This window comes from Heloderma suspectum, chromosome 8 (assembly GCF_057233095.1).
Source record: "Heloderma suspectum isolate Gila_16-S chromosome 8, 16-S_ref, whole genome shotgun sequence".
In the NCBI taxonomy this organism is placed as follows: domain Eukaryota; kingdom Metazoa; phylum Chordata; class Lepidosauria; order Squamata; family Helodermatidae; genus Heloderma; species Heloderma suspectum.
In genome coordinates this window covers 25,494,620-25,739,747 of record NC_139465.1, presented here as the reverse complement: position 1 = coordinate 25,739,747, position 245,128 = coordinate 25,494,620, and the positions used below count along the sequence as shown (strand labels likewise).

The 245,128-nt window shown below is 46.7% G+C and overlaps 8 protein-coding genes across 17 annotated transcripts; 3 read left to right on the top strand and 5 right to left on the bottom strand.

Moving 5' to 3' along the window:
- Positions 1-2,399: 2,399 nt before the first annotated feature.
- Positions 2,400-18,757, bottom strand: TMEM208 (transmembrane protein 208). Of its 2 annotated transcripts, none has more exons than XM_084813242.1 (6): positions 18,618-18,715; positions 13,357-13,452; positions 10,854-10,913; positions 7,202-7,338; positions 5,625-5,709; positions 2,400-4,646 (listed from the first exon to the last, which is right to left on the bottom strand). In XM_084813242.1, exons 1-6 carry the CDS (start codon positions 18,621-18,623, stop codon positions 4,509-4,511), a joined length of 522 nt encoding a protein of 173 aa, XP_084669368.1. In that variant the 5' UTR covers positions 18,624-18,715; the 3' UTR covers positions 2,400-4,508. The 2 variants fall into 2 exon arrangements, with proteins under 2 accessions (XP_084669368.1, XP_084669367.1); XM_084813241.1 differs by having other exon boundaries at positions 2,651-4,646; positions 18,670-18,757.
- On the top strand, positions 18,737-44,856 carry LOC146338977 (uncharacterized). Of its 2 annotated transcripts, none has more exons than XM_084813234.1 (8): positions 18,737-18,795; positions 18,911-18,969; positions 30,108-30,209; positions 33,553-34,536; positions 35,857-36,072; positions 41,441-41,653; positions 43,618-43,835; positions 44,019-44,856. In XM_084813234.1, exons 2-8 carry the CDS (start codon positions 18,943-18,945, stop codon positions 44,191-44,193), a joined length of 1,935 nt encoding a protein of 644 aa, XP_084669360.1. In that variant the 5' UTR covers positions 18,737-18,795; positions 18,911-18,942; the 3' UTR covers positions 44,194-44,856. The 2 variants fall into 2 exon arrangements, with proteins under 2 accessions (XP_084669360.1, XP_084669361.1); XM_084813235.1 differs by lacking the exon at positions 18,737-18,795 and adding an exon at positions 30,639-30,706 and having other exon boundaries at positions 18,846-18,969.
- Positions 44,857-46,224: 1,368 nt separating this feature from the next.
- On the bottom strand, positions 46,225-89,954 carry ELMO3 (engulfment and cell motility 3). Of its 5 annotated transcripts, XM_084813231.1 has the most exons (22): positions 89,565-89,922; positions 88,046-88,159; positions 87,104-87,144; positions 86,114-86,186; positions 85,723-85,773; positions 82,093-82,262; positions 80,501-80,600; positions 77,931-78,082; positions 76,567-76,645; positions 72,950-73,000; positions 72,485-72,607; positions 66,318-66,449; positions 63,737-63,841; positions 61,791-61,899; positions 60,956-61,092; positions 59,350-59,513; positions 57,959-58,071; positions 56,404-56,508; positions 53,750-53,832; positions 52,146-52,223; positions 50,242-50,289; positions 46,225-49,551 (listed from the first exon to the last, which is right to left on the bottom strand). In XM_084813231.1, exons 2-22 carry the CDS (start codon positions 88,121-88,123, stop codon positions 49,477-49,479), a joined length of 2,067 nt encoding a protein of 688 aa, XP_084669357.1. In that variant the 5' UTR covers positions 88,124-88,159; positions 89,565-89,922; the 3' UTR covers positions 46,225-49,476. The 5 variants fall into 5 exon arrangements, with proteins under 5 accessions (XP_084669357.1, XP_084669359.1, XP_084669354.1 ...); XM_084813233.1 differs by lacking the exon at positions 46,225-49,551 and having other exon boundaries at positions 49,986-50,289; positions 89,635-89,954; XM_084813228.1 differs by lacking the exon at positions 46,225-49,551 and having other exon boundaries at positions 49,986-50,289.
- A 1,858-nt stretch (positions 89,955-91,812) lies between these two features.
- Positions 91,813-111,868, bottom strand: E2F4 (E2F transcription factor 4). Of its 2 annotated transcripts, none has more exons than XM_084813226.1 (10): positions 111,596-111,868; positions 107,494-107,603; positions 106,331-106,503; positions 105,210-105,248; positions 104,831-104,892; positions 103,845-104,136; positions 101,705-101,893; positions 98,716-98,763; positions 97,249-97,293; positions 91,813-94,976 (listed from the first exon to the last, which is right to left on the bottom strand). In XM_084813226.1, exons 1-10 carry the CDS (start codon positions 111,722-111,724, stop codon positions 94,861-94,863), a joined length of 1,203 nt encoding a protein of 400 aa, XP_084669352.1. In that variant the 5' UTR covers positions 111,725-111,868; the 3' UTR covers positions 91,813-94,860. The 2 variants fall into 2 exon arrangements, with proteins under 2 accessions (XP_084669352.1, XP_084669353.1); XM_084813227.1 differs by having other exon boundaries at positions 105,210-105,253; positions 106,342-106,503; positions 111,596-111,865.
- A 3,129-nt stretch (positions 111,869-114,997) lies between these two features.
- Positions 114,998-145,289, top strand: EXOC3L1 (exocyst complex component 3 like 1). Its single transcript, XM_084812434.1, has 13 exons — positions 114,998-115,172; positions 117,663-117,823; positions 122,065-122,284; positions 123,489-124,164; positions 125,258-125,375; positions 126,151-126,276; positions 126,408-126,508; positions 128,169-128,279; positions 128,408-128,549; positions 131,187-131,312; positions 135,354-135,509; positions 136,761-136,885; positions 142,273-145,289. Exons 1-13 carry the CDS (start codon positions 115,130-115,132, stop codon positions 142,457-142,459), a joined length of 2,292 nt encoding a protein of 763 aa, XP_084668560.1. The 5' UTR covers positions 114,998-115,129; the 3' UTR covers positions 142,460-145,289.
- A 9,460-nt stretch (positions 145,290-154,749) lies between these two features.
- LOC146338973 (leukotriene B4 receptor 1-like) lies at positions 154,750-156,412 on the bottom strand. Its single transcript, XM_084812886.1, has 2 exons — positions 155,954-156,412; positions 154,750-155,766 (listed from the first exon to the last, which is right to left on the bottom strand). The coding sequence occupies exons 1-2, from the start codon at positions 156,410-156,412 to the stop codon at positions 155,131-155,133; spliced, it is 1,095 nt and encodes a 364-aa protein (XP_084669012.1). The 3' UTR covers positions 154,750-155,130.
- Positions 156,413-159,529: 3,117 nt separating this feature from the next.
- CTRL (chymotrypsin like) lies at positions 159,530-170,985 on the top strand. Its single transcript, XM_084813225.1, has 7 exons — positions 159,530-159,610; positions 160,796-160,899; positions 164,155-164,234; positions 166,195-166,276; positions 168,117-168,297; positions 168,765-168,898; positions 170,688-170,985. The coding sequence occupies exons 1-7, from the start codon at positions 159,556-159,558 to the stop codon at positions 170,847-170,849; spliced, it is 798 nt and encodes a 265-aa protein (XP_084669351.1). The 5' UTR covers positions 159,530-159,555; the 3' UTR covers positions 170,850-170,985.
- Positions 170,986-177,000: 6,015 nt separating this feature from the next.
- PSKH1 (protein serine kinase H1) lies at positions 177,001-216,778 on the bottom strand. 3 transcript variants are annotated; one of them, XM_084813224.1, is made up of 4 exons: positions 216,678-216,764; positions 213,376-213,486; positions 210,358-211,376; positions 177,003-179,152 (listed from the first exon to the last, which is right to left on the bottom strand). In XM_084813224.1, the coding sequence occupies exons 3-4, from the start codon at positions 211,276-211,278 to the stop codon at positions 178,835-178,837; spliced, it is 1,239 nt and encodes a 412-aa protein (XP_084669350.1). In that variant the 5' UTR covers positions 211,279-211,376; positions 213,376-213,486; positions 216,678-216,764; the 3' UTR covers positions 177,003-178,834. The 3 variants fall into 3 exon arrangements, with proteins under 3 accessions (XP_084669348.1, XP_084669350.1, XP_084669349.1); XM_084813222.1 differs by lacking the exon at positions 213,376-213,486 and having other exon boundaries at positions 177,001-179,152; positions 216,678-216,778; XM_084813223.1 differs by lacking the exon at positions 213,376-213,486 and having other exon boundaries at positions 216,303-216,747.
- Between the last annotated feature and the right edge of the window lie 28,350 nt (positions 216,779-245,128).

Genomic DNA, 245,128 nt, shown 5'->3' with positions numbered 1-245,128 from the left:
CCGCATGCAAAGCAGGTGCGCTACCTCTGGGCCACGGCTCCTCCCTCACGGAGCTCAGGACCCCCAAAGCTTCCTCATCGCACCGCAGTCTCCGCACAGCCCCCCTCCAACCTTGCTTTAAATACAGAGGGCCACGTCTCCCAAGTTCCTACAAAACAAACACACACACACACACACACACACACACCCCGCCAGGGAAAACCAGCTCTCCCTCCCAATTCAAACTGATGCCTCTTTCATAGCGCTCTTCCTCTGTTGCACTTCGAGTTTCATTTGCCACTTTGGGCCGGTTTCAATTTGACCCTTGGGGAACCTGTGGTTGCTTCTTCTGTAGTGGCAAGAGAGTTGGACTGGGAGCCAGGAGATCCGGGTTCTAGTCCCCACTCGGCCATGGAAGCTCACTGGGTGACTTTGGGCCAGTCACAGGCTCTCAGCCCAACCTACCTCACAGGGTTCTTGTTGTGAGGCTAAAATGGAGAGTAGGAGGGTTATGTACGCCACCTTGGGTTCCTCAAAAGAGGAAAAAAAGTGGGATATAAATGTAATAAATAAATAACGCCCAAACTCATCAGTGACTGAGATATAAGGTACCTCTGAACATAGTCTTCTCTTCCCTAAGACCTGTACATCTGAAAATTAAAGGGTAGGACTTCCAACTGGGTTCAGACTTTAGTAACTCTGTTCTTACGAACAGATCACTATGTATTTGATAAAAGTAGAATTATGGATAATATCCACCCTTGCATAAACAGTAAATACTTCTATCAACATGGCCATTCCTTCTCAGATTCCTATTTTTGTCCTAGAAGGCAGATACAGAATGCTGGGCAAGTGAGTTCAGAAATAAAACATTGACAGGCATGTGGGATTTCAAACATTTTAGTAACTATAATCTGGAGCCATTTCCCTAGGCTTTTAAAGTTCTGTTTTCTATTATAAATGGCTTTTAAAGTTCTATTTTCTCTTGATGTTTTGTTCTGAAGATTGTACTTACATTAAATTACTCAAAAGCTTCCACTGCTGTTCCAGGAATGTTATGCACACAGACGCCTCCTTTCTGCTTGAAGACCAGAACACTGTGAAACTTTAAAACTTGCACACCTTCATCAGTGAATGCCCCAAAACGGAGAAAACCTTTCCCTCTTGACTTATTGCTGCATATTTATCTCTTGGTCAATACATTGCTCCCAATATCTGAGCAATACAGAGGCTCCCATTAAGTCCCACCCAGCACTACTGGCGGAAATGGCTGGTTGGCAAACATTAACAAATCTCAGAATAGAATTACTGGAGGCAATCCCTAATGTGAAAAATATTTAAAACCAAGTGAGTCGCCACTCCCTTTCTCTGGCCTACAACTTGGAAGCCGTGCAAAGCCACACCCTATCAAGCCATCACAATGAACCACATGTACTAGCTGAAATCCAGTGTGGCGTAGAGGCCAGAGTGTTCAACTGGGACACAGGAGATCCAAGTTCAAATCCCCACTTGGCCATAAAGCTCACCGGGTGACTTTGGGCCAGTCACAGACTCTCAGCCCAATCCACCTCAGAGGGTTGTTGTGAGGATAACATGGAGGAGGATTATGCACATCACCTTGGGTTTCTTAAGGAAAAAACACAGGATATAAATGTAATAAATAATGCACACACACATACACATATATTACAGAGTAGGGCTTTTACAGGAAAGGAGAGGGTACTGAAGGGAAGATAAGGTCAGGGTCAGATGACAGACTAGGCATTTCAAAGAACTGACCTCACGGTTCCTTTGTTCTCTTCTAGCCTTCAGTGTCCTTCATTCCCCTCTGGACTCAATGCTACTTCCCATAAGTGCTTGCATCTACTCAAGTTTCCCACTTCCCCTTCCTTCTGATCCTTTATGGGAAAGGAGAGGGGAGGCTGCACTGGGTAACGGAGCATCTACATGCTTCCTCTCCCTTCCCCACTGGCATTTGCTTCGAGAGGATTTGCCTTCAGATGCTTTTCTCATCAGGGGTTAGGAGACAGCCTTCCATTTCCTCCACTTCTCACTCACCAGCCATTTCCAGCGTGGCACTCAGCACACACATTGGTTCTCTCTGGCCTTGCTTCAAGTGGGCACGGCGAGAAGCCATTTCAAGAGAATGAAACCAAAGCTGCAGCAGTTTTTTGGCAGTCAGTAGGTAGGTTGGGAAATTTTGTGGAGTGTAATAACCTTTTCCTCACCTTGTTTCTCTGCCCATCCATATCATGTGCAGATTCACTTCAGCACCGAGCCAAGCCTGTCTGACTCCAGTACAGAGCTCTATAAAACAGGGATCCTCAGTGTGGCATCCACAGACACCTCCAATAGTATCCATGAAGGGGTCCCTAATGTGGTGCTCATGGGCTCCCAAAATGTTTTTTTTTCCATTTTTTACATATGCATACAAATTTCTAGCCATTACACATCATAGAAGTTTCAACAAAAGTAGACCAGTATCCAAATAAGTATCCATTTGAAGGTGGTGTCTATATGCCACCGGTTCAAATATTGGAAACGTTGTAAGGTCCTCAATCCATTGCATTATAGGTGACGAGTGTTTATCCTTCCAATGTTGTAATATCAGTCTTTTAGCTGTGAGAAGGGTGCAGAGAATCCATTTACCTAAGCATTTGTATATTTGCATTTTTATTTCCACGAAGCAGGTGAATAATTTAAAAATGTACACCATCAAATATTAAAGACTTTTCTAGTACAAAATTTATCTGTGTAATAATTCCTCCCCACCCAAGAAGCAACTATTGGACATCACCAAAACATATGTTTACCAGCAATTAGGTGAATTATGTGAGCAGGGGTCCAAAAAGGTTGCCCCTCCCACACTATAAAGGTTCGTGAAACATTAATTTGTTCCTTCAGCCATCTTCCCTGCCCCCACCTCTTTCCTTCCTCTCATTGCCCCTGAAAGAAGCACTAAGGGGCACATAAAAATTGCCTCTTGTAAACCTTTAGGCTGGGAGACCTAGCTGTAACAATGCTGTGGCATTCATTGCCTGGAGTGCTGTTGCATTCTCTCTTCTGCTCATAAAGAAATACATCTGAAACAATACTCATGGTTATTTTTTCCTGATATATTGCAACCATTAAAAGGCCACAAGGAAAAGGGCATGCCACTGTGATAGTGTCACATCAGTCTTTCCAACCCAGAGAAAGAGAACTGCAGCAGCCCAAAAGTTGCTGAGCTAGATACTAAAACAGGGTTGGAATACAGGCTGAAACATTCCTGTTGCTAATTTCCTCCACTTGAAGACGTTTTTCTAGCCTTTTCCACACTGTTCAACATTAATAATTTCTCCTCTAGTAAAAACAAGCAGAAGTCCTAAAGTTTTATTGATTAAAGCTGATGCAGCATAACAGTTGGGAACACACATTACATTATTAATACTTGCCCACTTACCCCCCAGTCAGCTGCCTGTCATCAGATTTCAGGTCGTGATGTGTAAACCGTCCCTTGAATCTAAAAACACGGACCAGCTTCAAGCCCTTCCCCATCTTCTTATCCGCAGCCAGGTGCAAAGTCATTATTGTAACAAGCAATATTAGATTTTGATCACAGTGTCCAAGTTGTGACACTTTCTACCCAGATTCCTGTTGGGAACTTAGGCTAAGAGGCCTAATGTTTTATCCTCCAAAACCCTATGCAGGCTGGTGCTAATACATGTCAGGGAGCGCCACTCTTACAGCATACAAATCCTTTAGCCCACTATGATTTGCAGATGGGACGCTTGAGCAATTTTGCCACAGGAAACCAGAGCGGGATCTTTTTGCTGGTAGTCCCAGCACTCTGCAATTCACTATTAAGAGAGAATAACCTAAGCTCATCTCTGCAATCTTTCTTTGGGGTAAGCGAGGAAATGTACAATTATGTACAAGGTATTTACACACCTCCATTCTGCCAAAGATTTCTGTTCCCCTCCTTTAAAAAAAAATACCCAGGCTTTAAATATGAGATTATTTTGAACATCCCTACAATCTTATCTCTTTCACCTAAATGGCTGTGTTCTTTAATGAACTCTAGCTTTAATTGTTTCTATTGTGTTGCCTTCTTACTTGTTTTGTATTTTGGTTTTATATACTGTGCCTGCCTAGAGTGATTTGGTAAATAGTCAGGGTCAAAAGTGTGATAATATAAAATCAATGTACTATAGGTTTGTTGTTGGGGTTTTTTGTTAATGTACCATTTCTTCAAACCCTGGAACACCTCCATCCTCAGATTCATATTACGGCATCACTTTATAAAGATATTTACACAACTTCAGTCCCACAGTGGTTCCCACCCCTTGCCACAAGGCAGGTGAAGGCCATGTTTCTGTCCAGTGACACTGCCCCTGAAGCAATTTAGCCTTACAGTGAACTGCTGGGGGGGGGGGGGATAAGCGAGGGAAGAAGCCCCTGATGTTTTCAGATTGGTTCAAAAATCACATCCCTGATACAGCCACATGGACACAAAACGGGTGGCATGACATTCATTCCCATGAGCACAGCTAGAAACGCTTCATCTGCCGGCGTTCTTGTCGGCGCTGTTTCTTCTCATTGGGCTCCTGGTTGGCAGCCGAAGAATCCGCAGTGAGCCAAGGGCCCAGGATGTTAACCCACAGGAGATAGAGTGCCCGCCCTGGAGCCTGCAAAAGACGAGCAAAAAATTTACAGACCCTCCAGGCATGCAGCAAGTTACTGAAAAGCATAGCTGAGCATTGGCAAAAACCTTGCCAGACTTTAGAGGACACTAAATTAAAACCCATTTATAAATATAATTATTTTAGAATACCTATAAATTTATACCAGTTAATTCCAATCTCAAAACATGAAGGTTTGATTGCACCTTTTATTTTTATTTTTGCTTTTTAGAACATGATCCTAGATGGGAGCTTTCTATTCAATGACCTATTGGAAAGAGCCAGGCGGGGTGGGAGGAGGGCAGAGGCTTTTTTTAAAAAAAAAAATCGGCTAGACAGGATTCTCAGCCCATCTAGCTTGCTTACCACAGAGTGGAGGGGGGTGGCTTCAGAGAACTTCTGAGATCGGGAAGGCCCAGACCTCCCCTCCTCCCTCCGCTCCGCTCCCACCAGAATGCCCACCTTTCTCCCTCAGTTGCAACCTCCTAAGACAAACTGCTGCAGAGGGAGGAAGATCACGATCAGATCTCCTCCTCTGTGGTCATAGCTCTGTCTACAGCCAGGAAGGAGGAGATCTGCATCATCCTATGTCACCCCAGACACTGCCTGGGAGCCACAAGATTGCTCTGCCTGTGAGGAATTTCTGACTCCTTCGTCAGAACCAGCATCAGAGGGTCCTCGAGTCATCATTTCTCCTTGCCTCTAGCAGTTGGAGAATAGTCTTGACCTTACGCAAATACTTTCACATTCCCTGCCAATTATTCACTTGCAAAAAAGAATGAATCGAATGCTGACTGAAGTTGTATGCAAACAGAGTTCTGGTTGTATGATTTCCCCACACACACACTCCCCCAAGGTGGCGCTGGCTGGCAAAGACTACAAGTGACACAGACTTGGGATCTGCAGACACACTTGGAAAGGAAAGGAAAGGTAAGTTCAGGGTTCTTTACATGCTGGGCAAATGAGCTAGAAAAAAAGACTTACCAAGAGCCAGAAGTACCACACATAGAGGGAAAAACAGCTGAGTACTTGGACTATGGCTGTAAGCAAGATCACATCCTTCAGATGCCTGAGGACAAAAAAAGTTTATTTTTATTGGTGCAGAACACGGCAAAAAGCCTTACCAATCCCTGTAGTTCCCAAACCTGCCACTCAAGAAAGATTAGCAGGAAGATCTAGCGAGGATGAGCCTGCCTATAGGAGTCTGACTGGGGGAGGGAGCCAGTATGTGGGGCTCTACTAGGAGGACAGGGGATGATCCCAATGCAGCCTGGTCAAGAGCCACAAGAAACATGACTGAAAGATGATGCTGAGAAGCTTGGAACTGTGGATAAAGTTCACTGAGCTACATTACTGTGTCCAGTTCTGGGCACAACATTTCAGAAGGACACTGACAAACTAGAGTACATCCTGAATGGGAAACAAGATGCTGAGAGGCCTGGAAACCAAGTTTCATGAGGAATAGTTTGAAGAGCTGGATACATTTAGCCTGGAGAAGAGAAGATTAAGAGGAGACAAGATAGCTGTCTTCAAATATCTGAAAGGTTGTCATCCAGAAGACAGAGCAGACTTATTCTCTGCTGCTCCAGCGGGTACAGCTAGAACTAATGAGTGGAGATTGGAGGGAAGCCGATTTTGGCTCAACATTAGGAGAAACTTCCTAGAGGTAAGAGCTGTTCAACAGTGGCACAGTCTGCCTTGGGAGGTGGTGGGTTCCCCTTGGCTGGAGGCATTTATGCAGAAGCTTCAGGCATCTTCCAGGCATGATGTAAGTTGCAAGATGCCTGCCTTGAGCAGAGAGTTGGACTAGATGACTTCCAAGGACACTTCCAAGTCTAAAATTCTATTAATAGTAGGAATAACAATTACAAAACCTCCTGCTTATTAGGGAGAAAAAAGCTACAACAGCTTTTCCTTACAGGTACCCACGCTCCTGCTCTAGCCAGCCTCTCCTCCCTAGAGCATTCCAAGAACAGCCTTTCTGTTTTGCTCTCTTTCCCAATCTCCTCCATCCAATCTAGTGATACCACTGATGCCGGATGCACCCAGGCAATGAAGACAACTAGAAAAATCTGTCTTGAGACCAGCCAAGGAGTGTGAGATGTTACAGCTCAAAGAGATCTAAACACCACATCACAGAAGCCCCATATCTAAACTCATGTACTGTCATATACCTTTTGATTATAGGTATTATATATTTACTGAGTACTGCTTATTCCACTGCCAAAGATTCAGATTTCTATGGGCAGAAAGGACAAAGAGAGTGGGGAACAGGAGAACAGCAAAGGCTATTAGGGCAGAGTGTGAAGACAACACCCCACTCATCCTAATCACTGGGAGCCCTATACATCCCTCTTATTGCTGAGAGAACACCAAGAAGAAAGGAAGGTACCCGCCCCACCCCTGCTCTTCAGTGAAGAAGCTGGGGAGAGAAGCTTTGGGAAGCAATGGGTAGCTCCCCAAAGACACTAGTACCTTCCTGCTCTGGGGTGAAGGAGATCTGTGTATGCGCTCAGGCAGCAGGTCCTGCTCACCTGGACTTGTGTGGTGTAGACACTCACTCTGCCATCCCCTGCTCCATATTCAGGTCAATTCCACCATCAGCAAGGCTGCCGTCATCCGCGAAAGAAGGTTTTGCCATGGAGCTCATCGAGCGGTAACTGGCCCCATAGATCATCAAGCTGAACACAAATACAATCTGCAATAAAAACACAAAGATCAGCCAGGAAAAGCAGCGGAGACTCCCACCCAATTCTCAGATGAAGCTTAAGGAAAGGGAAGACACATCAGAACACACAGAGGGTAGTAACAAATGTTCTACATAGAGCAGAGCCATTTCAATGGCAACCCACTCCAGTATTCTTGCCAAGAAAACCCCATGGAACGTATCACAAGGCTAAAAGATATGACGCCGGAAGATGAGCCCCTCAGGTCGGAAGGTGTCCAATATGCTACTGGGGAAGAGCAGAGGGTATTTCCAAGTAGCGCCAGAAAGAGTGAAGCGGCTGGGCCAAAGCTGAAAGGACACTCAGCTGTGGATGTGTCTGGTGGTGAAAAGAAAATCCGATGCTGTAAAGAACAATATTGTTTAGGAACCTGGAATGTCAGATCAATGAATCAAGGTAAGCTGGAGGTGGTCAAACATGAGATGGCAAGATTGAACATCGACATCTTGGGAATCAGCTAACTAAAATGGACAGGCATGGGCGAATTTAATTCAGGTGACCATCATATCTACTATTGTGGGCAAGAATCCCTTAGAAGAAATGGAGTAGCACTCATAGTCAACAAAAGGGTGGGAAAAGCAGTACTGGGGTGCAATCTTAAAAATGATAGAATGATCTCAGTACGAATCCAAGGCAAACCATTCAACATCACAGTAATTCAAGTCTATGCCCCAACCACTGAGGCCGAAGAAGCTGAGGTTGATCGGTTCTATGAAGACTTACAACACCTTCTAGAACTAACACCAAAAAAAGATGTCCTCTTCATCATAGGGGATTGGAATGCTAAAGTAGGAAGTCAAGAAATCACCGGGATAACAGGCAGGCATGGCCTTGGTGTACAAAATGAAGCAGGACAAAAGCTAATAGAGTTTTGCCAAGAGAACATGCTGATCATAGCAAACACTCTTTTCCAACAGCACAAGAGGCGACTCTACACATGGACGTCACCAGATGGTCAATATCGAAATCAGATTGATTATGTCCTTTGCAGCCAAAGATGGAGAAGCTCCATACAGTCAGTCAAAACAAGACCTGGAGCTGACTGTGGCTCAGATCATGAGCTGCTTCTTGCAAAATTTCGTCTTAAATTGAAGAACGTCGGGAAAACCACTAAACCGTTCAGGTATGACCTAAATCATATCCCTGATGAATATACAGTGGAGGTGAGGAATAGATTTCAGGGATTAGACCTGATAGACAGAGTGCCTGAGGAACTCTGGACGGAGGTCCGTAACATTGTTCAGGAGGCAGCAACGAAATCCATCCCAAAGAAAAAGAAATGCAAGAAAGCAAAGTGGCTGTCTGATGAGGCTTTACAAGTAGCTGAGGAAAGAAGGGAAGCGAAAAGCAAGGGAGAAAGGGGAAGATATACCCAACTGAATGCAGAGTTCCAGAGCAAAGCAAGGAGAGACAAGAAGGCCTTCTTAAATGAACAATGCAAAGAAATCGAGGAAAACAACAGAATGGGAAAGACTAGAGATCTCTTCAAGAAAAGTGGAGATCTCAAGGGAACGTTTTGTGCAAAGACGGGCATGATAAAGGACAAAGAAGGCAGGGACCTAACAGAAGCAGATGAGATTAAGAAGAGGTGGCAAGAATACACAGAAGAACTATACAGGAAAGATCTGAATGTCCCTGATAGCCATGATAGTGCGGTCACTGAACTTGAGCCGGACATCCTAGAGAGTGAAGTCAAGTGGGCCTTAGGAAGCATTAGTAACAACAAAGCTAGCGGAGATGACAGTATTCCAGCCGAACTATTTAAAATCCTAAAAGATGATGCTGTTAAAGTGCTGCATTCAATATGTCAACAAATCTGGAACACTCAACAGTGGCCACAAGACTGGAAAAGGTCAGTTTACATTCCAATTCCAAAGAAGGGCAATGCCAGAGAGTGTTCAAACTACCGTACCATTGCGCTCATTTCACATGCCAGCAAGGTGATGCTCAAAATCCTACAAGCTAGGCTTCAGCAGTATGCGAACCGAGAACTACCGGAAGTACAAGCTGGGTTTAGAAGAGGCAGAGGAACTAGAGATCAAATCGCCAACATTCGCTGCATCATGGAGAAAGCAAGAGAATTCCAGAAAAACGTCTATTTCTGCTTCATTGACTACGCTAAAGCCTTTGATTGTGTGGATCACAACAAACTGTGGCAAATTCTTAAAGTGATGGGAGTACCAGACCACCTTACCTGTCTCCTGAGAAACCTGTACGAGGGTCAAGAAGCAACAGTAAGAACCAGACATGGAACAACCGATTGGTTCAAAATTGGGAAAGGAGTACGACAAGGCTGCATATTGTCACCCTGCTTATTTAACTTATATGCAGAGTACATCATGAGAAATGCCGGGTTGGATGAATCAGAGGTCGGAATTAAGATAGCTGGGAGAATTATCAACAACCTCCGATATGCAGACGATACCACCCTAATGGCAGAAAGTGAAGAGGATCTCAAGAGCCTATTGTTGAGGGTGAAAGAGGAGAGTGCAAAAGCTGTTTTGAAACTCAACATTAAAAAAACTAAGATCATGGCATCTGGCCCCATTACTTCCTGGCATATAGAAGGGGAAGAAATGGAAGCAGTGACAGATTTTACTTTCTTGGGCTCCAAGATCACCGCAGACGGTGACTGTAGCCATGAAATTAAAAGACGCTTGCTCCTGGGGAGGAAAGCTATGGCCAACCTAGACAGCATAGTAAGAAGCAGAGACATCACCTTGCCGACAAAGGTCCGTATAATCAAAGCTATGGTTTTCCCAGTAGTAATGTATGGCTGTGAGAGCTGGACTATAAGGAAGGCTGAGCGCCGAAGAATTGATGCTTTCGAACTGTGGTGCTGGAGAAGACTCTTACGAGTCCCCTGGACTGCAAGGAGGTCAAATCAGTCCATCCTAAAGGAAATCAACCCTGAGTGCTCATTGGAAGGACAGATAATGAAGCTGAAGCTCCAATATTTTGGCCACCTAATGCGAAGAGAAAACTCCCTGGAAAAGACCCTGATGCTGGGAAAGACTGAAGGCAAAGGGAGAAGGGGACGGCAGAGGATGAGATGGCTAGATAGCATCACGGATGCAATGAATATGAACTTGAGCACGCTCCGGGAGAGAGCGCAGGACAGGAAGGCCTGGCGTGCTATGGTCCATGGGGTCACGAAGAGTCGGACACGACTGAACAACAACTCTACAAAGGGCTAACATTGGCTAATATACAACGAAGACAGATCTGAACTCTTTCCAGCACACAAAACATTTAGAAAGCTATACGTTGCGGAAATGGGTGATGTCAGGCTTCGACAAATTCACTCATCGCAGCACCACCCTCTGGCGAGCGTGACAAGCAGCAAGCCACGCGGGGCCAAACTGAGAAAGGCTGGACATTGCTGCTCAGAGGCACCTCCATGAAGCATCATCCAAATGATGATTTCACAGCATAAGCAACTTGATAGCCTTAAGGAGGTTACAATCCGGGGCTACGCAGGACTCACCCAAGTCCAGACAGTGGCTGTTACATAGAAGATCACAAGGTTTACAATTCCATAAATGGCCTGGAATCAAGAGAAACGAAAGTCAGAAACAAAAAAAAAAGGAAGAGATCAGACGCAAAATAGCTTGGAATCTTCTTGCATTAAAAAAAACCACACACCCAACTAACCAAGTCCCCACCCCTGAAAATCTGATTTAAATCCAAATGAAAACTACTCTTCAAAACCCAAATCCACTTTCCTATTTTCAGACACAGCACTTTACGAAGTGGCAACTTCATACTAAGTGTCTTCCCTCTCAGACAGATAAGGACATGGGCCTTCCACGTTGCTATTGATAGCTGGGGGGGGGGGGGGGGCTTAGCAAGGAAGACAGGCTAAGGCCTACTGAGTGACTGCTTCAGAACAACATAGCAGCTGAACAGGATCTGATTTTTTTCTCCTGTACTATCTCCAAGGAGCTGAATATTGATTGGGACAGCAATCTACAAGGAGGGTTTTTCGTTTTGTTTTTTAAAACCTCTACCCCCATGCCATAACCCAATCAAAGATCATCCTCCCAAAGTTGCTATTTGTCCTGGAAGGGAAGCTCCCACTAATACCAATGAGTGGCAAATAGCAGCTCTGGCAGGAAGGGGGATGTTTTCATTGGGATTACAGAACGGGATGAAAAGGCTAAACAGCCCCCATGGCTGCTGTTTACAGTAATAAAAAGAAACATGCTAAATGCAGAAAAGGTGCAGAAAAGGCCAACTAAAATGATCAAGGGGCTGGAGCATCTCCCCTATGAGGGAAGGTTACAACAGCTGGGATTGTTTAGCCAGGAAAAAAGGAGGGTGAGGGGAGACATGATAGAGGTCTACAGAATTATGCACGGTGTGGAGAATGTGGATAGGGAGACATTTTTCTCCCGCTCTCAAAATACTAGAACCCAGGGTCATCCTATGAAGCTGATTGGCAGGAGATTCAGGACAGATAAAAGGAAGTATTTCTTCACACAGCACATAGTTAAACTACTGAATTCGCTACCACAGGAAGCAGTGATGGCCACCAGTTTGGATGGCATTAAAAGGGGTTAGACAAATTCCTGGAGGAAAAGGCTATCAATGGCTACTAGTCTTGATGGTTATGTGCTACCTCCAGTACCAGAGGCAGTGAGCCTATGTACACCAGTTACTGGGGAACATGGGTGGGAGGGTGCTGTTGCGCTCATGCCCTGCTTCTGGTTTTCTGGTCGACAGCTGGTTGGCCATTGTGTGAAGAGAATGCTGGACTAGATGGACCCTTGGTCTGATCCAGCATGGCTCTTCTTATGTTCTTATGTGCAATTTGGCCCTCTGTGGGGATTTGAATTCTGAGTTTCCCACAGCCGACACTATCCAGTATGTCACATGGGGTCTGACCATCACCTAGTGTCTATGGAGCACCAAAGGAGACAAATTTAGGTTGCAAACAAGTTAAATTTAGCCCTTTGGGTGCTCCGTAGCCAGTATGAATGCCTTTTTTTCTTTTTTTGACCCAGCCTCATGCACTCTCGTAAGGTGGGATCCACCACATACAAGCTTTACTAATAAATCGCTTACACTCATAGCAGAAGTTTACACTCAAACCAGAAGCCCTGTCATCCTTTTCATAGCATACCAGAGAAACTGAGCTGTCAATCAAGAGGAAAAGGAGACTTCACATCAAGCCCTCACCCACACAATCTGTGTGTGTGCATCCTGTCTCCTCTATCCACCTCTCAGGCCCTGCCTCTTTGCGTGGAGTACCCAGAGAGGCAGAAGCAGTACCTCACTCACTCCTAACAGAATGTGAGGCACCAATCCCCACTCCCTTGGACTTTACACAAAGTAAAACAGATCACAGAATCATAGAACAGTAGGGTTGGAAGGGGCCTATAAGACCATCAAGTCCAACCCCCTGCTCAGTGCAGGAATCCAAGTCAGAGCATCCCTGACATGATCATCTCCTGATCACGCAAGTCAGTTCTTGGAAATCCCTAAAGAATTCATAGCACCTTCTGAAATCTGAAAACCCCAGTGTTCTTTAAAGGGAAACCATGCCAATTAAACGGCTTTAACATTAAATCAGATTTGTAATGCTATTGCAGCCATTGCAGTCCTTACAAGTTTCAGCAAATTAGTTAGCAAATGAAATGATACCCCAGAGGCCACCAGGGCATCCAATCACTTTGTGTGAAGCATACAACAAGCCAGAAGCTGCACCCTGCCTTCTGAAAGCATGACGTGAGGCACCATTTCCAAGCCAGCAGGCACTCCCCATTAAAAGCAGGATGCCCTAGAGGCCCCAGTGATAACACAGACATCTCAGGGGCGTTTCTTCTTGCATCAACACTGAGGCAAAGACCAAGTGTGCAGTGGTGCCTCACAGGCTGGAAGCAACAAACAAGGCATGCTTTCCAGCTGGGGTACATTTTCTGCTCAAAAATCCAGGCAGAGCATCATCATTGCACAGAATTCATACAGGCAGAGCATCACACACTCACGTTAGCTCCAAGGATGATCCGCAGGTAGAACTTGAGGGTATCCTTGTTTTCTTCAAATATCTGCTTTTTACCTTTGGTTCCCACCTTTCCCTTTGGCTGAAAAATTAGAAAAAGGAACAACTAAATCAAAGGATGAGCGTGTCACTTCCTTGTATGTCACTGGGCACCCCCAATCCTTGGCTATTAGACAAAACTTCTTTTTTTGTTTTAGACAGGCAGGGAGGAGGGCACAAAACCAGAACTAACACATTGCTAACAGCAGCAAATTAAATTCTACTAAGCCCATAGTGGGCAAGTTAAGGTTTAAAATAGTTAAGATTTCTTTTCCAGTCTCTCAGAGGGTTTGCATGGGTTATTTTCTCCCCTCATTACAAAACAATGGTTGAAGTTGAGACACACTAATGTCCAGTTCAGTCGGGATTTGAACCTGAGTCACAGACACTCAGACACAACACTCTGGGCCAGTTTGGATGATCACAACAAGCCGCCCTGGCTTGTGAGTCGCGGCTCATGCCAGGTGTAATTTGCACTGCCCAGGCATAGTTTATCGTGTTGTCCGAGCCCAGGTGGCATGGCTTCTTGGAGGCTTACACAATCCTCAAATGGCCCATGGGTTATTCAAGAGTTGTTTAACCCTCCAACAAGCCATTCTGTCCAGGTTTGGATGACATAAGATGCACCTGGGCAGTTATTATGTAAATCACACCTGTGTGCACCAAGGCTCACAACTGGCTATGGTGGCTTGTTTTGATCTGCAAACTAAGTCTCTATCTGCTACAGCACAGAGCAGAATCAGCACATAAGTTAAAACTGAAGTCATGATAGCCTACTATAAGACATTTGCAAGCCAACACAGCACCAGAAAGTGTGGGGTTTCTCAGTTGATTTAACCAATAACAGTGAAAACCAGCAGGACAACTGCATGTTTTTGAGCCAGTGTGGTGTAGTGGCAAGAGTGTTGGACTAGGAGCTGGGTGATCCGGGTTCTAGTCCCCACTCGGCCATGGAAGCTCACTGGGTGACTTTGGGCCAATCACAGACTCTCAGCCCAACCCACCTCACAGGGTTGTTGTTGTGAGGATAAAATGGAGAGGAGGAGGAGGATAATGTAAGCCGCCTTGGGTTCCTTGCAAGAGGAAAAAGGGCGGGGTATAAATGCAATCAATCAATCAATCAATCAATGTTTTTGCAATCTCATTATTGCCATGAACTCGCTAGGTGAGCTCCATAGGGAAATTAGAGTGCAATCCTATGCATATTTAGACAGAAAAAGTCCTATAACTCCCAGCATACCTGAACATACACAGGATTGCACTCTTATCCTCTCAACTTCAGCCTCCTCTCCATCTATAATATGGGCATAATAATGCTTACGAGGCTGTTGCAAGAACTACTAAAATCATGTCTGTGGACCACTTTGAACACCTTAAAGTGCCATTGGCACTAAGTATTATTTGTTGCTCAAAGGCTCTGCCAGTAGAATCCTCAGAGCATATGATACACTGACCTGGATCGCCTCTTGACCCAGGCAGGGCAGGTTGGGTGGAACCAAGTGTTGCCAAGCCTTCTTTCTTTACGTAAGTTAGGCCAACTATTCAGATGAGTGGCCTGCTATTAATTGTCAGCATTACATAGCACATTTATGTAAATCAGGGGTAGGCAACTTTGGGTGATCCAAGGACCAATTCCTTGCCTACACCACATTCTGGCTGCTGCCACTGCAGCAAAATAGGGAAAAAAACTGGTGGTTGGTGGCAAACCACTATGGAAGCTTACTAAGGACAAATATAACTTGAAAACAAGCTATATTTGTCGTTAGCAAGCCTCCATGGTGGTTTCCCACCAAATTTCAGCAGCAAACAATTTTTTTTGCCAATGGGGGGCAGGAGGGGCCACATGAGGCCTGCATGTTGCCCACCGCTGATGTACAAGGATGGAGGACAAGGCTACAGTGGCTACTAGTCATGATGACTATGTACAACCTCCAGAGTCAGGCACTATGCCTTTGCATACCATTTGCTGGGAAACTATAGGAGGAGAGGCCTATTGCTTTTATATCTGGTTGGGCTCTGTGGGGAACATGCTGTTGGATTAGACTGGTTTTTGCTTTCCCCCAGCAGGATTGTTCTTATGGCACTTTACAAAGAATGAGAAAACAGGGCCCTACCTCATGGGGCTTACAGTCTAAAGATAGACACAACAGATACTCGTAAAGGAAATGGAGAAAGGGTTAAACAGGGGAAGAATATACAATTATTTCAGTTACTCATATTTAGACTTAGTTACAGTAGAGTTGGGACTAGGAGATTGTTCCAACTTCATGGGAGGAGTGGGTTATTTGAGAATCACCTACTTTTAGAACTGCTACCTTCTTGGCCATGTTTCTGTGTCTTTAACAGCAAACTAATACATTAGTATTTATTTATTTATTTTATTAAATTTATTAATCGCCCATCTGGCTGGTCACCCAGCCACTCTGGGCGATGTACAGCATATAATAAAACAGTTTAAAACAATGAAATTCTACAATAAAAACATTTTCTAAAATACCCTAACCCACCCCAAATGCCTGCCTGAACAACAACATTTTTAATGCATGACTGAAGCTCATTAAAGAGGGGGCATGGCAGAGTTCCCTAGGGAGGGAGTTCCACAGAGTGGGAGCCACCACAGAAAAGGCCCTCTCCCTCATCCCCACCAGTCTAGCTGTCCTGGCTGATGGGACAGAGAGAAGGCCATCCGAGGCTGATCTTCTTAAGCGGCCTGTCTGGTGTTGCTGGAGGCACTCCTTAAGATAGGCTGGGCCAGAACCATATAGGGTTTTAAAGGTCAAAACCAACACCTTGAATTTGGCCCGGAAAACAACTGGTAACCAGTGCAACTCCTTCAGCACTGGAGTGATGTGATCTCGCCGGCGGCTGCCTTTAATCAGGCGAGCCGCCGCGTTCTGTACCAGCTGCAGCTTCCGAACCGTCTTCAAGGGTAACCCCATGTAGAGCGCATTACAGTAGTCTAAACGAGAGGAGACCAGGGCATGTACTACCGATGGGAGCAGATGGTCGGGAAGGAAGGGGCGCAGCCGCCATATCAGATGGAGTTGATACAGCGCTGTCTGGCTCACAGCTGACACCTGAACCTCCATGGACAGCTGGGAGTCCAAAATGACCCCCAGGCTGCGGACCTGGTCTTTCAAGGGTAGCCGTACCCCATTCAACACAAGGTCAACATCCCCCAGCCTCCTCTTGTCTCCCACCAAAAGTACCTCGGTCTTGTCAGGGTTCAGCTTCAGCTTATTCCTCCCCATCCAGCCACTCACCATCTCCAGACATTTGGACAGAGATTCTATGGCCAACCTTGGTGAAGATTTGAATGAGAGGTAGAGCTGCATGTCATCCGCATATTGATGACACCGCACCCCAAACCTCCTGATGATAGCCCCCAGCGGCTTCACATAGATGTTAAATAGCATCGGGGAGAGGATGGAACCCTGTGTCACCCCACAAGTGAGTGGCCACGGGTCCGAAACCTCCTCTCCCAGTGCTACCCTCTGGTACCTGCCAGAGAGGAATGACCAGAACCACCGCAATACGGTGTCTCCAATGCCCAACCCCTCCAGGCGGTCCAGGAGGATACCGTGGTCAACGGTATCAAAAGCCGCTGAGAGGTCGAGGAGAACAAGGAAGGAGCATTCACCCCTATCCAGAGCCCTTCTCATATCATCCACCAAGGTGACCAAGGCCGTTTCTGTCCCATGCCCAAGCCTGAAGCCCGACTGAAATGGGTCTAGATAATCAGTTTCTTCCAAGTGTGCCTTCAACTGCATCGCCAACACTCGCTCAATCACCTTGCCCAAAAATGGCAGATTTGAGACTGGGCGAAAGTTGTTCAGAACTTGGGGATCCAAGGAGGGCTTCTTTAAGAGCGGTCTTATCACTGCCTCCTTGAGGGCTGATGGCATCACTCTCTCCTCAAGGGAGGCGTTCACCACCACCCTGATCCCCTCACCCAGTCTCTCTCTGCAGCCCATAATGAGCCAAGATGGGCAAGGATCAAGTAAGCAGGTGGTCGGCCTTACAGGTGAAAGCACCTTGTCCACTTCATCAGGAGGAAGAAGCTGGAACCGATCCCACAAAACCGGTTCGCCACAGGCTGCCTCTTGCTCACTAACTGTATCCACAGGGTACGGAGTAACACTCCTAATCCGATCAATTTTATCTGCAAAGTGCCTTGCCAAGGCCTCATAGGAGGCCTTAAATAGCATCAGGGAGAGGATGGAACCCTGTGTCACCCCACAAGTGAGTGGCCACGGGTCCAAAACCTCCTCTCCCAGTGCTACCCTCTGGTACCTGCTGGAGAGGAACGACCAGAACCACCATATTGTTATATTGTATTGTTATATTGTATTGTTATATTGTATTGTTATATTGTGGTTTTAATGTTCTATATATTTTAAATTGTTTTATTGTGTGTTGTTTGGTTTTAATTTTTGTGAACCGCCCAGAGAGCTTCGGCTATGGGGCGGTATAGAAATGAAATAAATGAAATAAAATAAATAATAAATTAGAATGCCTCAGTGGTTCCGGAGCCAAAGGACTGACCAGGCTCCAGACCACTTGGAACAGCCTCCTGGGACAGCACTCTGCAGACGCGATACAGGCAGCATAATATTCCTTTTTTGCTGTTCTCACCGCCACGTGATAGGCTGAAGATACAGCTCTAGCCCGTGTCTGATCGTCTTTGGAGCGAGACTTCCGCCACCGGCGCTCTAGCCGTCTCACCTCCTGTTTGAGGAGTTCTCCCCTGCATCCCTCCCCACTTACCGCCAGAGCAGGAAAAGCTCCACTCTGCTAACCTTTTCCTTTGTGCCGGGCTGCGATTAGAGGCCCAGGAGCAGGTCCAGTTAAAGGGAGGAGGGGACAAGAGGGGAAGTATCAAGCTTTTCTAGCCTAGGTTAGAAAAATTCCAAGCTATTTCTACCGGAGCTAAAATGACGGATCATATCAGCCCTCCCCAACCGGGCGCCCGCCAGATGTGTGGCCCTCCAACTCCCATCATCCTCAGCCACCCTGGTCCAACATATCTGGAGGACACAGGTTAAGGCGCTTAATGGCACGGCGAGAGCCTACACAGCGCTGGAAAACTGATCCTGGGACACGGCCGAGGACAGACAGACACACACAAACTCCCGGCCAGGGACGTGCACCCACACACAGATCAACTCCAGCCTCAGAAACCGCGGCGAGGCCGATCACTTCACTCACCGCCATGGCGACTCCACAACGAGGCCCAACGCCAGGCAGGCAGAAAACTCACCAGCTCAGCACAGCACGACTTCCGGCGCAGCTGCATCTGCGTCATCACTCAGAACAGGCGCAGAGCTGCCTGTCCCTGGAAGACTGCCGCTCCCAGCAAGCATCGCGCCGTCGTCATGGAGATCAGGTCAAGCTGAGGACGGGGAGCTGGGGGGAGAGGAGGCGGAGGAGCTAACTGGGGGCGTGGCCGGGCCGTTGAGGTGAACAGGGGTGTTTTCATTTTTTAAAAACTTTTCTTCTAGTTCTCTGACATACAGTTGAGCTCCGGGCAGTGATGGAGGCGTGGAGGCTGCCTGTGGAGGTAAGGATGCCTGGTAGGGGAGAAGAGGGGCTCTTGCTGCTGCCGCCCCGCAGCTTTGCGAGGGGGGTTGAAAGGTTCCTCATCCGACACGCGTTGGTGCGCGCGGACGTGCCTGTAAACACGTGTCAGTATGCCCCCCCCCCCTACGCACCCCGCTACGTGGCTTCACACACCTCCTCGTATTCGTTCCTCAAATGATCTACATGCCAGCCTCCAGATTAATGGGTAAAATCCAACATAAATTCTACTTAGAGTAGACCCATTGAAATGAATGAGACAAGTTAGTCATGAATAACTGAAGTCCCATTCATTTCAGTGGGTCTCTTCTAAGTAGGGCATATGTTGGATTTTACCCAATATTTTATTTCCCTCTTTGCTGTTCCCATGCTTCAGCTGGGCTGCAGTATTATTATTTCTAGTGTTATTATTTTATTATTTCAAGTGGCTCGCAAGTGTATCTGATTTACACCTCCCCTCAGGGGCTTTTTAAAAGGATGCTTATTTAAAAAACAAACAAACAAAAACCTTGGGGAAACTGCTCTGGGGAAGTGGCTTCAGGACGGTCACAGCTTCTGGCCAGCCTCTCAGCGCAAAGTGGGGGGAAAAAACCACACGTATTTCCTCTGTTCTGAGTGCTCAAGTGTAGATTGTACATTTGACTGAAAAGGGCTGAATGCTGTCAGGCAGCCACATCGCTGTTCAGATTATTGGGTCTCCATATGCCAGAAGCAGCCTGAAGAAGGAACCAAAGTTTGAACTCTGGTGCTTCCACCCACCTCCCGATACACTTTGGGTCACCCCAGTTCCTACATGGCTACACCAAGAGACAGTCCCCTATGAGGTACTCTGATGTTGTGGCCAGTCTGAAAGTTCGTTTTCACGCAAGGTGCTTTCAAGAGTGATACCCAACATGGCAATTACAAAAGGAAATCACAGAGATTCAGGCTACGAGCACCTTGTGTAAAAATGAAACTTTGGACGGAACAAGGATATCTTGAAAAGGGCAGTCCTCCAGGCAGGCTAGTGGCTCCAATTTCAGTGGGGCTGTGAATCCATTCTGGGTTTCAGTCAGAACCAGCCAGAACTCTAGAGGAGCTATTCAAGGTGCTGAATCCTATCCAAAGCCCAATTCCTTTGTATTCAGAAGGAAAGAAAACAACTGGTGTGGCAGCATCATGCTTGAGAGTACTTTGTAAAGAAAGCTTTGGACTGGAGGTAGTGATGGGCTATCTCCTAGAGACAGTCTCTGGTGGATGAGGTATATGACTAGGATACAAAGCCTCCAGACCATAGTACACTATATGACAAACTGACAGCGTAACCACCTCCATCCTGATTAGGTGCATTTGGCTAGACTGGGTTGCCACTGACAGCAAGAAGCTGAAGCAGAAATAAATGAAGCATACTCCAACGACTGTTATGCACAATGAACTTATTAAATACCTATTAAATCAGTGTCGTTGGTGGGGACAGGTGGATGTCCACTAAGGCTGGTGTTGCAAGGAACCATGGTTTTCAGGAAATAAATTGAAGTGAATTTTGCTCAGATCAGAGAAAGGTTTGTGGGACTGGCTGGGGCTCTAAAATTAAGAGAACCCAGGACAGGTTAATGCATTTGGAAAGCCTTTTATTTCTTACGTGTGTATAATCCTTCCTGCAGATGGCTTATGCATTTGGAAAGCCCTTTTATTTCTTACATGTGTGTAATCCCTCCCACAGATGGGTTCATGTGGAGAAACTTAAGCATGGACCAGATTGCATACCTTTAGTGTCCAGTTGCAGTTATTCTTACAGTACCTTATAGGCTAATACGATGCTTATGAAAGAAGCTTTTGTAGACTAGAGCCCACTTCTGTCGTGTGTGTGTGTGTGTACCCTATCCTGTGTGTGTATGTGTGTGTGTATATATTATGTGTGAATGTTAGTCTTTCTATCTTTTTATATGTGCCAAATGGAGATAATACTTTATGCATCCAACGAGCTTGTGCCACAATAAATCTGAAAGTGTTTAACATGCCAGAAGATTCTTTTTCTGAATTTCTCTGATGATAGTGACAATCTTCCCAGCTGGTGTGACCGTGCACATATCATTGCTCAGTGCTGCCAGCCCAACTGACTTGGTTCACACGTAACAACCCAGAGTACCGGTTGAATATGGGTTGAGCATGACTTGTTGAATTATGGGTTGTCATTACATGTGAACCCTGCACTATAGTTTAACTCTGTGTTGTTAACCATGAACAACCCAGGGTTCACAAACCGTGAGTTCTTTTCCTGGGTTGTTTGTAGTTACAACCCATAGTTAAACCATAGTGCAGGGTTTGCACTTGACAACCCACGATTCAACAACATTCTGGGTTGGCGTTATATGCAAACCAGGGCATTTCTCCAAAGAAAAGAGGTGGCTCCCCCTTACCATGCACACAGATAAGGCATTCCCATGTCCAGCATTTGTTGTCCTACAACCGAGACTTCACAAGATGTTATCTGGGCAGTACAAACATTATCCTTGATGTTACAGTGATCAAGGATCTTTTGAGCTTCCCAAATGGGTAGTCACAAATGGGATTTTACAACCAGACAGTCCTCTGGTATACCTCACACTCCTTACAGCTAGAACTGGTAACCTATAACCGTTAGCCTCTACCAGTTTTATTGCCTTTTGTGGGACACAGGCATGCCCTGGATCTGTGTGGAAGGTAAGGGGGAGTGTACAGTTAAGGGTGCTATTCACAAAATTGGTGTTTGGAATCTTATTCCTTTTACATTGGTGAAACTGGAAGACTTCTCCTAAAAAAAATATAACTAGCACTTGGCTGATATTCAGCATAATGAAACATATGCTAGACTTTGATCCCTTCATAGGAGGGAAATACATGCTGGCAGAGCACCTTTAGTGAAGGTCTCTGTGCTAGCAATTGAATGGAGCCTCCAAAGGAGAAAAATTAAGGAGGCAATGTTTATTGATCAGCTGAAATCTTACATATCAGTGTAAAAAGTGAGATGAAACAAGCCATGATGTTTATTAATGCAGCTTGATTGGCTGTTAAATACAGGTGCTGATTGTTAATCTTTGTTTCCTGCACTGAGGTTTGGCCTGATCCTGGTTGGTTCTGGCTCAGTTTACAAGTAGTATTTGGTAATATATTCTTATTTGTGACTGAAGCTGGTGTTTTAGGCAGAAACGTTTCACATTTTAAAATCCGTTTATTAATAAACTGGATGCACTATTGTTTGTTTTGTTTTGGAGTGCTATGTCATGAGCATTGCATCGTCTACATATCGGTTTAAACCACTTAAGAGGTTTCAAGGTCAAGAAAGGAGTAGAAGACAGATAATTCAGAAAGCCTGTTTCCCGTAAAACAGTGCTACAAGGTTAGAACACACAGCCACATTCCAGAGATATGCACACACAGCAGTAAGCTCCTTCTGTGCTACAGCATGCACCTGTAGCTATCTGCCTATAAGTAGTGAGTGTTGCCAGCTTTAGCCTTTAATATCTGCTTTATTTGGTAGTGATCTTTTGTTTGGGGAGAGTGGAGGAAGGAGACTGGGTTCAGTCCTCCAATTCCCAAATAGCTGATTGATGTGGCTCTGGGAACTTGTTTGTAACCCTGTGGCAATTCAGCCCTAGGAGCTGGGTATTCAGCACCCAGTTTTGTGCAGAGTTTTTGATCCAGGACTCAGTCAGCATGTGGGACTCTTTTTGTGCACATTGCCCTCATGGATCAGAGTGGCAAAAATTAAAGAGATTAATCGCTCCTCTTGTGTTGTCTGAAATTTATTGATAAATTGAAAGCAAAGAAATCACCGGGCCCAGATATTATCCATTGTAGAGTTCTCAAAGAACTGAAATATGAAAATGCTGATCTTCTCACCAAAATATGCAACATGTCCCTAAGATCAGCCTTTGTACTTTTCAGCTTATTCATAAATGATCTGGAATGAGGGGTGAGCAGTGAAGTGGCCAAGTTTGCCGATGACACCAAATTATTTAGGGTGGTTTAAAAAAAAAAAAAGGGATTGTGAAGAGCTCCAAAAGGATCTGTCCAAACTGGGAGAATGGGCATCCCAAAGGCAAATGCAGTTCAATGTAAGCAAGTGTAAAGTGGTGCACATTGGGGCAAAAAGTCCCAACTTCAAGTATAACCTGATGGAATCTGAGCTAGCAGTGACCAACCAAGAATGAGATCTTCTGGTTGACAGCTCGATTAAAATGTCAACCCAGTGTGCGGCTACTGTAAAAAAAAAAAAAAAAAAAAGGCAAACTCCATGTTAGGCATAATTAGAAAAGGAATTGAGAATAAATCTGCCAATATCATACTGCCCCTATACAAATCTATTGTGTGACCACTCTTGGAATACTGTGTATAGTTCTGGTCACCACACCTAAAAAAGGATATTGTAGAGCTGGAAAAAGGGCAACTAAAATGATCAAGGAAGGGGCTGGAGCATCTCCCCTTTGAGGGAAAGTTACAACAGCTGGGATTGTTTAGCTTGGAAAAAAGGAGGGTAAGGGGAGACATGATAGAGGTGTTCAAAATTTTGTATGGTGTGGAGAATGTGGATAGGGAGACATTTTTCTCCCTCTCTCATAATACTAGGACCCAATGGGGTCATCCCATGAAGCTGATTGGTGGGAGATTCAGGACAGATCAAAGGAAGGACTTCTTCACACAGCACAGTTAAACTATGGAATTCGCTACCTCAGGATGTAGTGATGCCACCAACTTGGATGGCTTTAAAGGGGGGTTAGACAAATTCCTGGAGGATAAGGCTGTCAATGGCTACTAGTCCAGATGGCTGTATGCTACCTCCAGTACCATTCCAGAGACAGTATGACTATGTACAACAGTTGCTAGGGAACATGGGCAGGAGGGTGCTGTTGCACTCGTGTCCTGCTTGTGGTTTCCTAGTCGACAGCTGGTTGGCCACTGTGTGAACAGAATGCTGGACTAGATGGACCCTTGGTCTGATCCAGCATGGCTGTTCTTATGTTCTTATCCACCCTGTTATAAAACCAGTCTGATCATAATGCATTTATATTGATAGAATTCTATTCAATATTTGTCTTAGTATTGCAACTAGAATCTTATCATCTGAATTCAGGAGACATATCAGTTGGTATGATGCTGTTACAGGAGAGTCTATAAGCATGATCAAATTTATTCATGTATGTATTTATTTAAAAATGTTCAGTGCTGCCTTTTAATATAGATATTTTCAGGGTGGCTTACATAATAAAAAAAAACAAATATAACATGATAATAACATAGTTAAGAGAGCAATCTTGTGACCCGGCGATAGCGTCTGAGAGGCTATAAAATACTGCAGATTTCCTTCTTTGAGGCTGGAGACAGAGCTCCAACTTTGGAGCAGGAGATCTGATTGTGATCTCCCCACCCCAAACTTTTCTCAGTCCCTGAAACTGAACATAAAGAGTATAAGAAGAGCTGTGCTGGATCATACCAAGTGTCCATCTAGTCCAGCATTCTATTAACACATTGGCCAACCAGCTGCACTTGGGAAACCCACAAGCAGGACATGAGTGCAACAGCACCCTCCTGCCCATGTTCCCCAGCAACTGGTGTACATAGACATACTGCCTCCGATACTGGAGGTAGCACATAGCCATCAGGACTAGTAGCCATTGACAGCCTTCTCCTCCAGGAATTTGTCTAACCCCCTTTTAATGCCATCCAAATTGTTGGCCATCACTACATCTTCTGGAAGTCAATTCCATAGTTTAACTATGCGCTGTGTGAAGAAGTTCCTCCTAATATCTGTCCTGAATCTCCCACCAATCAGCTTCATCGGATGACCCCGGGTTCTAGTATTATGAGAAAGCGAGAAAAATGTCACCCTACCAACATTCCGACCGCTGGAGGGAAGTGTGTTGGGGAGGGACAATTGATTATATCTTTTTTGTCCAGGCTAATGCCCTACTTCTTGAATCAAGATTGGCTCTTTGATGTTTGAACACCTGTCTGAATGGAGTGGGAACTCGAAAATATCTGTGTTCATAAATATTTTAGAGTCTTTGCCATCTAGTATGAAATTGGATTAGGGCACTATCTTATGCATGCTTAGACAGAAAAAAGTTCTACAACTCCCAGCAGCCCCCTTATTCACTTTTATTGTGTGCTGAAATTTCTGAAGGGAGAACCATTGTCCCAGGCCTACCTGGGAAATCGCTTACTAACAAGCACATAAACACATGGGTATTTCAATTACACACCTCTCTGGGCTCTCACAGGGCTTCCCAATTAAGCATGATGTTTGTTGTTCTGTCGTTTGGACCTAGAAGGTTTTCTAGAGGACAATTACACAAAATAAAAAACATAAACTTTGTACACATCACTAGAAATGTCAGGATAGAACAGGCTTTTCAATACAAAGGTTATGTTTTCCATTTGGTGTAACCTCAGCCTAGAAATCCTTCTGGGTCCAAATGACTTTTGTGGAAGCAAACCTTGAAGGTGAAGGAGACAAGGAGTGTGAATGAGAGACAAAAGGCAGGGCCAGCCCAAAATATTTTGCTGCCTGAGGCAGAGCAGCAAATGGTACCTCTACCTCACCCAAGTCAAGGTGCTTAGTACCCGTGGCCAGTCAAGGTATTCTGGTACCTGAGGCAGAAAATTCTGTAAGTGCCTCTCTCATAACAACAACAACAACAATAATATTGTGACATCCAAAATCAGTTGCCAGAATCGGCTGCCTCACTCTATCTAACAATAGGTAGGGTGGCCTTCAGTGGAGGCTGGTGGTTCCAATGTCAGTGGGGCTATGAATCCACTCTGGGTTTCAGTCAGAACCAATCAGAACTCTAAAGGAGCTATCCAAGTGTCAGGAGCGCCCTAGCTGCCTCTTACAGTCCCCTCCAATAGCCAACTCAAGACACAGACAACGAGGATTCTTTCCATGGCTTTATTCCTTTATTCCATTATGACTCTTACAGATACTAATCACTAGCCACTAAGCAAGGAACTGCACTGGGGAAAGATAGCAAAGTAGCCTAAGCTCCAGGTAAGGCAGTTGGTCCCTGTTTGAAGGGGAACCACGGGAAGACTCTGAACTTACGGGCTATGGAGAGAGCCTCCCTCTTTCCCTTGGGTCCTCGGGACGCGACCGTTGTCTTAAGCGCCAAACGAGCGGTACGCCTCCTTTTGGCGCCCTCCATCTGTCGTCGCTCCCTGCATCTGCGCCGAGCGTCCAGCAAGCCCCCCTCCAGAGCTCTTTCACCGCCAGGGTCACTATCCCAGGAATGCTGGCAGGAGGAATCTCTGCCAGCTGCTGTGCTTGTGAGAGATGAGCGAGCTCCTCTCCCACAGATTGCTGTTCTTCCTCAGAATCAGAACTGCTCTGGGGCTCTTATCGGCTCAGTTTCCACCCTGACACCAAGATGCTGAACCCATTTTGGGGTAGGGTGTAGCACCTAGGATAGCTCTTTTACAAGTCTGACTGAAACCCAGAGCTGATTTGCAGCCACATTGACATTGTAGCCATCAGCCTCCACTGGTGGCCATGTCACCTACTTTACAGAGGACAGTCCTCTATTTGACAGGCTGTCATAAAGAACCATCAAAAGGAAGAGCTGGGCCTTGAAGTTGCTCATCAACAGTGCATGGACAACAGACTGAGCAGGCACACAGATTATCTGGTCATAGTCTTTTCCACAGTGGTGAGATGTATTGCATTTCTGTTTAAATTCTAATCATTACTTCTAAATGTGCATCTATACATATATATTAGCACATGCACATTTTCTGCAAATCTGTGTCCCCTCTTTTTTGCTGATGCTTTTTTGAGGGACAGGGAGCAGTAATGAGTTAGAGGTTACCCTAATAGTAGGGACGGCTGCAAGATTGTTAGGAGCACAGATATGAGAGGTTAGTTGCCTTAACATATCTCTTGCTGAAAGGAACCATTTTGTGTTTTAAAGACTGATATTTTTTCAAAATATATTTTTGCCTTCATAATGGGATTTTGCTCCCTGGATTGGGAATAGTTTCTTGTAAAAAAAGAAAAGAAAAGGAGGGCAGCACCAAAGATGACAAAGGAAAAACAGAGTTTAAAGATGACAAATCAAAAACAAAAGTGAGCTTCAAATGAGAAGCTGACTTTTCAAATTTATAAGCTCAAATAAAATGGCCGATGCAATTAGCCAAAATATCTTCAGCAGGGGTGACAGTTACAAGTTTTCCTATTTCAAGAAGTGCTACCTCAGAATTCGAATTCACACACGTTCCATTATTTTGTATGATCAACTACTGGTCAATCATTTACAGCTTTTATAGCTTTATAATATGCAGCCTTTGACAAGGGTGAGCTACGTTGGGGGTTTATTTTTTTAATGGATGAGTTCAGCTGGAAAAAAAGCAGACATTGACACTCACAGAAGACTTTCTTTGCCAAAAACAAGCAAACCAACCTGATCTCTCAGGACATATGAACACACATCCTCCTCAACCCCCGTCCCCACCCCAATTCACTTCATTCTTCCTATATTCCTTAAGCCAGGGGTAGGCAACCCAGAGTCCTTCTAGGGGGAGGAGGTTGGACTACAGCTTCCATCACCCCCCGCCAGCATAGTCAATGGTCAGGGATTATGGAAGTTGAAGTCCAAAACATCTGGAGGATGCCAGGTAGCCCACCACTGCCTTAAGTCAATGACTGGATGTAATGCTTTCTTTTGCTACAGTAAATATATAGCTCATGTATCCGACAACTTGATGCAAATTCATCTACCTTTGGACTTTATCATAAGCCATAGTTTTTAATGTATTGTCTACCATCCAGAGAACGTCAGTTGCTGGGTGGTTTAAAAGTACAGTAAATAAATAAAAATAAATCCTTCTAAGCTTTCTTTACCAACCAACAACCCCCCTCCCCCCCCCCGCCCCCATATGCATGGTCTAAATCAAGTTTCTGCCCAACCTGATTTTGCAGGCATTGGTTTGATTCTCAGGCTACTACTGTGTGTCATGTACAGGAGTAAAGGTCCTTTTGGGAAAGATGAGAACATTGAGTAGTTAGAAAGATGAACAGCTGTCTACTATCTCTGCAATGGCTGCCCTTTAGGAGGCTGCCTGGTAAACTGAGTGGTTTTAAAACACACACCCCAAATTACATTTCAGATTATGGTCAATATATTTTAAATAGCTTTAATGAAATGTGCATTTAATGCAAGTGGTCATGATAAAGTCTAAAATTGAATCTTTTGACCCTCCTCCCCCATCAAACTCACTGTATAAGCTAAGGCTTTTCTTTGTAAAAGAGAACCATGGGAGGAAATAATGCTTGGTCTCAGAAGTCTGGGATAAATATGATGCAGTAGGCCATGTATTATAGTCATTGTTGTGGCAAAATATCAATATTTATAACTGTCAACCAAACAGCATGAACACTTGTAAAAAACGCTGTTGTTCTGCCCAGTAATTGCCAGCCCTTGTGCCATTAATTTCACAATTGCACCCAACTGCACAATTGCACCTGTCATTAAGCAGATAATTATGTAGTGTACATCAGCAGGATGACCAGAGGTTTTAGATTATACTTCCCAAGATGATAAAGGCTCAGTTTTAGCTGCAAATGAATATCTTTTCATTGTTTCAATACCTAATTAGTATCTAGTCTTGTTCAGGAAATATATGGAAATCTTGATTTAAATCCATGATTTAAATCAGTCTTTCTTCTTGGCCAAATCCAAAAGTGGTAGGAGACTCCCTCTTCTCTTCTCTTCTCTTCTCTTCTCTCTCTCTCTCTCATTCCCTCCCAGCAGACTGCTTGGGGAGGGCCAGATTGTTCTTGACAGAGGGCTGAACTGGCCACTAACTGTATACCTACATTATACTATGATCAACATCTGAGGCCATCCTCCAATTGCCTTGCAGCATTCTCACCTTCTCTAACAGTGACAATTCCCCTTCTCTAAGGCCTTTCACAGCAGGAGAAAGACCCCAGCAGGAACCACCTTCCCTCACACACACAGAATTTCACTGCCACCAGGAACTTTAAGGCTTAGGCCCAACTCTTTATTCAGTCCACTATCTGCGAGGACACGCAGGCTTTACTTATAACCTTATACTGTCTCCTTTATACTTTCCCTTTATGTAGCCAAGAGCAGAAGGCATAGGATTTATAAACAAAGCTTTATTGATTACAGTGATAAGTTATTGAATTATTAACAGGTAACTCTTAATGGCTTTATCAATATATGTTTTTTCATAAACCGTTCTCTAGATCACACTCTCAAACAGTCACTTCACAAATCCCCACTGACCTCCCTCTCCCCCCCCTCTCAGTTCTCAATTCTCAAATCCTGCCTCTCTCAAATCCTAGGTCTGATCTAAAATCATCCCTCAAACTTAACTAATCACTATCTCTGATCTTATCCCTCACTATCTCTGCCTGACTCCTTCAACACAGAACACAGTTTTATATAGTACACACACTTCAACTCCCCTTCATTCTGTCAGCCAGTCAACTCATATATGCACATCTACCATTCTTCCTGCCAGTCATCTCTCTCTCACACACCATGGACATACCATAAATACAGAGATATAACGGGAATACATAATCAGAACCATAGACTCATAATAAGAACACATTACTCTACTTACAGATTATACATACAGAGATGTATGATGTCACTGCCTCCTCCGAGAGAGTTTCAGAAAATGGCAACCAGGGAGAGAGCCTTCTTGGTATTGGCCTCCCGATTGTGGAATACTCTCCTCAGTAAAGTCCATCTGGTTCTAATATTGTCATCCTTTCAGTGCCAGGTTAAGACTCCCAGGCATTTGACAGGATACAATGGGGAGTTTTAGTTTTTTTTATCAGATCCTGGTAATTGTTACTTATTTTAAACTTGTTTTTAAACTGTTTTAAATTCTTGAATGTTTAAGGTTTTATGTTATGTCTTATCATGCTGTGAACCGCCCAGAGAGCTTTGGCCATTGGACAGTATAGAAATGTAATGAATGAATGCATCTCTTGCAGAGGGCTTTTGAAATCAGGCTGAGGGCCATAGGTTGCCCAGTCCTGATTTAAATCAATCCACCATGCTGCTGATAAAGGGACCAAGCATCCATGAGCTGGGCATTTTTCCTCCTCATGGTCTTTCTTCTTTGCAGATTATCACATACATCCTGAGCTTCCTGCCCATCTCTGATAGGAAAGAGGCCTCTCTGGTGAACCAAACCTGGTATTTTGCAGCCCAAGATTCCCTGCGTCAGGTAACAACCACTTGCTTTGGCAAGTCTACTCAGCCTTTCTGTGTTTCTACAGGGCTTTAGGGAGGCCATGTGTCTCTACAGAGGACAGTCCTCTAGGCTATTTGAAGTGCTGTCAAGGAACAGCCCTATCTTTGGAAGTATCCTCTGTCTGAAGGGCTACCCAGTCCATGTCTGGTTTAAAGATAAAGAACCAGAAGAAGAGAGAGCAGGGACCTTGAAGTTGTCCATCAACAGTTAGCGCCTGAACAGCAGACTGAGCAGGCAGGCACACAAGTCAACTGGTCACGGTCTACCCCACTATGATGAGATGTATTGTACGTCTGTGTAAATCATAGTAATTATATCGATACACACACACACGCATATGCAATTTAATGCAAATTGATGTCCTCTTTTGGTGATGCATTTCTTCTTTTTTTGGCAGTGCAGAAGTAGATGCCTTAGCTGCCCTGCTGAACAATCGTAGGACCGTTTCGAACATAAAACTAAATCACAGTGTAAGTGTAGGATTATGAGAATGAACAACAGCAAGCCTTGGGCTCATGTACTCCACTATTCTCTTCTGGCATGGCTGCAAGTGGGTTGGAAGCTTTCATTTCCTCATTTAAATCAACTAGAATTTGTTGCTGTGTCCAAACAGGGAGATCTGCTTTGCTGAAACTATGATTTGCTAACATGCCAAGAACATGGCTATCCCAGAGAATAGTAAGGAGAGAGAAGAAGGTCTTCTTAAATGAACAATGCAAAGAAATTGAGAAAAACAATAGAATGGGAAAGACTAGAGATCTTTTCAAGAAAATCGGAGATCTCAAGGGAACGTTTTGTGCAAAGACGGGCATGATAAAGGACAAAGAAGGCAGGGACCTAACAGAAGCAGATGAGATTAAGAAGAGGTGGAAAGAATACACAGAAGAACTATACAGGAAAGATCTTAATGTCCTTGATAGCCATGATAGTGCGGTCACTGAACTTGAGCCGGACATCCTCGAGAGTGAAGTCAAGTGGGCCTGAGGAAGCATTACTAACAACAAAGCTAGCGGAGATGACAATATTCCAGCTGAGCTATTTAAGATCCTAAAAGATGATGCTGTTAAAGTGCTGCACTCAATATGTCAACAAATTTGGAACACTCAACAGTGGCCACAAGACTGGAAAAGGTCAGTTTACATTCCAATTCCAAAGAAGGGCAATGCCAAAGAGTGTTCAAACTACCGTACCATTGCGCTCATTTCACATGCCAGCAAGGTTATGCTCAAAATCCTACAAGCTAGGCTTCAGCAGTATGTGAACCGAGAACTACCAGAAGTACAAGCTGGGTTTAGAAGAGGCAGAGGAACTAGAGATCAAATCTAGTTGATCTAGAACATTGATCTAATGTTAATTCCAACATTAGCTGGATCATGGAGAAAGCAAGAGAATTCCAGAAAAATTTCTATTTCTGCTTCATTGACTACGCTAAAGCCTTTGATTGTGTGGATCACAACAAACTGTGGCAAATTCTTAAAGAGTTGGGAGTACCAGACCACCTTACCTGTCTCCTGAGAAACCTGTACGAGGGTCAAGAAGCAATAGTAAGAACCAGACATGGAACAACCGATTGGTTCAAAATTGGGAAAAGAGTACGACAAGGCTGTATATTGTCGCCCTGCTTATTTAACTTATATGCAGAGTACATCATGAGAAACGCCGGGTTGGATGAATCACAGGTCAGAATTAAGATTTCCGGGAGAATTATCAACAACCTCCGATATGCAGACGATACTACCCTAATGGCAGAAAGTGAAGAGAATCTAAAGAGCCTCTTGTTGAGGGTGAAAGAGGAGAGTGCAAAAGCTGGTTTGAAACTCAGCATTAAAAAAGCTAAGAACATGGCATCTGGCCCCATCACTCCCTGGCATATAGAAGGGGAAGAAATGGAAGCAGTGACAGATTTTATTTTCTTGGGCTCCAAGATCACCGCAGACGGTGACTGTAGGCATGAAATTAAAAGACGCTTGCTCCTTGGGAGGAAAGCTGTAGCAAACCTAGACAGCATAGTAAGAAGCAGAGACAACACCTTGCCAACAAAGGTCCGTCTAATCAAAGCTATGGTTTTCCCAGTAGTAATGTATGGCTGTGAGAGCTGGACTATAAGGAAGGCTGAGCGCAGAACAACTGATGCTTTTGAACTGTGTTGCTGGAGAAGACTCTTACGAGTCCCCTGGACTGCAAAGAGGTCAGATCAGTCAATCCTAAAGGAAATCAACCCTGACTGCTCATTGGAAGGACAGATACCGAAGCCGAAGCTCAAATATTTTGGCCACCTAATGCGAAGAGAAAACTCCCTGGAAAAGACCCTGATGCTGGGAAAGATTGAAGGCAAAAGGAGAAGGGGACGGCAGAGGATGAGATGCCTAGATAGCATCATTGATGCAATGACTATGAACTTGAGCACACTCCGGGAGAGAGCGGAGGACAGGAAGGCTTGGCGTGCTATGGTCCATGGGGTCACGAAGAGTTGGACACGACTGAATGACTGAACAACAGCAAGAACATAAACAGGGGTTATGGTCTTGGCTTGTTAACAAATCATAAACTAACCAGATGGCCTCCTGTTCAGACATAACAGAATACTCTGATTAGCTTAAAACAAGAAGTGAAAGCTTTCATTCTCCTGGCAGCCATGCCAGAGGAAGAGACGGGTCCACTGAATGTGTTTGGGCTGATGCAGCCACAAAGCTACCAAACTGTTAAGTGGGTTGCTTATTAAGGAAGGGCAGTGGAGCTGGAGTGTTTTAGGTGAGCCTAAACAGACATGATGCAGGATATTAGCGATCAGGTTAGTGGATTGATCAATATGTCTTTATTGCCCAGCAAGAAAGTAGACTTAGAGACTGAGAGCCAGTGTGGTGTAGTGGCAGGAGTGTTGGACTAGGAGCTGGGAGATCCGGGTTCTAGTCCCCACTCGGCCATGGAAGCTCACTGGGTGACTTTGGGCCAGTCTCTCAGCCCAACCCACCTCACAGGGTTGTTGTTGTGAGGATAAAATGGAGAGGAGGAGGATAATGTAAGCCGCCTTGGGTTCCTTGCAAGAGGAAAAAAGGTGGGGTATAAATGCAATAAACAAATAAACAAACTTAGGGCGCAATCCTTTCCGGATGCCCATCAGCCTCTGAACTCAGAGGTGAACTTCATGTCTGTGGTTCCCCTGCTCTGCATTTTTGCTAGAGAAGCATTTTTGCACTACACCACTGAGTGCAGGAGAGTTTCTGATGGATTGGCAATGAGCTCTGAAGTTGCCGTCCCCTTTTGTCTCTCTGCTCATGTCTTCACCATGTACCCTCCTCCTCCTATTCAATTCCAGGAGAACATCATCTTCAACATCCCAGCAAGCTCGGCCTCCCTCAGGACCATCGTAAGCCTGTCCCAAAGGCACGTGTGCAATGTCAAGATGCTGAACCTGGACAGCTCCACCACATCCCGGGACGTCATCAAGTATGTTGCCAGGTACCTGGGGCCCCACCTGTGCAGCTTGTGCCTGCATGGGAGCAGCCTGACAGAGGCCAGCTTTGAGGAGCTCCTTCTTGCCTGCCCTTGCCTCACAGTCCTGGATCTGAGTGGCTGCAACAGCCTCTTCATGTCTGGGGCGCTGCTCTCCAAAAAGGAGACTTGCCTGCAAGCCCAAAAAACTCTGTGCAATTTGCAGGAGCTTAACCTGTCCGGCGTGCGATACCTGTCTGACCTCACCTTCAACCGCTTGACTGGCTGCTCTCCACGCCTGGCTAAGCTCTCCCTTGCCCGCTGCCACGTCACCTTTGAGTTTGATGCTTACTACGGCTCCAGCAACTACAACTCCTCGGTTCTGCTGTCCTTCCGCAACCTCCTGCAGTTCCTGAGGGAGCGAGCCAGCACCATGAAGGCTTTGGACTTGAGTGGAACCAGCATCTCCAGCCAGGCCATGAAGTCGCTGGTCCAAGTGGAGCACCTGTGCCTGCAGGAGGTGGTGCTGCAGGCCTGCCAGGATCTGACTAATGAAGCAGTGAGCATCATGTGTCAGCACCAGCCTCACCTGACCACGCTGGATCTGAGCGGCTGCTCCGAGCTGTCTGACCGGACCATCCTCGTCATCTGCTCCCGGCTCCTGGACCTTCAGTGCCTGCGCCTGGGGAAGACCCCACGACTAACCGACGCCGGCTTCCGGGGCGTTTCGCACCTGAGGCATCTCCAAAGCCTGGATGTGTCCGAGTGCAGCCTCGTGAGTGGCAGTGAGCTGGTGAAAGCTTTCAGTGCTATTGAGGGGCAGCCCAAACTGGTTTCCCTGAAGGTCGCTTTCTGCTCTTTACTACGTGTAAGTTCTAAGGTGTTTGTGGGGTTTATTTATTATTTCTCTATCATTTGTGCCTCCCCAAAAAAACCATTATTAAATTGGGGCCAATATATATCAACAGTGGTGTAATCTTTTGGAGTCTGCTGCCAAGGGAAGCCTGGAAGTGGAGTAGGTAATTTACAAGGAAATTGACAAGGTGACTGTACTACTGAAGACTATACATAGTAGACAGGCACATCTGTGCACTTATGCACTTGCAAAGGACCGAGGGGGGGAGGGTGGATTACAAACTCGTTTGCATACTTCCAAAGCACTAGCAGGGGGAAAGTTGTGAATGAGTCATTCCAAAGTGCCATTTCAGTATCAGTGGAGGGGTGGGCATTACTGACGAGGGAGGCTGGAGGAGGCACTAGCACGATCGCAAGGAGTGGCTGGGTTTTTTGTCGTGACAAGCCATGCTGCCGAGTTTGCATGTCATGGCAAGCCACCCTCAATCACAAGCCATGGGTTCTTGGGGTGGCTTGTGCTTGGTTAACAAACCATGCTGAATCATCCATGCTGGGTTCAGATGTCACGATAAGCCACACTTGATGCAAACGAGGCTCACAACCCACTGTGGCTTATTGTGTCATGTGAACCCAGTCATAGGCTGGGTTTCCATGATCAGCGGGAGAAACAACACAGTGGGTTGTTGCCCCCACCCACACGTGTGCCACACACATGACTGGCCGTAATTACCCGCACTGTGTTGCGGGTTGCCATGTCGTCTGAACTCAGCACAGATCGTAGCGGGGGTGGCTTCTAACCTCCCCACAACCCATACAACAAGCCATGGGTTGTGGGGTGGGTTAGAAGCTACCCCTGCCACACCACATGCCGGGTTTGGATGACATAGCAACCTGTGGTGCAGTGCGGATAATTAGGGAAATGCCGGTCATGCGTCGATCATGGGGATGGGGGAAACAATGCATACCTCGTTGTTTCCCCCGTTGATCATCCAAACCAGGTCATAGTGAACTTCATGGCTGAGTCAGGATGTGAACCTGGGCCTCCCTAGTTCTAGGCTGACACTCTGACCATTGATTCTCCCTAGTATTTCCAGATAAAAGGATCTTAGGTGGCATGGTTGGGAAAGAACCCTGCCTGACACTCTAGAGAGCCTCTGCCAACCAGGACAGAATGTCTGGCCTAGATGCACTGACAGTCTGACTCAATCTAAGGCCAACCCCCGCACCCCGGAATCCAAAGAGTGTATCTTGTATTAACCCTTCCTACAAGCCCTCGGGATAAGTGTGTTAAACTAAACAGAATAAATCAAACAGCCTACTTTTCCTTCCACAGGACAGCTCAGTCATCTCGCTGGCTGAAGTCCTAAGCAACAGCCTTCAGGTTTTGGATCTCTCATCCTGCATTTCCATCACCAATCGAAGTGTCCAAGCGATTGCTTCCCACCTCCTGCGTTTGACCATCCTGCGTATGGCCTGGTGCAAAGAACTGACGGATTGGGGCCTGCTGGGAGTAGAGGAGCCCAGAGAGGAGCGTGAACATGCCAGAGAGGTGAGCGAACGCATGCACACTCTCTCTCTCTTTTGTGACTGGTTGACCAGGAGTGGTGGAGCAGAAGTGTTGTGCACTGGTAGGATCAATATCAGTGGCCCTCAGATTATGGAGGTGCAAGGAAGTTTCTATTTCCCCTTCCCTGTTTTAATAATGAAAATCTGCTCGCTCTTACCCTAGTACTTTATTTGCCCTATTAGCTGAGAGAGAGGCAGGAAAACCATCCAGATGTGCTTCTTGCTGTCTCTATGGAGGACTTCAGCCCAATTGTAACCCAATATCTACACTTTTGTCTTAATAGGAATGGGAGTGACCGAGACCCCACATTAATAAAAGGGTGGATGGAGACTGGAGTTATTTGGGGGCAGGCATCTGACCTAGGGGTGGCCACACATTTGTCTGTTGTACTGAGGAGCTTCAGAAAAGTGGCTGGTAGCTTGTCTGGATGTACTTCATTTCCAAGGTCCATCCTTCTGATCATCACAGTCCAGCTGCGGTAGTCTATGCCGTGCTAGTTCGCACAGCTTACAGGGGCCAGAACAGGCCCAGCCGTTTGCACAGCTGTCTTCCCATAATCGTGGCAACATTATCTCAAAGGAAAAAGATAGCTGCCTTTTCTTACAGTCAGCCTGGAAAACTTTGCCCAGCTCAGATATGGAAAGACTGGTGGCCATTTCTCGGCTTTCTGAGTCATGGCACCCAGCTGTTCTTAGTTGCTGGAGCTATTTTGGCTAACCCTAAGAACAAAGGGATTCTGGCATGCTGAATTGGTCGCCAGATGATCAGCATCTGATTTTGCAGAGGGACAAGTGGCATTCAACCATCTGAGATTAATAGGAGAGCTATGAGCTATTATTTTGAAGTTTTATACTCCGCTTCTCAATCAAGGAGCCTTACAACAGCTTGCAATAATATACACACATACAGCACACCCCTCCCACCTCAAAACTCATACACCCAGTACACAGCAGCCCCCTGGCTGATGGATAGGACTAGAGAGTGCTTTTCTTCAGCCCTGCTGTTCCTGGATGTGATGAGCCCGAGAGGAAGAAATACAATTTGTCTCTCCACCCACACTACTTGGTTGAAATTAAGCACAGGGGCAGGAAAGTGGAGGCTTGTGACGAGCAGGAGGGATAGATTTGGCTTTATAAGCAATAGAAAACACCGAGGAGGGGAGAGAGAAGAAGAACTTACAAGCCATAGGAAGCTCATGAGGGAGGAGACCTAGTACTGATAGCATCAGAGAAGAAGAAAGATGCTGATAATGATTAGGTGGTTTGTAGGAGGAAGGAACTCTCTTCCATCCTCCCCTATGATATGCTGGGGCTCCTCCTAGGTCTATAAACAGATATCTGGAGTGGTTCCAAGCCCTGCCCTTCGTTGTAAGAGGAGGATGAGAATGCTCTGGGGTTAGGATCTTGTGCAGGGCCCACACAGGATAGCTGGCCGTTGGAGCTGAACATAGGGATGGGGGGATGAGCGACCTTCAACCTTGCTGAGGCTCCCCTTTTCCCACCTTGATGCTCATTTCAGCTCGTTCTTGCTGAGCTGGGGGAGATTCCGAATAGGAGAAGTGCAGATGATCGAACAGGAAAAGTGCACCTTTTTCCAAGCATGCACCTGCACCCAAATGTGCGTTTCCCCCTAGTGACTGAAGTGCAAAAGTGTGCATTTTGAAGTATGCGTTTTTCAAAAAGGATGTATTTTGCAAACACAATCATAAGCTTGGAAATGTGTGAGTTTTTCCCCCAAAATGTGATTATGTTTGCGCTCATGGCTGCGAGTGGGGCATTTCTGCCTACTTTTCAAACATCAACAGATTTCTTGTACAACCCTCACTGAGTGTTCTTTCTGTCAGGGCAAGGGGAAGTGAGCCCTCTGTGGATGCTCCTTCTCTGTCTGACAGATGGGGCCAAAGTGATGTTCCCCCTGCCATGAGGTTCTTCTGGGGGGGGGGGGCAGCCTCCCAGTGGCCCTTGGCCTCCTAGCTGATGGTTAGGTCAGAATTTGCTTCCCTTCTGCTCTGCAGCCCCAGGGCAATCAGAAGGAAGCATTTCAGATAATGCATAATTTAGAGAGAGGGAGGGAGGGAGGGAGGGAGGGAGATTGATAGATAGATAGATAGATAGATAGATAGATAGATAGATAGATAGAGTATTGGTTGTAAAAATTTATGGTGATGGCTACTATCCTAGATTAGTTTTTAAAAAAAGATTAGACAAAATCAAAAAGGGCTATTTCATTAACCAGGACAGCTAAATATAGTATACCTTGGGCTACCAAATATAGTATACCTTTGATTCCTGGACCCTAGGAACAAACAGGAGATGACCATCACCTTCACGCCTTGCTTGTGAATGCCCCAGAGGCACTTTTGTAAGCAGAATGCTGGACTAGATGAATCCTTGGTCCAACTGAGCAAGCCTGTTCTTGTCTTATACTCCATACAGCACATAGAAAGCCACAGGCTGGATAAGCCGTGGGAGGTTTGTTTAAATCAAGTTAATACATGTTATTGTTCCAGCCTAAGTCCATGACAAATACAGACTGCAATGGACTGTTTATCTGAGAGGGTCAGGAACTTCTTCCAGACCTATCTGGGATCTGGCACAGCTTGCAAGCTCCCCTGTTAAAAGCAGGAGGTATTAGCAGATGACAGTGGTGCCGGGGTTCTCAATATATTGGCCATGGGGGGCGGGGGACGTCTACCCTAGCTTTGCACCATTCACTGTGGCATTGCACGTTGCATTCAGCGTTTGTGTCACATTCTCATTTCTTTCAGAAATAGGACAGGGTCTGTCCTATTATTCACTTATTTCATGAAGAAACTTTTAACTCTACAAAATGCTCTATTAAAAAAATGTGTCCCACCTCCAAACCCAGTTTTCCCCACCTGTTTAGCTGGAGAGGGAGGAGTGCTTAAGGAAATGTTTGTAATGGTGGCCATATCACAACCCTGGTCTCCAATGTATAGCATCAGTTCCAGCATGGATTACCTGGAACAGGGGTGGGCAACGCACATGCACACGCACGTACACACATACACAGCCTCCTGCCTCGCTGCCTGTTGTTGCACGTCCTTGTTCACACACACGTGAACCTGTATGAATGCACATTTAATGACAAACACGGGACTAAGGGAAGGGTGTTGTACGTCAGGACCGTGGATCAAATCCAGCCTGACTGGGGTCCCAGTTTGGGTTCCCCAGATGGCTATGCCCTTTCTCCCAGCCACCAATCATTTTGTGGTTTCCCAGCTTTTGCACAGTTGTTTTCCCGTTATCAGAGATTGAAATGCCTCTCTTACAGCTTAATTGCTAAGAGCTTTAAGCTAAAATCTACTGGCATTTTTGACCCTGCCCCCTTTTGCCTTTGGCCCCACCCACCACCGGAATGCAATCCCCAAGAGCTTCTCCAAAACAGAATTTGGCCCTCGAGCTGAAAGAGGTTCCACATACCTGGACTAAGGGGACCTTTATCAGAGGGGTGGCATGCACACTGTAGATTGGGACTAGGCTCTGAGAAAATGGGGAATAGCTACTTCTAATATGTCATTCTCTATCTGGCTGAGGAAGCACATAGTCTCAGCTTCATTTTTGATTCCTCTTTCCTTTGTTACACATATTGAGGCTGTAGCCAAGTCTTGTCATTGCTTCCTTTATGTCGCCAGGATTTGACCACGCTTATCTGTCTCTTCTGCCACAACTCTTGTTCATGCCCTGGTCATTCCTCATCTTGACTATTGCAGTCTTCTCTTGACTGGTCTTCCTTTATCTCGTATTCATTCTTTGGTTTCTATTCAGCACTCTGCCGCTAAGATCACTTTCTTGGCCCATCACTTTGATCATCTTACTCCACTTCTGAAATCTTTCACTGGCTCCCTGTTCAGTCTAGGATTCAGTACAAGCTTCTTCTTTTGACTTCTAAAGTTTGTCATGGTCTAGGTCCTCCTTATCTTTCAGCCCTTATTTCGTTTCATTGCCCTGCTCACGTTCTTTGAATGCTTTGCTCCTTACCCATCCAAGGGTTTCTACTCCCTTGCCTGGCTCCATCCATTCTCTCTTGCTGCTCCTTACTCTTAGAATTCTCTGCCAGAGTTTTTGCGGACTATTGGTTAAATTACTGTTTTAAAATCTCAGTTAAAAACCTTTCCATTTCCAAAACACCTGGAACTTTAGTTTAGATTTTATTATTGTTTGTGTTGTTCACGATTTAGTTTCGTAGTGTTTTCCTGTCTGCTATATTCCCTTCCCCTCCTTTTGGTTTTATTTTGTGATTTATTAGAATGTACGCCTTTGTAGCAGAGATTTCCTGTTTTATTGTTTTATTCTGTACATTGCCTGTGCACTGATGGCACTATATACAATAATATAATAATAATAATAAACAATAACAATAATAATAAACAGTAACAATTTGGGGAAATTAGCGCAAACATAGCAGCTGGAGAGACCATGACCCTCCCAGCCTTCCAAAGAGCTGCTTGGCAGGCTAGGAAGGGTATGATCTACCTGGGAAGAAAGGCACACGAGGATGACACTCCCTGCGCAGCAGAGAATTTGGCTGTGGGTGTCTTGGGCACCCGTGTGGGCTGCTTGTGACCCGTGTATTGCCCATATGTGCCTTAGAGCCTCATCACATGAGGCTTTTTATTTCACAATTTACCAGGGCTTGTTTCTGCATTCTAAGCGAGATAAGGATCAGCTCTTTACATAGGCAAGTTCTCTGCAGCCTCAGGGTGGAGAATGAGCTGTGAATCAGTGGGTGATTCAGCTCTCTCTCTCTCCCTCTCTCTCTCCCTCTCTCTCTGTGAAGCAGCATGGGTGTGTGGGTGGGTGTGGCTTTGTTGCTGTCAGCTGCTTACATGGGGGGTCGCTGTCTTCTTCTTCCTGCTCCATACTCACTTTAAGACTCTTTAACCCAGCCAAGAAAACTCTCCTCCCAGCCAAGGTCAACAGGCAGACATGCTGGAGGAGGCGGGGGTGGGGGGCAATTGTGATTTCCCTGATAGCTCAATGGCTTCTTCTCCCCAGGCTGTGGTTATAGCAGAACAGCACATTTACACACAGGCATTAAAGCAGATTTACACTTAAATGGTGGATTATCTCGGGGGGGGGGGGGTGTTTGTGAGATAAAGATAAAAAACAGCTGGATGTGCTCTGGAGGTTGACAGGCATCATGTAAATGACCCGCAAACTTTTGTGAGTGACCAATCACGAGCGCACAATAAATGCCTCATGTAAAGATAGCCCTAGAGATGTAGCATCAGTCCCCAGCTGTCACGCCCCATGACATAACTGACCAAATGGGAAACGGGGTGCTCAGGATGGCCTCATTTAATCCCCCTATTCTGCTGCCTTGACAGAAGGACGCTGGCCCCAAGTTCAGCAGGAACTTTGGCAACATGGGATTCTTCCAGCCACCTCCGCAGGATTTGGAGCAGGACACCCAGGTTCTCTTGGACCTCACCAAGCAGGATGCCCAAGAGAAGCGCCAAGCCTCCTTGAATGCCCTGACCCGTCTGCAAGAGCTTGACCTGACCGCCTGCGGGAAGCTGACAGATCTGAGCATTGCCAAGGTCTGAACACTGTGTTTGCAAGCTGCAATCCACTAGGAAGGGACCACAGCTTAGTGGCAGAGGACCTCCTGTGCTAGATGGACAAAAGGGAAGCTGCCTTGGACCAGGTCAGGCAGTGTTCCTGTGAGCCAGAGGGGTGTTCTGGCAAAAGGAACCAATTGCAGCCTTGGCTTCTGGTAGCAGGGGTGCCATCATAGCCACGTAGGAAGCTGCCTTATACAGAGTTGGTCCATTCATCCCTCTAGCTCAGTATTGTCTACACTGACTGCCAGCAGCTCTCTGAGGTCTCAGGTGGAGGACTTTCCCAGCCCTTCCTGGAAATGCCCGGGATTGAACCTAGGACCTCCTTCCTGCATGTAAAGCAAGTGTTCTGCCACTGAGTTTGATGTGACACCTACTCAAATTCAGTTTTTATAGCGCACCAACAGCACAGGATATGGAAGTGATACGATGCTGCTGGGAAGACTGACATTAGGCAAGCAAGACCAGGGTGTGTGGGTTGTTGTGGCGGTGGCGATGTCTTGATTTAGCAAGGGGGTTTCTGCAGGACAGTGGAGGTCAGAAAGTGAGGCTAGCCTAGCAGGGTTTAGAAAAGGCTTGGTTAACAAAGTGGGTCATGAAAGCAGAGGAAGTGGTTTGGTGCACAGAGCGAGGGGAAAGGTTGTCACAGGCACTAAAAAAAAGTGGGAGGATGAAAGGGGTTGACAACAAGTTGTGACCTGTTGTGACCTTGTGCAGAAGATGCAAGGAAAGTCACAGCAGGACCTGCAGCTGGGGCGGGGAGAGGGAAAGCTTCAAGCTCCTATTTCTTACATAGTCCAAAGCAAGGTAAAAAAAAAAAAAAGCAGTATAAGGCAGCTTCCTCCATTGCATAGGAAGCTGCCTTATACTGGATTAGACCCTTGGTCCAACTAGCCCAGTATTGACGACACTGACTGGCAGCAGCTCTCCGGGGTTTCAGGTTTTTTCAGCCCTACCTGGAGATGCCAGGGATTGAACCTAAGACCTTCTGCATGCAAAGCAGCTGCTCCACCACTGAGCTATAGGACCACCCCTCCATAGTTCAGTGGTAGGGCACATGTTTTGAGAGCTGGACTAGGTGTTCAGAATAATGGCACAGTACAATCCTTGGAGACTGCACCACTTCAGATGGCAGGGAGGGCTGCATGTGGGGGAGCACTTGTATGGCCAAAATTCCTCGCCTGTTAAAAGCAAACGGGTCAGGGTGAACGGTTCTACTGTAGCCTTCTTCCTGATGTGTTTATTTTCTGCACATACGAAGGGAGCTTCTGACCCTGGGATATATTCGCATGCTCTCCCACCTGCAGTCTGAAGTGGTACAGTCCAGAAAGCTTGTACTGTGCTATTGTTCATCCTCCCCCAAAAAGTTGCCTTCCTCTGCTGCAATTGCATCACCGCAGTCCTCCTGCTAGTTTGCATGCAGTAGTTTTCAGCGTGTGGTTTAGCTCTGATTTTGGTCATGGTCGATTCACAGTGAACTCTTTTACATCAGGACTAGGCAACCTTTTGGCCCATGGGCACATTTGGCAATTTGAGAAACTGTTCTGGGCACCAATACAAAATGGCCACCGTGGGAGGTGTGGTAAAGGACGAGTAACCTGCCCAAAAGACAGCTACAAAGGCAGAGGTGGGATCTGAGCCCCAGCACATGAAGCAGCTCCTTTGAAGCCACAGTTTTCAGCACCAACAGAAACCTATTTCATAGTGATCCCAGATGCCACCAAGAAAATGTGTCAGTTGGGTGGAAAGAAGCTGGAGAGGGAGGGCACCTTGGTGGGCAACAAGAAAGGTGTTCAGAGGGGCACTGGTCTCCATGAGCACCGTGTTGCCTATGCATTTTACACAATTGGCAGGATGCTCTTTTGGGCCTCCTTCATTGCAATGCCCAGGTGCTGCCAAGCTTGTTTCCCCCCACAGCTGTTTGCTCTGTCCTTCCTCCCCAGGTCATCAGCTTCCCTGAGCTCCGTCAGCTGTCCCTCAGCCTTGTGCCCAATGTCACCGATGCTAGCCTTTTGGCCATTGCTCGCAACTGCCGGGCCTTGGAGCACCTCTCACTAAGTCACTGTGGGAACCTGACCGATAAAGGCTTTGCGGAGGCAGCTGGCTCTCTGCGTCGACTTCAGCATCTTGTCCTTTCTGGCTGTAACCAGCTGACACCCCAGTAAGTAGTGCGGCAGAGTCCAAAGGTGACTGGTCTGGGTGTGGCTAGTAGAGACAGGTATGCGAGTCACTAGGAGGCTTTCAACAGCTGCTGCCAGGCCAGGCTTTCCGTGTGTGTGTGTGTGCTTAGGGGGCAGGCAGGGAACAAAGGGACAAATGACAACCACTGGACTTTCCCTTGCAGGACGCTGAAGGCCATTGGTCAAGAGTGCCAGCAACTGAAATGCTTGGATGTCTCCATGTGCAGCAACATCAGCATGACTGATGTTGAACATTTCCAATCGCACCTCCCGCCACAGAGCCAGGCTAGCATCCAATCGCGGTTCGTGGGCGGGGCAGACCTTTCCATCACTCTCTGAAGTGGAGGGTGGGCTTTGTAAGCTGTCGGCCCAGGGGAACATAGGGACAACCTGGCGCTCCCCTTTCCCCATCCTGGGGCAAGTGGGGAGGGGGTTGCCGTGGAAAAACAGCCCCTGCCTTGGTAGTCTCATTGCCCCGCTGTTAAATGCAGCTGCACCATCGCCAACAGGTGGGTCCACCGAACTGCCAGTCCTTCTGCCAGAAGGCGCATGCCTCTCCCAAGCCTGCTTTGCTGGAGCTGTCCACTGAGCAAGGCTGCCATGACCCCCCACACTGCAAAGCTAAATGGGGAAGTTCACTTTGGCCCTGGAAGATGTTACCTGGAGCAAGGTAGATCCAACCCCGGCAGGAACGGTATCCAGCAGCAATAAGGCAAGCTGGATACTAACAGCTGCTCCCATTGTAATTTTTGATGCAGCCAGGGATGAGCACTTTCTCTGAACCCTGCTTTGAGTGGCTCTGGCTTCCCACTAGTCCAGAGCGATACACATTCTCAACTGCCAGCCTGCATCCGGGGGACCTCCTCCTCCAGGGTTCCCCTAGTACGCTGCTGCCAATTTTGCAGGCACCCGTGGCAGCACCTTCGGGAGGCTACTCTGTCCTCTGATACCAAAGCAATCCTTGATATGTTCAAGCAACAATGAAGAGATGTTTCCATAATCAAGAAGTCTCTGTTAGTTCCTTCTTGCAACCAATTGAAGGGTGAGGAAGCCAACACCCCACCAGCCCTCACCTGTCTTTTCTAAGCCTGTAATGAACTGGGATGGACGGACAGACGGACACACACACAGAGCCATTCCACTAATGAAGGGCTCTGGTATCTGTTATGCACACTTTGGATTTTACAGTTGAGGGACAAAACAGCCTATTAAACACTGCCCTGCCCAACTTGGGTAATAGTAACTGACTTTCCTAGATTGCAGCTAGTCCCATGGAATGCCTCTAAAGCAGGGATGGGGAACCTCCAAATATCGTTGGACTGTACCTCCCATCAGCCCTAGTCAGCCTAGCCAAGGATAAGGCATGAGGGGAGTTGCAGTCCAGGAACATCTGGAAAGCCTCCCTGCACTACAGACTCCTCCTCCAACTGGGTGTTCTCTGGATGTGTTGGACTACAGTCCCCAGCATCCTCAGTCAGCATAGCCCTGCATGCTGGCTGGGAATTGTAGTCTACACACAGCTGGAAGGTGCCTCGCTGAAAAAGGCCACCCCACAGCAGTGAGAGCCACATTTTCCAAAAATCTTATAGCTGCGACATCTGAAAAAGATTATTTTAGCGTGTGCAGAGTGTTAGAAATATCCACACTCAAAAGAGCCCATTTCCTTGCATTTCTGGATGAAAATGGGAATGTTGGGAATACAGGAAGCTGCCTTATGTGATAATCCCACAGGAGGAGCCACTGTTGACATTGAAGAATATTTCAAAAAGCAGTTGCTGCTACGGCTGGGAAGATCGCTTTTCAGACTTTATTTTAAAAAGGTCAACATCCTCACTGGCCTTTTTTGATCAGGGCAGACCCCACCATTACACAAGCTCATGTGCCCACATCAGGTGGCAGAGCCAGAGGAGCAGCAAACTGTGCTGCTCCTCCTCCCTCCCTCCAAGCAGGTGCCCCAGAGAGCCTTGCCAGCCGCTCTCCCGGAGCCGCGTTTGCCGCAGCAAGAGGGCATCCAGCAAGGCTGTTTGGAGCAGCTGCTGGCTGTCAGCAAGAGCCTGGCCAAGTCTTGTGGGATCCCATGGGGCCTAGGAGGCTGCCTCCTCCAGATGCATGGTGTGGCACCAAAGGTAGGGGGTGGGGGCTGAGGCACAGAGCAGCGAGAAAGGGGTGAGGTGGCGGCATTGGCTGTGCCAGTTGTCGCTTGCTTCAGGCTAGCGCTTGCCCTGTTCTTGATCCCAGCTGTGACTTCCAGGACATCATATATCAAGGGGAACAATATGTTTACCAGCAAGCAGAGAAATCTACTTCCTACTATGTACACAGCCATCCCCAAGCGTCAATCACTTACAGTAATACCAAAACTTCATAAAGATAGTTCCCTTTATTATTATTATTACTATTACTATTCAGGCCTCTTTGCCAGAGGCAGTACCACAGTGAACACATTACAGTAGAAGCACCTGAGCAGGGAGGAAGCCAAGGGGTCCTGGACGTCCCTTTACAGGAGACACTGAGGGAGGCAAGGTTTCCTATTAGTCAGTGAATGGCTACAGTGCTGCAAGAGAAATGAATACACAAAGAGAGGGAAGGGGTTGAGGGGATGGTTGCTCCAGTGCAATGGACTCAGTGTTTCCAAAGAGGAAAATGGTGCTGTGGAAATGTGATAGATACAGAATTCACATGAAAAACAACAAAAACAATCACATTAACTTCAAAATTGCTAACAGAGAAGAGCAAAGAAAGCAACTGCCAATGGGAGCATCACCTGAGCCCTTTCCAGCTTAACCCATTACTGCTCTGCCTCTGCAGGCCTGTTGACAGGAAGGCAGCTGGAGCAATCATGGGGACAGTTTGGTGGTGGCTTCAGTCAGATGTACATCATGAAATCACAGCATTGGGGGGGGTCTTGCAAGCCATGTAGTCCACCCCGTTTCCTTCTCAATGCATTTTGACATTACCCCAGAATCCTTCTAGCACAGGGTTGCATGCGGGACCCCCACCCTGTTGCTTAATTTGGCAGTGAAGAAAATATTTATTTAAGGGAAAAAACGGTGTCTGTGATGCTACAAGAGTCAAGTTTAGCTTGTTTGCAAGCAAAATGTGACCATACTAGCATTCTGTAGCAGCTGAAGAGCATGGCAAGGGTCAAACTTAGCTTGTAAACAATTTAAATTTAACCCTTGTAGCTCTATGGAGCAGTCTGCTGCAGAAATTCAGTGACAAACTGCTGATATTTTGGATTTTTTAACGTTAAAAAGAATGGATGCATGCCACCTGTGGGGGGACAAAAATGCCCCCCCCCCTCACATCCCACAGTTGTCCATCCATGTTCTAGAATAGCAAGAGTTAGCCTCCACTGACAGCTATCAGTTATTGCAGAGGCTACAAGCAGGGCCTATGCGTACGCCAGATTTTTCTTAAGCAGGATGTGCGTGCGTGCATGCATGCAAAATGCGTAACCAGGGGCAGTATTCCCAAGTATCTCGGCTTTCATTTATAATAATGAAGAGCAAGTTTCTAGTTCTTCTGAAAGCAAATAAATGCTTGAAGGTATGTGGGAATGTCTCGTAAACTCTCAGCAGATTGAGGATACAATAAGATATCCCAAACCTAGGCAGGCTAGGCAGGGTGCAGGACTTCAGTGCCTGCCCTGCTCCTTCTCTTTCCCCCATGTCTACCAAAAGTAGAATAAAAAGTATACAGCATAAGAAAAATGGCAACAATAAGAGACATTATTTATAATGTACTTAATTTGCATGGTTTATGATGACTACAGATCCCTTAGTGCAGAATTTAGACAATGGTTTAAAAGCAAAGAACACACAGCCCTGACGACTAAGTACTAAGTAACATACCCTGAAAAGGTTTTCAAAAAAAGCTTTGGATGCATTTAAAGATCCTTTTTCTGAGCAGGCTCAAAAGACACAGGTTTACGAGCCTACCAAGAGAAGCATTCTTAAAAGGAGGGGGCTCTTCTGAAACCTCTCCCCGTACCATACCTCGCTTGCAGCAGTTATGGAAAAAAGTTCCCTGAAAGGTAGTTATGCTACAGTTTTGAACAGAGCATTTCATTGCTTAGGCAGATCAGAAATGTATGTATATGGCCCCGCTATTCTCACAGAGCAAGGGAGCCAGTTTTGTAAAGTGCTAGTTTCCGCCTAGCGAAAATGTAGCAAAAGGCAGAAAAAGTACCGCAGCATTCAGGCTAACGAAAACTAGGAAAGGGGTGACCAGCTGGGTGGAGGGGGACAAAGTGGCTAAGGGTGGGGGATCCATTCATTTCTTCCTGGGAAAAACAGGGGGAGGACTCTGTCTCCCGACCCCCTCAGTGTTGTGCAATCCATGGTTTCAGGTAATCCCAGAAGTCCTTCAGAAAATGATGGCCAGCTGGGAAGATTTAATGCCTGGCTTGTGAGTGAGATCTACCTGGACTCCAGATGAAGCCTCATTCTGCCTAGCAGGGCTCTCCTTGCGTTCCTATGGCCTCAGGCAGTCGAGGCCAACTGTCAGCTGTCAGGCCTTAGTTGGGACAGAGAATAAGGCTCAGTGCCAAGCATGATTAGAAAAATGCTAAACATTTTTCTAATCATGCATAGCATGCATGATTTGTTTATTTACTTCAGGGTAAGTGCACGCAGCCCCGATTTGGACCAGGACCAAGATGCTCTGGGTGGGGTGTTATGCTTTTCCTCCACCTAGTTTCATCCCAAAATTACGCTGCCAAGCAGGGGGGAGGGGTATATAAAAAAGAAAAACAACAGCTTCACTGATTCCAATGGAGGTCCCCCCCCCCCGAATTTCTGTGTGGAATTTCATAATGAAAACGGGTCAAGAGAAAGCTTAACCTTGCCCAGAGTGCCACAGTCCCAATCTGAGTCTGGACAACACACACTTACTATGAGGTAAATAAACCAATTGCACATAGCTCACCTAGGCATAATTAGAAAAACGTTTCGTTTGGGCCTAAAACCAATGAGAAAAGAGGTCAATAAGGAGCATGAAGGGTTCCTTTCAACTTTTCTAACACCAATTAATGGTGGATAAGCCTATCAATGACTACATATTATCTCCAGTATCAGAGACAGTATATCTCTGTATACCACTTGCTGGGGAACACAAGCAGGAAGGTGCTCTTGGACTCATGTCCTCCTTGTGGGCTTCCTGCAGGCATCTGGTCGGCCACTCAGGGAACATCGTACTGGACCAGATAAGCCTTTGGTGTGATTCAGCATGGCTCTTCTTATGGTCTCCAACAGTTACATCTCACAGTGGCAACGGCCAGAATGCTACGCACTGAACACGTTTCCCCAACCCCTTGATTTGCGCAATATAGGCCAGGTGCATGACTGAGGCAGCCTCACTGCAGGATTAACTGAAGCACAGATCACTGAATAAAAGCAATTTTCCTGATGGGATCAAGGCATCTCTGTGCAGATCCTGGAAGATGGTCTCTAAATCACTCTGGAAAAGACAACCACTCTCCTCTCTTTTCGTAGGTTTAACTTCCTAGCGCTCATTGTTGCAGATGCTGGCTTTAGAAACAAGAGAGAGCCAGGAGGGGATGTCAGTTCTATTCCCTCTTCATAGTGTTCAGTTTCATCTTTAAGACCTATTTTGATCCCCTTAATGTTCCCAAGTCCTGGACAAAACAAACTGGAGGAAATGGTCCCAAATTCTGAGAGATCCCAAACAGTGCAGCTGCAAGAAAGCAATTTATGTGTGTGTGAGTGTGTGTGTGTACGTAATATATGCACAAGTGTCCATTAAAAGAAATTGGATTTCCTGGACTCAATTAAAATTTCATAAAACACATTCAAAGGCTCAACTTGGTGGATTGAAAACATGCCACAAACTAGCACGCTCCTTCCTCTCCCCACTTAGCGATAAGTGTGATTCGTTGCCATTTGGTTTGCAGTGATGTCTGAATTAGGCAATCTGTGGTCAGCTCGAAACACCAAACAATTATTTGAAACTATAGTATGAAGTGGGTTTGCAGATTAGTGCTAACCATAGTTTGCCCAATTTTGATGTCACAACAAAAATTGGTTAGAAGAAACCTGGATACCGAGGAGGGAATTCAAATACACATAGGGAGGCGGAAGACCACAGCACATTCCTGGTCTGGTATAGAGGATCATCCAAACTGAGCCACAGAATTTGAGAAGAAGTGTACACCCACATTGATCCTGATTAATGGCAGCACATGCTAGGAAGAGGCAGATGTTACTGTTCTATGTGGGTGAAGTCATAGCAGAAGTTTAAGTTGCTGGGGGGCTTTGGGATGGCAGGTGGGGCATCTGGGATGGGAATGTTCTCCAGATCCAGCAATCGCAGCTTGAGCTCCATAGACAGCAAGGTATCCAGGTCGCTCTGTGTCCATTCACTCACCATCTCTCGGCCCAGGAGTACATTCAACCCATCGGTCCACAAGCAGAACTAAAGAGCAAGGAAAAAGGCATTTGCTGAGCTTGTGAATAATTCCCAAGCTCCAGCCTATGCATCAATATGGGAGTTCACACAACCACTTTTTAACAGGAGAAGGAAACTGGAACTACAAGTTGAGTGGCAGGGCTGCAAACCCAGCTCTCAGCTCAATAGCTGTAAAGCAGTGGGGCAAAGAGACAATTAGCAGCAACCGGAGGGGAGTGTTTAACCCTTCCCATGCCTATCACTTTTCTCCTACAGCCTCCTACCATCCACTTTTTCCCCATGATGCAGCAATGCCAGGTTAAAGTAACTTTGTTTTTTTCTGACATGGTGAAATATAAATCTGACCACAAGGGGTTCCTTTACCAGAAAGCTTAATATGAGTATGGTGGCCGGGGGGGGGATAACACAATATAGCTGCCCTATGGAAACTTTCCTGCAAAAACAAACAAAAACAACTGTGCAAACTTGCATATAACACATGGAGGTTGCAGAATGCAGCCTTTCCCAGTGCAAACCTCCAATTTGATCTTTGGCACAGACTTTTACAATGTCTCCATTACATTCTGTCTTTACACCAAGGCTAGGCTGAATTCCAGAAGAGATTCCTGAAGCTAAACCAGGAATGTGGGGATTTAATGCAGAAATCATCATGCATGTTCAGGATGGCCCACGGGAGACTTTTGTCAACCGCAGCTATTACGGGACTTTTGCGCAGGGCATGGTGGCATCAGTACAATGCTACAAACAGGCAAAGCAAGCATCAGAGAGGCATTGATATGTTTTGCCCATGGCAACATTATATTGGGTCCATTTATACCAATACCGCTGGTCCATCTAACCTAGTATTGTCAACGCTGACCGGCAGCCGCTCTCCAGGGTTTCAGGCAGGAACGTTTCCTACCCATTAGCTGGGGATGCCAGGGATCAGACCTGGGATCTTCCACATGCAAAGCACATCCTCTTACCACTGATCTATGGGCCTTCTTCAACAGCTTCAGGAATAGCTTGGGTCTGATTGCTGCAGTAAACTACCCAGGGTTTGACAATCCTGTTCGCTCCTCTTGCCATGGTGAAAGGCCAGCCAGGCTCTGGCAAGTGTGACAACCCCAAAACTTCCTCCCAACTCTGGGGTTTCAGACAGAGAGACAGGGATGATCCTCGCTCCTTTCCCAGCCCCAAACATGGCTGGAAGGTGGAGATTTGTTTTCCCCCTGCGCTTGCTGGGTGCAAGCAGAGAGCCAAAACAAACTTCCGCCTCCCCTCTTGGGCTCCGAGCTGGAGGGGGATGGCTTAGGCATGCTGGCTTGTCTCTGCACCCACCCGGAGGAAGGCAGGTTGTTACAGCACCAGTCCTCTGGCATGGCCTTCCCCAACCTGGTGCCCTCCAGATGTGTTGAACTGCAAATCCCATCATCTGCTAGTTGCAGTCTGTCGCATCTAGTGGGCGCTAGGTTGGGGAAGGCCACTCCGGCAGAAGCCGCAAAAGCCCGTAGGCCTCCACTGCAGCTCTGAGCACAAGGACAGTTGAAGCCTGAAGGCTGGCCTCTGGCGTTGCAACAGCTCCAGGAAGGGAAAGCCCAGATGTCAACAGCTGGAGAGGGACGGCAAGGCAGTTGTTTGTCCCTGACCCTGTCCTGTGTTTTAAAGAGGCAAGTTGAGGTCAGGAACAAAAAGACACTGCCCCATGGGCCACAGACATATCTACAGACATCCAAAATCTGTCGGCCCCTGCTGTTCCCTCCCCCTCCTGAAATCCAGTCCTATTGACCATCCATGTTAAAAAAAATAGAACAGAAAAGAAGGCAACCCCCCAACCGCTCAAATTTTCTGTAAGATGCAGGCATTCCTCTGCAGATACTCACCTCGTAGCGTGTGGGAGCGATGAAATTCAAATGCTCCCCAATGTCATAGCTAATGGAAAAGGCCAGGTCCAGGAGATCCTGGAAGGAAAAAGAGAAGGATGGGATGTTAGGTATACCTCTTCACACAGCGTATTGTTCAAGGATGTCCTGCCTGGGGGCTTCCCAGAAGCATCTGGTTGGCCACTATGCAAACAGAATGCTGGACTAGATCAGTTCAGATCCAGCACAGCTCTTCTTCTGTTCATTTGTGTTCTCAGGGATCAAGACAAGGGGGGCAGGGGGAACCCCGGTGCTAACTTAGTGCCGAAGAAGGCCCAGATGATTTGGTACGCGTGGTGTTGCCAAGCAACCCCAGCTTGGCTTCCATGCAGGATTCCCAGGAAACCAGCACATGTGGCCACTTCCAAGAACGGGTTTCCTGTCATTTCCTTGTCTCACTTTGGTCCCTTATCTGGCTTCCTCAGATTTCTTCCCGAGAGCTACCTTTGCTATCAGTGAGCACCCTGCATTCCTGCCAATGGCAAACAGAAGAGCCTTCCACGTAATGCAGGCTACCATGCCTTCCTGGGCAGACCTACTAGCCGCCTGCTATTCAGGGTCAAGATCTGTGGGGGAAGTTCTCCTTTGTGTCCTGTCGGACACTCCTCGAAACCACAGGAACACCAAGGAGAGGGAGGTCCCTGTGCTATTTATTTACTTATTAGTTTAAGATATTTATATCCCATAAGAAAAAAATAATCAGGGCAGCTTACACTATAGTAAAACAAGAACAAGAACAAATACATCGTAAAAGTCAAAAGAAAACCCAAGCTAAGGAAACCATTTGTGCTTGTCCCTGAAATAGGAACAGCAGCAAGACTTGAATCAAAGCTCATCACATCAGACAAGCTACAGCAGATAAAACCAGCCTTTAAAAAAAAAAAAACGTCAATGCAATGCAGTACTCCAGCCCAGCAGGTCAAATGCCAGCAAAAAGAGCAATGTCTTAGCAACGGATGATCAGAAAGGAGGGGGCCAAAAGAACTTTTCCTGGCCAGGGAGTTCCACAGTCTGGGTGCAACCACTAAAAAGGCCCTCTTCTGCATCTGCCACGAATAGGACACAAAGGAGAACTTCCCCATCTTAATGAGTGGACAAATTGATGAGGTGCTAGAAACAATAGTAGGCCGGCGCCTAGGAGGATATGTAACACCAATGGGAGGAAGCAGCATGTCCAAATACACACACACACCATGCCTCTATATCAGAAGTACACAAACCTTTTGGCCACAAAGGGCAATGTCAGTGTCAAATGCATGGACAAGCCTGACTAGTGCTAGCAAGAGAAATCCTTCCCTTATCTCCCCAGGCTTATGCACATAACAAAGGGATTCCCTTACTAGTAAGAGAAACCCTCCCCTTATCTTTCCAGGTTTATCTAAGATGGCAAAGGGATTCCCTTGCTAGCAACAGAAATCCCAAGCACTGCTGCCACAATTATTTGGGCAGCTGCAGATGTGTGGTGGGGTGTCTGGCAGGCCACCAGAAATGGCAAGCTGTATCTTTTGCACCCCTTTTTGCACCCTTCTACATGCATGGGGAGAGAGGATGGAATGCAGACTGACCTTGTTCTGTTTGCCAGAGCTCTTCTCCTTGGTGTGCGGGCATTCCCGGCCAATCAGCAGTGCTTTCATGTCTGCCACAGGAACTGCAGATAAAGATGTATTATTATTATTATTATTATTATTTTATATCCTGCCTTTTTCAAAATACTGGGACTCAAGGCGGCTTTACAACATTAAAACTTGTGCATTTAAAACCTATAAACAGAAGTATACAAAAGTTAAAAATATAATTAAATCATCAATAATATTAAAATTGTATAAAATATCAAAATTAAAAGACAACAAGAAATAATGTACACAAGTTAATGCTCTCACATTAATGCTTTTCTGGGCTACAAAGACAGATATATACTGACAGATACACAGAACTCAAATCAGGAGAATCACTGGATTCGGCAGGATTGGAGCGGGGGGAGGGAGGAGCGTGTCGTAATAGTATGTGCTCTAACTATGATGAAATGTAAAGAGCTGTTCTGGGCTCTCCCTTATGCGTGGCTCCTTCAGGCATGACTTTTTAATCTACATGGCTCAAAAGACCTACATGGATGTTAAGTATCTTAAGAATATTATCAGTGCCAGACCCAAATGGTTTCATATCGGTTAAATCGCTGATTCATTCAGGGACAGGCTTCCAGGTTTATCGACTGATTTCATGCCAGTTTCACTCCCAGCTTCTGCCTTCAAATGAAATATGCTTGCATGTGCATGCATAGGTACGCATGTGCATATGTTCTCCTGAGATTCTTCTGACGCTTTTACCTTCCCAAATGGCAGCCACAGGAGAGGTAAGTGCCATATCTGTGTGGGTACCCTTGCCAACAAACTCAATGGCTTTGGGTTTCCTCAATAACATGGGGTCAGTAGGCCAAAACAGTTTGTGCATGCAAGTCCTTTCCACTGGATGAGCGTCTTCATCACTGTCGTTACACTTTTGGTTTAGTGGTCACGGTGTGCACTCGGTGAGTACAGTTCAGAGCAGCAGTTGAGTTCCTACTCAGTGGGCTTAACATACAAAGAGTATCATAAAGGAGCAGCAAGGATGGAAGAAGGGAAAACATTAGCCAGCAGCAGAAGTGAGTAAGATGCGCAAACATGTAAGCATTGAAGCCATGATGGAAACTGGCAGGCATCTCATCACCCCAAAGAAGAGGCAGAACCTAAGACACTGGCCTAATAATTAATGTCCAAATCTCCCCACAAAGAGAGATTGCAAAAGGGCACCAAATGCTGAAGAAGCAGAGTGACAATGAATACAGCGACAAATACCCATCTGGGCAAAAAGGGGTTGTAGGGCAAAGATGACTCAGGACTCAAAGCAAGCAAAGCCCATTTCAGAGGGAGTCAAAAGCACCCTGAATTAATGTATGTCTGGCTTGAACCACAACAAACAAGATAAATGGGACAAATATAGATTGTCTGTCTGTCTGTCTGTCCTATTTATTTATTTATTTATTTCTTGGCCACCTTTCAGGGAAGAAGCTCTCCCAAGGCAGCTCACAGCAATAAAATACATAAAAACAGTTAAAATATTAAAAGCAATAAAAACAAACACAATAAAATAGCAATAAAAGCAACAATAAAAGCCAACAATAAAACCAACAACCACAACAAAAACAGCAACAACAGCAGTCATAGCAAGAGAAGGCCCCGGTAAAATAATACATTTTCAAGGCCTTCTTAAAAGCCTGCAATGACGGAGCATGGTGGACCTCCAATGGCAACATGCTCCTAAGGTGTGGGGCCACTGCAGGCACAGCATCTATATCAGACAGGCGCATGCGTGCGCACACAAACACACACACACACTCCTGCTATAATGTTTCCCAGATGTGGCACTGATCCTGCTGAGGCCTGGGGGTGCACACATGTGGAGTTCCATTTGGATGTGAGCTGACACACCGTATACTTCAGAAGTAGACTCAATGAGAAGTTCTCACATATCTAGATACCCAACCAGGGCTCCTGTAGGGATGTTGGAGAAATCCGAAACAGATTCAAATGAGTTTGGATTTCTATGAATCCAACCTGTGAGTTCCACAGCAGACCAGCTTTCTCCAAGTCCACAGACTTGCAGACCGGTTTTTCACTTTGGGGGGCAGATTTGCGCTAAATACAGATGGAACAGATTTAACAAAATCCATACATCCCTAAGGTCCTGTCACTGGTAGGGATTGCAAGACAGAATCTGTAAGGTGTAGTAAATTAAAATTTAGTCAGCCTAACACCTTTTGATTAAAGTCTTTTAGGGTGCAATCCTATGCACGTTTAGACAGAGAAAAGGTCTACAATTCCAAGCATTGCTGGGAGTTGTAGGCCGTTTCTCTGTCTAAACATGCATAGGATTGCGCCCTTAATCACTGTAGAAAAAAATGACACTGTAGAAAACAACAATGCTATGGTCTCTTCACATGCTTTCTGACTAACTGAATGAAGATTTTAATCAAAATCTGGAATGAATAAATTATAGTTTACTGGACCTTAGGGATTCTCTTTCCTCATTCCTTTCCTGTTGCCTCCCCTCCCTTTCTCTTTTGCTCTTACAACTACTGTCACTGAGAAAGCAAGAAGTCTCATTAACCGTCCTGGGAGTAGTAATATTGCAGAGCGGGACAAAATCTTGTAAATAAACAAGCGGATGGGATGACGTCATGTACCTTTTTCCTGAAGGCTCTCAATGGGTGGACTTTCTATGCCCTCATCAACATCTCCGTAGTGCAGAAATTTGTGGTTGGGAGAAAGGCAACAGTACCAGAGCTTATCTGCCAAAGAGGGGGGGGGGGGACCACTGTCACAGCATGGAGATTATGAGCACAAGAGCTCATCCGACAATAAATCCAGCACGGACTCCTTGCCTCCAACTTGAAGTGTCAGCAAATCCACACTTTCCACAGGAGTCTGCCCTGCCAATGCAAAATCTCAGGAAGGCAAGATGTTCAAGTTCTCACTTCTCAGTTACTTGAATTTTGAATACTACTTTAGAAATCTGACTCCCAAGTTCTTTCCCCCTAAACATGCAATCCAAAAGAGTTCTTGTAAATCTGGGGTCTCCAACGTAGTGTCAGTGTGACTACAGACACCCGTCTTGGTGCCCACCAGGCTCCCTGCCCCTCCTGATATTAATTTTATTTCTTAAGATATTTTTAAAATTATTTTTAATAGAGAGGTTACCACGCTGCAATGCAAAGTGCTGCCCTCCAGTACCATCTTTATTTGGACACAACAGAATGGTTTTGTGTTTTGGAGCTTAGACCCCACCTCTGCCTTGCTCTTGGGCAAGTTATTTTTCTTTTAATCTCACCAATTTGCCTTGTAGGAAATGATTTTTTTTGTGACTGGCCATGCCCATGACAGCAGCCATTTTATGAATGAGCAAGCCTCCCCCCGTGGCAGTCATTTTGTGAGAGTACACATGATACTCTCTCAAAATTCCAAATGTGCCCACTAACCCAAAAGGGTTGGAGGACCCTTGCTGTAAACCACTTGGAAAAAATGCCTGCTGGAGTATTAGAGTTTGGCTAGAACCCCTAGAGTGGCACCCTCCAAGCAGTAGAGTTCAGTTGGGAGCCCTAGAGTATCACTGGGAAATTGCCTGGAGAATCAGGACTGGCGCTAGGATGCTTGACAGATGCAGGAAGGGCAGGGTGCTGAAGGGAAAGCCCCTCCCCAAGCCTTTCTACATGAGGGTTTTATTGTGCCCTTGTGCTTCCTCACTGATGGTAGTTTGCGGGTCCTTTACATGATGTCATCATCCTCCAGAACCTCTCCCGTGCTTTGCAACCTTTAACAGGGTTTTTTTTTTCCTAATGGGGAAAGTCCAGTATTTTTTTGCAGTGGCGTTCTAGAACCTTCAGGTGATTGTGCAATTCTGCTATACCACCGTGCCACCTAGTGGTTGTGTAATGGAACATAGAGAAAGGCAGAGAGAGAGAGAAAACATGTGTAAGGGATCCAATTTTAATCCCGCAAGAATCTAGAAGTAGAAGCCTTGGTAAAGGTGTGGGTTAAAAGCCTAGAAATTAAAAGCCTAATTTCTAAAATGTAGAAAGCCCCCCTAACTCTGGCTCTCCCTTGCGCCTTCTTATAACTAAGTCAAACAGCTTGGAACTGTGGACCTGCCACTGTTAAATCACCTAACTAACCTAACGTTCAACAGCATATTATTGCCTGCTACATCCCGGTCACCACTTTGTCTGTGGCCCTCCTCCTTACCTTGTCTGCGCCGGCTGCTAATTTTGCGAAAAAGGGTTCCATCACAGAGGTGCAGGAGTCTCTGCTGTTGGATCAGCTTGAGAAGCTCAGGTTTCAGCTGCTCTCTCAGTTCCCTAGGACAAGAGTATGATGGAATGAAGAGGAAGACTTCCTAACACAGGTCCAATGACCCATTTCACAGACCTCCAACTTCTTTTTCCCTCCACTGTTCCTACTTGCAGAACAGAGTATTTCGTCTACTCCAATGTAGCAGAAAATACTCCAAGCACCTCTCCCCTCTCCCCCACCAACCCCTGCAGCAGGAAAAATGCAATACTACTAACTGAAATAACTAACCATTTGCTGCCCCTTTATGAAACCCAAAGTCAGCTGCCTCAGGTGGCTGCCTCACTCTGCCTAATGGAAGGGCCGGCCCTGCTTACATGCCAACTACTCCAAACATCTGCTTGATGCAGGAAATCCAGAGCTCAAGCTAGACTTGGTACCTTGAAGCATATCCAGAAACGAACTGGCAGCTGCACAATAGATACCAAAAACAGCCCTATACAGGCATTTGCTGTGAACATCTGAGGAGGGCAGCAGCACTGTGCAGAGAAGCTTTCAGTTTGAGTGAGAGGTCTGAGAGGAAATTCTAAGCACTTAAAAAAAAATCTTATCTATTTAAAATATATCTTAACCACCTTTCATTGAAAGGAATCCCAGGTGGTGTACAAGCACGTGCATAAAACGATTCACCCCAAAATATAAATACAATATCTTACAAACATTAAGTAACCTTCTCAGAATTTAGCAAACGATGAAGCAGAATAAAAACAGACCAACGCATAAAAACAAAACAGCAAAATTCAACTGAACACGCTTACAATCCAGGCCACAATTGGGAAACCAGCACAATCTCAGTGCATGGAGGTCTCTGGGGTGGGGGTTCAAAGGTCAGTATGGCCAGGCACCTGTACATCTTCTCAGGGGCCCCCTCAACCTGTTCCTCCTCTTCACCGTTGCAACCTCTTTGTTTACCCACTTCTCGTTCTGGCCCAGAGGGAATAAGCGAGCGAGCAGCAATGGTGAGCAGGAGCGGCGGGAGCTGCTCTTGCCTGCTTGCTCACCAAATCTCTGCTTGGCAAGGAAGAAGAAAAGAGGAAGAAGAGGAGCAGCTGTCAACAGTGGCAGTGAGGGAGGGAGGGAGGCCCATTCAGGCTGTCTTGTCCAAGGGCCTCCCAAAATCTGGAGTCGGCACGGGGCCGGGGGGTGCGTGCACCTGTAGCCACACTGCCTTCTCCACACACTGAAGGCCTGAAAAGGGCTAACGCTGATTTGATACGGTTCTCCATACATCCCTCTCTCACACACACCCACAAACGTACACAAAGCAGCAAGGCCTCCTTACTCACAGGACTGGGGCAGCCAGAATCTCCTCCTGGTGCATTCGCTCCGTCTGCCGGAGACGCAGAATCTCGCTGTAGTTGAGTGCATGCACTCGACTCTTGAAGAGCTCCAGGGAAGTGGGCTTTACATTCAGGGTCCTGGTGATCTGCTCCCGAACCACTTGCATCACCTGCAGCAGTCACAGGGTTATCTCACAGGTGGATATAATGCGCTGTCGAACACACACACCCTTCTAAATGCCACCCTCTCATGCCGTAAGCCTCTAAATGCTCCCTCAGGCACACTTGCACAGCAAATTGCTCAAATTATGGGAGAAAGACCTGGGGTTTGAAAACTGCATTCCCCACCCTCTGATTCCCCTTCTCCCCAAAACAATTTTGGCTCAATAATGTCAAAATTGCAGCCATCTAAAAACTGTAGCAAAGGGGGCCATCGCTGTAAATGGATTTACAGCATCACTGTAAATCAAGCATTGGACTGTTTACTTTTTATATGGCATTTCATATCAGTGCCCTATAGTTTAATAATACCAGCAATCTCCCCATGTCCCAGGCTTCCTATACAGAGCCAGCCCTATTCATGTGATGCATATCTGCAAGTTCACTGTGCAAGAACAGAATTTTGTATCTAGCATAAATTGCTGGCAGCTTCGCAGACACATAATCAGTTTTGATCACCAAATTCTGTGACTGTCCAGAATGATGAAAGCTAGACTTCCAAAGCCTAAAAGAGACTACAGTAGAGCTGTGCTGTAGATGGCGGAACCCATCCCACGGCCCAAGTGTTGTCAGCTTTTCCTTAATTTCCCCATGCTCGCCTAGATCATCTTTTACCGTATTTGCCTCCTATACCATCGTGTGCATACTGTCAGGATTCCCTTAGCCCCCACTTCACTTCATGCCCAAACATACACAGATGAGAGGCTTCAGTCTACAGCTTTTAATCCATTACTTCACAGGGTCATACAGATGCAAATTCTGAGAGACTCTCCACCTACAAGGAATGCCTTCAGGGGATTCAAATGGAATTTACGAGAGTTACCCGCCATTTGAAGAGGGAGGCGGTCTCGCTAGCCTAACTCAAGGGAGGGAGGTTCCTCTTTTCTCAGGAGGCCTCTAAGCGCAGCTTCTCACACAAAGCCAGTTGGGTAGACCGTCTAAGTTCCACCCCTGCCTTCTCTCTCTTTGCTCTGTGTCTGCGCCTGGCATCTATTAGGTCAACCTCCTGTTCGCTGCCTCTCACGGGGGCGAGGGACCCTCAAGCTCAGCCATCTGTAGGTTTGTAACCTGAGAAGCAGGCCTACTCATATCTGGACTAGCCTGGGAAAACACCTCCCCCATGTCTGATGGTTCTCCTTCAGAATCTGAATTGCTACCCCGCTCCCTGCGCTCAGAAACACCCCTGACACATACAAACACACACCTCTCTGACTTAGGTTTTCTGGCCTTTTAATTTCCTGGGATGGCTATTGTTCCAGCTACTTTAAAACTGAGCAGGCCAGTAAAATAGCAACTGGATGGCAACCACATCTGACCCACATTGCAGCCTGCCCAATATGAGCAAAACAGGCCCACTTTTTAGAACTCCCTAACATACACAGCTTGGCCTCACCTTGTCAAAATCCTCCTGTGTAGCACGCATCTCCTTCCAGGTCTTGTTCAACAGCTGGATGCAGATACAGAAGAGCTCCTCAAAAAAGTGCTCTTGGCCAAAGAACATGGGATAGAAGGCCTGGGCTGTCTCAGAGCCTGTAGTAGCAGAGCAACACAACGCTTGGATGATTTCCCCTCCCTTTTTCTTCCTCCTCCTCTCATTTCTGCACCTCCAAGTATGACAGTTAACTAAGAGATTCCATGGGGATCTACTCTTCAATATACCTCAGCCCCTTTCTCTCTTAGAAGTCTAGAGGCCATGCAGAGCAAAACTATTTAGGTAGTTCTAAAGGCTGCAGCACCTAGAAAAAAAATCCCCTCTGTTTTCCCAAGGAGCTAAAATTAAAAATGCTCAAGTCCATTCGCCACAATTGGACCACCTATTCTTCTCACCCCCAACCAGGAGGACTTGCCAGTCACAGGTGTGCCATGTTTTCCCCCACTCCCATTTTGTTGGCCTTGGATGAGACACCTAGGATTATCACCTACTACTCGGCTCCTCTAGACTTAGGGTACCAGTCCTGCAGGGATGGGAACTTTACTACATATCACATCCTCCACTGCAGGGCTAGGCATCCTGGTGCCTTCCAAAGGTTTTGAATTACAACTCCCATAAGCCCCAGCCAGCATAGCGTGAGGGGTTACGGGAGTTGTAGTCCAAAACCTCTGGAGGGTACCAGGTTGCCTCGCCCTGCTCTACTGGCTCATAAAGCCTCAATGGTGGGCTGTGAATGAGAGCAGTGGGACCATAATCTCAAAGCATTCTGGATCGCAGAGAGAAGGGAAGTACTCACAAGGCTCCCCCACATGAAGGATCTCACAGAGCATGAAGGAGAGTTGGATGCTACTCCGGGCAAATGGGCATTCATGTTTATCTTCTCGGCTGCTGTTCTCAAGAATGAACTGAGAGAAAGGGGACAAAGTCAGAAAGCCTCCTCAGGCCCATAAGAGCCTCAGAAGCAAGGTTCAGGGAGGCAGCGAAAAGGGGAAAGGGAGGCCTTCCAAAGGCCATGCAACCACATTCCAGAAAATCCCTGGTCCAGCCTGTAGAGGTAGAGTCAGGGGCCTAGGAGGTAGGCATAGAACAGTGCTGGTCTGACCATGAAGAAGCAAAAAGCAGTTGCTTCAGACAGCAGATTCCAGAGGACATTGTCATCTTCCTATTTGTCACTCACAAGCTATAAAAACACACACAAACAAGCCTAAGTTCTAACTCAGCACATGGAAATGTCATTTTGACTTTTTGCATCAGGTGCAGAAATGTCCCAAGGCCAAAACTGGTGAGGAGTTAAGGAATTGGTCTCTTGATTCCAGATCAACTTTACGTCTATCAAGGAGGCCTCAAGTAGGAGTTTAAAATGGTCATGTGTGTAACATCAGCTTTGTTTCCTTACTCAGTCAGTCACCAGCAGTGAAGCTAGATAGCCACCTTTGTCCTCACCCAATCTTTTGAGCCTCAAATCTTTGCCTCTCTCGCAAGGCCCCAATAAACTATTCTTACAGGTCTTCCTTCAAAAACCAACATGTTTGAACATGATCTCAGGGAACATCTCCTCTCCTCAAATGTATGACATACACCTGCAATGAGGCCTTACTCCGGATTCCATCTCGTAGGGAGGCGAGCTTGACCTCCACCAGGAACAGGGCCTTTTCTGCTGCAGCCCCAATGCTGTAGAACTCCCTTCCAAAGGAGGTACATACCACCTTGTCCCTGCTGGCTTTCTGCAAACCTGTTTGTTCCCGTTGGCTTTTGAAAACTGAGATTTTGACTGCTGTATCCCATGTTTGGCTAATTATGGCTAATTTTGCTATCATGTTTTTCTTTCTGCCTGGTTTTAGTGAAGTGTCATTGGACTGATGCGTTTTAAAATGGTAAAATAATGAGACAGACTGTAAACCATGGTATACAAATAATTTCAAATAAAGAAGCAAATAAAATGACAAACTTCCAGTCCACATGAGAGATAGATTATAAGTGTGACCTGCAATGAAATGTTGCTTCTGTGAAGGGTTCCAGCCATACCTTTTTCCATGATACTCCATTCAATCTCCCCACCCTCCATTTTCCAGGACCCTCAGTATTCTGTGGCCACCAGTGGAGGCTGGTGGCTCCGCTTTCAGTGGGGCTGTGAATCCATTCTGAGTTTCAGTCAGAACCAGCCAGAACTCTAAAGAAGCTATCCAAGGTGCCGAATCCTAGCCCCAAAATAGGTTCAGCACCTTGGATAGCTCCTTTAGTGTTCTGGCTGGTTCTAACTACATCCCAGAATAGATTCAGAGCCCCACTGAATATGCTCTGTTCTTGTTGTGCTGGGAGGGAGGTGCTGGGGGGGCTTAGGTTTTTTCCCCTGAATATTTTTTGTACTTCTTCACACCTTGGGATTCCCCCCAAGCCTGCTGATACTTCCTTCTTATGCCTGGTTGGTGCCATTTTGGCTACATAAGGATCCATACTCAGACAATGAGTTTACTATTAGATATACATATTAGTATGTAGAATGCTGATGCTGGGAATATAAGAATTGCCATGTGAGGTCCAAAGGAATACTCCATCTAGCTGAGAGTCCAGCCTATAAATGACAGCCAAACATAGGCCTCAGGTTCGAAAGCAGGGCATGCTGAGTATACCCAACTCTATTTCTTAATTCCGAGCACCTGGTTGTCACAGCAGAAACCCAGAAAGTGGTAAGCAATCAGAAAAGAGGAATGGCCTCCCAAGAGAAAGAAGCCCTTAAGTTACCCTGCTGTAGGCACTTGGGAAGTGTCTGGAGAAATAGACCATGCTGTCCAGAGCAAGCAGCCCCGGCGGGATGCGGTGCAAATCCATTCCAGGGTTGCTGTTATTCTGAAAGGAAAAATACAATGCAACTTTAGGCCTTCTTGGGCTCTGGGCAAAAACACAAAGCCCAAACATACACCAAAAAACCAAAACAAAAATACACAGTACAAATGCAGCATTGTGAAATATGAGATCTATCTGTCTTTCTAAAATTATTTCTATGCTGCCTTTAATGGTGGAATGATGGATGATGGAGAAATTCGAGATGGACTAAAATGAGCTTGGATTTCTAAGAATTCAACCTGCGGAATCCACTGCATGTCACGTGCAGTCTGTGGACTTTCGGATTTTTTTTTCTTTCCCGAAATGTCTGCATATTTATTCGCAGGAAAATATGCAAGTTTCTGCTAAGGAAAAGCTGAATGGAATGGGGGGACAGTACACTAAATGTTATGGACTAAGGTAAATTACGTATATTGTTTCAAAACCTCTTACGTAATTATTTGCGTATTTTCCCAAATGACAAAAAAGATCTTTTTCGCATCTGTCTGTGAGCAGACAATGGAACAAAAGGTGCCCGACAATCCACGAAACACAGAGGGAGCGGATTTTATACAGTCCCTAGGTGGGACCCTAAACTGATTTACTTATAAATGTGTAGGCACATTTTAATGCATATCCACAGGCACAATACTCTGCAGACTTTGACCACTGGCATGGGATCCTGCCACCTGCAGCTTTGATTTTTAAATGTTTCTAGCCCTTAAGGTTGCAAATACACATTTAGAAATATAACAAGTGTCTGTTAAAGGCTCTAAAGCACATGTATCCTGATGACTGCCCGCCTCTAGTAATTAGCCTCCCCTTATCCACACCTCTCCCTCTTGCCTCTACCTTGTTTTTTGAAGGAAAAATACCACCACCACCCCAAAACAAGGGGAAAATCCAGTTTTTAAACTAATTCAAATGCTAGTTCAGAAAAACATATGCAAACTGAGGACATGTATACAAAATATAGATTTACACGTGTTGTACACATTTGAAACATTTATTCCAAGAGAAATCCATGCGGCATATAATCTTGATTTTCACGGTTCTCATATTTCTAAGACCATTTAGAGATACCAAAATCCCAATGATTTGCATTCTTTCCCTACTTTTAACTATTTTTAAAGGGGCTAAACAAATGTGTGCAATTAGAAAAGAGTCGACATTTTGCATAATGTGGAACATTTTCAACATGTTCAGATTATCAGCATTCTTTGGGAGCAGAGTTGGGTCACGAGTGGCGGATTTTGTCATGTAAAAGCTGGGGATTTAAAAATTTCCCCTTTTCACATCAACATGGCTGCTTGGCATTAAAGAGGGCTCCCTGATGCTACCCTCATGGCCAGTTCCAAGTCCTCCAGCTCTCAGCGAAGTGCCCTTTGGCAAGCCCTCTTCTTTGTTGCTGGGCTTATCCAACCGCAAGCAGCAGTGCTCCAAATAACTCCAGGTAGCTCGAGCTAACCACTAGTTTAATAAGAACGTAAGAACTTGGTCTGAGCCAGAGATATGCTGGCTCAGACCAAGGGTCCATCTAGTCCAGCATTCTGTTCACACAGTGGCCAACAGCTGCCCACAGGAAACCCACAAGCAGGACACGAGCGCAACACAACCCTCCTGCCCATGTTCCCCAGCAACTGGTGTACATAGGCATACCGCCTCTGATACTGGAGGTAGCCATCAGGACTAGCAGCCATCAGGACTAGTAGCGATTGATAGCCTTCTCCTCCAGGAATTTGTCTAACCCCCCCCCCTTTAAAGTCATCCAAATTGGTGGCCATCACTACATCCTGTGGAAGTACACTTTCACTATGTGAATTTTTCTCCCTCTCTCAAAATACTAGAACCCGGGGTTATCCTCTGAAGCTCATTGGTGGGAGATTCAGGATGGATAAAAGGGAGGACTTCTTCACACAGTGCATAGTTAAACTACAGAATTCGCCACCACAGGATGTAGTGATGGCCACCAATTTGGATGGCTTTAAAAGGGGGTTGGACAAATTCCTGGAGGAAAAGGCTATCAATGGCTACTAGTCTTGATGGCTATGTGCTACCTCCAGTACCAGAGACAGTGAGCCAGTACACCAGTTGCTGGGGAACATGGGTGGGAGGGCACTGTTGTGCTCATGCCCTGCTTGTGGGTTCCCGGTCGACAGCTGGTTGGCCACTGTGTGAACAGAATGCTGGACTAGATGGACCCTTGGTCTGATCCAGCAGGGCTCTTCTTATGTTCTTACGCTTTTACGTTCATATCCTAGCAAATTAAAGTAGTGATAGCTGAACAAAGCCACCTGGATGTGCTTAGAGCTTTGGACCAGAAACATTTTAAAGGGGGCCTAACAATGCAGGCATCACCAACGGGCCCTGCTGAAGTGCTGGGCCCCTGGCAGCTGCCCGAGGATACCTGGAGCTGACACCGGATCTGGCAACCCTCTCCACAAAACCTTGGAGCACTTGCTGCTCTCTTTCTTCGTAGCACAATCTATGCGACACTCACCACGAAGCCGAGCTTGCGGAACTCCTTGGCACAAAGGGAGTGTCGACGCTCAGTATTTGAGCTGCCCGTGGAAGATTCATTTTCGGACACAAAAGCCGCGTGGCGCAGCGACTGAAGGAGCTCCCTCTGTTCCTGTGCAAAGAACGGAACCGAGGTTCAACTTATTAGCTAGAGAGCAAGGAAACTGAACCTGAGCCCTTCTCCATGCTAAACTAGTCTTACGGTATATTTAAGCGCTCACCTGGTGACTACTGGCGACAAGCAACAGCATGCAGGCGAGCGAGCAGGCTAGCAGAGGAGGGACAGAGCATCTCGACCCTCTTCTGCACCTAGCATAGAAATGCGACGGACTGCTGGAGGAGGGACAGAGCTCTCCATCTCTCTTCTGCCAGCTCTTGGGAGGCTAGTAAAGCGAATTTTTCCAGGCAAGTAACTAGTGGCTTTATGTATAACCTGTGTCCCATGGAACTTCGGTTGCTCTTCTCCACCCATAATGAATACACAGGACAATTCAAGGCCAGCTGGAGGAAGAGGCAGGGTCAGCGCTTGACAAAACAAACAAACTTGGAGCCCTGCCCAGGTGCTTCAGAAAATCCTTGAAGCATTCAGAGTACAGAATCTCCTTCAGCCCGATGGCAGAATTCCACTTTGCAGGAGCTCTCATTCCAGTGGCAGGTGCAGCCAACATTATCAGCATATTTTAACTTAGCGCCAGTAACTAAGCCCTAGGAGAGGCATTTCAATCTTTTAGAATAAGGGGAAAAACTGCAAAAAAGCTGGGAAAGCACCCAAAGATCAGCACTTAGGGGAAGCAGGTGTGACCAGGGGAAGGAGCATGGCCTTCTGGGGAACCACAGAGGGCTGGATTGGGACCCCTGGAGCACCACATTTGGCCCCCAGACCTGAGGTTCTACACCCCTGATTTAGACCATGGCAAAGAGCCAGGAGATTGAAGTAGGCCAGCCCTCCCCAACCTGGTATCCTTCAGATATGTTGACTACTACTCCCATCTTCCCCAGCCACTATGCCTATTAGCCCTGCTGGCTGATGTGATGGGAGGTGTAGTCCAACACATCTGGAGGGCTCCAGATTGGCTAGGGCTATAGTAGACATCCATCCCCTTCATGGATCACTGCCTTATTGTGGCGAAGGGGCTTGTGCAACTCAGTGAAGCCATAAGCTATGCCGTGCAGGGCCACCCAAGACGGACAGGTCATGGCAGAGAGTTCTGACAAAATCTGGTCCACTGGAGAAGGAAATGGCAACCCACTCCAGTATTCTTGCCAAGAAAACCCCATGGAAAGTATCACAAGGCTAAAAGAGATGACGCCGGAAGATGAGCCCCTCAGGTCGGAAGGTGTCCAATATACTACTGGGGAAGAGCAGAGGGTATTTCCAAGTAGCGCCAGAAAGAGTGAAGTGGCTGGGCCAGAGCCGAAAGGACACTCAGCTGTGGATGTGTCTGGTGGTGAAAAGAAAGTCCAATGCTGTAAAGAACAATATTGTTTAGGAAACTGGAATGTAAGATCAATGAATCAAGGTAAGCTGGAGGTGGTTAAACATGAGATGGCAAGATTGAACATCGACATCTTGGGAATCAGCGAACTAAAATGGACAAGCATGGGTGAATTTAATTCAGGGGACCATCATATCGACTACTCTGGGCAAGAATCCCTTAGAAGAAATGGAGTAGCACTCATAGTCAACAAAAAGGTGGGAAAAGCAGTACTGGGGTACAATCTCAAAAACGATAGAATGATCTCAGTACGAATCCAAGGCAAACCATTCAACATCACAGTAATTCAAGTCTATGCCCCAACCACTGAGGCCGAAGAAGCTGAGGTTGATCGGTTCTATGAAGACCTACAACACCTTCTAGAACTAACACCAAAAAAAGTTGTCCTCTTCATCATAGGGGATTGGAATGCTAAAGTAGGAAGTCAAGAAATCACCGGGATAACAGGCAAGCATGGCCTTGGTGTACAAAATGAAGCAGGACAAAAGCTAATAGAGTTTTGCCAAGAGAACACGCTGATCATAGCAAACACTCTTTTCCAACAGCACAAGAGGCGACTCTACACATGGACATCACCAGATGGTCAATATCGAAATCAGATTGATTATGTCCTTTGCAGCCAAAGATGGAGAAGCTCTATACAGTCAGTAAAAACAAGACCTGAAGCTGACTGTGGCTCACATCATGAGCTGCTTCTTGCAAAATTTCGTCTTAAATTTAAGAACGTAGGGAAAACCACTAAACCATTCAGGTATGACCTAAATCATATCCCTTATGAATATACAGTGGAGGTGAGGAATAGATTTAAGGGATTAGACCTGATAGACAGAGTGCCTGAGGAACTATGGATGGAGGTCCATAACATTGTTCAGGAGGCAGCAATGCAATCCATCCCGAAGAAAAAGAAATGCAAGAAAGCAAAGTGGCTGTCTGATGAGGCTTTACAAGTAGCTGAGGAAAGAAGGGAAGTGAAAAGCAAGGGAGAAAGGGGAAGATATACCCAACTGAATGCATATTTCCAGAGAATAGCAAGGAGAGACAATAAGGCCTTCTTAAATGAACAATGCAAAGAAATCAAGGAAAACAATAGAATGGGAAAGACTAGAGATCTCTTCAAGAAAATCGGAGATCTCAAGGGAACGTTTTGTGCAAAGACGGGCATGATAAAGGACAAAGAAGGCAGGGACCTAACAGAAGCAGATGAGATTAAGAAGAGGTGGCAAGAATACACAGAAGAACTATACAGGAAAGATCCTAATGTCCCTGATAGCCATGGTAGTGCGGTCACTGAACTTGAGCCGGACATCCTAGAGAGTTAAGTCAAGTGGGCCTGAGGAAGCATTATTTATTTATTTTTATTTATTACATTTATACCCCACCTTTTTCCCCTTGCAAGGAACCCAAGGCGGCTTACATTATCCTCCTCCTCTCCATTTTATCCTCACAACAACAACCCTGTGAGGTGGGTTGGGCTGAGAGTGTGTGACTGGCCCAAAGTCACCCAGTGAGCTTCCATGGCTGAGTGGGGACTAGAACCCGGATCTCCCAGCTCCTAGTCCAACACTCTTGCCACTACACCACACTGGCTTACTAACAACAAAGCTAGCAGAGATGACAGTATTCCAGCTGAGCTATTTAAAATCCTAAAAGATGATGCTGTTAAAGTGCTGCACTCAATATGCCAACACGTTTGGAACACTCAACAGTGGCCACAAGACTGGAAAAGGTCAGTTTACATTCCAATTCCAAAGAAGGGCAATGGCAAAGAGTGTTCAAACTACCGCACAATTGCGCTCAGTTCACATGCCAGCAAGGTGATGCTCAAAATCCTACAAGCTAGGATTCAGCAGTATGCGAACCGAGAACTACCGGAAGTACAAGCTGGGTTTCGAAGAGGCAGAGGAACTAGAGATCAAATTGCTAACATTCGCTGGATCATGGAGAAAGCAAGAGAATTCCAGAAAAACGTCTATTTCTGCTTCATTGACTATGCTAAACCCTTTGATTGTGTGGATTACAACAAACTGTGGCAAATTCTTAAAGTGATGGGAGTACCAGACCACCTTACCTGTCTCCTGAGAAACCTGTACGAGGGTCAAGAAGCAACAGTAAGAACCGGACATGGAACAACCGATTGGTTCAAAATTGGGAATGGAGTACGACAAGGCTGCATATTGTCGCCCTGCTTATTTAACTTATATGCAGAGTACATCATGAGAAATGCCGGGTTGGATGAATCACAGGACGGAATTAAGATTGCTGGGAGAATTATCAACAACCTCCGATATGCAGACGATACCACCCTAATGGCAGAAAGCGAAGAGGATCTAAAGAGCCTCTTGTTGAGAGTGAAAGTGGAGAGTGCAAAAGCTGGTTTGAAACTTAACATTAAAAAAATGAAGATCATGGCATCTGGCCCCATCACTTCCTGGCAAATAGAAAGGGAAGAAATGGACGCAGTGACAGATTTTACTTTCTTGGGCTCCAAGATCACCGCAGACGGTGACTGTAGCCATGAAATTAAAAGACGCTTGCTCCTTGGGAGGAAAGCTATGGCAAACCTAGACAGCATAGTAAGAAGCAGAGACATCACCTTGCCGACAAAGGTCCATATAATCAAAGCTATGGTTTTCCCAGTAGTAATGTATGGCTGTGAGAGCTGGACTATAAGGAAGGCTGAGCGCAGAACAACTGACGCTTTTGAACTGTGTTGCTGGAGAAGACTCTTACGAGTCCCCTGGACTGCAAGGAGGTCAGATCAGTCAATCCTAAAGGAAATCAACCCTGAGTGCTCATTGGAAGGACAGATACTGAAGCTGAAGCTCAAATATTTTGGCCACCTAATGTGAAGAGAAAACTCCCTGGAAAAGACCCTGATGCTGGGAAAGTTTGAAAGCAAAGGGAGATGGGGACGGCAGAGGATGAGATGGCTAGATAGCATCACCGATGCAATGAACGTCAACTTGAGCACACTCCGGGAGAGAGCAGAGGACAGGAAGGCCTGGTGTGCTATGGTCCATGGGGTCACGAAGAGTCGGACACAACTTAACGACTGAACAACAACACAGTAGACATCCTTTCTTTGTATATTTCTATTTTTATTCACTTATTTCCCAATTTATCAGTATAAACCTATAAGGAGGGGAAAGAATATAGAAAAGAATATAAAACTGCACATAAACCCTGGGTAAATAAACAGCAACCAGGTAAGTGCAACAATTATACCAAAATCCCAATATTGGTTGCCACAAAAGACCAGATAAGAAATCCCCTTTAATAAATAAACCAGCCCTTCCCCACTGTTGAGGCCCTGCCTTCATTGGGAGCTTTTCTACAGGCATGAGCTGCACCCAGAGCAGAGCTCCAAGAAATCATCAGATGTTTAATAGACAAATGCAAGGAAAAGAGAAGGAGGGATATGCAGAAGAACAGGGTGAATGGTCCCAGGCAAGATCTACATTCCGGGCTTCTTCACACAATCACAGAAGAGCCATGGTGGCTTATTTCCCCCACCACACGTGTCGATTGCGTGCTTGGGGGGGATCTGCATAATTACCCTCGCCAGCGCAGCTTCCCATTTCAAGTAAACCCAGCAAGGGTGGCTTGTTGCCATGGTTAACAAGCCACCCCAGAACCCTAAAACAGCCCTTGGGTTCTGGGTGGCTGGTTACCGTGGTTAACCCTTGCCGGATTTGCATGCCATGTCAATCTGTGCCCGTGACGGCAGCGACTGGCACATGCAGCCGGGGAAATAAGCCACCCTGGCTTATTTTCCCCTCCATGACTGTGCAAACCTGGTCTCTGTGTTGAGTGAGAGCTTATTTCTTTGGGACGTTCTCTGGCACCTGGAGAGGATGGAAGGAAGCCTACGGTTGTATTAAAGTAAACTTCCAGATTTAGCAACAGCTCCGTGCCTTCCAGTCCTGACACAACTGTATCCTTCAACTCACTCCAGTGCAGCCATGCTGCCCCCACAGCCCCATGCCTACAGCAAAGTCCTACTCAGGGAGGGGGTGTAGTTGGGTGGTAGAGCCCATACTTTGCAGGCAGATTGTCCCGGGTTCCATCCAAACCATCTCCAGGTAGGGCTAGGAAAGAATACTGCCTGAAACCCCAGAGAGCTACTGCCAGTCACTGTCGATGCTGGGCTAGATGGACCCAGGGCCTGACTCAGTCTAAGGCAGCTTCCTATGTCCCTGTCAGCAGAGGCTGGTGTCTCCAAAGTCAGTGGGGCTGGGAACCTGCTCTGGGTTTCAGTCAGAACTAGCCAGAACCGTAAAGGAGCTATCTAAGGTGCTGAACCCAGTCCCAAAAATAGGTTCAGCACCTTGGATAGCTCCTTTAGGGTTCTGGCTAGTTCTGGCTGAAACCCAGAGCAGATTTCCAGCCCCACTGACATCAGAGACACCAGCCTCCACTGGTTCCTATATATTCCTCCGAGGTTCTGCAACCCTCAACCCCCCCCACACACAAAAGATCCCCCCGGCTACTTCTTCATTCAGCTGAAGTGAGGCCACATGCTTTACTCTACATCAGCTACGCCCCTCAAAGAAGAGCGGAGACATTGTTGTGAATCTCCCAGAGACCTTCAGCTATTGGGTAGCAAATAAATGTAATCAATTAATTAATAAGTGAGGAGAAGGAAACAGACCTGTGAATAGGGGTCCATTGGGGTCCTCATCCTGCGCTCCAGTAGGTTCAACGTGAGGGACTGCAGCACGTAGAGGTAGTGGGCCATCTCGTCCCCAATGGGCTCTGAGGCATGGACAATGTTCTAGAGAAGGCACCAGACAAACACAGCTGATTCACCCAGCCAGTCACCAGCGCTGGCCTGCCCTTGTCCCCTGAGGTGTTCTTCCAGCAACCCCGCAGTGGGGCTCGGCGAGGACAAGGTGTCCATCCGCCAAGGTGAACGTGGCAGGCGGCTGTAGGCGGAAGAAAGAGGAAAACAGAGACAGAGAGAGACAGAGAGCAAGAGAAGCGCAGAAACAACGAGCCAAGCCAGAACAAGGAGACACAGAAGCTAGACTTGTCATTCAAAACATCAGAAGCGGGAGCCTGGGGGTGAGAGCAAAGAAGGCGAAGACAAGAAAATGGTCGCCACGTGCATGCCCACCTTGTGGATAAATTGCCTGAGGTTCTTCTCCCCCAGATAGTCCATCATGTCCTAGAAATGGAAAGGAGGCGGTGAGATGTTCCCAAGCCTATCATGTCATCTTTCTTTGATCTAAACTTTTAAAAAATCTTTCTTTTATCTTGAGAGCCAATGTGGTGTAGTGGTTAGTGTGTTGGACTGGGACATGGGAGATTCGGGTTCTAGTCCCCACTTGGCCGTGAAGCTCATTGGGTAACTTTGGGCCAGTGGAGGCTGAACAATCTATATTAGAAATCTGGGCAAACTTTGACCAAGTGAAGGAAATTATTTCAACACAGGTCCTCCACTACATGTGGATTCTAAATTAAGTTGGGTGTTGGTTTGTTTTTAGAAGCTCCATGTGGGAAAAAGAAACAAACAGATCTTCACAAGTTACAGGAGAGATGGGGAGGTAGAGTGGTTAAGAGTGTCACACTAGTACTGGAGAGACCTGGGTTCAAATCTCCAACTAACTGTCAGCCTAACCTACCTCACAGGGTTGTTGAGAGGATAAAATGGAGAGGAAGAGCGTTACGTACACCACCATGGCTTCCGTGCAGGAGAGAAAAAGGTAGGATATAAATATAATAATGAATACATATATACATACATAAATTGGGCCTCCATGTGTGTGGGTGTTCCCAGCACTCCTGTGTGTAAGCATCCAAGTTCCAAATTCTATTATCAGTTGACACTGGGTAAAATCCATCATAAGTCCTACTAAGAGTAGACCCATTGAAATGACTGGGACGTAAGTTAGTCATGACTAAGTTAAGCTCCATTCATTTCAATGGGTCTACTCTATCTAGGACATATGCGAGATCTTACCCCCAGTTTCCTGCCAGCACCACTCCTTGAAATCCACAGAGTATTCGGCACTCTTATTTCTTTATTATGTTTGGGTTGGATCCTAAGTGAATCTAACTTGTAGGTCCCCCTGAAACCAATGGGATAATTTAGTCATGAATTAACCTAAGACCCATTGGTTTCAACACAACATCATTTCAACAGCTTTACTGTGGGTCTAACCCTATATGTTTCTCCCACCCTTCCTCTAAGGAGCTCAAAGTTCATCTCCTCCTTCCCATTGTCACAACAACCCTGTGAGGTAGGTTAAACTGAGAATTACCTGGAGATTTGAACCCAGGTCTCCCCAGTCCTAGCCTGACACTCTTAAATGCCGTACCTCACCCTCTCTCCTATAACATCAGAGTCGTAACATGTGAAGGTCTGCTTGTTTCTTTTTCTCAAACTGAGCTTCTAAAAAACCACAACACCCAATGTAACTTAGAATCTCCGCATAGCAGAGGACCTGTGTTGAAATAATTTCCTTCACTTGATCAAAGTTTCCCCAAGTTTCTAATATAGATTGTTCAGCCTCCACAAATATTGTGTGTTTGGGGGCCTGACGCTGGGGGCCGGACAGCCTCATTCCCACAGCCCCACATCATTCCCAAACAGACCTGTAGCTAGAATAGGTGTGCTCGCCTCTAGCTCTGCAATTACTGTGCATGCACAAAATGCCAGATCATTGGCGGGAAAGCGGGATTGGGGTTGGGTAGAGACTCTGCAGTCTACTTAGGGGCTCTGATTGGCTGTTCTGGATACGACCTGTTGCAGGCCCCTTACCGAACACTCTAACTCAGCAAGAGCTGCCTCTCTTTGCCCGGTCGCTGTATGCACACTGCGAGTCTTCGCTTCTTAGAGCCAGATTACACATTACATTAATCGTGCAGCACTAAGCCAAGGGTTAGCCTTTCCTTTACTCTAGTGCATGTGGCCCTGATTTGGATGAAACCTCCCATCCCACTATTTGCTTCCTGAAAGAAAAAGAAAGTTGCCATTGGTGACAATGGAGGCATTTCTCTTTTGTTAACCCCCTCCAAAAGGTGTGGGGGAGAGAATATTGGGAAACAAACGGTGCGGGGAAAAGGTTTAATTGTTCTCTCCCAGTGCACGGTGGTCCAGAGTAAGGAAAAAACTAACCCTCAGTTACACGCTATGTGATCAGCGTAACCTGTAGGTTGGCTCTTATCCCCTATCTATAGATCGGGAACCAAGGACCAGGGACAGTGACCTCACTCGGTGAACCCAGACTGAGTGGGTACGTTTCCCAATTGCAATGGCGGCACTTCTTAGGCCTGTTCCTCTTAAGTGAGAGTTTTCTTTAAAACAAATTCTGTCTACAATTTAAAGTTTTCCTAGTAGAGGACTTGCGAGTTGCATCCCTCCTTTCCCACCAAGTATCCAGCATTTAGTGAAGGGTTAAGCAACACGGTGCCCGTTGTCCCCAATACTCCAACCCCGGATACCTTTCTTGGCCACCACCAATGTGGGCCTCTCCCTCCCATTTTTTGTTTTTAATTGACAGATTTTCTTACTGGCAGCTGGGATTGCTGTGTACTCAAGTCCTTCGGGCAGGTCACTTGGAAAAAAGGAGCGTTTAGCGTGGAAAAAAGGTGGGTCGGGGAGACATGACAGAGGTGTACAAAATTATGCATGGTGTGGAGAATGTGGGTAGGGAGACATTTTTCTCCCTCCCTCAAAATACTAGAACCAAGTGGGGTCATCCCATGAAGCTGATTGGTGGGGGATTCAGGAAAGAGGAAAGGAAGGACTGCTTCACACAGCGCATACTCAAACTATGGAATTGGCTACCACAAGATGTACTGATGGCCACCAATTTGGATGGCTTTAAAAGGGGGTTGGACAAATACGTAGAGGTGAAGGCTATCGATGGCTACTAGCCCCTATGGCTATGTGTTACCTCCAGTACCAGAGGCAGTGAGCTTATGTACACCCATTGCTGGGGAACATGGGTGTGTGGGGGTGCTGCTGCACTCATGCCCTGCTTGTGGGTTCCCGGTCGACAGCTGGTGGGCCACTGTGTGAACCCACTGTGGTGGAGTAGCTGAACCCTTAGTCTGATCCAGCAGGGGTCTTCTGACGTTCTTATGTTCTTAAACACTTGTCCTTTCCCATGGCAGGATTTTGTGGCAGTACTCAGGACAGTTTCACGAACTGCCAAATGTGCCCATGGCCCAAAACTAGTTGCTGAACCCCTGATTTATGCATGTGCAGTAGTTGCACTACTGGAGGTTGTGGTTGCAGACCGGCTCTAGTTACAAGTCTGTTTGGGAAAGAATTGGGGCCGTGGGGATGATGCTGTCACACACACACACAAATATTTGCTGCCGCTACTAAAGATGGGTGGGAGGGGGCTCTACCATCTCCTATAGAAAGGAAAGATGGGACCAAATCATTGGGCTAATGATTTTGCTCCCCTAGATCTACTCATCCTTTCCTAGTTTTTGGCTCAAGTTACAGGAAGCCAGATTCTGGCTGAACATCAGGAAAAACTTCCTGACTGTCAGAGCAGTAACCAATTACCTGGGGAGGTGGTGGGCTCTCCCACACTGGAGGCATTCAAGACGAGGCTGGACAGCCACCTGTCAGGGATGCTTTGACTTGGATTCCTGCATTGAGCAGCGGGTTGGACTCGATGGTCTTGTAAGCCCCTTCCAACCCTACTATTCTATGATTCTATGAAACCCCTCCTGGGTACAGCCAAATGCAATGGGGCCAAGGCTAACCCTTACCCTCCTCTCTGAGTCGCTGGCATTGAGGAGCAAAGCGATAAGAAGAGCCATGGCTTTGAGCTGCAGCTGGCGATTCATCCTAAAAGAAAGGGCAGGTGAGCCAAGGGTTAGCGGCATTCAAATGCTGGAATAGCCTGACCCTCACCACAGCCCCCCGCCCCCTCACCAAGGTCCCTCAGTGTGACAACCGAATGGGGACTCCACTCTCAGAGGCAACATCAATCCCTCTGTTTACCAGGGATGGTGAAATAATCTGTAGCAGATTCGAATGAGTTCAGATTTCTATAAATCCTGCCTGTGGATTCTGCAGAAGACTGGCTTTTTCTGCGTCATGCAGACCTGCAGACCGTTTTTTAACTGGGGGGGGGGATTTGCACAAATTGCTGGTGCACACTTGCATAAATGGAATGAAATTCTCATACATCCTCCACAAAAATCCGATTCCATCAATGAGCAGGCAGTGGAACAAAAGATGCCTGCCCATCCATGAAACACAGTGGAACGAATTTAACAAAATCTGCTGGTACATGAATGACCGCTTGAAAAGAGACTGGGCCCTGTTGCTCAGCTCTGACTTGCCTTCCTGTATAGCAGTGGTGCAGAACCACAGGCCCGGGGAACAAATCCAGCCCTCCACCATTCCATCCCCCTCCTTTTCTGTCCCCTGCCCTAGATATATCGTACTTCTCCAAACTTTGCAATTCTTTCAAGCCTGATAATACCTCCCTCTTGTCTGTGGGTGATACTGTTTTGGCTGCATAAGTAGCGGCATCCCCAGCCTCAACGTGGTAAATAGGGATGTACGGATTTTGTTAAATTCCCCAAATGGCCTCACTGCCTTCCCTCGGCCCACTCTCTTCCTCCTTGCCGTTGTTTGGCAGTTTCTCAGCTTTTGTGCAGTTCTCCCACCCACCCCACTCTAAAAGGCTGAAGTGCCTCTCCTAAAGCTTAGTTACTGGTAGCAAAAGCTTTAAGCTAAAATATTTTGGCTCCGCCCGTTTTGCCTTTGGCTCCGCCCACCACTGCCTCTCTGAAATGGCATTCGGCTCTCGGGCTGACAGAGGTTCTGCACCCCAGCTGTACAGAATAAGAGCCTCGGTCCCTCTGCCCCACCACACACAGTGGGCGGCGCTGTTAGAGAAGCATCATGTGAACACCCAAAGGGCCCTGCTGGATCAGACCAACGTTCCACCTAGTCTAGCCTCCTGCTGTCCCACAGCGGCCAGCCAGATGCCTCTGAGAAGGGATGGGATGTACGTTTGTTCCTGCATCCAAGCAATTAAGCTGAGCAGGGCAGAGATGGAGGGTGGCGTTGGCACCTGGGTGCAGGAAAGCTACCCGGCTTTGTTTCGTTTTGTGCTTACACTTGCAGAAGGACGATGAGGCGCTCCAGAGTCACCTGTTGCTTGACCAGCTCAAAGAAAGTGCGGCTGGTGGGCACCATGTTCTCCAGGATGGCCAATGAAATCTGCTGAATGGAGGCATCCATCGGGATAACGTTGACATAGCTCACAATCTGCAGCCAGGGAACAGGAGGTCACAGAAGCATAGCGCTGGGCGGGAACAAAGCCCACTTAACTTGAGAACGTAAGAAGCCCACTTAACTTGAGAACGTAAGAAGAGCTCTCCTGGATCAGACCAAGGGGCCATCTAGTCCAGCATTGTCTTCACACAGTGGCCAACCAGCTCTTCACAGGAAACCCACAAGCAGGACATGAGCGCAACAGCACCCTCCCGCCCATGTTCCCCAGCAACTGGTGTGCATAGGGATACTGCCTCCGATACTGGAGGCAGCACAAAGCCATCAGGGCTAGTAGCCACTTCTGGTCTTCTCCTCCATGAATTGTCCAACCCCTTTTTAAAGCCATCCAAACTGGTGGCCATCGCTACATCCTGTGGTAGTGAGTTCCATGGTTTATGCGCTGTGTGAAGAAGCCCTTCCTTTTATCTGTCCTGAATCTCCCACCAATCAGCTTCATGGGATGACCCCATTGGGTCCTAGTATTATGAGAGAGGGAGGAAAATGTCTCCCTGTCCCCTTTCTCCACACCATGCATCATTTTGTACACCTCTATCATGTCTATCACTGTATCACTTGGGTATCTTCATTATTCTGGCTTCTCCCAAGGAATCATGGGAACTGTAGTTTGTGAAGGTACTGACAATGCTTTGGTAGAGTCTCCGGGACAGAATCAAAATTCCTGGGATGGGCTGGTGGGAAGCTATGACCATTAAAAGAGTTTTGTTTCTATAAAGATGCCACAGAGCTATGAAAAAGTACAGGTGTCTTGCTTTAGGACAGGGGTGCAGAACCTCTTTCGGACCAAGAGCCAAATTCCATTTCAGGGAAGATCTTGGGGGGCTGCATTCTGGGGTGGGTGGGGCCAAAGGCAAAGGGGAGGAGCCAAACATGCCAGCATATTTTACCTTAAAGTTCCTGCCAGTGTCACTAAGCCTTAGGAGAGTCATTTCAACCTTACAGAATTGGGGGGGAAACTGCACAGAAGCCGAGAAACCACTAAACAATTCATGGTTGGGGGAAGGAGGTAGGGCCAGGGAAGGGGGCATGGCTTTCTGGGAAACCCACAGAGGGCTGGATTTGACCCTGAGCCTGACGTTCTGCACCCCTGCTTTAGCAGCACTGCAACCCTGACTGAGCTCCACTTGGTATCTACGTCTTTGGCAGCACCCATGAATTCTCAGAATTTCTCAGCAACTCACTAGGGTCTAGAAACTTGGGTTGCTACTAGAGATAGGCGACTTCCCCTCAGCTCCCATCAGATTGGCTCAGAAATGAGCAGAGTCATTTATCTCAGAAACCAGCAAAGGGCTCGGTTCATTGGTGAACCAATCCAGGCAAGGTCCCAGGTTCGATCCTTAGCATCAGGGCCAGCCCCAGATTTGGATGGGCTCTCGGTATGCCTGGCATGTATACCCCATCCATCATCACAGTGGGCAGCCCCAGCTCCTTTCTCATTCTCTTGCCCTTCTGCCCTACAAACATCCTCTCTTGGTGGATGAGCAGATGGGCAGGACTCCCCTGCAAACAGAGGGCAGGTAGTGGAGATAGTAATGCTGGCGGCATGGCTCCAGAGGAGGAAGAACCATGAGAAGGAGGCACCAGGCCTGTTCAGCATCTTCAGTGTAAGGAGCGCAGACTAGGAAATACCTCTGCTCAAGAGTCTAAAGCAGGGGTGGGCAGAAAGTAGCTGTCCAGATGTTTTGGCCTCCAACTCCTAGCATTCCCAGGCACTGGCCATGCTGACAGGGGCTTCTGGGAATTGAAGTCCAAAACACCTGGAGACCTACCTTCTGCCCACCACTGCTCTAGAGGGTATGTTGGTTGGGGATGATGGGAATTGTAGTCAAACACTTCTGGAGGGCGCCAGGTTGAGGAAGGCTGCTTCGGTATGTTACCAGAATTAGCCCGACAAGGAAGTTGGAGCAACTCTTTATCTCTTCCAGAACATTCTTGAAATGGAAACAGCTCAGACATCTCTCTTGTCAAGAAAAATGCACAAATTCCCCTGTAGTTCCCCTCTTTTGTCACTTCCTGAAATGTGCATGAGCCCACCATACAGTAGCTTATATCTGGGAGAGCCAGTGTGGTGTAGTGGTTAGAGTGTTGGGATCAGACTTGGGAGACCTGGGTTCTAGTCCTCACTTGGCCATGAAGCTAACTGGGTGAGTTTGGGCCAATCGCTGGCTCTCAGCCTCATCTACCTCACAGGGTTGTTGTGAGGGTAAATGGAAAGGAGGAGCAGCATGTAAGCTGCCTTGGGTTCTTTTCAGAGGGAAAAAGGTGGGATATAAATATAATAATAAAATAAAATAAAATAAACATATTAGAATGCACAAAGCTTGGCTAACCTCCTAGCTCAGGTTCTAGAGACTATCAGATCTATTGGGCCCCTGCTTCCGAAGTGGCCCTTACCTTCTTAATGAAAGCAGAACTGAGATTCCCCCAGGAAACGAAATCATGCTCCATCAGCTCCACGAAGGCCTTCAGAGCATACGCTAGAACCTCCCCTATACTGGAGCAACAGACAGCAAACAGGGTAAGAGAGCCCCAGAAACGTCACCCTTGGGGGCCAAAGTGCAGCTGGAACAGAGATACTCAGAAACCACAGGAATGAAGCATTAGAGGCACCTAGAAAGACAAGGGGAAAAAGAAAGGAAAGAGAAAAAGAAAAGGAGAAAGGGAAAGAGAGAGCCATGAAGAAAAGAAAGATTCTGTATGAACTCAAAATCCCAGAAAAGGCCAAGGAAGATTCCAGAAAGCACAAGCAGAATGCGTACAATTTTCCTTGGAAAACCTCAACTTCTGCCCCCAGAAATCCTGAATTTGGCAATTGGGAAGTAGCAAGGAAATGTGTGCCATTTATTTAAAAAGTACATCATTTACACAATTTATTCTGACCAGTATAAACAACTTTGGGTGTTTATTATAGTTTGCCTCTCAGTCTAATCCACCTCACAGGGTTCTTGCAAGGATAAAGTGAAGGAGGGGGAGGACAAAAACACATACGCTGCTCCTTAGACGAAGGGAGAGATTTAAATGTCATAAAGAAATAAAAGCTGAGTCTGGAGTGCATCACCTCCTTTGAAAACTGAAGCCACTGGTAGTAGAAAATGATTCCAGGTGGACAGCGAGAAAGAGCAAGGCTAGAGGCTAGGAGGGGGGAGAAACAGCGAGATAAAGAGGTGTGGGGAGAGAAATAGTGACACTAGATGCTGGAAGTGGAGAGAAACAGCAAGATAAAGGGGTGAGTGGGACAGAAAGAGCAAGGCTAGGGGCTCGGAGAGGGGAGAAACAGCGAGTTAAGGAGGTGTGGGGAGAGAAATAGTGACACTAGATGCTGGAAGTGGAGAGAAACAGCAAGATAAAGGGGTGAGTGGGACAGAAAGAGCAAGGCTAGGGGCTAGGAGAGGGGAGAAACAGCGAGATAAAGAGGTGTGGGGAGAGAAATAGTGACACTAGATGCTGGAAGTGGAGAAAAACAGCAAGATAAAGGGGTGAGTGGGACAGAAAGTGCAAAGATAGGGGCAAGAAAGGGAGAGAAAACAGCAATGAAAAGGGTTGGGTGGACAGAAAGAGCAAGGCTAGCAGCTGGGAGTGAAGAGATAGAGAGCAAAGGGGAAAGGTCTGTGTGGATGGAAAAAGACTGGGTTTCTTCCATCTCTTCCTGCCCACCAAACAGCTGATCAGCGGCAAGTTCAGGAACATGAAGAACCTGGTGTCCTAACGTTTTTCAAGTTTTTGATTAAAAACACATTTTTGAAGGGGGCAGGGAGAGCTTCCCTGGCGTTGTGATGCCCACAGAAGCCATGTTGGGAAGCCCTGCTGTAGATTCCCTCCTTGTGCCTAGAAAATGCAAGCTAGTCCCTTAAGAAGGCATGCTGCAGGAAAGGTTCTCAGAGGGGGCGAGAAAAAGGCAGCAGGCCAAGCCAAAGAGCACAGTCTGGTTGGGTGCTCCCTGTGGAGCGCTGTGCTTCTGAAGCATCCTTTTCCCCGCAGATACTCACTTATCATCCTCTTCCACAATGAGGAAGAGCTGGTTGAGTCCATTCCTGCTAATGAATTCCTGGGCAAAGGCAACATCCCGGGAGAGGCCCGCCAACTTCTTCAGAGAGTCAGTCTTCACGTCCACGTTGTTGCTTTGAATCCCACCATGTAGCTTTGCTGCCTCTTGATCCTGCCAAGAGGAAATGTTTAGATACACCTTTGTACCAGTCTATGGTGCGTCTGCATTTGGAATCTTAACTGTGTGCAATTCTGGTCACCCTCATCTGAAAAAGGGCATCGTAGAGCTGGAAAAAGTGTAGGAAAAGGATAATCAAACTTATTCTAAAAAGACATAGTACAAAAGGAAAAAGTGGTGCAGAGGGAAAAGGAAAACAAGAAAATGTAGTCACCAATTCTTAATGTTATATAGATCTGTCAAATCAAATACAATCATGTCAAATACAAACTCTCTCTATTACTGTCGTTTATATTAGGGATATACAGATTGTGTGAAATCTGTTCCATCTGTGTTTCGCGGATTGTCAGGCACCTTTTGTTCCGTCGTCCGCTCACAGACGGATTCAATTTTTTTCCGTTGTGCAGAAAAATCTGCAAATTATTCCGTAAGAGGATTTGCAATAATTTACATGATTTACCTTAGTACGTAACATGTAGCATATTGTCCCCCCTTCCATTCAACTTTTCCCTGCATATATTTACCTGTCTCAGAAGAAACTTACATATTTTCCTATGAATAAATTTGCATAAATTTCGGGAAAGTAAAAAAAAAAAAAGATCCAGAAGTCCACAGCGGATTCCGCAGGTTGAATTCTTAGAAATCTGAGCTCATTTTAGTCCGTCTTGAATTTCTCCAGCATCCCTAGTTTAGACCCATTCAAGTTAAAATATTTTAAACTTTCCTTTAATAAGGTAATGGATAACCAAACTTATTAAAGGAAAGGCTAAAATGTGTGTGGGGGCTGGGGGGAACCAACAACAGCTAAGGTGAAGTGGGAACAAATGAAAAGAGTTTTATAAAATGATGCATGGTGTAGAGAAATTAGAGAAAGAGAAATACCCCAATTCCTGGTCATCCAATGACTGGCAGTAGTTTCTAACCGACAGAAAACAGTATTTCTTCCTACAACGTGTAATTAACTTGTGGAATTCACTGCCACAGGATGGGACAATAGCATAGATCAGACACGGGCAGAAGGTAGATCAGCATCAACTGGTGATCTCTGGGTGATGCACAGTAGTTCTCCCAATACTTTAAATGAGAGCAAGGAAAATTCCAAGGGAAAAAAATTATCTGCCATGGCTGGTCTCATGTGATCTGCCTATCTCTTAGCCTCAGTGTTCCACATCTGTAAAATAGGAGTACTAATTGTGTGGTTTTGACTGGGTCTCTGTTTATCTCTGCTGGCCGGTTTTAGAGACATGCGTTAGGACCCCTGAACTCTGGTAACTCACATGTAGATCCATATATATCCCAGTGTATGGTTCATAACTGACCACTGAGGAAGATAACTGCTTCCTTCCCTGAGCCACCATTTTGTGTCTGGCTTTGGTGGTAGACCTCAGTAGTCTAGTAAAAAGGAAAATAGATCCTTCAAGCCTGAACTCTGCCTACCCCCTGGCTTAGATGGTTTTAAAAAGAGACTACTCAAATTCATGGAAGGACAGGTCTGCGCATGGCTATGGGCTCTGATAGCTAAACTGTACCCTCTGTGTTCAGAGGCAATATTCTTATATTCTTTAATTAATTAAACAAGCACTAGCATCTCAAAGATACCAGAGCCACAGAGGTTTACTGCTACAAGCATGGGTATGAAGGCCAAGCGGGACAAAGGACTATGAGCCTTTCTACATGAGGCTTTTATTGTGTGCTCATGATTGCTCACTCAGGATGGTTTGTGAGTCCTTTACATCAGGGGTCCCCAACCCCTGGGCCACGGACCAGTACTGGTCCGTGGCCTGTCAGCAACCAGGCCACAGGGGTGTGCGGAACCCCCTCACCTTGGGTCCGCGGGGAGGGAGGCGATCCGTCCCTCCCCTCCCCAGAATCCTCACCGGCCCCAGCCGGCTCTGCTCCACAGCAAGTCCGCGGAGCTGCCGGCTGGCTCCGGCCGCTGGCGGACTTCCGGCCGCTGGCGGACTTCCGGCCTCTGGCGGACTTCCGGCCTCTGGGACGCAAATGGCATCCGCTACGCGGACGCCATTTGTGTCCCTGTTCTACATGTAATAGGCTACGTAAATCTTTACGTAGCCGATTACTGCAAAGAATAGGGACGTAAATGGTGTCTACTATGCAGACGCCATTTGCGTCCCAGTGGCCGGAAGTCCGCCAGCGGAGCCCCCACCCCGGTACGTGGAAAAATTGGACCGGTCCCTGGTGCCAAAAAGGTTGGGGACCGCTGCTTTACATGATGTCGTCATCCTCCAGGGCATTTCCCATTCTTTGCAACCATTTCCCCGGGGTTTTTTAGATCAAGGAAAGTGTGGCGTTATTTAGAAATGGCAGAATGAGACGCTTGTCTATTTGTGCGATTCCGCTATACCACAGCGCCATCTAGTGGTTATATAATGAAACCCAGAAAGGCAAACAAAGGAAAACCCTGGGAAAAAACACATGTAAAGGAGACAATCTTAATCCTACGAAGTATCCAGAAGCAGAAGCCTCAGTAAAGGTACAGGTTAAAAGCCTCATGTAGAAAAGCCCTATGTCTCCCCTGCTGCTACCAACACCATATATATTTTAAAAAATGCAATCTGTGGAATAGTTCAGTGGTAGGTAAGTTCAGTATTTATACCCTGCTTTTTTGGAAGACAACCAAAGTGGCTTACAATAAAATCAGCTAAGAAAATACATCAAAAGATATAAAGACAAAATAAAACAAAATTTAAACAACAAATCAACAACCACAACAGCAATTTAAAAAACCAGCAAAAGTGAACACGTTCCAACAGTAAAACAGACAACAGTGTGAAACTAAAAAACTAAACAGTCATTGTAAAATTAACCAAAAAAAAAGGTTCCTCCCACTTTCTAATTCCTTATCTGACTAACTGGTGAGACCACGAATGGTGAGAATAAAGGGTGTGAAATTTGGCTGGACCAATAAGGAGAAGATGAAAACAGAAACTCAGAGAGTATTGATATAAACAGGAAGTGGGAGAGAAGCTATCTGCTATTCCATCTTTCCCTCCTTAAAGGATTTTCTGTGGTATGAAAGATGGAAGAAGCGATGGGAAAACGTGGGAGAATTACAGATGGAATCTGGAATCTGGACCCCTGTAAAATTCCATAGAGAAGGCAGGGTGATTGCACAGTAAAAGCCATCTGGAAGCACCCTATATTAAGGCTACTGTTTTGGCTAAAGAGACAGGTCGGCACCACAACAGACAGAGTAAATGGGCAAGTTGCTTGCTCACTGCGTGAGAATTTGTTCATAGATTTTCCTCTACACAATGCTTCCACCCCCATTCCCAAAGATGTCAAAACATCTAGTATGAAGCAAGGAGAAAAGAGTGCAAGGAAAGCATTGCTGAGATCTGAAAGGCATGGCTCAAATGTCAGGGCAAATGTGTGAAGGCAGAGAGGTGGACTTGACAACCTTCTGGTCTTATGATTCTATGGCAGAACTTACCGGAGCAGTGGTCAGTTGCAGGATGCTCCCGTTCTTGATGTCTCCACGATTCTAGTGGAACAAGACAAGAAAATGATTGCATGATCAAAACCCTGCATCAGCGTACAAATCAGCCAAAGGGGAACAGCTCTTTAAAGAGGATTCTCTAGATCTGCCTTGTAAATAAGCCCACAAAGGTTACTAGCCTGCAAAAAAAAATAATGAATAGCCTGCTCGGAACTGGCAGACAGAGAGCTATATTTCTATGCTGGGTACAGAGGAGGGACAGAGTGCTCCATCCCTCCTCTGCCAGGCTGCTCATTCACCTGCATGCAACTCCTGATCGCCTATGGTGACCAGGCGAGTGCTTAAATACAAGGCTGGTCTAGTTATATACCAAATGTGCACTCACCGACTCCGTGATGTACGCTTGCTGGCCATCCACGTATTGCAGAGCATAGCGGTCTGAATTATTCAGGTTCCACCTATGTTAGAGTCAACCAATCAGAGTTCTGCCATGGCAAGAATCACAGAAGCCATCACCCTGTAGTTCCTCAGGCAACATGGCCAAGTCCAAAAGATATGATCCCATTCCATAGTACAGGAAGGAGATCAGATGCTAAAGCAGCCTCTTGCTTGTAATGGGCAGAATACATCCTACACCATGAAACAAGGAAAATCTGACCAAAGGGGGGCTTTTTAGGGCTGCACACTTAAGTGAGGAAAACCATTTAATGCAACTAAAAAGCTGAACCTGATTACTTGGGTAGCCATTTTGTTATTATTTTTAATTCAAGTATGTATAGAAACTGCAGATAGCAAGCACCATCTTAAGGTGCATCTCTCTTCTCTCTCACATAGGAGGGGATACCTCTTCTAAGTAGATGCCTGGCTATGACACATGTGTGCATCACAGAAAAGCAAAGAAAGTACGCTTCTTGCTTCAGAACTGCTATTTTTACCCCTATGCAAATTTATGGAAATGTCAATCAATTAACGAACACTAAATTCATTTTATTATTTATTTACTGACTTTCTTTGAACAGGCAGCAGCCCTTTTAAAAAACAAAGAAGGAAAAACCCCTACCTATCATTACAGCCATCTATAACAATTAGGGATTAGACTCGTTTCGCAGTATCACATGGAATTGTGACACATGTGTGCACACGCACACAACCCTGGGAATATCCCAACAGAGTTTAAGACATCAAGCACACCATGGCCAATAAAAGTAGACTAAATTAAAACCGAATATGTTCATAGCAAACTATGGGAGACTCCTGCAAATATTTACAGGGCGTTGCTTTCTATCTGGAAAAGGTCTGAAACGGTCAGCGGTTCACTCATTGATCTCTGAGTTTCTCTGCTCCAACGTGAAGGCAAAAAGTAACAGTTACTCACGCGTCGCAAACCTCTTTCACAACCGCAGACAATGGCTTGGCCTGAAATCAAAAGCAAACTGCATGTGGAGACTTTGGCATGGGTTGAGAACACCGGCACTTGGGGGAAACAAAATGGACCACTTTCGCTCCATAGGGCAGGGGTAGGAAACTTCCTTCACCCGAAGGCTGGATTTCATTTTGGAGAAGCAATCAGGGTTCGCATTCCAGTGGTGGGTGGGACCAAAGCCAAAGGGGCGGGGCCAGGATACACAAAATCCCGGCTTATTTTCACCCCTTTAGAATGGCGGGGAGAGGAGGACCCAAGACCTGAGAAAACAATCAAATGATAGGTGGTTTGGGGAAAGGGGGTGAGGCCTGGGGAAGAGTACATGGCCCTCTGGGGAACCCAGGAAGGCCAGATTTGGCTCCTGGGTAGCAATGTATAGATTGTGTGAAATTCGTTCCATCTGTGTTTCGCAGGTTGTCGGGCACCTTTTATTGCACTGTCTGCTCATCGACTGAATTGGATTTCTTTTCATTTCTGAATTTGTGCAAATTTGTACGTACAAAAGTGTGCAAATCCCCAGAAAATGTGAAAATCCCCAGAAAATGTGCATTTTCACACTTTAGCCTGTGGGGAAATGCACATTTTCGGCTGTTTTTAAAATGTTTGCATATTTTCTAGGATGAAATTTGTGCAAAATTTGCAAGGCCGCAGAAGCTGCCCAACAGGAGAAGCAGAATCAACAGGTCGAATTCATAATAATCGGAACTCATTTGGTTCCATTGCAGATTTCTCCAACATTCCTACCCCTGAGTCTGAGGTTCCGAACGCACCCCTGATATAAGGGAACCAAACCTAACTAGGGTCCTACTTTCTAGAGAGTATTTAGTGTAACAGTTAAGCCGGGCATCCTTTCCTAGCACCCGACACAGAATGGCAAGGATGAAAAGTGCTTACCTGATTGAGTTCTATGAGCTGGGGGATCGCACCCATCATCTGGACAGCGATTTTCACGACATCCTTGGAGGGCGGCATGGTCCTACCCCTCCCACTTCCACCTGCAATTAGCTCCTGAAATAGAACAAGGAGGTAAGAAGACCACCCCAAAGTAGCTGGGGGAAGAGCAATCCTCCTGTTCTATTGCTGGGATAAAACTGTAGCTTTTTGTAACATCGCACTGTGCAGTCATATGTACATAGGAAGGCGGTTTATAGGGAGTCAGTCCATCTATCCCAGCATTGTCGACGCTGACTGGCAGAGACTTTTCAGGGTTTCTGGAGAGTTTTTCCAGCCCTACCTGGAGATGCCGGGGATTGAACCTGAGACCTTCTGCATGCAAAGCAGCTGCTCTGCCACTGAGCTGTGGCCCCTTCCTGACCTGCGCATATGCAACATTATGCAAGCACCATTGCCTGCCATTCTGAGCGCGTGTAAGAAGCCAGAAAAAAGAGGGTGCAACATTGGATGTACATATGTATTTATTCGATTTATACCCCGCCTTTCCAACAAAAAATGACGCTTAAGGCGGCTTGAAGATAGGTAGGCTTGGACTTCATCCTCCTTTTTGCCTTCTGGGCAACACCTGTCAGGCAAAAGCCACCGCAGATTGCTTTTCCAATGTACTATTTTTGGAGTCAGAGTCAAGAGTTAACCAGAAGTCCTTGGGCAGAATGGGCTAGTAAGGAACCAATCCTTGCTTAATCTGTAAATCATGAGATACAATGGATGCAAAGCACAAATCTGTCATTCAAGATACATCTAGCCTAGTTGCAGCTACTCAGCCACAAAGCACTCTTGCACATACTCGGACATGCTTTTTATTACTACAGAGGATGGTTTAGGGTTGAGATGCGACATACTGTGCCTAAACCCTGGCACCAGCTAGCAAGGTCCCTCTCCCCACCCCCAAATTTCTCCCAAGATTCTCGAGCCATCCTTTGCTCTTACCTATTAATTCTACCTATTAATTCAGACTTCAGGCCAATCCGAATATAAGCGGGACAAGAAGGTACAATAGCCCCAGGATACATATCATAATAGAATCTACTGGGAGTTTACACTGCATTCTCCCCATTTTTCTGCATTCTCCCCATTTTTCATGCATATCCCAACAACTTGACAGAGAGTGCCAAAAACTTCCTACTCCTAGCTTGGCCTACCTTATAAGGCTGTCGTGATGATAAACCCAGGAAAAAACTTTTTCCACCCAGAGGAAGGAAGGTCTAATAATGTATTACATCAAATAGATACTCAGGAATTTAGCTCCAGAATGTGTTCTTTTTTAATTTTATTTTTGGTTCTTAGGAAGAAACGTTCCCCAGCTCCGCGAGAGCGGGTCCCTGTTTCTGAAACTTTGGACGGGAGCCTACTCTGTTGTGGCCAAAATCTGCTCTGACTTGTCTGCACGCAACTCCCCAAATTCCCTCTCCCCACCCACCACAACAGCCCTCGGCCGTCGACCCCGGGGGCTCCTCACCTCTGCTCCTTCCCCAGTTCAAATCTCGTCCGACACCCCCCACCCCCGCAAAAACAAACAAAAAAGGCACCCAAAAAACCCCGACGGCGGAGGTGGATCGGCGCTGCAGGCGAGTGGAAGCTGCAGCGGCAGCGGCGGCCCAGAGGAAAGCACGCAGCTCACGCGGGAAAGAAGCGCTCAGCACCCGGGCAGGATGTGTCCCGGCCCGGCCCGGCCCGGCCCGGCCCCTGCCACGGATCGGCGCGCGCGCGCGCCTCCGCGAACGGGTGCCCTTCTCGGCCGACAGGATCCGGGCGCTCGCCGCCGCCGCCTCCTCCGGAGCTCCGCCGCTGGCCCTGGCCGGCCCGGCCTCCTGCTCAGCCCTCGGCAGTTCCGGGGCGGTGGCTCGGCTCTCCCCCACCCCCTCCCCGCGAAGGGTGCAGAGGAGGAAGGCGAGCGTCCCCGCCCCTGGGGAAACTAGGAGGTCCGGATGCATCCAGCGCCGCCCGGCGCCGCGCCGCCCATCGCCGCGTCCCCGGGCCCGGGAAGCCCGTCGACTCGGCTCCTCCCCAGCGCACTCGCTCCCCGCGACGCCGGACTGCTCGGTGTCCCCCCGAAGGCAGCTGGCGTGAAAGAGGCCACGCCACGCCACGCCTCGCCCCCGCCTACCAGAAGGTCCCGGGGCGCTGCGCCTCTGGGTGTCAAACGGGGCGCGGGAGGCTGGCCACAGAATGAAGGCGGCGGCGGCCGCCCCTGCTCCGAGCCATAGACAGCTTGCCAGCGATCGCCCCGCGGCTGCCCAGGCGAGGCCTGCTTCTGGGGCGCTGCTCGGCAGGGGCCGGGAGCCAGGGGCCCTCTGGGGAGTGCTGGACTCCAGATCCCATCAGCCGCGCCCAGCATAGCGGGTGGTCAGGGCTGACGGGAGTGGGAGGCCAAGCGACCACGCGCTCCCCTCCTCCACTTTCTCTTCCTCCTCCCGGCCACCATCACAGCTGCTTGAGGGCAAATAGGCAGGGGCCGCTTGAGCCCACCCAGGGGGTGAACACAAGGTAACGCCAGGAGGGCGCTGCTGTTCCTTCTTACTCGCTTGGAGGGGGGCCTTGAACAGGCGACGAAGGCGGGGAGCAGCAGGAGCTGGGAGAGGGGGTCCCCAATGAACCCCCTGCAGTGGGGTGGGCCTTGGCAAATGCCCGATGAGGTCAAACCCTGAGCAAGAACAGGGCCTTTTCTGTGTTGGTTGCCAGGGTTCTTCTGATGAAAGGCCAAACTCCTTTCCGAGACAGATGAAAACACCTTTTGGTTAGACGCGTGGAGATGTCGCGCTGTTGCTTTTATAGAATTAGGTTTACTTGTATGGATTTATTTTTGTAACAAAGTGTGGAAAACCACCTTGTGACCAGCCTTCTGTTCTATAAAGTGGTCTATAAATTTTAAATAAAAAGGTTTATTAGGCAGTGAAGACCCACCATGTTCAAGGCCCACTACTCCATCTAGCTCAGTATTGGCTGCATTCAATTCAAGAATTCAAGTTTGCGCGATCTGTTTTCTTTTTCCTAGAAGTCCAAGATCCACCAATGAGAGACTGGTGCAAAAGACACTTAGAACTAAAGAATTCTGAGACACGTGTTCTAGATTATCTTATCATCTGCTTCCAACCCTATGAGGGATGCAGACCCTGACTCTGGCTTCAGAAAGTACTGCTGTTGCAGCCTTTCCCAACCTAGTACTTCCCACCTTTATGATCCGCACTGGCTGCTAGTTCATTTCTGGGCCAAATTCAAAGTGAGCATAAGGACATAAGAGCGCTGCTGGATCAGACCAGGGGTCCATCTAGTTCAGCATTCTGTTCACACAGTGACCAACCAGCTGTCGACCCGGAACCGAGAAGCAGGACATGAGAGCAACAGCACCCTGCCACCCATATTCCCCAGCAACTGGTGTACATAGGCTCACTGCCTCTGGTACTGGAGGTAGCACATAGCCATCAGGACTAGTAGCCATTGATAGCCTCCTCCTCCAGAAAATTATCTAACCCCCTTTTAATGCCATCCAAAGTGCTGGTATTAGCTTTAAAAGCCCTAAATGTCTTAGGGCCAGGTTACCTGAAGGATCATCTCCTTCAATATATATATTTGCCCAGCCCCAAAGATCATCTGCAAAGGCCGTTCCCTGGGTGCTCCTGCCAAATGAGACGAGGCAAGTGGCTACTAAGGAGAGGGCTTTTTCAGCAGTGGCACCCCATTTGTGGTATGTCCTCCCCTGATGGGCTCAGCTGGTGCCTACGTTGTAGTCTTATCGTCACCAAGTGAAGACACCCCCACCCCACCCCCCAGCAACACTTGTCAGTGTTGCCAGCTTTATAAATTAAGATGAACTTTTTGACTACTTCCTTCAGTTGTTGAGTGGACAGCCTGCAACGGATGTGATTTACGCCATCACAGCCTGCCATGCCAGGTTGCCTGGGTCAGCTGCCCCCAAATCTGGCCTTACGATTATGAATCAATGTTAAGTCAGAAACCGGAAAAGGTGGAGCAAATACAGGGGAGAACAAGAAACACAGTCCTACAGCTGGAAGCAAAATCACTAGGAGCTGCCTCCCCGAGTCCCACCTGTTTGGGCTATGTATGACTGACAGGCCTTACAGAAAGGCATAAATTGGGGAGCCTGTCCCTCCCCATGCCCCACCAGGAAGAGCACAATGGCTCTTACCGGGGTAATCCTAGACTTAGGGGGCCACACACACAAAAGTACGGGTTGTTTCCCTTTTGTTCCAGCGCTACAACCGCTGGATTATGCTATCAGGCAAAAAAGAAACCATTTCAAAAACAAAGTGGAATAGCTTTAGGAGCCCCTTCGCTCAAACTCTTAAAAGAGAGATGTGGAAATCCCGAGGAGAATTTCCATGTGTGACACTTTAAGAATTTATTCAGGCTGACATCTTCAAGCATTGTCTAGCCTAGTCTGGGACCAGATGAGACCGTGAATTGAAAATGAAACCAAAAGGGGCAACTGCGGCTTCTTTTGCAGACAGACACTCCCCACTTCAGGATGTCTTATGGTCAAATCCCTTCACTCGCATTGCAAGATGGCCACCTTCCATCCTTGTGGTGGAGCGCAAGAAATGGCTTGTTCCAACAGGCTGACAGGAGACAAGTTCTGGAAAGGTTCTGTTTATTCACTCAGAAAAAAAAACTGTACAAATATTACAGGCAAGTCTCTTGCTGCAAAAAAGTATAAAAATAATCTTTATATACGAATCAATTTTTCCCCCATTGTACATTTCCTCTACGTGTCTTCTGTGAGACGTCATCGAACGGAGGGCGAGAGGTTGACAGAAAAGATGAGGAAGGGGCAGATGCTAAACAAGACCGCTCCCAACCCCCCGCCACACACACACACACGCACACACACACGCCAGGGGGTCCTAGGCGAAGGAGCAAATGGGAAAGCCCTCTGGCTTCCTAGAGGTGCCTGTGTACAGCAGGAGCCAGAGAAGCACAGAGGTTGCCCAAGGAAGACCTCAGATGCTTCTCTAAACATTAAAGCATGTGGAGGCGAAGCATGAGCTCCAGTGCTGGAGGGGATGGGAAGGAATTGCAGATCCTGTGTTCCACCCAAAGGAACTTAAGCCAGAGTAGGCAGCTTGGCGCCCTCTGGATGTTTTGGACTACAACCCCCATAAGCCCCAGTGGGCAGTGAGGATGATGGGCGCTGTAGTCCAAACCATCTGTATGGCAGTAGGCTGCCTACCCCTGAACTAGCGAATGCTTTCAGCGATCCTTGGCCAGGCTCAGGAAACAAGACAGAACAGCCAGTTCGGACTAGTTTGCCCTGGCCAGGCACCACCACCTGACAGGCATCCCCTGGTTATGTGGGTGGCTCAAATGTGCCAGTTCATGGGGACCCATCTGCAGCCCTAAGCACACCTGTTACCAACCAGGAAACCAGGCTTTCACCCAAACAGCAAATTTAGGGTCGGGATGCAAGACCGCTCCGCCTTCAGGTTTAACGCGCACACACACATGCCCCCTCCCCACGCCAGCAGCTCACCTTCCAGGGCCATGAAATGTGCAAAGATAACGGCCAGAGAGCGATAAAAGACAAGCACGGACTGGAGGGCAGAAAGGATGTGGCTGTTGAGAGAGGGGCAAAGGCGGCATGGTAGGTAGGGGGGTCTCCCCCACCCCAGATTATCAAGGACCAGGAAGGAAAGGGCCAGGAGAAGGCAAACCATTCTTGCTCTCCGAAAGGAAGGGTCATGCATGGGACTCTGGAGACAAGTCAGGCTGCATGAACAGGACTGGCAGCTCAATGCAACCGGCAATTTGGCAAAAGGGGAGTCCTGGATCACCAAAGAGCACCACCTCCAGCATCCAGGTAGTTAAATCTGCCACTCAGCCTCAGCTTGCCCCTCCATCTGAGGCTCCCGGTGAAGAGCTGGGGCCAAGCAGCATGTTGGGGGTAGTCCCAAGCCCGGCTTCCCCTTGCCAACATGATACCCCCCCCTGCCATTTTGGGGCAATCCGTTTCTCAATCTTGACTCTTGGGAGGAAAGTGACTGTGCAAAACTGGCACCTTGCTTGTTTTGGCTTTCAACCTAGACAGCTAGAGGAGTTGGAAATCGTTTGGTTCGCGCGCCTGTGTGATCATTGTGCTGGGAGATACATGGAGGGGACCGGAGTGTGACACGTGGGTTCTAAGCACCTTTGCGAGCATAAAAGCAATCCATGGAGTTGCTGAAATGCCCCATCGCTTCAACTTCTCCCCATCCCTCATGCCAAAAGTGTGTAAGTTGCTGGAGAGACACAGAGAGCGAGCACATGAGTGCACACACACAGACCATCAGAATTTCACAGACAGGCTAAAAAAATGGGCTGATACTTGCTTCTTCCTCTGCCCCCCCAAGCACACTTGGCTGCAGTTCAGCTGTCCTTTCAAAAAGATGCAAAGTGCCTCCAGCAGTGCAGGGAAGCCCAAGAGGGCTTGTGGACCCAAGGAAGCTCTTTTGCTGTTCAGGAAGATTCGATAGCAGGGCCCTTGGGAAAGAGGCCCAGGATCCAGTGAAAGGGCAGCTACTGTGGAGCGTGGTAAACCAGGGGAATTCCACTCATGCAACGTGGGATGAAAGATGCTGGAGAAGGAGGGCTGCCACTCTGGAAGACCATCCCAGTTGGTTTGAAGTCTAGATCACAGCAGCTTGGTGTGCCACTCAAGCACTAGCAGAGAAGGAATCCAAAAACAGAGGGCGCTTTTCCCCTAAAGACAGGTTGGTTGGTTTTAAAAATCAGTATCCCAATGTCCATCCAGACACTCGGAGTCAGAGGTTGAGGATAGGCACATCAAAAAGGTCACACACCCCTTCGCTCTCATCCAGGTTGTAGATGTAGTCGTGGTCTCCAGGAGGTGGGGAGAGGCGAAGCAAAGGAGCGAACACTGCCACACATGGAAAAGGGATGGTTAGGGCTGCTTTATGGTAGCCACTCTGCAACTAAAACCAGCTTGTGTATGTGTGTGGGGGTGGGGAGGAAGTTGGTGCAAGGGGGGAGAAGGATTAGCACATGCCGCAAAGGCCCGATTCAAATCACCCCCCCCAAACACTTGCATCAAAAGTAAAATACGTTATGAGATCCAATCACAGATCTCCCACGCAACTTTTAGTTTGGCCCTGAGGATTCACCATTGAACCCTACCATTATACATGCTGCATAGAACCCAGTTTTAATGTTGCAATAGATAAGCAGAGGTCAGCACATTTTGGCTTGCCAACTTAAACTTGGCTATTGCCAGGAACATCTCCCTCCCAACAGGGGCAGGGTCTTGTCCCTGACCACCTCCTATATCTCTGAAACACAGCAGGTGCCCAGGGAAGTATCTCCCCCTCTCCCCAGCTCTAAGCATGGAGCAGGGGCGGGGGGAGAAAATGAGCCCCCGTCCCGCAACAGTTCAGAGCTGGAGGGTGAGGGCAGAGGCCTGTTTGTACTACTGCGCCCAATGGGCACTTCAATTTCAGAGCCGATTAAGGCCACATACCTCCCCCGAGTTTGGAACTGAAGAGAGAGGCGGAAGGGCACTGGTTTGCACACTGGTTGGCTCTGCACATGCCCAGAGGCATAGCGATGCTGAAGTGCAGGCAGCTGTGTGTAGCTGTGTGTATCCATATCAACAAACCAGTTCTAGCAGTTTCAGCTGTACCAGAAGCAGGCGTTTTGGAAAGCTTGTAGATCTTCATGAGCCCCATTCAAGACCAGGCCATCCAAAAAGACTTTGCATTACAACAGAGAACAACGTATTGCTGCTGGGAAAATTCATTTCTCATGGCTTGGAGCTGGAGGATTGTTATGGTTCTCTGCTTGAGCAGAAACTTGGGGGGGGGGGTCCTCTTTAGCTCCAGGACCTGGGACTAGGGATGTTGAGAGAAATCCGCAACGGAACCAAGAGAGTCCAGATTTTGAGGAATCCGGCCCGCTTTCCAAGGACCGTTTTTCTAACCTTCGGGAATTTTGTGCACATTTTGTTGTAGAAAAATATGCAAAAAAACCCAAGGCAATAATGCGTATTTCCTGCATAAGCTAAAGCATGAGAATGTGCAAGGGTGGGAATTTGTGCATTTTTGCATGTGCAAATTTGCAGATGCGCAAATTCAGACACGAAAAAACAATCCAAATCCATCGCTGTGCGGACAAAACCAACGGTGCCTGACAACCTGTGAAACAAAGACAGAACGGGTTTTACACAATCCTCCAAGAGCCCAGCTCCTCCCATGCCGTGGTGAAGGGGTGACCAGCAAGATTACAGAACCCTGCATGTAAGCTCCTCTTTCTTCATGTGTGTCTCTCTCAGGGCCAACCTTCACTGCAGATACACTAATTTAACTCATTCCTTAGGGAATTGGGGGGTGGGGTAGAGATCTCCCACAGAAAATTCTTAAGAGCCAGTTTGGTGTAGTGGTTTAGGGTGCAATCCTATGCATGTTTAGACAGAAAAAAACTCCTACAACTCCCAGCCAGCTTGGCTAGCCAGAGAATGCTGGCAGTTGTAGGACCTTATTTCTGTCTAAACATGCATAGGACTGTACCCTAAGAGTGTGAGTCTGGGGACTCGGGAGATCTGGGTTCTAGCCACCACTCAAACCACGAAGCTCACTGGGTGGGTGACTTTGGGCCAGTCACTGACACTCAGCCTAACCTACCTCACAGGGTTGTTGTGGGGATAAAATGGAGAGGAGGAGGGCCATGTGAGCCAGCCTGGGTTCCTTGCAAGAGGAAAAAAGGTGGGACATCAATGTAATTAATATTAAGAACAAAGAAGCATGAATAGAGGAATATCTGTGCTACACATTTTTACACTGGTTCTGTTTAACTATCAGAACTATTAATAACATCCTCACCCCAAAAATTGCAGGGGGAGGGCAGGAACCATGACAGTCAAACAGAACCAGTATAAAAATGTGTAGCACAGATATACCCTCTACACATCCTTCTTTGTTCTTTTTAAACATAGGGAGAATGAAGCTGTGGTGCTACTAGTGCAACCCACCTTAGGTCAGGCCCTGACCCCCAAATTGGAGAGCAGTGTGTGTTCGCCCATTCAGTTTCTTACAGTTCAAGTGGAGCACTGCAACGTGCTGCACCCTTGTTTTCTAGCCTTGTCCCTTAACCTACCTGTACCCACCAAACAATGGAAAGTAGCAAACACGGAGCCTTACCTTCAGAGGACATTAGTTCTTCGAGCAGCTCAGAATTCATGCATTCTGTGGGAAGAAGGAGTACTTGCATTACCTGCGAGAGCACACCGGTTGCGTTACCTACGAGAGCACACCGGTTGCGTTATGTGGCACAGCCAGAGGCCTCAACCACATGCAAGCAATAGGGCAAGCTTTGCAGGATGACCGTCCTAAATGAGCAGCATCAGAAAGGCACGGCTGACGGCCAGCACCAATCCAGTTTTAGCAGCTCCTTCCTGCCCTAACACTGACCTGGTCTACACGGGTAACAGAATGAAGTGGAACAGACTGAACCACTCTAGCTGCATTGTATGGTGGAAATCACTTCTTTTTTTAAAGCTCCCCAACTTAAAAAAAAGTCCCTGCAAGTAGAAAGCCAGCACAGCGGGCAGTGCTGGCCCCAGGTTTCAGAGGGCTTCTGGACAAGACACCGTCTATGGGCCCCCTCCCTCAGTGAATCTGCCTTCTCACCATGATTGTCACCAGCAGCTATTGCTCCTCATCCTCTCCCTCATCATTGGTACCACTTGCTTGCTTGACAGGCAGAGAGCCAGTGAGCAGGTAGGTGTGGCATCGATTTCTCCTACCTCTCACCCCCACCACTGTCTGGGCCAGAGAGAGGGGCAAGTGAACAAGCAGGTTTCAATGGTGAAGAGAAGGAGCAACTCTTGGGGGCTCTTGTAAGTGGGCCCCTGCAGGGTTGTGGGCCCTCAGCAGGTGCCCAACCATGCCTACCCTTGACACTGGCCCTGACAGCAGGCATATATCTAGGCTGGAACATCTCTTCCTAAAGTGCTGCTTTTCTACATGCGAGCTGGGGGGTTTTCAACATGGGAAAGCATTCAGAAGTGGTATGCCCCAGGTGTATGTAGTCTGAAGTGGTTTAGTTCATTCTACCACCTCATTTCAGGGCAAATGCTCTGTACCACTTCAATCTATAGCTGGGGCACACCATTTCTGAATGTAAAGATAAGAAACAGCCTCTGCTAAGTTCGCTGAGTGAAACAGACACATGCTAGTCAATACAGCCCTTTTCTCTCACCAGAGTGTTTGCCCACATCATGTTTGGGGCTGTGTGTGTGTCACAATGACATTCCAGAGGATCAAGGCTCAAAGGAGATTATGAGAACTAGGGCAACTGCTTCTAAAGAGATGCCATCCAGCAACACAGCAAATACTATTATGCAGGATAAACTGATAGCCACAGACACCCTAGTTTCAACACAGGTAGCGTAACCACCACAGCATGAATGTTCTTGCATCTGCTGTTATTCCACAGGTACCCAAAAGAGGGCCACTCTGCCATGAGACCTGCTATCTCCAACCCGCCACACAGTAATGGCTTCTGCTCCAATAGCAGCTCCCAGAGTCACACGAATATCAAGCAGACACAAGACCCAAGAAAATAAAAGAAAATAGGGTTCTGCTAAAGGGACTTCAGCAACGCACCTCTGCTTGGATCAAACATCTCTGAAAGCTCTTTGGGAAGTTCCAGTACTGAAAAATAGAAGAGACAATTCTGGTTTTCATGCTGCTCCAAGAACTCCTGAAATGGTGCAACCTATATGGTTTGTTCGCCCCTGCTTGGGTAGCCTGTCTTCATCATCAGTTCCCCAAGTTCCACGGAAGTGTGGCATAATATCTGGCAAAAGACCACACCTGCTAGCCAATTCAGCTATAAATGCTTGTTAGACTAAGTGCATATCTGCCCTATGGACATAACTTGGGCCCAGTTTAGTGCTACAGGAAAGAGACTGCTTGAGCCTCAAGCAAACACCAGGAAGAGATCAGAAACATCAGCTTCCTGGTTTAAACTGCAGTTTGTTGTTGTATCTACCCCAAGAACTGTGGTTACTTTAAACTATGGTTTGTATTGGAATTATCCAGGATACGAAGTCAGGCTTGTTCCACAGTTTTAGACCAGGGGTGGGGAACCTGCAGCCGTCTAATGTCGTCGAACTCCAACTCCCATCAGCCCAGCCAGCATGACCAATGGGTTGGGGATGATGGGAGTTGTGGCCCTCCAGATGTTGATGGACCACAGGCTCCCCACTCCTGGTTTAAACCAATAACAATATGTCCTTGTCAAACCTAACAAACCACAGTTAGTTTAAACCAGATGCTTCCAATCTTCGCCTCACAGCTGCGCTGGAATGAAGGGAAGCACACAAGCCCAGGCTTGTATACACAGTGATAATTATAGTTTAGCATTATGTCTAAACCAGGCTGTGGTTTAACAGTCATCCCCGCACTGCAGAGAATCCTGGGTGGTGAAGGATCGCCAGAGAATCTCATTCCTCTGCCCCCACCACTACAGTGCCTAGGACTCCTTTCGGGAAGCCATGAACATGGAAGTGATATGAAAACAGGTATAAAGACCCTCTCAACATCACTGTCCAGAATATTTCCAGTATTCTGGAAATCCAGTTTCCTTTTCCTCTGCACTACTGCATCATGCAGGCATTGCCCTAGAGCAGCCATCCCCAAACTTGTGCCTTCCAGATGTAGCAGACCACAACTCCCATCATCCCCAGCCAGCACAGATAACCTAGGGAGAGCTTTTCACCACTTGGGCAGATACTGAACAGCGTTTGTGGCTCATAAAATAAATGGGGCCCATTCATTCGATCAAACATTTAAAAAACTGCATTAGTTCCTATAATGTATTCCGATCGTGGCGAAGTTTCTCGTTCGCAGAAAACTGGAGTCCCTTGTGATAAGGTTCTTTCTTGTGTACTTCTGTGAGTTCAAAATAGTAAGGTGCCGTCCCAGATTCAGCTGCAGGTCATGGGTGAACAAAGTAAATAACCTTAGTACACAAGAGCTGGTGATCACTTCACTGCAGCCTTCCCCAACCTGGTGCCCTCCAGATGGTTTTGGACTTCAACTCTCATCAGCCTCAGCCAGCATGGTCAAGGGCCAGGAATGCTGGGAGCTGTAGTCCAAAATATCTGGAAGGCATGAGGTTAGGGAAGGCTGTGGTTTTACAGAAAGGGAGAGAATGAATCCATGTTACCCTCTCAGAACACACGTGAGAGATCTCCCTTCTCCTGTTTCAGAATCCCGGACAAAGCAGACCACTATTTTGTCTTCCCCCACGCACTGTGGGAACGAGGAGCTGCCACACACCAACTCATCCAAATCTTGGGCAGCAGCTACACTGGCCTCTCAGGAAGGGGGGAACAGCAGTTGACAGAGAGACTTTGAAAAACCTTCTGCATGCTACTCGGAACTACAACTGTTTAACACTGGAGTCCCCAGTGTGATGCCACAGTGCCCTCAAACACCTCCCTCGGAACCTCCAAGGCCTCCTGCCCCTATTGGTTTTTTTATTTCTAAAAGTTCAAGAGATTTTTTTCCAGCATTTGTAGCAGGTGGTTGGACTGCAAAACAAAGTGCCAGCCTCCAGCCCATCTTAATTTCCCCAGAATATGTCTGGGCCCCACGTGGACCAGGTGGTATTCTTAAAAACTGAAAAGGGTGGTCGGCTAGCCACAGTGTTTTGCTTTGCAGCCCAGCTGCCTGCTAAAAATGCTGGCGGGCGAGGTGTTAAAAGGGCCCCTCGCCAACGTTTGGTAAGTGGTAGGGGGAGCAAAAAGCATGCAACAGTGGAGGTGGACGGAACGTGGGAAGAGGGCAGCACAAAACAATGGAAAGGGGTGTGCGTGTGTGTGTGGGGGGGGGGAGGGAGGGAGGGAGGGAGGGAGAGAGAGAGAGAGAGAGAGAGAGAGAACACCAGTAGATGGGGTATGGGAGGGTGCATGTGTGAGAGAACGAGCTTGAAGGGGTGTCACAGATCTCCCACAAAAGTTGGTGGCAGTCCTTAATGTGCTCAAAATGGCTACCAAAGAAAGTGAATATTTCCCCACACAAAAAAGCAATATCTGTCTTGTCTTGGAGTTGCAAGCCCCAGGCAATTAAGCATGTTGCACAAAAGAGAACTGGTACCAATAGAGAAGCTACGTTCACAATAAAAGTTAGGAAACTGTTATCAAAAGGTAATTGAAAAAGCAATTTGGATAATAACCTGAAAGAAAATGCTGAATTATACCTCATTACTAAAAATGAAAAGCATTAAGGGAGAGATGGAAAGACTTCAACCTGTATTATTCGGGGTCAAAGTGAACTTAAAGTTTCTGCTTATCAATTCATGAGCAAAAAATATTGGGCTGATTTGCACAGTCAAACAGGCCACCAAGTGGTTTGGTGAGCCATGGCAGCTTCTTTAAATCGGCAGGGTGCCATTAGCCTAGTTACCCGCCTGGGCCCAGCTTGTCATGTTGGCTGAACCTGGGCAGCATGGCTTATTTGAGGGGGAAGCAACCCTCACATAACCCAACAGCAGGCCACGCAGACATTTCTGAAAGAGGAGCTTGACACCCCAGTTGCAGTACGCTAGAATCATGAATACAAAAGCCGAGGACAAAAGAATACTCACTTTCTGTGGGGTCAGGCTTGATTGACTCAAAGGAGGTAGAGGGGCTGGGCAGGACAGAGCTGCTGTCCAGCAAGGCAGAGGACTGGAGAGGCTGTGTGTCCAGCCCGGCAGGAGGGCTAGTAGGTGCCGTCGAGGTGAGTGGGTCCAGTGCCCCCCTGCTTTTCGATTCTGCTGTTGAGTTGCCACTGTCTGCAAAGTGGGGAGGGACAGACACACAGAGAGGTACCATTTTGAAGCATCTCACAGATTCCACACTACATCAGCCACAGAACAGTAGACAGCACTCATCCAGCAAACCTCTCAAGGCAGTGACTGGCATGGCCATCCATACAGGGCTGCGTGAATGCTAATCTGCGTTCTTTCAGCCCGGGAAATACAACCACAGACGTTACGAGCCCCCCACCCCATCAGTTTTTTATGGCACAAGAAGAGATCCAGATCCTGTCCAAAACCACTTCCTGGTCACCAAAAGTAGCTCTTACTCGCCACAGGGAACCACTGAGCCGCTGCTTAGGAGCATGATTTCTATGATCCTCACAACTCCCAAGGAGACTTGCTTTCCTTTTATGATAGGGCAGCGAGATCTTGCGACTGGGATGCATTCAGCAAGTCTGAGTAAGCAAATGTGGGTGCCCTGATCTTCTAGTACTCCGCCCACAAGGCATGTAGAGGACATCTCCATCTTCCAGAGGAATCTGTTGCCTTCATGCCGAAAGATCAGTTTGTCTTATTCTACACAACAATATGGCCTGCTTCTCACTGAGGTGGTAAACCTGGGGCTTGGCTGTATCATTTCATTCATCATATTTCTATACCGCCCCATAGCTGAAGCTCTCTGGGAAGTTCACAAAAATTTTCAACCATTAAAATACATTATATAAAATATAAAAACCATTCACGCAATCATGCCAGCTGACAGCTTGGGGGCAGGAAGGGAGGCTTGTATAATGGAATGATCTTCGGTTCAAGAAGATTAAATTCCCTCCACACAGAAAACTAGCAGGTCTGGGAGAAAGCTAGGCTAGAAACCTTCTTCTCAGCCTGCCCGTTACGGAACAGCATCCCATTGTGCAATCTCCCATCTCTAGCCTGATATGTTACAGCCCAGGTGCAGATTTAAGATGCAATCCTATGCATGTTTAGACAGAAAAAAGACCCTGGCTGGGGCATGCTGGGAGCTGGAGGCCATTTTTCTGTCTAAACATGCATAGGATTGTGCCCTTAATTGGGGAGAACTAAGCTGTCATGTATAATATCGTACACAGACAAACAATTTAAAAATCTAGTTGGACTTTTCATTAAGTTCAGTATCTGGGAAGGTCCAGCTTTCCCCTAAAAACTGTAAACACTTAATCACAGTAGGTGTGATGTCAGAGTTTCAGATAAAGCAAATAATCCAGTGCATCAACTTCTTGCTCTGGAATGTGTCTCAAGGAGGGGAAGACCACAGTTCAATCCTCAAGAAGAAAAATGCACACACAGAATATACTATGAAAAGTAAATATTTGTCTTAGGCAGGCGCTGCCACATGCATGCAAAATCCTGCCACTTTCTGGCGCACTTGTGAAAATATAGCTTTGCATAAAATAAAATAAGAACAGCCATTTGGAATGCCGGAACAGATTGACTAGTTTGGGGGGACCTAAAGCAGCCTCCCTCAAGCTGAGCAATCCCAGCCATATCTGAAGGGCACCAACCGGTGCAGAATGTGGGGGTGGACAGATCGTGAAAACTGGTACAGGCTGCTGTAAATATGTTACTCCAGGTTGAGCCCTAAGTACACCACAGTTCTCCAGCTGACCCGTTTTCTTAAACATGTGCTTATACCACTTTCCAACAAGCTCAAAGTAGTTTACACTAAAAGAAACAATCCTCACCACCACCACATATATGAAAGAGCAACTGCAGAAAATATAAATCCTCTCTTAAAGGCTTGATTAAGTGGGAAGGTTTTTACAGCCTCTTGGAAAAGGATGGCAATGCTGGAGTCTTCCTCTCCTCTCCTGGGAAGAGCTTCCAAAATTCCAGGGCCACTACCATCCAAACCTCTCGCATAGAAGGGACAGGCAGCAAGGCTGACCAGCTCTCCCTAGTGAGCTTGCATGAGGAGAGGTTAGGGATGAGCTCCTCTCCTGCTCACCTGCGGTGCTGGTGGTTTTCTGTGCAACAACAGAGATGTGGTCCTGCGTGCTGTTGGGGGCGGGTGCAGAAGGCTGGGTACTGCTAGGAACAGAGGCCTCTTGGGAATGGGCAACGGGTGGTCTCTGTGGCTTAGAGGGTGTGACCGGCTGACACTGAATGAGGTCTTCAGGGGGAGGGACGGGAAGGACCACCGGAGGAGAGCTCCAGGCATCTTTGTTGACTAGCAGGACATCAATTGGGCCGCTTGTACTTTTCAGGTGGATCTGGTATTTCTTCTGGCCGTTTAAACCCTAGGGAGAGAGACAGTGGCACTCAGTAATGCATCCATGCCAGAATGCAGTTCCCTGTGTCTAGGGTCTCCCTCTTTTAAAAGGGGATTTCCCATCCTCCCCGCCCCAGAGAGAGCTCCTTCACAACTTGTCGAGACCCAGGCTAGTTCCAATTCAGTCACACTTTCCAGATGAAATTAACCGATGATACTGGACTGTCTATCTTGAGTGAAGCAGCACCCCAAGGTTTCAGGCAGCCATTTTCTCCAGCCCTGCTGTGTAGGGTCATTTTAAATGGAGGTTCGTTGGGGGGGGGGGGGGATGGAATTGCACCTAGAACCTTCTGCAAGCAAAGCATGAGCTCTAACACTGAGCAATGGCACCTCTCTGCCCTCCAAAGCAGCCTTCTCCAACCCAGTGCCCTCCAGATGTATTGAACTACAACTCTCATCATCCCCACCAGCTGTATTTTAAAGTAAGATTTTCAGCCCATGCCTCCCCCACCTCAGCCGAAAGCAGGGGTGGGGAACCTGTTGCCGTCCAGATGTTTGACCGCAACTCCCATCAAAGGCCAGACAGCATGGCCAATGGTCAGTCATGATGGGAGATGTAGTCCAACAACATCCAGAGGGCAGCAGGCTGCCTACCCCTGATCTAAAGCTGCAGTGAAAATCCCCCAACATTGCCTCTTTGGCTACCAACATGCACCACCTACTTCAGGGACAGGAACTTCTAACTGAGTACCCGATGGGGCTCGAATGGCTAGCAGCGTGTCACCTGAAACAAGAGAGCAAACACAGCATCCACTTAGCTTAGCTAGGTTCAGAGCAGAGCAGAGCAGGGGACCAAGGTAAACCAAGCTCTCCACACCCATTCCCCCTTTGCATCCCTAACTGATTAGTACACCTTCATCCTCTAATTATTGGGATCTCCCATACAACCCCCTCCATGCTGCACTCTTGGAAATAAAAGACAAGTTCTTCTACAGAACCTGAATCCTTGCATAAGAAGCTGCCAGATTAGGGGGACAGTGGAAGAGAGTGTTCCGTCAAACAGGTGGGGACCCTCACTAGGATATGCCACTCCATCCTCACCTGGAAAGCATTTGCAGAGGTCCTCGTCAGTCACATAGGCTAATGTTTTGGAAGTTAAGGCAAAAGCCAGCTGCGTCCAGAAGCAGTAAGATCATCCAAATAAAGAAATAAGAAGGAACGCTTCAAGATGCTAGGGGAGTTGCAAGGAAGTAATATCAATGGCTCATTATCGGTTGTCAGGAGCACCCTGGCGGCCTCTTTCAGTCTACTCCAATAGCTAACTCAAGACACAGACAAAAGGATTCTTTTCAAGGCTTTAATCCTTTTACAACTTAATGACTCTTTCAGATGCTATTCACCAGCGACTAAGCAAGGAACAGCAGAGTAGCCTACGCTTCAGGTTAGGCAGTTGGTCCCCATTTGAAGGAGAATTATGGGAAGACCCTGAACTTATGGGCTAGGGAGAGTTCCTCCCTCTTTCCCTTGGGTCCTCGGGACACGATCATTGCTTGCGCACCAAACGAGTGCTACGCCTCCATTCCGCGCCCTCCAGCTGTCGTCGCTCCCAGCGTCGGTGTCGAGCGTCCAGGAAGCCCCCCTCCAGCACTCTCTTGCTGCCAGGGTCACTATCTATCCCAGGAATGCTGGCAGGAGGAATCTCTGCCAGCTGCTGTGCCTGTGAGAGATGAGCGCGCTCCTCTCCCATGGATTGCTGTTCCTCCTCAGAATCAGAACTGCTCTGGGGTTCTATCGGCTCAGTGTCCACCCTGACATCTGTCTTCACTACAGAATCTGCTGCTTAGGATGTGTGTTGTTCTCCCTGCCCCTCCATGGTGCATCTGTGTAAAAACAGTGACAGAGGAGAACCTTCAAGGATGAAAGATTTGCTTACGGAGTTGACATCGTCAGTTTAGCAAAACCCAAAGACTTTAAGGAAGGGATATGGCAGATTCAAGGAAAAGGGCATCAAAAAGATGATGGGGGGGGGATTCATTAGGAATGATGCGGCCACGCTGGCTGGGGATGATGGGAATTGTAGTACCGACAGCCAACATACCTGGAGGACGCCAGGCTGCGGAAGGCAGCAACAGAGCAGTGCTAAGCAGCAAGAGAGTGCCTAGGGGAGCATGTAAGACTCTAAGCAAAACGGGTGGGGGAAGAGAAAGAGAACCACAGCGCACTCAAAGGATATCGGCTGTTCTGTACGTCGTCCGTCACGTTTTTGATGCTCTGCTGCACCCACATCTTCTGCTGCTCCAGCTCTCGCTCCCGCTGCTCCAGCTCCTCAATCTCGGCCTTCAGCTCGATCAGCTTGTGGGCAATTTCACGGGTGTTGCAGCCAGGGCCTACGCCTCTGAAGGGAAGAAGAGGAGGAGAAATGGGAAACAAAGCAATGGGGCAGCTCTTTCATCGTTTACCAAGCAGAGAACGTGAATATGTCAGAGAGACACATCGCCATCTTAACCACAGATAGCGCCTGTAAGACAAAGTACTACCCAGTCATGCTAAGAGCAAACTGTTGCTCCCTTTTTCAGGCCCAAGACCCTCCAGAGAGGAATACATCATGCCTCTCTCCAACACTGAGCACATTACAGCAGCCCCATCTGAACAGAACTAGTGAAGGTGACACGTTAGTCCTGGTGTCTCCAACGTGGCACCCGCAGACACCTATCTTGGCATCCGCCAGGCTCCCTAACCCCCCTGATATCTTAAGATTTTAAAAATATTTTAAAAACTGAGTCTGGCCTGCTGCAAAGTGAAGCAGTGCCCTCCAGCACCATCTTTATTTTGGGTTCCAAGGAGTGGCTTCATGTGGTGGAGGTCAGACCCCTCCTCGGCCTTGTACTTAGGTTCTTGGGACAATTCACCTTTAGCCTCACCAGTTTGCCTTCTGAGAAATGAGTGTTTTGTGGCCAGCCACACCCACCATGGTAGGTGTTTTATAACTGAGCAAGCTTTTTATAGCCACCCCCCAGCAGCCACTTTGTGAGAGAGCCCACAACACACTCTCAACATTCGAAATGGGCCCACTGACCCAAAAAGGTTGGGGCTCGCTTAGCCCAGGCCTCTGGAGGATTCCCCCCAACAGCTTCATGTAGATGTTAAAAGGTACAGGAGCTGAGATTGAACCCTGAGCGATCCACACACTAAAAGCCCCTGAGTGGTACCGGAATCTCCAGCACCACGTTCACATTGAGCACATTGCCAGCCACTCAATGGCAAAGTGCCACACACATACAAATGGCAACAGCAGATGTGATGATGCAAGTGCAGCCAATGCGTTACTAAGACTGGAGCCCGGTTTCAGGATCTCTTTCTTGTGCTACAAGTACCAGCCACTCACTTCCACTGAATACTGTTCTTGGACTTCTTCTCGATCAGCCCAATGCCCTCAAGGACATTCGTAATGTCATAAATGCGCCGCTTCTGCCGCACCGCCAGCGTATCCGCTGCCTGCATAGGTAACAAAAAAAAAAGGGGGGGGGAGGTTTTGCATCACTTCAAATGCACCAGTATGACCTGCCCCACCCACAAATATAATATCAGGACCATTACAAAGCAAAAAGCTGCCTCCAACCTCTTTGCTAGTCACATACAGCAGGAATGGGAAACATGTGGCCCTCCACATGTTAGTGGAGAGCAACTGCCATCATTCCTCAAGGACTGATGGGAGTTGCGGTCCAACAACATCCGGAGGACCGCACCTTCCCCACCACTGACACACAGGAACGTGGCTGCTCTCTGTTTTTACTGTCTTGGGGTTGGGAGAGAAACAAGCAATTAAGCCTGCTTGCCTCCTTAAATTCCATTCCGGGGAGGTGGGAGTAGGAGGGTTTAAACACATGGCACAGAAGTGTAACGTACCAAGCAGCAACATGATTGTTGACCTGGGAGTCTGAGATAGAGACGTACGAGAATTCTGTTCCTGTCTGCATATCATGCAATCTTGTTCCGATCGCAACCCCAAAGCTAACGTTAGCAGGAGCATGATTCCCAGTAAACGTTCGCAGGTTCCCAAGGTTGTGTTCATGTTTGAAAGTGCGGACCTGCACCAGGGCCCACTTCCAAAAACGTGCATTCTCCCCCCACCCCAGTGTGCATTTGGGGTCATGCTTGTAGAAGTGCACATTTTTTGTGTTCGAAAATGTGCACTTTTCCTGTTCGGGGGTGGGTGGGTGGGGAACATGCTTGGGAGCAAGAACAAGGCGAGATGAGCATTGAGGTGAAAAGGAGAAACTCTCCATGAGCTCAAGCATCGCTAGTTCTCCCACCCTTAGTTCCAGACGGCCTTCGGGACTGCCTGATCTCACAGCAGATGAAGCGTGTGAATCTCAACTGGCGTGTGGCATTGCTTTCTCTACTTTTGGGAACACACAATCCACACACCACACAGAGAAAGACAGAGTGGTTCAGTGGTTGATTAGGAATGGGGAGACCCAGATTCAAATCCACTCAGCCAGGAACCTCACTAACTGGCCTCGGACCAGTCACACACACACTTAGCCTAACATGCCTCACAGGGTTGTTGTGAAGACAAAGTGCACCTGGGAAAGAACTATATGCACTGCTCCAAGCTCCTTGGAGGAAGGAGGGGATATAAACATACTAATGTGAAACCAGGATCTGTAACATATACGGTGGCTTCCCATCCATTACATCAAAGGGTCCATACATCAGTTGTTCACAACAGCTAAGTTAATAGGAAAAAATCATTCATCTTCTCTCAGAATGCAAGAGCTTGAAGTCATAAACTGAAACTGACAGGAAGCAGGTTCAAGAGGAATAAAGAGTACTAGTAATAACTCTACTCAGTACATAAATAATCCAACGGAGCTCATAACTACAGGATGTTGTGAGGACATCCAGCAAAAATACAATAAAGGAGGGGAGGGCAGAAGGTAGATCTCCAGAAGTTTTGGACCAACTCCCCACATTCCTGACCATCAAGCCATGCTAGCAGGAGCTTCTGGGACCTAAGTCCAAAACATCTGAAGAACTACCTCCCCTCCCGCCCCCCGCAGTAAAGGAGACTGCCTTAGAACAGGTCCAGACTATTCATCTGTCCAGCTCAGTACTGTCCACTCCAACTGACAATGGCTCTCCAGGGTCTCAGGCAGTGGCTCCCATCACCTGAAATGTAATCCTTTTAAGTGGAGGTATCAGGGATTGAACTTGGGACCTTCTGCACGCAAAGCATGAGCTCCCACATGGAGCTACGGTCAAACAGATGCAGGAGATTCCATCAGTGTTTACCACCCACAGCAGCCCCCTGTGCAACATCTCCATTTTCAGTGATAGCACATCTGTGACTACCAAATGCTGGAGATAGCCAGCAGTGGATATAATTATTTCGCCCTTCTTGCAAGCTACTTGAAGGTATCCATCCTGCTGAACCACCTGAATTATCAGCCGGACTCAACCTTCCAGGACATTCTGTGGTAGACCTTAAAGGTGCTATGCTCCAACAAAGAAGCTGGAAAGGATGACTCTGGTGTGAACTTGCCAACTCTGAATTCATTATCAAGTCTGCCACTGCGGAACTTCGACTCAACAAACCCTGGAAGCAGATAGCTCGCTACAGAAAGGAACTGTTGCTCTTTCAGGGTTTGTGGAAACTATTGATTTTGCTATGTCAATTCTTCACCAGTAGTTGTTAGTCAAGAGCGGGCCAGAACCACACTTCTTGGACCTTGTATTCATTTGATTGGATTCTGTTTTCACTTGTAGTACTGCCTAGCAGCACTACAACACTTATCAAAATCTCCTGCATCGCTTGACTTCGTAAAGAAATATGGGTTTCTTCTTACTCAGGTATATGTTTATGTATATGTGTGTATAAATATAAGAGTGAGTGAGAGAGAGAATATCACCGACCTACTGTTATACGTGCATGAAATAGTCACCTATATACACTTATATCTGACAATTTCATGCATCAATCTGATGAAGCAGGCTTTGACCCACAAAAGCTCATGCCACAATAAATTAGTTCAGAGCACAACCCTATGCATGCCTACTCAGAACTAAGCCCCACTGAGCTCAATGGGGCTTACTCCCAGGTACATGTGTGCAGGAGTGCACCTTTAAGTGCCAAAGGACTAGTGTTATTACTGCAAAAAGAGTAACATGTCTACCCCTCTGGAGTGAACAAAGTGTAACGGTTGTCTTCATGAAACTCAGACCGCAATCCTATCCAAACTTACCTGAGAGTAAGCCCCACTCAGCCCAGGAGGGCCTACTTCTGACCAAACATACATAAAACTGTGCTGTCAAGCCATCTACCATCACCACAGGCAGAAGTCCAGCAGGAATTTTCAATCCAGCCTTCCCACTGTTACTCCTTTCTGGAACAAAGGCCCTCAGATGGCCCTGTTGACAACCAGCCTAGCTCAGAGAAGATGCCATGTGCGGATTCAGCAACACTTCACCAACACTTAGCTAAAAACCAGCCTGTGGTTCATGGCATCAGAAGCGTCTTCCTGCTCACTTTTCAGCTCTAGATTTCCCACGTTTGGTCCTGGGCATGGCCTGTTGCGCTGCTACAAACAGTTTTTAAAACTGCAGAGAAGGCTTAAAAAAAAAAAAAAAAGAGCTCCCTGCATTGCAGCAGAACTGAGTGAAGACTTCAGTTAGGGTTAAGCACTCCAGGAAAGACTAAAAACACCTGCAGTCCTTTTCACATAGAAACGGCTGTTGTGGTAAAGTAGAAACTCCTGGAACTTCTCAAGTTCTGTATTTCAGCTATAAGTCGATTGCACCTGCAACTGAGTCCGACACGGGCAGATGCCTTGATCTACATCGCACGCACACACGCACCCAAGGATCCTTTCACGCATACCCGCCATGCACATTCACGGTGTCTCCCTGTTTGGTGGACCAGGGCACGCTTCCTGCAGAAGGCTTCACTGATGCAGGGTGAGAGAGAAGAGAGAAAGAAGCGGCTCCCGCCGGCTGGAGGGAGGCAGGAGACGACCCCCAGGAGGAAAGCAGGGCCCATGGGCTGGGGCTGCCCCCGGCGTTCGCCGATTTGAGAAAAGCTTCTCATCTGCGCCGGCCGAAGACGCCAGGCCGGTCCCCAGCGTGACTCCTTCAACCAGCCTCCCCACAGCCCGGCGCCCTCCGGATGCGCTGGACTACAGCTCCCACCACCCACAGCTGTGCATGGCGGGCGTTGTGGTCCAGCCCGTCCGAAAGGCTGGGGAGAAGCCGCACTTAGCTGCCTGGGGCTCCCCGCCGCCCCGCCACGAGCAGAGCGGGCGCCAAGGGGCACGCACCACAGCCAGCTCGAGAGGCGGCCGGGCGGAGGGGATGCTCAGGGCCGCCGCCCGCAGGGCCCGCTCCCGCCCCCCTCGCCGGGCTGGGAGGCGAGGGCTCGCCGCGCCTCGCGGGGCCGCCGCCCTGAGGAGAAAGCAGGGCCGCCCCGCGCCCTCCTCCCCCCGCCTCACCAGCTTGAGGTCGAGCACGCCGTCCTTGGCCTCCTGCAGCAGCGACACGAACTTGGTGGTGAGCAGCCCCAGGCTCTTCTCGTGCCGGCTCGGGGCGCCCCCCGGGGGCTGCGGCCCGGCCTCCGCCATCCGCCCGGCTCACAGCCGCCGCCGGCGCCGATTGAGGGGCTCCGGTGCGGCCCCCGCGCGCTGGCCCCTCCGCCGCTTCCGGCCGCCGCAGGGCATGACGGGAGCGGGAGGGGAGGCGGCTCCATCTTGGGCGAGGGGGCGGGGCGTCGCCACGCTCCCTCCCGCCCCTCCGCGCGTTGAACGCCGCCCCCTCCCCTCCCCTCCCCTCCCGCCGGCTTTCCCCTGAAGGGGCTCTCACGGCCCACAGCGACCCCTGCTGGCCAGTGGGATGCAAAGGCTGCCGTGGAGCCCTAGGGAAGCCAAAAGCAAGCCGGCTCTAGGAACCTAAAAAGAGCCCTGCTGGAGCGGTCCAAGGGGCCATCTAGTCCAGCATTCTGTTCACGCAGTGGCCAACCAGCTGCCCGCGGGAAACCCACAAGCAGGACATGAATGCAACAGCACCCTCCTGCCCATTTGTTGTTGTTGTTCAGTCGTTCAGTCGTGTCCGACTCTTCGTGACCCCATGGACCACAGCACGCCAGGCCTTCCTGTCCTGCGCTCTCTCCCGGAGTGTGCTCAAGTCCATATTCATTGCATTGGTGATGCTATCTAGCCATCTCATCCTCTGCCGTCCCCTTCTCCTTTTGCCTTCAGTCTTTCCCAGCATCAAGGTCTTTTCCAGAGAGTTTTCGCATTAGGTGGCCAAAATATTTGAGCTTCAGCTTCATTATCTGTCCTTCCAATGAGCACTCAGGGTTGATTTCCTTTAGGATTGACTGATTTGACCTCCTAGCAGTCCAGGGGACTCCTAAGAGTCTTCTCCAGCACCACAGTTCGAAAGCATCAATTCTTCGACGTTCAGCCTTCCTTATAGTCCAGCTCTCACAGCCATACATTGTTGTTGTTACTCCTCAGTCGTTCAGTCGTGTCCGACTCTTCGTGACCCCATGGACCATAGCACGCCAGGCCTTCCTGTCCTGCACTCTCTCCCGGAGCGTGCTCAAGTCCATATTCATTGCATCAGTGATGCTATCTAGCCATCTCATCCTCTGCCGTCCCCTTCTCCTTTTGCCTTCAGTCTTTCCCAGCATCAGGGTCTTTTCCAGAGAGTTTTCTCTTCGCGTTAGGTGGCCAAAATATTTGAGCTTCGGCTTCCTGCCCATGTTCCCCTGCAATTGGTGTACACAGGCATACTGCCTCTGATACTGGAGGTTGCATAGAGCCATCCGGACTAGTAGCCACCGATAGATGGCCTTCTCCTACATGAATTTGCCTAACCCACTTTAAAAACTATCCGACTTGGTGGCCATCACTACGTCCTGTGGAAGCGAATTCCATAGTTTATCTATGCACTGTTCTGTTTAGGATGTTCAGGATCCTTCCCAGTCGTTTCACAAAAAGGGGTCCAGTTTCTCCTTCCCAGGATTCTCTCCTGTTTGGGTATTGTTGATTCCGCAACACAGTTCCTTTAGCTTCATAAAGCATTATGGGCTTGAGAATGCATCTCTCCTTACAGACCATCTTGAGTTCATGAGACTCTCAAGCTAAAACATGATTAGGATTGGGCTGCTTATACTCACAACAGCTCCATCCGGTTGGCTTGTTGTTGTGATCCACATTTATAGATGGGGGATGTAGGCTGCCAAATGGCCAAAGAAAGATGCAACTGATCTCGGAAGCTAAGCAGGATCAAGCCTGGTTAGTACTTGGATGGGACACCTCCTGGGAATACTGGGTGCTGTAGGCTTCCTGCATTCAGCAGGGGGGTGGATTGGATGGTCTTGCAGACCCCTTCCAACCCTTCTATTCTGATTCTAGTCACCAAGTGATGGAGATAATACGTTTTCCCAGCTAATATGTGCACAGCAAAATGGTGTTAGAGGCGCAGGACAGAAATTTAGTATTTTAAAAGTTGGTAATCTTTTTTGAGGGGGCTGAAAGAAATCACTTGACAAAGGAGACCCAGTTAGTATGTTGCCGAGTAGAGTTTTGAATCCTAACTTTCAGGAGCAAAATATATGCAACACCTTACGCATGGGAATCTATGTCCTTTAATGGACAGAAAGTTGACCTTCAGCCTCCGGAACTGGCTTCAGATCCCTGTTCGCCGACGGAGTGAAAAGATGGCCGTGGGCAAATCCCTCCCTCCCTCCCAGGTTCTGCTTCCCATTGGCAAAGGACAGATAAGAGCAATCATTTGTTTCACAAGATAGTTGTGAGGAGAAGCAAAATAAAAATGATAAAGCACTTTATACACATAATATTATTTAACGATGATGACAAAGAGGTTTCTAAAATGCAACAACAGCTTACAAACCCAAGAATGCACTTATCTCAGTGCAGTTGGCACAGATTACATCCCCATCCCAAGATCTCTTACCTGTTCACATATTCCAACCTCTTTACACTTTTTGTTCTCTCTTAGCCTTGTCATGTGTTCCAATTATCACTCATTCTCAGACATAAATTATTTCCTGATGATTTGAGAATCTATGGTTGCAACTGGTTGGTAGGGAGTGGGGACTTGTTATCTTCCGAGATAGCAGTTACAATGAAATAACTCTCTGATATGCAGCTCCCAGCCGAACGGTGGGTGTGGTAACCCACTGTAGAAATATCTTGCATTGCAGTTCAGGGTGGGAATTGGATTTCTACAACCTAAGAACCGCAACCCATTTGAGCATGGCCAATGTAGCCCATGGCAAACACACAGTAGTAATAGCTAGCCTTAAACTGCCTGACCAGTCAGTAGCTTTTCCTTTCCCGTTGGAGCTTTAGCTCTTCAGGCTGGGAGACATTGATTAAACTGAGCAATGCATGCTGATTAGGTTGCCCTTTCATTGAAGAAAGCAGCATTTCATCTTATTTGGCTACAGAGCCATATGAACACATATGGTTTGTCTTAAAGCGGGGGGGGCGGGTATTTATATTTGTTCTGGCTGTGTTACGTCCTGGAAATGAAGCTTCTGGTTTGGTTCGCCTAAACATTTGCAAATAAACAGATTTTCAGACAGCCACTATAATTCTCCTGTGGTACGTGCACAGCATCCATGTTCAGGGCCACACAGCATCCGTGTTCAGGGCTGCACATCATGAGCAGTGGAAAGCAGAGGGAGACATGCATGGATACTAGCAACCACAATCTGCGTGTATGTGGATGGTGTGAACAGGGGCCACCAGGTGCACAGAGAGAGTGTGTTGTGCGCCTGCGTCCTCTGCATTCGCAAAGAATGAAACTGTCCAGTACATTTGCTGCTTTCCCCGCCCTCCCATTCCTACATCCTGAGTATATCTGCAGTGTTACAGCACAAACCCCTGAGGAGCTGTGAGTAGTATCACTGACGGAAACTGCTATTGCTGGCTCTGCTTCCTCAGCTCAGCTCAGCCCAGCCCTAAGCTCTGAACCTGTACACTGCAGCTGAAGCTATGGGCATGTCTGAAGAGGAGGACAATTCCACCAGCCGCAAAGGTAATAATAGGGAAAGTAGTGTCCGGATCCCAGTGGCCATCCTGTTTAGTGGGGTGTAAGGCAGACGTGGCCCTTCCTAGGTGGGCATTGCGTGAAGCATGTCTCCCATCTGTGTGGATCTCCCTCTTCCCTCTCTGCCCCTTGGGGAGTGAGAAGTCCCTGCCCTTCTGACACCTTCTTGGTAAGAAAAGCACTTCTAAAACGCCTTGTCCGCTACACCTGTGCTGAGACTTCAGATTATTTTCTGGATTTGGGGGTTATGGAGGAAGGGGGGGGTCACAGAGGGAGCCATAACAACTGTCATTTCTGGAAAGAAACTTGTCCTGCAAGGCCTAAAGAGGGCAAAGCAGTCTTAGGGAAAACCAGCAGCTAAAAAAAGACAGGGCCAGATTGTAAATCTGGGGGTGCATGCGTGCGGTTCTGTGGCACAGCAGGGCAGACACTAGCCACTGACTGTGAGAAACAACTGCTCAGGACCCTCAAATTCTGGAGGGTCTATTGGGTAGGGCCTGATTTCGGCCTGCCAGAACAGAGAGTTCCATTTTATTGATTTTTCTAGGGCAGGGGTAGGCAACCTTGTGCCCTTCAGAAGTTTTTTATTACAACTGCCATATGCCCTAGCCAGCATGGGCAACGGTCAAGGATTATGGTAGTTCAGTCTAAAACATCTGGAGGACACCTTACCCCTGTTCTAGTGTTTACAATACAGCAGTCGGGGACCAAGAGTCAACAGGTCTCAGTGGCTTTAATGAAAGGCCCCTGTGAAAAAAATGACGATAATCTTTTAAACCTAACATCTCTGGGCATTTATTCCCAGCCTCTTCTTTGAGAAACGCATAACAGACCGACTGGGAAATTTTGCTGAGCAATTTGATGGAACAGGCCAAGGTAGGAACAGGTCTGTCATCACTGAGGGCCATACAGTAGTTGCTTAACATTTTTACTGTGTGGTGCACGTAGTCACATTTATTTATTTAAATATATTTTTAGGCCCCTTCCAGGGCAGAAGCCCTCCCAAGGCGGCATAGGGAGGCGTTGGCTGTCTGCAGCATCTTATCACAAGGTTAAACCTGGTTTTACCACACCTTCACTTCTCTGGCTGCAGCAGGGTAATAATGTTGGGCTTATCTACAGGGTAGGAGGTTACAAACGTCCACTGACTCCTGCCACGGTTAGGCTCCAGACAATAAACATTTAAATAACTGATGTGTGTCTTCCAGTCATCCAAATTCACCTTAGGCCTGCTGTATATGAAACAGAACAGCCACTGTTTAGCAAATTCCCTAACTGCCCTGCGTCACACGTAGAAAACTAGCATGAAATCTGAAAAATCTGACCACAGGTGGATTGTGGTTTGAAAGGGAAATGTATATTTTCAAGTTAATTTTTCATTTTTTTCTTTTCAAATACCTGAAGGAGCGCCTCTCCATATACAAGGGAAGCTCTTCTTCAAGTTACTCTTGCTGGGGGAAACACACTATTAAGGGGGAAAGCCTATTCTGTCATGGTGCTTGAATTGTGGCATAACTTCCCCACAGAGGTATGACTGCCACTGACATTTGGGTCTTCTGGGCACCAGGTCAAAATTGCTTTTTTTCTTACACAGGCACTTTAAGTTGGGTTATATTGGTTCATCTGTTCTATTGTTTTTTCTGCTTCTCACTTGTTTTCTTAAGAGTGCTATGTTTTATTGTATACTCTATTTTTGTATGAGTAGCCTCGGTTATGGTCTTTGCACACCACCTTGTTATCCACAGGGACGAAGGACGGTTTAAAAATATTTGTAATAAATAGAATTACACGAGTTCAAAGCTACCAGACTCTCATTTTATTTTTTTTCACTTAACATAAAACAAACTCATTTCCCTTTGTCAACTGCTGGAGGATATGCCTGAGGCCTAGTTCTCACAAAAAGCAGGTTTGGTACTCATCAGCTTGTGTCTGTACCACTTAAGGCTGCAGATAGGAACTCCCTCATGAAAAAAAAATTAGAGATAGAAAACTAGCAGGACAAAGAGAGGACTAGGTTAGAATCCTTCTCCTGCCATCTAGTTCTGTATGTGCAGGGATTTTTATTGATTGACTGATTGGAAGATCATTGTATCATGTAAGTCCATCTGTAGCCTGCAGTGCTACTATCCAGACTCTATTTCATAACCTCACCTGCAGCTTAGGAGAACTACAGTCTCTCTTATTTACAGGGGCGAGGGAATAGCTGTCACACTCCAGCCTCTCTCCTAGGATGCACACCCCAACTCTCTTTCCTGTGCAGCCAGCATGCCTACTCCTTCCCACACTGGACCATTGTTTCTTCCAGCACCAGAAACTGCCCCTCCATCAAAATGCTGATGGCTTCAGCCCCACCTCTCCTAGGGTTATTCAGGCCCAGGCAGGCGGTCACATCCTGTTTCCTTCCTGCATCCTAGGGAAGCAGCTGAGATGGAAGAGATATTCCTGTCTAGTTAAAGACACAATGGTTTTCTGTCTTAGATGGGGAATGGCCAGAAGTGGAGAAGGCTGAAAAGTTAGCAAGAGGAGCCACCTTAAAATGGGCATCCGGGGTGTTTTACCAACCAGACAAACTGGAGGGTCTCCGGCAGTATCGGATCCGGGAAATCCAGCGCAACAGCTCCATTCAATCCCGCATAAAGGTGGGTGGCCATGGCAAGAAACGTCTCCTGGAACCTCTAGGCTTGGCTCTGCCTAAATGTTTAAAAACATAATCCTTTTCTGTTAATGTTTATTCCTGTGCTCCAAATACCTTTCTTTCTTTCTTTCTTTCTTTCTTTCTTTCTTTCTTTCTTTCCCTTCAGTAAAAATTGTGGGTTTTTTTGGACCAACAAAGTTTTCATAAAAAAACTTGGACCAACAAAGTTTTCATAAAAAGAAAATACAAAAACAATTAAAATAGAAAAACAAAACAGATCCAAACAGGCATAATAACACAGAAACTAGAAGTCAGTAAGATCTCTATAAATCCAGATTTAAATAATAATTAAAAAATCAATAGGACTCAAATATATCCAAAAGACTTGAGAAAATAGGAATGTATTTACCTGGCACCAGACAACCAATAATGTTGGCACCAGGCAAACTTCTCTGGGGAGAGCATTCCATGTGGCACTACCACTGAGAGGGCCATCTCCCTGGTAGCCAAGTCACCACAGCTTAGAGCAGGGGCGCAGAACTTCAGGCTCAGGGGACAAAACTGGCCCTCTAGGGCTCCCAATCTGGACCTTCAGGATTTCCCAGGAGACCATGCCCCCTTCCTCTGGTCCCACCCCCTTTCCCCCAACCACCAATCATTGGGGGTTTTCCTGGCTTTGGAGCAGTTTTCCCTGTTCTAGAAGGTTGAAATGCCTCTCTTAAGGCATAGTTACAGGCAGGAAGAGCTTTAAGCTTTGGCCCTGCCTCTTTTGCCGTTGGTCCTGTCCCCTTTGCCTTCAGCCCTGCTCACCACTAGAATGTGGCCCCTGGGAGCTCTGAAAATGAATTGGGGTCTCAGACTGAAAGAAGTTCCCTGCCCTAGGCCCAGTGCTCCTCCACATGACTCTCCGTGGGCATGAAAGTCTTTGTGAGGGGGCCTGGTCTAGATGTCTTCCTCTGAGGCTGGCATCTACCAGATCAGGGCCTGTTTGGTACTGGCACCTTTGTTTATAGAACACATTCCCCGATGAAGTCCAAAGCTAGACTGGATCACAACACACACAACAATGCCACAAATGCCCCAGTGGCACAGCCAGCAAGAACCCAGTCCCCAGGCACGCCTACAAGCAGTGGTTCAGATCTCCTTATGCTACTCAAAAGCACAACACACCCTAAGGGAAGGATGGAGAGCCCACACAACACAGCACCCACATAGCTACCTGGGCAAGGGGCCTACACAGAGCACAAACAGCCCTCCTGGGACAACGGTTCAAACCTTACACAGGGAGGCAAAGGCTTTTTTGCCACGCAGGCATAAGGAGGGGTCAGGACATGTGACAAGGGCAGGCAAAGACAAGGCCAGCCCTACCGTTAGGCGGAGTGAGGTAGTCACCTCAGGTGGCAAATGCTGGGAAGGAGCAGCATGGTATTGGAGGAGAAAGCTGTGGGCCATGCAGCCTGCTCTGTGTCTGCTAAGCTAGCCTGCTGCCTTCAGGTTCCATGGAGGATGCTGTTCCCTACCCCGGATTGAAGTAAGATTCAACTCCAGTCCTGTTGGCTTTTGTACATGGAATAGGAGGGCTGCCATCTTATTCTTCACCTCAGGCAGCAAAATGTCTCGGGTCCACCCTGGTCACAGACCCACACTGATACCAGCAGGCTTCTGTAGCTCACTGCACAGGCCACAGGGTTGGGAAGCAGCAGACAGGAATTTGGGCCCACTAGGGAAAAGGAATCAATATGGCCCCACTCAACTTTTTCATGACTAGGGGCGGAAAACAGTCATGTCAGGGGCAAGAGACAGGAAACTCCCAAGACTTGAGCCTGCTCCATAAGCTCCACAAAACAGTTCCCTAACCACTACGTCACAGCAGCAGACAGGAATCAGACACATTGCGCGGTGTCTCCTCCTCTCCGCTCCCCACCCCACACTCTCCAGGCTCAACATCTATCATAAATGCCAGGAAAGGAGAAGTAGGATTGCAGGAGGAGCCCAAGCTGGGTGGAACAGCTTACATTTTACCTGCAGGGAGTCCCAGATTCGAATCCTGGATACAACCCCACAGTAGGAAAGATGGAAAGGGCCCGCCCACACACATACTCCTGCACACCTGAGCCAATTGGAAGGAATGCTACACAGACCAATACAACTTCTGTCCTACACGGGACATCCAGCAGTTTTGGTGTGCAACCCACCCTTGGCAACTAATGTGACCATGCCCTCCTCCTATTGTCCTCGGTAGGCCAGCCCTGCCAGGTAGTATTCTAGCAGAATTCTTTGCTCTTCCAGCTCCTCATCCCTTATTATTTCAGTTGGTCTATTACACAGCAAAGGAAAAAGAAGATGCTGGCAGAAACAACATATAATATCAATCAATCAGTGTGCAATAAGCAGTACTTTCAGAACAACAATCTACCTATGAGTCATCTACTTATTTATTTATTTATTTATTTACAACATTTGCATACCGCTCCACATCCAAACAGATTCCAGAGCAGGGAACAACAAGAGATAAAATGAACAAAAGATAAAAAGAATGAAACATGATATTAAAAATATTCTTTTAAAAAAACACAGAGTGCCGATAAAACCAAGGCTGGTTATCCAAGGAAGGCTTCCTGGAAAAGAGCTGTTTTCAGGAGGCACCAAAAGCAACCCACTGTTACTGCCTGCCTGACCTCCAGAGGCAGGGAGTTCCATAGGAAGGGGGCCACCACACTGAAGGCTCTTCTCCGGGTAGGCTCCAGTCAGGCCATAGGTCCATGTGGAACCACAAGGAGCATGCCCTCCGATGATCTCAGTGACCAGGCAGGTTGGTAAGGGAGAAGGCGCTCTCTCAGGTATCCTGGTCCCAAATAGTTTAGGGCTTTTACATAGATATCAAAGGGATGCCAAGCTCTCACAAACGCTTCCAGTTTTCTTTTACTCGTAACTGTTAGCGTCTGATGGGTCTATTTTTTTTTAATGTGTTCCATGCCTTAGCCAACCATTGGACTTCTGTTGGAAGACCACTAGAATGCCATTTACTGGCAAGTACTGTGTTAGTAGCCATCAAGAAGTATATGACAAGAGCCCTACCGCAAGAGATTATCAACTCAAAGTTGTCTTATACAGGCTCATTGTTGGGTCTTTCGGGTATCTGTCGTTCAGCGCATAGTTGAATTATGAAATTTGCCACAAGACACAGTGATGGCCACCAACTTAAATGGCTTTAAAAGTGGGTTAGACAAATTCATGGAGGATATGGCTTTCAATTCCTGGCTAGTCATGGTTGCGATACACTACCTCGAGGATCGGTGGGGAACAACAGCAGGAGTGGGCTATTGCCCTCATGTCCCGATTATGGGCCTCCCATTGGTGCATCTGGTGGGCCAATGGGGGAAACAGGATACTGGACTGGATGGGTCTTTAGTCTGATCAAGCAGGGATGGATTTTATTAAAGCTGAACAGAATGAGCTTCCAGAAAACTCAAACTTTATCACTACCCCAACATAAATGAACATAAGAACATAAGAAGAGCCATGCTGGGTCAGATGAAGGGTCCATCTAGTCCTGCATTCTGTTAACACATTGGCCAACCAGCTACCCATGGGAAACCTACATGCAGGACATGAGTACAACAGCACCCACGCAACCAAGTTTCCCAGCAACTAGTTACTGCCTTTGATACTGGAGGTAGCGTATAGCCATCAGGAATAGTAGCCTTTGATAGCGTTATTCTCCATGAATTTGTCTAATCCCCTACTGAAGCCATCCAAATTGGTGGCCATCACTACATCTTGTGCAAGTGAATTCCACAGTTAACTATGCGCTGTGTGAATTACTTCCTTTAGGTACCTTTCTGGCCACGCTCTTTCCATCACTTATCTGTGTCTTTTTGGAGTATGTGTTAAAGCAGACCGGTCCTTAAGCCCCACTGATTGAAGTAGCTACTTCTTTGATTTGATTTGCTTTGTACCCCACCTTTCTACCAAGAAGAACTGCACTCAAGGCAGCTTACAATCATAAATGAAATTTGATTAAAGCAATAATAAGATGCATTGCAACACAATGAAAAACGCAACAGTATCAAAATAAAAACAACATGTGACCCAACAGACTCGCTATACCCATGTCTGGCTCTGCAGTCCTGAATTTGATAAAAGAAGGTTCAGGGAGATCCAGATGCAAGTCTTGCACACTGCTGGCTGTGAAATGTCCATGTTCTCTTTGCCACTGTATCATTTTGCTTTCCCTCTCCTTAGTCAACTGTACAGTCCTACCTGGAAGGTGTGAGCTTGGGCCTGGAGCAGCTACATTCAGCCATGGCAGATGCTCACTGTGGGCAGCAAGAGCTGGAGAGCGTACAACAGGACTTGGAGTCCAGCACCAACTCTTTTCAGAGCCTTCAGCGGCTGCGGGAGGTGGCAGTGGAGCATGCTCAGCTGGGTGCGGTTGTCCAGATGTTGCCCCAGCTTTTCTCAGGTGAGAGATCAATGGCAAGGCCTCTTTGACTTCTGATTCCAAGGTGGGATTCAGAAGTCCATTGTTTGCGAGCACGTTGTGACAGACATCCGTAGGTGGGGAGGGCCCATAGCTCAGGGGCAGAACATTTGCTTTGCATGCAGAAGATCCCAGGTTCAATCCTGGCATTTCCAGGAAGGGCTGGAAAAATTCCTGCCTGAAACCCTGGAGAGCTGCTGCCAGTCAGTGCGGACAATACAGGGCTAGATGGACCCATGGTCTGACCTCAGTATATGTCAGCTTGGTTTTCTGACATGGAGAGATCGCAATGAAGATAACTTCGTGCTGGAGAAATGGCTGTTTGAATCACCTCCCAGAGCAGGACATCAAGCTTACAGGTTCAACCTTTAAGGTTCTATTTTGTTTTTTTATGAGAATGCTGTGGGGCGGGGGGTGTCTATCAACCACAGCCAGACACAAAATGGTGATACAGGAGGCAGAGTCTATTATTTACTGTACCTCATGAACCATACACTGGGATACATACAAATCTACATGTGAGTTAGAGAGCAGAGATGGTAACACGTTGTTCTAAAACTGGCCAGTAGAACTGAACAAAAAACTGGTCCAAAGCAACCAACTGGTACTCCTATTTTCCAGATGAGGAAGACTGAGGCTGAGAGATAAGTGGTTAGCATAAGGCCAACCATGGCAGATTCTTGAAATTTATCCCCTTGACTGCCTGAGAGGTCATTCCAGGAATCATTCCCATTCCTTGTCTGGGGTTTGGAACCTCATGTAAGGATCACCTGGGTTAGGTACACCAGGAATCCAGAGTCCCTTCCGTTGTGTTCAGAACCGTGGAGATGGCAATGGGGAAACCACGTTGATGAGGATCTCAGTCATGGTAGTAGCGTTTAGCTTTGGACTGTGCTGGAATTACAAACAGCCTATAGCTACTGACCATCAGCTATATGATTTCTGAAGAGTATAACCATTAAGCTTTTGCCGTGGAATTTCCTACAATAAAGAAATCTCACTGATTTGGGTGTCCGGTGTCAGATTGCCTGAGCGTGTGTGCTAGGGGGATCAGAGAACCTGACAACTACTCTAACCACTGCACCATACTGCCATCTCTCTTTCCTCCTTTTTTTCCAGGTTATGCTGTTGAAGCCCTAAAGGTCTTCTCTCTCTCTCTCTCCCTTTTTTTCTCTTCCCCACACAGTACATCGACTCCTTTCTGAGACCTTAGATTTCCTGCAGAGTCAGCATCTCCTGGAAGCCCACGCAAGGCTCATGGACCTGGAGAGCTTAAGGGACAACATCCTGGCTCAGCTGCATCATCACAACCTGCTCAGCCCCTTGCACCTGGCAAGTGTGGAGTCCTGCTTTGGGGGCCTCCCGGAACTGAACAATGCCTTGGCCCAGCATCTGTGGCACATCGTGGCCCATGGCACAAGGCTGGTGTCTGAGGATCCATCTCTTTTTGTATCTGCTGTGCGCATTATTGAGCGAGAGGAGAGCATCGACGCTGCCCTGCTACTGAGATCCCAGGGTCTTGGCTTCCTCCCCCCAGGGCGCCCAAAGTGCTGGAGACAGAAGTTCTTCCAGGTCATCCAGGACACCATAGCAGCTGCGCATTTCCAGGAAGTACCAAGTAATGCCCAAGGCCAGCTTCTCACTAGACACTTGGCATCCTTGCAGAGCAGCATCTTGGCTGAGCTGTGTATTGTGAAAGATCTGATGGTCCAGTGCTGCCCCCCTCACTACGACATCCTTGCAGCCTTTGCTGCCATGTATCACCAAGGGCTCATTAGCCACCTGCATCACATCCTCACTTTGGATCTGGACAAGCAGGAGATCTTTGCTCTCCTCCACTGGGCAATCCACATCTACCCAGGGTCAGTGCCACTGCTGGTGGGATTTGTGGGTCATAAGGGCGTCAGGGATTGTTAATTTTTAGAAAACAGTGCTGGAGGTGATGTTTGTCTAGCAGCCCTACTTCTTTCATGGACCATGACCCTGAGTGCTTGTCCTCAGGGGATTCCAGTCCCTTGTCCTCAGAAGAAGAGGCTTCAGATTTAATGGTTCAGGGAGAGGACTCATCTACAGAAAGGTGTCATGGGGCTTCTACCTCCCTAGGACCCAGTTCTCCAGAAAGACCCCTGAAATCTGCTCCCCTTTGTCCAGTGGAGGTCTCATAACCATCCTCAGACTCTGAGGTCTTAGGGCAAGAGGAAACTAGTATGCCATAGCCATTCCCACATCGATGCAGTCTAAGATTGCTAAAACAGGCCAGGGCCCTTTAAGAGACAAAACCTCCATTACTATGGAGGTAGGGCCAACCAACCTAAACCCAAACTTGTATTTAAGGCTCAGTCTTGCTCTGCTGCTTGCTGGAGCAACATACAGACAACCCTATCTGGCTTCCAATTCAAGCACCATTCGGAGCTTTCCATGGTGGTGATCTATTTCTGTCTGGCTTACTTGTAAAACCTGACCTATTCAGACCTCTGTAAACATTGAATAATAGCAGAACCCTGCAACCCAGGCTACAGAGCAGGGCATCAACAGAACCTATGGCCTGACATGGTGCAACGTCTGGCCTGGAAGCCCTGTCCCTTATTCCTGATTGTGTGGATGAGCTGCAGGGAAAGTTCCCTGCACATATTCAGAAGCACTATTCTTTATTATTTCTTCATGTTTTTGAGAGGTCAGTCTCAGCACTGGTATCAGAGGGAGCCCTAGAGCTTATCTTGGTCTGACCGATTTGGACATGAGGGAGAGCAAGTCCACCTGGCTTATCTGTGCACCAGGACTCTGCTGTTCAGGATCCCTAGGCTGTGCTGCCCCATATGCTTAAGTACAAGAAATACTGAGCCTGTGTCCGTATAACTCAGCAGTGGGTGTTTTGAACAGCCAGGCATGTCATAGGGGACCGTTGAAAATTTGTGTGTGTTTTGCTTCTTGTGTTTCCTTCTTGTGTTTCCACAGCTCAGAAATGATGGCACACCCGAGTCTTCTCCCTGAAGTGGACACCTCAATCTTGGGCCCTCTGTTTCCTGTGGATACAGTAGACTATCTGGAAAAGACCTACCTGGGGAAAGTACAGGTGAGTGGGAGGGCCAAGGTCAAGATTCTGGGAATCAAAAAGATACGGACATTGAAGCACCAGTATCTTGGGATTTGCTAGTTTCACCTTCCCTCTTCTTGGAACAGATGAATCTGTTTTGCAGTGCCTGTGGGGACAACCTTTTCCCAAAATACATTCAATGTCCTGACAAAGACATCTTGTTCTTTTTTGCTGGTGTGAAACACACAGGCTTCTTTTCCTTTGAGGCCTCTCTGTTCCCCACTCCTCTCCACCCATACTAAAATAAGAGGCTGCTCTTTAGTAAAGATTTTCCTACAGCACCATTACTGTGAAGAAGCAACAAGAGCTGTGCTACTATATTGAAGGAACTAGAGGGACTAAGGACCAAATCACATATTATTAAAAGAAAAGGTGTGTAAAGCAACCCTGGTGACTGCTCTTTCTGAAGCATTTCAGGGTAGGGAGCTGGCACATGGGAAGGGGGCCTGCAACCCTCTCCCCTCCAGGCACTTCCCTGCTCTAAATTGCCCCCCTAGCTGCTTTTGCTCCACATGGGGTTCCAAACACAAGTGAACACACTCTTGGGACTCCATAGGACAAGAAGGTGATTTGAAGTAGAAAAATGTCTGTTGGGGAAAGGGTTAAGCCAAGAAGGTTGTGTACCCCTGAACTAGGCAAATGAATTTGGACCGAGCTGGTGCTTGTTGAGTGGCATGACTGTTCAGTGGAAGGTCCCCAGATTTCATTTAAGAGAAGCAGAGTTACCCTGGACCATCCCGCTTTATCCTTCTAGGCCACCATTGCTGAGTGGATGCAGAAGACGCTGGAGATGGAGTTCAAAGAGTGGTTCAGTGAAGACGAGCCAGAATCAGACTATCAGGGATGCTTCCAGACCAGTCTACCTATCATTGCTATGAAGGTCAGAAAGAGTCGGGTGGGAGAGGAGGAAGAGGAGGCCTAGATCATTTCCATGTGGCATGACCTTTTAGTTGCAGAAGCAAGTTTGATCCCTGCAATTGCCTTGTTCTCCCCTTTCTGCGTCTACTCCAGATGCTGGATGAAAATATCCGGGTGGCATCTCTCATCTCCGACACCCTCCAGCAGAAGATGCTCAGTATGGCTCTGGAGGAGTTGGAGGCCTTTCTGGGCAGGTTAGTCCTCCCTCTGTATTCCTGCCTCATAGTATGGGTGGGTTGAGAACCAAGGCAGGTCTGCCCACCAAACATCAGCAGAGCAGGCAAAGGGTCTTTGGGTCGAGCTCTAGGAGACATCTCCATTACTGGGTGGCTGCTTCCTCTTCGACTCTCAGTTCAGTCAGTCAGTTTTATTGCACATAAACATAGGCTCTTACAATCTTGCCACAAGAACAAAGCAAAGACAGCACCGAAAGAAAAAGGTTGAACAAGCCACTCCAATCCGTTCATCATGTGCACAATCTACAGCAGCAGCCTAATCTTTTTATCAGCCACTGCGAATATGGCTACTTGATAAGGATCCGTATCTACAAGTATTTTACACATCTGCTCAGCCAAAGTTCTATCAGACATTCCTCCCAGTAAAGGTACAAGAAAACTTCTTCTGGGACTGGCATACAGTTCACAAATACAATCTCTCTGTCTCTCTCTGTCTCTGTCTCTCTCTCTCTCTCTATATATATATATATATAGTTGTTGTTCAGTCGTTCAGTCATGTCCGACTCTTCGTGACCCCATGGACCATAGCACGCCAGGCCTTCCTGTCCTCCGCTCTCTCCCGGAGTGTGCTCAAGTTCACACACACACACACACACACACACACACACATATATATATATATATATATATATATATATATATATATAGTTGTTGTTATTCAGTCGTTAAGTTGTGTCCGACTCTTCGTGACCCCATGGACCATAGCACGCCAGGCCTTCCTGTCCTCCGCTCTCTCCCGGAGTGTGCTCAAGTTCATACATACATACATATAAATAATATCCTCTATTTGTGGAGCCTCACATATACAAAGGCATTGAAATATGGGAACATTTCTATACCTCCCACCCAGATATGCCAAAGGCATAGTCTAGAAGTGTAATTCCGTAAATACCTTCCTTAGCTCCGAGTGAGTCAAGGTATTAAGATAATTCTCAGTTGACATTCCTGCCAAGGATCCCTGGTTTAATTTTCACTTTCCTTCAGAGTAGGGCTAGTGTCAAGGGTAAGCATGGTTGGGCACCTGCCGAGGGCCCACTCCCCAGCAGGGGCCCACTAACAAGAGCCCCTTGGAGTTGTTCCTCCTCTTCAGGATTGTTAGTCAGTGTCGATATCACACTCTAAATATAGGATTGAGTCTAGCAGGTCTTTTACACACACCCCTTTTAAAACGGGTTTATGCGAGAAACAGGAACTATTTTTCCAAGAAATCATCTTTGAAATTGGGGAGCAAAGGAACCCCTCATTTGCATGGATATATTGTCCGATATAGTCAGTTCCCATAACTTGTCCAACCACCCATTAGTAGGTAGTACCTCGGGACATTTTCAACATGAAGCCGGTCCCTGTCCTGTTGTCTTCTGCACTTCTGAATAGCCTCAATTGTGGTGTAAACCAGTCTTCTTTTTGATGTGCAGACAAAACAGGCTGAATTCCCTCGCCATCACTAGATCACCTTACTGGCAGCTTTGCATCAGAATAGTAAAGGGGGATTCGGTTGCAAGCAGGGAACATGGTGGTGATGCAGCCACGCGGTCGGTCACTTCATTACATGCAGCACTCGTAGCCTGCTGCTACTGAGCAAGCAAGATGCCTTGACAACTGCTGTGCTTCTCTGCAGCCTCTACGAGGCCCTGACAGAATTTGGCAAGGAGCATCAACAGGAGCCCACAGCGTCCAAGTTCTACACGCCTTACTTGCTCTCGACACTCAACAACTGCTTGGCTTTCAGGTATTCCCCTAAGCCTATGATTGGCACCTCCAGTATGCCTCTCCTTCCACCACTGCCATCCTGCACCCTCTTGCTAGCAGTCTGCCACAACCCCACTTCCCAAGTGCTCTTCTTCTCTGTACTGGCAGCACCTCCATCTCAGCCCTGTATACAGATGGGGCATCGTCCTTGGAGTCTACCAAGATGCCATCGTCCCTGAACGTTGCCCTTGAGAGAGCCCAAAAGAAGGCATGCCGGCTGCTGCTGGAAGAGATGCTGGCAGATCTTCAGGTACACATGCATTGCTGGGAGCCTTTTACAGCCTGTGGGAAAATACAGCAAAGATTCCCATCGCTGTGCTGTGATATTCCCTTTATGGGACTGCCCTGCTTCAACCCCATGGAGCTACAGCGATCTTTGGTTTTGCAGTAGCGACATTTATTTTTATTTGTACCCCACCTTCTTACCAAAAATTGGCACTCAAGGCAGCTTATGGAACCAATGAAGATTGATTAAAACAAATTATGTATTTATGTATTTATGTTTTCATTTCATTTCTATACCGCTCAATAGCCGAAGCTCTCTGGGCGGTTCACAAAAATTAAAATCAAAGAGCACACAATAAAACAATATAAAATATATAAAACATTAAAACCACAGTATAACAATACAACCAGAATAAAACCAGAATAAAACCTAGCAGCAGTGCAGAGATTTAAAATACAGATTTAAAACAGCAAAACTAAAAGTCTAGAAAGCTAAAATGCTAAAATGCCTGGGAAAATAAAAGGGTCTTCACCTGGCGCCAGAAGGAATACAATGTAGGAATACAGTGTTTAATAAATAAAACAATGTATGATTTATTCATTTCATTTATATCCCACATTTCTTCCATTGTGGAACTCAAGATGGCTACAGGTGGCTCCCAGGTGATCTCCCCTCCAAGCACTGACCAGACCCAGGCCTGCTTAGCTTCAGCAAGGTGGCTGCCTCATGTGCCTTCAGACCATGTCTTGGGGCAATACATTAAAATGCAATAAAACATAACAATTACAGAAAAACCTACAGATCCACTTACAGGTTAAATGTCTTCTTAAATAAAGTGGTCTTTGCCTGCTGGTAGAAGGACAGCAGAGAGGGAGCGAATCAAGCTCCACAGCCTTGGAGCGGCCACAGAAAAAGCCCTCTCTTAGGTTGCCATCAAATGCGCCTCTGAAGGTGGCAATCTCAAAAGAAGGGCCTCTCCAGAAGATCTTAAGGACCAGGCAGGCTCACATGGGAGAAGGCGATCTTCCAGGTAGCCTGGTCCCGAGCTGTATATTGTGAGCATTTGAAAAAGGGCTCCTCAAAAAAGGTGAGCACCCCTGTTCACGGGGAGTTGTGAAGAGAACAGGGCTCAGATCCACAAATGTTACCTGGAGCAGGAGAAGAATCATAGAATAGTAGGGTTGGAAGGGGCCTACAAGACCATCGAATCTAACCCCTGCTCAATGCAGGAAGCCTGATTCCCAGGTGGTCTCCCATCCAAGTACTAACCAGGGCTGGCCCTGCGTAGCTTCTGAGATCAGACGAGATCGGGTGCATCCAGGGAGGTGGCTGCAGACACCCCAGCTTCCCAGTGGCGCATTCTGTTTCGCCTTGGACAAGGCCTTGTCCCTGGCAGAAACTGACGTGAATAGCTCCATTTTCTTATTGGGGTGTTGGGACCTATAGTCCCAACTCCCCATCCTTGGCAGGAAACAATGCTCCACCAGAGAGCTGCAGCATCCGCCATATGTGCTGCTTCCTCCCACTTTTCTTGTCTCAGGTAAGGTTTGTGGGCCCGGTGGGTTGGTGGGTGGGTGCAAGGGAAGGTGAAGGCAGCAGAAAGCGCTTCTGAGTGCCCACAAGTATTTTGCATGGCGTGTGTGCGAGACATCAAGCTTTTGTGAATGCTGAGATACAGGGCTCGCAAACAATAGCGCCCTTGTGTGTGTGACAAGCAGGGGAATGTGCCTGTGTCCTTAGCTTCCAGGGACCAGACCCCTGATGACAGTGAATGGGCGAAAGCAGTGGCAGCCATCTGCTCTGTAGCAGCCATCTGCTCTGTAGTAGCCACCTGCTCTGGCTCCAGGTATTGAATGTCCACCCAGAGGAGAACCACCAGCAGGGGTGTCACTAGGCCTAGGTCCATGGGGCTCCAGCCCTGAATGTATTTCCTATGGCCTCGGATCTCTTCCTAGGAGCCCTGGGTGTCCATTAGTGCCCATGGAAGGCTTTTTAAAACTTCGCTCAATTGCCATGTAGGGTGGGATTTTTAAGGGGAATTGGAGCTGGGAAGGGAAGGGTTAAGTCTCCCCTCCCCACATACTGAACACCCTCTGAAAAACCAACAGCCCCGTCCTGCGTGGCAATGGAGCAAAGAAAAAAAAACTTGTCCCTTGGTTTGGGATGATTTGGGGCAGGTGCAAATTTATTGAAGAATTTATTCTGAGATTATTTGGATAAGAGATGGCTTTGTCTCCTATGAAATTGAAATAAACCCATATAATTATTTCTACATTTGCATATATAGACATAAATCAACATACGCAAATTTTATGGAGATTTGTCCCGGGGGGCTGAGCCTCGAATCTTTTAAGCGCCTAGTAATACTCTTGTCCACCAGACCTTGAACCATCAAGAGGCAAACCAAAACACATTTGTTTTTTGAACAGGGCCTTTTTAAGCAATGTACTGTATTTGCGTGTGGCTTTCTGCAGATACCCTTTCTGGGTTTATACTAGTGTACCATCTTTATAACTGAGTTTTGTGCAATTATCTATGAGTTTTGCATGTATTTTGATTGCTGCTTTATAAATTGCTCTGAGCGGGAAGCAGACTGGGGGGTGGGGAAGCACGTGATGTACCTTTTATAAACACATTGGTAAAGCTCTTGTTCTGTCCCAGCCTCTGTTCGCACAGCTGCCTTCCCGTCAATGGCTGTCCGATGAATCCCAGCTGATGAGCAGCATATGCGAGCTGATAAACAAGCATGTGACAGGTTTCTGCAGGACTCGCAAACCAGTCAACACAGTAAGATCTTCCCACAGCTGGGGGTGATGGTGGTGAGAAAGATGTGTGCACAACTGGTTGGAATATGCTGTCTTCCTAACTATTGCCTCTAGAACAGTGGGTCCCAACCTCGGGTCCCCAGATGTCATTGGACTACAGCACGTAAGAACATAAGAAGAGCCTTGCTGGATCAGACCAAGGGTCCATCTAGTCCAGCATTTCATTCACACTGTGGCCAACCAGCATGCCACCCCGATACTGGAGGTAGCATATAGCCATCAGGGCTAATAGCCACTGATAGCTTCTCCTCCAGGAATTTGTCCAGTCCCCTTTTAAAACCATTGAAATGGGTGGCCATCACTACATCATGTGGAAGTGAATTCCATAGTTTTATTATGTGCTGTATGAAGAAATGCTTCCTTTTATCTGTCCTGAAGCTCCCACCATCATCTCTGACCATTTGCCATGCAAACTGAGAATTAAGGGCATTGTAGTCCAATGACATCTGGGGACCTGAGGGTGGGAGCCACTGCTGTAGAAGGTGCATCTCCCCAGTGCAAGGTAGGGCAAGAAGAGTAGGGTGGTAAGAGTATTCATTTCCTATGTTGAGGCACTTCAAACTTTTGATGAAGTTCCAACCAAGTGCAGTCGCCTATATTTTTTCTGATTAATACGCACAAACACATCAAATGGCATACATTTGGCAAGTATGGGATACTTGCACACATTCCTTTTATATCCTGTAGAACTTGTATTTTTACTTTCTACATAATTTACTTTATTGAGCTCCTACTTAGGCCATTTTATTGTAGATGTTCCATAAGCATATCCGTTATCGAGTAAGATTTATAATGATTGAATTCCTTTGTTTCTTTAGTGATTTTGATTTATTATTATGCATGTTCTTCTTCTTTGTGTTGCCTTTATTTTGTTAACCTTATTTAGAAATAAAATTAAATTCCATGTTTAAAAAAAACCCAATAATATCCTGGACCTACCAGCATGCAAATGTTTACTGAATCAGATCCTCAATCTGTCTCGTCTGGTGCAGTTTACTTAGATGGGCAGCACCTTCCCAAGGTCTTCCTGCCTCTCCAAGGCAGAGGCCTTTCCCATCCCAAAATCCTTGCAACTAGAGAGCTAGGGAGTGCGCCTGGGTCTTCTACTTGCAGCTGTCTGAGCGATGATGCCAATAGGAAGCTGCCTTGTGCCGAATCAGAGCATCGCCCCATCTCACGCAGTAGCGTCTACACACCAGGAGCAAGTAGTGGAGGCTGGTGGCTCTGATTTCAGTGGGGCCGCAAATCGATTCTGGGTTTCAGTCACACCTGGCCAGAACTCTAAAGGAGCTATCCAAGGTGCTGAGCCTTATTGCTAAACTGGGTTCAGCACCTTGGATAGCTCCTTTAGAGCTTCACTGAAATCGGAGCCACCAGCCTCCACTGGGAGCAGGCAACCCTTTTTGGGTCTGCAGGCACATTTGGCATTTTGGAAAAGTGTCCCAGGCACCACCACAAATTGCTGGGGTGGTGGGATGGCCACAAAATGTTGGGATTCTGACTTTTCTTGCCATGCCCCCCGCCCCCTGATTCTCCCTCTTCCCCTCTGGCTTCTCTCTGTGCACCTTCTTCACATGCACCCTGCCCACCTTCCCCAGCAGGATCTGCCCCCCACACCCGCCTGCCACCACTTCTGCTGCCTACCTCCGCACTCACCTCAGCAGTACCAAAGCTCTAACGTTGAAAGTTGGCAGATCAGGAGATGAAGGGGCAGCGGACGCCCTGCTTCCTCCTTAGGGCTTTGCAGCTGCTCAGGTGAGCACAGAGGTAGGCAGTAGACGGGTGGAGGAGAATCCTGGGGATGCTGGGGAGTGACGTACATGGAAACTAAAGAAGGAAGGTGGTGAGTGGAGGGGAGCGCAAGAGGTCTGGCAGGCACATCTTGGCGGATGTCGGTGCGCCTGTGGGTGCCGTGTTGCCCACTCCCATCTACATTAACGGGCAGCGCCTCTTCAGGGTCTCAGACAGGGGTCTTTCCCAGCCCTACTTGGAGATGCTAGAGAGTGAGCCTGGGACGTCCTGCATGCAGAACATTACTATTCAGCTATTGACACTTCCCTAAACTCAGGGCAGAATACATGGGGGTTTATTTATTTATTTAATATTAAATTTATTAATCGCCCATCTGGCTGGTCACCCAGCCACTCTGGGTGATGTACAACATACAATAAAAACAGTTTAAAACAATAAAATTCTACAGTAAAAACATTTTCTAAAATACCCTAACCCACCCCAAATGCCTGCCTGAACAACAACGTTTTTAATGCACGACGGAAGCTCATTAAAGAGGGGGCATGACAGAGTTCCCTAGGGAGGGAGTTCCACAGAGTGGGGGCCACCACAGAAAAGGCCCTCTCCCTCGTCCCCACCAGTCTAGCTGTCCTGGCTGATGGGACAGAGAGAAGGCCATCCGAGGCTGATCTTGTTAAGCAGCCTGTCTGGTGCTGCTGGAGGCGCTCCTTAAGATAGGCTGGGCCGGAACCATATAGGGTTTTAAAGGTCAAAACCAACACCTTGAATTTGGCCCGGAAAACAACTGGTAACCAGTGCAACTCCTTCAGCACTGGAGTGATGTGATCTCGCCGGTGGCTGCCTTTAATCAGGCAAGCCGCCGCGTTCTGTACCAGCTGCAGTTTCCGAACCGTCTTCAAGGGTAACTCCACGTAGAGCGCATTACAGTAGTCTAAACGAGAGGAGACCAGGGCATGTACTACCGATGGGAGCAGATGGTCGGGAAGGAAGGGGCGCAGCTGCCGTATCAGATGGAGTTCCTAGTAGTCTCCTGTGGAGCACCTTGGATAGCTCCTTTAGAGTTCTGACTGGTTCTGACTGAAACCCAGAACAAATTCACTGCCCCACTGATATCGGAGCCAGCAGCCTCCACTGCCTTTTCTCTGTCTAAACATGCATAGGATTGCACCCTTAGACATGCTAAAAGTAAATAACAAATAAACCGACTGCAGATGTATTACACGCAACCCACACGGGGTACTGTGAGGACCATTCTACAAGGGCTCTCGCATTATTGTCACATGATGTGCCACAAACCTGGATTTGTACCGAATATACATTCCACAGGGGTCAACTGTGGCTCGCTGAGGGTATACCTGTATGATATACATGTTTGTTTCATTCATGAATGGCTTCCAAAGATCTTCAGTGTACACTTAAAAAGCATATGTGCAAAGCACCCACAGCCTCGAGCACTCACAGAATAAAGAAATTGGTTACACTGTAGCTGTATAACAATGGCTCATATAATTCGAGTGGGGGGGGCAGTTGGGGAGGTCTCATGGGTCGCATCCAGCCTGCAGGCTGTTGGTTCCCACCACTGTGTCAGGAGCTCCTTGGCAGCCTCTTTCAGTCTAATCCAGTAGCCAAGTCCAGACACAGACAAAGGGATTCTTTTCAAAGCTTTATTCCTTTATTACAACTTAACAACTCTACTATCAGCGACTAGCTATGAGCAGCAGAGTACCTATGCCCTAAGTTGGAACAGTTGGTCCCCGTTTGAAGGAGAATCACTGGCAGACCCTGAACTTATGGGCTAGGGAGAGTCCCTCCCCTTTTCCCTTGGATCCTCTGGGCACAACCGTTGCTTGCGCGCCAACCGGGCACTACGCCTCCTTTCTGCGCCCTCCATTTGGTGCCGCTCCCTGCGTCGGCGTCGCGCGTCCAGCAAGCCCTCTTCCCGTGCTCTCTTACTCCCAAGACTGCTATCTATGTCAGGAATGGCGGCGGGAGGAATCCCTGCCAGCTGTTGGCCCTGGGAGGGATGAGCACGCTCCTCTCCCAGGAGTGGCTGCTCCACCTCAGAATCAGAACTACTCTGGGATTCTGTGGTATTCTGTGTGCTGCAAAGACTCCTGTGTTTCACTTCAGAAGTTCAGAAGACATAGGTTCAGTGTACGCATACGCACTGTGTTTCTGCCCATTGTCTCAGTGCAGCTCCCATTAGGAATAACCAGAATGACCAAGCCACATTTCCCCCTTTGATGTCCAGTACCTCCTGTCGGAGACCGAGCGTTTGATCATGGGCCAGTACGTGAGGGCCCTCTTGCAGAAGCGGATAGTATGCCGGAACGCAGAGCAGAGGAGTGCGATGGCTAGTCGGATGTTGCAGGATGCCACCCAGCTGATGGAGCTCTTCTGCACCCTGGTGAGTCGTGGGAAGTGCAGGGAGGAAAGAGCGTGACAGCGGTTGAGTTTCCCTAGTTGGCAGGTTTCACCTGGGAAAAGCAGGCTGACTTTGCTAGCCAAGCAGTAAGGATACGTTGCTAGTGTGGTGTAGTGGTCGGAGTGTTGGACTGGGACTCAGGAGATCCAGGTTCTAGTCCGCACTCAGCCTTGAAGCTCACTGGGTGACTTTGGGCCAGTCACTGGCTGTTGGCCTAACCTACCTCACAGGGCTGTTGTGAGGATAAAAGAGGGAGGAGGCAAATCATGTACGCCGCCTTGGGCTCCTTGCAAGAGGGAAAAAGGCGGGATATAAATGTAACAAATAAATAAATACATTTCTATACTGCCCAATAGCCAAAGCTCTCTGGGCAGTTTACAAAGATTAAAACCATAAAAATGCAATGTAATAACAAAATATAAAACCATTCGCATACAAACATATGACACAATTTTACACAATCAACAATAAAAATCCTAGAATCTTTATCATATGCTGTCAAATGTCTGAGAGTAGAGGACAGTCTTGACCTGCCAGAAAGATGACAATGTTGCACCAGGCAAACCTCAGAGGGGGGAGGCCTCCCACAACTGGGGGCCACCACCAAGAAGGCCCTTTCCCTTATTGCCCTCCTCCGAACCTCCCTCAGAGGAGGTATTTAGAGGAGGGTGCATGCACTAGTGCCTTGCTGGTTCAGTGCTATATTGCTATATCCTGTCCTTTTAAAACAGGAATAGATATGGTACCAGAAAATACGATAACTACTTCATACATTCGGTCGTCCGCAGATGCTACTGTCTACGCTCCTAACAGTTAGGGGGTCTGTAGAGTCTGAAGACTCAGCGGCAAGCAAAGATCAAAAATAGATTTAGTTCCACCACTACCAGCTTTTAAAAAAAACTTTTTTTGTGCACCACCCAGAGAGCTTCGGTTATTGGGTGGTATAGAAATGAAATAAATAAAATAAACTGATTATCTGACCCATTTCAATCCAGGTTTAGGCCTGGGTTTGGCCCTGAAACAGCCTTGGTTGCCCTGATGGATGACTTCATTTGGGAGAGAAACAAGGGGAGGGTAACCCTGTTGGTACCCCTTGACCTTGAGCACAGATCCACTAGGACAGTAGTAAACATGTATAATGGGGCCCATCGCACAGTCTTGGGATTGTCGGGCTTTCCTCTCTGGTGCATAGGTGTATTGTGTTGTTTGAATGCATCCTGCCTCCTTTCCCAGGGCCTGGAGGAGAACGAGCAGACCCTCAAAGTGGTTGCTGATCTGCAGGAGCTCATCAGTCTCAAGGACCCTTCCATGCTCAGCCTAGAAGTGCTGGGATTTGTGACGAAATATCCTGATATCAGGTAGGGCGCCCAAACACCACAAATGTAGCTACCAGATTCCCCCGCCATCAGATCTGCATTTTGCCACTCAGTTGGAAGCACAGAAAGTGCAAGACCTCAGACACAAAGCATTACTGTTCAGCTATAGTCCCTTCCCCAAATTCGAAGCAGAATACATTGTCTAGAAGCAGGGGTGCAGACCCTCAGGCTGCGGGGCCAAATCTAGCCCTCCAGGGAAACCCAATCAGGCCCTCCAAGGGTCCCCAGAATGCCACGCCCCTTGCTGCCAACCACTCATTGTTTGGTGGTTTCCTGGCTTCTGCGCAGTTTCCCCCCCATTCTAGACGGTTGAAATGCGTCTCCTAGGGCTTAGTTACCAACAGTAAGAGCTTCAAGCCAAAATATGCTGGTATTTCTGGATTTTTGGACCCGTCCTTTTTGTCGTTGCCCACGCCCACCACTGGAATACAGCCCCCAAGAGCTTCTCTGAAATAGAATTTGACCCTGAGAGGTTCTGCACTCCGGGTCTAGTGGTCTCCCCTCCTGGGGACTGATAGTGGGCTGTGGATTGTCCACATGTGCAACATGCAGGAGATGGGTGCAGGGGCAATGCTGGCTGTGCCTGTGTACTGTAGGGATCAGAAGCAAGCCTGGCCGGATTAGCCTTCTCAGGGCTGGCCAAGACTTTTTCCTAGCCTGAGGCCAAGGACAACTTGGTGCCCTTTTCCACCCATTCCTAGGGATGGCGGAGAATTCCGCCACGGACTTCAATGAGGCCGGTTTCTTAGAATCCGCCCCCCGCCCCCAGAGTCTATGGCGGAACAGACCACCCCACCCCGCCACCCCGCGAAGTCCGACCTGGCCGAATCCTACCTGGCAGGCTGGCACCGCTGGCTCCGGCTCCAGCCGGGTCTGTCCGCTGCCCCATGCGGATGCAAAATGGCGTCTGGCATAGCGGACGCCAGTTGCATCCTTCCCTTTTTGTTGTGATAGGCTACGTAAATCTTTACATTTGCATCTTTACATTTACATCGGCTATTGGGTGGTATAGAAATGGAATGGAATGGAATGGAATGGATGAATAAATAAATAAATAAATAAATAAAATAAACTGATTATCTGACCCATTTCAATCCAGGTTTAGGCCTGGGTTTGGCCCTGAAACAGCCTTGGTTGCCCTGATGGATGACTTCATTTGGGAGAGAAACAAAGGGAGAGAAACAAATCTTTACGTAGCCTATCATGGCAAAAAGGGAAGGATGCAAATGGCGTCCGCTACGCCATTTGCGTGCCTCCCTTTGGCCGTGATAGGCTACGTAAAGATTTACGTAGCCTATCACGGCCAAAGGGAAGGACGCAAATGGCGTCCGCCACGCCATTTGCGTGCCTCCCTTTTTGCCGTGATAGGCTACGTAAATCTTTACGTAGCCTGTCACGGCCAAAGGGAGGCACGCAAATGGTGTCCGCTTTGCCGGACACCATTTGCGTCCGTAGACCAAGCCGCAGATGGAAGTCACCACGGAGTGGAGCCGTCCGGGGAGGATTCCGGGGGGAGGACCAGATCGCCTCCCCCCCGCCCCGCGGACCCCCCAGCGGACCCAGGTAGGTGGGGTCCGTACAGCCTTACCCATTCCACATACAGAATCCAAATGGACGGGCTGAACTGTGCTTCAGCGCTGTTGTTGAGACAGCGTCCTCCACCGCCTCCGAGGGCAACAGATGAGCGTAGGGAGTGCAGGGCAGCCTGCGTGGCACTCACAGCTCTGCCCTCCACACCTTGATGCCATTTGCTCACTGCTCTGCTTGGCGCCTGCTCGCTGCCTGCTCGAACTCTGCCATGCAGCAGCAGCAGCAGAGGCACCAGCGCGCATCACACGAGCCTAGCAGCACATGCACACCTGTGGTGCCTGCTGGAGTGCCTGGCTGCTCTCCGCCTGCTTGCGTCAGGATTGATTCTGAGCGCAGGGAGATAGGTAGCAGCTCAGATTCAGGAGAGGAACACCCAGAACCGGGGGATGCATTTTCCCAAGCCCGTCCAGATATGGGTAGGTGTGCTTCTCAGGTTACTAACTCCCAGATGGCCAGGCCTGAAGCCCCCCCCCCTGCCCCCCTCTGTGAGAAGCGGAGAGGAGGAGGAAGAGGAGAGCGGGGGCTGTGACCTAAGAGATGCTGCTAGACTGTGGCACAGAGCTAAGAGGGAAGTGTGAGACTGCTGGACTGGGAGCCGGGAGATCCGGGTTCTAGGCCCCACTCGGCCATGGAAGCTCACTGGGTGACTTTGGGCCAGTCACAGACTCTCAGCCCACCCTAACTCACAGGGTTGTTGTTGTGAGGATAAAATGGAGAGGAGGAGAATGTAAGCCGCCTTGGGTTCCTTGCAAGAGGAAAAAAGGCGGGATGTAAATGCAACAAATAAATAAAATAAAATAAAATAAAATAAATAAACGTCAGGGGCGGAGCTCAGACGGTCGACCGGTTAGCTATGCGTGACGTAGGGAAGCATCCCTGGAAGGGCGGGACATCCCTCTCTAAGTTAGTCTAGCCAGCAAGCCTCACTTGTCGGTGTTCCATTTGAATCCCCTGGAGGCATTCCTTTGTAGCTTGAGAGTCTTCCAGGATTTGCATCTGAAATGAACCTGTTGATAATGAATTAAAGGCGTGAGGCTGAAGCCTCTCTATTTGTGTGTGAGAGTGCATAAGGAAAGAGGGGGCCCGAGGGAAACATGACAGCTTGCTCCATCAGGGGGCTTTCCCAGGGGCGCTGGCTGTGATGCGTTGGGGAAGGCAACTTGGCGAGAGCCAGCCAGGCCAACAAGCAAGCAGCAGCACTGGAGAATGGGAACGGCTGTGGGGCTCAGAGGGGATGGCTAGGAGGAATGTGGGGGAGCGGCTACTGCTGCCCTCCCCAGCCTCTGCCGCCCTCCCCAGCTGCCTCGTTGCCTTGTGGTGGGGCCCGAGCCTTCTCACTGGCCAAGGCAGAATCTGGCTGCCGCCACAACCATCATCCCTCCCTCTGTGTATGCATGCAGCCACCTGCATCAAGCACTTCTAAGCTGGCATGCCCAAGGAGGGCAATCAGGAAGCCGCCTCTATTTAGGGTATGTTCATCTCAGCATTCAGAGGGCTGCTGTCTGCAGTAAGGCATCTTCCCTGGTACAAGTCCCAGAGGAAAACAGCAAAGGGTCATATTAATCTGTTGCAGACAAAAAAAGAGGCGGAGGGGCCGTAGCTCAGTGGCAGAGCTCATGCTTTGCATGCAGAAGGTCCGAGGTTCGATCCCCGGCATCTCCAGGTAGGGCTGGAAAAACTCCTGCCTGCAACCCTGGATTGCTGCTGCCAGTCAGTGTTGACAATACTGGCCTAGATGGACCACGGGTCTGAGTCAATAGAAGGCAGCCTCCCACGAGTCTTGTGGCACCTCAGAGATGAACACATTATGGCATAAGCTTTTGTGGACTAAAGTCCACATAGAATCATAGAATAGTAGGGTTGGAAGGGGCCTACAAGGCCGTCGAGTCCAACCCCTGCTCAATGCAGGAATCCAAGTCAGAGCATCCCTGACAAATGGCTGTCCAGCCTCGTCTTGAACATCCTCTGATGCATGACGCATTATTCTATGTGGGCTGGGATATATTATATACATGGGTACAGAGAGAGTGAAAATCGTAAGCAGTGAGGCCAAATGGCCATGTAATGCAAGAAATACCATATGTGACAATTCTATGTAAAGCTTCAGCGTGTACAAGACAAGCACTTTTACACAGCAGTGACTGGTGATGACACTGTCATCCTGGCTTTGCTACGTACAAGAGTCTTAGCACTTGACTGTTAACACTCCATCTTCCTGATCCTTGGAGGCATCAGCAGACACACTGATAGCATTCAAGGATTCCCCACAGCCCCTACCCTAAGCACTAGAAGGAGCCGTTTCTTTGGTTGCTGCAGCATGCAGTGCACAGGCACACACAAGAGCAGCCACTTCCCCAACCTGGTGCCCTCCATGGCCCATGCTGGCTGGCGGTCCTGGGAGTTGCATCTGGAGGGCACCAGGGCTCCTGCACATGGAGCTTTTATCCTGCGATGGAGATGGCTCCTTCACGGAAGTTTGCGGGCTCTTTACAAGACCCCGTGATCATTCAAGGCGTCTCCTGCACTAAAGGCCCTTTGTTCTGTTTTTAAATGGATCGCAGGTCATGAGCTATCAAACTACCCCGTTGTGTCCCGCTTCAGTTTCCTCCATGAAAAGCAGAAAAGCGGCAAGAGGAGGAGCGAGATCAGTGAAAGAGAATGCAAGACGCCGATACGGGGAGGAGGAGGGGGAAGGGGGAAAGGAAGCACGTCAAAAAGGGAGTTGTTATGATCCTGCATTTAGAACAGAAGCAGAAAGCCCTGTTTTAAATGCAGGATTTTACGCTGGAGTAGGGATGCCCCAGCTGAGAGAAGCCAGATGTAGCATGAATCTAGTAATGGCTGCCTAGTGCCTGCCACTTTTATAGGGAATGCAACTCCCCTGCAGATGGCTTCATCGGCCTGAAGGTGACAGCCACATTGCTCTCAGGCAGAGGGTAGGCCACCTCGTGCCTTCCAGAACTCTGGGACTACAACTCCCATAATCCCTGACCATTGGCCATGCTGTCAGGGGTTTATGCGTGTTGCAGTCCAAAACATCTGGAGGGCATCAGGTGGCCTAGCACTGTTCTAAGGGCCTATAACTACACATGTCACTAATGATGAGATTAGAAATCATGTTATTGCTTTTTCTTTAAAAATAAAATACCAGGTGTTTGTTCAGCGGCGGGGGGGCGGGGGGGGAGAGGCAGGGATAGTCATCAGTGCACACAGAGAGGGGAGGCTTAAACCCAGTAAAAAAATCCCAGTAAAAATTCCTCCCCAGCCCCCGCATAAATTCACATTGGGAAAAAGACCTCCTGACAGCACTGGGAGGTTAAGACTGCAGATGGCGGAGGGGGGAGGGGGGAAGGTTTAAAGCTGCTGATGACTAATAATCCCCGCCCCACCCCCGTACCTGGTATATATATTTATTTTTAATATCATCCTGATTGCTAATCACAAGGTTAGGGTCGCATGTAGCTAGGCCCTAACTGCAGGCAAAAGTTGGTGAGCGTTTTGCCTGCAGCAACTCCACGTGGCTGCACAATACAGGGCTGGTGGACAAAGTAAGAAGAAATGGGCTCTTTGGGACCTTGAAGAAATGGGGGAGATGTATCATTTATGCTCTTCCCTTCCCACCAGGAGAGGGGCTCAGGTGGGGCTGCAGGTGAACTCAAGGTCTGGCTGATGGCAGAGAGGCCAACCCACAAAGACGTTGATCTGTAGACTCCTCTGCAGAGCTGGCAGCAAAGAGGCTAAGGGAGTGGTAACCTCTTGTCTATCTGTCGTTTCTCCAGCGATGATCACATATCCACACTGCTAGACTTGCGTGGCGACATCTCTAAAGAAATCCGCAACAACGTGCTGGAGATCATGGTGCAGAATCCTCAAGTCCTGCCTGAGAATTATGAGCCTGTTTTTAGCAATATCTTGGTTCCTGCTCCAGAGCCACCCTTCTGTCTTGGCAAGTCGAAATGCGCCTGACGTTTCCTGGGATGCTGCTAGGAAGTCACCAGCTGCATCGCTAACCTTCCAGGACGACTACTGGTGACCCTCAGCAAGGTGGACATTGAGTGGGGTTTGGTTTGTTGCACTCCTTCTGGTTTCCAGTTAAAACGCAACTCCCCCCGCCACACTTAGCCACATCCCAGTGATTCAAATACATTGTGCCATTGGGGATGGTCAGTGAGAGGGATGGAGTTTGAAAGAAGTTAATTAGATGCTGTGAGCTGTCTCCTGCTTGTGCAATCACAAGCGCCTTATGCAACCTCCGTATTCCAGTCTTGCCCAACCTGTTGCCCTCCAGATGTTTTGGACTTCATCTCCCATCAGCCCCAGCCAGCATGGCCAGTGGTCAGGAATGCTGGGAGTTGTAATCCAAAATGCCTGGAGGGTACCACATTGGGCATGGTTGCAATATTCTATGTAAGATTTTACGCAGGAGTGGCCACCTATGATTCTGTCATGTCAGGTGACAATGTATGCTAAAACGTATCCCACTAACCCACGTGTGAATTTTATGTGGTATATCTGTGTAATGCTTGTGCATACTAACTAGTGCAGTGGAGCTTATAACCTTTTAGCATTTGGAAAATATGGGTGGGATTGGCAAATGGTGGCAAAATGACCCCCTCCCTGTCTCCCTTGGCAAAGACCATCACTTATTGCATTTATCTTGTAATTGATGCAGGCAGGGTAGTGTGCTACCCTTCTAACAGAATGGTCCCTATCGTATAAGCTATGGAGTGCAGACAACATATTCCTCCATTAAAGAGGGTATCTGTGTCCACTTCAAACCTACATAGGCTTTATATTTCAAACTTACATAGGCTTTATACCTACATAGGCTTTATACTACATAGGCTTTATACTATACATGGGCTTTAGCTACCATGGCTCAAGTGAGGGTACAGGTGTGGACAGCATTCTGTAAGAGATCCCCAGCCCCTCTCACAGAACTAGATTCCCCATGATTCCCTGGAGTTAAAGCAGAGGCGAGAACCTTTTTTTGGCTGGGCCACATTCCCACTGGGGAAATCTCTTGGAGACTGTGTACCGGGGGGTGGGGGGCTAGAGCCAAATGTGGGCAGGGCCACAGCCACCCTGGCCCACACTCTTTCACACCCCACCCATCCATTCACACTCTCATTCCACCACCCCACCCATTTCTCTCTCCCTTTCCCCTCCCCCCCCGCTTTCTTTCTCTCTTTTTCCCTTCTCTGTCTTTCTCCCCTTCCCTTCTCAGTTGCCTCCCCATTAGGGAATAATCATTTAAGAGCACAATCCTATGCATTTTAGGGCTTTCTTCACTAAGGCACTTATCCTGCACGTGTTGTTCCCTACTCATGGTTGTTTACAGGTTCTTTAGATGACATCCTGACCCTGAAGTTTTGCTTCTGTGTCTAACCAGCACTTTCAGCGTGTTTTTTTTTAGGGCAGGGAAAATGCAGCATTTAATTGTGAAAGAAAGAAAGCATGATTTCCTCTTGCGTATTTGTGCTTTTCTGCTACAGCACAGTGCCACCTAGAGGTTATGTAGCAGAAAAACATGAAAGGAAACGCTCATTGTATAGCGCTCAGATGTCAGTTGTGCATCAAAACCAAAAGTAGGTACAGCGATGAAGAGCCGATGAACAGCCTTGTGTAAAAAAAGGTCTTTAGACAGAAGGTAAGGCCTAGAACTCCCAGCATTCTCCAGCCAGCATGGGAGTTGTAGGCGTTTCTTCTGTCTAAACATGCATAGGATTGAACCCTAAACCAGTTTATGTCTGTAGTAGAAATATACCCTCAATAGGCTAATGCTTAACAATGTTCCAGATTCCTATGGCTCTGATTCAGCTAAGGTTAGTCATGAGTGAGTTCCGTTGATGCCAATAGAATAAGAGATACAAGTAAATTATGTTCCATTGTTTTCAACGGGAAACTATGGAGCACAGACAACATCCCTCTCAGTTAAAGAGGGTATCTGCGCTACAAATGACTGTGTCATGACTAACTGAAGCTGGATTGGGACCCTTATCTGGTATCTAGCTGTTGGCCAGTCTTCTAAAGAGTTCTACTCCCCTTCCCTGTTTTAAATAGATGACTCTGAATCGCGATGCATTAAAAGCCTGATATAGAATTCACTTAAGAGCAGATGATTGGATCAATACCAGTATGTGCCACTAGACCATTTTCTACAGCTTCTACTCTGGTGTCTGACTGAAAAGAAGTAGGCCGAGAATTAATTTTTATGTGCTCCAATAGAGGCAGACATATTTATTTATACATCCATACAAAAATTTATACCCCACCCTTCTGGTGCTAATAACTAAAACCAAATTATAAGCATTCCCAGTATTTATAAATTACCTTTCAACAGAGGTGTGTACAATTCTAAATGTCTAGCAGAGTAAGTATGTTATCACTTGTTTGTGTAAAAAGACCATGGAATAAGAACAATGAGCTGTTTGAGGAAGAGCATTCCTTAGTCCAACCAGGGCCAAAACAGAGAAGACTTTGCTGCTGGTAGCTGAAACGTTTACGTTGAGAAGAGGTGGAACCTGGAGCAGCGGCTCATTAGCAGATCTAAACCTGGAGGGCAGGATCATATGGGAGAAGGCATTCCTTACGTTAGTCAAAGTCCAGATCATGGGCTTTTAAAGTCAAAATCAGCACCTTCAATCAGAGCAATGGAACAAACGAACTGGTAACCAGTGCAACATTTTCAGGCCAGGTATCAGTGCCAGCGTCAGCAGCTGGCATTCTTGAGCAGCTGCTGGGTCCCCAACCGTCTGGGAGGGCCCACTGCTGACCCCTGTCTCAGGCTCCAATTAAAAAAAAATAATAAAAAAATTCAGTCCAGCATTCCAAGAAGTGGTGGGTGGCGAAGTCCAGGCTGCCATTTCAGTTTCCCACTGTCCCCTGGTGCAATGCTACGTCAGGGGCATTGTGGGAAATTAAAATGGTGGCTAGACCCAACTGCCCAGCGGCAGCACCACTCAAAATGCTCTTGCTGCTGCCACCAACAAGTAAGCCCACCAGGAGCCACCAGCGGATGAGGGGGTCCACCAGAGGACACTTTGCCCAGGAATCTCTCAAACCTGGAACTGGCTCTGGCAAGTGTAATATGTTTTCACCAGGTCACACCCATCAATATATGCAAACCACCTTCAAGGGTAGCCCCATGTAGGATGTGTTACAGTAGCTCAATTTGTACATCATGTAGGCACGAACGGACAGAATTAAAGGATGTATCCCCATTTCAACTGACTAGGATAAGCCAGCTTTTAAATCTCTTTCAGCCTTCCCCGACCTGGTGCCCCCCAAATGTTTTGGACTTCAACTCCCATCAGCCCCAGCCAGTGGTCAAGAATGATGGAGGGCACCAGTCTGGGGAAGGCGGGTCTGTTTGATGCAGAAAATGATATAGGAAGAATGACACAGGAAAAACAGAAGTAATACAGAGAGAGGCGGATTTAAGCAAGCGATGGTTTAGAGCAGGGGCTGGGAACGTGTGGCTTTCCAGATGTTGTTGGATTTCGACTCCCATCAGCCCTAGCCAGCATAGCTAGTGGCGAGGGATCATGGGAGCTGCAGTGCAACCACAACCGGAGGGCCACGCCTCCCCCACCCTTGGGTAAGCTATTCAGGAGCCAAGGCAACCAGACAGGGGAGGCATGCTCTCTCCGTGAAGGCCACCGCCTGTTGTGGGAAGGCCACAGCACGGGGCGAGCGTTGTCGTCAGCTGCAGCCAGCAAGGCCCTTCCCTGGGGGTCAGTCTGTCAAGGAAGGAAGCCGCAAATCAGTCTTTGTTAGTACAGCTGCCGCTGGGAATGTTGGTGAGTCATCATAACAACTGAGAATCCTCCCTTTCACTCTGCCTTCCAGCACACAGCAGAGGTGACATACCCCCAGCCTGTTCAATGGCTGTTTGGGCCAGGGGTGGGCAGAAGGAAGCTCTGGATCAGCTGGCAGATCTGTCTGGATAATCTGCCATGGCAACTATTTCTGACTCCCAATTGTTTAACAGCGGCAACAACAAAATGATTCCCCCAGCCGCTGCCCCTAATTGCCCTCCTGAAATGAAGAAGGAGAGGGGAGGGGACATGAGGAGTTGGTGCTTGGAAGGGCTGGTTCCCGCAGATGGCCAGGCCCCTTTCTTTGCCCCCACCTCACCCCACTGTTTGGTGGTTTCCTGGCTTTTCCACAGTTGTTTTCCCCATTCTAAAAGGTTGAAATGCCTCTCCTAAGGCTTAACTACTAGGCCTTTAAGCTGTAATATACTGGTATTTGGGGACCTGCTCCTTTTTCCTTTGCCCCTGGACTTTTGCCTTCCACCTTGCCCACCACTGGAATGCCCCCGCCCCACCGCTTCTCTGAAATTGGATTTGGCACTTGGGCTGAAAAGGGTTTGACACTCTAGGGGGACTCGCAGCAAAAGTGAATAACTTCTACTAGTTTCTTACTAATACAATGTCTTGTGTAATCACACACACACACACACACACACACACACACACAGCTTCTAGTTTAAGCACCAACACATACAGTGCTTAAAAAGTCAAAATAAGCCCAACTGAGTCCAAACCCAAATTTTAAATACTGTCCACTTAAGTTGGTCCTTCTTTTGCAACTCTCTCTTTCCATTGCAACTTTTCCTGCTGCTTTCTGCTTTATGAAGACAGGTTGCAGCTTTGCTCCACTCACTGATTTTCCAGAGCAATCATCTTAAGAAAATGGCTGCCAGTTATTTTCTCACAGAAAAGACAGTTTCAAGCCCTGCTCCTAGGGATTCAGGCCCTTACACAGAGGAATTGGGCAGGCACGCCTATTGCTCCTCAACCCCTACCCACCATGGCGGGTGCCGCACACTTCAGTTCTCTACTGAGCACATACAGAATATCCTCAAGTCCATAATTCTTAAAGAAATGTGGGTTACATGAACACACACTTAATGACGTTTAATTATTAAAATTCTGTTATTTATATACACTCAGCTCTGAGAAGGATGGTTTATTCTAAATGAGCCCACTTACTCCCCTGGAATTACAAAAGCTGCATTGAGCCAGAAGTGACCATAGAAGATTTTTCCTCCACGTCTTTATTTGTTGTTGTTCAGTTGTTAAGTCATGTCCGACTCTCCGTGACCCCATGGACCGTAGTATGCCAGGTCTTCCTGCCCTCCGCTCTCTCCCAGAGCGTGCTCAAGTCCATATTCATTGCATCAGTGATGCTATCCAGCCATCTCATCCTCTGCCGTCCCCTTCTTTTCCCTTCAATCTTTCCCAGCATCAGGGTCTTTTTCAGGGAGTTTTCTCTTCGCATTAGGTGGCCAAAATATTTGAGCTTCAGCTTCAATATCTGTCCTTCCAATGAGCAGTCAGGGTTGATTACCTTTAGGATTGACTGATTTGACCCCCTTACTCTTACTGATTTGGCCCCAGGGACTCGTAAGAGTCTTCTCCAGCACCACAGTTCAAAAGCATCAATTCTTCGGCGCTCAGCCCTCCTTATAGTCCAGCTCTCATAGCCATATGTTACTACTGGGAAAACCATAGCTTTGATTATACGGACCTTTGTCGGCAAGGTGATGTCTCTGCTTCTTACTATGCTGTCTAGGTTTGCCATAGCTTTCCTCCCAAGGAGCAAGCGTCTTTCAATTTCATGGCTACAGTCACCGTCTGCGGTGATCTTGGGGCCCAAGAAAATAAAATCTGTCACTGCTTCCATTTCTTCCACTTCTATATGCCAGGAAGTGATGGGGCCAGATGCCATGATCTTCGTTTTTTTAATGTTGAGTTTCAAACTTCTTCTAATCTACTGGGATAATGGCAATTGCATTTTTATGACCTGCTGAGTTAAATAATCTCAGAATAGTGTTAACACAGATCCCTATATTGTACCTAGCACTTGTTGTGGTTCAGTCGTTAAGTCGTGTCCAACTCTCTGTGACCCCATGGACCGTAGCACGCCAGGCCTTCCTGCCCTCTGCTCTCTCCCAGAGCGTGCTCAAGTCCTTATTCATTGCATCGGTGATGCTATCCAGCCATCTCATCCTCTGCCGTCCCCTTCTCCTTTTGCCTTCAGTCTTTCCCAGCATCAGGGTCTTTTCCAGGGAGTTTTCTCTTCGCATTAGGTGGCCAAAATATTTGAGCTTCAGCTTCAGTATCTGTCCTTCCAATGAGCACTCAGGGTTGATTTCCTTTAGGATGGACTGATTTGACCTCCTTGCAGTCCAGGGGACTCGTAAGAGTCTTCTCCAGCACCACAGTTTGAAGTTCTCCATACTCTGGACAAAAAGAACTTGAGATTATCAACAACAAAAATCTAATGTGGAAGAAACAGAAACTGGCAGATTTGTCCATCCAGGCCCAGGGCTTTGAGTGCTTTGCTCTTGAAAGTTTACATCTGGAATGTACACAAACATAAATAGGGATAGCTTAGCCACTGTGATCCATACACTGGGAACCTCACGATTAGATTACTGTAATGAGCTCTAAGTAGGGCAGTCCTTGCACCCGGTTCAGAAGCTGCAGCTAGTGCAGAATGCAGCAGCTAGGATGCTCAGTGGAGCACCAAGATGTACACATACTATACCTGTGGTAAAAGAACTGCACTGGCTGCCTGTCAGGGTGATTTCCTTTAGGACTGACTGATTTAACATCCTACATGGCTGGCTGGGGAATGCTGGGAGTTGTAGGACTTTTCTTTCTCCAAACATGTGTAGGATGGCACCCTTAACTTCGTGTATAGTTTTGCCCTAGTGATGCTAATAGGTATACCGGCCATGCTGGGAGTTGCTGTTGTTCAGTCGTTAAATCGTGTCCGACTCTTCGTGACCCCATGGACCACAGCACACCAGGCTTTCCTGTCCTCTGCTCTCTCCCGGAGTGTGCTCAAGTTCATATTCATTGCATCAGTGATGCTGTCTAGCCATCTCATCCTCTGCCGTCCCCTTCTCCTTTTGCCCTCAGTCTTTCCCAGCATCAGGGTCTTTTCCAGGGAGTTTTCTCTTCGCATTAGGTGGCCAAAATATTTGAGCTTCAGCTTCAGTATCTGTCCTTCCAATGAGCACTCAGGGTTGATTTCCTTTAGGATGGACTGATTTGATGTCCTACATGGCTGGCTAAGGAATGCTGGGAACTGTAGGGCTTTTTTCTGTCTAAACGTGCATAGGATGGCACCCTAAGGTAATGACCATCACCACATCTTGCAGTAGCGAATTCGATCATTCAGCTGTATGCTGTGTGAAGAAGCACTGCCTTTTGTCTCTCCTGAATCTCCCACCACTCATCCTAACTGGATATTCCAGTATTATGAGACAGGGAGAAAAACAATTACTTCTCTCCGTATTTTCCACGCCATGTATAATTTTATAAACCTCTGTCATGTCTCCCTTAACCCACCTTTTCTTTCTAAACTAAAAAGCTTCAAACATTGCAATCTTTCCTCATAGGGGAGTTGCTCCAGCTCCCTGATCTGGGCAGGTCCTGGGATGAGCAGAGATGAGCCTCTTGGCTTAGGCGGTGGATTGGGAGGGGTGGTGAATCATCTGTTGCTCCTGCTGTTGGCCACCACAGGGCCGCCAGGCCGTCTTCCACATCCACACATGCACGCGCGTTTGCTGCTGTCAGCCACTTACCCTCTGCCCAAGAGGGCCTGGTGCGTCTGCCGGCTATGAAGCAGTTATCCACAGCCACTTCCTAGGAGCGCCACCTCTTGTTGCACTGGTAAAAACTGTTCAAAGTATTTTTTTTTACTGTTAAATTGTAAAAGGTATTTGGCGCTGCAGCAAGTGCCCCAAATAGTATATCTGGGGGAGGGACACACATTTTTAAAGAGAAATGTGTTTGAGAAAGTTTGAGAAACACAGCTCTCACCTGTCTCCTGCCAATCACCCCTTCCAAGTGTGGTTCTTGGCTCAGCCAAATGACTCACATCACATCCCTTTTATTTTATTAGATAGCATCCATCCATGTATTCCACACTATACAGAGTAACAACCAGAAGCCAGGTCCCTGCCTCCAGGAGCTTGCAATCTAAAGTTCCACAAGAGGGGGGCAACTGGGAGGGTGTCAGGGTAGAAACTGAGCCCAGAGAGCCTCAGAGCAGTTCGGATTCTGAGGAGGAACAGCTATCCGTGGGAGAGGGGCCAGCTCATCCCTACCAGGCTCAGCACCTGGCAGAGATTCCTCCTGCCAGCATTCCTAAGATAGATAGCGACCCTGGCAGTGAGGGAATGTGGGAGGGGGGCTTCTTAGACGCTCGACGCAGACGCAAAGAGCGACGAGTGATGGAGGGCGCGGAAAGGAGGCGTAATGCCCGTTTGGCGCGCAAGCAACGGCCGCCTCCTATGGACCCAAGGGAAAGAGGGAGGATCTCTCCCTAGCCCATAAGTTCTGGGTCTTCAAGTGACTCTCTTTCAAACAGGGATCAACTGACTACTTGAAGCTTAGGCCACCCTGCTGTTCCTTGATTTAGTCGCTGGTGATTAGCATCTGAAAGAGTCATTAAGTTGTAAAAGGATTAAAGCTTTGAAAAGAAATCCTTTTGTCTGTGTCTTGTGTTGGCTATTGGGATCTAGTGGGAGAGGCCGCCAGAGCGCTCCTGACAGAGGGAAGGAAAAAAGGACACAAGGATGAACATGGGAAGGATGTGCTGAATCCGTTCAGCTACGTGAAGTTAGGATGGCCTTCATTAAGAGATGAGGATTACTTACTTGCATATCAGTTTCAAGCAAGTAGCATGGAAATATTTTCCCAACCTGTTTCCAGAGGCAGTGGCCAACTAGTCCCTCTGGGAAAGCCAGCAGTGCCACACACCTGCCTTGGGAAGATAGTGTGGGACATACAGCCATGCTTAGCGTGCTACAGCAGTCCAGCTCTCACAGTCCCAGCTACTTCATACATTAATGGCGCAATCCTATGGCAATAGGTGAGGCGACCACCTATCCGATGCAGGGCAGAAGCACAGAGGGGACCGTTCACTCTGCACTTCTCCTGCCCTGCATTTGCAGCTAGACAGCTGATTTCGGCCGTCTAGCCGCAGGACAGCGGAGCGGGGGAGGAGGCTGCCGTATGACACATAGGATGTGTCATACTGGCATTTCCGCCCTCCCCACCCCGGAACGCCCCCTGGAATGCCCCGTTTTGGCTGCTCCACACTCCTCTTGCGAGCGTGGAGCACAGGGCTGTTCCGCACTGCCTGCGAGGCAGTGTGGAGCGGGGGACGGTCAGTTCCCAGAAAACCATATATCCTATCTTCGTCTAGCCACTGACTAGTGGCCATAGGATTGCTCCCTAATTCATTGTAACGTTCCAGGGCATTGAACAATAAAAACATCAACACTTGGCAGCATATGATAGTTTTTAATCAGGTCATGGGATATTGTTTGGATATGTGTGTGTGTATATATCTGTCTGCTCTGTTTATATGTTTGCAGCTAAACTGTTTTTATTATGCATAATACTGTAATTTTTCTGTTTTTAATCTTTGTAAACCGCCCAGAGAGCTTTGGTTATTGAGCAGTATAGAAATGTAATAAATTAAATGAACACATTGAAACATTTTAGAGAGCAACCCTATGGCCTTCAGACAGCGTCTGGGAGGCCATAGGATATTTCGGATCCCTAGATCCGAGGTCGGAGACAGCACTCTGACCTTGGACCCTGGAGTCTGAGCTCCCCCCACCCCCTGCAGCCCGCGCAGAGAGAACCATGCTGGCTCCCTCTCCAAAGTCACAAAGGCAACCTCAGAGGGAAAGGAAAGGGGGATACCAGAGAGCGGGGAGGGCTTACACCATATCCCAGCCTCCTTCCTGATGCCACAGCTAGATGGGCAAAAACACCCGTCTAGCTAAAATGCAGGGCAAGAGGAGCGCAGAGGCGAAGATCGCTCCTGCCACTCCTTCCGCTCTGCATTGGATGGCTGTAAGCCTCCAAGGTTGGAGGTTTACAGTCATCCCCATAGGATTGTACCCTTAAATGCTAAATGCTTTTAAAAGGCCTGGAAGAATCAAAAAGTATTGGGATGGTGCTGAAAAGATAGCAGCATCAGCAGCAGGTGAGCCTTCTTGGGGAGGGAGTTCCATAGCCAGGGTGCCACGGCTGACAATATCTTCTCCCTAGTCGCCACTCACCTCAGCTCTGACAGCAGAGGCACTCAGGGGAGAGCATCAGTAGGTGAGTGCAGGGTACTGGGCAACAGGTGATTCACTTGTAAAGCTTTGTAGGTAAGCATCAGCATCTTGAATTGAGCTTGGAAAAGGACTGGGAACCGGTCGAGCTCTTTCAACATCGGCTGTTCTCCCAATAGCTATCCTTCATCCTGCTCACGGCTTCATAGGTGGCAAGAGCTGAGCTTATTTTCTTTAGTTTTATTCAAATTATTATTACATTTGAAAATTAAGTTTCCCAAAGGGAGGTGGGAAGTTTAAGTTCCCCCAACAACAACAGCATACTGAACAACCAGATTATGTCAACATTTCCTCTTTCTTATATATTGTCAGGGGTGCCTCTGAGCATAGGCAGTGGCAGAGTAGCTCAGATTCCGAAGAGGAACCACGAAACGTGGGGGAAGAGCTTTCCCAGACTCTTCCAGACAGGGAGAGACAGATTCCTCAGGTTTCAGTAGTCCAACTGGACAGAGAGGATTTATCTTCACATACACCCTGTGAGAGATAGCAAACAGGGAGGGTGTGTGTGTGGAGAGCCTGAATTCTTAGATGCCAGGCGCAGACGCAGAGCCAAGAGAGAGGTGGCAGGGGTGGAGCTTAGGCGATCTGCCTGATTGGCCCAGCGGGAACAGCTACGTGTGGAGACCTCACAAGATAGAGGGAGATCCCCACCCCCACCCCTTAAGTTAGGTTAGCCTGCCCGCCTTTTCTCAGCCTGGGTAGCTTCCCCTTGAACTCCCTGAAGGCTTTTCCTTTGTAGACTGTGAGTTACTGACAATTTGCAACTGTATGACCCATTGAAGTAAAGGATTAAAGAGCCGTGGAGAGAAGCCTCTTGTCTGTGTTTTTGATTTGGCTTGTGAAGTTCAGCATGGACAAAAAGGAATCCTGACATATATTTCCATCAACAGAAATGGACTACGAATCATAGTAATTTGTTGACCATTCCAAAATTGGATCGGTTCGCATGGAACAACAATGAAGGCTGAAGCAGGTCATAGTTCCTGACCATTGGCCATGCTGGCCTGGGGCTTATGGGAGTGGTAATCCAAAACATTTGAAGCGGTTGCTGTCTAAATTGTGACCAGGCTGTCTGAAGGGCTGACTATACCTGAGGAAGGATAGTGATGGGGAGGCATCTGGCTCTCCACCCCAACTCAGTTCCTCTCCCCTGCTTTTAAGATTAATACCAGTGCCTTTGGGCCCAGTATTTTAATTCCTTGCTGTTGGCTGTACCCTCATTCAAAATAGACCCAAGGAACTCAAATATGAGGGGTCAGTACCATGCAGAAATAGCAGGCTGTGCAGAAAGCAGATTTCTCTCCCCTGCCAGGCACTCCAACATTCCAAGACGATATTTCTGAGCATGTTTGAACCGAACACTCCCCCATGGAGAGGCAGCAGCAAAACATTTGGCCAAGGATCTGGCAGCAGATCTCTTCTGTCCTGGGAACCCAACTGCCTAGCAGGACCTAGGGGAAGCAACATGTCTCAGCACCACTGGAGCCCGTGGTTCTTTCACAGAGGCATGCTTTGAGATGTCTTGGAATCTAGGACAATGGTACTGAACCTCTTGCAGCCCGAGGGCTGCATTCCATTTTGGAGAAGCTCTCAGGGGCCGCATTCCAGTGGTGGGCAGGGCCAGAGGCAAAAGGGGCGGGACCAAAAATACCAAACATCCCAGCATATTGTAGCTTAAGGGCGCAATCCTATTGCAATGAACATAAGCCTCTGAACTCAGGGAACGTTTATGAGAAAATAGTGAGGCCAGGAGAAATGGGTGTGGCTCCCTGGGAAATCCTGGGGGGCCAGACTGGTACTCCAGGTGGGCCGAATTTGGCCCCTGGGCCTGAGGTTCTGCACCCCTGATCTAGGACTGAGATAGAGCAGGAACACAAGCAGCTAATAGCTTGGGGACAGACAAGGACATGGTCTGAAGGCACAGGAGGCACATGAGGCAGCCACCTTGCTGAAGCTAAGCAGGTCTGGGTCAATGCTTGGAGGGGAGGCCAACTGGGAACCGCATGTAGCCACCTTGAGTTCCACAATGGAAGAAAGGTGGGATATAAATGTAATAAGTGAATCATAATAAATAAATAAGGAAAGTGTATTTCATGTTATTTATTAAAGTAATTCTAAACCACCCTTCATCCTTACGAATGCCAGGGCAATGTATGAAGGCATGATTAATTAGCCACTCAAAAATAAAAAAAACAATAATAAGCGAACTCGCACTCGCAGAATATAAATAATAGAACTTGGCTGGGTAGACATACAAGGGTTTCCCATACTGGAGAGTTGCTAATGAACTACAGGGGAAAATGCCATGCAAATGGAAAGTCTTTGGGTACAGACAGTTGCCACAAGAACATTACCCTGCTCTCACCTCCACTCGAACATCACTTGCAGTCCTCCCTTTGAATATGTATATATACAGATATATACTCTCACCTCAGAGAAGGAAGGTTTTATTTGAAATGTACCCCCTATTCCCCTGGAGTTACAAAGCCTGCATTGAAACAGTATTGCCTCCGGTAGGTTTTTCCTCTGTGTCGTCATGCATTTTGCCAAATAGCTTGGCAAAATTGGTCTCTTGTAGCCCTCCACGGAAGCTCCGTGCAGCAAAGGCGTACAGGGTGGGGTTCAGGCAACTGCTTAAAAAGGCTATGGCCCCATGAATGTTTGTTAAAGATTCTGTTGTCTCCAGCAAGGCCCTTGGCATGTCTGGCTGAGCATATTTCAGCAATATGGCAAAGATTATGATGAGATTTAAGATGTGGTAAGGGAGCCAGCACACGAAGAAAGCTCCAACCACAGCGGCAATCAGCTTTCCGGTCTTCATTTTCCTGTGGCGTTTCAGGGTCTGAATCCTTCTCGCCACGCAGGAGTAACAGATGGCCAGCCCTGCAAAAGGGATCACAAAGGCAAACAAGGTCTCCGCGAGGTTAACTGCAAGGCGTTGTCCATCAGAACTATATATGTCATCTGTGCACTCCCCTTCCTCCCTCTGGCTCGATGTGAACATCAGGATCGGACACGCAAAAGCACCTGCCAGCAACCAAACCACCAGCAATGTACCATACACCACACATGGCCTCCACCATCTTTGGGAGACAAACGGAAGGACCACAACAGCCAATTACAACAGACAATGGAACCAATTACCTGGGGAGGTGGTGGGCTCTCCCACACTGGAGGCCTTCAAGACGAGGCTGGACAGCCATCTGTCAGGGATGCTCTGACTTGGATTCCTGCACTGAGCAGGGGGTTGGACTCGATGGCCTTGTAGGCCCCTTCCAACCCTACTATTCTATGATAACAGCAAACCGGTGGAGGCTCATCAGCATGATTAAAAAGATGCTGGCGTACATGGTTAAGTAGACAAGGTACATGAGTAGTCTGCATAGGACCTCTCCAAAAACCCAGCTGTTGACAAAATAGTGAATCCAGAACGGCACTGTCAGCATAACCATTAAGTCAGCCAATGCGAGGTTCAGGATGAGTACAATCGTGAACGAGCGCTGCGGAAACTTGGTAAGAATTGTCCAAACCATGAGACTATTCCCAGGCAGGCCCACCAGGAAGCAAGCACTGAGGAACACGCTCGGAAACAAGCTGGTCTCCACCCATGACGCCTTTGCTACCGTGTTGTTTCCTTGTGTCTCTGCGGCACTGAGGAGGCCCATCAGGCAAAGGTCACCCTTTGCAAAAAGGTGCAGGAGCAGGAAGATAAGTGGCACTCCAGTGTAAAGGAAAATGCCTTGGGCTGATGCAAAGATCATGGATATATCGCCACTGCTTCTTAAAATGCTGAGAAGAACAATTCCTCCTTTGTGGAGGACTTCCCCTCCCTCCTTTGTCCTTTTTACTCAAGCTAGGACTTCCCAACCGGTTTGCAAAAGATGTGCATGCTTAATAGAGAAGCTACATCAGTCCAACCCACATCCCTCCGGAGGACGCATGCTTGTTACCCAATTGTTCCAGTGCTGAGAAGAAACCCTGCTTCGATGACACAGCTGTGTTTAAACTGCGAATTTGCTTGCAATAGCTCTAGGGTTAAAGGGGCTATTACAGAATCGAACCTAAATTACACACGACTACACTTCATGTCTATATCTGCAGCTGAGCTAATGTTTTTACAAATTTCTTTCTATCACAGGTCCTTCAGGGAATGGGAGACTGAGATGTGCGCAACAAAGAATTGTACATGTCTTATGCGTAATAGTTTTAGAAATGGTTAAATGAGGGCATGACTCTCATTTGGAACCACTGAAATGGAGGAATGAGTCTGGAAGTTCCTAACAGATGCGGGCTGAGTTATCCCATGTTGGAGAGCAAAATGTGCAGAGAATTATAAAAGCTAGGGGAGAGTGTTGAGGCTGGAAAAGAAGCAGCACAGGAGTGGTGTAAAATAAATTATTTATTATTTATTTATTACATTTCCATACCACCCAATAGCCAATGCTCTCTGGGCAATTCACAAAAATTAAAACCACAAGTACAGCATAAAAACAATATAAAATATAAAAGCATTAAAACGACAGTATAAAAGTGCAACCAGCATAAAACCTAGCAGCAATGCAGAGATTTAAAATACAGTAACAAAACAGCGGAGCTAAAAAGACTAGAATGCTAAAATGCTAAAATTCCTGGGAAAATAAAAAGGTCTTCACCTGGCACCGGAAAGAGTATAACATAGGCACCAGGCGAACCTCTCTAGGGAGCTCATTCCACAACTGGGGTGCCACAGCAGAAAAGGCCCTCTTCCTGGTAACCACCTATCTCACTTCCTTTGGCAGGGGCTCCCGGAAAAAGACCCCTGAAGATGATCTTAGGGTCCAGGCAGGTACATATGGGAGGAGGCAATCCTTCAGGTAACCTGGCCCCAAGCCATTTAGGGCTTTAAATGTTAATACCAGCACTTTGAATCAGGCCCAGAGCTGGAAAAGTATTTATTTAGTTATTTATTTAATTTGTACCTTGCTTTTCTACCCAAAAATGACACTCAAGGTGGTTTACAGAGACAATTAAAATGGATTAAAACAATAAAACAATACATTAAAATACAAAAAAAAGTAAAAATTACAGAATAAAAACAGCACCCGACCCAAGAGACCCACTTACAGGCCAAAGGCCTTCTTAAATAAAGCAGTCTTTGCCTGCCAACAGGAGGACGGCAGAGGAGGAGTGAACCTAGCCTCCCTTGGCAGGGAGTTCCACAGCCTGGGAGCAGCCACTGAAAAGGCTCTCTCTCATGTTACCACCAAACATGCCTCTGAAGGTGGTGATCTCGAAAGAAGGGTCTCTCCAGAAGATGTTTAAGAACCAGGCAAACTTTGTTGTTGTGTTCACAGGAGACCTGAAGAGGTTTAGAAGGGGGCTGATCTTTGTGGGGGATTTGCTCCCTTAGGATTTTTAAAAATATATTTTTTTGTACTTTTGTAAACCTTGGGGATCCCTGGAGCATGCTGGTTTGCCCCTCTTGTTTCTTAGTGGCTCTGTTTTGGCTTCATCGTCGTCAGCACTCATCATCTGAGTTTGCGATCAGAGGGAGTGATTTCCAGTGCAATCCTATACATACCTACTCAGGCATAAGTTACATTAAGTTCAATCAAGTACAGCTTTCTCTACAAATATAGCATCATCAGGGTGCTTTGCACTTTACAAAACAAAAACAAGACAATTGGTCCCCACCCCCAGTATATTACAATCTAAAATTAGAAAGGGGAGGAAAAAAATAAAGTTACAACGAACAGGGGAGAATATGTCCAGTTCGGTTACACGTACTGAGGTGGAGCGTGAGGACCAAAGTCTAAGCTTATGTACTACTGGCATATCTGTTTCAAGCAACTAGTAAGTACATTATTTCCAAAGGCATTAGGGAGCATCCGGGCAGATGGAGAGCAGGGAGCATAGGGAGTGATGGGGGATATTTTGCCTGTGTGTATGTGTTGCCTACGGCTGTTGTTTTTTAATGTGTCTGTTTTGTTTGCAGTTTTGGTTTTGGTGTATGTGTGTGTTGCCTGTAGCTGTGTGTGTGTGTGTGTGTGTGTGTGTGTGTGGTGTGCACATAGTTATTTTGCTTGTGTTTAGGTGGGTGGGAGGGTTCTATGAGCATCGCCAGTTTTCCTTTTATGAAATGTGTGTTTTGTTGTGCATTGAGACTCAGCCTCTCCTTTGTATTCATGTTTCTTGGCCAAGTTACTTGTCCTTTGTGAATACCCAGCAACCATTTTGTGAATAGCCATACCACCACCACCACCACCACCGTGGCAGCTGTTTTGTGGCGGTGCCCACGGCAGTTTCTCCGATATCAGAATATGCTCACCGGCCCAAAGAGTTTGGGGACCCTTAAGGTGAAGGAAGCACTTGCTGTGCAGGGTCTTCCTCTCGAGAGATCTGATGTGGGGTAGTTGATTTGCTGCCTTATAGGGTTGTCTGCTTGCCTCCGCTTACACACGCTTTCCAAAAATTAAAGCAAATATGACAAAGATGCCATCAGTTTCCAGCGGTCACTCATCCAAACCTGGCAGCACTACCCCTGGAAATTCTGTCCACTTGGACAAGCAGGGAGCCCCACGAAACAAGGCTTTTGCCTCCTGTCCTGTTGTTCTAAGGCTGAGCACCTAAATACCGAAAAAACTAATTCTGAATGTTATGCTTTTCATTCAGCCCCCAAAAGGAGGCAGTTGGGGGAAGCAGGTGCTGTTAGCAGCTCTGCGGTCCTGGTGGAGAAACCTCTTGGCATTGCACTTGCCCACAACACAAGGCTAAATTTGGCCTGCTGCTATTATCAACTCAAGGACTGGAGTGGGTGGGGGCAGAGGGTGCAGGTGCCAACGTGCTCCTGAGTGCAGCTGCCATGCCAGTATAAAATAGGAGGCAGCACTGGGCAATCTGCACCTCCCTAGGGGTACCAACTGAAATGGCTTTCCTGTGGGCAGCTGCTGTCTACCTAGCCCTCCTTGGCTCGGTTTCTGGTGAGTGGCAGCACTGCACCCATCACCAGCTCAGCCCTGTGCCACCCTTGGTCCGTCCCTCCTTCCTTCCTTCTTTCCCTCCTGACTGATGGAGCACATAGCTGGCAGGGAGCTACTGTTTCCTTCCCACAACACACACAAGATGGCCACTGAAGCAGATTCACAGACCATCCTGCCTAATGTACTTAGTGGAAACAGTGCGGAAAAGGGCAACTAAAATGATAAAGGGTCTGGAGCAACTCCTCCAGGAGGGACGGTTACAACAGCTGGGATTGTTTAGCTTGGAGAAAAGGAGGGTAAGGGGAGACATGATAGAGGTGTACAAAATTATATATGGCGTGGAGGATGTGGGTAGGGAGTCATTTCCCTCCCTCTGTCATAATGCTGGAACCCGGGGTCATCCCATGAAGCTGATTGATGGGAGAGTCAGGACAGGTAAAGGGAGGACTTCTTCACGCAGCGCCTAGTCAAGGTATGGAATTCGCCACCACAAGACGTAGTGATGGCCACCAATTTGGATGGCTTTAAAAGGGGGTTGGACAAATTCCTGGAGGAAAAATCCATCAATGGCTACTAGTCTTGATGGCAATGTGCTACCTCCAGTATTGTATATGCCTACCTACACCAGTTGCTGGGGAACATGGATAGGAGGGTGCAGTTGCACTCCTGTCCTGCTTGAGTGTTTCCCAGGGCCAGCCAGTTGGCCACAGTGTGAACAGAATGCTGGACTAGATGGACCCTTGGTCTGATCCAACAGGGCTCTTTTTATGCTCTGACAGGAAAGAGGAACAGACTGGAAAGGGAAGAGAACTTCCTGTTGCAGGCCTAGGGGTTTCCTATCATCTTTTTACACACACACACACACAGAGAGAGAAGAGAGAGAGAGAGAGAGAGAGAGAGAGAGAGAGAGAGAGAGCTTTCCTGCCTCTTTCCAGCCAGCCCCTCAGCTGCAAGCTGGAATTGCAACTCTGAGAGAAGAGCCTCTTTCCCCACTCCTCCTATAGCACAACTGCTTGCACAGATGTAGGATATTTGGAAGTGAAGCTACACATTACTGCAAACAGCCAATTGAGCTGCTGCTGCCGACACCACCCAGAACCGGGCTTGGAGTGACTCTAAAGCCTGGAGCACAAAGGCAAGGATGCTATATTCTAATCTTAACAGTGGCCGCTTGTTGCTTCCTAGGCTGTGGGAACCCAGTAATTAAACCGAATGTAAGGGGCATAGAGAAAATTGTAAATGGACAGAATGCAGTACCAGGCTCCTGGCCCTGGCAAGTATCCCTGCAGGTAAGGCTGTCTCCCCTTTGGCTGGGGAGGCAGGTGGGGTCTCTCTTTCAGTGCCCTGAAGGAAGAAAAGACGCAGCTCTAATCACTGGGCCATAGGGACTCCTCAGGAGCAATAATTTAAATCATAATTGTATGGATGTCAGTTGATTTCAGGATTAAACCTGCGTTTTCACCTGCCAAGTAAGGGGGAGACACTTCTTAACCAGACAAAAGATTTATAATGGATTAATCTAACCAATTCAGCCTGGAGAAGAGGAGACATGAGAGCTGGGTTCAAAATATGTGAAGGGATGTCATGCAGAAGATGGTGCAGACTTCTTCTCCAGGGGCAGAACTGGAACCAATAGGTGGTTTTGGCTAAACATTAGGGGAAACTTCCTAATGCTAAGAGCTATTTGATAGGGAAACAGACTGCCTCTGGAGGTGGTGGGCTTTATTGCAGGTATTTGAACATAAGCTGGCCAGCCATCTGTCAGGGAAGCTGTAGTTGCCGTTCCCGCACTGAGCATGGGGGTTAGACTAGATGACCTCCAAGCTTCCTTCTAACTCTATGGAAAAGGCAAGAGAAAGGGAAGGGCTGTGCCATTATCCATCATATATTTTAGTTAAATATTCTGGTGCAATACAGGGCTGGAAAAAAATAGGGTTCCCAGCCTGCCATGTGGCAATTGTTGCTTAAATAATGAAGATTCCCACTGAAGAGTGAGAGTTGTCTATGTTTCCTACCTGTTTTTCTCTCATCCTGTCATTTGGCCTTTGCCCTGTCTGTGGCTATATACTCTGCTTGCTTTAGCAGGGGTGGGCAACAGATCCCAAGGAAACACAGGTGGGAAAAACTGCAATAGCAGCCTCATCTCTGGCTTCAGTGGGGACCTTATAAATATGGCATTGATCTCTGGATTGCAACCAGGTCACCCTAGAAAAAGGTCCAAGAGTCCATTGTTGACTTTTGCTCTACATCTTGACCATTCTCATAAGTTCTGCAGACTACCCAAACCAGCATCTTAGTTCTCTTGTTTGGAGTTCAGGGTTAACTATCAGTTAAACTATGGAATTCACTTCTACAAGATGTAGTGACGGCCACCAAACTGGATGGCTTTAAAAGGGGATTGCACAAATTCCTGGAGGAGAAGGCTATCAATAGCTACCAATTCTGATGGCTATGTGCTACTTCCAGTATCAGAGGCAGTATGACTATGTACACCAGTTGCTGGGGAACATGAGCGGGAGGGGGCTGTTTATTTTATTTATTTATTGCATTTATATCCCGCCTTTTTTCCTCTTGCAAAGAACCCAAGGCGACTTACATTATCCTCCTCCTCTCCATTATCCATATCCTCACAACAACCCTGTGAGATAGGTTGGGCTGAGAGTTTGTGACTGGCCCAAAGTCACCCAGTGAGCTTCTATGGTCGAGTGAGGACTAGAACCCGGATCTCCCAGCTCCCAGTCCAACACTCTCACCACTACACCACACTGGCTCTCACGTCCTGCTTGTGGGTTTCCCGTGGGCAGCTGGTTGGCCACTGTGTGAAAAGAATGCTGGACTAGATGGAGAACATAAGGATTAGATTAAGAACATAAGGAGAGCCTTGCTGGATCAGACCAAAAGCCTTTTTTGTCCAACATTCTGTTCCTACAGTGACGAATCAGATGCCTATGGGAAGCTCACAAGCACATGGGTGTAACGGCACCCTCCCATCCATGTTCCCCATCAACTGGAACTCAGAGGCATACTACCTTGGGATCTGTTGGCAATACAGAACCACTCAGAGCCTTATCCTCCAGGTTACACTACTAAAGATGCCTCTTTCCTAGAAGAGGTTTTTGAAAACCTGACAGATAAGCTTCAGCTAGAGAGAATTCAGAACACTTGAGTCACGCAGCCTTTCACCTGGAGCACAGGCTGACTGAATGCAATGGGGACAGAAGCAGACAGGGTGCCTTAGGGGGGAAAGTGACCACCTTCTCAGATAAATTGCCACAGAGAGGAAGGCCAGGATCTCTTCTTGATCATCCCAGAGTACAGGACACGGAATCATGGGCTCAAGTGACAGGAAGCCAGATTCCAGCTGAACATCAGGAAAAACTTACTGACTGTTAGAGCAGTACAACAATGGAACCAATTACCTAGTGGGCTCTCCCACACTGGAGGCATTCAAGACGAGCCTGGACAGCCATCTGTCAGGGATTCTCTGACTTGGTTTCCTGTACTGAACAGGGGGTTGGACTCGATGGCCTTGTAGGCCCCTTCCAACCCTACCATTCTATGATTCTACTATTCTATGATTCTGTGAAATAGCCCTCGAGGTGGTGCCGGTTGCATCCAGGGAATGAATGCAACACCAGTTGAGGGGATCATGATCTACCAATTGAGGGGTATGTGTAAGCTTTTCTTTGCTTTTATTATCTGCATCCATCTTCCATCAATAAAGTATATAACTCTTTCACACAAGTGGACATGAGTGATATCGGTATCTTCAAATCTGTTTAGTGCGGGTCCTGGCTCAATCAGGCCCCAGGTTTAAGACACAAGGATCCCATATTGTTGTGTTGTGTAAAAATGGGAATTTTGGCCCGTGCCACATGTTGCACCATAGAGGTGGAGAGTTGAGAAAAGTGACATGTGCTCCTATTCCCTCTTTTACACAACAATTAAAAGTACAGGATCCCTGTTTTTGTTTTTCATCTGGTCAACCTAGAAGAAGGCATAAGACACTGACTGCAAAAGGAGACTCTTCACGGTCACTGGAAAACAAGAAATAATCTGGGAGAGTTTGCTTTAACAATGCCATCCTTTAAGAGAGAGCATTAGCAGAGATGAGCCAAATTCTCATATGATGAGCTTTGGGCAGCCATGGAAAGGTACTGGCTAAAAGGGCTGACACAAAAGAGTTTTCCTGTTCTGCTCAGTCCCCAGACAGAATCAAAGAGGAAGGAGGGAGTGGGGTGGGAATAAGGAACAAGATCCCTGCCCAGGAGGCACTAGTGCAGTTAGGTAATTGGACTTAATGGTCTTATGGGTCCCTCAAACTTGAAATTGTAATGTGTAGTACGTCACTTCCTTCGAAGTGTGGTAAGCCAGGCTAGTTGCATTGCAGGGTTCTCCTTCTGCTGAGTGGGTCCCTGGGCTCCTGCCCCAAAGTCCTACCCTGAAGCCACCACAGCCCTTAGGTACAGAACTACGAAGCAGGGCCTCCGTTTTCTCGCTGCTTTTTACTCCAAGGGCACCTCCTTTCTTTTTCCTTTTTCCAGACTAGCTCCGGCAACCATTTCTGTGGCGGTTCCCTGATCAATGCGAACTGGGTTGTTACTGCTGCTCACTGTGGTGTGAGGTAAGAAGAAAAACTCAATTTTCTTGGCAGCATCTTGTGGGTTATCAAGAAGGTCTTCTTCAACAGCTTGATGCAAAACTACTGGTGAATCCAAGCAGCAGTTAAGACAGGTTTGTTGTTTATTCGTTCAGGCGCTTCCGACTCTTTGTGACTTCATGGACCAGCCCACGCCAGAGCTTCCTGTCGGCCGTCGCCACCCCCAGCTCCCCCAAGGTCGAGTCCGTCACCTCCAGAATATCATCCATCCATCTTGCCCTTGGTCGGCCCCTCTTCCTTTTGCCTTCCACTTTCCCTAGCATCAGCATCTTCTCCAGGGTATCCTGTCTTCTCATTATGTGGCCAAAGGACTTCAGTTTTGCCTTTAATATCATTCCCTCAAGTGAGCAGTCTGGCTTTATTTCCTGGAGTATGGACTGGTTTGATCTTCTTGCAGTCCAAGGCAGTCTCAGAATTTTCCTCCAACACCACAGTTCAAAAGCATCTATCTGCCTTCGCTCAGCTTTCCTTATGGTCCAGCTCTCGCAGCCATAGGTTACTACAGGGAATACCATTGCTTTAACTATGCGGACCTTTGTTGTCAGTGTGATGTCTCTGCTCTCTGCCTTATCTGGATCTCCAAGAGGCAGTGTGGGGTAGTGGCTAGAGTGTTGGAGTATGACCAGAGAGTCCCATGTTTAAATCACCCCCACTCAACCATGAATCTCACTGGATGACTTAAAGTCACTCACTGTCTCTCAGCCCAACCTATCTCACAGTTATTGTGAGGAGAAAAGGGGTGGGGGGAGAAGGGGTAACCATGTATGCTGCCCTGAGTTTAAAGGAAGGGTGAAACAAAAATGTAATAAATAAATAACCTCAGAATGCGAAGCCAACTGGTACTTTCCAATTGTTTCAGCTAGAAGCAGATTCTGATGTAATATTTATTTAAAGCATTTTTACTCCTGCTTTTCAGGCAAAAAGGTTCCCAGAGCCGCTTGCATAAGATAAATAACAAGCCAGTCCCTGTCAGCAGGCTTACAATCTAAAAGACACAACACAAAAGGAAAAAGGATGAGGAAGGAAGAGGGGAACATGCTACCTCAGGCATCAGTTCTTAACATTGCTTCATGGTTATTATGACCAACTGCTGGAATAGATACAGTTGAGGCAGAGGAGGAGACAAATAGAGCTGGCCTCTCACCAGAGCCAATGGAGTGGGCCTTGCTTTCTTTCTCTTTGTCTTTCTGCTGCATGGATTGGCTGCTGCCAGGAGACACTTGAGGAATGGAAGGAGCCTGATGTAGTGGCCCTGCTTCTCATCTCTCCCTCTATTTAGCACTTCTGGGATGAGTTTATGTAATCTCTTTCCTCATTTCTTGCACACCCAGCTGATCTCACCCTGCTCCTAGATTTGCTGAGGGCTTTTCTACATGAGGCATTTATTGTGCACTCATCATTCTCTAATGAAGGTTATTTCTGTATTCTTTAGGTGACAACATGACCTTCCAGTTTCATTTCTATGTCTAAAGAGCACTTTTGGCGAGTTTTTTTAGAGCAGGGAAAGTGTGGCGTTTAATTATAAAAGCAAATGAAAACGCCATTTCCACTTGTGTATTTGTGCTATTCCACTATACCACAGTGCCACCTAGAGGTTATGTAGTGGAAAAGCAGGAAAGGAAATGCTATTTATATAGTACTTGGATCTCAATTCGGCAACAAAACTGAAAGTCGATATAGCAGCTCAACAGCTGATTAACAGGCCAATTAACAGCCTCATGTAGAACAGATCTTAAAGGCACTACTAAAATTGCCCTCAGCTCATCTCTTTTCTGTCAAAGTATAAGAGCTTAAATTATGTAGTAAATCTATGTGCAGCTATTGGTGGTGGTGCGTGTGTGCGTGTGTGTGTCAGTGTCACAAGAGCATACTAGGGGAGCGTGTGCATCAATAGCAGCCTCCTGAGAATTTTCCTTTCTTCCAGACCTGGGTCGCATTTTGTTATTCTGGGAGAGTACGACAGAAACTCTGGAGCAGAGAAAATCCAGAGGAGATCCATTGCCAAGGTGAGTTGGTTATATTGTGCCATGCCACATAAGAACTCAGAAGGAGCAGCACACTGGGAACAGAAAGAACACTTACCAGCAGTAGTTAGGTGCTCTTAAAACAATTGGCCACCGCTGTTAGGGATGTATGAAAATTTCATTCCTGGCATGTTCACAACCCTGAACATGAACATGAGCAGGAGCAAAATCCTCAGGACATTTTTGCAATTTCCCAAACTTGCATTCACGTTCGAAACTGCGCACTTGCAAGTGCATATTTCCCCCCCAAAACCACATTTGCACACTTTATAATATGGGTGGGAAGTGCACATTTTGGGTGCACACTTTTAAAAATGCATGTTTTCCCCTGATAAAATATGCACATTTTCCCCCAGTTGAGATGGGGTGGGTGGGAAGACTCTCATATTTGGGAATGCAACCAAGGCAAACTGAGCTTCAAGGAGGAATTCAGAGAAGCTCAGACAAGCTCAGACACTGCATGCTTGCCCATCCCTAACCGCTACCCAGCCTTGATTTGATTATCATGTGTGACTTATAAGAGGACCCTATTTTAAAATAATTTCTCCTTCTTGAGGTTCATCCCACAGAGCCACAGAACTCAATGGGTGCTGTGTTCCCTTTCCCCCTCCCCACTGTGGAAAGTAACTTGTTTCCATTTAGCACCATCTTCTTCAACATTTTCAGGCCCAGGAGAATCTACCTTTAATCCAAACCTGCAACCACAGGCCCATTTTTAACTGTTTTAACACTATCCATTCTTTTTTCTCCTTCTCCCTTCGCTCTTTTCCTTCCATTTTCCTTTATCTTTTAAAGAGCCTTAACAACAACAAAAAGAGAAAATGGTGGTGTGATGTGATAGACCATTGTGGGTTATGATCCACTGGGCAGCACTGCTTCCAGATGTTGCTTTTATTGTGCTATCACCTTGCCTCATTCATGGAATTTTTACAGGGGGTCCAGACAACATTCATCTTCTACTCGTAACCCTCCTGTTTCCTGACCACTTCTTCCATCGTTTTTCATACCTCAGAAAATCTGTTAAGGAGAAAAAGACAGAACAGTGGCTGCGCAATCCCTTCTAACAGGTAGTGCTGGGAGCCTGCTGTTTGGAAGCACACATAGATCTAGCAGATGTCTCTACATTTGAACCTAGCAATTTTCACAATCTCATGCACTCGTGCTCCATCCAGCTCTTCATAACCCTGTTTTTCATGGTGGAAGTTATTTTGCCAGCTAAGAAAAGATGTTAAGAAGCCATCCAATGAGCCCATCCCTTGATATTTCTGGAAAAGGGCTCAAAGAACATCCCTTGATAAAGGCTTGGATCAGGGTGAGCAGAAAGTACGTCAGAAACTACTGGTAGATCTCTGGGTGATTTGCAGTAGATCAACAAGGATCTCCAACTCCCAATGTGTCAACAACAGCTCAACAAAATATATATATATTTTTTTCCTCCTAAATTAGACTGCTAAAACCAAGGAAGCTTAGGGAGAAGCAGGAATGGATTTATGTGTGAAAAGACATATGTGATACCAGTTCTGGTACTTAAAACAAATTTCTGGGCTGAGCATGTGTGGAACAAGAGGCACCTTGTTCCACAATTCTATGTTCGCCTTCCTGAGCCACTTTGCATCTTGCTCCGGCTGGTGGACCATCGGGTTCTACCAAAAAATAAAGTAGATTCCACAAGTCTAAAGTCTGCCCATCCCTGGCTTGGATGGCCTTTGTTGGCTATCTCAACAGCCCCTGTGAGGATCCGGGGGGGAAGGAAAGAGAGAGGCCTGTGAGATCTTCAAGCATGTACATGTCTCCCTCTTTATTTCTGGATGATGTTTTCCAGGCCATCACTCACCAGTACTGGGACTCTAGAAACCTGAATAACGACATCACCCTTTTGAAGTTGTCCTCCCCTGCCCAGTTGAATGACCGTGTATCTCCTGTCTGCCTGGCTTCTCCCACCGAGACTTTGCCCCCAGGGCTGAAGTGTGTCACCACTGGTTGGGGACGCACCAGTGGAACTGGTATGTGGGCCTGTTTGGGGTAAGGCAGGCTGGGAAATGATGACATGGCCCAAAAGGATGAGACAGTCTTCACTGGAGAGTATTATAGGGCGGCTAGATGCAACAGAGGACCGGGCTCCTGCACAACTGTTAAGCAGAGGAGGGAAATTCAGCAGGTGTAGCTTCTACATAACTTTTAGATGTGCAGGAGCCCTGTTGCTTCTGGCCACCCTAATGCACTGTGAATGGAGGAATGAAATCAGGAGATGTGCCCTAATCTGCAACTGCCAGCACAGGCTGGAGGGGAAGAGTGGGAGTATTTATTTTCTCAGTCCATGCCTTGCCAAAAAGCACGCTCTTGCCTCGATCCTGATGGTGGCTTTTGGGCATGTGATTGGGAGTGGAGACAGAGAGAGCTGCGGGGAAGGGGTGGGTGGTCCCTTTTCCTTGATTGGGCCTGACCTTTGGGGGTTTGCTTGTTTCACCAGCAAGTGGCTTAGCAGCCAAGCTGCAGCAAGTGGCTCTTCCCCTGGTGACTGTGAACCAGTGCCAGCAATACTGGGGCAGCCGAATCACCAGCTCCATGATATGCGCTGGGGCTGCCGGCGCTTCCTCTTGCCAGGTAAGAGTGCTGGTGCAACAGCACAGTGAGCGCAAGGGGGGGGGCGGTACTGGGTAAAGAGGGAGGCACTTTGCTGGAAGTGCTTTTCTCCAAAAGCATGGGTACGGCCCTAGGTGGATTTTATTTTGGGGAGGAGTGGGAGTACACATCAGCACCCTTTAGTTTCTCAAGGCACATGGCACCTCTGCACAGCCTGTTCACCTGGGCGTGGCAGATCCAGAAAAACACAGGCTGAACTCTACAGGCACAGATCCACGTTAAAGGTGGGATGAGAGCACAGGGAATCATGTCGCTTTTCTCAGACAGAGCTTCTCACACTTCTGTTTCCATGCCAAAGCGTGTCTGGACTTCAGAGGAAGGTCCCATGTAACCAAGCCCTTGTTTTTTTTTTTAATCTCCTTCCCTAGCAAAACGTTCTACCTTTCGGAGCCCAGCACCATCAGGGGCCCACGTTCACAGATTGCATGCAGGCAACGAGGATAGATAGAGGATGCTACTGGGATCCCCCTTTACTCAGGCTTAAATCTTATGCGCCCTCCCCCAGGAACCGTAAGATGGGGGAGCTCAAAAGAACTCCATTAGACTGCACCAGAGGCCCATCTAATCCAGTACTCCAGCCAGCTGGATACCTCCAGGAAACTTACAAGCAGGGCGTGAGACAACCCCTTCAGCACTGCCATCAGGCAAGCTGCTGATCGTTCCCAGCATCATGGAAGTTACAAGTTGCGCTCCTACATACTAATAGCGAACTCATTCCCCAAGCATGGATACTTATGTAGCCAAAACAGCATTATGCACAACCTTGGGGGAGGTATTAGCAGGGCTGGAGGAGACCCCAATATTCACAGAAGTACAAAATATCTTTAGGGAAAATACCCTGCTGGGGAGGAACCTGAAAACAGCCCAATGAGGCTGAGTATGCCCAGTGAGCATGGAATGCTGTTTATTGGAAGAGAAAAGCAGAAAACTGAGCAGGAAGGGAATATCCCAGAAGGGGGAATGGCTGCTTGGCTGGAATCTGGAATTTACAGTGCAGTGTTTTGTCGCAGGTACCACCTGTCATGGCTAATAGCCACCGATAGTCCATGAAGGTGTCTAGTCCTGTCGCAAAGCCAACTAGGCTGGCGGCCATCACTTTGATGACCCAAGGGGGTAGAGGGATGGGAAATGCAGTCTGGGTGGCTGGCGCGATCATATCTGTACATACTCTGTCCCACATGGATGTCAACTTGTGCTGGTTCTCCTGGAACAATCCACTGACCAATTGCCAGGATCTGTGTCCCTTACGCAGCTTGCCTGCAAACGCTGCAAACTCAGGTGGATCTCAGCACCGTTCATGTTGAACTCAAGCATTTATACAGTGCTTTCCCTAAGCCCACACCAAGTATTCTCATACATTATCCTGGCAATCCTTATCGTCTCCTGCAAATAAAGCAAGAACTATTCCCCATATATTACAGACAAGGGGAGGACTGATAGTCACCCGGTGAGATTCCTGGCTGAGGTCAAAAGCTGAAGCAAGGGCACCTGTCCTTCCTGCTCCTTCTCTTAAACCAGGGGTGGGCAACTTGTGGCCCTCCAGCTGTTTCGGCCTACAACTCTCATCACCCCTAGCCAGCATAGCCAATGATGCGGGATCATGTGGGTTGTAGGCGAAAACATCCGGCGGGCCTTAAGTTGCTCACCCCTGTCTAAAACAAACGTCTTAGGGTGCCAAAGCATGAGCAGAAAGGCACTCATCGGGGAGTTGGTAAGGTTTTTAAGGGCAGCCCCTTTTGTGTCCCGTTAGGGCGATTCTGGTGGCCCTCTTGTGTGCCAGAAAGGCTCAATATGGACCTTGATTGGGATCGTCTCCTGGGGCACCCAAAACTGCAACATCCAGGCTCCTGCTGTCTACACCCGTGTCTCCCAATTCCACAACTGGATCGAGCAAGTGGTGGCTTACAACTGATGATGCCCAAAGCCAGAAATGCTGTTGCCAGGGCTTTTTCCACGTAGGAAAGACATCAAAGAAAATCAGCACGGCCAAGGTAGCATATGCATCTTTCATTGAAAGTAATGCAATAAAGCCTCTCCCTGCAACCCTGGTTCGTCCTCCTCGTCAATGCAGTATTCCAGTACATAAATTCAGATGCCCACACTGCAGCTCCGAATCTGGTTCCAGCTGCTGTAGCTGTTGCAAACCAAATGAACTCCCAGGCCAGGTGCAACTTTCATGGGTCACAGCAGGACCTTAAGGTACTGAAAACCTACCCCTTGTATGCTTTGGCAACTCTCAGGTGTCGTTCCCAGGGTGCTCCCAGACAGAGGCCTCCTAGTGCTAACACTCAAAAGGCATTGTGCAGCTATTCTGTCTTCTTTTTTCCCCTTAATCGTTTTTCTCTGGTAAGAAAGAAAACAGAAGTAGTGGGAAAACACAGGAGGGTTACAAACTGAAGCCAATAATATCTGGACCTCCCGTAAAATTCTGTGAATGAGGCAGAGCAATTGCATAGTAAAAGCCTTGTCTTGAAGAACCCCCAGTCAGGAAATATACACCTGGAACAGAGTCATATTATACAAGCCATTTTGCTTTAGTTTTCACCTGGGCAAGATGTGGACGGTATCCCATCCTGTGCTTTGTAAGTATCTCAAAAGAGTAAGATAGCAAGCATTGGTGCAGGCTTCAGAAAAATACAGGATAGATGAGGGGCTTTTGTGCCGCCTCAGAGGGCTTCACAAAGCATGCCTGAGCCTCCACTAGCATGCACAGGAGCTGTTAGCACCTCCAGTCTGGAGACACAGCACTACCACCTCTCTCATCCACAATGCAGCCACTAAAGCAGCCACCGCAACCCAGCCAGCCCAAAGAGGTCCACCAAACACTGAGTGAGGATCAACATTTTACTACATAAACAGGATACATTTACAAATTTAAAAACTGAATACACAAAATAAATAATTCTATACACTAATTCCAACATTACAGGTTAATTGCCATGTATCAAATCACACTCTAAAAAAGTAGAGATTCCATCGTGTAAAAAAAGGCACCAGAGACTTAAAAAAAATCACAGACGTGAATACTTGAGACAAAAAGAAGAAACAGCCCACTGTCCCATTGAGAAGGAATGAGAGGCTCAGAACAATCCCTTTTGGCAACTTGGATGTGATGAAAGAGAAAAATGTCTGCAAAGTCAGAACAAGTTCCTCAAACCTGTAGCGGGGAACTTCCAAGAGGCACTGAAGTGTCAAGAGTGAAACATACACGGGAGGTTAAAGGCAGGCAAGAGGATGCCAGGAGGTGGGGTTCCACAGTCCAAAAGCCAGCTTGAGTGCAGAATCCTTGGAAAGTCACCTGCTACTATGCAGAGAGTAATAGTGTGACTTAACTTATTTTAAGCAGTGGTTTTCGATATGCATCCCAGAGAACCCTCTGAAAGCTTATCAAAGCATTCCTCAGGGAGAAAATCAGCAGCGGCAAACAAGATGCCCTAAAAGACAACTTGCCTGTTGCTACCAATCATCCCCAGCAACGCTCAGCCAACAGTAGGTGTGTTCCAGGCCTGGCGAGCAATGCTTGCTCAGGGTGTGCCCCTCAACAAGCTCCCAAACTGTTTGCAGTGTGCTGGGGTTCTTCAGCAGACAAGCAGCAGTTCCTCTGCAGACAAGCTGGTTTGGAAAGGGGCTTGGAAAGTTTGAAAACCACTGAGTTAAAACATCTGCATCCAACACTTTACCTTATGGCACTGGGGCAGCCAAAGCAAAGATGAGGCAGAAGGAAAATAGCAATGGGAAAGCAGGAGCAAGCGAGAGATCTTTCACCATGGGGGGTGTGCCAAAGTGGCAAGCAGGATGCCCTAGGTCTTTCATTCAGGCCCTCCTGTCAACCAGTGGGCTTCACATGTTTTGCAATGTCTCTGCTTGTGAGTGATCAATACTAGCAATGGGATCCAAAGAGCAGCTTTAGAGATGGCCCAATGGCTCAAGCGTGAGCGATTTTTAACGTTGTTTGAACAGTGGGCCCTTGTGCCATATCAAACTTCTTTTGACACATGCCCAAGTTTCAAAAGCAGTTTGTAGCACAGCATGGAGGGGAAAGGAGAGGCAGGTACACTCAAGCATGAAGACTGGTTTGGTGTGCACTGCTAGTGAAGCAGTTCTTTGGATCTTGACCTAGGAATTCCAAGGGCAGAGACTGAGTGGTTTAAATAAGGCACCAGTTGGCAGACAGAGAAAAACCTGTACAGAGCATGTGGCACAGGCAACTTTTCAAAAGTTACGGCAGAGATGCATATGTCAGGTAAAAGGTGCATACTCGCCTCCCCCCAATCTTTTTCTGCTGCTCTCCTGTTTGCAGAACGCTACTGACAAATCCCCTGAAGCCCATCTCAGCTGTTTCATTAATATTGGCATTAAACAAAAAGTACGAGGCATTTTGTTCAACTACAATCAAGACAACATGTTCTCAGATTTTGGGTTAGCGTGTGTCAGAAAGAGTGGGAGATAGCCTTGGCCAGAATGTATCTCCACCCCCCAGCACCATGTTCAGCCACCAGAGGTATTCATTGACAGGAGTCCGAGGTCACTCACAGGCTTGGCTGGCTGAGGGCCAAACTACATCCTATGGCAGACACAGGATGTCTGCTAAAAATGGCCTCCCTGTGCCGCCACCCCCCCCAACTTGTTATTCCCCACCTTGGCTACTACTGGTGGGGAAATGCATGATGTTTTCTCCCAGCTCACTAGTACGTTACATGACACGGGGCAGGCACTGGCGCTGTAATCTGCAGTTTGGCCCTCAGTGAGTGGGGAACCTGCAGTCTGGAAGAGGCTGTCCTTCATAGGCCAGCAACAGGGCCAGAGGAAGCATCAAGGCCAGCTCATGCAGGAGCCTGAGCTGCAGTCACAGTATATTCCAGCAGCAATGGTATCTGCATTTAAAGAAAGTGGCCACAACAAACTCTTCAACTGCAGAATAAAGTTGTCAGCAGAGCAGAAGTGGCAACTAAAGCCACGCCTGAACGGAAACTGCTGGCTCCACAGCATCAAGGGAAGCAAAATGAATATAAAAAAAGGGTGGGGGGAGAGTCATTTGAAATTTGGGGAAATGTTCCTTCATGTAGATTGCGCTATCTGGGCTGACTCCATTACACACGCTGCTGTTTGCCCAAGCTGGTATCGGCACAGGCGGTCAGTACATTTTCCACCTGGCCTACCAGTCTCAGGCACACTCAATGGGCAGGACCCAAAGGACCGTTTATGAACCAACCTGGGGGGAGGGGAGGGCCCCCCCTTCTGACTATGGAGCCCAGTGCTGTGCAACAAGGTCCGCCCCGAAACTCAGTGGACTCTTGGGAGCAGCCTTCAGTGCAGCACAAGGAGCAAGAGTTCAGAGGGAAAGGGGAGAGGAAGTCTGGTGTGCCTGCAGAAGTACTTGTGTGAGCCAAAGGAACTCTGGGACCTCCACCCATGAGCGTACTTGAGACCAGGGGGGAGTGGGGGTGGGGAGCACTCCACTCCATGTGGGAACATCCCAGTGCAACTCAAAACAGCAGCACTTTGGCTTGGAAAGGACGAACAGGAAGGCTCCCTGGATGAAAGGTAGCTTCAGACTGCTACAACTGGCCATCACAGGGTTTGCTCAGGGGGGATATGAAGACAAGAAAACCTCCACCCATCTGTAAACGCAGGTTTGGACTCATGGAGGGGAAGCTTCAAGGCACAAAGGACACTGTCCTCAAAATCAAGGTGCTAAATAGAAGTGCACTTTCCTGGCATTATGGATATGGAACAGGAAGATGCCAGGCTCCAGTCTGCCCTCATTCGTTTAAGTTGCCCCAAGGTCCCTGGTCCCAGAGGAAGAGGCTTTCCCAACCCTGCTGGCTGGTGTCAAAGCACAATGCCACTTCGACGTACTATCCAAAGAGCAGCACACTTTGCAAAGTGGCAGGGAGCAATCTGGATATCTGCTGATGCCCAGGCTCAAAACATGAAACAGACACTTCCAGTGACACAGCCTGGCCAGACACTCCTCTAGCTCACCACACCCCCACCTCCCCCTTTCCAGTTATGTCTCTGAGATCCCCCCATATTAGCAAAACAGCAAAGAACCCAACAGTGGTACCGTCCTCATCGCACTTCCCAGTGGATAGGTGGATTTCACACCACAGTATCTGCGTTTTCGGGGGGTGGGGGGAGGGTTTACACAGTAATGCTAAGTTCCGATATATTTACAATATTTGCTTTTCCAACAAGGGGGGAAGGGCCGGTGCAAGGCAGAGACCAATCTCAAAATCTAGAGAGGGCTCCATAGCCAGATGTCGCCATCTTGAGGATTATTTTAGCAAATACACACAACGAATCAGCTTGGCAGCTATGTCTTGGCATGAACCCAGAGCAGGAGAGAAGAAAGTATGTGCCAACTGCTCTGCTGAACCCAGGGTGGACACAAGTGTGAGGCTATAAGGGGTTTGTTTGTTTGTTTGGCCTAAAAACTTATACTTTTTTAAAACATTCCAATTTTCCACCAATTTGTCTCTCTCTATGGCTGGCTGGCATGTTGCATGAAGCCACCTCACATACAGCACGTCCCTCACCCTGTATGCTTAGGTAACAGTGACCTCCTCAGGCAACAGCGTGGGCCCAAACGAGTAATCTACTTCCAGAATAGGCAGTAGAAGACAGAGAGAAACGAGAGATTTCTCTTCCACCCTAGGATATCTTCTGAAGCACTCACATGCACGCCACAAAGGCCAATGGGAAGACCTGTGTGGCCCCAGTACAGGGCAATACTTTTTAGTGACATGCGATTTAACAGGGGCATCTAACTGCCAAAAAACCTAAAATGAAACCATTGTGCTGGTTTGGACGATCAAAACAGCCCGCCATGGCTTATTTAGACCATGGCAGGCTGTGGTGTGGGCCATCCAGGATTTGCATATTCAACAACCAGCCACATCTTTCCGTGTTGTGCCAGCTCGGGGACCATGGGTTATGGGAGCGTTAAACAGCCCTTGCATAACCCAACAATAGACCATGGCTTCTATGAGGGATGTTTAACCCTAGCTTGGGTTTGCACAATATGACAAGCCGTGGCCAGGCGCTGAATATTCAAACTGGCCACCCACATGTGCTGCAGCCCACTGTGACTTAAATAAGCTGGCAGTGCATGCCAGCACCATGGTGGGCTGTTTTGATCGGGCAAACTAGGTCATTGTAATTTATGGCATGAAGCCAAGCATCAATAAGAGCCTGCTCATTAACAAAAGAATGAGGGTATCCTGAACCACTAGATGTCACTCTGGCCTGAGAAATCGTTTCTGCTCAGTTACAGAGATGCATCAATCCCACTGTAGCAGAATTAGATCAAACTTTCCAAGTACACGAGCCCTGTGTTCCATCTATCTTTATCATGTGAGGCTCATAGGTGAAGCTCATCTACCTTTATCATGTGAGGCTAACAGCAGAATTAGATCCTTGCTATTGAACAACCCAAAGTCACAGCTAGTGTAGTAGCAGAAACCCCCCTTCTCTCTCTGTGTGTGTAGCAGAACACACTCAGAAGCGTGCGAAACGTCACCCACTGCCTGGCATCACTCTCAGACATCTCCGGCACCTCTAACTCCTGACACTTCCAGCTGAGTCACTGTTCATCAGAACAGGAACAGCTTTTGCCAGTGCTAATAAGACTTAACACCAGTTAGCTGACCAAGATGATATGGCCTACCATGGCTGATGCAATGCCCGTAAGCTGATTTCTGATGACTTATCATGACACATTAACCCATACAGAAAGTGTTACTCAGCCAAAACAGGCTGTGCCACCACAGGATGGAAGTAGCTGGTTTCTGTCAAACAGAGCAGTTGATGAAAGGGCCCCATGCCAATCGGGAACAGGACAGGGAAAGATCAATTGAAAGTCACAAACTCCACTTCCTGGCTGGCCTGTTCCTACTGGAACAGTACTGGAGCAAATGCAAGGCCAAAGCATCTGGACTTGTCCCTTCATCTGGATTAAACTTCTCACAGAGTCTTCAGGAAGCCTATTGGGTGAGCTTTCCTTCACACTGGGGGACTACAGCCTGGTCTACAAATGCAGTAGAATGTAAGAACAGAACACCATGATGTATCATTTTTTTAATCCATTCCCACCTGTGTAAATACGCCGTGCAAAAAAACAACAACAAAACCCTAGTGTATCAAGAAGATTTTCTCTTAGCCTGCTCCCTGAATTGCTAGTTTACTATATGCATGGAGATATTTTTCCATAGGGGAGCATTCAAAACACAATCCTCCACCTGCTGTCTGAACTGACAGTCAATTCAACCATTTAAAAATAAAATAAATAAAATTTCAAGATTATAGCACCTCATTTTGCTACAGATTCAGACCAGATCTAGCTGGGGACATAAACAACACCCTCCTCCTCTTCCTGCTCAGATTGGCTAATGACTTTGGAGATTTGCTGCTGTAATATGCAGCAAGTTTCTTCACTGTAACCATCTGGACTGTTTGATATTACTTGATTCAAGAGGCGGCTCTGGCGTGAGCTACTTTGTTTGCTCCCTGCCTCTTTGCTTGCAGCACACTAAAACCAGAAAAAAGTGGGTTAATCCATTGCGGGTGTGTGTGTGCAGTGTAGATTATCTCTGGGTCCCATTAAGCTATGGTGATTTTATGATTCTAAACTGCACTGTCTGCACCCCACTGTGCCATCTGTAGAGGCAGGCACAGCAGTTGTTTGAACCCACTCAAGTTTCCAAGCCAAACCTTTAATGGGAAACCTACACCTTTGATGTTGTTACTGTGGTGGGGGCCCCTCTGATATGTGCACAGGGTGTTGGAAGAGGGAAGAAAGCTGCCTGAGGTTTCCTCAGTCACTTTCAACATTGCAGTACTGAGTCACACACCAGAGCTTCGGCTGAGTCAGAACAGTGACTGGGTTGGCTATAATTCATCCCCGCATTAAATGGAAAGTTATAATGGAGACCAAGACAATACTCCAAAATACATGGGAGGAAAGGGATAATACCCAACCCATTTCTAGCAAGACTATGTGGTTAACGCACATCAATTTCTCTGGCTTGAGAGAGAGAGAGAGAGAGAGAGAGAGAAAAGAGCCCCACTACTGATAATCATTGACTTCCTGCTCCAGACCCAAAGTAGGTTTTTGTCCCTATTTTACAGCAATGTGGATGGAAGGCAGCTGTTTAGTGCAAAACTGAGTGAAAACTGAAACCGTGACTTTGAGACACATAGGCCAGGATCCAGAGAGCTGCACACAGTGTTCCACACATACAAAGGGGCCTTTCAGACTCCCCCATTCCAGCCCCTTGCGCCCCCACAAAACCACTTCCAATGTTATCAGAACCTGTAGAGTAATGCTTGATACAGTGCAAGAGGTTGCGGCTGGAAGAGAAAATTAGCCTTCCCTGTCTGCTCCCATAGAAATGCCTTGGGCACATCCAGTTGTTCTTTCACCCTGACTTAATCAAGGGACTAACAGTGCAATCCTATACATGTCTACTCAGAAGTAAGTCCCACTGAGTTCAACGGGGCTTTCTCCCAGGTAAATGGGTACACAAATGCATTCTAGATCACCCATCCACCAGACCTTGTAGCAACAAGGACTGTCTTTTATCAACTGGAAGTCAATAAATAGACAGGTATAGCAAGGATTCCAGGTTGAGTAAGGACTCTTCCGTGTGGCTCCAGTATTTCAGGCAATGAAACAGACCTTTCCAACTTCCCATCTTGGGACAGGTACTGAACTGACCCTGCCCAGGTGAGGTGTCCCAAAAGCTCCATCTCCTTGAAGACAGGAAGGTGGAGGTTGGTCTTTGAGAGAAGAAAGAGGGCAGCTGGCACTTGGACACCTCTTGCTTAGCAGACCCAGTGCAGAAGATGTCCCAGTGATGAAAGAAAGAATGGGCCAGGCCACCTCCCACTTAGTTGTCAGCCATTGCACTGCTGCTGGTAACGCAAGTTCAGCTCTCGCAATTCCCGTTCCCGCACCCGCCGGGACTTGTTAGATTTGGTGGAGCGGCTGGAGCGGGTAGACTGGGCTGATTTGGTGCTTTGGCAACGAGATGATGCCCTCTTGAGCAGGTTCTGAGAGATAGAGCGGTGCAAGTTCTTCATGGAAGAAGACGCAGCCATGCTGACCACCCAGGGGTGCTTTAGGGCTTGAAGTGCTGTCATCCGGTCACTAGGATCCACTGTGAGCAGGCGGTCAATGAAATCCTTAGCAAGGTTGGACACGCTGGGCCATGGCTGAAAATTAAGGAGAAAAAAGGAGTGGGGGGTGGGGAGAACATTATTCACAAATTTGGTAACAAACATACCATCCATCACTGAATTAAGAGTGACAATAAGTGAGCTAACTTGTTTGTTTTAAATGTGTAAGCAGGCCCACGGTGTTTGCTCCGAGAACGAGCCACATCATTTGTCATTCCTTCATCTGTACGTTTCCAGAGAGCAGCATGGGAATACACCACAGATGCTGCTCAAATTTGGCTTATGTGACTGAAGGCTACTGGATTTCTCTGCCTAAACTATTCCCAGGCTGGGCTATTGTCAACTGCAGAGCTGGGGCTGGGGGAAGAGATTTCTGACAGGATCATGGCTGGAGAGGGAAGAGTTAAACCTTCTCTCCCTGCATGCTGTCATTCAGATGGAGCACCCCACCCCTTGAATTAACAAATTTAAATAACCCCTGAAGCCTCTTCAGACAGAGTTCAGCTGCCAATTCACACACGTATATAAACACTGCATCATGCATGCCAAAAGCCAAGTGGCAATGCTGGCTGGGCATCATGAGAATTCTAGCCCAACACATCAAGAAAGGCACCAAGTTGGGAAGGATGGTCAAGAGAGGTTGCGAGTTGCTTTTCCACCTGGGATGACCAAAGGCTCACACCCTTTTCTCCATCTCTAGAGTAACCTTTTTGGGGCTGGCAACCTTTTTTGTTCTGGGGCTGGATTGCCATCCCAGACCAAGTCAGTGTAGTGGATGATGTCAAGGGCCCCCAAAGCTCTGCCTCCTCTTGTGACATCATCTTGCCCCCCTCTGTCCCCTCTTTTTTTCCCTCCATGTAGAGAGAAGCATAGAGCTTTGTGCCTCTCTCTGCACGGAGAAAGGGACTTGGCCTGGCTTGTGGAAACCCTGCAAGCCTGGCCAAGTCAAGGAAACCACCATGTTATCTCTGAAAAGGGATTCTCCTTCCTACTGCTTGCCCTCCCACTGGACAGAGTGGAGATAACATGGGGATTCCTCCCCCCCCCCCCGCTCCAGACCAGGGGGATGAAGCTTGGGGAGTGGGGTGGAGCCTAAGCTGAAGAGGGCCCGCAGAGGGTGCCCAACCCTCCTCAGGCTGGATTGAGCACCTGTGTGGGCCAGCTTAGGGCCATGGGGCAGAGTTTGCCCTCCCCTGCTCTATGCAAAAGTCAAAGGACTTTTTTAATGTTAATAATATTAATAATTTTGTATTCTAACTTCTGATAGGACTTCAGCAAGGTTCCTGCCATGCTAAATGAAATGCTTTAAAAATCAAGGGAGCTGAAAGGGAGAGGGAGGAATTGAAAGCACCAACCACTGTTGTGCTATTCCATACATATGGTCAGTTTTGGAATCTTCTTGTCTGGATCCTCTCTCCAGATGGATGGCATTCTCAGCACATTAAAAAGGATAGGGCTCCTTCTCATAGTTATGGCTGTTAGAGACATGTGGCATATAATGTCATGTCAATTATATTTTGATCCATTTTCTCATGCTAAATTGACTCTATGGGGAAAGCCAGATTTAAAAATAGTAAGAAAATGTTTTTTGTGGAGGACTTGGTTGGATAAGTTGATTTTTACCTTGGATCAACTAATAGGTGCTTATGATGAGTTTTTGTCATTCTCAGTTTTGCATGTCAAATATGATTCGCCTGCTATGGTGAATGGCAATACTTGCAATAGAATCTAGGTTTGGCCCTGCCACTTTTACAGCATCATACACTCCTTCGCTATTGGAAGCACATACCGAGGCTGATCAGTTATATCAACCACAATGCTTGTTTATAAATTTATTTATTTATTTAATTTATTAATCACCCAGCCACTCTGGGCGATGTATAACAAAACAACAATTTAAAACAATAAAATACTACATTAATTAATTGTTGTTTTTTTGTTTTTGTTTTTTTGATTTCTGGGGGATTCTGTTGTGTTTTTAGGGGTGGGTAGCCTGCCTGATAGGCGGGAGCGAGGGGGGATTGTGTCCACCTGATGGAGGCAGTGGGGGGAGTGTTGGGGGCCAGAACATACCGAGGCCGGGCGGCAGGCGCTGGCGGAGCGCTAGGGGCAGGGCATGTCAGGTAAGGGGAACAAGGGAGAGATGTGTAGTATCTGTCCCCTGCTCCGGGCCTGTCCAGAGCCAAAGGATGGCTGGGGGAGGCGTGACTCCATCTTCTGGCCTTCGTTTGCTGCTCTGCAATGCCAGGTCTGTTACCCAGAAAACCTCCCTCATCCATGACATGATCCTGGATGAGGGTGCAGACCTGGCATGTAATACGGAGACCTGGCTGGCCAAGGCTGCTGCTCTAACCCTTGCAGCCATGTGTCCAGCTGGATTTTCGTATGCACAGCAGCCGAGGGCTGGGGATTGGGTAGGGGGAGTGGCTGTTATCTACCAAGAGTCCTTGGTCTTCACCAGACCCCCTCTCCGGAAGACCAAGGTTGCTGAGTGCATATACTGGAGGTTGGGCCTGAAGGGCAGCCTGGGGATTCTGCTCGTGTACTGTCCACCACACTGCACGACTGACTCCCTGGCCGAGGTGCCTGAGGTGGTCTCTGATGTGCGTGTACAGTCCCCTAACTTACTGGTGTTGGGGGACTTCAACGTACATTCAGAGGCCATCCTCACAGGAGCACCTCGGGACTTCATGGAGACCATGGCTTCCTGGGAGCTACACCATATTCTAACTGGGCCCACCCATGTAGCCGGTCATGCACTAGACCTTGTGTTTGTTTCTGGAGAAGCGGGGCGTGATCTGGAAGTCGGAGGTATATCCACCACCTCCTTGTCATGGTCAGATCACTACCTGATGATGTTAGTCTTCTTGGTTCCACAACCCCTCCGCAGGGGTGGAGGACCCATTAAAATGGTCCGCCCCAGGCATCTTATGGATCCGAATGGATTCCTGAACGCACTTGGGGATTCTCTGGGGCACGCCAACGGCCACTCGGTCGAGACCCTAGTGGGTGGCTGGAATGCCACAATCACTGGGGCATTAGATCAGGTGGCTCCGAAACACCCTCTCCCCCTGAACAGGGCTCGGACTGCACCATGGTTCAATCCACGGTTACGAGCTCTGAAACAGGAGGTGAGACGGCTAGAGCGCCGGTGGCAGAAGTCTTGCTCCAAAGACAATCAGACATGGGCTAGAGCTGTATCTTCAGCCTATCATGTGGCGGTGAAGGCAGCAAAAAAGGAATATTATGCTGCCTCTATCGCGTCTGCAGAGTGCTGTCCCAGGAGGCTGTTCCAAGTGGTCCAGAGCCTGGTCGGTCCTGTGGCTCCGGAACCATTGAAGCATTCTAAGGCCTCCTGTGAGGCCTTGGCAAGGCACTTTGCAGATAAAATTGATCAGATTAGGAGTGTTACTCCGCACACTGTGGATACAGTTAGTGAGCAAGAGGCGGCCTGTGGCAAACCGGTTTTGTGGGATTGGTTCCAGCTTCTTCCTCCTGATGAAGTGGACAAGGTGCTTTCATCTGTAAGGCCGACCACCTGCTTACTTGATCCTTGCCCATCTTGGCTCATTATGGGCTGCAGAGAGAGACTGGGTGAGGGGATCAGGGCGGTGGTGAATGCCTCCCTTGAGAAGGGAGTGATGCCATCAGCCCTCAAGGAGGCAGTGATAAGACCGCTCTTAAAGAAGCCCTCCTTGGATCCTCAAGTTCAGAACTTTCGCCCAGTCTCAAATCTGCCATTTTTGGACAAGGTGATTGAGCGGGTGGTGGCAATGCAGTTGAAGGCACACTTGGAAGAAACCGATTATCTAGACCCATTTCAGTCGGGCTTCAGGCTTGGGCATGGGACAGAAACGGCCTTGGTCGCCTTGGTGAATGATATGAGAAGGGGTCTGGATAGGGGTGAATGCTCCTTCCTTGTTCTCCTCGACCTCTAAGCAGCTTTTGATACCATTGACCTGGACCGCCTGGAGGGGTTGGGCATTGGAGACACCGTATTGTGGTGGTTCCGGTCCTTCCTCTCCGGTAGGTACCAGAGGGTAGCACTGGGAGAGGAGGTTTCATTAAAAAAAAAAAGGTAAAGGTAAAGGTGTCCCCAACCAGTCGTGTCCGACTCTAGGGTGTGGTGCTGATCTCCATTTCTAAGTCGAAGAGCCAGCGCTGTCCGAAGACGCTTCCGTGGTCATGTGGCCGGCATGACTGAACACCGAGGTGCATGGAACGCTGTTACCTTTCCCGCCGAAGCGGTACCTATTTATCTACTTGCAATTTCTTGCTTTTGAACTGCTAGGTTGGCAGAAGCTGGGACTGAAGACGGGAGCTCACTCTGTCACGCGGCACTCGGGTCTCGAACTGCTGTCCTGCCGACCTTCCAGTCTGCAGTTCAGTGTCTTAACCACTAAGCCACCATGGCCCTGAGGTTTCATTACAGTAGTCTAAACGAGAGGAGACCAGGGCATGCATTACCAATGGGAGCAGATGGTTGGGAAGGTAGGGGCGCAGCTGCCATATCAGATGGAGTTGGTACAGCACTGTCCAGCTCTCAGCTGACACCTGAGCCTCCATGGAGAGCTGGGAGTCTAAAATGACCCCCAGGCTGCGGACCTGGTCTTTCAAGGGTAGCCGTACTCCATTCAACACCAGGTCAACATCCCCCAACCTCCTCTTGTCTCCCACCAAAGGTACCTCGGTCTTGTCAGGGTTCAGCATCAGCTTATTCCTCCCCATCCAGCCACTCACTGTCTCCAGACATGTGGACAGGGATTCTATGGCCAATGATAAACACTTATTATTCGTGAATAAATTCTACACAAGGTCTTAAGCAGGAATAGAATAGGGAACTGGATTGTCCCATTTTGCCTAATCAATGGATCACTGCTTTAGCATCTGTATCTGAAGAGTCTATGGATCTCAGGTTACACCTTATTCAGCAAAAACTCTGGTGGCATCCAATAGACATGGAACAACATCTCTTTACTAAAGGGGTAGTCTTAAGTTGGCTAATTGCTGGAGGTGTAATACAGCTAATGCTTCTTTTAACCATATGATTTGGCAATGCCCAACAGTTGCCTCTTTGGGGGAGGAAGTTATTATACAGATAAACCTTGTATTGGAACACTCCTTAAGATCTACTGATGTACATATTCTCTTAAATTATCTACCTGCTTCCTGGAAGTCAATGCATGGTCAGCGCAAATGGATTTTCCACACCCTTTTGACAGTTAAAAGACTTGATATTACAACACTGGAAGGATAAATGCTCACCTCCTATAATGCAGCGGATTGAAAACCTAACAATGCTTTCAACATTTGAACGGGTGGTATATATCCACTTGCGAATGGATACTTTTATGGATATTTGGTCTGCTTTCATTGAAGTTTATGTATAATTCCTAGAAAGCTGTATTTTCTCATAGATGTGCACACGCACCCTCCCCCCATGTAAAGGTGTGAAGAAACGGAAAAAAGAAAGAAGAAATGAAAAAAGATCCTTCTTTTCTTTTCCTCTTTGTTTTATTCTGTTATGTTGACATTTTACAATAAACATTATTAAAAAAAATACGTAAAGAATCCTGCTGGACTGTGACCCATGTGTACAGTTCAATAGTTCATGCAGTAATCTTGAGCATTACAGCAATACACCATTTTAAGTATTTACTTCAATTCCAAAGGTTTGCTATTTCCATAAATCCACAAACTGGAGGATAGTTTCCTATTCAGAACTGCTAAGAGTTGTATATCCAACACATTTTTATCTCTGTCTTCTTGGTCTAGAATATGAACAAAACATAACCAGGAACTCTGGGCCAATTTCCATAATGTGTTTTTAGCCAGAAACAAAGTATTAATTATGTTAGTTCACATCATACTGAAACCTCTAAAAATAAATCCTACCAACATTTTAAAGCAATTCTTGAATAAGGAACTAGGACAATTGGAAATAAATTACCACCTTCAGCTTCCACAGACGAGTCAGCATTACCAGCCCAGTTAAGTGGATCTAAACACAAACAAACTCCCAAACGAGAGGGAATTGGATTTCTTATCCTTTCAATTACTCCAGCGCCATCAGAAATGGGGAGTACAGAGCACTAGTAATTAGAAATCTCTTCTGGTCAGCAAACACAAATCGGTTTATTGATCTGTTTATGCTACTGGAGGCTTCACCTGCTGTTACTGTACGTATCTTTGGCTTGATTTAATTAAGCTACCCTCGTGAAGAAACAAATATATATATATATATATATATACACACACACACACACACGCACGCACGCACACACACACACACACACCCTGCTGAAGTTATAAGTGAGATGAGTTTACCAGTTTCTTTATCTAGTTCTTGACAAAGTTGATCCATGGCATAGTACCACACCACCTGGTTCAACCTCTATGCTGAAATTGGGTGGGGGTTGAGGGGGCGTGGAAGAAACGTCAATTGACAAAAATGACTGGGCAAAATGACGAGGTTCTCAACAAAATCTCAGTTTGACTGTAGTATTTATTGTTGGCTTTTAATAACAATTTTAACCTGATAGAGAAACTGAGACTTAAAGTGATTTGCCCACGGAGGATCAAACTAGACACAAAGTTAACCACATCTTTGAATCCCATGTTTAGGATTCTCCTCCATTTTAAAACCAAAAGAGCAACTTCACGTAAGGGAGGGATATTCACAGAAAACAGTGCAAGGGAAAGGGTTAAAACACACACTCTCACCCAATCAGGCTTCTAGCAGCTGCTGTAAGGAGAATTCCAAGCAAGGAATTCAAGGACATAGTTAATGTCATGTCTAGTTTGACTCTCAATGGACTCCTAGCAAAAGGGGATTGATAGAAGGCAATCCTACATGAATATTTGAGACTTCAAGCTGCTGGAGGCAGGAGATAATGGGCAAAATGTAATGGGCAACAAAAGTAACTCCATATGAATATATGAAGCTGCCTTATACAGAGCGAGATCAGTGGTCCATCTATGTCAGTATCTACCCCAGGGGTAGGCAACATGGTATCCATGGGCACCCAGATGCCCCCAGATGCCTTCCTTGGTGCCCACTGAAATACCCTATGTCTCTCAATTTATATTTTACAAATAGTTTATATTTTCTTACTGGCACTTGGGATTGCTTCAAAACAGAGTCAGAGCCTCTAGCTGCTGCCATCTTAATTTCCCACGAATGCCTTTGGGTAGGTTACTTGTCCTTTGTGACTAGCCATGCCCACCCATGGCAACCATTTTATGGTAGTGCCCAGGGCACTTTTTCAAAGTTCTATATGAACCTATGGGCCCAAACGGTTGCCTACCCCTGCTCTACTCTGCCCCATCATCAGTTCTCTAGGGTCTCAGGCAGAGTCCTTCTCAATCTTCCCTGACTTATTGTGAACAACCTACGTGCTGGTGCACGCAGACTGTTCGCTCCCACATGGCTCCGTCTACTAGCATGAGCAGCTAAATTAACAAGAAATTAAAAACTTAGTGTGTCATCTGAATGGAGTTCCTAGCTTGTTGCATCCCTTACAAGCCAGGACCACAAATCAGGGTTTGCTCTTGGTTGACAGATCCTGGCTTGTAAGGGGAGAAACAAGCCAGGAGTCCTGTGTTGTTTCACCAATGGTATCACCATGCAAGAAGGAGCTGCTTCCTGATGCAGAGAGAATGAAAGGAATGTAAGTCAGGAGCTCCTAAAAGTTATTACACAAAATTGAAACCTACCAGTTAAGTGGGTCCCTCCACTGGCCCAGAAAACACCACAGCATGTGAAGAGTTTGCCTGATGAGCTGGCTGTCATTGTGATTTGTGATTGTTATTGCAATAGGTTTGCAATGGTGGCAGTTGATGAATCAAATGACATTGTTCTTCACTATGCATGTGTGAGAAAGGATACAAAGAGCATTGGAAGAGAGCTGTTGGGTTCTATCAGGCTAGAAAAAACTTCAGTACAATTGCAAACTATGTTCCACAGAACAAGTGATTTTTTTGTCCAGCATGTACTTTCACTGGGAAAAAAATACCGCTTTATTTCTAATGAAGGAACAAAAGCAAACCCATTATGAACATAGGAAGTTACTTTATACTGAACCTATCTGACTACTGAACAACACTGGGGAGTTGGGATATAAATAAATAGAACAAAAGAAGATCCCTGCTGGATCAGACCAAGGGTCCATCTAGTCCAGCATTCTGTTCACACAGTGGCCAACTAGCTGCCCACAGGAAATCCACAAGCAGGACATGTGTGCAACAGCACTCTCCCGCCCGTGTTCCCCAGCAACTGGTGCACATAAGTGGATCTCCAAGATCTCAGGCAGAGTTTTCCCACTCCCATGTACATATCAAACTGCCTTAGAATGGTCCATCTAGCCTAGTATTCTCTGGCTGACGACAGTTCTGCCAGGTCTTGGGCCTCAGAGGTCTTGCCCAGCCCCAATTTCTGATGATGATTCACCCAGAATGGCAAAACCAGATAGGCTAACTGTCCCACAAAACATGACCTGTATGACCTCACACATACATGCACAGTGTGTGCCAGCCTTAAGTGAGACACAAGCATGTAAAAGAGTTTTCAGTAAAAATAAGTCTACATCTTCTCAGCACAAACTCCAAACTTTAGCAGAGACTCTTGTGCAAATTGACAGCTTGTCTCTTCAGAATAGGCCCATACTGGCTTTGCCATGAAAGACAACACACTTGCTTATGCTCAACTTAAAAACCAAATGCATGAGTTCCTTCTACAGAGGAACAAGCACAAAGGCTCAGTGGTAGAGCACACGCTTAGCATGCAGAAGGTCTCAGACTGAATCCCTGGCAGCTTGAGGTAGGGATGGGAAAGACTCCTGGCTGAGACCTTGGAGAACTGCTCTCAACCAGAGAATAACTGGATTAGATGGAGCAATGGCCTGAGCATTATAAGACAGCTTGATATGTACAGTCATGTGAAAAAGAAAGTACACCCTCTTTGAGTTCTATGGTTTTACGTATCAGGACATAATAAAAATAATCTGGTCCTTAGCAGGTCTTAAAATTAGGTAAATACAACTTCAGATGAACAACAACACATGACATATTACACTGTGTCGTTATTTATTTGACAGAAATAAAGCCAAAATGGAGAAGCCATGTGTGAACATATACTTAATATACCAGTCAACATATACTTAAATGTGGACATGAATTCCACATATGTGCAGGTGGTTATTCCTTTTAGTAGAGGGAGTCAATCCACGCCATCATCATATATTCATTTTCTAAATAGCGTATTTATTCAGTTCCCCTATTATTTGTTTGTTTGGCCATGTAGCTGATGTGATCAACTGCAAACTCCTGTGAAGTGGGCTGAGCCACAGGTCTGCCAGCAGCTGAATGTTATTCTAGAGTAAGAAGCGTTTCCATTGCCCTTGGCATAGCACTGAAGTCCAAGTCTGAAGAAGGGCAGACAGGGATTCAGCAGACAGAACCACAGCTTCCATAATGAAAGCTTGCAGGGGAAGAAAACTTTTATAACTGCACACTCTCCGATTTCTTGGGCCAGCAGCTCGATCCAGCACTAAACCCTGCTGTGAACTAAACGCTAGGGTTGCTTTACTGGAAAAGTGGATTATAACCTTTCACAGCAAGACAAATGAGTTAATGTCTGCTGTAGCACAAGGGAGCTTTCTGGTCAGTAAGAAGAAATATGCTCTTAACCCTGCAATAAACTCCCAGGGAGCTGGTCTTGCCACCAGTACTTTGTAATCTTACTTTTAATCTTACATTAATGAAGATTAAATAAAATTTGAACCACTCATCTAGTTTAAAACTCTGACCAAAGGTTTGTGGTTCACAAGGAGAGTTCAGCACCAAGCAAACAGTTAGCATCCATGATGATGGAGACAAGAGGAGGATATTTTAAACCACCGCTGTGCATATGACAAGCAGTTTATTGAAAAGAAAGATTGGAACTTCATTCACAGAAAACAAGCTGTCTGGACCATTCATCTCAAGCATAGATCAGAGTCTGGCATATTGCTGTAAACAACTCCAAAGGGGATGGAACAGTGGCATCCCAAACTGCAAACTGTGCTACAATTTATGTTTTACTCCAGTCCATAAGTGTCAGAACAAGCTCTATGTTAAAAAAAAAAAAAAATGACCTGCACTTCGTGAGAAATAACTTTTGTCATAGCAAGGGCAGACATCTTGAGTGGGCATGCCCATTTTGGCCTGCAGCAAGTAGATCGGTGGAAAAGGAAGGGAATTGGCTCGTGTGTGTGTGTGTGATGTGCCTTAAAGTTGCAAGCAAAGAACCTCAGGGAAGCAAAAAATAGGTCCATGGATCCCCAGAAAGTTTACAGCAAGCAATGACTTCTTTCTTCTTCTCTGCTGTCCCAAGTTCAAGACGATGGCAAACACTACCAGAGGAAACATGAGCAAGCAAGCAGCAGCAGCAGCAATGAGAAGGCTGACAGAAGCTCTCCACAGGTGGCTGCAACAGATGTTGGAATCCTTAGCTACGGCTACAGTCACCCAGAATCTCATGCATAGGCTCCTGTGTGAACCAGGGCAATCTTGTTCCGATGCCAGCATAAGTAGCAGGGGAAAGAGAGGCCTCAAATGAGTGGTTTCAGTTCCTCTTCCTTTGCCTTGCCCTCTTAGGAGAAAAAAACACGAGCCACCACTCCTCTCTGACCTGTGTCCATTCTCAGCAGCACCACTGGTTTTAATGTATGGATCAGCCCAAATGCTACTGGAGCCTTGCTGGAATTATGCCACATGCTTCCAATTCCTGCATAAAAGGCTGAAGCTCAAACTGGGGCGGGCTTCTGGGAGGGTGGGCGAGCACAGTTGATTGAGTGCTGGAACTAGGACTGGCTTCTGTGTGAGCAAGCAAATCCCAGCTAGGAGAAGTACTACTCTGCCTTCCTAAGGATCCCTGGCCCAGGCTCTCAGTGGGGATATCCTCAGCTGAAACTGCAGGATCAGCAGCATACTCCCAATGACACTGGACACAGCAGGGCGAATACTGACATTGAGAACAGTGTTCCTTTCATCAGGCTCTAGTACCAGTGAGGAGGGACTAATTGGTGAGTCTGCATGTCTGAGAGCTCTCAAGTCAGACCAGGGCTGTGTCGTGAGGCACCAAACTATGCAGCCAAGGTGGGAGTTCTGAAGCAACTACTGCTTGTCATTATGGACAGGGAGAAAGAACAGATAAGAGAGGGATGAATCCTTTAATAATCCACAGCACTCTACAGATACGCAGCCATCTGGTGTTATCATCTCCTATGACCTAGCTTTTTTTCAAATGAAAATAGCCAATGTGGTCCCCCTTGCACAAGCACCTTATCTGAAAGGGTTCTCAAGATAATAAACAACTGCTCCAAAAAAAATATCACACACACACTTTATGGTAAGAAGCGGAGAAGAGCCTTAAGACATACCCATCTCTACCTCAATTGGTGTGCTCTCACATGGTGCACAACTAAAGGCAGCCATATTTAAAGCTAGGCTCTAGAGAAAAAGATATCAGCCCCACTCAAGCAAGCAATACTGTTTCTCTACACACCAGAGAAAAGAAATTAATGAATCCCGAGGAACGAGACTGCCAGCAAGCTGGTGGTAGTCAGCAAAAGATAGAGCAAGCCAAGCAGCTAGAAACCTTATAAAACACTGCTTCAAAACTTTGATGCTGTAGCAGTTATTTGCTGTGGCTTAATGGGCACCATCTTGTAAGAACTCTGACACACTTGTTTTGTACTGGCCAGATTAGTCGTATTTGTTGACAACACAGAAGTACAGAAACAGATGGCGGTTGTGTACAGTAGGTATCTTGCACCTCCTGGAGCAGAGAGACAAAATCATGGGGAGTTAGAAGTCCAAGAAAGGGCATCTTAGCCATGATTTTTCTCCACCCTGGGCTATACATGAAGCAGAATAAAGTGGTAGATTGTACTGCTACAGACTGCAGGTTGGGGTTACCATTTAGTTTTTGCTGCTTTCCTATGTACCAAGCTTCCAGCAAATAAAAAACTACCTCATCAGGAGAAAGGTTCTGCCCCAGCCCACTCCCTGTGATGCTAGTTTTCTGAATGCAGAGTGACTTTATATAGAGGGACGTATTCAAGAAATGTGAACTCCCTATTAGGGATGTACGGATTTTGTTAAACCCATTCCATCTGTGTTTCACAGAATGTCAGACGTCTTTCATTCCATCATCCACAATGGAAGTGTATTTTTTGTAGGAGAATTTCATTCTACTTGTGCTAATTCGCATTAGCGCTAATGCACACTTGCATAAAATGCTATTTTGCGCAAATCCCCCCAAATCAGCATTTTAAAGCTTTAAGCCTATAGGGGGAAATGCACATATATGGTTGGTGCTTTTTCATATTTTTGTAAGACTAAATTTGCGTACAATTCCAGAAAGTAAAAAACAGTCCACAAGTCCACATGATTCAGAAAAGGCCAGTCTGCTGTGGAATCCATGGGTCAGATACATAGAAATACGAACTCATTTGAATCCATTGTGTATTTCTCCGACACCTGTAACCCTCACGCACAATTTGAAATGTTGCAGTCTACTCTACCACCTCATTCATAAATCAGGATTAAGATGCTAAAAGAGGCCCTCATCCAAGGCCAGACTGATGGGAACAAAGGATAGGGCTTTTTCAATAGCAGCGCTCTTTCTCTGGAGTTCTCACCCCACAGAAGCTTGCTGTGCTAATCCTGTCCTCACTTCTGTAAAGAAGGTGCAAGAAGGTGCTTAATTCCAACAAGTGGTCAGTCAAAGGCTGTTTTCAAGTGGGCGTGGGGGAATATTTTATCTGCTACTACACCATTTTAAATAAGTTGTATTTTAATTTAACTATGTAGTTTGTTTCATTGTTTCATTGGATTTTTTAAAACTGAAGTACTGTTTTCAAACTGATAAATATATTACAAGCCACTCTAGGGGCCTATTTTCAACCCATGTGGTGGAGTATAAAATATAAAAATGAGTAGTTTTTTCTTTTTTTTTAAGGGAACCAAGGCAGCCATATATGATGGGCCATCCACTCCACTAGATTACTGAAGTCAGAGAAGCACAAAGATTGAGAGAGAAAGGAGAACCTGTCATCAAGGTTTTACTTTTTAAAACCCCCAGAAAATTCTGCTCCAAGTTAATCCAAAAACACACAAAGAAAGACTAAATTTGCATGCATTAGGCAAATTTAGAAGAGTTACTTGGAGAGTCATGGGGAAGGGCAAGAAGCTATGCCCAGATCACTGCAAATCCTATTTAACATGGGCATGCAGACATACTTTCAAGCCAATCTTTACGATCTTGAGGACTAGAAACATGGGGATTTTTTTGAAGAAATAAGGTGAAAATGACCCCCAGGATTCTAAATTATATAACCAATTCAAAATGTTTGTGAATACATACAGTCTTGCCTATGGTTCTACAACAGGCTCTTGGCTGCAACTGTACTGGGGAATGACCCTTCAAAATCTCATCAGGGTAAGTATAACTAGGCAGCAATTTTCCAGGGGCTGGTCCAGCCCAGCCATTAGATAAATGGAATGTGTGACTCTGAAGCATCAGTACCGTGGTCAATGGAAGCAGTTAGTATAGTGGAGGCAAAGAGTGAGGGTGGGAATGCAGGACTGCAAGGACAGAGGCACAGAAACCTAGGTCCTAGCTAAGTCAGCCCAAATTGCTACGGGCTTTGATACTCAGACGAGTAGAAGCAGGGCATTGACTGGCAGCAGCCAAGCCATGAACAGATCTGTGTGTCACTAGAATGTTACACCCAATATCCAAGATTAAGTTCAAGATAGACAGCAGCAGGACGTTGGAATGGATTGTATATATCGTACAATCTGCAGAAGATTGGAACGCCCTTTGGTCTCTGATAGTGTAGCTGTTGGTTAGCTACCCAATCACTCTCTGAAATCAATCACCTGAAATATCTCAAAAATAATGGCTCCCCCAGGAGAGAAGCAGCTCTGCACGCGCAGTACTCGGCAGGCTATGAGCCAATGAGCAGGCATCCACACAGCCAAGCCTTGAATTCAACAATAGCAGGTATTACTAACAGCCAACAGCGGGAAGCTTCCTCCCCACCACCAACTGTCTGCACAGTTTACTGTTTTACCAATCAACACTGATCACTCGCTTGAGCCGATACTCAGGTTTCAGCAGAACCCCGCAATCCTTCCAGAGAAGAATTTAAGTCCAAACAAATAACTAATTGGGAAGCATGTTTGGGAACTCCAGACTGGAACTCTCCCAGAGCCACAGGAGGGGAACCTATACCCATTAGTAACAGATAAGACTGAACCACACACAAGGAAGGGGAGGGGAATAAGCCAAACAAAAACCAGGGCTTGGACAAAATGCTAGAGACATAATTGAACAACCAGACTGGAAAGGTCTGTTCAATTTTTTAAATAGTTTTCTGGCTTTCATGATAGCCATAACACAAAATTATTAAGTAAAAATGTAGTTAAAGGTTGCTGCAGCTACAATGCATTTGGCCAAATACTGGAGATTAAATAAGGTTGCACCTACAAAAGAGTGCAAAAATAAATCGATTGGGCCATCATGCAGAAATTAATAAACTCCATAAGACTAAAAGACAACAGAACTATTAGATCTGTTGAAACTGGCCACAGATGATTACCTCTGGGAACAACCAAAGAGAAAATGTCAATAGATGTTAGACATGTATTTTGCTTATTGTATTCTATTTTCTATTACTGTAGGAAGTCTTAAGTATTGCCATACTTAATTTCTGACAAGTTAGCTACATAAAAATTTAAAGTAAAACAGACAAAATACAGCAGAGCTCAGCAGTTCAAATGCTCTCTAGAATATGGGTATTACCAAATTCTCTGGGCATTCCTGGGTATTTCATACATTTTGTTTTTTAAACCTCACCAGTGTCCATCTTTCAGTGCCTCTAATTCTCCAGGAACATTATTTGGGCCCTTAAAAGGATTTTGCTAGGCCCTGTGAAGGGGAAATGAAAATGTAATTCTATGCATTATATCGTTATGGCCCAACTGTGCTTCCCTCTACTCACACAACTTGTCAAAGAGTTGTACATTACACCCAAGGTTCTTTGCTTTACTTTAGCATGTCAAATTACGCTTGTTTGCAAAGTGATGGAAATCCAAAACATTTTAATTGACTGTGAAAACCCCATGTGTTTATATTGTCAATGCTACAAACAAAGGAGTCTAAGGGTGTACAATCTTTTCCTGCTCTGCGTATTAGTGTGGGGACCCATGCTACACAGGAAGCCCTCTCTAAGCCTAACCTTTTTTTCCTTTTGCCTCTGTAGGCCTCAAACCTTCACACTTCAATTAAGCACAGAAGGGGTAAACATATGTCTTGACAATTCCAGATATTTGTATTTTGGGGCATGTCACCAAACTGGATTAAGAATGCAAGAAGGTGGTGGAAACAAAATAATGAGTTTAGCTGCCAGGGTTAATCCTGATCTTGTGTTCAATGTATTTACAATCTGAACATGGTGTAATGTAGCTTTCAAATATAAGTCCACCAAAGTTACCAGCCCAGATATACTTGTGTTAGTCTTCTTTGTGTTCCCCTCCTCTCCGTCCCACAAGAAACATCTTTTGCACAGCATCTCTGGTTGCCTGGAGCCAATCTCACTCACCATCAGCAAGCAAGCACATTACTATTTCCAGGGCTGGACTTGTGTGTGAGCAGCATGTTGGCTCAGCTAGGTGACTCTTTGGCTCTGTGAGAGTTTTTGCCACTGCATGAGGATTGGCCATACGGTTCAGCTAATCAAACCAGCACAAAAGCTACTTAAGTACATCTGCACTAGACTTTAGTTGGACAGTTGTATTACACGCAAGGAAAGGAGAAAAGAATACGAGGCAAAGCCGGAAAGGCTTCACAGCCTCGCCACAGAGTGTGCATTTGTCAGGCTGACCTCAGTGTTCCACCTCAGGCATGGAGACAGCCTATTTCAGGCTCCATTCAATGTTCCCCTTTAAAGCAAAGGAAGAAAGGAAAAGACAAGGACACTCTGCCTCTTTAACAGAGCCCCCTCAGGTCACATGAGGCCTCACCAACACTTGCTCAATGCTCTCTTCATCTGGGACGCAAGAGCGCATTCCTCTGTAAATGGATTTCTCTTCTTACAGGAGATGGAAGTGACTTTCAGGTGCACTTAAAAGCTGAATTTTCTAGCTGCTATTTATTCCAGTCAGGATTTTCATGGATTTGTTTCTTCATTCTTGCACACACTTACAGTTCTAGGCCTAGGGATATACAGATTGTGTAAAATCCGCTCCATCTCTGTTTTGCAGATTGTCAGGTGCCTTTCGTTCCGTCATCCACCCGCAGGCAGAAGCGAAACTCTTTTTTTTGTCATGCGGAAAAATATGTAAATAATTACGTAAATATTTACATAAGTATTTACATAATTTACCCCAGTACGTAATATTTAGTGTATTGTCCCCTATTCCATTCTATGTTTCCTCAGCAGAACCTCTCATATTTTTCTACGGATTTATATGCGTAAATTTTGGGAAAGTACAAAAATCAACCGAAAGTTCACGGACTCCGCAGGGCCTGAGGGGGGCACTCCACAGCGGATTCCGCAAGTCGGATTCTTAGAAATCCAAGCTCATTTTAATTCATCTCAAATCTCACGGGGGGGGGGGGATCTAAAAAGACCACGGTGGATAATCATAAGAACTTGTCAGGAGTGCCCTAGCTGCCTCTTGCAGTCCCTTCCAATAGCCAACTCAAGACACAGACAACAAGGATTCTTTCCAAGGCTTTATTCCTTCATTACTTTATGACTCTTTCAGATACTAATCACTAGCGACTAAGCAAGGAACTGCACTGGGGAAAGATAGCAGAGTAGCCTAAGCTCCAGGTAAGGCAGTTGGTCCCCGTTTGAAGGGGAACCACGGGAAGACTCTGAACTTATGGGCTATGGAGAGATCCTCCCTCTTTCCTTTGGGTCCTCGGGACGCGACTGTTGTCTGAGCGCCAAATGAGCGGTACGCCTCCTTTTGGCGCCCTCCATCTGTCGTCGCTCCCCGCGTCTGCGCTGAGCGTCCAGCAAGCCCCCCTCCAGAGCTCTCTCACTGCCAGGGTCACTATCTATCCCAGGAACACTGGCAGGAGGAATCTCTGCCAGCCGCTGTGCTTGTGAGAGATGAGCGAGCTCCTCCCCCACAGATTGCTGTTCTTCCTCAGAATCAGAACTGCTCTGGGGCTCTATGGGCTCAGTTTCCACCCTGACAGAACTCAAAAGTTGCTACCAAAGCACCTTCTGATAAAATAAACAACTAGATTTTCACATCCAGCCAGGAGAGCACAAAAGTATAGAAGTAGGCATATGTTATGTAAATTTCTTTTTCAAAGGTCCCTCAGATTTGTGCTGATGTTAAGTACATTTTATTCACTGGGTTGTGTTAGAAGCAGCCAACATAACCAAGTATGGAACATATGGAAGTGTATCCCAGCTTGCCCCCCAAACACCCATTCTCCTGATAAGGAGCAGGAAGGGATGAATAATCTTTTGAAGTAGGCATCCAGCACTTTTCCACTTTCAAAAGGAACAAACAGATATATCAATCACCAGCAGAAAGGAAGAAACAACCTTCCAGACCCATTTAGCAGGCAATGATAGTTTGCCTTCTGGGAATAATACATCATAATTACAGAGGAAAGGGAAGAGGCCCTTTTCTGCTGTGTGTCAGGGTGGAAACTGAGCCCAGACAGCCCCAGAGCAGTTCTGATTCTGAGGAGGAACAGCAATCCTTGGGAGTGGAGCCAGCTCATCCCTCACAGGCTCAGCACCTGGCAGAGATTCCTCCTCCCGGCATTCCAGAGATACTTAGTGACCCGGGTAGTGAGGGAGTGCGGGAGGGGGGCTTCTTAGATGCTCGAAGCAGACGCGCAAAGAGCGACGAGCGATGGAGGGCGTGGAAAGGAGGCGTAGCAAGGGCCACCTCCCAAGGGAAAGAGGGAGGATCTCTCCCTAGCCCATAAGTTCTGGGTCTTCAAGTGACTCCCTTTCAAATGGGAATCAACTGCTTGCCTGAAGCTGAAACCTGTCCCTTGCTCTAGCAGCTGGTGATTAGCATCTGAAAGAGTCATTAAGCTGTAATGGGATTAAAGCTTTGAAAATAATTCCCTTTTGTCTGTGCCTTGTGTTGGCTATTGGGATCTACTGGGGGAGGCCGCCAAGGCATTCCTGATACTGTGGCACCCCGGCTGTGGAATGAGCTCGCTAGAGAGGTTCACCTGGCGCCTGCATTGTACTCTTTCAGGCGCCAGGTGAAGACCTTTTTTATTTTCTCAGCATTTTAACATTGTAGTATTTTAACTTTGCTGTTTTAAATCTGTTACTGTATTTCAAATCTCTGCATTGCTGCTAGGTTTTATTCTGGTTGTATTTTTATACTGTAGTTTTAAGCTTTTATATTTTATACTGTTTTTATTCTGTACTTTGTGGTTTTAATACCTGTGAACCGCCCAGAGAGCTTTGGCTATTGGGTGCTATATAAATGTGATTGATAGATAGATAGATAGATAGATAGATAGATAGATGGATGTAATCCCCATGGGAGATTTAGGAGAACTGTGTAGAGCAGTTCCCAGGGAATATGTAGCCTTACCACATTATCCAAGTGACTTCCTGTTCCCTGGTTAAGATCAGCCTCCTCTGAGTACCTTTCTATTTATTTATTTATTTTATTTAAAACATTTGTATCCCACCCTATATCGTTAAGATCTCAGGGCAGCGTACAGATAAAATCAATTTAAGCAGTATAAAACAATAAATAATGTAAACATCTAAAAACATATTAAACATTAAACAAGCTAATACCAATTACAATCCAAAACAATAAAACAGTTAAAACAGTGTGCTACTTTAGGGGATGCATTTAGCCCTCAAAGGCTTTGGTAAAAAGCCATGTTTTTACTTGGTGCTGAAATGAAACCAATGTCTGCACCCATCGGGCCTCCAAGGGGAGGGCATTCCACAACCGGGCTGCCACAGCAGGGAAGGCCCTCTCCCACATCCCACCATAGTGTATGTCTCACACTGGTGGGACACAGAGGAGGGCCCCTCCAACAGATCTCAGTCCTTAGGCAGGCTTAAATAGGGAGAGGTGCTCCCTCAAATATCGAGGTCCCAAGCTGCTTAGGGCTTTAAATGTCATCACCAACACCTTGAATTCTGACTGGAAGCGTATTGGCAGCCAGTGTAATTCCTTTAAAACTGGTGTTATATGATTTTTATGAGATGTTCCAGTCAGCAGTCTAGCTGCTGCATTTTGCACTAACTGAAACTTCTGTGTGGCCTTCAAGGGCAGCCCCAAGTATAGTGCATTGCAGTAATCTAATTGGGAAGTTACCAGTGCATGTACTACTGTGACTAGGTTATTTTTGGAAGTGACGTGATATCTACCAGGGACAGGGCCTTCTTGAGAGAAGTCTCTTTTGTGGAACGCTTTCCCTCTATCTATTCATCTGGTGCCAAATGTGATTCCTTTCAGGGGAAGGGTGCCAAGTAAAACAAAGTTCACGGCAAGGATTATTGAAGCACTGGCTGTTCCCACATGAACCTGCCTGTAATTTGCAATCATCAGAGGTGCTATTATATGTTCATCATCTAGAAAGACTAGGTTGCTGGGGAAGACACAGGGTCTTTTCTGCAGCAGACCCCTGATTGTGGAACTCCCTCCCCAGGGAGGGAAGATTGGCACCCTTTTTATGGTGCTTCAGACAGGCAGCAAAGACGATTTTGTTCCATCAAGTTTTTAATAGTGTTTAATGTTGCTCTCTATTTTTTAGATTCACTTTATGGTGCTGATGTGTTTTTTTTCCTTTTGAGTCTTATTATTGTTTGATTTTATTTGTATATCTTTGAGCACCTATTAAGTGGAGGGACTTAAACTGTTTTACTTTCCTCAGTTTTAATACCACAATCCTGTATGTGTCTACTCATAAGAAAGCTCCACTGAGTCTAATGGGGCTTACTCCCAGGTAAGTAAGTATATGATTGCAATCCTAGAATGACTGGTCTTACTGCTGCCAGACTTTATTAAAATGGTCTTATTTGTTTGTTATACAATATTACAGTGATTCTGTAGGCTACCCTGGGAATTATGGACTGAAAGGTTAGATAAGAATGTTTTAAAGAAAGGGAAGTTATCACCTCCCAGCAATTTTGGTTAAAGTAGAATTATTTTCGGCACCATCACATCTGACCATTAAAATAAGCACACATCCCTTCTAGTAAAGGCACTCACTCCAGAAAAAGGTATGCCTAATTCCCACTCAGATCAATGTATTTCAGCACCAAAGCCCTGCTTTGCTTTCAGTGAGACTTGGGCATGTCTAGCTTTCTGGGGGGATATGCAAAACCTGTCCCTTTATTTCCATGACTATTTCTGCCTTTCCACATGACATGCTAATGTTGCTTGTTCAGGATACCAATTCACTAGAACAAACCTGCAGGTTCTGCATCAGGAACGGAAAAATCACAGATATTTACAAGACCCCACCTTTCTTTGATTGTACTCAATGAAGCTGATTCAGTGGAGCAAACAATAATGTATGACAGCGTGTTCCAGACAACATCTGCACCAAGACCCTTCAAAGTGCATTCTGCGTCAAGGTGTTTTAAGCCTCATACAATCTGGAGGTGGCATTCATGGGAGAATAAAAGCTGGTGTGAGTCACAAAGCAACAGGAAGGGAGGGGGTGACGTTGGTGGACCACTTTCCCAGGAGAGCCATATATGACAATAGATTTCAGCCACCTTTTAAGACAGATGATGCAGCCTCTACTTTTTTAAAATTTATGATGGGGAAAAGTTTATGAAGTATGCATGCAAGCTTCTTATTTTGCTTCCAGGTACTCCACACATGCCCTGAGAAACATTCCGCACAGGACTTCTTCCCACGTTGCTTTTCATACCTTAAGTAAAGGGAGACCTTCAATTAAGAAGGCAGGATCGGGTCTCTCCCCCCCGCTCTCTCCCCCCAACATTATAACCCCACTTTCCTCCAAGGAGCTCAGGGTGACACACATACCTCACTCTCCCTGCAATCCTCATCTTCATAACAACCTTATAATGTAGGCTAGGCTCAAGAGAAATAGTGACTAGCTCAAGGTTACTCAATGAGCATTGTGGCTCAATGAGGATTTGAAGCCACATCTCTCCACTCCTGGTCCAAATGCAAGGACAGAGAAGAACAAGACAGGCAAGATAGAAAAAAAACCTGGAACAAGAATTAAGGATAGGAGGGCCATGGCTCAAGCCCCTCAAAGAATGCCAGACAAGCAGAAATAAAGATACAAAAACAATGCTTTTTATCATGAGGAACTTTCAAGTTCTTTTAAGCAAAAATGGTTGACCAGGGTAACAGCAATCTCTTACTCTTTCCTTCTGTGGGCCAGAGGAGACAAATGTAGGTTGCAAGGTTGAATCATAACATTCAGTTAGCAGCCTCACCCAATAGTGGATAACCCTGGGCAAGCAAATAGTACAACAGCCACCAGTTGCCCTGCCACTGCCCCCAATGTGGCTCAATATACTGTGTCTCAGAGCCTACGAAAGCTAGCAGTCTCTATGCACTGTGCTCTAACAGACACTGTTCAGAGAAGGAATGGAGGAAGAGGAGGACACTACGGGAAATCTTTCATGTGATGTGACTGATCAGCTGAACTACGTGGTACACTTACTGGGGGCTGGTCTTGGTGGACAGGATGGCAGTTGATGCCCACTACGAGACAGAAAGGAAGAGGTGGTGGTGGAGCAAAAAAAGGATACATGGTAGCATTCTGCTGGCACCAGAAATAGCCCAAACTCAGCCTTCCCCAACCCGGCGTCCTCCAGATATTATGGGCTACAACTCCCACCATTCCTAGCCATTGACCATGCAGGCTAGTAGATGTAGGAAGCAGCAGTCTAACACATATGGAGGGGACCGGGTGGGGAAGGCTGCCCTAGTCTGAGCACTGGGTACCATCATGCTCTCAACTCAGTGGGGCATTGGCAGGAGCATGGCCACCGAGGGGATAATCTGTGACTGCTTCAAGAGGAGAAAATAGATGTAACAAAACAAAAAGCAAGTAAGCTGATCCAAAGTAAAGAGAAAACAGAGAGAAATAAAATGTCAGGGATGTGTTCAGACAGGAGACTTGCAGCCAATTGTGCTATCAACTCTGGTGAAATGAAGTGGCCCAGAAAAGCTAACTGGAAAAAGTCTGTGTTCTTATCCAAAACAGCCAGAATGAGGTGGTAGAGTGGACTGTACCACTACAGGCTGCAGGTGGAGGGGAACAATACAATTTTTCATCACTCCCTCATGTAAAAACTCCCTTTAAGGAAAAAACCTAGCTCACCAAGGGAAAGGTGCTAGCTACTCCCTGCTGTGCTGGTTTTCTACTTGCAGAGAGGTCTCTTGTTTTGCATGTAAGGGAGCAATACAAAATGTGAACCTCCTAACCTACAGTCTGAAGCTGATTGTGCCCATTCTGCTATCCCAGGACTCTACTACTGCCTTTCCTACCTCATTCTGCTGCCTGTGTTGACCAATCATGAGTCACAAAAAGGAAATAATCATCCCAGATGGAATGTAATTCACACAAACAATTTCCTCTTCTAGATTTGCAGCAAACAAGATTCTACTCCCCACTTTAAACAATAGCCCTGTTCGGGCATTTGCCCAAATTCATGAGGGTTAAAGTGTGTAGAGGGACAGGCTGATCCCACCCCCAACATCCATGTGCATACCAGGCCCCGCCTGCTCAGTTCTTAACCTCCCGGTGTTGAGTAGGGAGGTAATAGGAGTTCTACTTGTGTGTGCTTGAACACAATTACAATTCCTCTTCAGACCTTGCTGCTCAAAGCAGCAAGGTTGGGAATTGAGGGGGTGGAGCACAGGGACACTGGAGGCAAGACCCATGTGCATGGCTCTGTCCCTCCACACACTTTTAGCTTTCATGAGTTCAGGCAAACACCTGAACAGGACTTACCTTTACTGCCTATCCAGAACATGAGAAAAAAAGAAAATGCAGGAGCACAGGAACATAGGAAGCTGGCTGCCCTATACGGAGTCAGACCACTGGTCCATCTACCCCAGTATTGTCCACACTGACTGGCAGCATCTCTCCAGGGTTTCAGGCCGGAATTTTTCCAGCCCTACCTGGAGATGCCGGGGATTGAACTTGGGACCTTCTGCATGCAAAATATCCATGGGACATACTATATGCCTTCTTACCCACCTCAGTGGTTGTGTGTTCTCTCTTGCAAACACAATTTCTTTCTCCTGCAATTACTTCACATAAGGCAGAGATGTATCCATGTTAGTCTGTTGCAGCAAACACAAGAAAGAGTTGTGTGGCACCTTAAAGGCCAACAGATTTACTATGGCATAAATGTTTGTGGACTGGAGCCCACTATCCAATGAAGTTGACTCTAGTGCAACCTTCCCCAACCCCTTGCCTTCCAGAAGCGTTGGACTACAACTTCCATCATGCCCAGCCAGCATGACTGGGGATGCTGCCTGGGTCATGCTGCCTGGAAATAATGGGAGTTGTAGACCAACGGATCTGGAGGGTGCCAGGTTGAAGAAGGCTGCTCTGGTCAGTGAACTGGGTTGTGCTGGAAGCAGGCTTACACCCAAAGAACTCTCTTCTCACAGTGCTTCTGAGTGGCATCATTACAGCATGATCATCAATGCACAAGCATTTAACTTCCTACCCATGTCAGATTAGGGAGAGGATGTGCAACATGGAGGAACAAAGCTAACAGGCCTCCTGCTTCCTGTGCTTTGCCTGCAACTGTTTCACGTTTGTCTTTAAAAAGAAAAGAAAAATAGAAAATGGGGTGGGTGGAATGGAATTTCCTGGAGGAGGGCATGGCTGGCTAGAACCTTGAACAGGCGCACTCCTGCTAGAAGTTGAGGATTCAACTTGCAGTGATACACTGCAACAATCTGCTGCAGGCCCCATATTGTACTTAATACTTAACATTTGTATATCACTTCCAACTGTTCAAAGCACTTCCCATTCATTATCTAGTTGTAATCCTTACAAGAAACTTGTAAGTGATTTATGTCACTATAATTATCCCCCATATTGCAGACGGGGGGACTGAGGTTGACACAGAAAGAAGCTTGACTAAGACAATTTAATGAGTTTGAGACAGAGGGTGCCAGATTAATAGCTCTTTTAACCAGCTCCCAAGCACTAGGTATCCTGACAGGCCAAAAGCCTCCAGCTCCCACACTTCACAAATTATGCCAAAGTGCAGGCAGGACCTTCTCAGAGTACTTCTCCCTTAAGTTTCAATGTTTAAGAAGGTGGAAGCCTTCCAGTTTAGTATGTATGTATTTATTTTTATTCCATTTCTATACAGCCCAATAGCCAAAGTATCTCAAATCAGAAATGCAGAGAGTGACTGGATATATGTCTGCAAAGCATTTGGGTTCTCATATATTCCTGGAAGCACCAGAAACAATAGAAGGTGCTTTCTGCTATGTAACCTGTAGGATTTTTCACAATAAAGCTTAGCCCTTCAGCTTATTTAGTAAAATCCTGATAAAGCAAAGAAGGAACTGAAGGAAGCAGGGGAGAACACAGTTAGTTCCTGATGGATAGGCTGCACTGATCCAGCTTTGATGAGCAGCGTAAGCCTTACCCAGGGAGCTAGCATCATCAGAAGCACTTGCCAAGTCACTTCTGTCCAGCCTGCCTTAAATTTCACGCCTTAGCCATCAACTCTATACCATGCAGGAGCCAAAGAATGATAATTAGAGAGGTTGAGGTCAGCAGGACCTGAATGAGTTATTATGGTATAGCTTGCCCATCGATCGCTTAACAGCCTCTTGCAAACAGACCCTGCACTCCAAGAATAGAACCCCAATGGTAAGCTCTCTGTTGCTCTGTCAGATAGCCACTGCATTAGTTGGGTGTCAGCTCGTTTCTTGTCAAGAAAATGGGAATACTTCACAAGTCAGCCTGAATTTCAATTTTCATTTCTCTCAATAGGGCTTTGTGATCTCAGTTTAGCATTGGAGCCCAACTTTGTCTTGGAAAGTACATTTCCAAGATTGGGGGGGGGGGGGAGTCTCTCCCTTTTTGGATTCTTCTGTGATGCAAGTTCTCTGCCTGTTGGTTAAATTCTGTGAAGGCCTTTACAAGACACTCCCCCCTTGTTCAAAAACAGCTTTCTTATGCTGTGGCCCAGAAGGTCACTGCAGATGAGCCTGTAACTCTATGATAAGATCTCTATAGAGCTGCCTCTTGGGAGTGCCTCTGTCAGGGATAAGGACATGTTAATTTCATAGTGCTGGAGTTAAATCTAAACGTGAAGAAAATGGGCTGAGCAATCCTGTGGTCCTGGAAGAGTGTCCCAGGGAACATGGGATATGTCAAGAGTCCCCTCCCAAAGCCGTAGACACTCCTACAACTTTGGGAGGGGGGCTCTGCATTCCCCCCATCCCCATCCCAGCTGCTGTGGAAAGAACCATGGCTACTTCCTGAGGTCAGAAAAATGACCTCGGATTACCCCATAGAGGTCAAAAAGTGGGCGTTCCGGTGGGCGGGGACAGAAAGGTAGAGGAGAGGCCAGGATCTGATGTATCCTGCAGCCTCTGCAGCCCTAGCACAGCCCCTGGCCCCACCACATCTCTTGACATGCTCAGAGACCCATCTAGAAGAAAAAATAAAAGAGGATGGAGAGGTGAAAATTGCCTCCATAGTACACACTCCTGGTGGCAGCCCGGCAAGGCAGAGGACACTCTGAAGCCTCTGAGATTGGAGACTTCCATCTAGTGGGCAGCAATCCCACAAGACTGTGCCCTTAGTAGTTTTTTTTTGTCTCTTTCTTCCTCCTGCACTCTCTACCCTGCACTCAGTTTGCCAAAGAAAGTTGTGTCCAGTGTGGTTTTAAAAGATTCCTAAGTTTTCTTTATTTGCTTTTGGAAGGTCAGCTGTATTCTGATGAAAACAGTTTATGGCTAATTTCGTCCCATTACATCAGAAAAAAAGGGGGGGGGGAGCTGAAACTCCAAAAATAATTGGGAAAACCAAAGCATTATTTCTCTGAGAGACCCATGAGTCTTGAAAAAGTGCTGTGGGAGTTTGGAAGCCCACTTTGCCACAGGTTATGTATTACTCATTCCTAAGCACTGTTGTTTAAACCAGTGCCAAGCTATGGTAATTGTCAGATTCATTCAGCAAAGCTAGTTAGGTCATCTAAATCAGAAAATTTGGGTTTAATGCCTGTATATTAAAAGACAACAAGGGGGCGTAGCAGAAAGCAACCACCCTAGACTATAAATTGGGGTGCCACCTTACTCTTCTAAGCAGCAGGGTAGTATTTTAAAGAACAATTAACTTCCAAAAATATTTTTTCCCAATGTAATGCGGTCTTTTGTGTATATATATAAAACATGCTTAAAATGCAATCGAAATATGTATTGGATGAAAAGCACAAGCCATTTTAGCAATGTTTCTGATGTTTATGTTTGATATTTTTATGTTTAATCTTGTGAGATATTCCAGATCTATGGAACAGAGAGAGAATCAATTACAAATAGCTTTTTAAATAAGGACCTCATCTGTTTTGGTTGCAAATTTTGGGGAGCAAGATGTGGACAGAAATCTCTTTTGGGGGTTAAAATCTTCAACGGGAGTTCACTAGGATTCCTAGTAGAAGAAAAAAAAACCCAAGTTTGAGGAGGTCATGAGCAGGGACTAAGAGCTTTGACGAAGAAAGAGGGGTCACCTTTTCACAGCAGAAGCCCCAACTAGATTGTTTGAACACAGCTATAAGGATTAGCAATATTCTCTCTCACAAAAATAAAACTGACACCTAATCATATGCTACACTTTCCTGGTGCAGATTTAATGACTCGGTTCCACATGTAACAATAAACCAGGATTTAGTGTTATATGCACAAGCCTCTGCAAGCCCAGGTAAATCCTTGAGCTTGTATATTCCTCCCATCCTTCCTCCTTTAGGGGCCAGGAGGAGAAATAAACCAGAATTCTATTTCACTTTGCCCAATTCTTGGCTTGTCCTTGTGTACAAACCAGGAATTTTAGCTTAACAACGAGAGTCTAGTCAATGCTAAGTAATCCAAGAACAAACCTTGGATTGCTTAAACAAATGAAGGTGTTAGACCTAAATAGGGTATACAAACACATGTAAGGGGACAGGGGACTGGGGCCATGCATGTTGGCCCTGCCCCCATAATCTCTTCACACATCAGCCCCACCCCTCAGTCCCCAACCTCCCTGTACTGAACAGGGTAAAAGTCCCCTGCACTATTGGGAACTGTGGTAAAGCAGGGTCTCTGATCGTGTAGAGAGTTCTATTTGTAGTCAGATGAGCCTCTCTTCAGACCTTGCTGCTCCATCTGGCAAGGTTGGGAACAGAGGGCGCAGAGCTGGTGATGTTGGGGACAGGCCTGTGTACGCAGCTCTGTGTTGCTTACACATGTCTGTGTACCTTGTTTGGGCATAATGCTTGAACAGGGTTCTTCAGTTTGTGTTGAACCCTGATTCTTGGTTGTATGTAACAACAAGCCAGGAATCTGGCAAAGTGAAACTGAATCCTGGTTTATTCCTTCTTTCGGCTATGCAGGAGGAGGAGAGGGAAAGGGGAAGCATGTGAGCCCAAGGCTTTATTCAGGCTTGCAAAGGCTTGTGCATGTAACACTAAATGACATCTACATCAAGCCACTGAAGATCAAGTAAGACCACCAAATCTACTCCCCTACAATAGAGCTGTTGTTCAAGACAAGGGACATTGCAAACATTGACTACCAAGAAATTGGGGGGGGGGATTAGTGCAGTGCTTTATGATTTTATCCCGTTTGTACTATAATGGTACAAACCTATGCTTGAGCTGCAGCATCTGAAGTAGCACCACAGATTCTGCCTATGAATTTCCCAGGATCTTGGAAGCTACCAGTTATTTCATGTCACACCAACATTGTAACCTCGTTCACATGTAACAACAACCCATAATATGGGTTGTCAGTGATTTGTGGGTTGTCATTACATGCAAACCCTGCTCTATGGGTTGTCAACCACAAATAACCCAGAGTTTACAACCCAACAAACTATGGGTTCTTTTCAGGGGTTGTTTGCAGTTAACAACCCATAGTTAAACCATAGTGCACGGTTTGCAGATAACAACAACTCACGATTCAACAACAACTCACGATTCAACCACAATGCATACTCTGGGTTGTTGTTACATGTGAAACAGGCCAGTGTAAATCTGTCTATTTGTAACTAATGACTTGCCACTTCTAGAACAAATACTAAGGGAAGGAAAATGAGAGCAAGTGTTTTAGATTTATTGACATGGAGGATCCAGGTTCAAATTGCCATTCCACCTGGTTACAGCAAATGGAGAGGTGGGGAAGCATGGCCCATGGCCTCAGCTGAGCTGGAACCAACTTTCATTTGGCTCCTCTCCTTCCCAGCCGGTCATTATAAGAATAATTATGTAATATTAAGACTTGGTTTGTGAGTTTGGTTGTTTCCCTCTTCACTACAGAAATGTAAAATTTCTAGAAATTTTGAAGCCATGGGGAAAAGAATTCCCTCCATTTCCTTCACCCCCGTAGAAAAAAACCATAAATTTTCTGGGGGGGGGGGGAATGGAAACATCTGCAATACCTTGTCATCAAACCTAAACCTATTTTACTGCTTTAACATAAAATACATAATTTATAACTTACTTAGCATATTCTACATATTTATGAAATTTGTAGATCATTTTTAAAATCTTTGTATACAGTGCCTAGAAAGCTTAACGTACTTTAGAAATGATATTACCAATGACCACCAACTCTTGCTTAAGCCTGTTTCGTATATCACATTTTAAAGTGTACACCTAATGCAACATACCTGGCCATACTTGCTTGCATGCATGTGTACTATACAGGTAGTCAGATTTTAAGAATGGCTGCAGTTCCTTGTCAAGTAAATGGCAAGACTGGGTTTGCATCTGCATAAAGTCTTCCGATTATATAGCTCATTAGGGGACCACAGGTAAGCCTTTACCATGAGTAAATTTTATCCTAAACCATCTGACAAGGCTGCTGTGAGAATAAATGGGAGGTAACAAATACAGGAATTAGGAAGCCAAGTAACCTACCATATAATACAGAACAGGAGAGAATTATGCAGAAAGTGTTAACTTTGGCTTCTAGCATAAACCTTAATTTTGTGAAAACTGAAGCACGAGGCCAGCTCCATGTAACACCAAGCCAGGATTTACTGTTACATACAGAAGCCTCTCTCCTTTCTCTAAGTGCTAGCTTGTTATTATGTATGAACCAGGAATCTTGGTTTAAAAACAAATTCTAATCAGCTGCTAAACAAGCAACAATAAACCTGATTGTTTTGCCAGTTTAACAAAGCAGAATGTGTTTTTAAGCACAATTTTGGGTTCATTTCCCAGGAACTGGAAGTGAAACTCAACACAACAGGAGGAGGAGAATGGAGCGTGCATAAGCCTGAGGCTTTGCTTGGGCTTACAGAGACTCCTGCATGTAGTGTGAAATTGTGGATTAGGATTACATGCAAATGAAGCCAGTGAGAAAAACTTGTAAACCAGCTCTTGAATCTATAAAAAGGAGGCAAAGCATGATAGTCAAACAGGAATGTTGCCAACACGTTGTCTATCTTTACATTTTTGAATGGCAGTTGTCAGAATTTCATGCTATGCCTCATCAGAAACATACAAACGCAGCTTCAGAACTGAGTTAAGATACCATACCCACCAAAACACAGGAAACTAGAAGCACCTACTTGCTTGTGAAATCAGACTGCATGGCATGCGATCTTTGAAAATGCCCAGAGAGCTTTGGCTATTGGGTGGTATAGAAATGTAATCAATGAAATGAAATGAAAATGTATGATAGAACCCAGCAATATGTATATGGAAGCTACAGGCAAAAAAACACTAAGATTGCCAACAGCACATTATCTGGAGGACATCTCAAGTCTCACACAGCCTCAGACCTTTTCAAGAGGAAGTTTTAAAGAAGACCAACTTGTATTTCTGCATCATCTTATATCCTGATTTAGCATCAGGAACATTACAACCCAGACATCACAAAAAAAAACCCTCTTCATCCATTACTGAAATGCCATCACAGTCTCATGTTTCTAAAATGCCAAAAGTATTAAGCATTCCATTTATTTTTCAGACAGTAATTTTAATGTCACTTCTCAACCCTCTGATTCAAAAATTGCTCTTAGTCATATATGATGTTTGGCTCAGTTCTTGCTGGGATACACTTGGGCCAACAGTCTGAACTATTTCTATTTCGGAGTATTACTTCCTGAACGAACAAGAGAGCAGGCCCATCTCCACACTTAGATACCCTTTTTCTAGAACCACATGACGAAGAATGGAACAATCCAAACAGTAAAACAGCAGACTGAAATCATACACGCTAGAATACCCTACATCTGGCAACTAAGGTATCTTGAGATGCACCTGACAATACCAGCCAGCGAAGTCAGATCTACCCCACTGCCTTTCCTTGGTACCAGACAGACTCCTAGAGGGAACTGGCTTTTCAGAGTGCAACATTTCAGAGACAGAAGGCCATTCCTGACTGTGCAACAGACAGCCATTCCTTCTGAGTCTGTTGTAAAGACCAAAGGTGCCCTGCTCTCTTCTTTCAGAGGAGCCAGGAGAGCAAGGCCTCCCTAACAGCTTAACAGCTAACTATTCTAGTGCTGAAGATGTTAACATTATGCTTATTATTACATTAATTATTCTTATTTTAAGGGTTCTTTAATAACTTCTTTGGCTTGAGAGCTTTTTCAGCTGAAAAGGTGTATAAAAAAGAATAAAATGAAATGAATCAAGATACATGGACAGAGGAGGAATCCTAATAACTATTCTGAAAACAAACTGCCCTTCCCATAGCAGGGGAAGAAGTTGCCACTGCTCAGAAGTCACCAAGTCACTCGTTATCTCCACTTTGTCATCTCCAAGATGACAGTCACTGTATAACAAAGCAACACATTTTCACAAAAAGAGGACTTAATTTCTGAAACAAAAAGCATACTACATGCCAATAGCTGTAACCTTTTAGAATCTGGGTCACTGTAGGAGCCAAAATGTAAGGACGAGGGGGTTTCTTGTAGAGACCAGAGATTTGAGACTATCACAAAATACTCTTGCACAACAGGTATGCCCCTGGAGCCCTGAGATACTCACCTCCCCTGAGTAACTGTACTTTCCTTTCAGAATTTGCCGGTACAAGCGGGTGCGGTTGTCATCTTCAAAAGGCATTGTCCCACTCAGTAGGATGTATGAGATCACACCCAGTGCCCACATGTCTACAGAATTAGTGTAAGGCTTTCTGACCAAGATCTCTGGGGCAATATATTCTGGTGTCCCACAGGTGGTCTTCATTAAGCAGTCATCTCCTTTCTTTCGAGCACTTGCCAGTCCAAAGTCTGTGATCATTATTTTAGAATCCATGCCTGGATGGTAATATAGCAAGTTCTCTGGCTTTAAGTCCCTATGAGTTATGCCCAATGTATGTAGGTATTTAACCCCATCCAGTACCATCTGCAGCACCCGGGTAGCATCTCTTTCCGTAAAGGAGCCTTTAGCAATGATACGGTCAAACAATTCGCCTCCAGTGGCCAATTCCATCACCATGTACACACGCTCCTGAGTCTCAAACACTTCAATGAGTTGGATAATGTTGGTGTGCCGCACACGACGCAGCACACACAGCTCTGACTCGCACACTTCTCGCCCCTCGCGATACTTGGTTTCTATCAACTTGATTGCATATGGTTGCTTGGTAGCCTTGTGCTCCACCCGTACCACACGGCTAAAGCTGCCTCGGCCAATCAGGGCTTTGATGTCATACTTGGCTGTCACTCTGGGATCAAATTTGGCACGATACTTTGCCACTCTGTTCTTGCGGGGCTCTGGCTGTTCCACATGTGGGTTGGTGTGACAGGGAGGAGAAGGGATAGCAGATTTGATGGCATCTCCATCGCCCTTGATGAAGTGCTTATATATGTCAGTTTTATAACCAGTGTACGGCTCAACCTTTTTAACAAGATCCAAATGAACATCCTTGGGAGGCTCGGGAAGTACTTTGCTAGTCCCACAGCCCATCACTGAATGGTACTAATCATCCATCAAGGTGTTCTCCCAGAGCAACACCACAGCAACCATGTCTGGAATAACTCCAGCCTTCGCAACATCCCAAGAAGCTGGGGGGAAAGAAAGAGCCATTAGTGTATTATACATTTCCAAATAAATGCCCCCTCCCATTCTGCACACTGGCTCGGTTCAGACATCTCACCAAACTATGGTTAAGAAATGTAAACTACAATTTCGTGTGATGTTTGAATTGATAAACTGTGAATTTGCAATCAGCCAACTAACCAGAATCAGGAACTATAGCTTGAAGTAGGCTTGCACAATGTCTGAACTGACATTACCTTCAGAATCAGCTGTACCATAGTCATAGGAGTGAGCTTATGAGGCTAAATGCCAAGAGGACAGAAAATGAAAGCAAACAAGCAGCTCTTAATCATGGTTTACCTGTTCTCCATTTGGAAGCTCAAGCTATGATTTGGATTCCAAGTTATGATTAGCATAAATAGACCATGGTTTGGTGTGATGTTTGAGTTGAGCCATATTAACATTCTTTGCATTCCCTATCCTGCTTGTGGAAATCACTTAGATGTCATCTCCACTGTAAATTAGAAAATGTGGCTTCTCAACAAATATGATTAAGAAGGGCTTTAAGTATGCTTAATAGCTATACTGCAAGCACCCAAGGAAAGAAGTGTCATGACAGCACCAGATCTCTCATGATAAAGTAAAGTAAGGTTCACAGATTCATAGTTAAAAGTGAGATAGTCTAACAGTTCTGAACATCTGACAACGTTGAGTATATAGCACAAACAGTTCAAGAATATCCACTTCTTAGGTCATCCCAAAAAGAATATGCTAGAACAGACTGATTGCAATCTCTGCAAAAGCTGTATGTTAATTACTTGGGTGCAAAAAATGTGTTGCCAACACACATTCACTAGAAAGCGAAGGGAGGGAGGATAAAAGCAAAGAAAAAGATAAGTCAGCACTGACATTCCATAAGTATCAAGGAGTCGGTGCTCACATTTCAAGTGAGTCTATATGAGAAATATATCAAGGTAATCTAAACAGCTGAACACAGGAAATGGATGCTGAGCTGTGAACATTTCTGCAAAAAGGGTACAAGAAGGCAAAGGAAATTTTGCATAAGAATCCCAAATTCTGGAATCAAACCCCCTGAATTCTATTATTGGAAAGCATTACAGTTCCAATCTTAGAAAAGTTACTTGGAAGTAAATCTCAGGGAAGTCAATCAGACTTACTTCCAAGGGCATATACCATTAGTCTACATGTTTGCCTAGTCAGAATATTTTGTCCATAATTTGGTTTGACATTTTCTTTTCTCTATTGTTTCTCCCAGCAGCAAGAGCTACAGTTCCATTGGAAAGCCAGATATTGAAAATGGTAGATATTCAAACAATGCTATTGCCACTGCTATACATATACTATGCATGTACAAAAGTCCCAGTGTAAGCTGTAACATTTACTGATAATGGTCTAACGCTAAATAGCCCAATAGCAGTGTAATATTTATCAGGGCTTTAAAACATCACAAATTCTTACGAATTAAACCTTACATGATTCACATTCTTAGCCATCAGCACTTTAGATACCTATAGAACTGGGTGCTTGGGCTTTTTTGCTTTGATTCATTGCTCTCATTACTTTTTCAGAAAAAAAAAAATCTTTGAATTCACTTGATTTTAGGAAAATGAGGAGCTTGTAGTCACTCTGCTGGAAAATGAAAACATTCCTATACCCCATCACACTGGAGAAGCTTGCTTTACTTTAGTGCCTGAAGATTTATTTATTTAATTCATTTTATCCAAAGTATTTTATAAGCTGCATTTTAGGGCCAAACCCTCACAAAGTGATGTACAAAGAGAAATGATACCAGATATAAAAGTAGGCACATCACTTAGAGGAAAACTGTTGTGAATCACAGAAGCCATCCACATTCTTAAGGAATGGTTACAATGAAGAGATACGTTTTAAAGGCCTTTTTAAACTTTAAAGTTCCTTTTCTGAAGGGTTAAGCATAAATTGACTAAAGGGAATTCCATAACTGTGAGGCTGTCACCAAGAAGGCTCTGTCCCATGCTCGCTTACCTAAAGGACTGTATTGGGGGGCACACAAGCAGGGCCTCCAAAGCAGATCCAAATGTACAGGCAGGATCATATGAGTGAAGGTGGTCCTTAAGGTAACCTGGTTCCACATCACTGAAAGTTTTAAAAGTTAAAACCAACACTTTTAATTGGGTCTGAAAACATACTGGTAGTCAGTGAATGCAACTGGCACAAAAATTGTGTGGCATATTTAGACTTTCTGGTCTAAACCATTATCATTCAGGTTACTGCATTCTGCACCAAAATTAGAACAAAAACTCCTGGGTAGGAGTTAGAAAAGTTGCCTACACACTATTGCAGTTTGCCAGACAGTTTAAGATTTCACATTTTGTCCTGTGTGAGCAGAAAGGAAGCTTAAACTCAAACTACTCAAAAGGGAATACTAGAAAGCTGTTGGATCTTCCTAAACATCTGTTGTCAAAATAGATTTTACCTTTCCTTAGATGAACATGAAACCTGAGCAACAGTAAGAGAATCCCATCTATTCAGAGGTGAACAAGCAAGATTTTAAAGGCAGGTCAGAAAGAAATTTAGCATTCAGTCTTGGAAACAAGTGAAAAGTTTAAGGAAGACAGTGTTCAAAGGTTAACATTTAATCCTAAAAATCTCTTTAAAGTCAAACCCCCTTGCACAGGATTGGAATGATCCTCAGTTTCGAGAAAGGGAAGAACAAGACAAGGGCAGCAAGACTACCTCATTCCCACGCTGCTGATGGCTTACCACATGTCTATGACAATGTAACCACCTGCAATGTGCATCAATCATGCACTGTTAGCATTCAAAATATCAGGAAAACAGGTTTAAGTGTGGTATATTACTCAGACTAAGCATATGTGATCTAAAATAAAAGCACTTAACTGAGTGTGTTAGAAGTCTGCCTCTCAAAGATGATTAAAAAAAATTAATGAAGACATTTTCCTAGAGACCAGCTTCACAAGTTTGTGAACCAGCTACACTGTACACCCTGACTATTGAAGTGCAGACACACAAGAGAAAAATCAGCAACTCAAGTTTTCCTGTTTTCACACGGTCATCTGTTGCCATATCTACATTTTACTCCTCCAGGGAATGTCTTTTTTAATTTACACTATTATGTAAAAAAGATTTAATGCCAAACTCTTCCCAAACTGCAAAAGTAGTCTGGGAACTTGGAAAGCAGTTTACCGCTTCCATCTTATATAAACCTCAGGGTGGGAGAGAATCTGCTAGGGAACTAAAGTGTTTCTCAGTATTGGCCTTGAAGGTAGTTATAAGAAAGTAATTGGAGGGCATGATTGCCGAGACTACATCATGTGATGGTGCTACCCCCTTTTAGCTCTTCAAGGCACTTAGAGAAGCAGCAGCTGCACCATTGGTCCTCTTGGCCACCATCTTTCCTGCCTAGAATCTTGTTTGCTAATGTTCGCAGCGGAGAATAGACAATGGACAGATACAGTAGCACCCCATCCTCTCTCATTCCCTGGGAACTTTTAAAGGGGCAGGCACCATCTTTGGGTGAAAATGCTAGCATTGCTATAATATCAATCAATGAAACATAATGTTCCCTTTCTGTATTCCACAGGGGTCTTGTTGTCTTAAAACTGTATATTATATTCTCAGACCCTGGACTTAATTTCAGCCAAGGTTACCCGGAAACCTGTCTTTGCCAAGGTTTTTGTCTCATATTTGTCAGGGTACAGAAAAGTCTTAGGCTTTGGCACATACCACATAAGCCAATAATTCAGAGTTCTGGGTTTTAATAATTTGCAGCACAGGCAAACATGTGGGCTGTAGTTATTTACAAATGTAAGGAAGTATATGTGTATTTGTGCATTAAATAACAAGAAGCTGGTGTGTTAGCCAGCGGTCACTACTGTCCAATATAAGATCACCATCTGTAACAATACAGTAACCGCACAGATAACATGCTTCATATTTATCAGTGCATCTACCATCCCAACCCTGTGTGTCATAGGGCAGCTTGAAAGACAGCCATTGCCCTGCTTCTCTGGGGCAGACCTATTTGAAAGGCTGCATTACTGCAACCAGGATCACTCACATTGTAAGCAAGTGTTAAGTGGCCATAACATACTTCACTGTGTGTCTATGAAATGTTATCAGATTTCAGATTGTTGCAAGAACCCAAGAAACCAACATGCTTGTTAAACCCATTGTTCTTTGTATTTAGCAAGCTTACCAAAGTTTATTCCAAGGCACTTGCTTTTAAAGTTTTCCTTTAAGAAAAGAAGAGATCAGAGAGGAAGTGATCATGTAGGAAGAAATCTTCACACACAAGAAACAAGCTGCACGCTGCACTTGTTTCCTGTTTTACACAACTCATGTTTCCTTGGTATGCTGAAGAAAACAGCTCTGTGCCCACACAACTTTGCAGCAGATACTCATTCTCATTTCCATAAAACCACAGGTTTTTCTACGAGATTAAGAAGAGCAGCAAGGAATGATGCATCCACAGGGGCTCTCTTGATTTCAGATAGGGTCAAAAACATTGGGAAACAATAACCTACCATATATGCTCCCATTCATTCTCTCTCACATCCCTCAAGGGTTTTCAGGCAACAGCCTGTCAACCCAAGCTAAGTTCTACTAGCATCTGGCCACAGAGCTTCATAATGATGTCTCAAAACTGGTTAATGGCTGACCGAGGGAGGAGGGGCTGATGAAGCACACGTTTTGCATGCAGAAGATCCCAAGTTCAATCCTCAGCAGATCAAAAACCAGACAGCAGGTAATGTGAAAGACCCCGTGCCTGAGAGACCCCAGAGAGCCTCTTCCCGTCAGGGTAAACAATACTAGGCACCGTGGCCAAATACTCTAACCCAGTATAAGGCAGCTTCATATATTTAAGATTTTTAAAGAAATAAATCCCTTTCATTGAAAGTCACAGGAACGACAGTGCTGTCAACACCCACCATTAACGTTTCTGCTTATTCGAGCTGTAAGGACAAGGTGCTGCCTTGCCAGGGCTTTGACGCCCCTGACGTGGAAGAGCTCTGAATGCTGAAGAGGAACAGCCCGGGGTGCTGATTTGGGAAGGCAAGGCGAGAAAGGTTCAGTGCCAAAGCCCCCAGACTCAGAGTCAGGCTAGGGGGAAGGGGAGGAATCTGTAAGGCAGGCCTTGTACCAGGGGCATGGAGGAGAGACGAGCAGGCCCTTCTAGATTCGAGGCGCCCGAGACCCCCCGCCAAGGCCCGCCGAGACTGCGCGGGGGGGGGGAGGCAGAAGCAGGCAAAGGGCCACGTCCGGCTCAGTGACTTCTGGGGCTGACCCGCCCCGCACTGACTCACCTCAGCCCGCCGCAGGGTGGGCGCCGGGTCCAGCCCAAGCCCAAATGCGGGGTTACGGCCTGGCGCTCGCGTCATTGCGTCATCAGTGCGCGCTCAGGGACACCGCGCATGGTGCGCGGCCGCTTTCCCTGGCTCTGATTGGTGGAGGCGAGCCATGGGCGGGCCCATCTTGGTCCTTTACGTAGAGGGTAGGGTGGAGAGAGCTTGGACGAGAGGGCCGTGGTTGCTATAGAAACCTGGGCTTGGCCAGGGAGATAACGGGAACTGCTCTTACAGGCCCGCCAGCGCCCAGACTCCTGCCTGGAGGAGATGGCGGCGAGCGGCGCTCTCCTCCTTTTGGCTCTCCGCGTTTCCAGTTTGTGTGAACGAAGTGCACACGCTTGCTTCTTTTAATATGCGTTTATTCAAGACATTATCAAACCCCGCCTCTTGAGGCGGCTGTCAGAGGGTGGTGGTTGTTTCCCGCACACCCACACGAAATAAATAAAGCATGTTTACCAAGCGACCCTATGTATGTTTAACTCAGAAGGATGTCCCGCTGTTTTCAGTGGGGCTCATTCTAGGTCAGTGTGCGTAGGATCGCACCCTCGGGGCACAATCCTATGCACGTTTAGGCGGGGGGGGGAAAGTCCTACAACTCCCAGCATTTCCCAGCCAGCCATGCTGGGAGTTGTAGGGCTTCCCCCAACCGCCGGCCCCCCGTCTAAACATGCTTAGGATGGCGCCCTAAATCCTTTGAGATTTACGGACAAGACCTACATACAACAAACGCAGGAAACGCAATAACGAAGAGAAAGATCGTCACTTATTATTCTGGGACTTTTGGAAGTACAAGAAAAACAATCCCATCAGCCGAGAGATCGATGATTACCACAGGACGACCGAATAATGAGGAATAAAGAAGGAGTAACGGTAAGGAACAATAACGTGGAAAACGTAGCTACGATGCAGACTATCACGTAAGGAAAAATCACACAGAGAAATACTGCGTTAACGCTGCAATCCTATACTTGCATGGCAGTAAGTCCCTTTGAACGCAGTAGGGCTTACTTCTGGGTAGAGTAGGCATCTGTACGACTGCACTTCACGCCTCCCAAGCTTTGTGTACATCAGATTTGGTAGAATCCATATAATTCAGAAAATGGTAGCCAAAATGAATAAATAAAATAAAACAGTGGGAAGGAAGGTAGAGAACAGGGTAGATAGGAGAAGAATAGCTAGGCTGCTTTCAACATTTTCAAGCTTGGAGGAGGAAATATGCGGCGCATGGTGATTTTATGCATATCATGGAACTTGTGTCGGGAACCCTGACAGGAAACACAAGAAGTAGGCATTCTACTAATATTTAGTAGTGCCCAATAATTTGCATGTTTATCCTGAAATAAATCACACTGAATTAAATGGGGCTTACATCCAAGTGAACATAGGATTGCAGTCTGAATCAAAACCTCCTACTGAGGCAGGATTCTTGGAGCCAAGACATTAGCACCACGTGAGAACAAGTATAGGACGCAACAAAATGTTGCAGTATATCCTCACCCCCTAGCAGGAGTGCTCCTCCTTCAGGGTTCTTGTCCAAGCTATGCCCTCTGCTAGGATACTACAAGCATCAAAGACTTCAAGTTGGGTGTTACATTTCTCTTGATCCTGTTTTCTGTTTTTCTATTCCAACTGGCATTCCATGGCTACTGACTGAGCATGCTCAATATTCACTGAGCTGTATTTTGGAATTTATTTTACCTTCTTAGGTGTTCCTTTAAAACATTTTTTTAACTTCTGCAGACCTCGGGATTCTCCTGAGTATGCTGATGCCTCTATCTTCTTTCTCAGTGGCCCCATTTTGGCTCCATTTCTATCTGCACTCACCACGCAAGTTTGCTATTAGAGGGAATGATGAGAACATAAGCCATCAAGGTGCAGCACTGAGATCTTTATGACTATTAATAATACATGAGGCTGGGTGAAAAGAAGACCATGCTGGACTGCTTCTTGGGTGACCTGTTGAAGGTAGTTGAAACTACCTTGAAGTTTGCTCTCAGAGTTGCTGTCTTCTTACTCCTTCCTCTAGATTAGTACAGTTTACCTTAATGGGGCTGCTTTGGCATAAGAGGATTGCAGCCTTATGGCTGGATTAACAGATTTTCTTTCAATTCAGTAAAGCTGAAATTGGAACATGGCACAATGCATTTCAACCAGAGGTGAGGTTGATGGTAGGCACTGCTGCACAATCAAACAAAGTTTGCTGGAACTGCTTTTCCCTTTTGCAATAGCAAGATCTGTATCAAATGGTAGTGGAGAGGACCTTGCTGTGAGAGGATAGCCATGCTGCTGTTTATGCGCATTCATGCATGCGCGCACACACATATATCGCCTCCAAAGTGTCACCAATGAAAGTAGAACCCCCCCTTTTTACTTACAGAACTCCCTTTTGTTACTATATATCATTTCCTGCCCCGACTTACTACTATATATTGCTGAAAGTTTTGTTTTGCCTGCTATATGGTGTATTTATTTGCCCTGCCATAGTTTGTCCTGAAACTGCTTAGAAGTAAATAAGGCGTTGTTCCTTTTAATTAAAAAAAATGTAATTGTCTTAATTATGTAATCATCAGATCAAAGAAAAATTCATCAAATCCAGTCCATGAAATTATTGGTGGTTGTGTGTCCTACTTTATGGAGGAGAGTCACCTTTTTGAAGGGCTGTCAGAGGACAGTCCACTGTTTGGAGGTATCATCTATTTGAAGGGCTGTCCAATCTAAATTTATATGTGTCTATACATATAAATCACTATATGAAAATATTATGTCAACCATGTTCTCTTTTTTGGTAATGCATTTCTTTTTTGGTGACATACATGTGGCTATCCTAGATTCAGCAGCTAAGCCTTGCAGCCGTTGGACTGTGAAGAGTCCAGTGAAAAGATTTTGTGAGATGAAATTAAAAGCACATGCTGAGCACAATGTAGGATGGCCAAATGCAAAAGAAGGCAAGGCTCCTGCGCCTCTAGTAGCTGTGTAGAAGGGGGAATTTCAATGGCACTTTCCCTGTCTGGATGACAAGCTACACACCTTAAGAACATAAGACCATAAAGAGCATAAGGAGAGCCATGCTGGATCAGACCAAGGGTCCATCTAGTCCAGCATTCTGTTCACACAGTGGCCAACCAGCTGTCGACCAGGAACCCACAAGCAGGGCATGAGCACAACAGCACCCTCCCACCCATGTTCCCCAGCAACTGGTGTACATAGGCTTACTGCCTCTGGTACTGGAGGTAGCACATAGCCATCAGGACTAGTAGCCATTGATAGCCTTTTCCCCCAGGAATTTGTCCAACCCCCTTTTAAAGCCATCAAAATTGGTGCCCATCACTACATCCTGTGGTAGCCAATTCCATAGTTTAACTATGCACTGTATGAAGAAGTACTTCCTTTTATCTGTCCTGAATCTCCCACCAATCAGTTTCACGGGATGAGTCCAGGTTTTAGTCTTTTGAGAGAGTGAGAAAAATGTCTCCCTATCCACATTCTCCACACCATGCATAATTTTGTAGGCCTCTATCATGTCTCCCCTTACCCTCCCTTTTCCCAAGCTAAACAATCCCAGTTGTTGTAAGCTTCTGTCTTGGGGGAGATGCTCCAGCCCCTTGATCATTTTAGTTGCCCCCCTCTGCACTTTTTCCAGCTCTACAATATCTTCTTTTAGGTGTGGTGACCAGAACTGGACACAGTTCTGAAATTCCTTTGTCTGCACAATTATTAAAGGTGCAGGAACCTCTTTTGCATTTGGCCACTCTGAGTGCAAGGTTACCATACATTAATCAAACAGTTGAAGTAATGAGATTCAGGCACAAGGATTCATCAAGCCAACAGATGTAGAGCTTGGCCAGCACAGTGGAAGCTGGTGGCTCTGTTTTTGGTGGGGCTGTGAATCAATTCTGTGCTTGCTGAATTGCAACAGGAGTGTTCTGGTTAAGTTAGTGGAGGCTGATGGCTCCTATTACAGTGGGGCTGTGAACGCACTCCGGGTTTCAGTCAGAACAAGTCAGAACTCTAAAAGAGCTATTCAACGAGCAAAGGGCTGGATGTGCCTGATCTCATCTGATCTCGGAAGCTAAGTCAGGGTCAGCCCTGGTTAGTACTTGGATGGGAGACCACCTGGGAATCAGGCTTCCTGCACTGAGCAGCGGGTTGGACTCAGTGGTCTTGTAGGCCCCTTCCAACCCTATGATTCTATGAAAGTGTCGAACCCTATCCCTAAAATAGGTTCAGCACCCTGGATAGCTCCTGTAGGGCAAGTGCAGTCTAAAAGCCTCATCTGGAAGCACCTCATATGTAAGAGATGATCACTGTTTGTACCAAGCTAACCAGTCTAGAAATCATGATTCACTGCAAATGAAAATTGCGTCAGATCTGTAAATAAACACCAGTTCAGCAGCCTTATGCTCTATCTGCTGTGTAAACATTTTTATTTTATTTTATTTTATTTTATTTTTGCTTGAGGATAATGTCTGTGAGGTCAGGAACAGACCGCCCAGGAGTGAAACCTTTTCGCTGTGGTTGCTCTGAATTGCCATTTCTAATGCACAGTTAGTATTCAATCATTCTTTTTTATTGAGATGGTCCTGTTTGTCCTTTGTAAATTGTAAAAAGGCATTGGACTTCATGTTGCTAGTTTAGATGCAGAGACAACAGTTGACAGCACCACTCCACCCTTTGCCTCAGAGCAAGTATCTCTCTTTGGGTCATCCCAGTTCCTGGGATGCTTCTCTTACTGATGCAGTTTGTTTCTTTGTGGAAAATAGTAACCTTGTGTCTCTTGTGTGTGTGGTGTCACTGGAAAATAATGCTGTTAGTAAACTCCAGCATTCCCATGAGAATTAATAGAATCCAGTTCATTATCCCATTGATGCCACAACACCTAAAGACATTTTGATAATGCATCTGTGTGCTGCAGAGAGCTTTTGTTCTACACATTTATGAAGTGATTCGTTCCAAATCTCTTGTGTCAAACAAACAGAGTTCTGGGTGTGTGTGTTTTGGCAGACTCTCATTTAGGAGACAAGTTCCCTCCCCCTACTGAAATATTTTTTGAGAGTGGGGGAGCAAAGTGTAGGATGATCTCAAACTCCTTATTACAGATTCACTTCTCCTTTTTTACCCAGCAGTGTATATTTTTGTTACACTCAGATCTTGGAAATATTTATAATGGTTGCTAGACACATGCAGTTTATTGGGCTAAGGTCCACTCAGTGATAACTTGCACAGACAACTATGCCAGCAAATCACAAGGTAGGAGGAGGCAACTGTTGCCCAGGCAATGTATGAAGCTACCCAACACTGAGCTCCAGACCACTGGTCCATTTAGTCCAATGCTCTCTATTTTGACAGGAAAGGTCTCTCCAAGGTGCTTCCCATCACCTGCTACCTGATCCTTTAACTAGAGATGCCAGGGATGGAAACTTGGGTCCTTATTGCATGCAAAGTATGTGCTCTAACCCTGAATCTTGGTTCTTCCCTACCAAAGTGAGCTCTAGTCAGAGCTCTGGATACTTTAAAACCAAGATGGGGGACCTGTGATGCTCCAAAAGTTGATGGACTACAACTCCCATTATCCCAGACTATTGGCCACACTGCCTGGGGTTGATGGGATTTGGAGTCCAACACCTGCTGGAGTGCCACAGGTTCCCCACTTCTGCACAAAGCCATTACAAACATGGGCTCAGGTAACTATTCAGACCAGGAGATGGTGGCATGCAGCGCCTGAGAGTTTGAGCTATTTGCTGGAAAGTCCCCAGTTCACATCATACCTCAGTCATAAACTCACCAGGTGGCCTTGGGCAAAGTACTATTTTCTCAGCCTCCCATCTGCAGTATTGGGACAATGATACTTACCTCTTTTACACTGGCAGCTGGTGCTCATTGGAGCTGGTGGGGTGGAGGGCAGGGCAGATACTCAATATTCCACTGAGATTGTCAGAGGATGGCAGGAGAAGACCATGTGTGGCAATCAGCAGCTGCATGCCATGCATTGGAGCAAATGTACCTGGTTGCGGGGGGGGGGATGTCTCTGCCGGAAATAAGTAGGGGAGAAACAGAGGATCACTGCCCCATTTGCCCCAAATATACAGCCACCTCTGCTCTCTTACCAGGCTAGTGTGGAGAAAGTGGATAGAGATATCTTTCCCATTTTATACACTCAGAGCAAACTCATTCTCTGAGTGTGGATCCTTATGCACACAAAGATGTTCATGCACCCATGCACAAGAAGAAGGTATCAGCAGATTTAGAGAAACCCCAAGGTTTGCAAAAGTAGAAAGAAATATTTAGTGGCAGGAACCCCTAATGGGGGTTGAGGGGAGAGACAAAACAGCCTTATGTAGACAGAGCATGCTCAGAATGCTGACTGAGGGGGGAGGGTACTGGAAAAGCAGGGGGAGGTGGAATGGAATGGAGTTTCCTGAAAAGGGCACCTTGTACAGGAGCATTGCACACTGCAACATTTTGGGGCAGTCCAACTTGTAATACTAGATGCCACTATCACCAGGTGAAATGGCTTGGCCGTGGATTCGGAACACATAAGACTTCCTCACACGATGGCACATAACTAGCTCATGGGATTCACTGCCACAGGATGTGGTGATGGTTGCTGGCTGAGCTGACTTTGAAAGGAGATGAGACACACCCACAGATTAAAGGTTCGCCAATGGCTCAATGGGACATCCACGATCAGAAGCAGTTATGCCACTGAATACCAGCATCTTCTGAGCAGGGCGGCAGGGGGTGGGGGAACAGTGCAGGATTGCCTTCATGCCCTGCTTGTGGGCTTCCAGAGGCATCTTGTTGGCCACTGTAGGAAGCAGGCTACTGGGCTGGAGGGACCTTTGGTCAAATCCAGTCGACAATACTGGGCTAGATGGACTCATGGTCTGACTCAGGCTAAGGCAGCTTCCTATGTTCCTAAGGATTACTGAGGTAATGTAGGTGGAGCCAGTTCCCCCCTGCCCCCCAAAAAACTCAATTCCCTGCCAATAGCTTGTTTTTAATTTATTTCTTTTTATGTTATATTTGAGTTATCATTTTGTTTTTCACCTGTATTTTTTCATTAGCCACCTTAAGTGCCATTGTGGGGCAGAAAGGTGGGATAGAAATAAAATAATATGAATAGCAAATGCAGGCTTCATGAGACAACTGATTTTGCTACAGGCCCAGGGCACAGAGAACATGTGGCAAGGAAGGTGCCCTTCTCAGAGTGCAAAAAAATGTGGGGAAAGCGGGGGGGGGGGGCTGAAGTGCTGAACTGGATGGATTCCAAAAGGGATGGGTTCATGTTCAGTTAAATCTATTTAAATCCAACTTCACACATGCCTTATAGAAACAAAAGCTTATTTCAGTTCAAACAGCAGTAGCAGCTTGAGGGAATAGCAGCTTGATCCTTTGCAGTGTTAGACGTGCCTAAGTCAGTTGAAATCAAAGAGGGTAGACACCGCCAACAGCAGCATAGGATCAGGCCGTAACTAAGACCTCCATTTTGCGAGATACAGTGAGTTTGGATTAGGGTGGCCACTTAACACATAGTGGAGGCTGGTGGCTCCTATGTCATGGGGCGGTGAATCAGCTCTGGGCTCCAATCGGAACCCTAAAGGAGCTATCCAAGGCTCTGAACCCTAAGCCCCAAATGGGTTCAGCACCTTGGATAGCTCCTTTAGAGTTCTGGCTGGTTCTGCCTGAAACCCAGAGTGGATTCACCACCTCACTGACATCGGCACCACCAGCCTCCACTAGGACAGATTTGCATCAAATTTGCCTGTGCTGATTTATATGTATGGATACAACTTTAGAAACAGCTGCTATAATTTAAATAGAAATACAATACACCTCACCCTCTTGGGGGAAGACTGTGACCAGACAACCTGTGTGCACCTGCCTGCTCAGTCTGCTCTCCAAGTGTTGATGGGCAGCTTCAAGGGCTCTGCTCTCCATTCTTATTATGGTTCTTTCTCTTCAACAGGGACTTGGACTGCAAAGCAGTTGCAGCAGAGAGCTTCGGCTATTGGGCAGTATAGAAATAAATAAATAAATAAGATATATATAAATAAATAAAAGCCCTTCCAGCAGAGGACACTTTCAAATGGAAGACTGCCCTCTATAAAGTAGGACATGGGGCCATGTGTCCACCCCACAGATCTGCAAGGGATCAGACAATGTGTCTGCATGTTTTATATATAAAACCACATATTCTTAGCACTGCAGGAAATCCTCCAGTCTATGGCCAAATCCATGCGCTCCGACATTTTGCAAGTGAAAACTGGCCTGGGGACTGGATGACTCTCTCTTTTTCTTGCACACACATGTACACGCCTTGCACACCACTGCTGCTGCTTCTCCACCTGCTGCAATATATTGTATAACAATCTATCTGTTCTGTTCTGGGTTCTACAGCAGACTTTGTTAGTAGGGAGCAGGCCTGTAGCTGGGGGTGAGGGCTTCCCACCCAATTTTTTCTCCCCCCCCATTTTTTACAAACAAATAATTACATTTATTACAGAAAATTTAGGACGCCAATAGGAAAGCCTTTGTTTTTCTTCTTAAAAGTACAGATGCTATTGTTTCGGGGCAGTGCCACAGTGGAATCTGGCCACATATTCCTAACAGTACATGCAATTGAGGCTTTCCCTGAGATCAAGGAATATTTTGACTATGTGAACAGTTGTACATAGTTTTTAAGAAGGGGCATATTGATTTATAAAGGCAGTTCTTTAAAACGCCTGTTGGTTCACTTGGCCACTTGGACTGGACACTTGGATTCATTTACAGTTATAAATTCAGACGAGGAACTCATTCTTTCCACACTTAAATTAATTAGTGCATCTTCCCGGTGCAAAAAATGCTGTCATCTAAAAACTGAAGCTATTGGATTGCTCAATGAGATCGGTAGTCTTTCTTTTCCCTTTCTTACTGAAATTGCACTAAAAGTACTGGGATATCTTAAACCTGTAACATCACTGCTGCAGAATTTCTATTCTTGATTTTTTTAACCTTTTTTGTTCATTGGTGGCAAGAACAGTAACAATTGTTGAAGTTACTTAGTGAAAATGGTTGAATGTACATAAATTGCAGTATGGCTGCAAAAATAAGGATTTAATAAAAAACAATTTACAATTTCTTCTTAAGAAGGCCTGCTGACCAAATACACTGCCTCCCTACTTTTTTGGCAGCCCCCACCCCCACCCCAAACTTTTCGGCTGGCTACAGGCCTGGTAGGGAATCATCTTGGAGTACTGGTTACACTTCAGCCCAGTTCTTACATCACAACTACTGATGAGTTATTTAAATCTTGAGTAGTCATGAACAAGCAGGAGCAAGCGAGCAGGATGGCTTCCGCCCACCCATCCACACCTGCTGAGATAAACTGAGGTAGTTCAGCGTGATGTCTGAACCCGGAATGGTGTTTTTTTGTGGGAGAGACAACCCAGAGTGGTAACCCATGATTTGTTCCTGGGTTACAATTTTGGGTTGTCTCTCCGCCAGCAATCCACAAATCCAGGTTCAGATGTCATGCTAAACAACCCAAGAACAGAGAGTCCCTGGGTTGCTTTGCTCAGCGGAAGTGGACTGCTAATGTTGTCGATCAAAAGGCATCATGCAGCTATTCCATCTTTTTCTCCTTAACTTTTTTTTTTCCTGGGAAAAAAAAGACAGAAGAAACTGTGGGAAAACACATGCAGGTTACAAATAGAATAAGTTGTCATCTGAACCCCTGGTAAAATTCCATGAATGAGGTGGGTCAATTGCACAATAAAGCCTCGTCTTGAAACCCCCTGAAATCTGAAGACTTCTAATGAAAATATGTGCGCAATAACAGAAATTTTAAAACCCTAGCATCTCCTCCAAGGACAGAATAGGAATAGCATTTTATTAGGGACTAGTACCTAAAAAAAGAGTAACATAAGCAAATCAACCCCTTCCTGGAAGTTTTTCAGGATGGCTACACTTACCTTGCTGATGCCGATTCGTTATTCTATTCCAACTTTCTCCAATGTGAAATTATTGGGGAAGGTGCACTTGTGGTTTTTTTTTTTTTTTAAATCTTTGTATCTACCAAACTGAAATGCCAGAAATAATTATGATAGAACATATGCCTCTGTGATCTTCGCATCCCATTCCTCTTTCTCCCCAGTGCCCTGGGAAAGAAGATTTTTCTGCTGCCTGGTACACTGAGATAGCACATCTAGGGATGTTGTAGAAAACTAATTGCAGGTAGTCCCAGTCCTTGGAGAATGAATTACCTAGTAACCATTAGCAGGACAAAACAGAGTAAGGCTCCCCTTGGCTCAGGGGATTGGTAAAGGCCCATAGAGGCTATTCAAATAGTGCCTAGTTGTCAGTGGCCAAGAGAACCATCCCACTTTGTACTAACACATGCCATAGTGACTCAAAGTCAGACTGTCAAAAAAAAGACAAGAGACCAAGGACTTTGAGATTAAGTTACCCAAAAGATACCATCTGTCTGTTTTGAGATCAGGACTTCCTAACCATAACAGTCTCTTTTCTTCCAGTTGATGTAAGGTACAAAACAGAATCCTGCTTGATATAATGGGGAGGGTGAGAGAGAGAAAAAAGAGAGGAAGCATTGGAACAGTATCTCCAAACTCTCCAAAGGAAATAGTCAATGTCTCATCATCAGCACCCAGCAACCTTACACAGATCAGATGCTCAGGAACCTGGGAAGACATTTAGACCTGGTTCACACATAATGCTAATCCATTGTTTAATTAACCTGTAATTTGTTGCTCTACCCAGATATGACCTGGCTCGCATGTGACGTGGCCTCATAACTCCAAGCCATTTTTGATGATGATTACTTCGATCCATTCCAATCAGGTTTCAGGCCTGGTTATGGGACAAAAACAGCCTTGGTCGTCCTGGTAGATGACTTATGCCAGGGAATGAATGGGGGCAATCCAACCCTGCTGGTTCTTCTGGACCTATCAGTGGCTTTCGATACCATCAACCATGGTATCCTTCTGGATCATTTGTCTGGATCAGGCTTGGGACACACAGTTTTAAAGTGGTTCTGGTCCTTTCTGGAGGAGAAGGTGGTGCTGGGGAACTTCTGTTCCACCCCATGGCCATTAGCCTGTGGGGTGCTGCAGGGTTTTTTCTTGTCCCCCATGCTTTTAAACATCTACATGAAACTGCTGGGGGAAGTCATCAGGAAGTTTGGACTGAAATGCCATCAGTATGTGGATGATACTCAGCTCTACCTCTTGTTTCCATCTGCACATCCCAAGGAGGCTGTGGAATCCTTGAACCAGTGTCTGGAGGCTGTTTTAGGATGGATGAGGGTAAACAAGCTGAAACTTAATCCAAACAAGATGGAGGTACTGTGGGTTTGGAAACCAACTACTTCGGATGGAGGCTTACAACTGGTGTTAGATGGGGTTGCACTCTCTCTAAAAGATCAAGTGCACAGTCTAGGAGTCCTCTTGGACTCTGAGCTAACTGGGGAAGCCCACATGGCTGCGGTGTCCAGGAGTGCTTTTTACCAGCTTAGGCTGGTATGCCAGCTGTGGCCCTATCTGGAGAGGATGGACATTGCCTGAGTTATCCACACAGTAGTGACGTCCAGGCTGGACTACTGTGATGTGCTGTATGTGGGGCTGTCTTTGAAGATGGTTCAGAAACTCCAGCTTGTGCAGAATGCAGCTGCCCGTGTATTGGTGGGGGCGAGGCAATTTGATCACATAATGCCTATATTGCGCCAGCTGAACTGGTTATCAGTGTGTTTCTGGGCCCAATTCAAAGTGCTGGTTTTGACCTTTAAAGCCTTAAATGGGTTGGGACCAAGTTACTTGAAGAACCGCCTTCACCCATATCAGCCTGCCTGCACTTTAAGATCAGAAAGAGAGGCCCTTCTCATTTGCCCACATGTGAGAACAGTCAGGTGGGTGACCACATGTGAGAGGACCTTCTCTGCAGTGGCCCCACACCTTTGGAACAAGTTGCCATTGGAGATCTACCAAGCTCCATCACTGCAGGCTTTTAAGAAGGCCTTAAAAACATCTTGCATTATTGTGGCCTTATCTTGATATGGCTGCTGTTGTTGCTGTTACTGCCAGTGTTGTTGTTGCTGGTTTTATTGTTGGCTTTTATTGTTGTTTTTATGTTTTTATCGCTTTTAATATTTTAACTGTTTTTATGTATTTTACTGTTGTAAGCTGCCTTGGGAGGGCTTCTGCCCCGAAAGATGACCAAGACATTTTTAAAATAAAATAAAATAATGACAACCCAGAGTGGGTTGAGTGTGGGTTGTCATTGAATCATGGGTTGTTGTTGAATTGTGGGTTGTCATTATGTGCAAACCCTGCACTATGGTTTAACTATGGGTTGTTAACCATGAAAAACCCAGAGTTCACAACCCAACAACAAACCATGGGTTCTCTTCATGGGTTGTTCATGGTTAACAACCAATAGTTAAACCATAGTGCAGGGTTCACACATAACAACAACCTACAATTCAACAACCTATACTCAACCCATACTCTGGTTTGTCATTATGAGCAAACCAGGACTTTGTCTGGCAGATGATCAAACAAACCATAGTTTGTTTTATTAATCTCTGAATTGTTTGTTTTCCTCCTCCTTTGCTCACTCCCTCCCTGTATCCCAAATGCCTTTGAAGTACTGCAGTACTGACATGTAGAGCAGCTGGGGGTTTTGACCACTCTTGCCCTCCACCTCTGCAGCCTGGCAAAACTGGGTTCACATGCAATGACAACCCATCGTTTAAATACTCTGGAGTTTGCAACCCAACAACAAAATATGTGTTCTCTTTCTGGGTTGTTTCTGGTTAACAAACCACTGTTTGTTGGCACAACAGTATTCACACATCATGACAACCCAGAATTCAACAACCCATGGGTTAAATAAACCATGGGTTAGGGTTATGCGCAAACCAGGCCTTAGGCCTGGTTTGCATGTAACAATAACCCAGAGTATGGGTTGTTGCTGAAATTGTGGATTGTTGTTACGTGCAAACCCTGTGCTATGGTTTAGCTATGGTTTAACTATGGGTTGTTAACCATGAACAACCCAGGAAGTGAATCCATGGTTTGTTGCTGGGTTATAAACCCTGGGTTGTTTGTGGTTAACAACCCATAGTTAAACCATAGTGCAGGGTTTGTGCATAATGAAAATCACAATTCAACAACAACCCAGGATTCAGTGACAACCGATACTCATCCCATACGATTCTGGGTTGTAATTACGTGTGAACCAGACTTAGTGTGCACTCTTGTGTCTAGTGTATGAACAGGTTGGCTAGAAAGGAACCACAAGCATTTTGCATGCAGGGGTAACCATGCTGACAGCCCAGAGACTAGAGAGGTCAGGTCAAAGTCCCAGAGATGGAGGTATGAACCCAGATTCACTGGTCCCGGCCTGAGGATCTGAGAACTTTAACCAGAGAGATGAAGGCTAGAATTACAGGATCTTGGCGCATGAGAGAAAATTTAATGTTTCATCTAGGGAACCATACCAGCCTCGACCAGCCCTGGCTTTCAATCCAATTATCCTCCCAGGGCCCGCAGTGCATGATGATAAGCATTCCAGTGTAATCTTAAGAAGGCAGCATCGTAGCCACAGCAGCCTTGGCCCTCACATCTCTACTCCACGTGTGTCCACTGCTGTCACACAGCTGCCCAGAATAGGCTCACCATCTGGTACCCAGCCTCCCAACAATGGCTCCAGCACAGCATCTCTCCCCCCGCCGCCGCCCGCTCCACGATTACAAAGAGTGAATTTGAACATCATCTTTTAACTCTCCCTTCTTTTATCTGTTGCCTCCATCCGCTATCCCTCCCAATTCGGGGAGGTTTGTCCCCTAGAAAAAGAGAGAGAGAGGCGGCGGCGGCAGGGATAATGTCTGCAAAGCATTTAATCTTCTGCCCGAAGAGCAGCAGAGAGCAAATTAGGATTGATTCCAATTAATTTGCCTTGATGGGCAAAATCTGGAGTGCAGCCATTTCTAGGAATTAAGAACAACGGCAGAGCGCCTAAAGTAGGTCGGCTGAGAGTTTCATAATGGGAGAGAGGGGCATTCGCTCTGGGGTCTACAGGACGCTCCGAAGGCACCCACTTCCCCTGATGATGACCCACTCCACCCACAAGCCACACTGGGTTGGTGATGACCAGAGAAATGGCAGACCAAGTCTTGCCTACTGGAAGTAGCCATGAAGAATCACTGTGAAGCTCTTCAGGGTGGCTTTCAAGGAAAGGGTTGTGTGGGCACGTAAAACCATGGGAATGGAAGCTGCATGACTGGGATGGGCAGTTCCTAAGCTCTAGCTTGTTTTCTTGCATTGCTTTGCTGCCCTATTAGTCTAACTGCTTCCATCTCTCTCTCTCTCTCTCTCTCTCTCTCCCCACCTCCTCCTGATTGTGACTAATGGTGCAATCCTATGCATGTTTAGACAGAAAGAAGTCCTACAACTCCCAGCATGCCCCAAGCTGGGGCATGCTGGGAATTGTAGGATTTTTTTCTGTCTAAACATGCATAGGGTTGAGCCCTAAAAGGGTGATTCCAGACAGAGGATGTTTTGAGTGTCGGGAATGCTGAGTCATTCTTGACACAACGAGGGAGCTTTGCAGGTCTCTGCTAGCCCATCCAGATCTCAGCTGGTCCACCCTCTGCTAGAAGATGTGAGGATTAGCGTTAGTGGCGCAGTCCAAGAGGCCTGGCGCACCCAGTCCTGCTTAAGGAGTTTGGAATTATTCTTGCTGTTGCTCAGGCACTACAACAGCCTTACTCTAAACCTGCCTCCTGGGTTAAAATTCCGCTAGCACAGGGTAAATGTTCTGCCCTTGTCCATAGGCAAGAGATAGACACAGTGCATTAGGGGGCAAGTGAGGGTGGCATAGTCAGTCCAGTCGTAGATAAGCCACAAAACATAAAATAACAACAAGGCTAAGCTCAGAGCCCAATTTATATTCCTCTTGGTCCACCATAGTCTTCCCAAGCTCCGCCCCCTTCCTGACAACAGAAGAGCTTTAAAGGGGCAGACATCCAGTCTGGAGCCCACTACCTCCCCATTTTTCTGATAACTCCTGCCTTTTGTGCTGCCTGCAGTGGCAAGCAGGTATCAGAGACTGTGGGGACCCTGGTGCAGCAGGGAGCAGGCAGATCCTTCTGGCCCAGGGGAGGGGCCATGGCTCAGTGGTAGAGCACCTGCTTTGCATGCAGAAGGTCGTAGGTTCAATCCCTGGCATCTCCAGGGCAGGACAAAAAAACCCACTCCTGCCTGAAATACTTGGTGAGCCACTGCCAGTCAGTGTTGACAATACGGGCTAGATGGACCAAGGGTCTGACGCAGTACAAGGCAGCTTCCTATGTTCCTAGGCTCTCTCTGTGGGGGTCAAGGTTTGGGGGTGGTGTCTCTGGTTCAAAGGGCTCCTGCCTGACAAGCTCAGTTTCAGTGCCCAACACCTTTATGGTTTGTGCCCGCTGGACCTCCAGATCTGGCTGGCTCCTGCTTGGGCCAGGTCAGAGTTCATGGCACTGCTTAGGATTGGGGTCATGATATGATCTCAGTGCTCTCAAGATGAGGATAAATGCTCTTGAGCATGAACCACCTGAACATGTGGTTTGAGGGTGATGCAGCAATGAGGATAATGGTCACATTCATCATAGCACTATTATTATTAGTAGTAATGTTAGTATTGATTGATCGATTAAAAATATACATCACTTTTCTGCCCATGGGGGACCCTGAAGCAATGTACAATTGAAAACAATACAATAACACAGTAAGATTGCAGTAAAATAAAAACAGAGACAAAATATTATTTACTTTAAACACGCCAAAACAATGTTAAGAACTATCAATGTTTCGGAGAGACAGTACAGTTTTCACAGCTTGCCTAAAACCCAAGGATAACACTAATCTGACCTCCCTTGGGTGGGAGTTCCACACTGAGGGTGCTGCTACAGGAAAGGCCCTGTCTCATGTACCCACCAACTTCGCTTCTTTTGGTGGTGGGACATACGAACAGGGCCTATGACACCAGGGACAAGCTGATTTCTGTATGCACCCTTCCTTCCTTGAGGTGCTTTTCCATGCACCTCAGGTTTTGAAGCACAGTGCAAGGTAATCCACAGGGGGATGTCATCTCATGTGCCATTATCCTCTCCCAGCACAACATACTGAAGCATTTCATAGATAGAATCATAGGGTTGGAAGGGGCCTATAAGACCATCGACTCCAACCCCTGCTCAGTGCAGGAATCCGAGTCAAAGCACCCCTGACAGATGGCTGTCCAGCTTCATCTTGAATGCCTCCAGTGTGGGAGAGCCAACTGCCTCCCTAGGGAATGGGTTCCATTGTCGTACTGCTCTATATTGTCGTATGGCTCTTCAAACCACCAAGAGTACTGGAAATGGCACTGCTGAGAAATACAGGAGGGGTGTTGCAATAAGCCTCCCTGCTGTCACCCCAACTTATTCAATAAATGTGTGATTTATTGAACACATCTGTTGGCTGCACCCCGTGGTGGCCTCATTTGGCATGAATGAGAAAGGGCCCTTTGTACGTACAGCTATACACATGTGGGCCATAAGAACATAAGAGCCCTGCTGGCTCAGACCAAGGATCCATCTAGTCCAGCATTCTGATCACACAGTGGCCAACTAGCTGTCCGCAGGAAACTCAAAAGTAGGACATGAGTGCAACACCACCCTCCTGCCCATGTTCTCCAGCAACTGGTGTACATAGGCATACTTCTTCTGATATTGGAGATAGCACATAGCCATCAGAACTAGTAGCCATTGACAGCCTTCTCCTCCATGAATTTGTCTAATCCCCTTTTAAAGCCATCCGATGTGGTGGCCATCACTACAGCTTGTGGAAGTGAACTCCAAAGTTTAACTGTGGGCTTTCTAATTAAAGCTATATGCACAGTTGGGGAGGCATGGCCAGCAAGCATGATGGCACTCTCCCCTCATGCATTTGGTGAATGTGTGAGGAGAGGTGTGTGTACAGTGCCATGAATTAGGATCACTTCTGAGCTTTGTCAGCAGCCTGAATAACCTGATGCCCAAAACCTGGAGGGGGAAAAAGCCCTGTGTAATCTGAGATTGATAGTTGTTTGTCAGAATGAACCACTTCTATACCAAGGTCCAGACTTCAGTTATACACAAAAGTCCTTTTCCTGAACTCACGGGTGCAATCCTATGCATGTTAGAGAGAAAAAAGTCTTGCAACTTCCAGCATTCCCCAGCCAGCATGGGTGGCTGGGGAATACTGGGAGCTGTAGGACTTCTTTTTCCTGCCTAAACATCCATAGGATTTCACCCTGAAGCTCTTTATTTTGTTACAAAAATAGATTATGAAAATAGTAATAAAAGATCATTCAAAAATTAAATAGAAAAGGGGAAAACAAATGGGATAGTAGCCTCAATGTCCTTCACTTTCTGTTTAAGTCCCACTGGCACCAAACTTAGGGGCACACAGTTTTGTCCTCCCCAAAAACAGGCAGGCACAAGTTTCAAAAAAGGTGGCTCTCCCCTCAGTTCTTCTTGCTCTCCTTTTAACCTTTCTCTGCCTCCTTTCCAAAATGTGATGCTGCCTTTCCATCTCCAAGCAACCAATCTTCTCTCTCCACCCTGGCCGCATCACTTCCACATAAGCTAACCTCCGCTCAAGACAAACAGGTTATCCATCCTTCTTAGCTAAACTTGATGGGGGACACAATAACAGCCGTAATGTTATGGTATGCAGTGGTGTAGTGGGGTCAAAGCTCACAGGGATCCAGAACCAGCACTTTTTGATTAGCAGGAACTATGACATCACCTGCCACCACCCTCAGGTTTCCTTGTTCCCTCTGAGCTTAGTTGCAATCCTCACAGTGGTTGGAGGGTGTTTTTCCAGCATTTTCCCAGCAGCAGTATATTCTTCCCAATTGAAATTCAAAGTATTTTGGGGGTGGCATGGTCCTGAAAGCTATGGCAAACCTAGACAGCATAGTAAGAAGCACAGACATCACCTTGCCGACAAAGGTCCATATAATCAAAGCTATGGTTTTCCCAGTAGCAACGTATGGCTGTGAGAGCTGGACTATAAGGAAGGCTGAGCGCCCAAGAATTGATGCTTTCGAACTATGGTGCTGGAGAAGACTCTTATGAGTCCCCTGGACTGCAAGGAGGTCAAATCAGTCCATCCTAAAGGAAATCAACCCTGAGTGCTCATTGGAAGGACAGATACTGAAGCTGAAGCTGAAATATTTTGGTCACCTAACGCGAAGAGAAAACTCACTGGAAAAGACCCTGATGCTGGGAAAGATTGAAGGCAAAAGGAGAAGGGGACGGCAGAGGATGAGATGGCTAGATCGCATCACCGATGCAATGAATATGGACTTGAGCACGCTCCGGGAGAGAGCGCAGGACAGGAAGGCCTGGCGTGCTATGGTCCATGGGGTCACAAAGAGTCGGACACGACTGAACGACTGAACAACAACAACAAGGCAGCAACCGTATGCATTCCTGGGACCAGGGGAGGCTGGTGGATCTGATTTCGGTGGGGCAGAGATTCCATTCTGGGTTTTAGACACAACCAGCCAGAAGTCTAAAGGGACTATCCAAGGTGCTGGACTCTATCCCCCAAATGGGCCCAGCACCTCTGGCTGGTGTAACTAAAACCCAGAATGGAATTTTTGCCCCACCGAAATTGGAGCCACCAGCCTCCCCTGCCTTGGACTGCTGAACACAGAAAGACTTAATTCAGTGTAAACATACAGAGGATTGGACTCTTTGGGTTGCCTTTCTCTCCTGTTTTGATATTCCTGAGCTGCCTTTTCACAACTAGTCTCAAAAAACAGATAGCCTGGTTAGCTGCTTGCTTGAATGCAGGTAACCGGAATCTCAGAGAGGCACTGGCTACAGCACGCGGCCTTAATGGATTCCCAACATCTTAAGATTCTATAGCTGGCATTCATTACTCCAGGCATGCGTTTGTCCTCATATTGTTTAATCAAGTACCATCCAGGGGCAGCGTGCATTGTCTGTACGCAGCGACAGCCTCTTCCTGACACAGTTCCTCTTTACCTCCTACGCAGCCCATTTCTGAGTATATGTCAATATAAAATTAAACCCAAATGAAACAAAACAAGAGCCGCTAATGCAAGAGGGCTCTTGGATCAGCTATGAATAGCACTTGATGGAGATGCAGAGCCCACAACCAAACAGGTCGATGAATGTGCAACAGAAAGTGTAGCTCACAAGGGTTGCCACAGCTCCAGAAAAGGTCTTGTTTGTCCAGGATCAGCAAACTGACCTCTTGCTGTGGCCCATTTCCTGGGATTTAGGATGGTCAACAGCCTCCGTCTATATCATCATCATCATTATGGTTATCACTATTATTATTAATGTTGTTGTTGTTATTTGTATTTTTCTATTTACACACTCAAAACTTTGCCTGCATCATCCAAACATTTTGTCAGGACAACATTCAGACAGTCCAGAAAATCACCATTTTGTTTCCTAGGGCCAATGTGACATCAATAACGTTCACCTATCAGGTTCATGTATTTGTAATCTTTTCTCTTGGCCAGGTCAGCAGAAATGTATAAAAAGTATACCTATGCGTTTCGGATACAAATAGAATTATCTGCTAATCAGGACTTTTTTATATCATTGCATCTAGCATCATAAACATATATATCTGCCAGGTGCATTTAGCAGTACTAGCACTTGGCAGTTAATAGCTGTGTTAGTCCGTTGCATTAAAACCAACAAAAGGTCTTATAGTATCTTAAAGACTAACAAATTTATTCTGGCATAAGCTCGATGGCATACACTTTGGTCCACAGAATCTTATGCCATAATCAGTTTGTTAGTCCTTAAGGTGTTACAATAGGTGCTGTCTACTTCTTTTATTATTGTGTTTGTCATTATGTTTATCATCGATTTGTTTGTATGTTATATTTTAATTAAGAATTTGTTTTCATCTCTCTTTTATTATTGTTAGCCACCTTGAGCACTATTTTTGGTGGAAAGGCAGAATATAAACTTAATAAAGAAATATATTTCAACAATTTAAAATACTTATTTTCATTCCTCAGTGTGTAAATAAATTAAGGGCACAATCTTATGCATGTTTAGACAGAAAAAAAAAGACTCCTACAACTCCCAGCATCCCCCACTCAGCATGGCTGGGAGCTGTAGGGCGTTTTTCTGTCTAAACATGCATAGGGTTGTGTCATCAGGAACTCACTCCATCGATATGTAATGAAGACTTGTAGCCTTCTAGATAGCTTTACAATGGAGGGGTAAAAACGAATTAACAGAGGAGAGGTATTTTGGTCACACTAGTGAACTTCCACATCCAGAAGAAGTATATCTCTATATCAACCTTCTCCAACCTGGTGCCATCCACCTATGTTGGAGTTGGACTGCAACTCCCATGGCCAAGGGCCATGCTGGCTGGGAATTATGGGAGTTGCAGTCCAACACATCTGGAGGACACCAGGTTAGGGAAGGCTGCTCTCTATGTAAACAGTGGCCGTGCCTGCCCAGTTGCACAAGCCACCCCAGTGGCTGATTGGAGCAGCAATACTTTTCAGGAGCACCCATGACGCAGACCTGTGCAATCTGAGGAATGTGCCTCCAGCTCTCTTGGGATGTTGTACTCGGTGCCATACAGTTACTCATGGCAGCAAAATCCCAGGGATTTCATCCTGAAGTCATAACTTTGTCATTCCTTGTATGTTTGTATTTGGGACCCAGCCCCCAAACTTCTACCCTGTTTGAGGTTCTGATGTACCACTTGGGTGTTATGGCTGCTGGCCTGACTGTACATTGGCCAAGTTCAGGCAACCTTGGCCAATGTATAGCCAAGAATTCGCTACCACAATATGTCGTGATGGCCTCCAATTTGGATGGCTTTAAAAGGGGGTTGGACAAATTCTTGGAGGAAAAGGCTGTCAATGGCTATGTGCTACCTCCAGAACCAGAGGCAATGAACCTATGTTCACCAGTTGCTGGGGAACATGGGTGGGAGGGTGCCGTTGCGCTCGTGTCCTGCTTGTGAGTTCCTGGTTGACACAGCTGGTTGGCTGCTGTGTGAGCAGAATGCTGGACTAGATGAACGCTTGATCTGATCCAGCAGGGCTCTTCTTATGTTCTTATGATCACAAGGGGAAAAGAAGCCACCATGGCTCCCCCCCCCCCCGCCCCAGGCATGCTGCTTGAATGACAACCATTTCCCTAATTACCCATGACATGGTGCAGGTTGACATGTTGTCCAAGCCTGGCAAGGTGCGCAGCAGGGGTGGAATCTAAACACCTCACAACCGATGGTTTGTTGTAGGGCTTGTGGGGTGGTTTAGAAGCCACCCGTGCTGTGCACCTCGCTGGGAACGGACAACATACTAACCCATGCTGCATCACAGGTAATTAGGGAAATGCCGGTCATGCGAGCTGCATGGGCTGGGAAAAGAAGCCATGGTGGCTTCCTTTCCCCCTGTGATTGTTCTAACCAGTTCATTTTGCCAGGCAAATTACATATTAATGGCCCAGCATGAGAGGTCAGTATATTTTCTTAATGGGAGCAAGGTGTTTGGGGATATACAGAGATCATCGCTGGAATGAAAAAGCCAACAGCTTGGAGAAGATTAGATTGTGAGCTGAAGACATCTTGGGATGAAGGGTGTCTCTCTCTGGAGATGTGATGTAGTAGTACCATCAGGGCAGGACTTCAGAGAAGAAGGAAGGAAGGAGCAGGAGCGCCCCCAAATGCAGAAGGGCTGGCTAATCCCGTTTTGAAGGGCATGCCATATGCATTCCCATCTAGAGAGGAGCAGGTGAGGGACTTTAAGACCATTAACTACTGAACTGCACCACTGGTCTGATGTGTGGCAGCGGATCTGCTCCTTGTTGGAGCACATATGCTGGTTGCCTCCACCTATGCTTGACTTGTATATTTGTAAATAAAACAAATAGTACAAAAATGCCTCCCATCTCCAGTATGTGGTTGGGGAAGTGAGGAGCATATATCCTGAAAGAAAGGGAGAAAAGGGGAAAAAAACCTACACAACAATACCACCTTTTCTTCTAGGATATCACTTGTTAGTTGGGATAGTGTCTTTCTATTACAGAGCCATTGTCAGGCGACTTGGGGGGGGGTGTTCCCCCTTAAGGATATTTCAGACCTTGCATTTTCAGCTTCCATTTAAAACAAAGTGTTCCACCTTTTTAAAAACAGGGGTTTTTTTAAGAGAGAAAAAGATAACAGAACATGCAATAACCACTGTTGTTTTTTTTAGTTGGGTACATTTCTAATTATAAATGTTATCAGAAAATCCGAAATTGGCAAAGATTATAATTCCAGAGCAGCCTTTTTGTTTTTCCCCTTCTCCCTTGCCTGCCCTCTTTTAACACTGCACAATAAATATTGAGCTCAGATACAACCATCTTCTATGCATTGTTTTTGCTGACTCTACATATGTAATAAATGGAAATGATTTTTAAGAATGTAAGAAAGGAGGCAATGTGGTGTAGTGGTTAGAGTGTTGGGGTTTCCCAGATGCAAGGAGACTCCCTTGATGCCCTGTTGCTCCTTCTCCTTGCTCAGTCACTTGGAGGGAGCTAGCAGGCAGCAGGAGCAGCAGGGCCAGGGAGCTGGAAGAGGGTGTCAACAGCAGGCCCCCTGCAGCAGTGTGGGCATTAGCAAATGCTCAACAGTGCCAATCCCTGACCAAGAGAGAAGAGGTTTGTAAGGGGTTTTTTTTTACACCCTCCCAGGGCCCATAGGATTGCAGGCTCAACAACTTTAACCTATCAGACTGTGGAAGAAAAACCCCAAAGCCATTAGCAAAACATGCTAATCTTGCATGTAGCAAAGCAAGAAAAGCTAGCAGTCTGGGTGAAAGAGAAATATTCAGGCCACAGGCTTCAATGCCACCTGGATAACAGAATAGAACCAGAACAGCAAGAACTATCTATCACACTAGCAACTAACACTTAAGTGTTTTTCTATATAGCAGTTAGTAACCCATCAGAAGTGCCATACAACTTGTCCTGCCTCTGTAGAGTTCTGTATCCAATCAGTGTTAGCCATGAGTGTGCTACGTCCATTTAATGCATAAAAGCTTTGTTTAAATTGTAAACAAAGAAAACCTTCTTATAAGATTGTTGTAAGAATCTCCACATACATACATATGCTTCCTTTCTTCTTTTGTTTTCTTTTTAGTAAAGAACTGAATGCTCAGGATGCTGTAAAAAAATTCTTTAACAAGACTATGTGAAATTAGATTCTGTCCTCCTCTGGTTTTCTCCCTCTGCCCTGCCTTCCTCGCACTTAGTCCTCCTCACCACAACATTTCCTGTTATGATGATGGCCATCTTGATCTCATGAGGAACCTGCTTCCTTATACTTCCCCTTTCCCTGATGTGAAGTATCTGGGCAATTTATTCCTTCCTGGTGAATCATCTCTGGAGTGTTTTCATCCAGTTCTGTCCTCAGGATCAATGCCAATAACCTTGCCAAACTGAAAGAGTACACAAAACAAAACCCCACATGTTTTTGGACCATATGAACATAGTGGTGGAGGATTCATGTTAAGTGATCTTGAGAACATCCACTAGAAAAATTATACATCCCATAAATGCTCTGGCTGAGTTGGGTATCCTTAGTTGTTCACACATACTTGCAGCCTGGCTTATCCTCTTAACTGAATCCTGCAGAGATCTAGCACTAATTCACTCTTAAACACAGGATTGTTGAAATTGTAAATGAAGAATAGGCCGATTATCTGCCCTGCTGGCTGCTTTTATATGCCGAGGGACCTTGCAGGAACTGCTAGGTACGCGCATTTACCAAGGGTAACTCCTGTTCCTCCTCTCCTCTCCTCTCCTCTCCTCTCCTCTCCTCTCCTCTCCTCTTGTTTTTGTTGTTGTTTTTTAACTCAGTGGAATTGCTAGTACAGGGCAATTTTGAAATCTGCAGGCATTTACATTAATTAGCATATGTATGTGCACGTCTTCTCTAGAGTAAGGGATATAAATGCTCCCGGGGGCACATGAGGCAGCCACTTTGCTGAAGCTAAGCAGGTTGGAGTCTAACCAGTGTATGGAGGGGAGACATGGGAATCCCATGTAGTTCCATGATGGAAGAAAGTTGGGATATTAATGTTGTTAATAATAATACTGTTGTGTTGGTCAAATGCTTGATTCTGACCTGTCCCTATTTTTAACAGGATTCATCACACCTATTGTGAATTGTTGGCGAGACGTTGGCAGTGGGCTTTGGATGCCGAAAAACATACCGTTGGAGACCAAATTCAAAACCTGTGGATTTACACAGTGTGTCAATGAGAAAAGGGCACCACTGCAAAGTGGGGGGATGTAAGACCTTGTTGAAAAAGGCAACTAAGAATGGCAATATGATAACAGATAACTTCCACCCCCAAAATGAGGGATTTGGTGGCAAGTCCATACATAATGGTGTTCATCGTTTGGTGACAGACAGCAAACTGTGCACTTGCAGGTGTGAATGAATCATTGCTGAGCTAAGGAATAAGGAGTGTCAAGGAAAACTTCACAGCTTATTCTGAGCATTCACATCTTTATTCAAAGAAAACAAAAGACAGAAAAGAAAGCATAGGTATGCAGAGATTGTGACAAAATTCTTGTAAGGAGGTTCTAATTTACAGCTTTTGCACAATGAATGACAAAGCACAACTTTGGCTAATACTGATTGGATACAGAACATTACAGAGGCGGGACAAGTTGTATAACACTTCTGACTGGGTTGTAACTGCCACGTAGCAAAACAATAAGCCTAGTTGCCAGTGTGATGAGCAGTTTTTACTGTTCTGGTTTTATCTGGCTTTTCAGGTGGCACTGAAGCTGGGGCACAAATATTTTCCCTTTACCCTGACATTGCTTTTTACCCAGACTTTCAGCCTGCCATCTTTGTTTACTTTCACTTTGCTGCATGCAAGATTAGTGAAATGCAGGGTCACTGTAAGCATCAGTCTGATGAATGGCTGTTGGAATTTTCTTCCACGGGGGGTGGGCATGAGAGAGTTTTATAAAATTATGCATGGTGTAGAGCATGGTTGGAGAACCCCTTTCAGCCAAGGACTGAATTCCATTTGGGAGAAGCTTGGGGGGGGGGGACAAAAGGGGTGGGGCATTTTTATTTATTTTTTTACAAACCCCAGTATATTTTAGCTTAAAGTGCTTACTGCCAGTATCTAGGCCTTGGGAGAGGCATCTCAACCTTTTAGATTTTGGGGTGGGTGGGAGGTCTGCACAAAAGCCAGAAAGCACCGAACAATTGGTGGTTGGGGAAAAGGTGGCATAACTATTTGGGTAACCCCAGGGGTCGGGCGGGATTGGGACCTTTGGCAGGCCAGATTTGGCCCCCAGACTGGAGGTTCTGGATCCATGGTATAGAGAATGTGGACCGAGAGAAGCAAATACTTCTTCAGACAACACGTAATTTACTTCTGGAACTCATTGCTACAAGAGGTAGTGCTGGCCAGTGGCTTTGTTGGCTTTTAAAAGGGGATTAGACTAGTTAATGAGAATAGCCAGAACAAGGGCTATGAGCCCCAAAAGGTAAATGGGACCTCTGTATTCAGAGGCAGGGTGCCACTGCAAGCTAACAACCGCAGGAGAGGACAGTTGCCTTCAGTTCCTGCTTGCGGGCTTCCTGAAGTCATCTGGTTGGGCCACTGTGGGAAATAGGGCCCTGGACTAGATCTATCAGCATCATTTGGAATGCTATAGCTTGCAGTGGAATCCATTGACACATTCAGCTACAGGTAGTGATGTGTGCAGTAACCAAGGTGAGAAAGCCGGCAGTGCCCCCTTCTTCTCTTCACTTGAATTAGGAGAAAACCTGCTTTAGGCCTGTGTTTAGAGCCCTGCCAGGCAGTTGTATATAACTGTTGAATAAATCTGAGATTTTTCCAATGCCTGCACGGAGTCTGCATGTGAAGTCAAGGCACAACAGACAACATGATGCACACTGGGGCATGAACAAACCTGCAGACTTCTGTCCTGAACTATTCCTGCTCAGGGAGAGAAGGAGGGCTGCATTTTGTGCCCAGTGGCTGGGCAAATATAGCCACTCCAAGATTTCTAACATAAAATTTCTAAGTCTGCCCCATTTAACTTTGTGTACAGGGTATCAAGGAGGTCGCCTTGCATCTACTGACCTCTTAATCACCAACACTGGGGTCAAATGGCCAGATCAGAATGGAAAAAGAAGATACTGATTGGATTTGCATGACACAACAACTCATTGTGGGTGATAAGCCATGGTGGGTTGTAGTGTTATGCGAACCCGGACTGATTCCCACAGGGTGGCTTGTGCATGGACAACAAGCCTCCCTAACAACCTGTGGCTTGCTTTAGGGGTTGTTATACGCACTATTGATCGGCATGTCATCTGAACATGGCACTGCCAACCTGTTGTGGGTTGTGGGCATTAGCAGGCAAGCCACTTGGCAAGAGCGGCAGAAACCCCTGCTGTTCTTACTGAGAGGTCTCACCCATGCCACAGGGACAGCCCCACCACTGGTGCCCACGTGCCACTTTGGAGGGGCTGTCACATGTTAGCCAAACCTTAAAAAAAAAAATCACCTCGGCACTTGCACAAAACCGGGCTGATTTTTTCCCAACCCTCGGAATATGTGCAAATGTCTTTGCATTTAAATAAATTGCATTTATTTATTTTTTACTTGTGTGTGTGGGGGGGTCTGTTTTTCACAACTGCAGAAGTGTGCAATTGCAGCTGCCAAACTATGTATAGGCTTGCCTTGTAGGTCTGAGCTGTCAAAGGGAGCAAAGCGTACTAGGAAACATACAAGGTAATTGACAAGACAGGGCAGCATATGCGCTACTTTGACAGCCTTTGGCAGCTGACAGGCCTACCTCCTCACCCTCATTATCATCAGCTGCTATTGCTCCTCACCCTCTTTCTCATCGCTGCTACCACTTGCTTGCCTGACAAGCAGAGAGCCAGGGAGCAAGGAGGCAGTGGCATCTGCTGCTCCGCCTTCTCACCACTACCTGTCAGGGTGGACACTGAGCCCATAGAATCCCAGAGTAGTTCTGATTCTGAGGAAGAGCAGTCGCTCCTGGGAGAGGAGCGCGCTCCTCTTTCCCAGGGCCCACAGCTGACGGAGATTCCTCCCACCAGCATTCCTAGATTAGATAGCAGTCCAGGGAGTGACCGAGCGCGGGAAGTAGACTTGGTGGACGCATGACGCCAATGCAGAGAGCAGCGCCAAATGGAGGGTGCAGAAAGGAGGTGTAGTGCCCGGTTGGCGCACAAACAATGGCTGTGCCCAGAGGATCCAAGGGAAAAGGGGAGGGACTCTCCCTAGTCCTTAAGTTCAGGGATCTGCCAGTAATTCCCTTTCAAACGGGGACCAACTGTTCCAACTTAGGGCATAGGTACTCTGCTGAGCATATCTAGTTGCTAACAGTAGAGTTATTAAGTTGTAAAAGAGGAATAAAGCTTTGAAAGGAATCCCTTTGTCTGTGTCTGGACTTGGCTACTGGATTAGACTGAGAGAGGCCTCCAAGGAGCCCTTGACACCACCGTTGTCTGGGCCAGGGCAAGAGCCATGTGAACAAGTAGGTTGCAATGATGAAGGAGCAATTTCAGGGGGCTCTATCAGTGGGCTCCTGGTGGGATGTGGGTCCTCGGCAGGTGCCCAACCATGCCTTCCCTTGATGCCAGCCCTGTCTGGCATGAGGCAGCTTCCAATGTGTAGTTTATCCCCAAGGATCTGGAAAACGACTGTGGGTTTTAATGGCACATACACCTTCAGAGTGAGATACCTGGTGATGAGACATCACAGATGGAGATGGGAGATGTTTTTTCTTATTACCTCAGCAGTACCTGGCTCGGCCGATGTTCCCACTCTGCAGGATGTAGCCGGTGGTACTGCCAGGGCAGGACCGGGACAGGACATCCAGCGCCCCATTCGGCGGAATGAGCAGGAGGGAGGGCCCCAAATGCAGCAGGGTTGGCAGGACCTTGTGTGGCACAGTGGTGGGCAGCAGTAATGCAACCGAAACTCTCCCCACGGCCTGAGTTCGATCCCAGCGGAAGCTGGTTTTCTGGTAGCCGGCTCAGGTTGACTCAGCCCTCCATCCTTCCGAGGTTGGTAAAATGAGTACCCAGCTTGCTGGGGGAAAGGTAGTTAGGTCTGGGGAAGGCAATGGCAAACCACCCCACTATACAGTCTGCCAGGAAAACGCCGAGGAAAAATGGCGTCCCTCTAGGGGTCAGGAATGACTCGGTGCTTGTACAAGAGGAACTTTTCCTTTTTTTCCTGGCAGGACCAGCCCTACCATTAGGCAGAGTGAGGCGGCCACCTCAGGCGACAGATGCTGGGAGGCAGCAGCAAGGTGTTGCAAGAGAGAGCTGAGTACCAAG

Bases quoted from the DNA above. Each gene is read 5' to 3' on its own strand.
- TMEM208 (XM_084813241.1), bottom strand. From the start codon at position 18,714: ATGACGCAGATGCAGCTGCGCCGGAAGTCGTGCTGTGCTGAGCTG. The intron at 5,710-7,201 runs GTGAGTGTCTAC...TTTTGTCCTCAG, and splicing joins ATGGAGCAGGGGATGGCAGA to GCATCTGAAGGATGTGATCT. The intron at 4,647-5,624 runs GTAAGTCTTTTT...CGTCTTTTGCAG, and splicing joins TGTGGTACTTCTGGCTCTTG to GCTCCAGGGCGGGCACTCTA.
- LOC146338977 (XM_084813234.1), top strand. From the start codon at position 18,943: ATGGAGGCGTGGAGGCTGCCTGTGGAG. The intron at 36,073-41,440 runs GTGAGCGAACGC...CTGCCTTGACAG, and splicing joins AGCGTGAACATGCCAGAGAG to AAGGACGCTGGCCCCAAGTT. The intron at 43,836-44,018 runs GTAAGTAGTGCG...TTTCCCTTGCAG, and splicing joins TGTAACCAGCTGACACCCCA to GACGCTGAAGGCCATTGGTC.
- ELMO3 (XM_084813233.1), bottom strand. From the start codon at position 88,123: ATGCCGCCCTCCAAGGATGTCGTGAAAATCGCTGTCCAGATGATGGGT. The intron at 72,608-72,949 runs GTGGGCATGCAC...TGCCTTCTCTAG, and splicing joins TCAGGCAATTTATCCACAAG to AACATTGTCCATGCCTCAGA. The intron at 56,509-57,958 runs GTAAGGAGGAGG...CCTCTTTGGCAG, and splicing joins TAGCAGCCGGCGCAGACAAG to ATAAGCTCTGGTACTGTTGC.
- E2F4 (XM_084813226.1), bottom strand. From the start codon at position 111,724: ATGGCGGAGGCCGGGCCGCAGCCCCCGGGGGGCGCCCCGAGCCGGCAC. The intron at 104,137-104,830 runs GTAGGTGGTGCA...CTCTCTCCCTAG, and splicing joins TAGAAGTTCCTGTCCCTGAA to GGTTTAAACGGCCAGAAGAA. The intron at 101,894-103,844 runs GTGAGCAGGAGA...CCCACTTTGCAG, and splicing joins GAAAACCACCAGCACCGCAG to ACAGTGGCAACTCAACAGCA.
- EXOC3L1 (XM_084812434.1), top strand. From the start codon at position 115,130: ATGGGCATGTCTGAAGAGGAGGACAATTCCACCAGCCGCAAAG. The intron at 124,165-125,257 runs GTCAGTGCCACT...GTGTTTCCACAG, and splicing joins GCAATCCACATCTACCCAGG to CTCAGAAATGATGGCACACC. The intron at 128,550-131,186 runs GTACACATGCAT...GTTCTGTCCCAG, and splicing joins AGATGCTGGCAGATCTTCAG to CCTCTGTTCGCACAGCTGCC.
- LOC146338973 (XM_084812886.1), bottom strand. From the start codon at position 156,412: ATGATCTTTGCATCAGCCCAAGGCATTTTCCTTTACACTGGAGTGCCA. The intron at 155,767-155,953 runs GCTGTTATCATA...CTGTTGTAATTG, and splicing joins TGATGAGCCTCCACCGGTTT to GCTGTTGTGGTCCTTCCGTT.
- CTRL (XM_084813225.1), top strand. From the start codon at position 159,556: ATGGCTTTCCTGTGGGCAGCTGCTGTCTACCTAGCCCTCCTTGGCTCG. The intron at 164,235-166,194 runs GTAAGAAGAAAA...CCTTTCTTCCAG, and splicing joins GCTGCTCACTGTGGTGTGAG to ACCTGGGTCGCATTTTGTTA. The intron at 168,899-170,687 runs GTAAGAGTGCTG...GTGTCCCGTTAG, and splicing joins CCGGCGCTTCCTCTTGCCAG to GGCGATTCTGGTGGCCCTCT.
- PSKH1 (XM_084813222.1), bottom strand. From the start codon at position 211,278: ATGGGCTGTGGGACTAGCAAAGTACTTCCCGAGCCTCCCAAGGATGTT. The intron at 179,153-210,357 runs GTGAGTATCTCA...CTTAATTTTCAG, and splicing joins AGTACAGTTACTCAGGGGAG to CCATGGCCCAGCGTGTCCAA.